Consider the following 268,330-nt stretch of genomic DNA (forward strand, 5'->3'; position numbering starts at 1 on the left):
TATTTATCTCAATTTCTCGCTTCCTCTCTCTTTCTCTCTTTCTTCGATTCCCTCTCTTTTTCTGTCTTTTTTTCTTATTCTCTCTCTTTCCCTCTTTATTTCTATGCTACGCTTTACTCATTCCCCTCCTCCTCACCCTCACTTCCCTTTCCCACCTCCTCGGTATATACTATACCAAACTTATGCTCTGCTAACGCGCCTGGATAGCCTAGTGGTCACGATGCTCGCCTTCGGATCGTGAGTATGCGGGTTCGAATCCCACCTTGTCAAAAAATTTCTTTCGTCGAGACTTTCTCTCTCTCTCTTTCTCTATCTCTCTGCACTCAATTAGAGCAGCATTTCGGGCTAGTTGGTGATCCATGTCATCAAAGAAATTGAGCGACGAAAACACGGACACAAGAAGACAGGTACAAACACAGCGTACTCGTTCCCTCCCCCATCAGAGTTATTGCATACCACGCCGGACAAATCGGCGCACGTGTTCTAGCAGAAGAGGACGAACAAAGCACGTGCCGGTTCATGATGACGATGGCTTTTTCTGTTCGCGGACTACGACCAACGGCTGGCACAAACTGCTCCGCTGCTATAATAAAGATATTATAAGGTTACTTTGTAACTCGCCGTGGTATCGCTTGGCGGCTGAGTTGTGCTGACAAGCACAAGGACGCTGGTTTGGTCCCCGGCCACGGCGACCGCCTTTAGATGAGGGCGAAATTTAAAGAAAAAAAAAAAACGCATACTTAGATTTTATACGCACGCGTAGTAAACTCAAGCCGTCAGAGTTAATCCACAGCCCCCACAGCGGCGTGCCTCATAATAAATGCGAGGTTTTGAAACGTAAAAACTTACTTTTTCTTTCTACTCAGTGAACAGTCAAAAACGAAAACGTTGAACGCATTTCTAATTATCAACTGTACTTAGGGGGCGAAATGCTTTAACAATCAACGCTTTCCCCATGGTGAAAAAGCAGTAACTGCGTCATGGCGCTCTGAGAGTGAGAGAGAAGGTCAACACGCATATCAACGCTGCAACTGCTACGCGGAAAGAACAATGCGTGAAAGCCTTATGACGCGTGTTATTTTAACCTGCGTACAAGATAACATATCAACCTTGACATAGAAAAATGTATCACACTGTATTGTTCTTTCTTTTCTCTCCCCCTCGTTTAAGTAGACGCGGACACGGTATCTTGTGCACACAATCCATTCAAACAACGCGTAATCCCTGATGAACAAAGCCGCTGAACTCGGCTCTTCTAAGAGGAGCGTGACATACTTCAGCACACATTTGAAGCCACTCTGGATGGCTAATAATTGAACTCATTAACTAGATTTCATGCCAAAGAAAAAGAGTATCTGTTATACTCCATTTGGTGAGTCCCGACTTGGCACATATATAACTGTCTTCGAAGATACACGCTAACTCTCTTTCAGAGATCAATATATACTCTCTTCGGAGAGCCATGGGAGGCGCGACTCTCGAAAGGAGAGTCAACGTGTATCCTTGAAGGGAGTCATATATGTGATAGCCGGGACTCCCCAAAAAAAGAGTACGACAGGTACTCGTTTTTTAACAGCAGTGCTCTTTAGGCCGGCCGTAAAAACTTTGGTGTCCGCAGAAAACCACAGGTGGGTATGCGCCACCGGCATTGGACAAGCACCACTACCGAGTACAGCAGGTGCGAGCGTTAGAAAAAAACTCGGCTCGGCGAAGTGGAGCACGTGAAAGAGATAGAGAGAAAGAGAAAGAGAAAAAATGCGATAGAAAGAAAGATAAAAATAGAGAGAAATGAAGGGAATAATGATGTAAAAAGATATAAAGACACAGAAAGAGAGATAAAAAAACAGACACGAAAAAGAGACAGAAAAAACAGAGAGCAAGGCAGAAAGAGAAAGAAAGAAATAAAGAGAAACAAAGAAAAAGAGAGAAAGAAGCAGAGAGAGAAAGAAAGAAATCGAAAGAAAGAAGCAAATACAAAAAAACAGGTGCAAGAAACAGAGAGAAAAAGAAACAAAAAAAGAAAAAACAAGGAACACGCAGGTCTCCGCTCTTCCTTCAGGCTTGGCACCACTAGTGCGAAGCTGTCTTTTTTTTTCTTTTTTTTTTCTTAGAGTGTACTGCTGTTGTAATCCTTATACGTGCCTGCACGTCCGTATGCCGATATCTCCATCAGCCGATGTGGAAGCGCACCATCCACGACACATCAAGTAAGCTCTCGGCTAAAGCTCAAAGTGGGCCTATCGTCGGCTCATAGCATCTTCCTTTTTTTTTTTTTTTTTCAGAAGCAAAAGGGAGCTCAAACGTTCTGCACCGCCATGCCTCATCACTCTCTATATTCTCTCGTATTTGCGTTTGTTATCCGCGAGACCCGTGGCACGCGCAGCAGGCTGAATGCCGGTTTATACGAATCCCTATCTATATATGGGCGCCTCTCGACAGCAGCTGCACTTTCAGCTGCCACGCTTCCCTCCCGTTGCTTTCAAGACCCTTCACCCTGTTACGAAACAGGCCGCCAGATCAGCGACGGTCCGTGTCGCGGACAGTTTTTTTCTTCGGAGATCCGAGCACTGAGAAAAGCCACATGTGTGGCATACGGCCCCCGGGTGCGTGGCCTTGAAGCACTGAAAGGTCGTCTCACTGAATGGGCCGTAAAACGGGGGGACAATGCCGCACGTGTCGGTGGTTGTTTGTGTGTGTGTGTTTGTGGTGCGAGGAGGAGAGCCCAGCGGAGTCGGCACGGAGCATCGGTCGCCAGCGAACCACTTGAGCTGTGTAGACGTTTCTTTCTTGGTGTAGCAAATAAATCAGTTCGTTTTGTTTTTAAACACCGGCTCTGTACGTTTCACCTTTAGATGTCTCACGACTTGATCTAACGATTCGTAGAGACACTACACTCTTGGTGCCGAAACCCGGGACTTTCTCGCCGTGGACTTTGTGTTGTTTATTCAACCGTCAACGACTCCACGCCTTGAACGCCTCGGCAACGACGGACGTGAACCTACTCCGGTGAGCGAACTGTTTAACGAATTTGCTTAACGATGGAACGTCTCGTAAAGAAGAGAAAGGTCATACGAGCTCAAATTACGCGACTCATCAACGACTACGAGAATCGGCCACAGCCACTCGATGAAAATGAAGCGGCTATCCTGCACGCCAGACTTGCCAGTTGGCATAACGAAGTGAACACTGTCAACGACGAAATCGAGCCGCTGGTGACAGATGAAGACGCGGAGAACGAGTTCCAACAGACTTGCGAATATCAAGACCGCATCGTAGCTTGCCTCGCTCGCCTGCAGCGGCAAATGACTGTTACGAGTCGCCCAACGAACGCCGAATCAGCGGGCAATGGCAGCGCTTCACAGACGACGGCGGAACTCAGGACAAGGGTGAAGCTCCCGAAATTTGAGCTTGTGAAGTTCAGCGGGCGGCGCTCGGACTGGCAACCATTTTGGGAAGTGTTTGAGCAGGTGGTTGACAAGAACGAAGAACTGTCACTTATTGACAAATTCCACTACCTGAGGTCGTCAGTCACGGGTGATGCTGCTGCTGCTCTTGCGGGTGTACCACCTACGTCTCGATGCTATCGCGACGCCGTAGAGCTTCTGAAAGGGCGTTTCGGGAACAACGAGCTGCTGATGCAAGAGCACATGAGGAGTCTGCTAGACATCAAACCGGTGCGCTCTTCGGATGACGTACGCAGCCTTCGCCGCCTCTACAACACTCTGGCAGCACACATCTGCGGACTTGAGTCGCTGGGAAGGAAACTTCACACCTACGGTGCAATGCTGCTACCTGTGGTTCAGAGGGCCATGCCTCGGGACATTCTTCTCGACTTTGGAAGGAAGTGCGCCACGGACGCCAACTCTACCTTCGACGATCAGCGGAGTTCATCTACCGAGGGACCGGAGCCAACAACACCTGAGGGAGACAAAGGTACAGTGAACACCTTCAACAAACTCCTGTCTTTCCTAAAAGTCGAAGTCGAGAGCCGAGAAAATCTTGCTGCACTTCAGAGTTTGGACTTAAAGCAGCCCTCGAGGGAGATTCCCAGTCAGAAGCAAAAATCGAACTCAAGAATGCATGGCACAACTGCCCAATCGTCGGCAATGTTGCATCAGAACGTGACACCTCAGGAATGCCTCTTTTGTGGAACGAGCGAGCATGCAACGACAAACTGCGATGCCGCAAAAACACTTGAAGAGAAAAGACAGCTTCTGCGATCGTCCGGGCGATGTTTCAGGTGCACGAGGCGAGGGCACTTATCGAGTGCATGCCGTGTGAATGCGCGATGCGCGAAATGCCAGCGAAAGCATGCAACAACCATGTGTGACCCATCGTACTCAACCAGACCTCCAGATACTAACGATGCCGTCACTAGCACTCAAATAAGTCTCGAAGCTGTCACCAATGATGGGACCGCTCCTAAAGAAACCGTTTTGTTGCAAACAGCAACGGCTCAGTGTAGCGGAGAGTCCTCAAACGCTCACGTGCGAGTTATGTTTGATGGGGGTAGCCAGCGCTCCTACATCACCACACAGACCGCGCAGAAGCTTGGGTGTGAGGTTGTAGGGCAGGAAAGACTGAGTGTTGGCTTCTTTGGAGGACACCAAGAAGAACGGCCATCTCGAAAAGTAAAGGTGTTTCTGGAAACGAAGAGGGGTGAGAAGCGGGAACTTGAAGTGCTCGAAACGGATGTCATATGCGACCAAACGATTCCCAAACCACCAAAAGAAACATTGGAGAAATTGGAAGCTTTGGGCTATGAATGTGCTGATTCCAACGACCATGGTCCCAAAGACATTGGTATGCTGATTGGAGCCGATTATCTATGGGACCTGACCACTGGCCGAACGGTCAAGTTAGGGAAACGGCTCAGAGCAGTGGAAACGGCAGCAGGATGGACGGTGCAAGGTCCCGTTGAGGGAAGCAATAACGACGGTCACTGCACCCAGACCGTGATGCTGCGCACTTCGGTTATCGAGATGACAAGCGACACGCCCAGCAAGCACTGGGCGCTAGAATCGATTGACGTCATTGAGGGTAATGAAACAACAAGTACCGCGCTAGAATTCCTTGAGAGCACTCTCTCAATGGCGACACGGAAAGACTTTGAATGCGGAGCCCTCTCGACAACTGAATTGAATCGAGCTGAGTTGTGTTGGGTCCGTCACGAACAGAAAAAGGGGCTACTGAGGGAGTTTAAGAGTGTTCAAGAAGAACGGCAGCTTCCTGCAGATTCACCACTGAGAAACACATCACTCATGGTTGACGAAATGGGAGTACTGAGAATCAGCGGAAGACTGCAACATAGCAACATGAGCTATGGGGCCAAACACCCAAGCGTGCTACCCAAGGAAAGCAGCATAGCAAAGCTCCTAATTAGACATTGTCATCACCAGGTACTTCATGGAGGAATTCGCGACACTCTGACGCAACTTAGAGAGAAGTACTGGGTGGTTGGAGCTCGACAGCTCGTCAAGAAGTCCCTGAGAGAATGCGTAACGTGTCAGCGCTTTCATGCACTGCCTGCCAACGACGTACTCGCTCCTCTACCGAAGGACCGAATAACGGAGGCTCATCCTTTCGAAGCAACTGGTCTAGATTTCGTCGGACCGCCTCTCATTAAGGGGGCATCTGCTGTGAAATGCTACATCGCGTTGTTCACTTGCGGAGTAACCTGGGCGGTTCATTTGGAGCTAGTAAACGACATGTCAACAACCTCATTTCTTCTTGCCTTCAGGAGATTCGTAGCACTGACGAAGCAAGCATTGAAGAAGACACCTGGAACTAACGACTTAACGAAGGAAATGACCTTGTCATTGCGGCGGGGAGTGTGTCGCGGACAGTTTTTTTCTTCGGAGATCCGAGCACTGAGAAAAGCCACATGTGTGGCATACGGCCCCCGGGTGCGTGGCCTTGAAGCACTGAAAGGTCGTCTCACTGAATGGGCCGTAAAACGGGGGGACAATGCCGCACGTGTCGGTGGTTGTTTGTGTGTGTGTGTTTGTGGTGCGAGGAGGAGAGCCCAGCGGAGTCGGCACGGAGCATCGGTCGCCAGCGAACCACTTGAGCTGTGTAGACGTTTCTTTCTTGGTGTAGCAAATAAATCAGTTCGTTTTGTTTTTAAACACCGGCTCTGTACGTTTCACCTTTAGATGTCTCACGACTTGATCTAACGATTCGTAGAGACTCTACAGTCCGTATAGTCTGCCATGTTTGCGCACAAGGTATACAGGCCAATGCGTGTGGCTGGCGGCGAAGGCAAAAAGAAAACTCTCCGGCGCATGCAGCGAGGCGAGAAGTGTCGAGTGCCACGCGTGGGCCGTAAGGAATCTCGAACGCCTCGTCGCCAAACACCCTCGGAGTGTCGTCACTTCACCTCTTAGTTCAACAAACTGACTCGCGCTTTCTGGAGTGCCGATCCCGCAGCTATAGGCCACGATGGTTGACCTGCAAAACCGCGAAATTGTCCGCCTTCATTTCATTCGCGTGGGCCTTGACGAAGTCGCTTCCGCAGAGATAACACTGGACCTCAATCTCACTGCAGTAAGGCAACCGCAAGAAAAGAGCAATAATAATAATAATAATAATAATAATAATAATAATAATAATAATAATAATAATAATAATAATAATCTCTGGACATTTACCCGCAGTTAAGCCACGATATGGTAATGGGGCCCGTCTTAATGGGGGAGCGTGGGCAGTGGCGTAGGCAGAAAGTTTTACGGGGGGGGGGGGAGCACCTCCTTGATCTGACATTGGGTCTGGGCAGATAAGTGGGGTCGAGTGTCAGCTTGTGCTCTGCATCCCACACTCTTAAAAAAAGTTAGTAAAAAGGTTGTAACTGCAAGCAAATAGGTAGTAACTGCAGCGGTTACTAACTGTCTTGGACCGTTACTAACCTTTTGATACTTGTTTACTACCTACGTTAGTAAACAGTTACTACTTGCAACCGTTGCTAACTTTTGCCTACCTGTTTACTACCTACGTTAGTAACTGCAAGCAAATAGGCAGTAATTGCAGCCGTTACTAACTTTCATGGACCGTTACTACCTTTTTCCTATACCTGGCCGTTAACTATACTTAATCTAAAATTGTAGTTAAGATCTACTGTGTTAATTTATAACTGGAATCGTCTCGACACATCATTTTTAATCGAAAACGGGTGAAGGAAATGTCGATGGATCAAGAAAAAACACATTCTCTATTTAAAATTACGCAACCACGATTTCTAAGCATCGTTCTTCTATTCTGAAAACGGAGGAGCAAAAGTTAATGAACTGTAAGCAAGTGCTATACGCGTTTTAGTACACAATATCAATTCCAACAAACTAGCATGATAGGCGGATGTGAAAGAACCACAGGTGGTCAAAATCGCGTCTCATAATCATATTGTGGTTTTGGCACGTAAAATCTCAGAAATGATAATTATTAGCTTTTTACTGTCTATGTACTAGCACAGGAATTCATTGAAATGCACTGAGGCTATGTTAGTGGACTTAGTACCTTGTCTCGGCCGCTGTACATAATGCTTTTTTTGCGGCAGTTTCATAGCAAAGAGAGAGGACATATTGTTTGTTTAATACGGTTGATTAAAAGTCCTGTGCTACGTCCACAAGCACATATAATCCGGTAGTAGGGTTTGGTACTTTAGTGTCGCATTTCTTGATAATTCATCGTGAAACACAGGTGCTCACCGCTACCAGTCGTGCATCTCGAATGTAGGGGCTATAAATACCCCGGAAGTCGCTTAGTAAGTGCTGTCGCGTAGTGAACTTGTTGTTGCATCTGTGTATTCTTATAGTTCATGACACTCCACGGAAGATTACCCGAAGTTGTATCGAAGTGTGACATTATGAATTTGATCGCTGTTAATAATGTGGCAAAATGAACACGTTAGTATCGGTTACTACCTTTTTTTACAACCTTTATTTTACTACCTATGGTTAGTAACGGCTAGGGTAGTTACTAATTGCTGTTAGTAACGGCAAAGGTAGTAACAGTTACCACCCTTGCCGTTACTAACTGCACTTACTAACAGGGTAGTAACATATGTGACGAGCCGTTACAACCCCAAAGTTAGCAAGTACTACTACCCTTTTTTTAAGAGTGCATGGGAAAAAATTTCGAGGGGGGGGGGGCACGGGACTGGGGTGCCTACTCCCTGGCTACACCACTGAATGTGCGAGCCACGACTCTTGGAAAGAGAGTTAACGTATACCTTTAAAGGGAGTTATATAGCTGGCAAGTCAGGACTCATCAAAAAGAGTAACAGCTAATATTTCTTTTCTTAGAGTATATACGAACCGTCACTAACGGTTTAAGTGCACTGCTTCGATAAGCGGCGATTTGGAACTGAGAAATAGCTTGTGCTTGAGAGGTGAAAAAACGGACGATGACGTGCTGTCAAACGCGAGCCAATTAATTCGTAATTACAGCTTGCCCGCACCACGTTACCTTTCACGTTATGCCGCGTTACCTTTCATAAAGACGGACATATGCTTTAGGTATGTATAGTTCAACAAAACGTCAGTCTTGACTGTCGCGTTGCCCGCCTCCATCAAGTGGAAAGAAGAGCGGTTCACGAAAGCAGATCGCCCGACGCGCCGGTGGCACGCAAGGTGCGACTCCGCAGAGGCGTATATAGCGCATGCGCGGTGTTCTCTTTGAGGCGTGAGTGGGCTGACAGTGTGTTTTGGCGCAAAGCCGAGACGCGAGGTGAAGAAGAAAGAACAGAGCGCCGTAATGCACGGCGCTAACAAGGAACCTTGAACAGCGTATAGTTTGCCTAAAAATAAAGGCGGGGCCTCTCGGCGCTCTTCGCGCGACACGGCACCGAAGTGAAGACACGCCAGGGCGAACACAGAGGTCGGGAGGGTGTAGGCTAGTGATGTAAGAGGATCGGAGAGCACCTGAGAGAGTCGTATGAGACGGTGATCCAAACACGACCACAACAAGCACCAGAGATGTTTCCAGTTGCCTGGTATATGACGGCCTTTTCTCATGCATGCGTATACACAAGCACACAAACGTACGCACGACCATGCATAAAGGGCGGTTGAACACGCCCCCCTCTCCCACCTTCCCTCTCCCCACCCCATCCCGAAAAAAATTTCCGGCTACGCCCCTGTCCGTTACTGTATGTTGCGTTCTTCTGCTGTCCGAGCACAGTTCTCTTTCTCTTTTTCAGAAGTAAGAGCCAACATCATTCGTTCCGCTATAGGAAGATAATGCAGCGCAAGCTTCTTGGGTGGCTTGACTACTCCTCGTTCGCGTCGCCGGATTATATCTCGTGCTTCAATCACGAGTTTATAGTTTGCGAGCGGTGCATGCATGCGTGCCTCTCGCCTAGACACAAGCCGCACAAATCAGTCGCACATCTGCCAATACGCGCTGAGTAACAGCTACCCGTCGAATGCGGTCACTCGAACCGTCAGATGTGGCGGCGTCGCCAAGAGCAGAGACGCGTCTGTTCTTAAAATGGTGGCACGGGTGTCCTGCGGAGCGGTATACCTGCTGCTTATAACACCATGGTAGGGCCCACTATATACGTTCATACCACGCATGACGAGCGCACACACAAAGCATTATGCCTCCAGCTGGCGACGCTTCAGCTCGTGGGAGAGGGAGGTCGATCTACATGCCACAGCGCTGGGACGCGATTATAAGTATCAGCGGCAGTCTTCAGCGAGTGGTCTTGACGCCCAGCGCTCGTCGCAGCAGCCGGGTCGGGTCGTCGCCATTCGCGCGACGGCCTTCGCACGTCGCAACCGAATGAGCGGCGGAGACGGCGGATCTTTCAGCGCCGCCCGGAGCGAGACGAGCGCGTACGCGTCCGTTAGCACGCACGCAAGCCACGGGGCGCCCCATACGGCTGCAGATACCCGTCGCCGCCTGTTGCGTGCAGCAACGCTGCGAACAGAGCCGCTTATATGATACATAGAAGAAAGCATCCACACTGCCCGAGATCTGACTCAACCGCAAGTCAGAGCGCTTCAGTCACTGTATATATACTTGTTCAATTGTGCATAATCACCTCCGTCAGAGATCGCGAGAAATCGCAGAAACAAGAGCCGTAATCAGCGAAGGTTCTGTGTATGTTACTGCGCCATTTCTTTTATTACAGAAAGATATCGTGCTTCAAAAATTAATTAAACTCGGCATTGTGATAGACATCGAGGGTCATGGACTTTGGGATCCATGTATTTACATATTATATGAAGACGCGATATTGTTAGACTTCAGTTGCTAGTGTACTCCCATGCGTGCGCGTATTCAAGGGCTTTGTCCGGATGCCCCCACTTTTTGATGTTTGCGTGCGCAGCGCCAGCGCACAGCACGTTACTCAAAGTCTTTCTTGTCAGTTGTCATTCTGTCGTCAGAACGCTAAAAATCACGCGAATATATTGATATTACCCTTATTGAGCATCAGCGTATAGGTGCAACAATTATCATCATCGATCCACATCTACAAGCGGACACCTCCACGAAAAGGCATGGATCCGTGCCTGCTCCCATGTCGTGTGTATGTTTACAGCATAAATAGTCCGTGTCTTCCATAACACATGCCCGCATAACACTGCTCCCGAGTGCACCGAACTAGCAGCAGCCGAGGAGACGGCAGTCACCGGTCGACAGCGAGCACAGATGCGCCTCCGCGATGACGATCGACGCCCACGGCGCGACCCCCAACGACGCGAAATTTGTCGACACGACCGAAGGAAGCCAATTAGAAAATGCCGCCTCGAAGTGCGCCGTTTCGCTGTCAGGCTGGGTGCTTCTTTCAGCGGGCGGGCTGCAGATAAGGCGAGGTCGACGCAACGTGACTAAAATACTGCAGCACGCGCGGGACCCACTGGCGTGCCGGCGTGTACAAGCGAAACAGACAGGTCGAACAGTGCGAGAGAATTACATCGAGCCATGGCGCGCCTTTACGGCGGAATGACAAGCGAACTCGCCGGACACGAGCGTCTCCCCAAGTCCCATGGATATACCATAAGCTCGAAATTAGACGCGAACCACGACGATCTTTAACGTATCTCTCCGTTTCCGTGTTCGCAAGTATTTGACATCGATGAGATTCCGGCGCAGACGCTTTTTCTTCGGGCTCCTGCATGTTTAGCAATTGGTCGCACAATTTTCGCACATAGGACATGCAAAACGAGTGTAAGAATTAAAATGTGTGGCCGCGCAGCACATTACCACCATATCGAATCCCAATATACTCTTGTAGTACAAAATTTCGGCATGAACAATGGGCCAAAGAAGCGAAACTATGCAAGCAAGCAACGACTAGTGGTAAGCAACGTGCTAAGGCTATAAGTATATACAGTGGAAGAACTGCAGAGAGTGGCGCGTCATGCATATGTCCAACCGGAAACGTCTGTCTACAATACATATCACAACCTGCCCAGACCCCCCCCCCCCCCCCTTTAACGCCCTCCCAGCCAAAAAGAAAGACAAATTCCTGGCTGCGTCACTGGTTAGGCATACTCAAGGAGGTTTTAAACCTCCTTGGGCATACTTTACGTTATGGTGGATCCAGACGACGGGCCAAACCGCTTTTTTGGCCCGCGGCCTCGCCGTCACGTGATCCTCCACTTCCGATTGGGGGAGTCCGTAGCTGGGCCGCGGATCGGGAGGACCAACAATGCCGAAAACATTTTCACGAACCGTCCGTCCCCCTCCTCGCCTGCGGGCCGCGTGCTCGGAGGGTGGGGTGCCAACAAGACAGGTTTTTTTTCTTCTTTTTTCGGTAGCCGAGTGCGCCGGCGGCTCTTCGAACCTGCGGTTTGTCTTTCGAGACGCGCGCGCAGCATCGTTTGCGGTTGGAACTGCAATCGGTCCGGGCTTTATTCCTCCCGTTTCTGACTGCGCGTGTGTATGGCGCAAGCGGACGGGCCACTCGCGTTCTTACTGTAACGTGACTCAGCCGCCCGTGGGTCGGTCCGTCGTCTGGATACACCAGGATATTACTATATAGTTCAGGGCGGGCGACCAGTCCTCGAAGTGCCGTTTGCTAGCGATAACGGGCGGTCACACCCGATGGTCAGCGCTAGGTTATCAGGTCGAGGTCGCCATAGGGGGGAAGACATCGAAAATGGGGATAAATTACGGCGATATTTCATCGCCATAAGCGTACGTTAGCAACTGCGCCCCGGAGAAGCAAGTCTCGAACGAAGAGCACAGCGACCGCAATTCCTCCGAACGTATTTCTCGCAACGCTCCTCTCCTAGCACCCCCCCCCCCCTTTTTTTGTATTTTTCTTTAACTGTGAGCACGGTGAAGGACTGCACCACTTCCGGTGGATTGGAAAAACCGTAATAAAGCGCGGTCGGCAAGCCGGTCGACTCCATGCAGCCCCTCCCGTCTACACAGAGTGCAACGAGCAGCGCTCTTTTCATCGCACACCGGGTCGTACATCTAAGAGGGCAAAAAGCCCGATGCTCCCCGCCGAGACAGAGCAGAGCGGCGAATGGACGACGGCCGAGGCACAAAAGGCGCCCAGCCATTCATCATCGACACCGAGCCAGCCGCAGCGACGCGCCGGCCTCGGCGTCACACGATGCTCCTCCTCGTACAATGCGCGGAGGAAGCGAGAAGTTGCAGCGCGGGTAATCCCGGGACATGTAACGACACGACGGCTAAGTGGTCTCGCGGGTCCTGTGGCATATACAACCATTGCAAGTTACCCGGGCCCGCCATCGATAGGCGGGCACACATTCGCTCACATGCCGAATATAACTTTTTATCGAAAACAGCTCAGTTTACACAATTCAGGACACATGGGCACATGGGGGCGAACGAGCAATCAGCGCGCAGGCTCCGCCCACACACGGCACCCCGGCTTGCACGCTCGGAAGACATCGCATCCTTTTCGTTGACTGCAAAACAGACAACCTTACGCAGCCACGCTTCGTTCTGTAGAACATTGCCAATAAGCAACGCCTTCGCAAGCGACAAACATCTCAACAGCCCGCATTCACTCGCGACTCCGAGAGTAGGCCTGTCACGACACCGAACGTAGGCCTAGCAAGGCGGACGCTGTCGCTAGCGCCGTTCGCGATCAATCGCGAGCTGATCGTCGAGCACTTATTTTTATCAACACGATTAAAACTTTTACGCTGATGACACGCGTTTACATGCGCAATTGGTTTTCTCGTAGGCCTCGATTTGACGAGCAACGGTGGAAGCGAAGTCGGCCGGTTCGCCGAGACGGCCGGTGCGGCTGTTAGCTGCGAAGTGGCCTTCCATCACGGCTCGATATCTCGCTAGGGTTCGGAAACGGGTGCCGCCTTGCACAAATGACACACTTCAAACGTCATGAGTTATTTGATGTCAGAAAGAAAGTTTAACCAACGTTTTCATGATCGGAGCCGTCCGAACGTAGTGCAACAAACGCGCAAACAAACAAACAAGCAACAAACGCGCCACTAGAGGCGTGACGTCAGGCGTCTCCCGCGCTACCATTGGCTGCGGCCGTCAGGCCGACGCGGCAGCCGCGCGGCTTCATTCAGCAAGTTGGATGCCCGTGCGGCGTGCGAATAGTCTCCGCACGCTGATGGAACCTGTTGGGCGTCTGTCGGATGCGGCTGTTGGCACGAACAGCCGTACGACGAATCGCATCCGAATTCGCACCATGTGTCCAGCGCTGTACACTCCACTGCATGCGGCGCGCAATAAAACAGAAGCCGAGTACCACCATAATAGCGTAAGCCACGTCTACGTTAGTATAACGAACGAGCAAACACAGCCGCGACCGTCACAATACATCACTGCGATGACCGTTCGTCTTTGACGCGGCAGTGTTTGCGGCAACTTCACGAGGCGCTGGGAGCTCTCAGCCGGGTGGATTTCACATCACTACGACCCGAGCGGCCCTCCCTGGAATTGATTAGCGAAGTTATGTGTTTCATTAGTAGTGCCTTTTTTTTTTTTTTTCAACGATATTTCTTTTTATTCGAGTATCCCTGAATCAAATAGTGAATGATTGGCGAAGGGAGGACAGGAGCGAGCAAGGAACTGCGCGTTTAAGCACGGAAAACGCCATACATCACTGACGATTTCAGATATCGAGAAGAGAACAAAGACGACAGAGAATGAAAGAGATCGAGTGCACTGGGAGAACAGATAGAGTGCGTCGTGCGCAGCGGACGGCGAGATAAAGGGAGTCCGGTTATTCAGCCTGTCCCGCGCCTGAGAAAAAGCAACACTGAAAAAAACAAGCTCGAGTTGAGAGCCCAGGTGGCCATAAAAGAGCAATAAAACAAATCAACTGCAGACCGCAACCAATGCAGAACATCGGTGAAGTCGTTAACAGACTTAGCTGTTCCTCTATTTTCATTTCCGAACTTCTTCGAGGCTCATTGCTACGCATTGCCGCACACCTCGTTGTTGCGGTAAGCTCTGTTGATTACAAACCAGGAGGAGAACCCGCTCCTGATGTCAAAGTCTATATATGTATTTCGGCCCTTATTCTTTTCAAACTAGCTCTGAACAGTGTGAGCGTGTGGTTTGGCTAATGCGCCCTTTCCTGTTCGGTGCAGCAGAAATGTTCGCACACACGTACTCTTCGGTTGAAACCGCTTAATGTTTCTCGGAGTCACCCGTCGATGTATCCATCCCCTTATGCTCGAAACTCAGCCTTATAACTGGTACGCTTAATGTCGAAGATAATAGCGCCAAGCTTCGCGGTAGCAGCGATATTATGCAAAACTTTACGCAACTGCTTGTGACTGCCTGTAGGTTGAGCAAGGTTGATGGTAGGTGGCCGAAACCTATAATCGCCAACATGTCGCCACATCTCCTGTTTTAATTCCCTGCACTGTTCTCCCATCTGTATAATGTTCATCTTTCAGTCTCCCTTCCTCAAAGCGGCATAGCTAACCACACAACCGCCAATAAACGTCTCTTCCGCCCCCGTAAATTTGCCGGTAAGCGTACAGGTGACAGCTGTAACGCTACCAGTACGGTGAACAGGAACACTGCAACGAAAAACAGCGCAAGAAGACTGGGACGGAAAGGGGCACAAACACGAGCGTGGTGTGTGCCCCTTTCCACCCAGTCTTCTTGCGTTTTTTTAGGGGCGAAGCTCCTTATAGCGGCACCCGTTCGTCCCTCGTAGCGTAGTATGTAACCAGTCTTACGCTTTGACCTGCAAGGTGGTGCGGTGGGGAGATTTTTCCTGTGCGTTGTTGAACAATGAAAAAATTCGCAGCGTTAGCTAAAAGCCGACTTCTTCTCTCATTCCCATTAGCAGCCATTCTTACCTCCAGGTAGTGCCTGGTGAGATTTCTCCTGTGCGTGACTAAACAATAAAAATTTTGTTCAAACGCCGTTGATTGATGAAATAAACCAACAAAAGACGCCAGATGTTTTGTAAAAGCAAAACGAAAGAACGCCAGATGTTTCTAAAGCAAACGAAAAGACGCCAGCTGCTTAACGAAAGACGCTAGATGTTTTCTAAGCAATGGTTTTCTAAACAATGAAAATTCACAGCGTACACGTAAATTAAGTGCGCTGCAAGTCGTCATAACTCATCGAACCTTTAGTATAAACGCGCCGATCTCACGTCGGTGATGATGTACTGGGCAGAATTCACGGAAGATTCACGGTTTACCGATGAACCTCCGCAGCTTCGCCCACATCATCATTCATCCGTGGATATGCTGTGATTTTTTTTTATTGTGATAGCAATTATATGGACACTCTTGGCTGGTTTTTGCCGTCGCCGTCATGTCCCGGATATGTATATGTGTATACATAAATAAAAGTCACAAACAAAAATCAGAAGAAAAAATTCCGAAGCGCATCACCGGGACTCGAACCTTCGACCCCTCGCTCCGCAGCGCGCTGCTTTAAACAACTCTGCCACGCGCCACCGGCTGTTTAGCATAACAACGGCGAGCTATTTATACAGCATTAACGCTAACGGCACGCAGAGCTCGGAGGTGCTTCAGTATGTGTAGTATCACCCGCGAGATTGCCCGAACGGCGCGCTTATAGCAACGCCCCTCCCAAGTTACCGAACTTACAAAAAGAAGCGAGTCTATGCTCGCATATCATGAAATCGCAGCACACGTGCACTAGGCTGAATCGGCAAGTATACCAGGTGCGGACAGATCGCTCAGTAAGAAAGACGAGATTATGTGGCGAAAGTTGCAGACGGGGTTTTTGCAATACCCCGTACTTTACAGCAAGTGGCACCAGTTTTCCGGTCCCAGTGCAAATTTTGTGATGAGGCAGCGAATTGGTTCACATGGTGGACATGTCAGAGTCAGAACGATGGTTCCCACACTCAGAATCCTGGGAGGCCCTGCTAAGCAGCCCAGACCCCAACGTCCAGCGGGACATCATCAGTCAAGCCCTTGCTGCTGCCGTGTCTCAAGGGATTCCGGCCGACGGCTAGGGGCGACGGGCATGCCTGACGTGATTGAATGATTTTTTAAAATAAAGTTTTCTCTCTCTCTCTCTCTCTCTCTCTCTCTCTCTCTCTCTCCCAAATTTTCCTTCAGACGCGCACTAAAAAAGTGGCCCATTTCTGTACCCACTGACGATGTGAACGCCGAGTAAACGATGCGTCGAACGCCACCGCGGGCAGAAGACGCGGAGGGTCACTCCACGCGCCGCAGTTTTAAAGAAAAAGAAGTCTAAGAGCCTTGGATTGTAGCGCGTGCTCAAACAAGAAGAAGTAACAACCGTAACAGCAGTTGCGCTCGTCCTGTGTGTACTTGTGCGATCTTTTCGAGTGTCCTTCCTTGTGTTTGGGCAGTGAGCTGCAAGTGTCGAGCTGTGACCCTTGTTAGTTCGCGGTCGTCCTGTGTGTGGTCTTTTCGACAGTCCTTTGCGTTCGAGCCGCGCGTTGCAAGTATCGAGCTGGCCGGTCTTCGTCTCACATTCTAATTTGTTGCTATCGCATTCATTGCTTCGCTGTTGTGGCGAAACTGTGACTTTGTTGTTGTTGTTGTGTTGTTGTTGTTGTTGTTGCCGGTCTTCGTCTCACATTCTAATTTGTTGCTATCGCATTCATTGCTTCGCTGTTGTGGCGAAACTGGACTTTGTGTTGTGTGTTGTTGTTGTTGTTGTTGTTGTTGTTGGTTGTTGTTGTTGTTACAATGCTTCAAAAACCAACCCGCCAACGAGCATTAACAAAGTCAACAGGAAGCTTTTTCACTCACTCTAAATTACTGTTACAAAACAACCAACTACGCATACAGACACGTGGAGGGTTGAAATGTGCACGAGGGACAGTTACAAGTTACGACTGTAAACGTATTTATGCCCAACCTTTTCAATGTCCAGCTATGCCTACCAGGCTGTCAAAAAGAGCTCGCACGCACGTGGCCAAGCCGCAGCGCGCGCAGCAGTGCCCTGTATCCGATAAAGGAAGGGGACAGAGCCTGTAGGCTGTAAACGAAGCACCTGGGAAAGCCATCACCAGCAGCAGGCTTCCTCGGGATGAACCAAGACACTGTTACGAGGACGAAACGGGGCGTAACACGGACTCAGCCAAGTGAGGCGGGGAGGTCATGATGTGCGCGAAACAAACGGTTCGCTGCCCGGCTCAGGCCATTGAAGTGCGGCGAAGAAGAGAACGCAGGCATGATCGAGAACTGATTGCAGAGCATAAGAATGGGAAGATATGAACTCTTGCCACGCGAGCGTGGATCGAGCACAAAAAATATCATTAGGCTACGGCGGCCATCTTGTGCCAGTGACCGCGCGCTGCAAGAACTCCGCACCTACCTCGGTGCAGGCTCTGCTTTATTACACATTTATTTCGTCCTAACCGGGGCGCGCACAGTAACACAATACACGCGCACTTGAGTTCTCGTATCAGGTTTTCACATCCGCCGAGGTACCCTTTGAAGTAACGCAGTTATCTTCCCATTCGCACGCAGTTCTTATGCAGAACGACGACAACGCGTGGAGTACACGCCGCATTTGGTCGAAGGCGATGATAAACTTCACTGCACCATTTTCTTAGCCATTACACAAGTGCAAATGATTTTTTTCAGGCACAACAGTTTTCTATGCGTCCAATAATAAAAACAAGAAGAAGCTGGGCCTGGAATTATCAGAACCCATTCTTCTTTCTTTTGGGGCCACTACAGCCACAGGGATGTTTTCCTTGCTGTCCAGGAATATCTCATTGCTACTAAAAGAATCCCTTGCTAAATTCCATCGGCACTAAATTTTTCATTAGTCAATATTGGCACTTCAATTCAATAATTAAAATTCGGCAGATCCCACGTACCGTGGGAGTCGATGTTATGCGAAGCATGCGGCGGGTAGGTGACTGTGGCGTAACTTTTTTTTACTGAGCGACACGTTACAAAATGACGCTAAAGATTTGTATAAATTTTATACGCACATATATATGTTGAAGAGCCGCATATGTTTACATAACCAGCTGTTTACGGTTGGGTAACGCTGGCAATGGCAACGTGGGTATTGCCAACACCAGAAGCGGTAGTCGATATGTAGTGGTTATACGTGTCCCGAGAACGCATGCACGTTTCACAAACCCGTGTGCATGTGTGCCAGAAGTTCTTGACAGTTCTTGAACAAGGGCACCATCACCGTGATCAGTGAGCACCAGCAGCTGGTCATGACTTCGTATAGGATCCGGTCGTAATCGTGGTGACGAGGGGTCCATGTGTAGTGAAGTATGTCGTAAAGTATAGCTGTTGGAATTCGTGGATGCCTTGGTCATTTCGTCGACAAATTGTTTGTCGACAGAGCCGGCGAGATGTCGGAATCTGAAGTCACTCTTCGCGTTGGTGAGGTATAGGCCGTCGAGGCTGGTAGACCTGGATAGTGCTACATAGACCAACATCAGTGGATAGTGTTTGTCGTATTCGTAGACTACCTGGGCGTATGTAGCCTACGTAGCCTAGTCTACAAGCGGCTGTCAATCAATCTGGCATCATTCTCGGTCAGCATGAGGCCATCGCTCAGCCTCGTAAGAAATGAAGAGGACACTGCGTCGTTCTGGTGGACGAAGTGCAGTTTACGGTGCGGTGATGTGGATATCATATGTAACTTAACTTTCGTTAATGTATTCCTCCGGGGTCGAGCAATGCTTCAATATAGCTTGCTGAATCATAGGAATACAAACGAATGTTTATTACACTGCTATAAAAGCGGAGCCAACACTGGAACTACAGACGTTAATCTCATATGACGCCTGTATCGTAGGAGTACACATCGTAGCAGTATCATGTAGTGTTTTTGCTTTCTTGTAAAATTACATAGCCAGCACCACAACCACAATTGACGTTGCACCGATATTACGCCTGCGTAGGCTGTTTTTCCAAACCAGTTTATAGACCTGGCGTGGCTCAGTGGTAGAATACCCGATTGCCACGCAGAATGCTTGGGTTCGATTCCTGCTGCGATCCTAATTTTCATTCTTTCCATCCGTTGAGTCAACGCTGCCGATGTTGGCTTTCCTTAACGCTCTAGCATTTAAGTTACCAATGTCTGTTCTCGCCGTTCCTGGGTAGATATAAACTGTCAATCACCTGTGGCGCATACCCGTACACCGCGGCCCGTGGTAAACGGGTATGTGCCACACGTGTCTAGTGGCAAGGGTTTGATGACGTACGCGACAAGATTTTAAAGTTATTCATGTCACGACCTGGCAATCATATTCGTCAAATCCTCATACCCCCCCATGCAAATTTTGGTCTACACCAAGTTAAGGAGGCCATCATGAGAGCACCCAGACGTAGGCGGCTAGATAGATAGATAGATAGATAGATAGATAGATAGATAGATAGATAGATACGTAGATAGAAACGCTCAAAGTGCCAGAGGTTCGCTAAGAAATGCTTCGCATTTAAAACAATAGCGTACTAAGGAGTTACCCATACAGAAAATACAGGAAGAATTCACTAACTATACTCGGCCAATCCCCTCCAATGGTATGGCCATGAGGAGAGGACAATAACACAACAACAACAACAACTTTAGAACCTTGCGTTTCAGAGGTGCCGCCTGCTATACCGAAATATTGAATAATTGCACTTACAGTCATGAATGCTTGAGGCCCGTGTACCTCGATTTAGGTGCACGTTAAAGAACCCCAGTGGTCGAAATTTCCGGAGCCCTCTACTACGGCGTCCCTAATAATCATATTGTTGTTTTGGGACTTTAAACCCGAATACTATACTACTACTACTACTACTACCACTACTACTACTACTACTACTACTACTACTAATAATATAATATAATAATATAATAATAATAATAATATATTTAATACGACAGTGTCGGTAAACACAGAAGAAATCAATATGGCAATCGCCCACTTATTGCGGTGCAACAAAGATAAGAAGACCATATATTTAGTGCGTAGCCCACTTGATCTACACGGGCTCAGCTCCTTCCAACGACAACTGACCTTTTTCATAAAGGCGAATTATGGAAAACAACGTGGTGCTCCCGTAACCAACACGATGCCGCGCCTTAGCAGACGCACAAAAACCAACTAGACCTATGTAATAACAGAGCGCGCTGGAAGAAAAAGAAAAAAGAAGAAAGAAAGAAAGAAAAAGAAAGAAGAAGAAAGAAAAGAAAGAAGAAAGAAAGAAAGAAGAAAGAAAGAAAGAAAGAAAAAAGAAAGAAAGAAAGAAAGAAGAAAGAAAGAAAGAAAGAAAGAAAAACGTTCGATAGGGGCCCTCTCGCTAACACGGGAAAGGCGGTCCGCAGCAGCGCGTACAAATAAATCTGCTCTCACGCAGAGAGAGGAGAGAGAGAGCTTCATTATTTGATGTTTACGCGAACGACACAAGCTCATTACAGGCCATTGCATTCATGCGCGAAAGACGGCAGCACGTACACTATATACGTGTGCCGCAAGGCAAACAATACACATGTGCCTATGTATACACAAGTATAGTTTACACGAAATTAAAGCAGAAGCGCAACGCGACACGAAGCACGCATCGACGTTCAACATGAACGGTACCAACATACATGTACTGCAGGGGTTAGAAATATCAAAAGATCGCGAGAAACTCGCTTATGAGGAGTTAAATTCGCCTCCCCTTTAATTGATGGCGATTTCAGCATACTTAAGGGAAAAGAATAGAGCAGATGGGTGAGGGAACAAACGGGTGTTAAGGACATCTTAGTCGAAATCAAGAAGAAGAAATGGGCATGGCAAGACATGTAGCATAACCGCTGGTCATTAAGAGTAACCGACTGGATTCCAAGAGAAGGCAAACGCGCGAGGGGAGACAGAGAGTTAGGTGGCAGAGAGATTAAGTCAAAGTCTGCGGGGATCCCGTGGCCGCAGCAAGCACAGAACCGCGTTGACTTGCGAAACATGGGAGAGGCATTTGCCCTGCAGTGGGCGCAGTCAGGCTGGTGATGATGATTTCAGTACTTCTGTAACGAGGACGTCAGCTATAAACGCCTTCTTCCTGAGCGACTACCTTGGCATTCTATTGCTATGTGTGTTCTGTCGTTTCCGCATATTTAAACAGTGTAAAAGACAGGTGCTCATCCCGCTGCGATACTTTCACCAGCACGTTTTATTAGTCAGGCAGCCCGGCCGAGCCTCAAGTGCCATTTGCGTTATCGTACAGATCGCCACTTCGGTGAAGCGCCACTTAGCGGCGGCCAAGTGCCTCTGACAAGGACGTAGTTAACATATGCTAATTATCACGCCTCTCACGCATCGTGAAGTATAACTACCGATGAAACGAACAACACGCGAAGCACTCGGCAAACAGCCCTTCAAATGGAGCCGGCTCTTCTGTTTCTAGAAAAGGCCACGGGGCGAATAAGAGAGCGGAGAAGAACGCAGCAGAGAGACTAAAAGGCGTTAACGACCTAACGCGCTCGTAAAGTGTTCGAACGCCGCTTATTACCAACACGAACCGCACCCTTTGCCTTCACATTTGTTTCACGAACCGATAAAGTATGCAGGGCCAACGAGATGAGAGGAGAAAATTCAACTTTATTTCCTCGACCAGGCTTTTTATGCCCAGAAAGATCTAATTTTGTTTGGAGTGGTTAATGTGGCCGCTTGCAATGCATGGCCTTGGAAACGAGGCTTGATGTGGCGAGTACACCGTCACCGTGCAGACACCGAGATCCTGACAGCATACCGCTGAACAAGTTCAGATAGAAAGACGGTCGTTGAGAACATCAATAATCGTTTCGACAAATCCTACAATTACCGAATAGGGAGGCTGTATATTACCTTAATGGTGCATATCACATTGATGTGCCTGCAAAAGTTGCCATATGCTAAGTCAACGGCATGAGAGCGGAAATATCAATTACATATACTAATGTTTAGAGAACAGAAACGAGAGATCGCTGTTCGGCGTCTGTCTTGCAAGCGTCCATCGACGAAATTGAACAAGTATACGTGTAGGCAGTTTTTATACAAATGTGATCACAACGAGCGTGACTGTCAGCCATTCCTTGACAGGTGGCTTTCCCGTAACGCTCTACGGCGTGCACAAACTGATCTGTGCCCATGTACCTTCTTTTGAAATGAGGCCGTCGTTGTATACTTGCCCTAACAAAGTGCACGGTGTTCTGTAAGACATGTCTATACACACCAGAAGCCCGATGATGCACGTGCAACTTCCCTTCCATCGTCGGAGCCACTCATCGATCTCTATCAGCTCTCCGTCCCTTCTTTAGTCAGCTCGAACACACAGAAGCCACGGAGCTGGTGGCATGGAAAGGTCATTCACCCTTGGCCATGCCTCGTCCTGCGCAGTAAAACTCGCTCGCTCGTCTCGGCTCGCTGTCGTCGTCGCCAGTAAAGCAGTCTCGCTCACCTGGCCACACCAGGACGCCAGGCCACGTGGCTCCAGGGCATCCGGTGACAGGGTGCTGCGTCCTTTCTTTTCTCTTCGATAAACGATGTTTCTACACTGAAACCAGCTTTCGACATCGCAACTCCGGTCGCGTTTCCGACTGGTTTTAGAGATTAGCGCTATAGATCTCGTCACGTAACGCCGTGAAATTCCCTGTCTTCTCTATACATAGGACATGGAGCAACATCATCAGGCGCCGCGGCGTGATAGGCATCGTATTGCCACGCAAACTCGTATACGGCGAAACTCGCGTGATAGGCACTTATACATGGCTAACTACGCTCGTAAAGTGATTCCATTATGCCGATACGCTGAGTTGAGCTCCTTTTTTATCTTTGCTCTCCTATCATGAACATGCTTGTGCGCGACAACCTCATTTATTTTTGTTATTTGCGGCAACGTGTAGCGTCGATAACGCATGCGTTTTCAATGTGGCAACACTGTTACCGTTAAGCCTGACTGCGTCAGCGTATATGTCAGGCCAGATGTATCAGAGACAGGCCTCAGGAAAATTCGGATTACTATTAAATATTTTCTTCTAAAATCTACTCCTGTGTCTGTGTGTTTGTGCTTCCCTCCCTCCCTATCCCATTCCTCTCCTCCTTACTTTCCTGTCTCCCCTTCCCCTTCCCCAGTGCAGGGTAGCAAACCAGATATTTGTTTTCTGGTTAACCTCCCTGCCTTCCGCATTACATCTCTCTCTCTCTCTCTCTCGTAAAAGGAGTAAAGTTTGCGTAAGCCAAGTCAAATTAACGGCAACTCAGGCACATGCCCTGACGTACGTATGCTGTCTGGCACTGAGACCAACCAGCCTATGCTGAATCATTACAAAACTCACTGATGATGAGCCAAGCTCTTTTATCAAGCAGCCCTACGATTCCCCTTCTCACATCTCCGCCGGCTCATGCTTACACTTTCCTGGAGACGCTCGATAATGCAGTGTGTGCTGGAACACTAAAATATGCACACAACGTGCTTTGGAAAATGGGCAAGGAGCTGCTGATGCAGTTCTCGCGTCCTGGTACAGTGCACCCCTGAACGGCGATCCAGAGGATGCCCCCCCCCCCCCCCCAATTATTTGTTTTCATATAATCCTGCATAAACTGCGCTCACCGAGTGCAATTATTCATCAGTAGAAGTATTTGCCTTCTCTGTGTGCTGCACGGATATCAAAACGTAGTTGCAGTTCACCTAAACCGACCACGACATACTTGAACCAGGCCCCGCCACGGTGGTCTAGTGGTTAGGCGCTCGACTGCTGACCCGAGGGTCGCGGGATCGAATCCCGGCCGCGCGGCTGCATTTTCGATGGAGGCGAAATGTTGAGGCCCGTGTACTTAGTTTAGGTGCAGTTAAAGACCCCAGGTGGTCGAAATTTCCGGAGCCCTCCACTACGGCGTCTCTCATAATCATATCTTGGTTTTGGGACGTTAAACCCCAGATATGTTATAATACTTGAACCAGAGTACCTGGCGGAGAGCCCGGGTAGTACGACAATAGCGCCACAATCTCTTCGATCAAATATCCACGAAAGCACGCTGCACGACAGGCGTTAAATGCAGGTGTCCAGAGAGTCTTCGGCAACGACGTCGACCCCGGGCCGTTCTAAGGAAACGCAGGCAGAAGCATATTATATATATATATATATATATATCTATATCATAGTTGAAATTAAGAAGAATGGATATGGGCCGGCCACGTAGCACGTCGCAGGATAACCGGTGGTCATAGGGTCACTGACTGATTCCAAGAGAGTGAAACGCGTGGGAAGACAGAAATTAGGTGGGTAGATGAGATTAAGAAGTTTGCAGGTATAACGTGGCAACAGAAGCACAGGACCGGGTTGATTGGCGGAAATGGAGAGGCCTTTGCCCTGCAGTGGCGTAGACAGGCTGATATGATATATATATATTATATATATAATATATATATCTATATATATATATATATATATATATATATATATATATATATATATATATATATATATATATTATAGTGAGACATGCCCACAGAGATTGGGACTAGCACGAGCGGTGACAAGCGGTTCCAGCAATAGAAACCGTAGAGCGGAGCATGCAAACGCGTGCAAGCCAACGGTGCCCCGATGCCAAGACCGGACGCCCCGAGCCGGCGTAAGCGGCCGGGCCCTCCCACGGGCAATCGCACAGCAGAGGCGGCGACGAAAGCGAGATCGCCCACAACCAAGCGTGCGCCGCGCGACTTCGATCGTGTGCCGCCGTTGAGCGCAGAGTTACATGCAGCGACGCTGGATCGAGCGAGCGATCAAATCGGGCGCCGCGTAACCCACCACCGAACTTACGGTCGAACGGTCTGCCTAGTCTCGGAAACGGCTCGGATGAACGGTCTAAACGGAGCAGCGCTACGCCTGCGCATCGTGCCTTACAAGCTTGGTACGATGAAGCAGTCGTGGAGACATGGCCCGAAACTTCGGAAACAGCGATAGCGACACTTGGCAGTATGCGGGTCACTCGGAGCTCCAGCGGCTCTGCTGCACAGAAATGGCGCGACTAGGAAACGGGGCGGGCAGGAAGCAAAGTCCCGGGAAGAGTCCGAGGGACAAGAGAGGCTCTGTGGAGGAGAAGGAGCGGTGTGCACCGCGTGGCTCGTCGTCGTACCCGGTCGATCGTGATGGCAGCACGCCAGCTCTCGGAAAGGGGACAGGGAAGGAAAAAGAAAGAAAAGCGCGAGAAGAAGAGCACAATGGAAGTACACCACCAAAATTAGGGAGGGGAAAGAAAACACAAGTGGGCGCACAGGCGGCCCGAGTGCAGTGCCCCCGTGGTTCTCCTGCCACGCTGGCCCCCTACCGTAGGCCGGCGACTTTTCGGGAACCGGGAAGCGCCGCCGCTCCGCTGGCCACGATTCCGTTCACGACGCGTATGCGGTTTTCCCGAGCACAGTGGGTTTCGGCGCAGGCAGGCAGAAGTACACACATTAAATAAATAAATAAATAATAAATAAATATAATAAATAAAAATAAATAAATAAATAAATAATAAATAAATATTAACATTGGACATAACGTAAACGTGCTGGCGCTTAGAAAAGGCGATAATTTCAGCGAATAATTATCGAACAAAAAAGCGATCTTCGCGGTATAGTTCACATCAGTCCGTACACGTGCAACAATCATTACCCGGAAGCATTCAACAATTATCGATTAGTAAACATATCCACAAACAAGCGCTCATACTCCTTTTGTTTTCTTTTTGTTATTGTGACACAAGTTCAGAGGCAGATGGATGCTTGAAGTGATGAGAAATCGGAACAGAAAATGTCGCTGACGCTTCGACAAGTGGACTCATGTTTGTCAAATTGGAGCCTTGACAAAGACAAGCTCACTTGTTGAAACGTTGCCTCCAACGACATTCCGTGTTCAACGATTTGTCGTCTTTGTTTATTATTATTCAAGTGATTTAACGCAGGTCCAAAAAAGAAAAAAAAAAAGGACTACAGCGTTAATAGTGGTGCTTGCGCATGCGGCTTCGTTGTCCGTTGCGGGTAAAGTGATACGAAACGTTTGGTTCTATTCCGGCTTGACCAGCGCGAAACGAATGAGTAGTGATAACAAGCACTTTTCCTCTGCTCTGGTTTGCGCTATACATCACTCCTCAAGTACACATGAAACAGAAACCAGCTGAAGCCATAACCCTTCTTCAGTTTGTCCCCGCTAGAGCATCCCTTACTTAAAGGGGTACTGACACCATTTTTCGAAGGCGTCTTTACTCTGCCATACAATTCTCCTGTGTGCAGAGGCGGCTCTGAGCAAGTGTGAAGCTCAGCAAATGGTGATAAGATATTTTATTTTGATATTAAAGTCAATTTTTCCATGGCGCACCTACTGACATCAACAATAGCCTGACGTCAGGCTACAGTAGAAATTCTGGTGATTTCACGCAGCAGTCTGGCGAGTTGTGATGACGTTAGGTACCAAAACATCCGATATGGCCGCTTGTGCGTCATCAAAACTTCCAAAATGGCCGCTTGGGCGTCACCAACGGAGCCACGGTGCGGTGCGGCCTTGGAAACGTCACTATACATTGGGCGAGCACGTGAGGAGAAGCTCATAACATGTTGTGACGTCAGGGTACAGTAGCAACCGAAACTAGCTTTTAAAAACATACTGTAATTAATTTTTCAGGGCGCACTCGCGCTTAGCACTACATTTTATAGGCTCTTGAGGGCTTGACCTTTCATTTGACGCAAAAAAACGACAACTGAAAATATTCGTGTCAGTACCCCTTTAATATGCTTAGATTCAGGGTGCGACCATAAACGGTGAGAGTCGCCCTTGCATTGTACAACAACAGGACGGAAATTACACGCGACGACGCGCTGCGACCAGCTACCGGGAAGTGGACGTTGACATATTATTCGGTTGGTGTTTCACTAACTAACATAACCCAAAGCAACACAAAGAACAGTCTCGTCTTCTTGCGTTTTCTCGCCATGTGCGCCAAAATTTGGTGCACGCGACATTTATTAGAGATGTCGGGACAGTTAATCATCGCAAGAGATCATTTGGAACTTGCAGTCACACGCAGGTGTCGTCACAGCAGCCCGAGCACGCTGCCGGTATACACTCCAAGCAAGTTCGATTGGGGACGCGCACATCGAACCAAGTTGCATTAGCGCCAGCTGAATACACGGTGCCGTCCTGCTCCTCGATCGCGTGAGATTGCGTCCTCCGACCCCCTGGCTTCTCGAGCGTCACGCCGCCGGCGCGAAAGCGGGCTGCACGCCAACACATCTCCACGTAACGTGTTACGTCCCTCGCACCCTGTCGATGCCCCGTCCCTTCCCTCGCGTGACTCTCGAATCGAACCGCGCTATAGAATGCCAGCACGATTGCACGTATGCAAGCCTCGAGAGATAGAGGAAAGGCGCTAGATCAAACATACGACCGCTCCACAACAAACAAATCAAGGCACACGCACGGGCGCGCGTGTCAGAGTCATGAAAGACCTGTAAGAAATATGGAGCGTTGCACTTTTCTGCAACGCCAGGTCACCATCAGCGTGACTTTTCTAGTAAGAATTCCGTAGTCTTGAGGGAACACTGCGAACTAGTGCGCGGAAAGGAGGCGACAGCATCTTCGTGAATCAACGGTTCGACACACACATTACGTCCCAAAGCGGTACGCATCAATGTTACGAGAGAGGGGATAAAGTGGAACGGCGGAGACCGAGCAGACAGTTTGCATTTGCCTCCATGGGAATTCGGCCGCCGCGATCAAGAACCCGCGCTTCCCTAACATCAGACTAATCTGAAAACGACAGCGCCTCAGCCATAGCATTTGCAAAGCTCGATGACAACATAACGGACCGTACTATGTCACACACGTTCTTCTACTGTAGAGTTCGAGATGGGATCTCGTTATACTCGTGGCATATGGACCATTTTTCCGTCACCCTATTCCGTAATATCGAGACGGAAATGGCAGTGCTCGTTGCGACACACGTAATAAGTTATAAAATGTCATACGCATGTGACATACTTTTGTAACAGTTGCAAGTATTACAGTATAACAGATTAGACATTTCGGGCGTAGCCAGGGGGGGGGTTGGGGGGGTTCAACCCCCCCCCCCGAAATTTTTCGCTTTTGCTTGCGTATATATACACGCACACATACAAACGCACGCACGAACATACAAAAAGTATGGTTGAACCCTCCCCCCCCCCTTCCCCCGAAAAAAATTCTGGCTACGCCCCTGGTCTATAGTTTCCTTTAAGCAACTTTCTTCTCTTTCAAGAAGCCCTTACTCCCTAGATAGAATAATGACGTCTGTATATAGGTATAAATAAGCCCTTGATTTAGTCATTTATACACACTCCGTAAGACCAAAGTGTCTAGACTTATCAGTGCATAACACATATCGTATCACCGGGTTGACAGCTCTGGCACTGACGCAGTCTCTAAAAGCTATCTCTGGCGGGCTTAATTCGGCCAAAATATAGTCGCATACGGCTATATCTTGCCCAAATGTCATCCTTGCTATAGCAAAGATGACATTTGGGCAAGTTCCCATGATGAAATAAAGATAGCTCAAAAGAGAACTGAGTACCGAAGAGAGCTAACAGATCCTTGTTGAAGAGGCCTGACAAGACGTCGCCATCGATAATCAAATGATATACCAGATACATTTCACGGTGTTATGGTAATACAGCAGTATAGTGGTGCTTGCGTATATACGGAACACACTAGCATGGCGCTATCGATCTATACAGTTGCACTGGCGCCTTGCCTGTAGCATTTATAGCCTGCCGAGTAATCCGTGTGAGGCATCGCGGCTTGAAGTGCAAGGCTTCCAAATGGTAACGCTGACGGTAGAGCGGCAGCGGACCACGCTATAGAACTATTATAAAAACTTGCTGTTTGTGAAATTTTACGCGGGCGCATTATTGCAGTAAATGTTACATACCTAACAAGTATACATACGACAAGCGTTGCACAAGTTAGCGTCACTGACATGCTCGTTTTACAAGAGAACGCGTTCGACCCGGACTTCGAGAACAGCTAGGCTTTCCTCGCCACGCCCACATGGGTGCCGCCGCGACCTAGGAGTTGTCCGATATGGCGACAGGGTATATCGCTCTTCACAATTTCATTACACCGTCATTCTCCAACAAATGCACCGAATATACGGAAATGCATTTGCACCGGTTCTTACTGTCTCTCCAAAGGCACTTATCGGAAGCATCCCAGAAATTTCAACGGGAGTTCGCACGAACGGCTGCCTCTGCACGTCGACCGTCGCCGCACCCTTCTAAAACCACCGCGGTTTGCTCGTTTCGCGGACTGAAAAAAAAAAAAAAAAAAACGCAAGACGGCGCGCGCGCTCGCAGGATCGAGTCGGCCTTCTATCAGAGACGCGCCCTGCGAGCCTGCACAGCGCAGCGAGTAAACATGTTTCGTCCATCAAGACGTCGCCGAACGAACAAACAAGAAGCGGAGTGATGGCGCGCCCCCTTCCGACCGGGATGCCGCGCGCAGACCCTGCCCCGCACAACGCGCGCGCCGGCAACGCCCCGCGCACGCATAATCACGAGCAGACTGCAGTACACGCGAAGCGACAAGAAGCACGTGCTCCATTATATACATAACAAACGCGCACGTGCCGTTACACAGGCCCGTCCTCTTGCCAGATGGCTTCATCAGAAGCCGCCAGGCTGTAGCTGACGCCATTGCTGCGGGCGAGATGGGCCACCCAAAGTCTTCGCGAAAGCGAAGGTGCCCTTGTTTCTGAATAAGTCCTTTTCTTGCCTCTTCATTTGTGGCGTTTTTGCGCTTTGTGTGTGTGTGTCCTTATCTGTCCGCGTTTCATTAAGCAAGATTTTCTTTGCCGTTCGTTACAAAAACAGCATTGTATTTTATTGTGGAACGCACCGATGTTGTAGTTCTGACAGCACGCCAACAGTTAGTTACTTTAGATATCCCTCTGTGCTGCCGACGATGGACGTGCTTCTACGTATGAGTGGTGTCGTTGATAAAGCTCGTGTCGCTTCCCTCTATTTCACTACTTACACATATTCCATGGCCGTAGGGCAGTTTCGGCGAAAAGTGAAATTTGCGATACAGTTGTTATCCATGTCGTCTTTCCTTTTCCTCCGTACAATAGATTAGCGCAACCTTCTATATACACGGTTCAATCTGAGATGTGCGGGTAGTACTTCAGAAACACTGTAACACAAATGTGAAAAACCCCCTGGGGCTGCAATATTACTTTCGGTCGATAAGGAGGCCGCCCACCTAGGGGTGCACACTGCGCTTGCTCAGAATAAAAGTTTATTCTCCTTTCCTCCTCTATTCCTTTCCGTAGATATAGGAAAAAGGGCAAGCTGGATGCTATCTACATAATCGAACTCCAGGTCTAACATGTTTCTACACATAGGCACAAACTTCCCCTTTCATTGCACTTTCCCGTCTCATTTGTAAGCAAAATATACTTATAGTATACGCCAGACATCAGGCCAATTACTCTCAGGTTGGCGGCAGATTTTCTCCTTTTGAAGCTGACGCGAAAGGAGCGGCCCGATAGTAATGCCATCAAAATACAACATAGCGAAAAATAGTTCGCAATGGAGCCTGCAGGTTTCTCATCAACTTAATGGATATGCATCGCAATTCAACCATGACGCTACTTAGGTGTATCATGTTACGTGGTTTCAAAATTGACGGAGCTTAATACATCTTGGGATCAGACGGTCGTTTCTGAAATCCACCATGGTTTTGCAGGCGACGTGCATGTAAAAAAAGCACATCGCGAATAACAACGTGTCCGACTCATCGAGAGCGTTACCACTGCAACAGCAAGCTCCGTTTTAAATAAAGACACGTGAGCCAGAATCGATAGTGGTATCTCTCGATTGCGAGACTCCAAGTTCCGGGAAGTGCAAAAAGCGGAAGTCAACCAGCAATATACACACAAGTGGGACGCCGCCAGCTCCGCTCGCCCGTTCATCACGACGATCGGCCAGCGCGATATCAGGGTAACACGAGGACCGATGATAAACACCTATCTTGCGTGGATAACTACACGAGCCTTGACCTCGGCAGAAATTATACGTGCGCGTATCGTGCGCGCATAGATTCTAAAAAATGACAGGAAGTAAGCTTTCAGCATCTCGCCGAGTTTTCGAAAGTACGTTCGCCCGACATCCTGATGAATGAATATATAAACTGTAAGCCGGTGCACTCAGCGTAAATATGGGATCAGCGTGAACAAGTACTGGGCGACCATACCCCCGGCTAAGGCTAATGGACCGTAAAGGGGCTGAAGCCTGAGGTGAATACACTATGGTTTACAGTGTTGGAAGCGTGGTTAAGAAAGCGAATAGCCCCTTCACGCTGTAATAATAATAATAATAATATAATAATAATAATAATAATATAATAATAATATAATATATACTATAATATAATATATAATAATAATAGATATTGCTGTAGAGTGTTTTACGCACCAAAATCACATGATGTGCGGCACGCCGTAGCGTATTGGCTGAGGAAATTTCGCCGGCTGGGGTGCACCAACATTGCACAGCACATGGGCCTCTAGCTTTGCGAGAGGCCCATGCGACTGCCGCGGCTATCTTTCGGGTCGCAGGCGAGCCCTGCAACCACCTAGTATATATCTACCGCATATATCCATTCCCATTACCTGGTAAATAGTAGCAGGGTTGTATAGACGCGTTCGCCAGGCCGATCTTTGCTCCTTTCTCTCCATTAAGTATATCCCGCCTACTAGCCATTTCTTTATTGCAGGGGCTTTTTCTCCTCCGTCACGCGTGCACAAGCGCGGCCATTCCAGAGGGACAGTAGACGAAATCCCTGCCACCCAGCTGCACCAGCCACCGTCCTCGAATCCGCAACCCTTTCGTGTTATCGCGCACAGTCTTATCAGCGGAGGTGAGAATGCGTACCACGAGCAGATGCTTTCCGAAGACGATCTGTGCGCTAAGAGCGGACGAAACCGTAAGACGACGTGCTGAACTTTTTTTCTGGCGGGGAGAGAGAGGAGTCCTTGGCACTGTCCTAGTCTGGCGCCTCCTCGTTCAGCCAAGGCCTCTTCTCGCATATCGCGCCGCCGGGCAAAAGAGCAAAGCAGTACGAGATTCGTCACTTCCTGCAGAAGGGCGCGTGTATCAATTTTCATGAGCGACGGCGAAGAGTTTCGCGCGATTCCCACAGCGTCGGGGGCAACTGCGCAGCGCAAAGCGGCCAACACGGCCGAATCGTTTGTCATGCGGAACCACCGGCGCGACTCTCCCTTTTTTCCAAGCAGGGGAGGATCAGGCCGCCAGCTGTATGCGGTGACGTTTTACATCCATGAACAGCGCGATCAAAAGAACCGGGGGGAGAGCTTCCTGCACGTTAGCGGAACTGTGTTGAACGGTGTTTCATAAAGCGTGAATACCGTTATATACATATATATATATATATATATATATATATATATATATATATATTATATATCACCGCACGAAGAATTTCTATTGCCAGTCCTTTCTCGACCCGTTCACAGAAAGTATACGGTCGAATGCGCTGCTTTCCTGTTGGTCACACTGGAATGGTGCACGTGCTTCGACGAGGAGTGCGAGAGTTCCAGTGATGAATGCAAGAAGCGAAAAGAAATTCCTGAAACTGATAACTGTAACACGTATGCCACCAACCACCCCATACTTTGGAATTGAACATATGAACAGCTCTTTCAACTGATATAAAATATTTTTTTGTAAAATCGAAAGTTGCGCTTGTTTCTTTGCTTAAGGCATATTCAGCTGGTCGCTATCGCTATGAAAAATGGCCCCGTGCACGGTTGGATGACATTGTTGCGATCGGCGAGCGACCCTTTGCCGCGGGCCGGCGGGGACGGTATAAAGGCAGCCGCCTCACTTTGCGGTGATAAGGATAATAATAATAATATCTGGGGTTTAACGTCCCAAAACCACGATATGATTATGAGAGGACGCCGTAGTGGAGGGCTCCGGAAAATTTCGACCACCTGGGGTTCTTTAAACGTGCACCTAAATCTAAGTGCACGAGCCTCAAACCTTTCGCCTCCATCGAAAATGCAGCCGCCGCGGCCGGATTCGATCCCGCGACCTGTCTGGTCAGCAGTCGAGCGCCATAACCACTAGACCAACCGTGGCGGGGCTTGCGGCGATAAGGAGAGCGCGAAGACACCCGCTGTTCTCATGCACCAGGAGGTGCATGGTTGCAATTTGCTCGAGACAACACCAATTGTCGCTGGTGCCGGAGCGGAAAATGCGACACATGGCGCCTTTTGTGCCCCAGGAAAGGCCGCGACGCCTAGTTTCCCCTCCGAAGACGGACCTCGGACCACCGCGCTGTGCGTCTCGGCGTCAGCTGCCCAGGCACATACCATGGATTTGTCAAACCTGCGGCCGCCGCGCGCGCCGCGCGCGCGCGCGTGTTGTGTGTGTGTGTGTGTGTGTGTGTGTGGTGTGTGTGTGTGTGTGTGTGTGTGTGTTTGTGTGTGTGTGTGTGTGTGTGTGGGTGTGTGTGTGTGTGCGCGCGCGCGTGTGTGCGTGTGTGTGTGTGTGTGTGTGTGTGTGTGTGTGTGTGTGTGTGTGTGTGTGTGGTGTGTGTGTGTGTGTGTGTGTTCGTATCCCGCCGACGGAAAGGGTGATTTTCGTCCACTGTAATTTCTTTCAATTTAAGTGAGAAATCGTTACACTGCAGTTAAGCAACCACAAATGATGGCCCTTGTCGTTACATCCTCTACACAGTGGCAATTCCGATTAAAGGGCGCGAGTGAAGCAGTCACGCTTGCCGTCACCGATAGCCCTCTTGTTTTCAAGCCGGGTGATTCGCGTCGAAGCCCCGAGGTACGTTCCTTCGCACTGTCGTTTATTTCATCCTCTCTCTCGCGCGCTTTATTGAAAGCTCGACCGGAACGAAATGCCGCTGTCCGCGGCCAGGCCACAAATGCCCGTGCGCGCCTAGCTGCAACGACGACGTCAGCGACCGGCCCCGAGAGGCATGCACAGCGCGCCACGCCTGGCGTGCACTCCATTAGCGGAAGCCATGGAAGCCAGCGCACGACGCCAACTGAGGGAGTCTCTTCTGAGCAGGACCAAGGATGAACAGAGAAACGGAACGAGAAGCCGGCGCCGTTAAAAGCGGCCCTTGTGCGTGACCGCTATATTGCGCACATTGCCGTCCGCCGGAGCGCACATAATAAATGGCGCTCGTTCCGAGGTATATACAACTCGTTCTGCCCTGTTCGCGCCTCGTCCGCGATCACCGCACGAAATGCGCTTCGTGTGCGAATCTGTTCTGTCCGTCGTTCCGGTTCGATGGAACCGATGAGTAACTCGCACGGTTCGGTGCGTGCAGTGAATGGCCTTTAACATATGCAGACTGGAAACTGGTTGGCGCCCCCATTAGTGGGATGCGAGTTTACGCACGCGACGACCGCATTGCGTTCCTTTGCACGTAGACTCGATATTTGAAAAGAGTGCTCCGTTGCGCAAACACGTGCAGAATAAAATAAGCGAACCCAGGAATCGACCCACATGCTTCTTGGCTATAGTCGCGGATCTCGCGTACTACTCGGCACCGTTTCAAACATCGGAATATCTCAGCTCTTCAAAATGACGAGCTGTGGCGACCCCATCTGGTTATGCAACTTTGCCGTTGATATGTTACCTGGCCTCCAAAAGGGTGTTAATCTAATTGCGTGTCGAATATCGGGTATCCCTGGGCTCCCGAAAATCTCGTGATTGGAGAGCAAGTGCTGTACAGGAGACGGTGAGGTCCCTTGCTTACCATCGTGGTGTTTTTGAGTTGGCCTCAGAAGAAATGGACGGAGACGTCACTGAAACATTTGCAATATCATGCGCTGAGAACCAAATCACAGACAGTTATCACATTGATAACTGTGTGTTCTTCCCGACCAGACGGGCATCCGTCGAAGCCTCGATTACAGTCATCACATGCTCCGGCGTATACTCCCAACGACGGCTGCACAAGCGAAATGGAGCGTTTCCGAGCGCAATTCGTCGCCATTTCCTTCGGGCGCGGCACGACAAAAAGCCAGAGCTCTCACGCGCCAAGAGGCGACAGCTGCGACGACGTAGTCAGCAGTGACCGCGTATCCGATTAAGTGTTCTCGGTCTTCGTCGCACAAAAGGGGCTGCGGATGTCGAATGCAAGGCTGGACAGCACAGATACGCCAGGCTCTGCTGACGTATACGACGTTGAAATAGATCCTTATTCGTGCCGTATCTTGCTGTCACCCAGGAGCGTGCGTCAAAGAGAAGGGCGCTGAGCAAGATCCGTCAGAAAACATTTGTACGATTAGGGGATAAATAAACGAAAGCAAAAAAAAAAAAAACAGTCGGAGAAGTGAAAAGGCGAGAAGACCACCATCGTGACGACAAAAAGTCCACTCGACGAATGCGGAGGCCAAAGAGAGCGAATGAGGAAGCCCTCACGTGCAAAGTGATGCAAGGACGCCCCCCCCCCCTTCCCTTCCTCGCTGGCAAGCTGCGGCCCACGGACAGGCATTGCAGCGCCGAGGGAGGTCCGCAGCGGAAGGCGCCACGTCGTCACTTTCGCGCCGGCCGCCGCATCAATTCCCCCCCAGCGAAGGCAGGAGCCAACAGACGGGACTGGGCGCAGCCTCTCGTACGCTCATACACAAAAGACGCACGAGACATCACCCAGAGCAGCGTGTTTCTGCTGCCGGCGGTGAACCCAGAAGAGGAGCGGACGGTAGACCAGAATCGAACGAGCTACAACAACGCGGCGTCACCTCCATACAATCGTTCAGAAAAGAGATTACGGTGCTCACACACTGTGCGACCTTACTTTGGGTATTAATATACGAGTACATGTGATAAATCTTAGAGGGACAATAAGAATGCCGATTTCAGAAATAAAGTCTTGTAAACGTCTGACATACGTATATATTCATAATGCACACATAGAGCGTACAACCGAGCGATGAAGAGTGTTAATATGATATACCGAAATGGCTCTCAGGAATCCTGTAACCGCGTTGTTCTATACCGCGAGGAGTACGCAGTTATATTCCGAAAGAAGAACGCAGTACAAAGAACACATACACAGTCATGGCGCCTCGGGAATTTTTATTGCTTTTGTCGACAGCCTCATTAGAGTATATAGCTTGGCCTTATCAGAGAGCAAACATTGTGCAAGGATTAATATAGCGAACTCTTTCGAATGGCGCCACCGGGACGACCGAACGTGTTCGATCGCAAGATGAATTGCCTTGGCAGTTGACGCTGTTTTGCACAGTTTGTTACGAATAAACCGAAAGAAACAGAAGTGATGCAAAGGCAGGCAGTTTACGCAGAAAGAAAAATCTGGTAGGGTGTTAAAGAGAGAAAGAAAACGGAGCACACGTCTGGCACTATTGCCGCCGCCTTGCTAGAGCTAGAGTGCAGCTGCGAGCGATCGTCCGCAGTCATATAGATTTTTTTAATAAATAAAGTAATAAAGGTGGGCTACAGATTTCTCATAAAAATAAACGTCAAACGGTTCCATATGCATTCGCCTAAGACGACACGAATGTGGTTGTGTTCCTCAGATACTTGGCGCAACCCACACGGGGATTGGCCATGAATCGGACGGTGCCTCTCGCTTAAGTAATAGATTTAGAAATATGCAGTGTAACCATCACTCATTAATGATATACACAAATAAAAATTCAGAAAATACTTTAATACTCGAAGGTGAAAGCTATCTCCTTCTCTTCTTCTTCTTCTTCACGATCGATTACGTTGATCCGCCTCTTCGCTCCAGGAATCACTGGGTCTTCAGCGCTGTGATGGTACACTGATCGCGCGGAGAAAAGAAGGTAAAGCCAAAAAGACGAGCACTAACTTGATAACTTCAGCTTTACGCATGTCCTGTTGGATTTAACCTTCTTGTGCGTCTTTATTTTTATTTTTGTTTTGCTTCAGACCATCATGGAATCATCAAAATCCGTAGAACTGAGTTCCTTTGGCCTCTATCTTCTCGAATAAAGCTTATTAAATAAAGTTTACATATGCGCGCGTTCTCGTATACGCTTCAAACATTCAACTGAACGAATATCAGTCCCTCCGTCCCTGTTGACGGTCACATTGTGCAAGCCGCCGAGCAGTCGGACAAGCCCTCCATTGTTCTAACAAGTCGTGCATCCAAAGAAAGAGACAACGAAGATGGCTCGCATTACACGACCTTCGTTAAATAGAGGCGTAACTGCACGCATCTGCCCCGTTCGGAGGTTGCCTCACGTTCCCCTCAGCATCATGGCGGCATCGCACGCATGCAGAGCAGGTGGAGACGAGGACGCAGCGGCAAAGGAGGGGAGGAACAGATGCCTCGTTACTGCCAACTGTGCACGGCCCAGTACTGCGCGTGCACGAAGGAACACGCCGCAGAACACTGTAACCAGTGCCCGGGGCAGCTGGCACGATATGCGCCGCGCCACATGCACCTGCGCACGAATACTGCACTGACTCGACAGCCATTCACGTTACGTATACACTCGCCCAGCGCAGTTCTGCCGGCGTGTCAGAGGTCCGTGCACGGCGCGGCAAGTTTGTTGAATGATATCGCTAGATGGGCTTGCATTGACGACACTGAACTTGTGTGTTGGAGCCCCAGGCATATAGGGACGCCAAGTTCATGACGTGACACTAATGTCAACCACAACGTCACCACGAGGTATTTTCGTTATTCACGCACAGAGGCAGGGCGTAGCCGAAATATTTTTCGGGGGGGTTTCAACCATACTTTATGTATGTGTCGTGCGTGCGTTTGTATGTGTTCGTGCCTATATACGCAAGCAAAACTGAAATTTCGGGGGGGGGGGGGCTGAACCCCCAACCCCCCCCCCCCCCTTGGCTACGCCCCTGCACAGAGGCGTTCTGCCACAGTCGACATCACGTTATCACATTTATCGCGCTGAAGCAGGTTAACCGCACTTGCTTGTCAATCAAACCGCCATCGGGGAGAGCCAACACGTTCAGAATCTGCATACATGGCGTCACGTGCAAGCGCTCTATAGCGCATATAAACGGGAACACGAACGCACACAAATGACACTACTTTTTCATGTGCCTCTTATGTGCCCCCCGTTTATATGCGCTACAATATTATTCGAGTATATACCAACGAGCCCTCGCTACGACACTAGCGGCAAGTTCAATAGCCAAGTATGGTATAAAGAACAAAAAGAGGATTATTAACAACTCGAGATTCCTGTACCCTGACGGAGAGGGTGAAGCGGCCTTGCAAAGCCGCCAGAGCGGAAGCTGCAAAGCCCGGCTTTAAAGCAACCTACAAGTTGTTAGTATTGAAAACGAAGCAACTTTGAATGTATACCACCTACTAGACTGGAAGAAAGCAGTTGATGTTATGCGTTAGATAGGCCTTTAATGACAAAATAAAAACAGCAATAAATTCCTGAAGTGTCGGGACCACAGCTGACGTGTATTCAGGGATACGGAGCGAGCTGGCTATGTTTTTCTTTCTGAGCAAGTGCGAGCCGCTCTACGTCTCGGCGATCTCATTAACGAAGTACACGAGCCACCTCGGCGATCCCGTGTGCCCTGCAACTGACGCAGCGACAAGAGAGAGTTGAAAAGTGCCGGCTGCATAGCAGGACGCATTTTCAATCCGGCGGGCACGCTTCTTCTCCGGCGGGCCCCCCTTCCAGACCCGCAAGGGCACCGGTCGGCGCGGCCTCGCCAAGGACGTCGTGAGTGGCGCTCCTTGCACGACGTGTACGGAACGCATTCCGACGAGAGGAGGGGCAGCGGCATGGCGCACAGAAAAATAATGGAACTTCATGGCTGGGCAAAGCGCGACAGCGCGCACATTTTCCGCTCTTCGGACACACTGTCGAACGAAATGGCACGCATGTCGATGTGGCAGAGATTTAAGGTTAGGAAACACGCTAACTTCTGCAACCCATAATGGAACACGGCGCCACGTCGCAGGGAAACCGCATCAGAGGCAGACGCTCTACCATTTCACCACCACTCATTACATTTACTTAGTACCCTTAAAGGGCATATACAGTACATTACTGCTCATCTGAGGAGCGCGTATACCGTCGCGGACGAACCTGTGGCTGTACTCACGCTGAAGGCGCACCGCGAAGCGGCAAATTTATGTTACACGTCCTCCAGTGACACGTGCCACCAGCGACCTAAACAATTGCGAAGCCGAGGGCCCCATTCGTATTTCTACTGTGAACCAATCGCAAGCGAGGATGCCGCAAGCGAGATATGCCCGCAGACTGCAACCGGCAGCCGCGCCGATGACCACACCGCGCCTGGTACGATTCGTACCAGGTGGGCGCCACGAATGTCCGCAACTCGCAGCTCCCCTTCGCGAACGGAATCAACACCAATCACGTCAAGTGTCGCACCCGACGGCTACAATTTAGATAAGTCGCTTCCCTCGGCAAACGTACGAGCGGTCTGCGGCGGTGACACCGTTCCGACGGGCGAAGATAGGGCGCTCCGTCGGCTTGCTTTTAGATGCGTAGCAGCTCTTTGACTAGACCGTGTAACGCTGTCCGTCCGTCCGCACAAACGCGAGGCAACGCGCTTCCTCAGCGCAGGTGTTGGAGCGGTGCCAAGTAGGTCACGCAACGAAGCTAGCCTGACTATATGGTCGCGTAGATATAAGCGACCGATGTAATGAAGTAACACTGTGGCCTTTATCGTTTCCAAGAGCACAGTCGCAGAGAGATAGACATTCTTGCGGAGGAAGATGTACAAGCGACGCGCAGAACCCCTTTGCGACACTCTGCATGCCCTGGTATGTAAGCACCACACCTGGAGCAGAGACGGAAGCACCGCGTTTGTAGAACACATTTTTGGCGCCTGTTGGATGAAAATGTGACCTCGAGCTGAGCAGGTGAAGCGGCCTGCCTTCCTGCACTTTTTTTTTCTTTTTTAAAATCAGCATAATTCATGTACACAGACTTGATAAGTGACACTAGGTAATCAAAATACATCCCCACTTATACATGCCTCAATCATACCATGGCTATTTCGCGTAAGGTACCAGAATATAAGCCTAAAATAACAGAGAGCTGAGGTAGGTGATAGGTCGCGGTGTTCATTCAGGTGGTAGGTATTCATGTTAAATGAGTGGCGTGCAAACACGGACACAAGAGAAGTCAAGACAACTTTTTTTTAATAACAACTTGACTTCTCCTGTGTCCGTGTTGGCACGCCCAGTCTTTTAACACCGGAATAGCTTGCAGTCCGCGATCGCATATACGTGATTCGCAGACGTGCGGGCGGAAGCAATACGTCGGCGCCGCTTCTTATTGCGTGTGTTATCTTGGCATGAGCAAGAAGCCGAGTGACCGGTCGAACGATAGGCAGGCTAGCGCGGGCACGCAATGCTGCAAGCTGTCCAATAATCCCCACACATGCCGACAGACGGCGAGTCGCGAGAGGTTTATAACGTATATAGGAGGGCTGTTCTCGCCTAAATAGGTTATGTACTTCTGCGAGTTGGCATTTCGTAGTAAGCTCGCCAAAGCGCTTTATAAATGCGACATATGAATTTAAACAGGCGGGAACAAACACGGCGCTTGTCTGTTGCGTCCATTCATTTGCCACGGGTCCCGTTCACAAAGCACTTTTGCAAATCTTCCTGAACACTTATGAATGCTTATACGATCGTTATAAGCACACTTATACAGGAAGGATGGCAGAGGAAAAGTGGTCGTGGCTGGTACAGTGCGCCGGAGATCAGGAGCATGCAGCCAACAGGAAAGCGACGACGTCAGCTGGACGGCGTACCTGGTCGCACTCGGTGCTCACAACTTGCAGCAGAAGGGACAACTGGGCTAGTTGATTGACTTGCACCTTGAAAACTATATGTTAGCGCAACAGACGAAAACAGAGAGAAGCGCCTTGTCCTGACGTGCCTCTGTGTTTTCGTCTGCCGTGCGCTAAAAAAAAAAAAAAAATGTTTCCAAGATGATCCTCTGTCTTGCTCGCTCAGTCTCACTGCGTGGATCAAGGCGACGGTTCGAGCGCCAACATTTTCCTACTACAGTGACGCGACGTGTATGAAGACTGTAAATATAAACGGTCGTTTAGTAGCGTCGTGTACGAAAAAGAATATAACGAAAGTAAAACAAAACGAGCGGCAACGGCGATATGCGAAAACCGCGTGTGCGTGTCGAAAGAAAAAAACTCTGAGGCTTAAGGAGCTCCTTGGTTAGCTGTGTCGGAGTTCATAAAAAACCACATAAGGAAGATATCCCTGATGGCTCAGAGGCGAATATACAGGAAAACATAAAAGAAGTACCAAACGCGAAAACACGCGAAATGGGGCATGCAGATAGAGCGCTTTGCTCGCTGGAATAACACTCATCTCCCGGTGTATGTTTTTCTGCGTCAGGCGACACGATAATCGCGAACGGCTGGAGGACGACTCCATCAGGCGCGCATGACGTCGACTAGGCGGCGGGAAAACCGAGTCGTATAAGGCAAAACTAGCACGAGGAGGCAAAAAAATAATAAAGAACGAACACTGGCGCGGACGAAGCGCGAATATGACGACGATGCCGTCTCGCGGGACTGCGTTTCGGCACAGCACCCCATTGGGCACTAATTGGCCGTCCCGCCGCCGATCAAGTGGCACGAAGGCGGCTCCCCTTCGGAGAAGTGATCGGTCTATTTGGAGCAGCGTCGTCTCAGTTGCCAGTGGCGCTGGGAAGAGAGGATGTCGCAAGAACTAGTTGTCAGTGCACCGGGATGTGACCCGCGCAGCTCTTGTCTGCTTGCTCGGGGGGAAACGAAAGGCCGGAACTCGCGAACTACGCGCCCCGAAAGAATCGCAGCACGTAGCTGCACTCAGTAATATGCGATTATACACGAGCTTTACAAGTGCAACGCAAAAAGAGGACGTCACTTGATGCTCTAACATTATAGTCGGATACAACTTTAGAAGTCTGTCGCATTTCCTTCTCAAGGGCGGGTGCACACAAGCCTGAGCCAATGGGCGCACACTCCAGACTGACGTCACGAGCCGGACGGCCGGTGACCCCGCCTTATAGGGGAGCATTGCTACAGTGAACTGGAATACTTCTAAAACACTGCAACATTGCCGAGTCTGGGACAATTTCTTTGTAGTCGCGGAGGCGCTCGGCCGCCGCGCTTCGGTCATCTGGGCGGAGGCTCTCCGGACTACATAAGTTGTATCCGACTATAGATATATACCCAGACCAGCCACGGTGGTGTTGTGGTTATGGTGCTCGACTGCTGACCCGAAGGTCGCGGGATCGATCCCGGCCGCGGCGGCCACATTTTGATGGAGGCGAAATGGCAGAGACCCGTGTACCTAGATTTAGGTAGAACACCAGACGGTAAAAATTTTCGAACCCCTCCACTACGGCGTCCCCAGGGCGTAGCCAGGGGGGGGGGGTTCAAACCCCCCCCGAAATTTTTCAGTTTTGCTTGCATATATATCACGCACACATACAAACACGCGCACGAACATACATAATGTATGGTTGACCCCCCCCCCCCCCCCGAAAAAAATTTCAGGCTACGCCCCTGGGCGTCCCTCATAATATTATGGTAGTTTTGGGACGTAAAACCCCGACATTTATTACTATATAGATATAATAGTAATTATGAATAGATATACTCTTTTTTGGTGCATAGTATTCGCTTTCCTTTTTATTATTACTTTTGTTTTTTAAATTTACAGTGTCTACTCTCCAAGAAGGCATGCAACGAGCCGCTCCAGCGTAGAGCCAAACATACTCAATCCCCAGGCAAGTCTTCATAAGTTCATTTTCGCCATCGATAAATTAATTTCAGCGAATTTGTTCTTGCTTTCCAGAACCTAAATATACAGTCAGCACCTCGGATTTTATAATGACACGCGCACTTGCTTTGCAAATCCAATAATAAATAGCGTCAGCCTGCTTGAATACGAGTCTGTGTGTGACGACCACGGTGACGACGTAACCGACGCATAGGTTTCTGCGATATACATGCATGACGAAGTCATGCGCTACACACACTTCGTGAAAGAAGTGAAAAGGAAAAATTCGGCAGATCCCACGTACCGTGGGAGTCGATGTTATGCGAAGCATGCGGCGGGTGGGTGACTGTGGCGTAACTTTTTTTACTGAGCGACAGCTTACAAAATGACGCTAAAGATTTGTATAAATTTTATACGCACACATATATACGTTGAAGAGCCGCATATGTGTTATATAAGCAGTTGTTTACGGTTGGGTAACGCTGGCAATGGCAACGTGGGTATTACCAACACCAGAAGCGGTAAGCTGATATGTAATGCTTATACGTGTCCCGAGAACGCACGCACGTTTCACGAACCCATGTGCATGTGTGCAAGGCGTTCTTGACAGTTCTTGAACAAGGGCATCATCACCGTGATCATTGAGCACCAGCAGCTTGTCATGACTTGTTATAGGATCGGGTCGTGATCGTGGTGACGAGGGGTCCATGTGTAGTGAAGTATGAGGTATAGTAGATCCGTTGGAATTCGTGGATGCCTCGGTCATTTCGACGACAAATTGTCTGTCGATAGAACCGGCGACATATCGGAATTTGAAGCCACCCTTGCGTTGGTGACGTATAGGCTGTCGAGGCTGGTAGGCCTGGATAGTGCTACGTAGACCAACATCAGTGCATGTTTGTCGTATTCGTAGACTACCTGGGCGTATGTGGCATACGTAGCGTAGTCACAAAGCGGCTGTCAATCACTCTGGCATCATCCTCGGTCAGGATGAGGCCATCGCCCAGCCTTGTAAGAAATGAAGAGGACACTGCGTCGTTCTGGTGGACGAAGTGCACTTTACGGTGCGGTGATGTGGATATCATGTGTAACTTTCGTTAATGTATTCCTCCGGGGTCGAGCAATGCTTCAATATAGCTTGCTGAATCATAGGAATACAAACGTAATGTTACTAGACTGCTTAAAAGCAGAGCCAACACTGGAACTACAGATGTTATTTTGATATGACGCCTGTATCGTAGGAGTACACATCGTAGGAGTATCATGTAGTGTTTATTGCTTTCTTGTAAAATTAGATAGCCAGCACCACAACCACAATTGACGTCGCCCGTTATTACGCCTGCGTAGGCTGTTGTTCAAAACCAATTTATAGACCTGGCGTGGCTCAGTGGTAGAATACCTGATTGCCACGCAGAATGCTTGGGTTCGATTCCTGCTGGGATCGTAATTTTCATTCTTTCCATCCGTTGAGTCAACGCTGCCGATGTTGGTTTTCCCTAACGCTCTGGCATTTAAGTTACCAATGTCTGTTCCCGCCGTTCCTGGGTAGATATAAACTGTCAATCACCTGTGGCGCATACCCGTACACCGCGGCCCGTGGTAAACGGTATGTGCCACACGTGTCTAGTGGAAAGGGTTTGACGACGTACGCGACATGATTTTAACGTTATTCATGTCATGACCCGGCAATCATATGCGTCAAATCCTCTTACCCTCCCACGCAAATTTTGGTCTACACCAAGTTAAGGAGGCGATCATGAGAGCACCCAGACGTAGGCGGCTAGATAGATAGATAGATAGATAGATAGATAGATAGATAGAAACGCTCAAAGTGCCAGAGGTTCGCTAAGAAATGCTTCGCATTTAAAAACAGCCATGCGCTTATCTCGGTGAACAAAGCGCGCTCAACGGAGCCTATACAGATCAGAATTTTCATCGCTTGCAGGCGGCAGCCATCTTTGCTGGGGGCCTGCCGATTACGTGGAACGGACGACTACGCTAACATCCGGCCTGTCCTTACTACACGATGACCGCCAGTGTTCGCTCGCCATCAGCTGTGACGTAACTACCCCGCAGCGCCTACGCTGGCCTCGCAGACAGATGACAACTGGGGTCAAGATTATGTATGCTTGCTCTAAACGCGGTTGCGAGAGTAAAAATAATCTGGTCTATAGCCAGCAAACGAAATCTATACATGAGCACAATTTGCGCTACGCTATGTCTGCGACACTTCCTCGATGCGGGCTGCTGAGGTCCTTGTATTATTGCCTCGTCCCACGGAGACCCTCCGCGGTTGCCCTTGGAGGAGGAGGTTATTGCGAGAGCGAGGCGCACAAAGAAAGCCTCGTACGAGACACGCGAACGGGACACGCCGTAGAGCTCCTTGTTTGGTACACGCATGCGCAGAGGAGGAGAGGAGAGTGTCTCCACTGACGTCGCCGTCGTTACATGGGCCGTCAGGTGCGTGCCGCGAAAGACGCAGGAATGCGCGACGCCAGCGCATGCCGGCTCAGGCAACGTCAAGGTAGAGGGACGGGAAGGAACGAGAGGGGAAAAAAAAAAAAAAGAACGGGGTGAGGAGAAGCGGTGATAACTCAAGACTAGCGAGGAAAATACGGGCGATGCGTGCTTTGCAAGCAACCGCCGCTCTGCGGCAAGGTAGAACGTTAAGTTACAGAAAAGACAAAACCGAGCAGGAAGTAAGAGAAAATACAAGAGAAAACAAACAGAGGAAGGTCAGAGAAAGTGCTCCTGCCGCTGCATTCCTGGCTTCACCGGCGAGCGCCGTTCACAAGCGACGCAGGTCGGTCTCGAGTGGCGGAGCGCGTGCCCGCACCGGCAGCGAAAATCTGCCAATTTGCATAGGAGCATCGCGTTCCGAGGCATGCGCGTCCGGTGCGAACGGAAGTGTCGAGCAGGAACGCCACAAAAGCGCCGGCGTAGTAGTACGTTCCGTAGCGAATGTTGAGCTGCCGAACGGATTAAATAGCGCGGACACTGTGAACGCTGACAGCGTAAAGGTAACACTCATTGGGGCTTCATTTTTCCGAAGGACGTTCGAAAAGCATCAACGTGCGAGTGTTGGATGATCGATAGGCAACACGGGCTCCGTATTCATTCTGACAACCCAGGGCACTTTACAACTTATTCGCACAGGCGTCAACACACTTAATGTCTAAAACACTGGAACGGCACGCTCTGGCGTCGTTAACCGATAACAAGTATATAGTTTGATGAATCCCACGCTTGAGCATTCATCCTCAGAAGTCATGCGTGCTATATAATGGTGTAACAGTAGCGCAAAAAAAAAAAGACGAAGACAAGAAAGTGAACACCACAAGCGCTTCAGTACCAACTAGCTCGCCTTTCCGTTGTGCTATATAATTCAGGCTCTTTCAAACCAAATGTAATCGGCAAACGTCGTTCAGTGCAGTCCGGAGCGCGCCGTTCCAGTGTTCTAGACAAGTGGTGTGACCCCTGTACAATAATTGTTTACGACATGCATCTGATATTCGGTACGACAGTGTTTTTTTTAATATGACCACCATCGAAATGTGGCCTTCGCGAAATCGAGAACCCATCCAGCCCACGAGCTCATTCAGCCTCTGCAGGAGAACGTCCCAACCACCGAAGCGACTGAACCATCCGGTACCCTCTACCACAACGGCGGATAACGTGAGGTGCTCTGTTCTAAAAAATACTTACCAGCAGAAGATACCTCACTTATACACCAAACTGTACGGTAACCAAGAAGCCGCGTCTGCTAAACAGTCACAAACAGGTCTACTTATGGAAGAACACTACATATCGACAAGAGGCGCGCAGCGAAATTATGCGATAAACCTACCCAGCAATCTTCAGCTTCGGGTAGACTCAGTCGCTTTAGTATACATAATGCAGGCAAACAGTTCTTTTTATTCGCTCTATCTCTTTCCCTGTAATTTTAATCTTCCGACCACGTAGCCGCATTCTGATTGCCGTGCACACCCACGTATGGATGGATGAATGGATGCTATGAGCGTCCCCTTTATAACGGGGCGGTGACACCTGTGCCACCAGGCTCGATTAAAAAAAAAAAGTGTTTCCCTTTTCTCTCCTTTTTCCTAATGTTTGCCTAATGTCTCTACTTCAATTAAATCTATCTGACTACAGGAAAATAAAAAAACGTAAATTCTCAGCCCACTTCCCTGCCCTTTACGGCAGAATGTCCTTTTTTTTCAATATTTATTTTTGTCCTTCCTCTCTAATTTTCTGCCAGTCTGCAGTCTCTGAGCAGCGCCATCTGCCTGGCTGACGCAGAAGATGGTAAAATTCTGCGGTTTTAGGGTGCGCCAGTACCACCATCTGCTTATATCAGACAACTAATGAAACCAACAGACGCCAAGGAAAGCATAGGGGGACGTATTTCTTTTTTGAACTGTGCTCTAATGATTATGACCTACATTGAAAGGAATTAAAAGTGGACGAAAAAGTACCCTTACTGTCGGAGGGATTTTTCGTCCACTTTAATTCCTTTCAACCTAGGACATAATCATTACACTAGAGTTAAAACACCACAAATAATGTCCCTTATACTATTATTGGCTTAATTGCCTGCTGGTTTCGCTAGTTGTGTCTAATAAAGAAACGAGCCCCTCGAACAATTTGCCTTTTCGTACATCAGCTTATGAGGCCCACCTAGCGGAGGACTCGCTCGCATTTCGCTCACATCAAAATGCAGCAGCCGGGGCCACGATCGAACGTGTGGCCTCGAACTAAGCAGCACGAGTGATTGGCTGAAGCATACGTTGCCGAGCCCATGTACGTGTGAAGAAAAGCGCAAACACACCAACCACATTCACTGCTTGCAATTAAGCGAACGAGATAAACACGGAATTCATTTTATAGCTTTATAGCTGTTGCCAAACTTCAGACATTACATGTGATGTCGCTTATCTCAACAATCGTAGAATGCGTCTGTACCATCGACGACTTACAGCCGGCGAACCTGCTTTTTACTGGATTGTCCGCTTTTTGTTGTTTTGACTGCGTCTGAAAGCCGCAAGCTTTCCGAATTGCGAAAGCGATGCGAATCGGCATGCGAGCTCCTTGTTTTCGAACGCAGCTCTGGTCAGCCTGTGATGTGGCAGGTCCAATACTCCTCTTACTCTCGTGAATTTCTGCCTCTGTACCGATAGCAGCAATAGCAACGTAAGACAGCGTCGACCCAAGGATAAAGCCGGCACGCAACTAGCGTTTTATTGTTTCCGGCCGGCCCTGAGTCGCGATTCCATATTGCGAATATTATCGCGACCTGAGCACGCTGAATGCGATAAGGCGAGCAGGCGACGTAGCCGACGATACGCGAGCGGCCGCCTTCGTCGCCCTGTTATCTCGCAGCGCTTCTCCGAAGGGCCGACGCCCCGCTCAACAGAAACGGCCAGGCTGACCAACAGCGAAATGCGTCGATTATACGGTGCGCATTACTTCAGCAACAGGGGCTTCGTCAGGATTCTAGTCTTTATTTATTTATTTATTTTATTTATAAATACTGCTGTCTCGATTTCGAGACATAGCAGGAGCGGGTACATATTTTAGTACAAACAACAAAAGAAATAAAAGCTAGAATTATACAAACAGATGAAGATATGATATGCTTACTTAGCTGTACAACAAGATCTTTCATCAGGTGCGAGTACAGACGTTGATGGGAATAAAAAAAAAGACAACCGTTAAGACAATGCAAACAGATTAAAACTAAATGTGTATTCGTAGTTTCTCAACGAACTCATCATGAGTCAATGCGCGAAGCGAACCATCCAAGTTGTTCCAGGTTTCAACAGTGAATGGAAAAAAACGAAAATTTAAAACAGTCAATGTGTGTCCTGAAAGGAATAATGTTTAGTCTGTGGGTTTGCCTAGTGACACGTGTATTAGCGGGTACAAAAGAGAAGGGTGCCTGAATACCGGATGACGTGTGGACGATCTTGTGCAGCAAAATTACGCGTTCGCGTTTGCGCCTATGCTCCATAGTCTGCAGCGATAAGATGTGAGCATGTGATGAAGGTGAGAAGCTGCGATCATAACGACCGAAGATGAATCTGATAGCTTTTTTCTGGATTGATTCCAGCTGCATTATGTCGCACGTGAGGTGAGGAGACCATACAGTTGGAGCGTAATCTAGTTAATCATCACGTAATTTGGGGCGGCGAACTTTTACGAAACTCTGAACATGTGCCAGGCCCGTAGCCAGGAATTTTTTTCCGGGGGGGGGGGGGGGGGGCAATTGCTGAAAACCTTGAGTTCTTGAGAAAAACACCTATTTTATTATTTATTTTTGGTAAAAACACATACTTCACCAAAATTTCGGCCCCCCCCCCCCCCCCCTGGCTAGGGGGCTGACATGTGCAGTACACCTTCCTCCCAAAGTTACGCTTACTTCAACGCTATAAACATTTACTCGCAAAAATAAAGCGGCACTGGAGAGCTATATAAGGCCAAATGTGAACAGGCGCGTAACAAGACTTTTTTCTTATAGGAATGGGAGGGGCTCTTAGTGGTTATACAGGGTGTTTCAAGAAATGGTCCAACCTTCTCAAAAAATCAGGGAAATGCGATATTTGCTCGGGGCTTCAGAATTGCTTTTTCTGTAGCAGCAGGAATCTTAAGGTAGGTAAGGACATCATTTAGGACAGTAATTAAGAAAGTTACATTAATTAACTTTTTAATTAGTGGAGTTAGGTGATCGTGTCAAATGGGAGAATTGAAGTTCTTCATGCGAGGAACCCATCCGAGCTTTGAGATTTCGAAAAGCGTCCTCTAGTAATTGTTGTGGCGCAATAAAATTCAAATGCAACGGCTTTCAACAGCGAAAGCCATCGAATTCGGTTGAATTTCATTACTTCGTAATTATTACTAGAGGCCGCTTTTTCGAAATCCCAATGTTGGGATGGGTTTCTGGCACGAAGAACTTCAATTCCCCAATTTGACACAGTCACCTAACTCCACTAATTAAAAAGTTAATTAATTTAATTTTCTTAATTACTGTCTCAAGTCATGTCTCAACCATCTTAAGCTAGCGCTACAGAAAAGGTTATTTCATTTTGGATGTCTCAGAAGAATATGGCAGTTGCGTTCTCCATGTTTCTGTTTAGGGTTTCGCCATTGAATTTGGTTGAATTCATTACTTCGTAATTATTACTAGATACCACTTTTTCGAAAACCTCCAAAGTGGGTTGGGCTTCTGGCATGAAGAACTTCAATTCTCCCATTTGACACAACCACCTAACTCCACTAATTAAAAAGTTAATTAATTTAACTTTTTTAATTACAGTCCCAAATAGTTTCTTAACCAACTTAAAATCTATGCCACTACAGAAAAACCAATTCTGAAGGCAGCAATCAAATATCGCATTTTCCTGATTTTTTTAGAAGGCTGGACACATTTCTTGAAACACCCTGTTTATATAAAATTATGTACTATACCCCCGATAGCGCCGTTACACCCTTCGTGGTTTGAGGCGAACCCTTAGCCGGAGCTTGTTGCACGGTCCCTTATTCAGGTTCAGAAACGAGGCACCGGCTCCTTCTACAGCTGCTGGACTGACAAGCGAGAAAGAGTGGTGCGTGCGAAAGAGACGACCGGACGACATTGCGAAATGTGCCAAAACTATTTTTGTTGACCACGAGCTGCAGTGTGGAAATTATTTATATAGCTCGCACAAGAGAACAAAAGACGGTGACAAAACAGCAGCGTTTCATGTCTCAAAGGGTCAACTGACCAGGACAAGTGATAGATCCTGGTGGAAACGAAAAGGCCATGAATTATAGTGACAGATTCAAGCATCATTTCCGCGATTTGAGTAGGATTATATTTTCAAATTGCGTTTAAGGTCGCAAACAAAAGGTATGTCTTGCAGCCATGATGCTGCACTATGGAGTCGTTCCGTTTGTGCTGCGTAGTCTGATGCTTTTTTATGTGCACCATAATTAGTGCTGAAATTTACTGTATGCATATTATTATCCATCCGTGCTCTATTCTGTCCTGCTTACGAGGTAAAAGGAGTTGGCGCTGAAACGCGGCGCCGCCTTCGCGGCAACTAGTGAAGCACGTAGAGCCGCGGCGCATGCGCAGTAAACCGCAAAACACTAACTACTGCCGCTCTCGCCTCGGGCGCCGTTTGCAGCATGAGTTGTATGCAGACGACTTCATAGTCGCCGCAGATAGAAAAATTGTCATTATAAACGCTTTCATGCGTTTTCCGCGTTACCATTCTGTGTAGACACTCTGACCGATAAGGTTTTCGTTGCACAAAAGCAAACAGGTACCGTAAAAATTGGTTGTTGGTCCCTTTAAGCGATATGAGCCACTGTTTTCGGTGGCGAGTTTCATATACACTGTCTTTCGCAAATTATATCTGTATTGTTTACTGCTAAATGGTTCCGCAACGAGCTATAATGCTATCCGTATTACTGTACAGAGCGTTACTTGAAATTCTTGCCTTTAGAGGTAAAGGCAGTAATAATAATATCTGGGGTTTAACGTCCCAAAACCACGATATGATTATGAGAGACGTCGTTGGGGGGCTCCGGAAATTTCGACCACCTGGGGTTCTTTAACGTGCACCTAAATCTAAGTACACGGCCTCAACCATTTTCGCCTCTATCGAAAATGCAGCCGCCGCGGCCGGGATTCGATCCCGCGACCTTCGGGTCAGCAGTCGAGCGCCATAACCACTAGACCACCGTGGCGGGGCAGAGGTAAAGGCAGTAAAGATTCCAGCAGGTAAGGACGCGAGCACATATAAAGAGAAACATAGACAACGCCTTCTTCGTGTTCTTACGTTTTTGCTTGCCAGACTTCTTCACTTTGTAATCATGCCCCAACTGACCCAGTGCATCACATTTTCACAGCGGTTGTCTGGTAATGTATGACTATTTCGTTTTAAATGGCATTGTCATTCTAACTTTTCTTTTTCCTGCTTGACGTCCTTTTGCAAAGGTCCTTCGCAGTATTTTTTTAATAATTAAATAGAACACATAATTAGAGCATAGGGTAGCTACGAAAAGGAACTAAGAAAGCTCGGGCCAGGCAGATCTAGCGAGGGAAAGAAGGGGAGGTTGCCAGCAAACCAAGCGTAACGCGGCACGCACCGGCTCGTCCCATTAAACGCGACATTGACCACAGCTGCATGATCTCGGCGGAGGGCATCGCACTTCCTGGGATTGTACTATGCACAGCGTACCCCTTGAAAGGCAGCGTCGAACGTCCGCTCCGTGGAACGCCCACGCGACTGACTGCTCGATCGAGTCGGGCGCGCCGCTCCACCAGTTACACGCAAACAGCGACTGCGGCGAAGCACATCTGCGACGAAGATCCGGTTACATCTGTAGAAGCTCGTCCGAAGCACTGCATGGGACTCATCTTGCAACATTGTGCGAAACGTCGCACGGATGCAAACAAGGGTGAATAACTAAGGAATGGCAGCGCGCTTTCAATATGAAGGGTCCTTGCTGGTCCTCTGAGTATGAGCTGCTAAACACAACAATCGGTACCAAAGCGATGCTTAAACAGCGGTTAATAAGCTTAATGTTAATAATAATATATGGTGTTTTACGTGCCAGAACCACGATATGACTGTGAGGCACGCCGTAGTGGAAGGCCCCAGGAATTTCGATCGCTTGGGGCTCTTCAACGTGCTCCTAGCATTTCACCTCCATCAAAATGTGACCGGCGCGGCGGGGTCGAACCCGCGACTTTCGGGTAAGCAGCCGAACGGCAATTACTGTACCACCAAGGCGGACGTTAATAAACTTGGATCAGTCTGTTCGAGCACACTAAAATGGTCACGAGCTCTGCGGGAACATTTCAAGACCAGCGTCGGCCAGCTCAAGCTAAGAAAACGGAAACTTGTGAACAATTGCGTACGCTGGGTGGAACGAATAGATGTGAGGTCAGATCACGACGTACTACAATACACTCTAAATTTAATTTAGCTTATCTAGGTCAGATGTATGAGAACGTCTGTGACTGGTAGACGGAAATAGTGAACCCAAGGAGCACGGATGCATCGAAATCTTCCGAAACTGTGAGACAACGCACGAATCGCGGAGTTGCCGGGGGACTCACGAACAAATGAGACCCCTTTGGCTGATCCATCGAGGAATAAACGAAATGAACCGCTGCATATAGGTGACGTAGCCGGAATGGAGGAAAGGACAGGTGAGGGGAAGAATAATGTAAGCAATGCGTTTCAAAAGCTGTTCGGTTTGCATCTGTCATTTCAGAGATAAAAATTATTGTGCTGAACTCACTGTGATGGAAGGGCATCGCACCCATTCTAAAAATATTAATCGAGTGCGAAAAACCGGGCAGACAGAACCAGAACGATTTCACAGGAGCCTTATGTGGCAGCTTTCTTTGTATCCGATGTAATTTCAACACGACATTTAAACAGCAAGCCGCATGCAGTAACATTTGTCGCTAAGTTTCTCAATGATGAATACACAGTATTCTCTAGCACATATTTCGCTGCTCTACACCAACGCACGTTGTTTTTTTTTGTTTTTTTTATTTTCTCTTCTACGTGCCCATGTAGCTATGAACAGTAATCATTGCATGCAGGTTTTGCGGAAAACACAAGACATCATCTTTTTTTTGTGTGTGATTAGCGACTGTACCCTTCGAGCGAAACGCGAGAAGCACCGCCCAATAAACTGGAAACTTTGTCCAAAGACAACAAGCCAGAACTCAGGCTAGTTAGAGTCAGACAAACTCCGCGTAGTGTGGTACACATTGTGATGGGGTCGGATCACCGTGGGTCGGATTAAATACCGAGAGAAAGCAGATGGGCACACCACCGTCTCAAATCAGCAAACGATGACGTGGCATGCCATGACGATACGTTCATTATGCTCTGCCGTCGCAAGCAAAATGAAAACAGCAAGAAAACGCAGACTATTCCGACCGCGGTGGCAGCCAGAGGACAACACGAAGCGGTTGCGATACTTTCAGCCGGCACGGATTCATAACACGAGAGATAAGGAAAGCGGCTAGGGAGAGTACTCACTACAAAATGAATGAAATTACCTATTTCTTTTATCAAAAAGGACTGGTCTTTCGCTGAAGTGCTGGGTTATCAAGAAGGAAGGGGAGGGCTGCGAGATAAGAATAACACAAATTCGAGAGAACGGCACTCAGTATGAAAGCGAGCCATTCGCCAGAGGGGAGGGTGATTATTCGCTGTCATCAATCAGCCCAAGGATAGCTGCGGCTCAGCGCCGTTTTCAATGAGAAAGGCGCGCTGCAAAACAACTCGCAGCCGAGATCAACATCGTCAACTCAAACGATTTCTGCAAGTGTACTACACGAATGCGTGCGGCAAACACGCACACGGCTTGATAAGGGATCTTAATTCGCCACCGGCATGCACCAAACGCTGCACCGGCGATCGGAGCGCCTTGAACTTCGCTGAGAACAGCTGTGGCGAGCAGCTGGCGTCCGCAGTGGGTCGCACACTAGCAAATCCGCGCGAGGCGATAGATCATTGCTGTGTGTAGAGAGCTGTTTGTCCAGCAAACTGTGGCAGCCGACCATAATTCTGCGCGCTGAACGAGACCAGAGATACAAAGAGCATCAAAAAAAAATAATAAATGGTCAATCACGGCAGAGTTGCAGCAAGCTAAGTTCCGAATTTGTGCACTGGCATACCGAGGTTATAAAAATTTGACAGATCACCCTACTTGAACAAGCCGCCAGAGATTCCCAGAGAAATCGGCGACGACCGGTCGGTTATTAGGCTGCAATTAAGAGACCCGTCTAGCAATGACGTCATGATGGAACCGTGGTCGAAATTCCTATGAGCTGTTCACCAGCAAAAGTTTTCCCCACCGGCTAACACAAAGCTATTGAAAGAGCTCTTAGAAAAGCAAAAGGCGCGAAATCGCCCAAAGCGCGCCTCGGGGAGTAGCTTACGACACGGGGGGTGCTGTCGCTTTCAAGTCGGGTCGGCGCTTTCTGACGATCGCGCGGACGCGTCGTTCCGCAGTAGTAGCGCTCTGCCGGTACAGACTCCTCGGAAGACTTCTGAGCGTTATTTTGTATGCCGTCAGCCGGAAAGAAACGAATTATTCCTTTCAGCATCTACGATTCAGCACAGCAGCGCGTGCTCGGTAAAGCACAAATGAGTTGCGTGAAACACATGGTGCGGTACCAAGAGTTTCTGGCGCGCCTGTCATTGCGTGAACAGCGCTGACGGTAGGAATGATTTCCACCCACCTTAATTGTGCATCCAGGCGTTGATATGAGCTATTCCATAAAAGTAAGCACCCTAATGCCTCAGAAGTCGTAGGTGCAACAGTAGAAAAGAGCAGAACGTGAGGTCTTGCGGCGAGCACAGGCACGGGCGCTTCGGAGTATCCGGGCGATGGTTCGGCGGTGCCGTTTCGACCGCAGCACAGACGCGGGGGAAATAGGAACACACACGCACACTCATGCAATGCAGCACCAGACGCTCTAAAGGCAGACGCAGCCAAAAAGCACGACGAAAGCACGCTGGAAAAAAATATCCTACGCGCGAGCGAGCCACACAAACAAGGAACACATGCGGCCGACCGACACTGGCCTCCTCCGACAAGCAGCGAGTGAGCGAGGAGGCACGAAGGGGGAGAACTCTCGCATCGTCACGCGGAATCTCGATGCGGCTCTCGCGCACCATGGCGGCGCGCGTCGTCTGCCAGAATAGCTGCGGCTGGAGAAAATTTGTGTGGCCCTAAAGTATAGTGCCTATACCCAAAGAAAGAGAAACTTCGCGGGAACGTTGTATGTTCTTTGTCACTGTTGCTATAACATGTGCTTTAGAAGAAACAATTCATGTGTGCATCTATAAATAAGGGAAGCGTTCAGGAAGAAATACGGTCACGTTGGCTACGTTGACCTTGCTGTTCTTGGCTTTTAGCTAGCGAGCGCGAGGCGCCAAATACGAAATTTACGACAGCCATTCTTTTTTAAACTTTGTTCATTTGTGAACCTGTGCTAGATATATCCAGGACTTTTTTTAACGTACGCTAATCTAAGGACATTGTTGCTTGTTTTATAAGGTGCTTATGAATATTTCACGGAGTCTTCACGCGGCGTCAATAAATACCAATAAAAAAGGAAACCGTATATTCGCGAGACATCAGAATTTATTTGGTGATGAGAAGGGTGGTATGAAAGGAGAAGCAAAATTCAGCATCAGAAATGCAGAGGCAGGCTCCCGCAATGGCGTTAACGAACTGTAATGTATACGGTTGCTGAGTGTACAGCTCTATTCGCATAAATACATGAATGACTAGAAAACAGTTTAAATCACAGCATCTTCGCCGTTAAAGTACCACATGTTTACACGGTCGCCACTAAAGATGCCCAAAACGAAATACCAAGCAGCTTATTTTGTAAATCAGTTCTGGAGAATCATGCAAGGTGGCGGAGGAAAGGCTATTACAATTTTCGCTTTCATAATAGATTATTTTGTGTGCGATAATGAGCTTCGCCATAGCGTATCACTGGATAATGCCTGAAGCAGCAATTCGCAACAAGAAAAGCTTTCATCATGTCTAAGGTCAGAATAGAAAGCGTGTGGTCGTGAGCTTTCCGATTTTCCTGGTTGAAAGAAGGGGAGAAAAAGGGGGGGGGGGTGATGCTTGGAAGTCGAGGGAACTGTGTTACGGAAGAGGGAAGACAAAGAAATCATTGTCGTGATAAAAATTTGCGGATTTATTTACGCAAGGTTCCTTCTAACGGTATACATGTCTATAAAATGTTATAGAATAACATTTTATACAATAACACGTTTTTATAGAATAAATAAGTTTCTCGGCCGGAGAATGCGTCGTACTCGCCCTTCCTCCACAAATTGAGAGTGGAGGGAGGAAGCACACCCTTACTCTTTCATAAGTAATGCATCCAACTGTGGGTGTAAAATGCTGCAAAAGACATAACGTTCGGACTAACGAAACCATTCCTTTTGCGCAGTTCTAGTCTGCGTTTATCAGTCACCGCTGTCAGTCGGCTTCTTCTACTGATAACGTAGGCGAACCACTGCAGAAGCATGGAAAGCATGGAATAGGAATATAATCCTCATTCGTCAACATATATCAGCCCGTATAACCTCGTGATGACGGACACCTTCACATTTTGACACTTTATACGTTGGGCAAACTCTCGAAAAAATAAAATAAAAAAACTAGGGGTGTGCGAATATCAAATTTTCGAATACGAATCGAATACGAATATCCACCTTCGAATATCGAATCGAATATCGAATATCAAAGGAAAAATGCCTCCACAGTAGCAATATTTTATTAACATGTAGCTATTTGAAAAAAAAAAAAAACATTAACAGCCTGACCGGCAACACAACATACACTGCTATCTCCAGAACACAATGTCCAGGCTAGCACAATGCACATCACAACAGAAGCAAATATCACGGCACAATGAAAGTAATGACTAGATGTTATCATGAAGAAATATGAGTTGCTCCACATGATCAGGCAGAAGGCGCTCCCTTCTAACAGAGACACCCCCACCGCCACTGAAAAGGCACGCTCGCTTGGAACAGAAGTGGCTGGTATAGGGAGGTACATGGGGCAAAGCTTTGCCAGACTGGGGTATCTGAAGGTGCCTACAGTCCGCCACCAGTCACGTGGGTCACTGTCTTTCTTCAGAAGTGGTCCCGCATAGTGAACGAGTGGTAGTGCGGCACGTTACGGCCGCATAATATTGAAAATGTATGGTTACATGATCGCCAACAGCGCTGCACGTCGGAGATGCACCAGCAATACATCATACGTATTAGGGCGCTCGTCGCAGGCAGATATTGTGCCTCCGTGTACTTACGATGTTTATCGCTCCTCTCGGCAACGTTTTTAGCTATACGAATGCAGCAGAAATGTGGAAGACTAGTTATTTTAGCATGATAATAAAATCGCATATTCGAATTTTTCGAATATTCGAAGTTATCAAATATTCGAAACTTTTCGATACACAATTTTCGAATCGAATACGAATATTTCGAATGTAATATTCGACGAATATTCGAAACTTTCGAATATTCGCCACACCCCTAAAAAAAAACGTATCACCCCCATTTCTGTCACTCCAGCCAGCGATTTAATCACTCATCTGGTTTACTTCGAATTACCAGCTTTATAAGGCATCCGATACTTGTCGCAACCTCCAAACGAATTCAATGTCCAAAATATGTGACTCGTCTCGTACGAAATGTCACGTAGCGTACGCATGCCTTCGCGCGCTCACAGTGACCTCCCCTATACTGCTTCACATCTGGTCGCGGCGGGTGGCCCGATTGGAAAGCTGCATTTAACAGCTGGCGCCCTGCAAGTGACTTCATATCGTCAAACCAGTATTGTAGCATGTCACAACACGTGCTCTGAGAAAAAAAAAATAGACAGTCCCAGAGCCCCGCTCAGCCCGCACACTTATCTCATCGTTGTCGTTTCGCTAGCCCCCGCGGAGCGACCGATTATGCCGCCGCAGGCAACTGTGGCGGCGGCACAGTGAATCAAAACGTCGCCCTCTCAGCCGGCGGCCGACGAAGGCCCCGGGGCAAGGTCGCTCTGCAGCTACCACCTGCACGTACTACGCGCCCGACCACTTTCCCCGCAGCCGAGGCCTCACGTGTCCCACGGCTGTAAGATTACCCACGCTATACATAGGAAAGAAGAAAAAAAAAATATCATCTGTAGGCTGTAGCCGACTGTAGCGCAAAGCCACAAAGGAAACCCACATACAGGTTTCTCAGAAAGAAAGTATAGCAGATCAAATGAGTACTGTTCTCCATTGGCATCGAACCACGGAACCAACGGCTTTCAGTCGACGGGCGGTCACCCTATATATCATCTAAGCCAATCAGGAGGGTCCCTGATTGCAGCGCGGAGCCAAAACAATCGACAATTCAAGACACAGGACACACAATCGAGTTGCAATACAATCGAGTAGGCTACAGGTTACCTTATATGTAGGGCTCCATGTTTTCGGGTAAATCCGACAAACACTCGCCGGTAAATTTTTGACAATTCGGATTTATCCGATAAACTCCTATTTTAACGGCCAATACGACCCCGTTTCATTATTTATCGAAAGGGCATGTTCTAAGCGGTCATTGACACATCGCCTTCAGAAAGCACAGCGCACTAAACGAACGTGAGACGAGGTGAACACAGGACAAGCGCTTTTTCGTGTTCGTTTAGTTTTAGCCGGTTTCCGAGGTACGATGAACACGCCCAAACGTCCTCCCTTCTGGATTCACACATCAGCAGGTTTGGCCGATGTAAACTATACCTCACGTCAACAGTATCTCGTAGGCTGCGCCCATCGCACATTTTAACAAAGGGCTTATTGAGCGCAGAGCGAGAGACGTATGGCCCCCGGGAGCGCGAGACATCTTGATATAAGGTCCCCTGGTGGCACTGGGGGCGCGGCAGACGACATCGAATATACGGACCTCGTAAAGCATGCTCGCGTCTATTACAACAAGCTTTAAGGTTCTATTACGTATGAACGTAGATGTTTTGTAGTCAAGTATTCGCTGAGGGTTGCAACGTGGGCTTGTTGGTTACTCATTTGAACAGCTTTTGGTGTAGCGCGAAAAGGAACACGGACACGAGAATGCACAAAGGAACACCACACAGCAAGTATTCGCGTTGTGTGTAATATGTGTTTGTGCGTTCAAACCTTCCAGACAACTAAAGTACGCTTCGTCTGTTCTGATGTTTTCGTTTTAACATATAACTTCATCTAAGATATTGAAGGATTGAGAATAATGCAAAATTAAGTTCCGAATTTTTGGAGAATTGGGGATTTACGAAACTCCTATAAACGCCGAATTTCTGCCAAAAAAATAAACTCCGAAAAACGCCCTCCGAATTTCGAGAAAAATAAACTCCAAAAACACGGAGCCCTATACTTATGTATATTTGAGCAGGGGTCGGCAATTTTTCGAGGCGAAGGGCCGAGTTGCATATGAAGGCGACGTGGCGGGGACCGGACGGAATATTGTGGGGGGGAAGGGGGGGTTGTACAATAATGTACAAAAATTGGAATAGAAATCTGTTCTATTTAGACTAGAATAGAAATCATGTTTGGTTTATACCAAAGAGTTTCCTTACAGTCGAGATAGAAGCTTTACAGTGGAGGTAGTTACAAGAAGAAGACGGGGGGTCTGACGTCGTGACGGGGGCCGCAGGTTGCCGGCCCCTCGTTGGAGCAAATATTCCGCAAAGGCTGTTCGACACCTACACAGGGCGACATTTTTCTTTTAACTGCGACGTTTTCTTTCGCTTCTTACATTTCCTGTGAGAAAACAATCCGCCATCCTTGGAATGTCTCTGTGTTATTCCGACGAACCTCATTCTAGCTAGTAAATATCTGTGTGCCGTAGCAGCTATATAGCATATATACTACATCGTTCTGGTTATATTGAGAGCAGGGGTGTGGCCAGCGTATTATTTCACCGGGGCGGTGTCCGACACTTCCGTATGTATGTACAGTCGCGCTCAATATGACTTGCAACACGGGAGCGCATGTCCTCACGAGTTCAAGACTGCGCATGGCTTTCAATAGCCCCTATTTCCATAACTAAACGCTGTTCTCTCACTTGGGTATGATTCCAAATAAGAAGATATCATTTAGTTGTTGAAATAAAAACAAGTTGAAGAGCTATATATATAGCAGAGACAAGGACAAGAAGCAGCGAATACATCAAACGCCAAGAGCCACACACACACGTCTACATGCAAAATGTGCCCTTAATTAACACTTAAAACGCTCTTTAATTGGCGGCTCTGCTCGCCTAACTGTCACAAGCAACACAAACGACACGTTTTTGGTTTCGTGATATGAAGATCCTGTTCTCTTTCTTTTCTTTTTCTGTACAGAGAGCTACGTCGCGACGATGAGCAGCAGACGTTGCGGCCTTGGCGAGAGATGTCCGAAGACGCACTGAGACGCCCAAGGCGTAGTCTAGTCGCCGTACAACTACGCGGTTAAGTGTAAAAAGGGCCTGCGGACGCTTCCGCATGCGCACTCAGATTGCGTCAGCACCTGCAAAGCTGCGCAGTTCCATTTGTCTAAGTGTTCTTTAGGTTCTTCTCGCTATCCAAGGCATCGCGAGATTGGATCCCTATACCTGCCTCTCAACCAATATGCGCGCTTGCATATATTTTACTAGGACTGCCAATAGAAAGCACAGAGCGATTTATTGGCGGTGTCTTTGTCTAAAATTCTGGCGTAAGGGTACAGAGAGCGTAAACGCTGTCACTGAATTCAATGTCTTCTTTGTTGACAGCTCTTGCTACTTTATCTATCTATCTATCTATCTATCTATCTATCTATCTATCTATCTATCTATCTATCTATCTACTATCTATCTATCTATCTATCTATCTATCTATCTATCTATCTATCTATCTATCTATATATATATATATATATATATTATATATATTATAACTATATATATATATATATATATATATATATATATATATATATAATTATATATATATATATATATATATATATATATATATATATATATATATATATATATATATATATATCTGACAGACACACGCACGCAGTCCTGCATGGTGTGGTCGATTTCAGTTACTGTCGCTTAATTTTCTGCTTACGTTGGCAAACATAATAAACCTAATGCGCTAGAACAACACAGGATACCGACCGCAAACTACCAGCTGCTTATCTTTCAAAAACCTGAGGACACCATGTATGAATGTGGCCGAATCGAATGATCAGTTAGCTATGCCCTTCCGGAGCCTATATTGACACGTCATCGGTAAACATTCGTTAAGGGGACAGGGTAAGCAAAAATTATGAAAAATATCATTTTTTTCTTTGTGCGCAATTTGAAATCTGCGGCCTTTTCTGAACCCGAATCAGTCATTTGTTTGTTCCAGCGCGACTTCTTTTTGTCTAAAAATGACATATTTCGAAACCTCTGCGGCGGCCTGCTACGGCCCCCTTCCTTACGCTTCGCCGAATGCACGCGTGGGCAGCTAAAAACGCGGCAAAATGAAGGGGACTAATTCATTGACAAGTTTAGTAGTTTAGTGGGAATGAGATTTGGTTTGACAACAAGTGCTTCATCAGCCGAGTCCATGTTCAGCCGCCGCCGAAAGCTCTTTGCGCGCATGTTTTTTTTTTTTTTTTTTTTGCACGTGTGTGCGCGCGTTCTCGTAGAGTTCTCTGTTTTCGATTTTCAACCTGGTGCGATGCCAAGATCGAAGAAGGTGTTTAGGAAACGTCGCTTCCGCGGCAATCACATATTTCCACATGGCATCAACGGATACCAATCCACCCCACGGCCTTTGCCCGAAGGACGTCGACACCTATAGTGCAAATTCAACAGCCCGGTTGAGTGGTGAACCATACGTTCACAAAGAACACCTTCCAACATGTGTTCTTGAGGCTGTTACGCCAATTTATCAGCAACTTGTTAATCCCGAATTACTTGCTAAATGCCTCCATGGGAAAACTCAAAGCGCCAACGAGTCGTCCAACAATGTCGTGTGGGTGCGCGCTCCTAAAAAACGTGTTTCACGGACTCCAAACATTGAAAATGTGCACTCTTGATGCTGTGCTCACTTTTAATGACGGCAGTATAGCCCGTGTGAATGTGTGGACTCCTTTGGAATTTCGCCACGGCGCTACAGAGTGCAGGGCCTACGCACCCTTGACCTGCACCGACAGTATACTTCGCGGACACGGGTGCGCAGCAGGCGACAAAGGGAGGCTCGCCAGGCAAGACGCCTCAACAGCAAAAGAAAAAGTGATATTGGTAATGAGTATCTGGCTGGTGCCTATTGAAAGAGTCCTTCAATTTGTGGTACTTTTGAAATAGAGCACATTTTCCACTTTAAACGCGATTATCTCAAAACATGCTTTTTTGTACTTTTGTTCCTTTATCTCAGCAACCGCTGTATCTAGGAATATAGATTTCGGCCAGTATTTAGAGTACGTGCTAGGGAATGTACTGAAGCAGAATTATTCTTGTGTGAGGAAGTGCTTTTCTTAAACACAACATCTAATACATATTACAGAGTGCTAATGATGTACGTGAAGTAAAAAATTTACAAAAAACAAGCATTAAGATTTCAGTGCTAAATCTGCTTCAGTAAGAAGAGCAAAGGTTTATCGTCACAATGATAGTAAATATTACTGTAACACGTGTGGTTATAGAGAAAAAGGTACATAACGTTTGCCTAAAATACATGGCGGTATAGGGCGTACCCTCTATAACATCACTTAGCTAGGCCCTTCCTTAGGACGGAAGAAAAAGAAAGATATTACGTGACAAGTGCACAAAAGTGAGAATCTGCTCGCCATGTGTTTCCTATAACACTTTGTAGCTCTCTCATTAGAATGTTAACTTTAAGTTAAAAATTGTCATAATAATTTAATTAATCATGGCTAATGATGCAATCAGTCAGAACGCAATACCAAACCGCGTGACTCAGTTGCTTTATACAGACCCGTGTCCACCTAGTCCTTATAGAAAATATTATATATTCGAGGCATTACAACATAAAGTCGCCAGTGAACGCGATAGAAACTCCATGCAGATAAGTAAGAAACATTTTTGTCACAAACGAGTGCGTAAATAAAGCGCGCGCGCGGCCGCTTTCAAACGGCAGCGGGATAGCCACCATAATAGAACGGCGCGAGCCGCTCGCCCAAGAAGCGCGAACGACGAAAAAACAAGTATCAAAAGACGCCGACGCGCTGCATCCTCCTAACCCACTCGAGCCAGACGCAGACAACCCGATCAAACGCCCGGCAAAGCCTGAAAACATCTGGAAGAGAAGTATGACGCATCGCCGAGCGACGCCGCCGCGATTCGAACCTACGAGAAACTCTCGCCCTTTTCCTAGCCTTGGCTGTACTGCACGCCGAAGAACGCTCCCGGCCGCTTCTAGAACCCAGGGGAGAAGGGATAAAAGCGTGCGACGACGACCAGTGAGTGAGTCAGTGAGTGAGACAGTTGGCCCGGAGATGGTGAAGTTATGCTGAGTGTGGCTCCGTCAGCCAAAGTGTTTATGATGGTGTGCGGTCAGTCGATCTGGAAGAATCGGATGACGACGCCGTGTGAGCCGTGACAAGTTACGTCGACGGAAGGGACAACGACAGACACCGCTGGAGTTGACGTGAGTGTTTCCTAGAAGAGAAGCATTCAAGTACCGTCCAAGAATTGTGGACTAGATACGCCGTTGAATATTCAGTACTTTAACTTTCTTGAATAGTCGTAATGCATGAGATTGCATTTGTAGCGCGTGATTCTGTTGTTTAGTTCCCGTTGTGTTAAACACCATCTGAGTTAACACCATCTGACTCGGTCTTTGGACCACAACCGGCGTTCGCTGGCGCACTAATAGGACCAAGTTTCTCGTGGTGCGTTTTCGGAGGGCCGAGACGCCAGCCCTTGGAATCCGCCCGGCGATTGCAATCACCATTACGGGATCCGTGACAATTTTAATGAGTTTTGTAAGGGAGACTTTCATCGGCTAAAATTGGCTGCAACATCTTGCATAAGCTAGTATTTAAAAAGCCCTAAAGGAAACACTGCATAAATCTACACTGATAATGTTCCAAGGAATGATTTCCAAAGTTTGGATGCGCAAATACTGGCCGCCTCAAATATTTCGTATAAAGTTATATAACTGCGCTCTCTTCAAATACACTTGTTTCAACATATGCCCGTAGGGTGAAAACAGTAAGTGCGATATATACGCAACATTCTAGACTTCCTTCGGAATAGCTGGTGTTCACCAGTGCACAGTTAGGGAATACCGAGCCACGACGAACCTCTATGCCAATTCGTTTTTGTTAAAACTCTCGCTCAGTGGAATCGACTGACATGTGAGCAGGTGTGCAGTGTTGACGAATATGTATTCTTTTTTCCCGTTTGTAACTCCCCTGCCAAACTTTTTCGGTCTAAGCGGAGAAATGCCTGAATAAAAATAACCAAAATGCGAAATATTGACTATAGCTACGTTTTCATTAATGCTACTCCGGCTCATATCTATATCGCATCGCATCCCCGACTGTAATCGCGTAGGTGGACCTTGTCAAGCGGGCTGACCGAACTCGCTTCGACGCTCGCTCTGTCCAACTCGCTAATGTGACCCGACTTGGTCGCCTTCATGCTAATGTAGTTCATGGAAAGAGCGGAAGTGCGAGAGGAAGGCAAATCGCAGCAGGTGCATCGCACCTTGCGAGACGGCTGCTCACGATGATATCCTCCACTCTCCGGTGAAACGCAACACCCCGGAAACGCGTTCCGGTCGCTTTCGCACGGAGGGGCACGCAAGACACGTGAACCTGTTGCATAGTATTACTGTGTCGTATTCATGTAAACGGGATCCCCGTCACCGTGATTGACGAGCACCGTTAACGCGCAGCTATTTGCTATTAAACGCTCTATTATGTTTAAATGGGTCATGAACCAACCCTCGCGCTTGGTGAGAAAACACAGCCTGCGAATAGACCTCTTCACAGGAGAGAAGAAATACCTCCTTTCTGGGCTGTGGCACGGGAGTACAAAGGTTGACGTCGCAGACTCGGGTAATGCATTTTTGGGGGGGTCCCGCATATTTAGCGCAGCTCAAAGGGGATTATGGCGGCGCCCGGGGAGCATTCTGTGAAAAGGTGGACACTGATGTATGAACGTCTCAGCCAAATCTTGCAGTCGTGCGCGGCAAGGAGAGCTTACAAACGGAGCGTGAGGTTGCCATTTTCTCAAGCGCCTACTTTTCATACAGAGGCCCGTCCTCACTCGCTTCAGAGCTGCCGGCGCCCGCTGTTTGACGTCGAACAGCGGGTAACATGCTATTGGCCAATAGCCGGCATGAATCAAGAGCGGCGTTTGGATCATATGCGCTTCTTGCCACGGGGTGCCGCCACGTGCCGGCGCTGCGCTCCATAGTCTGCTAAAATTACACAGTGACCCACACTCGCGCGCAGGAATCACACGGGAGAGCGCGATCGCGTTTCATCACGCGCGCTTATGTAACTTCTTTCCTCCGTGCCATCCCTCCCTGCGTAGCTTCCAGCGCGCTCGTCGGGGCGAGAGGAGAAAGCGCTTGATGTGCTCGACAAACCCTGTAACTTCGCTCGTTCTTGACAGATTCGATAAATTTTTGCTGCAATCTATTCGTGAGGCAATACACTCCATAACTGAAGTCATTCGATTATTATCTGGCAATGTGGCTCATGACCCCTTTAAGGAAATGCGGGGACAGCATCACCGGTGCAGTTCTTGTTGCACCTCAGCTTCGATCCAAACTATACTCTCCCGAGTTCACACTTTCTGCGTACTGCCTTCTGACAAATTCCGGTTGCGAGTCGGCGCTCCTGTGCCCAAGCGCGACAGCTTTTGTGCTCTGTGAACTGCAGCGGCGACGCGTACAACGCAGGCGCGGTCTGTATTTAGAAAAGAGCCCCTGTCCCGTGCGAGGGGAACCGGAAACCGCCCACATGCGAGGCGACGCGGACCGCACGTGCCCAAATAAAAGCGAGCGCCGGCGCGCCTATAGTAAGGGTTGGGCCCATCGCGGCAACGCCAGCTGAGCCCACATATACTTAAAAAAAGGTGGAAAAAAAGAAAACTACAGGCACGCAATGTTCGTTCAAGTTATATCTTATTTCAGTGCGCCATTGAACAACAAGGCTTTCCGACGTCGTATTAAACGAAACGCTTAACTAAACTTTATCACGCTTATACCCAGTGCAATGCAGCAAGAGCTACGGCTCCCTGGCCAACTAGACAGCGTCTCATGCCATAAAGGAAGCGGTTCATCGCAGTACCGATATGTATTGTGGTTAGATATTAACATGCGAATGCAATACCGCCAAACGGAGGCCTCTAAGAGAGCATCTGAGATTACATTGAAACTGCAGGCGCAAAAATCTCCGGGGCACCCGAGCTGCATTCTAGATTTCGGGTACCCGTTCCCCTTTTCGTATCCCGGGGCATCGTCGTAGACACGTCGTTCATTCACATTTCATACGTGCACCCCATTTTTTATTTTTTCTTCACCGCATTACACATTCGCAGTGCGGAGAGACCAATACGCGTGCCGAAAAGAGACGCGCGAGAAGGGCTCTTCCACTGTACCCGTATGATCGCTGCTCGTGCGAAGCTGTCTTCTTCGATTCGCTCGCTGGATTTCAAGCAAGACGGACGTGCCGGCCGCGATGTCCTGGATTACTCCTCGTACCTCTCGCTGACCGGCGCCCCGTGACGGTCGCCTCGCCCGCTATGCCGTGCGCCGCTCATCGTCGGGGCCTTCGCCGCTTCGTCGACGTGCACCGCGTGCCTCTGGCTGTGTTTCGTGGGTCCCGTCCCTGAACTCCCGTGATCGTCTCCCCCATCTTTCCTGTCCTCTTTTCTCTTCGTTGGATGGATGGCTCTATCACTTATCTCTCTATTTTTTTCCTACTATTCTTTCATTCCCTCCTTACCCCCACCCCTACAAGGCACTGCGCCGTGTCGCCTGAAGGCAGACAGAAATTAGGTGCCTTTTTCCTTTCCTCAATAATCACAGAAGAAGCTGTCTTCCTCCAAGAGGAGATTGAGGAGAGGAAAAAACGCTACTTCTGCAGCCCTAGTTGGGAGCTCGTCCCAGCGTCTGCAGGGGAACGGGGAGAGGGAATAAAGGTGGGAAGAGGAGAAGAAGAGAGTGGCATCCATGGCCAAGGACGCGGCGGGTGGCTTCTACAGCCGGTTGGACAGTCCAGTTGTCCCCAAGGAAGTGAATAACCGCCTTGAAGACCTGCGTGTGGAAATGGGCACGGAACAGGAGATCCCTCTCTCTTCTTCCAGGCACATTGCCGTCCATGGCACTTATTGTGGGTATTGTGTGCACTTCTATCTACTCGTTGACCTCACAACCACGATTTTTATGCAACTTTGACTGCAAAAATGGAAGGAACAAAGCCGAATAATAATAATAATTGTTGGGGTTTAACGTCCCAAAACCACGATATGAATATGAGAGACGCCGTAATGGAGGCCTCCGGAAATTTCGGCCCCCAGGGTTTCTTTAACGTGCACTTAAATCGAAGTACGCAGGCCTCAATCATTTTCGCCTCCATCGAAAATGCGGCCGCCGCGGCTGGGATTAGCTCCCGCGACTTGCGGGTCAGCAGTCGAGCACCGTAACCCAACGTGACAGGTAACAAAGCCCAACGCTCTTGGTGGTAGTGCGTGCTCCAATTTCGGCACATTCAATATGCATGCGGGGCCTACACTTTGTAAAATTCCCACAACCTTACATTCCCCTTTTCTTATTTCCCGTCGCACCGTATGGCCGATCCCGAAGATGACGGCGGTTCGCTGACAACCAAAGTATTGACGGAGGAAACTGATAACTAACTAAAAATGTATAAGATACGACCACAGATAATAGATCATAGAAGCAATCGGTCCCCTCCGATTTAATATTGAAAGCGTTGACAATCTACATTTGTTGGATCTACATTCCTTCTCTAGATCACCCCTTCTTTGGTATAATTTTTAGCTTCCTTTAAGCTTTCTTTCTTTTCTTTCCTTCATTCCTCGAAGACTGAACGCTTATTCCATTAATAAGAGCGAGCACCGTGATGATCCCCTTTCCTAAAGCTCCCGTTAAGCGCGCTTTCTTACGACGCTTATTTGCCTCGCGTAACAGCCGTACTGCAGGAGGAACAAAGAGGATTTGCCCGGTCGGCTTAGCTTCAATATAGCGCACACAGAAGACCCTTAGTGCCGCAAGGACGAGCAAGCGAGATGCCAAGGCCATCCGATACGCGGATGCGACGGCCGGAAACCGAGAAGAGGTGGAAAGCTGGTTAAAGGGAACGGAATTAACCAACACAAACAAGAGCCGTTAAGGATTTTTAGAAGCCCATATATGCCTACATCGTGTTCTTCTGCAACACGGCTTCTTCCAATTAGTAAAAACAGAAAATATAGAACAATTTCTCTTTATTGCTGATCAAGTCTTGCAGGTATTAGAATTTCCGCGTTAATAGATAATAATATTATTGCAAAGAAACTATATTATCCAACTTCTGAATTAGTGAAATTTCTCTGCGCAACTAGACCACGTAGCAAAATTTGTGACCTACAGAACTCGAAGCGCAATCATCACCCCTCTCCTCCTCCTTCCCCGTACACTTAGATTTAGGTGCACGCTAAAGAACTCCAGGCGGTGGATACTTCCGTAGCCCTCCACTACAGCGTCTCGCATAATTATATCGTGGCTTTGAGGCGTAAAACCCCAACACTAATTAATGAATAGGGGTGCGAATAGCGAAATTTAATCGATCTCGAATCGAATTCGAATCGAATAGTGCCGAATAATGGCGAAAAATGTCGAATATCGAATACAAAGGATTTTATTGAAATTGAAAGAAGAACGGTAATGTTGTGCTTCATCGTCATGAGTGCTCCAGGCCCAAAAATCTTCGGCCGCCCGTTCACAGAAGCGTTTTAACTGCGTGCCGGAACGATGGGAGTTTCTGAACGAGTGGTGCATTGCGGCAATGGCGCGACTGCAGAGCGTGAACAAACTTTCACATGTCAAGCCAATCGCCAAGGGTTTCGCGGGCCAAATTCGAGATGTTTCACGGCGCTTGCGGCATACGCGACCGAACTACGCAAGAAGTACGTGCCTTCGTTTCGGAAGCGATGTTGTGAAGGGCAAGTTGGTAGTTCTCTCGTGCATTCTTTTTGCTTACAGAAATGGCATAATATCCTTTAAGATGAACATGTGATCGCTTTGGACCAGGATATCGGTGCAAGTTTTAACGAAAGGCGCATACTGTGCAGGCGCTAGCCACCGCACCCTCACCTCACTCGCACCGTTGCCCTTTGTCGCGTGATATTCGTCCCGTCGAATTATTCGAAACTTCGCGAGTACTAGCCACTCGAAAGTCGAATCGAATTATTCGATTACGTATTATTCGATTCGAATCGCGAATATTCGCACACCCTTATTAATTAATTCTCTACCCTATAAACATCGCGCGCTTTGCACCTGTTAAATAGAGAAACACGCAGTCAAAATGCGTACAGAAATGCAATGCTGAATCAGTTCACAATTCTTCATACTGCATTTCTTTTTCAACGTGGAAGCGCACTGACTGGAGCAACCATCTACAGTAGAACCTCGGTGATACAAATCTCGCGGTGTCATCCAAAATATTCGTATCATTCGAAATTCGTATCTCCGGAAAACATAGAAAATAAGTACGCGTCAAAAGAAAGCTGCCGTACGTTTTAATTTATTGTTTCTCGGGGCTACAGAACGTCATGAATAGCTCTTAATTTATTTATTTATTTATTTTTTCAAATACTGCAGCCCGGTTAGGGGCTATCGCAGGAGTGGGTACACAGCAAGAAATAATAAAAAAGTGCACAAACAAAAACAGGTGAAATACACAAGTACATTGGCAGGTCATAGAAATGCAAACATTTTATAAACAAATTATCGAACAATGAAAAGTAGCAAGGTTTACAGCACACCGTCCTTTAATGCATTCAAAAATTCATCTTTCTGAAAAGACCGAATGCGACCCGGTATGAGGTTCCACATTTAAATACATCGTGGAAAAAATGTGTATTTGAAGAAGTCAGTGCGAGGATGAAACACAGACACATTAAGTGCATGGCTGTTTCTGGTGGATGATGGTTTGGCAGGTGTTATGTAGTTGTGTGTGATGAATATTGCGGTGAATTAAATAAAGAGTGAAAAAGTTTCAGAGTCTCGATGTCGCGTCTTTTAGAAAGTGATGTTAGGCCAAGTTGCGCTAGATGGCATGATGGTGAGAAATTACGATCATATAGCGTCTGTAAATGAAGCGAATAGCTTTTTTCTGGATAGATTCAATGATTGCCAGTAAACTCTTTAGACGTCAACGATCTTACTTGTGCTCGTAAACATAAGGCGGTTGAATGCCTGTGTATTGGACAAGATCACCCGTGACAGCTAGTAGCCCCTTCCTATTCTTAGCACGCGTTTTCGCATGACATCAGAGCACTCCGGCGAAAGTGACTTAAGGAGTGCTTTGCACGCGATAGATGAAGGCCAGAAAATTTTAGAACCGATGGCTTTGTTTGTTATCATTTTCTTATCGCGGTGGCGTTGGGGACGTTTTTCGGGAGATTTACGGCCACGCCCGCACAATCGGGAGGTTTGCCCGAAAATTCGGGAGTCGCGCGTGAAAATCGGAGAGTTGGCAGGTGTTCGCGTCAACAACAATCGTGCATGTTGACGTTGCGAGGCCTAGCTCGCTCGCCAAGACCACCTCCTTCCTCTTTCGGTCCTCGTCCACCTTTCATAGGAAGTCTGATTGCGAGGACATGACTTGCATTGACGTGGCAGGCGCGTGCAAACACAGTACAACGACGCTGCCTCTAGCACAGCAGTTAAGGAAACAAAGAAAGTGCGACAAAAACGCCACCTCTAACCTAAACGCGAAAGCACACGGAGGTGCGTTCAGGCTTCCTAGATTCGCTCGCGCAATCTGAGAGGCTACGATGCGCCGCTGATGGCCAATTTTGACAAAATGGCGGCGCGGCGTGCATGCCCGCGCTTGCATTGCCGCGCCTGCGCGTGATTGTCGCAGCTTCCGCGACAGCACAGAAACACTTGCTCGTACCTGAGCGGTAGCGTATGTTCGTATCAAACGTCAGGGGGTGAAAATTGGTTCGCAACATCCGTACTCCATTACATTGCAGGCGAATGGGCCTTCGCCGGGACCACAGAGAAATTCGTGCCACCCCGAAATTCGTACGAGGCGTGATCGTATCACCGAGGTTTCACTGTATTTCGCTGCAGAAAACTCGCGCATGTTGATTTTAAAAGTAATACATTCAATATTTATAAAGTGGGCCAGTAGTTGTGAGCTATTAAACTGGCCAGAAAATAACGTTGCCATTAAAAATCTTGCAAAGCGAGACAGCAAGGGACTATAAGGCAATTAACGCGATCACCGTTAGCGTATGCTAGCGACTCGCGAGTTCCCTAGTACCCTCCTGCGGCGAGGTTTTCGAGGTCATGTGGACAAATCCGCATACTCTGATTGGCAAAAAAGAGCGCTACAACTTCTCTGATTGCCTTAAACCACCAATACGGCAAAACATGACAGTATCCAGGTGGTGACCCAGAGGGTACACCGTGTCCGATTCCGAGACCACGCACAAGCAGAGAGATATGGCCCACATACGGACTGGAGATCACCCGTGCTATCGGTGAATGCTGAGGACATGTACCAAGCGTGGTTCATTAATATTAACGCAATAGCGTTAGGCAGCTCGTTTCGCAGTAATTTCGGTGTCGGCGGTTGTGAGCGAGAAATCAGCGTTGTCCGCGAGCGAAAATTCGACATAGATGCAAATAAAAAAATAAGAACCTTCGGTTCGACTGAGAATCAAACTCAGGACTTCTGCATGGCAAGCAGGTGTTCTACCACAGAGCCATGCCCGTGCTCGATATTGTTTCGGAAAAAGACACTACCGTAAAATCCCGAGCAAGTGCCCCCTCATTTTTTTCGAGAAATTTGAAATATGCGAAAATGACAGAGCAAGCCCCCCCCCCCCCTCCCCTCCCGCCATTTTCACTATTTCGTTCACTGTTTAGTAAACAGGGAATGTATGCGTACTCAAAAAAGTATTTCATTAGAACCACGGGCGTGCATTTTTTATTCTTAGTGGCTCTTCCTCCGCCATGATGAATTTTGCTCCATGACCGAGCGAGGGCTCCGCCTCCAAATCTCGACGGATTATCTTTCACTGTAGAGGGGAGGGGGGGGGGGGTATTTGCTCGGGATTTTACGGTATATGTATGTCATGTAGTGTGATGCGCATGTATATTTATAGCGTTGTGGGTTCCTCGCAAGTGCACTTCTATTGGTTACCAAGGAAGCCCATAAGGCTCTCATGACCCATTTCCTCAGGGTCTCAATAAAGTTAATTCCCTCTTTCTCACGTTAACGTACGTTATAATGCGTGGTGGGAGAGTCAAATAACGACCGGGCGTCACACAATGCGAATTACGTAACTAGTGGGTCGTTTAAAGCTTCCAACCCATTACAAAGGGCTCAGCCATAATTATTCTACGTCATCAACCGTCGCATCAACAAAGTGCGCATAACGCCTTATACTGTAGATGTTACCTCGCTTCTCCGCAGAATGACGAAGACTGTCGTGGTGGGTGCTTCCCAACTTCACAAAAATTATGATTTGTGGCGTAGTGGGTACGTTGCTAGTGTACTTGTATTAGTAGCCACAAGAAAGTTTATAACGGGCTCTAGAAATGCCGCTCTTCCAGCTTTTGCTGTGACTGTGCTGCGCTTTCCGCGCAGGCCTGGCGTTTTTCTCTATTTTTAGAATGTACAATTAAAGCAAGAGCACTGGTCCTACATTGTGACTTCATTCGCTAAAAAAAAAAACGGGAATTAGTTTTATATACCGTATAATTCGATATAAAACTTTTAAAAAATTTGCCGTATTTTTCATAATTTTGGTGAGGAAGTTGGCTTCGCTGCATTGCTTCACAATAATGCAAGGAAGGCGGCCTACGGCAATACGCAGGGAACTGTTTTTTAGTTTTTATTTTTACGCGGTTTGTAGTTAGGGGTGCGGTTTATATGCAGGGGCGGGTTGTAGGCAAGGAAATACGGTATCGATGTAAACAGCGACTCAGCATTTTCAAACGCAGCTGTGCGTACTAGTCGGGCTTGAACAATAGGCGCTGCCATTTGACTGAAAGAAGGCCTTTCCCATATCTCGTATAGGGTAATTTCTGAAGGGGATTTGAGGTCAGATTTCGAGAAAAATATTTATACTGATCTCCAGAACTATTAAAATCTAGGGCCACTGTTTCTGAAATATAGTTTTTCTTTTACACGGTTATGTTTCAGCAAATGGTGACCGCATGCGTTGCATCATGAAAAAAAAAAAAAAAAAACTTGCTACCAGTCCCGCCTGTGTATCTTACCCCAATAAATTAAGCGCTATTAATCGCAATGACCGAGAAATAAGGCTGGTACCATTTAACAAAGTTATAAAACTTTATTCCTTGTGAAGCACAAAATAACGACTAAAGTTTTAAACACGCTGACTTGATGTCTGACAACGCGCTTAGCTGCGACGAGAGAAGAAATACCCACATAACGGTCCTCGCGGTCGCTTGTAGCTGTTCATCCTTGACCGGACTACTTCACCTTCAGCAAGGAGAACAGTTGTTCGCTCAAGAAGGTACTTCCGAGCGTGGCGTTGATCCCAGCAACATGTCGGCATAAGGCCAGGCCGTGGCGGGCCGCTAGCGAAGGGTCCGCGGGCCGCGTGTTTGAGACCCCTACAGCAGAAGCTCATTAATTCGGATTTCACGGGACCGGAAAAAAATGTCCGAATTAATTGAATGCCGAATTATCGGAAGTACAGAAAAAAACAGTCTATTACATCAATACACCTTCATTTTCTTTATGAACACATCAATAAAGTGCTTATATATTGCATAACAGCGTAAAAGTCGCAATTTTCGTCATCGTTCATCCGAATTATTACGTACCGCCGCCACCAACACGTCACGATACTTCTTTCTTTGGAAAAACGGCCGGCAATTGATCGTTCTATGCAAGCATGCGTACCGCGGCTGAAGCTCTTCATCTTCGACAGCTTCCACCTTGTTTAAGATTTGTGACATAGCGCTGCCATTGCCCGAAGTCAAAACGAAGCTACCGAGTGCCCGTGCCGCATCCGCTTCGGACGAAAGCGTGGTCGCTAAAGACACGATCATAGTGTCCACGTAGTTCTGAAGGCACACGCGCGACCTACGCTCAGAGTCGAAATGAAACTGCTGAGCACCGACTACGCAGTATGGTCAGAGAACATCTATACCACTTGTATGGTTCTGAAGGCACGAGGCGAAAACCTAACTACTGCTTGTCGCATCAGTAGCTATCAACGCAGTTCGCGTGCGCCAAGTAAATTCTAAAACGAAACAAGTTTGCCGCCTCAGCAGTGCATTTCAAGGGGTATTCACACGAGGGAGAAATCAGCGGGGGACACGGGGGGATTGCGGATCACGCGACGTCGTCACGGATTAGTGAGTGGGCGCGACCCCCCCCCCCCCCCCCCCAGGGGATCTTTTCCCCGACAGGACAAACGATTCCGCGGCGGTGGGGAATATATCGGAATTTCGGGCTCTTGTGTGGCCATATTGTTGCACTTGCTACTGCGGAGCGGCAATGCGTGTCCAGTCTGCAGCTGCATGTTCGTCTGAAGCTCATCGTCAGCAGCTCGTCAAACGGGCGGTACAAGCCAGAGTAGTCTGGTAACCAGAGTAGTCACCAGAGTAGTCACCAGAGTACACCAGAGTAGTCTGGTAACACTGGTCCCCCCTCCGTTGCCTCGTCCGTGCGAGTGGGGGACATTTGTGGAGACTTCTCCTCGCGAGCTGACGTCACTAGGCTCCGCCTTATCTCCCGAGGATTTGTCCCCGTCTGAATACCCTATATCCCCCACTACCGGGGGATCGTTTGTCCTGTCGGGGAAAAGGTCCTCGTGTCCTCCGAGGGGGGGGGGGGTCGCGCTCACTCACTAATCAGTGACGTCGCGGTCACGTTATTCGCAATCCCCCCGTCTCCCCTACGGATTTCTCCCTCGTGTGAATACCCCTTTAGAAGCCTTCGTTGGAAATGTGCATAGGGAAGCAGAAAAGGGCGGAGAGATGAGGGAAGAGGTAGAGGGCGGGGACAAGGTTCTCCTTTGCCCCTTTTGGGCAGTGGTTGCCGAGGTAGGCTGACAAAGGAGGCAGCCTCAACAGGCAACGTGACAAAGGAGGTGGACGGACCTCCTGCCTCCCACTGGATCCGCCACTAGTTCAGGCCCCACTACAGCCATAACTCATCCACCAGATACAGTGGCCTACAAAATGTACTGGCACTGCTCATGATATGCGTCTAAGGAGTTGTGTGAACAGAGGTCAGAGATAATAGTATAGTCTATACACCACAGTTCTGCTTTGCACCATCTATTTGCCCCACAACAACTGTCCTCCATCTTGCATGCCTTTCATTGCTTCAACAGTGTGTGCCCAGTGTTTTCACATCATGAACACTGTGCACGTAATCAATGTGACATAGCATTCTTGATAGAAAAGTGGCAAGTGTACACCTTTCAAGAAAGGATACGCAAGTGAGCCAATAATTGCTGTTAGACAAAAAGGCTCCCAAAGGGTGCAAACTGCTTTTAGAGAGTAGCTGTCAGCATGAAAACTCTCACTGCCTCACTCTAAATGAACTTTTGATGTTAGCACAACGCGACTAAGAAGAAGAGTTAGGAACATACAGAAGGAGTCATAAATTTGTAAACTTTATTAAAGCCCTCATGGTTTGAAACCCTGCAGTGGCAAAATACAGGGTAAGAACAGCATTTTGATGCATTCATAGTGAAAATGTACTCACACAATCCTTGAAAACTTCACAAACAAAAATTTTGAAACAACAGCAGTTAACCCAGTGATAAAAAATCGGAAGCGTAGACTTAGGCAGATAAAACTACCCAACAAGCATTCTACAAAGCACACATAACAAATGGGGCATCAATTGTGCAGCAGCAGAAGGAGTAAAACATTTATGCCTAGCAAAACCGAAGTCATAAGAACACGTTGAGTTAGCTTCACTGCAGTAAACTCTTGGACACGTCATGAATGTCGTTTAGTGGTGACATACGAGGGTACCAATGATAAACGATTCCGTAACATAAGTTGATATATAAACAGGTCTTATACAGCAATGATAACCAACTGCAAACAAATTTGTTCACACAGTACGGTGTACAACCACAAGGTCAGAAACCTAGAAACACTTCCTGAATGCTTTGAAGACGCTGGTTACCAGCAGATGAGCAACATTTTTTTAACGCTGCACCCCCCCCTTTTTTTTCAATGTTTCATCCTGCACAACGACTGCAGAAAACACGGGGATTGAAGACAGCTGTCGACACACTAAACAACTTGATAAGCCAGTTTCCACAACAACGCAGCAATTGACACACATTTCATACTATTGTGGCTGAGCAAAGCACGAAGGACATCCAAGAAATATAGCCAGGGGCTGCCTAGGAATTCTTTCACGTTGCCACTCCTTACCTGCATTACACTGACATCTACAGAAATGATTGAGTAGAAGGCACTGGTTTCATAACATCACAAGTACACTGCATGTGAGACATACTTTGCATTTACAATGTCCACTTATACAGGCTTCACGTAAAGCCAGCATTGTAAGCAACAACACTCTCCTTCCAACGCAGCAAGTGAAACACAGACAGGCACAAGACACCGGCTAATAGTTGCACCACACATACAACTACATTAAGAAGAAAGCAAGTTTCAGAAAACACTATCCACAAAGATATTACACACAAATAAAAAAGGAGTATTATACTTTCGTTGGGAGAGGCTGCCTGGGCAGCTTTTTCAATTTAAGCAGTATCATAGTTTAGTATCATACTTGTGTATTACAGGAGAATAAGTTTCTTTTTTTTTTTTAATATTAAATTATAAAGAACTGCAGATTCAAATCTGCACTACTGATTTGGAAGACTAACAAGGCTGCCTAACTATTTTCTAACCTAACTCTTCATGTACTACATATTCATAACCGCTAACATTCAGCTACAACATGAATGATGGCCTGTTTGCAACAGCCAAAATCGGTTGATAGCGGAGCATCAACCATTGCTAAAAGCTTCTACACAGTCTGCCACCCTGTCTAGGCTCACGAGCAACATCGCCAGTTTGCACACATAATTGAATCCACGTGACCAATGTTATGGCATCTTGTCTTAAAGGGCCCCTCACCAGGTTCGGGCATTGCGAGTAAACAAGCGTGGCATGCTGACGGGTTGGTTGCGATTGTGCCTGCAAATGTGATGCATCACATTTTGCAAAAACAGTGTAAATTTAAAGCAAGAGGTTGTGCACCATCCTTCTCAAAGGAGGCAGCCCGTGAATTCCGTTCTTCATTCAATGGGGGAGCCCACAATGCATGCATTGCAAAGCGAAAACATAAAGAGAAGAAAAAAAAAGAGCGGTGGGGCTTGCCATGTACGTGAACATCACATGCTCCCTCGACTACGGCAGTCCAGAGAGTGCAGTGCTCGTGGATGCTAGCCTCCTGAAGGCAGGTCAACAGCGCAGTTTATTTCTTTTAGTCCAATGATGAATAGATTTTAAGAAGATATTGAGACAACACCCACACAGACAGCACCTCGCAAGTCCCAATGTGTAATCAAAATTTTACAACAGGGCTGGGTGAGGGGCCCTTCAATATGCATTAAAAATGACACAAACATTTCTGCTTTGACGTTTTAATATAAATCAGAAAAACCACGTTCTAATTAGGGCAACTTTATCAATGATTCATTTGATATGTCTGCAAACATTGAAATAAGCCTCAAACCACAAATACACGAGTCTGGCTGCTCGTGTGTGCGTGTATTCTTTGTGAATGGTAGACGCCAGGGGTGTAGCCAGAAATTTTTTTAGGGGAGGGTTCAACCATACTTTATGTATGCTCGTGCGTGCATTTGTATGTGTGCGTGTATATACACGCAAGCAAAATTGAAAAATTTCGATAGGGGGAAGGTTTGACCCCCCCCCCCTGCTACGCCCCTGGTAGATGCCAACTAAAGGAGAGAAGCTAACTTTGGGCAAGCATAAAGGTCTTGCCAGATGATGGACACCTTTGAAAAACGTATGAAAGAGAGAACATGGAGAAACATTGCAGAAAAAGAAGAGAGGAACATCTTATGAAAATAAAATATTTTGATCATCCAAACAAACTGCATTTGGACATTACAGCACCGAAAGAGCAAAAACATTGCTACAGACATGTGCAATTGAAAACAGGTGCCATTGTGTGCCTGGTACTGCACTGAATTAAATGTGGCAAGACATGAACAAGCTGCTCAACACCAAATGAGAAGCAGAAAAAACAAAGTGACAAGAGAAACCAGCTTACTGGAATGCACGCTGAAATGCAGACAGGAACATGCACGAATGAAATCATTTCTAAGACACACCATGCAATCTTAAACCACAATGCATTACAGCACCATTACTGAACCATGAGCAGCCATGATATATGCCATGGCGAGAGCACCCAATGATGGTCACTGGAAGAAGTATGCGTATCTACTGCCTCACAGATATACGCGATGATGTGATGGAGCTGTTTCCATGTAGTGGGTTAGGAATACAACTTACGTGCCACTGGCTTCTAATACGTAGTACTGGCACTGCTAACCAATATTTGGCACTTCAAACTGGGGCTATCCTTGCAGGAAAAATATACTGACTTGAATTTGACAGACTGCATAGTATGGAACTTAAAAGATGTGCGATTTGGCAGCATTTAGCTTTTTTTATCAGGCCACTCAGTAGAAGTCTGCAGTTCCAGCTTCGTGCGGACTTTCAATCTGCACTGCATCGTGAAACAGCTCTACATAGGTTCCCTGACAATTGTCAAGCACTAGGTTCATGCTATACTTCTCAATTATTTTTTTTTCCAGAAGAGAAAGGCTTGCTTGCTTTAAGCCTAGTTATGTATAGTTCTGCTGAGGTAACAGACAAAGAGATCATTGGTTACCCAAGCCCATGCAAATGCATTTCCTGTAAGCGAGCACTGCCCCAAATACACTGTAAGTTTGATCGGAGGAGAATACTGTATATCAACAGCCATGACACTGGGCAAAGATGCATGCGCCTTCATTGAAAATATTAAGTTTACTACACCACAGGAAATGCTTCCAGTTATCATGCAAGGACAGTTATTTCCAAGCAATAAATATGCATAAAGCCTATTTGCTGTAGTAGGCACAAGTGAACTAAAGTAAAATAAGAATTAAGGACTGACATTAACAAAAAGACGTGCTCAGCTGCATCCCTACCACTTCCTTTTAGCTTTAAGTACGCTGTAACAACTTGATTTACTAGTCCCTTGCAGTTATTCTCTTGCACCGATTCAATTCGTGCTTGCGTAAAAATGATGACATATATGCAGTTAAACTAGGCTGAAATAATACCTGCTGACAAGCAATTAGGTGAACCAGGGGCCTCAAACATGAGTTAGTTGCACTTGTGCACAACCATTAAAGGCCTCCTGAATGAATGATGAGCACTTCACACATACAGAAAGTTATACACCCACTGTGCTGTATTTTTCTATGCTACGTGAGTGACAAATTCCAAATCACTTCATTCAATGCAAAGCTCTCAAAAAAGTTGCAGCTAAGCGAATTTCAGGGTGATGATGGTTGTTGCTATCACACAAAAGTGGCTCAAAATGTACAATACATACTTGAGTACGAGTTAGCTTATGTATTAAACAGCCAATGCCTAGAGGTAACAGACAAACCACTAGCGTGGTAACAAATCTAAATTTTCTGACAGGTTTCGTATTCTCAGGGTACAAGATGCAGAGGCATTCAACAGATATTTTCAGCTTAAAACTGCATTTCTGCCAGAATTAACTTGCATTTTTGTACGAACCTCCAAGACACCTTCTGTACGTGACAAACATGGCCTCCTGGATGATACAAGCGCGGATGAGAACAGGAAATGTTGCTGCAGCACTGAGCTGAATGGAAAAGAGAAAGGAGAGGATATTACGTTCATATAAGACCCAAGTAGTTATAGAATTACGATGTGCATGTCTTCTCAACGAGCTTCTACCCCTTTCAACTGTAAAGTGCTGAAGGAAAAACAAGAATGCTGACGAACTGCCAATGAAAGGCTTGAAAAGTACGTTTTTGGAATATTTTCAGTTTTTAAACAATTCATACCAATTGCAAATCAGTTCTGCGGAATCCCACAAGGTGGCGGAAGGGTAAGAAAGGGGAGAGTAGACAACCACCCATGTGTAGCACAAGGCCACAAGGAAATCCATACGGATTTCTCAGGAAGAATGCTTCTTAGTTGCTGAAAAATTCGTCCTGGTCCGGGGATTTGAACCCGGGACCAACGCCTTGCGACTCGTAGCTTCGTGCTACAAATGGGTGGTTGTCACTTTCCCTTTCTTAATTGATACCAATATACAATTTGTGGCTGCCACTTCGGACGGTACAAAAGGACAAAAACTGCTCATATGCTCTTCTGAACAGTGTGATGGTGGGCACCTAAATTTACAGTAATCATAAAGTTTGTAGTACAGTTGAAGCAAAAGTATTTGTCATTATGACAATCAAAGACCAAGGAAACCGTCATGCACCACGCTAAAGCTGATAACAAAGCAGAGAAAACTGGGCGAGTTGGTATGCATTCATCGCTACTGGAGAGTGCGCCCCGACGACAGAGACAAAGAAAGAAGAACGCAACACAAGCGCTCAGGAAAGCTAAAGCTGAGTCAAGTCAACAGCACAAAACAAATGAAGGACAATGTGATCACAGCCATGACGATGGTAAAAAAAATCACAGCATATCCACGTGGTGAATGATGATGAGTGGGGCGAAGCGAACTCGCGCTGCAGCACGGCGATGGCATTGGCACGAGCGTGGTCCTTCTTGATGGAAGATATTGTGACTAGATTGCTTGAGAACCACAATCTGTTGCATAAACCGCAACTATGGCCGAAACTGTTATCAAGGAAGTCTCGCTGGAAGCGCGCGTCGGCGCCTTCGGGCAGAGCCCGCCTGATGCGTTTTGCAGCCACTTCACGTGCTCGCACAGCCTCGGGCTCTGCCTGCCGGCATGTGCGCTTTCTCGCCGCTTCACGGTCCTTCACATTTGAAGATCCGATTCGTGCTGCAGCCGTGCAGCTTCGGCCTCGCGGGCTCGAACGGCGGGGTCTTCGCTCCGCATCCGTGCAGCTTGTGGAGCAGCTTCGGCCTCGCAAGCTCGAACGGCGGGGTCTTCGCGCCGCAGCCGTGCAGCTTGTCGAGCAGCTTCGGCCTCGCGGGCTCGAACGGCAGGGTCTTCTCGCCGCAGCCGTGCAGCTTGTCGAGCAGCTTGTCGAGCAGCTTCGGCCTTGCGGGCTCGAACGGCGGGGTCTTCGCGCCGCAGCCGTGCAGCTTGTCGAGCAGCTTCGGCCTCGCGGGCTCGAACGGCAGGGTCTTCGCGCCGCAGCCGTGCAGCTTGTCCAGCAGCTTCGGCTTCGCGGGCTCGAACGGCAGGGTCTTCGCGCCGCAGCCGTGCAGCTTGTCGAGCAGCTTCGGCTTCGCGGGCTCGAACGGCAGGGTCTTCGCGCCGCAGCCGTGCAGCTTGTCGAGCAGCTTCGGCCTTGCGGGCTCGAACGGCGGGGTCTTCGCGCCGCAGCCGTGCAGCTTGTCGAGTAGCTTCGGCTTCGCGGGCTCGAACGGCAGGGTCTTCTCGCCACAGCCGTGCAGCTTGTCAAGCAGCTTCGGCTTCGCGGGCTCGAACGGCGGAATCCGCTTTGCGGCGTCGACGTGCAGCTTCGGCCTCACGGGCTCTCACCTCAGGATTCTGTCTGCGAGCGCGCGCTGCCGCGCCTTCCGTGCCCTCCGTTCCGCAGCCTTGTCTTCCATCTGGCGGCTTCGAGCTAAAGAGAAAGCGTTACAAGAGGGAGCCTCATGGCTCGTTACTTCTGAAATGTTGTCTTCGGGTGTCATTGAAAATACGAGACGTAGTAAAAAAGAAAGAACGCCACACAGGCGAACACGCACAAGAGTGTCACTTGTCAACGTCGTCTTCTTCTTCTACTGCATACCAGAACTCGCGCTTCTCACGAGCTAGAGGTGGCTAACAACGCTACAAACAAACGGAGGATGGACAGACCCACGGCATAAGGAGCTTCGCCCCTAAAAGAAGATACTGACTAGCCGGGTGGCATGGGGTCTCCCCTGCGTCTTCTCTGGACCCAAATAGAGTTTGCATCTCATCATCATCATACTGACTAAGTCACAAAAGCAGAACTTGGGAAAATATTTATAGTAAGCAGAGGGTTACCTTTAGACAGCCTGGCCAAAGTTATGACAGGCGACGTTGACGCAGTGTCATCTCATAGCTCGGTTTTCTTGGCTGCAACTGGAGGACTCTTAAGATATGCAACCAGGTCCTCAACGGTGTTCTTTCCTTTGTCATAGTCGGCAACAAACTTTCCTTGCCTTGTAAAGGAAAAAAAGAAAACATTTCTATAAATGTAAATGCAAAATACAAGGTAATTATATGTGCTAAAATGTAAGCACACGATGTGCACATCAACATTCAACTAACAGGTTAACTTTCGTGGCTGTTAGTTGCTTTTTTTTTTTTAAGTAAACGAGTTGGTGCCTAAATTGTGCTGGTCAGGGGGTTGCGGCATAGCTTAATATGCCCAGCTAGACCAGCATGCTTTCCGACTGAAAGGCGATTCAGTAAATGTTTTAGTCGTAAATTAATAATTTAATGTTACGAAGACTGCACTTTTTAAGAGCTGTACGGTTTGGCTGGATTTTAAGTCTTAAAAGATTTTTGTAATGCCACAAGCCAACAAAAGCGCAACTGATTTACCTTGTCTATATTTTTTTCCATGGTTGCTCCAAATTTCACAATTGAACATTACAAATGTTTCTGTACTTATTACTTTTACATTGCCTGAAGTGAACAGATGAACTATTTAACTACAATTTGCTATGTGTCAGTGCATGTTGAAAACTATTATTCCTTTTTTTTTGTAATGAGTTACGGACTGCACGTGTAGCACAGCACTGTGGCAGTTTGAAGTGACCTGTTACCTGTAATACTTGAGTGCGGGAAGGCTGTTTACTTTCCACTTGGAAGCGAGGGTCTTCTCTTCTGATGCGTCAACTGCTGCTAGCTTGCCTGGTACCTTGATAAGGCGAAGACAACGGTCACTTCAGGAAGTGTAAAAATATTGACAAAAGTATGAAGGCACAAGGCAGAATAGTAAGAAGAAACTGAAGGCTGTTGCTTCACTAGTTCGTGAACTGACAGAAGGTAGGTAGTACTAACACACTGTGTTGACGGGCTAGTTGATGCTTGTCCATAGTAACTTTTAGCGCAACAAAACGACACAAGAAAGACAACAGGACACACTGTTACCCTCAAATGTTCAGTTGAGAGTAGCACTGCGTCTCATCGTCTTTCTTGCATCGTTTTGCTGTGCTAAAAGTTACTATGTATGGGTATTAACAGTGGGATCTTCCTGCTTTCTTAATCAATGATGAAGACTAGTTAGTCGAGCAACACGTGTTAACATGTCTAGCCTTTACCATTTCCAGCATGCATCGACCGTCGTGCTCCATTGTGCCACAAGATGAAAACTTGCACCTGATCTGCTCACTTGCTCTTCCCTACAACAAATTCACTGCTTTTCCTCACACTGCTACTGTAACCTACTTTAGTTTCCTGCAGAGCCTCACATCAATAAACAAAATTCAAAGCAGAATGCTTCATTGTACTTCCAGTGTCTATACATCTGAAATCATACTTGGTGTGAGAACTTTAAGAACTACAGCATGTTTTGCAGCCAGCTACAGACCACTTTCATTCCCAACATGTATGAAATTACACACAAGAGCTTTCTTCATTCGTGCTTTTCATTTCAATTTTGTTATGAAACCAAGGAGAGAAAAGCAAGTCGTCTTTCTCGATGTCTAGCGTCAATTTCATCAGTTTCATGCCCCACTCCTGCCTCCCCCCATAAACGAAGACTGCCTTCGCAAATGTGCAACTGCTGACAGAGTCCTTCATTTCTGGAATATGATGGAGAGAAAGTGACTAGAGACAGAGAGAGAAACGGAAGCAAAGCCCCTTCTATGTGCTATACTTACTTGCTCGGTGTACAACCGTAAAGCAGCTGCAGCAAAAGTAGGCTTCAGTTCTTGACTAAACTTGCACCCTGAAATAATGAAAATAATGTTCAAAGCATCGACAAGGCACCATTCACAGCTAACCCACATACCGTATTTTGCACCTATTAAACAGAGGCTTCTAGATGTGATTAAATTATTCTTGCATTTCCTGGAAACTTTGGAAGTCTCCGGCTAGAACTCATGTTAAGTAAACATCTTTAGAATAAACTGTCAACGAAAATTTAGGGTGTCAACGAAAATTTAGGGTAATAGAAGTGATCGACGCACGAAAGGCTAAAACCTATATGCTAGATGGCTGTCACAATTTAATGCACATCATGGTATGTATCAACAAAGAAACAGCAAAATCATAAGTTTCCTTAACACATTTTTTTTTTCTATCGAAAGCTTTCCATGTAGTATAACACAAGTGAAGCATGCCATACGTGCAGTTGCAAGCAGAAGTCATATTTTTATTTGCAGCCTGGACAAGCCAGTAGAAATCAAGAGGTACTAGCTTTGTGCCGAGTTGACTAATGAAATGAAGTATTGAATTTCACGTCGCAGAGCTGTGCTAGAAAGCTATACATTTTTTATGATATTCGCTTATCTAAAATTTGCTTTCAAACTGTACAGCATAGTGTAAATTAATGTAGTCAGCAGGGTTCTATGGCTCTTGCTGTAGTGTCGCATACTTCTTGCTACTCAAAGCTGTCTGGAAGGCTCAACTACGCGAATGCAAGTTGTACGTTCACAGCAGCAAAATGACAAGCATCGATAGCTACTTACATGGGGCGTAAAACATCACCAACACAGATTCTTGGCTGTCAAGGTACGACTGAAAGTCTCCCGATTTTAGCAAATGGACATGGTTGCTTCCAGGCAAGTCATCCCACCAAGACTTTGGCTTTGGTTTCGGTGTTGTAGGTGATGTGGCTGCAGGCGTGGGTGCGGCTGATGTGCCGCTCTGGTCTCGAATGAAGCTCACAAAATCTGCTGTCTGCATGTGTATATAAAGGAAGAGAATGTTAACTCGGTGCATCACACTTCAAACTAAATGGTGTTACAGACATCCAGTCGAACCATATGAAGAATAGAGTATGCGTAAAATAGACCTAGTATATGGCATATGGGTCTAGTAATGTAACCGAACTATCAAGTTTTCAAGCTCTGAAGTTGAACAAAATCTGCACACAGACTCCCATACAGGCAAACATGTGCAAAGCACTGCAATTGTGAAAAAAATCAAAGTTTCTTTGTAATCTACGCACACATCTTGAAAGTGGCTGGTGAAATGTGTTGTAGAGGTCAGTTTCGGGCAGCAATTCTCAATTCTGCACCTGAAGCCTAGGCTGGAAAGTAAACCACTTATTTGTGCAATCTTTTGTTTTCTTGTTTTCTATGGAGCTTGCAGCCAAATGTGGTAAATGTCAACCGGTGGGGGGAGACTAGGGGGACAACCTACACCGCAGATCGTGCTCTGGAGCTTTCAAGAGACTGAAAAGGGGAAAAAAGCAAAGAAACATTTGCCAAGTGTAAATGACTCACCGTCTTTCCCTTGTGATACTCAGATACTGTCTTGAGATAGCTGAAGTACTTGAATGTAGGATAGCCAGCAACATCGTAGGCATTGCAGACACCACTGTGCTCTGTGCAGTCCACTGCTGCAAGAGCCACCTGCAATGGAAAGTCAGCATTAAGATTTTCTATTGAAGATGCACAAGCCTGCATGCACGGCAATCCTTTCCTGGCAATAAAACAAATAAACCATGCCATACTAAACATTTTAACCCTTTCTGCGCCATGCTGTCATAAGTTTTAACTCTCCTTTGTGAATCAACTCACTCTTTCTTTCACTGCTCAGCGGGAGGTGTGCTGCCACATAGAAGAACACGGCAAAGTAGCGAGACAAAGCCGAGCTCAATCATGGCAGTGCAGGAAATGGTGAAGTACCATGAATGAGTTGAGCTCGTCCTTGGCCATTTTTAACAGAAACACACATTGCTTACTGAAAAGCAGGCTTGTCTGTGTGGAAACTCCTTTTCGGGATGCATAGGCTTAAGCCGTATTAAAAAAAAAAAAGGAATGATTTAAAATTCACTCCAGGTGTGACTTCAAACCTGTTAGCGCAGAATACCACATGCAGGAATACAAAAAAAAAGCAGTGATAAGAAATGAGGAAGCATCGAAACATGCAGTAAATAAAAAATGACAGAAACCCTGCGCGAGATATTTAGCCACTGCACTAAGTGTATGGCAACAAATAATGCCCAACTTAGAGCATAATACCCAGCATTAAAAACTGCTTTAAAATATTTCATCATCCTCAGTGATTGAAATGTGTTCCAGTGTCAATGCAAATTCTTTAATTATTTGGAAACAAGTTGCCACAGACTTTTGCATAAATTATGTTCATAATGTCAAGCATAAAATACCTCTGTATTAAAAAAGAAAGAAAGAAAGACAGTCATGAAGCCACTAAATAGGCAACCTGTACCTTAGGGTCATCTTTAAGCTCCTCTGCTGCTGCCTGGAATTCAGGCTTGGCTCTCTTACAGTGAACACACCCTGCATTAAAAAAGTGGGAGAACAAAAATGAATTGCAGTGATCTATACACAAGTAGCAGCACTTGTGGTCCAGTTACTACTTTACTGTGGTGACTGGCTTCTGGTCTAGAGGGCCTTGTGAGTATAGAGAGCAGTACCTTCACTGCTCACTTCAACTAGTTAAATTGTGCAAAGTGATATTTACAAATAACTGTCAACACGGTGCACTCGACAAATGTAGCACAATAACTTTTGCTATCTGACAGGGGATAAGCTCAAGGAACAAAAAGCTGTTCAAGCTTTCTTGGCAAAAATGAGGACTAAAAATTAATTACCATGCAGTATTACAAGTTCATGAACAGTGGCTTCCCAATAACTGATCAATACTATTTCTAGTAAAGAGAATGAGCAAGGGTGACAGCAAAGGTCAAATTCCTCTTCAATGTTCATTTAGGGGCTTGTCACCTACTATATCAAAACAAGTGAAAATGTGATGTCACGTGCAGCCAGAAAATGTGCCTGTGTGTTCCTGACTGTTGCGTGCTCAGAAAACAAAAGCTCAGCACAGACAGAAAGTGGTTGAGCATCAAAAAAGATGGGGACACAAGATGCCACATTGGACGCACAAAAACTGCGTGTCCTAGTGCTTTTGCATCCAGTGTGGTTTCTTCTGTCCCCGTTTTTCCCTGCACCCAACCACCTTCACTCAAGATGCACCGACATGCCACAACACTGGCCCCTTTCAGCACAGGGAGTTTCTGAGGAGGATGGACACACTGAGACGCTTGAATAAGGCATAAACTGTTGTTACCTCCGTAATGTCGACTGTTTTACAAGCTGCTATAAAATTCATAATGGTTCACTAGCCAAGTCGAGGAATGCACGGAGGAAAAGTGTGTAGACGTAATATATATAAAAGAAAAAACAAAATCTGATGTCAGTTGCTCAAGTGAGTTTTGTAATCAGCCAAAAACTAAGCACAAAGAAGAAATTGGCTTCTTCGTAACTTGTAACCATAATCTTTAGGGTCCAAACATCATATATTAGTGCATTCAAGTTCAAGTGAAATTATTTGTTCAGGCAAAAAGAAAAACTATTAAGGCAACAATAGACATCTACTAATAAGAAATGACCAGAACATGATTTACACGCATTTAGTTCCACACTTTTCTGCACCCTTGCCCAATTCAGCACTATGGAGTACAACGTACATGGTGCATAGAACATAACCAGGGCATGCTTCTTGCGCTTTAAGAATGGCTTGAATGTTTCCTCGTCGAGGTGGACGACCTCACTCTTCACCTGGCTCCACGGCTGCTCGGGGGGAGGGCGGCGGAGGCTCCTTGGGACTGCATTTGAAGAACAAGCGTCATCATTACAGGAATGCCAGCTGAAAAAGGAACTGCCACTGGTGTCGGCTAACGTTCAGGTTGACAGCACATTGTAGTTTAGCAAAAGCACCCAGCAACACCTAATATCGAAATAAGCTTGCTTAGTTGCTGAGCATTACCCTACTGTCATTTAAATCTGCACTAAACAATATATTTCTTTCACATGCTGCTAGATTCCCAGTTTCATTGAATGGTTGCCTGCCCTTCCTTCAATTTTTCAAACAGTTTTTAAAACAGTGCAGAAAACATTTCATGATTTTAGAAATGTTTGTTTGTTTCCCTAAATGGATATGTGGGTTACACTTTGTTTGAAATTTAGTAAAATGAAAAATTTTAGCTATAACGACAATACTCACTCTTTCATGAATTCCACAATCTTTGAAGCCACCCTCAGGTTAACATCGTAGGCAAAGACACCGTTTCTGAAACATAGACATGCTTAGAATGAAGTATTAATGGTTCACATAAAACAAAGCTTGTAAGGGCAAAAAAAGAAAGGAGTAAGCCTGTCTTCATACATCCTGAATCTTATATACATCAACTTTGAAACAATGCTTGTAGTGTACAGTTGCTTTGCTCTTAAAGCCTGCATGTGTAGTTGCGCTCATACTCAAAACTTTAATCCTCACAGAATGCAAAACTGTAGACCTGATACTCTGGTTTGCTGCCTGTCAGGCCAACTGCAACTCCTGAACTTTGTAAAATGCCTAGTTTCAGACAGTGTAGATACAGAACAGCCTCCGTTTAAACTTTAAATTTGAAATACGAGTGATTGAGTCATGAAAAGCTTAAAAAAAAGTTTTTGATACTGAAACAGACAAGGAAAAAATGTGCCACCATTCCTGCTTGTTCAAGATAAAAAAAAAGTTGCACACTAAGAAGACAGGGCATGGGACCTCCAAGATTGTGCAGTGCACAAACGATGCGAGGTGATGTGATATGAAGGAAAGGAACGCACTCCTTTTCTCCCACAAAACAATAAGACTAGAGAGAGACAGCAAGGTAGTGAGTGATATTTTGAAGACAAAAACCTTACGGTCCTTGGCTGTTCACATGCGAAACTATGCAGAACAACTGAATTTCAACAGGGACAGTTGTATTGCGTGGCAGTGATGGAGGGATACTACATGCAGTGTGACTAGAAATGTTTGAAGCAACAAGTGTACGTCTCTTACTCAAAGTACTTGACAGTTGGGTAGCCACTAACGTTAAAATGGGAGCCGAGTGATCTTTCTTTGGTAGCATCAACAGCAGCCAGGATGCCAGCCACCTAGCAAGAGAACATATTGCACCAAACAAGACTCCGTTAGTTACACTGAAAAGGCGCAAAACCTACCAACGTTTTCGTATAGAAGCTGTTGAGTAAGAGCATCCAAAGGCGTAAACAAAAACTTAAGCTCTCAACAATGAAAGTATGCAATATCAAAAACGTGTGCACCTAAATAAGAAACCAAAATCCCTTGTATGGCAAAATTGTGGGTTTTGAAGAAGTAGGGGCAAAGTTCAAAGTATGGCAAGCTGCACAAAATTGTAAAAACTTCAGGTGCTTTCCCAAGTTATTGCCTTTTAGTCGAGGAGGTTTTATGGTAGGTGGTCACCACTGACAGATACTCCTAAAAATTTGCAATTTATCAATCTTTTCAAACAAACACATAAATGCCAACTTTGCTTTTTCATCAACATATTTAGCCTAATAGGGTAGCAGTGGTCACCATTAAAACGAAAAGCATGTGCCGCACATGATACATACGCTTCATAACAGAACATTGCACTAAGAGATAAATTGTAACAACATATATTACATAAATTACTACCAATAAACTAGTATCACAACTCGCAAGAAAGCATACTTAAAAACTTTAAGGTATCTCATTTTAACTATAACTGCCATGTCAAATGATTTGAAGGAAGTAAATGCTATGCTCACCCCTTCACTTTTAAGAGTAGCTGCTGCTGAGACATTCTGGTTTCATCTTCTTGCAGTGGCCACACCCTAGGGATCATGCCAATTATGCTTATAAGCAGTGAAGCAGCTCCTGTCACAAAATGTCAGCTGTTACGATGTTCTGTCAAAACAACACTAATTAGAACTTGCAGACAAGAAAGCCAAGGAAAGTATAGGGGATGTTATTTGCAGTAATTTTGATGTAAATGTCAAAAAGTAAGTGGACAAAAAGATACTTGCTGCTGGCAGGGACCGAACCTGTGACCTTCGAATAATGCGTTCGATGCTCTACCAACTGAGCTAAAGCGGTGGTCATCCCTCCGTCCACTTTATGGGGTATATATGTGCATTTAAACCTGGGAGTATTAGTCAGCACCGCTAGTAGCCATGACGGTGAATGTGGAACATTTTTTCTGCCTGCTGGCGTCACAAAGCACACGATCTTTTTACAAGCTGGCAGCTGACCAATAATCCCTCGTATACTATCATAAGGCATCCAGCAGCCAGAAAAAGTGTGTTCCACACTCGCTGTCATGGCTACTAGCGGTGCTGACTAACACTCCTAGGTTTAAATACACATATATACTCCATAAAGTGGACGGAGGGATGACCGCCGCTGTAGCTCAGTCGGTAGAACATCAGACGCATTATTCGAAGGTCGCAGGTTCGGTCCCTGCCAGAGGCAAGTTATCTATTCATCCACTTTACTTTCTTCACATTTACATCATAATGACTACGAATAAGATCCCCTATACTTTCCTTGGCTTTCTTGTCTGTAAGTTCTAATTAATTTTGTGTCTAACAAAGAAAAACGACCCCTTAAAGGGGTGGTGCCACCAAATTTGTGGCTTGCGCGTCTTTGCTGTAAACGTTTCCTATAGCTCCAGGAAGCATGATGCATGCACCAATATTCATGTATTCTCGCTAAATAATTTAATATCGCCTTTTGATTTGGACAACTTTCGGTTTCGGTTTCTGGGCGCCGAGGTTGGGCAGTGACGTAGAAGTGTAGGAGGCGTGGTCACGTGACCACACAAGGCTGTGACGCACATAGCCAGGAAGCGATCGAAACTCGGCGAGTGATGTAGCAACCGATGCTTTGCCGGTACTATAGTGAACTAGATATATTCTAGTTCACTACAGCCGGTACGTACGTTGCGGAAGTGGCGGAGGTCCGGAGCTCACTCACGTTACTACAGCAGATTTGGTGTGACGTCACTAAACTTTCGTTGCCCATCCTACAGATCTACGTCAGTGTTGGCGCGCTAGCGATGGGTTTCGATCGGGAGAATGAGCATTTAGGTACACTTTGGAAGTGAATTAAAATATATTCTAAACGTTTGCTGTGTCCGACCCTTCGTGTGGAATGTCCTTGCATACAAAGGAAACCCACAACAGGCTTGTTATAGCCTCGAAATTTCATTTAAAAATTCCCTTCCTTCAGTATTCTGTCATATAGAACAAGTTCAGTTTAATACAAATGAACTGTATTGAATCCTCAAGAATACTACTAGAAAGTGAAAACTGTGGTACATTTACCAAATTAAACTTCAACCAGCAATCAAACTTGGCAATCTGCTACACTTCCCAAGATTCAGAACTTATTTTGATACATTCCAGCCACAAAGCTTTCACATAAAAGAAAGTGCTAAAAAAGTAGACATATCAAAGAATCATGGGCATCTTTAAATCGAGATAAAATTAAAATGTTCCTAGTGTCGCAAGAAAATAACCACGAGGCCGAAGGAAGCAGTTTCTGAAGAGGCCGCACGCCGAGTCTAATATAGGTTCTGATGCAAGCTTTCTTTAAAATAAACTACATGCTGCAGCGCTTTGGTAAACACGTGAAACTTTGGTAACTTTATGTGGATCACCAAGCATGCTCATTACTCACAGGGTGCATAGAACATGACAAGAACAGAAGGATTCTTTTGCAGCGTTGGCTCGAATGTCTCCTCAGTCAAGTGAACAACATCACTGGCTCATCTGACCAAGCTTGTTCTTTTTGCTTCTTGGGTTGCTGCTGTGGACTAGATCATGAAAAAACATAGGACAATGCAGTTTACAAGGATGGACTGCTGACCCAGCTAGTAATTGTTAGCTAAAAAAAATGCGCTGAAACATGAGCCCTTGATGAGAAGTGAAGGATTACTGAGAAACAAGAGAAAATATTGAAAAACTAGAGAACCATGCGTTAAGAAAAACCTACACATCCCACAAGGCCTTCACATCCCATAATGCTGACCTTAAGCAACTTTCTAACTTGCATTACGTATGGATTAACTGACAACCAGTCAAGCAGTCAAGTTTAGTGCACTTACTGGGAGTGCACTTCAGTTTAAATGCGCTTTGCAGAACCTAAACCTAGCAATGGGAATGTCAACTGCAGAAGAGTACACTCTGGTCGGAGTGCGTTCAAGGAATGCACTTCGCTCACCGAGTGCGTTGCCACTGGACTAGCAATAGACTGGAATGCGCTCATATTCTGTTCTGGCAGGATGAAACGCCGCAGTTTTGTTCTGCATTCTGTAGGTATGCACCTTGGCCGGTATCGACTTGCAGTAAAAAACATTTTTGTTTTCCATCGAGAAAAAAATACATTCAGGTAGTTTTTTATTTATAATAAATCGCCAAACAATCAATTTTTAGACGTTTCTTTTCCTTTTTAATGTACACCTTCAAAAAAAAAAAAAAGCGCTCGCAGTCTGTCGCAGTTCTTTCTTTTACTACGAGTGTGCTCTTTTTTCCTCTTTAGCGCTGCATAGCCTAAAGAGTCACTCAGGGTCCCTAAGTACACTCCCCATAAGTGCACTTAACTTGCCCAGTTGATAGGGGTATAACACACAATCCTCTAGCTTTTCTGTATTTCTTTCCTGCTTTTCATAGTCCATCAGTTGTCACTAAGAGCTGGTTTTGTTCCTTATCTCTCAATGCTCATCATTGAGAACTTCTTTATTTAACCACAAAACAGTCTTTTGAGATCTAACCTTGCAGGGTTCACAAAAATGCTTGAAAGGATAAATTCTGCTAATATCTCTGCTTAAGCAAAATGCCGTTAAACGGAAACCATTTAGGAAGTAATCAAATGCGGGGCTGTTTTTTAAAGATGTGAAAATCATGGGTTTTTTCTTTCACGATATCAAAGACAACTGTTTCAGATTACTCTGCACTTCCTTCTTGTCATGTGCAAGAGATTTCTTTTTGCACAAAGAAAATCTCAAATAAGCTCAAGAAAACAAAAGACAGCACAGAGAAATAGAAACCAGAATGAAAAGCCCAGAGAGATGTACTACTACTCATGACCTTAATGCTAGCGAGAAGAAAACAGGTGTGCAGTGGGAACATATTAGCTGAAAGGTAACTTTAGCATTCTCTTACCTGGTTATGTCCATTCAAAGTCTAGCAATGTAGAGTATTTTTTACAAGTGTTTATATAATGTAGAAGAACTGAGTGCTGGGCAATTTGATAATCCATACTAACGACAAACTGCATGAAAACACCAGGGACGAGAAAGGAACACAAGACGGGCACGGACTAGCAACTCATAGTCATAATCAATGTTAAGTTTATTCAATGTAAACTCCATAATTTAGCAAACAAGTCTTCTTGAAGCACACTGCTAAAAGGGGTATTGACACAAAAATTTTGGCCTCGCGTTTTTTTGCTGCAATGTGTTGCTGGGGGCATGTCAGTCATAACAAGGCACATCGTGTGCTGCAGTGCGTGACAGATAATTAATTACAGGCTCCTCATTACCGACAAGTGTCAGTTTCGGTTTCAAAAATGACCAGCCCCCAGGTGCAACTACACTCAAAGCTCGATATAACTAACACGGATGTAACGAAATATCGGTTTAACGAAGTAATTGAAGAATGGTCTTGCAATAGACACAGTGTTAGGAATACACTTTTATAACGAATTTTCGGATATAACGAACTTATTTTCATGTAAAATTTAACTTTTTATAATGAGGTTTGAGTGTATCGCCACCTAGCGGGCGCAGCGCTCGCTTACGTCAGCATACAGGACTGTGACGCACTTTTGCACGGGTCGCGAGCAGTAGCCAAGAAGTAGGCTGCTGGAGCGAACGCGGCAAAAAAAAAAAGGCAGCTATGACTCTTCATAGCGTGTTGCAGCGCGGTCACGTGAGGGAAGTAGAGGGGCCACCGAGGGTCACCTCTGAGAGTGTCAATAGCGCGAGGGTATCGATCGCTCACGCAAACTTCGAAACTGATCTAAAATACCTTCCAAGCTATATTCGCTGTTGATATTTTGCAGATGATATATGCATGTTCACAGGAATCGATCTCGCAGGCTATCTCAGCCGCGAAATTTTGTATCAGTACCCCTTTAATGTTGAAAAGAAAGAAAGAGCAAACATACAACTTACTTTTTCATGAACTTAACAATGGCATCCTTGTTGTTATCACCTTCATAGCGATGCTTTAAGGTTCCAGACCTGATTGAAACAATGAGAAAGTAAGGGAAAAAAATTAACATGTTCAAAGAACCAGCTCTCAGATATTAGGATAATGAAAAACCTTACCAAAATACAGAACGTTGGGCAAACAGTGATGTTGTAGTGTCGACGAATAGCTGTGTTTTCAGGCCTGTTCAAGTCCATCGCAGCCAGTACCTACAGAGGGTTATGATGGAGAAAATTGTGCACGCAGGCGCTGGACTGCTTGCTATGCAGCAGAGCTGCTTTCAATCACAGTATGCACAGTTCTCTTAGCAATAAAAAATGCTATTGAGAAAGATCTTTGCAAAGGTACAAGTGACAAGGTAGTACTCATCATCAAGTGCATGGCTGGCAATATTTTCTAGAACAATGCATCTACACCTATGTTAATTTTTTTTCTTACCTTGTAGTCACCGTAAGAAATTTTGGGTAGATTTTTTTCGAAATATGGATGCTCTGAACATATTAAATTTTCAATAAAAGTAATAAACCTTGGGGGGGGGGGTCACATTTCGTGAAATAATTCGATCCTCAAAGGGTCAACATAACTACTTACTTGTTTAACGAAACGAAAAACAGCGCTTATATTACAAAAACAGAGATGGAACGACACACGATGCACTGTGTCGTTCCTTCTCTGTCCTTGTCGCATAAGTGATGTTTTTCCTTTCGTTATGCAACACCAACTGGCCCAATGTCGCTCACTGCTGCAACTACTTGTTGCTTAGCTTATGTTACACCTTACTAAATAGCTGTCTCAAACCAGTTTATTCTGTCAATCAAAAACAAATGACACATGGCATTTTATACTACTGCACAATGTAGTGCAAAAAGAAAAAGGCTCAGGCAGCTCACCGAGTGACCCTTGAGTTCTGTAGCAGCCTTTGCATAGTCTGGTTTGAGTCTCTTGCAGAATGAACACCCTTGAGAAGGAGAGGACAAAGCAGAGTGACTGAAATACTCAGATGCGAAGAAAAAAGGAAACATATGCAGCACATTACTCAAATACAGTAACGGAAACAAAGGCTGCCTAAAGGCTTTGTAACTGCCGATAAAGTTGAAACTGCAAGTGCAATGCAACAAGTAGCTCACCCATTTTACATCTCAAGACTAATCGGCAGTGAGAAAGGTATGAGAATTTTTATAGCAGAAGAACTTCCAAACTACGACGCACCACACAAATAGAATAATGACAGCAGCCTCTAGTGCTGAAGATCACTTTTGGCTCTCTATTGTTACCACTAGTACAATGTCAATAACAATGTAAGAACACTACACAAATAATAAAGTTATGCTATACATACAAGGAGCATAGAACATGATGAGAACAGGTGACGTTTCTTTCTGGAATAGCCTTTTCAGTTCCTGGGAAAAAGAGCATCATTCAATTACAGCTGGCACATGTACAGAGAATTAACTGGCAAAATATTTTTTGGCTTTACTTGTAACTTGATGAGGCTTGCAGTGATCAAAGTGGATAGTACGATTACCTCAATCGTAGCAATGTGATAGACATCAGCACTGTCTTCTTCCTCCTCCCAAGGTATGTCGCCCGTGGGGTCTTTTAGGAAGTTAGACATGGACTGAAATGAAGAATGACACGAATGACTTTACATCTTTAAGACAGGCCTTTAAAGCATTACACAGTATGGATAGCAGCTGCACAAAGGCCACTGAGCAGTTCAGCCGTTGTTCACATAAGATCCCTCTGAAATTGACTCCTAAGTGTCAAGGTTAATTTCAGCTGTGGCCAGAGGGCAAACCATGGACAGGTATGCCCCCATTGCCACTCTTGTACGCTTGCCACTTCAGAGACTTGCTGGAAGACCACACGTGGCATCCACAGCATTTTTAGAGATAAGCATGTTATAAGTAGAGCGGTTCCTTGACACAATGGCCACAAGAAATCAACATAGCTAACCTATACACGCATCACGGCAAACGAATGCCCCTCATTTATCTTGTTTTTCATCTCTACACAATTTCTTTTCTAGAAACTTAATTAAGTACCAATGATCAGCTGGTGTCGTGCTTTAGAGAAAAGGATAGCTCATCAGCTGTTATAAGGCAAAGTTTTAGGTCATCACAAAGCAGCCTCCTGTGTTTTGCTAGTGCCTAGTTGTCTTGAACGTACCGTGACTGTCAGCTTCCGGTCATAGTCCTTGTGAAATTCGCCATCCCTAGAAAACAAAGTTCAGTATGTAAAATATTGCTGAGGCGGTGCACATCAAAGTGCCGAAAGGCAACAGCAAGATGTGAAGATGGAAAAAAATGTCAATAAAAGAAATCTTAAATGCACTGAATTTGTGTGGCAGAATAAAACACCCACGGCAAGAGAAAACGTACACCATGAATCGAATAATAAAGTTAAAGATTCAATACCTAAAGGCACACAACATTGAGATCTAGAATAACAGAGAGCTGAGCTAGTTGGTAAGTATTCATTCTAAAAGACAGGGCGTGCAAACATGGACACAAGAAAGGCGTTTGTGGTGTCCGACTTCTTTCTTGTGTCCATGTTTGCACGCCCTGTCTTTTTAGATTGAGATCTACTTTGAAATTTCTGCAAGTGTGACTACTGCCTTGTAAGGATAATGTCTTATCAAAGTAAACGTTTCTTTGTAATGGAGAAAAAAAATAACATCTGAAAAACAAATGAAAGGAATCGTATATACTACTTGCGCCATAAGACGAACAAGTACGGCACTATGGTACTCTCGCTTTCCGCTGCCCCTAATTTTGTTATTTTGTTGTTTTCCATGTGATGGGATTATTCAAGCTGTGAAATGCAGCTTACTTCCTTTCACACTATAACCACGCCTATGTTCACTCTTATGTGCCTGCCACGAGGCTGAATAAACTCAACTAAATATGACAATGCTCGTGTAATCCCCCCCCCCCCCCTTTATGTAACACCTTCTTGGACCCTTGGGATAAATAAATGAAACTGAAGGCTCTACACATGACTATCATCGAAGCTACGCAGAACTACCGATATATTCAGCATCTGTGACATATATAGAGAGATGCGGAAGCCTAAACTCTGCAGCACAACTGGCAACAATAGCTAGCACACAGTAAGGCGTAAAGCAATGAACAAAAATACTGCTCTGTAAGAATACTAAATAGGAGACTGCTGGCTTACTTGTAGTGTTTCAAAACTGCCGGTTCAGGTGCTACCTTAAGCTTTTTGCAAAGCTTCTTTCCCTCCCTGCAAAAAATAAATAAAAATGCCCAGTGAGAAGACAAAAAGTGATGGCGAGGCTAGAGATAGAAGATTGTAAAACACACCCTGAGCAGTCAACATGTGCCAAAGTGGCTTGGCCTTTGAGTTCCAATGCAACATCGCTGCATATTCGTAGTGGCTCAGTAGCTTCCTTAGCTGTAAAAGCAATCATCACCTCATCATAATGCTATCAGTCCACCTTTCCATGGTGTTCATAATGTACTGTAACTGCCACAATAACCTTAATGCGCTCCTGAAGCCCTTTTTAAACAGAACAAATAAGTTTACTTTGTCACTAGGCGATACTTTTATGAACGTCTCATTATTAAGGCTCATTCCCACTGGTGACTTGCACAGGCTGCACAACCAAGTGGTCACAAACCGACCGTCACAAACGGTCAAAAAGCAACTGTTTTGGGCTAGCCACAAAGCTTCTCAACCAATCAGACACCGAGGAACAGAACATCTGCTTGATTTATAAGATGATGTCAAGGCAAGCATATATGAACAGCACCAATCGTGAAATATTCTGCTATGGTGACAGGCAGGTTGCGTCAGCTGGTGCAAACATCGGTCACTATGAATAGCAATAAGTCGTGCAACCTCTGTCGATTAGCCTTCACTCTGGCACATGCAACTTGGTTTCATCATGAAAGAGGGCAATAATAATTGTTGGGGTTTAACGTCCCACAACCACGATATGATTATGAGGGACGCCGTAATGGAGGGATACGGAAATTTCAACCACCTGGGGTTCTTTAACGAGCACCTAAATCTAAGTACATGGGCCTCAAGCATTTTCGCCTCCATCGAAAATGTGGTCGCGGCGGCCAAGATTTGATCCCGTGACCTTAGGGTCGATGAAAAAAGGTAGGCGTGCAAACACGGACACAGGTGAAGAGAAAAAGACAACACAAACATCTTATCTCTTCTCCTGTGCTTGTGTTGGCACGTCTACCCTCTTTCATAATGAATCCATACCTACTATTTCCTGCCGTTATATGCAAGTTGGAGCTCACAATCTCACTGCGAAGGCTACCTGTTCTATATTACTCAGATTTATTTTATGTGCTCCCGTACAGCAGCAAACCATGGCTGCTGAAAAGGTTTTAGATATGGTAACTGAGCAGTGCCTCTGATGGCAGGGAACAGCATCACTGAACTGATCATCATCATTTATAATTATCAGATGGTGCCACATGATTTTGAGTTGCTGGTAATACAAAGGCTTACAGAAATATGATGTGCTCGCAGTAGGACAGTTCACACAATGAAAAGCAGGGGGACAGCGCAAGGGTGTGGTGGCAGCAGAAAACCCAGTTCCAAATAATAGCGCTAATTCATAATGTACGCACAGTCTTCTTGTTTGAGAAGACAAAAAACGAAGAAGCTTAGTGAAGCCTGAACTTTTCCATCTTAATCTGCTATACAGTGCTCGGCAAAGCAAATAGATAAAGTGATCACGATGATAAGGACAGAAAAGTAATGTAATCAAACATGTGACATCGCACTCGGAGGCAGAAAGTTACAGCCAATGAACCAGAATATTTCGACGTGCTGCAAGTGAACACGTAAACAATCAAGCTGACACGGAACTATTCATGGCAATGCTTCACATTACCGTTTTTACAAGTTTTCATCAATCTGACCCCTTCGAAATTCAATTTTTCGAAGTGCCAGTCCTGTGATCCCCGATTACGAAACATTTGAAACCATTACTCGAATCTCCAAAGATTATACATTGCGCCATTAAAGTTAAAAAACAAAACAAAAAGAAAACCGTTACACTATACGCACAGCTCAACAAACGAACACATGATAATAATCACTGAATTTCCTTCGTAAACTGGGCGTAGTCATGCGCCGGTACACTGCATCAACTTCACATGTAACATTCCGCTTCGAGCTTACCGTTTTTCGTATATAGGATAAGAACATTCTTCGTGCGAAGAAGCTTCTTGTGCTGCTTTATGTCAACAACGTCCTCGATGAGGTCTCGTCCGCTTACCTTCTTAGTTTCAATTTGAAGACAGCAGGCTAGTACCTGAACAGAAGCGATTGCACAGTCACTCTCAGCTGCACCCAGCACTATCGCGAGTCACAAAAAGTCACCTTTTTTTAGAACCACGGCCGATACGAATAAGCGTCGTAGAAAAAAATCTAGATATAAATGCGTGCACAATATTAATCGCCTAAAGAACTTACTAGACAAGCTTACGTGGCATAACGAAAGTAACGCGATATCACTAAATTTACTACAAATACAGCAAAATTTCTCGTAAATTGCGTTAACGTTGGAACGTCGCGTGCGTGGTCACTTAAATGTTTTGAATTCAAAACAGCGCTACAGCAGTAGCAAACCCTAGCAGTGACTTCGCTCAGCTGACAACTGATAACCGGCATCCACCGGCTCGAGAGCTATTGGCACTGCGGCACATTCAACAAATATGCATAAAAAGTTCAACGTTGAAAAATTATATACGTATGCAAAGCATCTTCTGTTACTGACATGATACAAGCAGGTAAACGTGCACACTTACAAAACAAAGTAGTAAGACAACATCTCGCACATGCCACCTCACGCATAGCGCCATGATTTTTGATATGGGCTTCTTGGCTCGTCTGTGGCTGACTCTGTTCTTTATCGCGCAACTGGCTTAAATGTCTCGTTATAAAACGCGACATAATTATTTATGAACACAAAAAAGGTTATTTAAATATACAATAATTTGACTAGAAGTACGTTTATGAGCAACAAGAAAGAAAAAGTTCATTTGTATTCCAGGGGGTGTGCTGCTGCCCTAACCAGCCGGCCAATAGAAACTTCCGTGCGAAAATTTAAACGGACTCAGCCAACTCAACGCCTCAACGCCTCAACGCTCATGCAGCTCATGCTTCTTCTGTGATCGCAGTGCGCGCACTGCGCTTGTGCCCGTTAGTACCGAGTACTGTTTGTACAAGGCTGGTACTATCAGTCATTGCTAGTCTTCTGTAGTTACAGAGCCCCCGTTTAGCCGTTCATCACCTTGTGTTCACTTACGGAGCTACTTTCAACAGCCTGTGGTGAGTCTTCAACCCAGAGATGCCAAAGTCATCTTTTGCTAGCGCATCTTACACTTACGGGGTCCCCCACGTTGCCTCATCATTAATGTTATTTGTCTTTATTACGTTTCCTTTTTCCCGGCGCAAGGACGCTTCATGCGCGACGCATTCCTAGCCAGCCGTTGACGTTGTTTTGTTTACTTTGCAGTTCCTTGCTCGGATATGGGTGACAAAGAAAATCAGGTAATCAAGCACACTACTAGGCACATTTGTTGCGTCTTCAATGTAATATTACTTCCATGCGTGTCATGTGTTGTTACTGATCGCCGTAATTGTTGTAAACTGGCGCCGATAGTAGCGGTTGGGTCGGTTCTCATGACGGCCTCTTCCGTTACAGCCTCAAAACTCGACTGCTGCTGACGGTAGCTCGCAAGCAAAGACCGATGATGCCTCAAAGAAGAAAAGGCAAGCTCCTTCAACCTTGTAGAACTGGAACTTTCATGATTAAGCAGCGATTATTGCGATATGTGCAGGCTACTGGCACGTGTTCGACTAAATGTCATTATTCACAGGGCGAGCGCGGAGTGGCGCCTGCAGGATTTCGAAATAGGAAGGCCGCTGGGCAAAGGAAAGTTCGGAAATGTGTACCTAGCACGGGAGAAGAAGAGCAAGTTTGTTATTGCCCTCAAGGTAGGCACAGCTATCGCAACCGTTTCCTTTATGGCGAACAAGCGGCGGCTTCACCGCGCGCTGCTTATCTCTGCGCCGCAGTCATTGCAGTGGATATTTGTCTGTAGTTTTCAGAGGCTCCAACGATGGGGACATGCAGTTTGCACGAATAAGAACCCGAAATCTGATTTTTCACAGCACTCGTAAGTTATTACTGTCGCTGAAGCAGACAAGGCCGGAAAAATTGTTTTAGTGTGTGTCAAACAGACTAAGGTAACGTTCAGTAAATAGCAGTTCAATCGTGATGTACCGCATAACAACAGTTTACTAAACAGTGCTTAACATAAGTGATATGATACATGCACAGAAACTATACTATGTAGCTACTCTATTAACTTAATTTTGAGTGCCTTTACTGGCTCAGCGCATACAAATGCCCTTCTACTGAATGCTACAAAACAAGAACTGTAGACAGCTATGGTGTGCTGTGTTCACACCGTCTGCATTGCTAACCTGGCACCCAAATAGGACTGTTCTGCTTCCTCATTGTTATGGCTGGACATCGGAGCATATCCTTGTAAAACTTTCAGTTCGCGTCTACCGTTTAGTATCATAACGATGCATACTGCTCATCCGTTGATGCTGTGGAACTCGTCAATGTTGCCCGCAATGCCATCGTGTATTAGAAATTCAACACCATACTATTTCTTGTTGGAGATCTTTCTGTAACAGAGGATGTGGCTATTTGAATTTACCAATTTCATTGGCCTAGGTTTGTCCTTGTCCATCAAACACTGTAGGGCCTCAAAATCTATTTTTACGTGTAAAGCAAGGGCCCCTAGTACTGTGAACTAGTCATTAAAGAAAGCTGCAGCACTTTAATTCATTATATGCGCTAGTGATGAGAAAACATTTTCTTCAGTTAAGAAAGGGAGTGGACGATTGCTCTGCGTATTTCTGATGGCTGCTGACCTTCTATCCTGACAGGTCATGTTCAAGTCCCAGCTGCAGAGTAACAATGTTGAACACCAGCTACAAAGGGAAATTGAAATCCAATCACACCTCAGGTTTGTCTTTCACATTGCTCTTGTTTGTTTGGTTCGGTTAGATCTGCTATTTACTTGTCATGCAGCAGACTGAAAGATACTTTCTCTTTGTGCAGGCACCCACATATCCTGAGGCTATATGGGTATTTCCATGATGACACTAGAGTATATCTTATCCTTGAGTATGCTCCCAAAGGAGAATTGTACAAAGAACTCACCAAGGCCAAGATGTTTGATGACAAGAAGTCTGCAAGTGTAAGTCTTCCGATTGCAGTACAATCCTCAACCCTAACTGCCTGTGTAAACACAGTTCTAATTGATTACTTGCACAGAAATTCATTGCAGTTGCTATATTAGAAAACCACAAGCCAACTGATGGGGCTCCCAGTAGCTTGATCCATTTGTGTCTTGATGGCTCTGTCAAAGCCATAAATTCTAGTTATTGAGGTGACAGTAGTATGTTACTAATTTTATGATGTGCATGGAAGCTAATAGAACTCATTTAGCATTTGCAATACGTTTTGTTGGGCTAGTGGTTCATGACTTCTGAAGGAAAAAATTGTAGCGCAAAACAACACACGGACGTCTTTTTGTCACAGCAAGCCAAGAATGGCAGGGCCATTACCATCAAGTAGCGCCAGTCCCGTCCTCTCTGTCTGTCCGTGTGTTGCTTTGCGCTACAATTTTTTCCTTCAGAACTCGTTTAGCATTTGTGCAATTTATTATTCCATAGTGTTCACACTAGACCACATGTGCCAGTTGCACTTTCACAAACACACTGGAACACCAGCCATACCCCTGCTCACTTCAGCTTCAATACTCGGATGCTTCTTGTAAAGGCGTGCGAACACATTTTCTTGTCAAGGCCTGTACCTCCTGCATTGGCTGAGCAGCTACAGCATAACACTGCTAATCATAAGTTCGTGGTTCTGTTTCCAACCACATTTCAAAAGGGCCAAAATGCAGGAACTCTTGGGTACTTAGGTGGACATTGGAAGAACCCCGCATCGTTGAAATTAGTCCTACGCTGTGCTTTGCCTTGTAATCAAATTATGGATTGGCATGTAATGTCTGCATTGGCAGTAAACCTTGCCTCCTGGAAGCGTAGCAACAAGACAGTTCTATTTTTTTTCTAACATGTCCAGTAACAAACCAATGAATCTTGCATGCAAACATGCAGCGCTGCACTTCCCCTGGTGAAACTTTGGCGACGGGGCACGCTTGCCAGCAAACGTTCATTGGAATGTGAAGGCGTTGTGTGGAATTGTACCTTTTCCCAAACCTTATATTCTGGGTGATCGGTTGGGACATGTTAACGCGCATACTGTGAACCTTTGGCAAGCATTCACAGGATTAGAGTCTTCAACCTGCACAGAGCCCAAAAACTCACACTCAACCGTAGTGGTGAATGCAACCAGTTTGTACATATCCATAGTTAAAAACAGAGCAAGATAAACACCAAACTCGGTGCCCAATTGCAGACAAAAAGTGTGAGCAGCTTTTTTTCTTTACAATAAAAATTTAACTAATTAATGCAATATTGAAAATTCAAAACCAAATATGTAATTCTATCATTTTTATGAATCTCGTCTTTGCATAGAGTTGAAGTATCAACTTCAAGATTGGCGCCTAGAGAAACTGGTTGGGGGTGTTTGCGAAGCTCTGACACAGACCAATTTCCAATTTGTTCTTGAGAAACTAGGCAAGCAACGATGCCAAGTGATACTTCGAAAAATGTCGTGACAATAACGTGGGAACTTTCTGCAATATTCGAATACGAACAGAGCTGCCATAAGCGCAAAATCTATCTTAAACAGAAAATGCCTGCCTGGTGACACGCTTTCAGTAACAAACAACGTAAGAAACTGCAGACTTACTCAATGTCTCAAGCCTAACAGGGGTGCAACAGACGAATAGGATTTGTAGCAATTTTTGGAGCAGCAAAATGTTGCTTTTGGAGCACAAAAACCCAAATTTAGAGCAGGTTACGAAAAAAACCTGAATTTTTAGCACGAAATCCCAAATTTGGAGCAGGCGAACTTTTACAAAGGCGAACTTTTGTAAAAAAAAAAAAACGTGCAAAAACAAAAAAAAACGTACAAACCAATAAACATCAGCTAACTTGTGCATAGTGCACATGAACACTGCTATTTCAATAAAAGCAGTGTGTTGAGCCACCCCCAGTGCGAACAATGACTAAGTCCACATTAACAGTTGCAGGGTCTGTCGAATAATTCGACAGCAACTGTAAATGCTAATGTGGACCTGCGAACCTGGCAACCTCGAAATTCAGGAGATTCGTAAAGCAGGAGCAAGTGGGGGTGGAGAAAAAAGAAGACTGGCGTACATTTTTGTCTGTTTTCAAGGCCGCAGAAACGCCGTACGCAGCAGCTCCAAATGATTGCCAATAATTTTTTAGACGTCGGCGATCATACTAGTACTCATCATTTCATGGCGCATGCACGAATGAGTCATTAAGGTACAAAATGTACTGTGTCCCTGACAGCTAGTACTAAAGGCTCCTTCTAAATCTCGGTACGCTTTTCCGCAGGACACTAGTGTGTTGCGGCAAAACTGGCTTAAAAAACGTTCTCGATGCAATAAAACAAGCAGCAGGAAATTTGAGAACCACTGTCCTTTTTTATTGCGATAGCAATTATATGGACACTGTCGACGGGTTTTTGACGTCATGTTCAGTGTTCCATATAAAATCTAAATTGATAACATCCCCCGGCGCGTAGTATGTTCTACCGCGGGTAAAAGCGCGCGAGTGCAGGCGACGAACGCGGCTGAAGCAGAGATCAAACGAGCCAGCGTATCTCCGTGGCTCAGAGGGCACATGCGATAACCACTCCGCTCGGGAGGACTGCCATCGAAGCAGAGAGGAAACGCCCCGCCCGTCTTGAACAAGCATGAAAAGACGTGAGGGGGGGGAGGGATGTCGCTCGAGTAGCAACATCTTTGAAATTTGATTCTAAAGGCGTGGTCGCGATTGCTGGCGCGCGCTATCTCGGCAGCCATCAGGGGGCGGCTCGTATACCCCTCTACATGCTGCGCTCTCAATGCGAAGACACTGTACAGAAAGAGCATCTTTCCCTAGAGCGGCCGTATTCTCTAACACTAATGTTTTGTAGAGGTATGCGAGATCGGATACAAACGAGTTTGCTGCCAACCTCACTTCGTATAACATTACAATTTGTTGCTATCGCGTTCATTGCTTCGTTCTTGTGGTGAAACTGTTACTTTTTTCTTTTCTTTCACGGGGGTTAGGGTTAGGGTCTGCGCATCTGTATTGGATGATGCCCACACTGCAGATGACCAACGTGGCCTCCATTTCTCGCTAAAATTTGCGCAACTGAGAAATTTTGAAGCTGGTCAGGCATTTTGGCGCAGCGTGGCACAATTTCAACAAATTCGCAGTTTTGGCGCAGCTGTTGCATCCCTGGCCTAAGCATGATGACAGAACGTTAGCACGCATTGAAAGAAATTGGGAAGCCTGCACGCCAATTGCTGGCCTAAAACAGCCAGAAAACTCTTTGTGATGCTGACATCTGTCACAAAAGCCATTCAGATACATGGCAGTAGCAGATAATAATGAAACTGGCATGCTTTCATCGGGGCCCTTTGGCTGGCATTGCAAGGGGGTCATGCAAGTTTGTAAAAAGTTCCATTCAAAAGATTCTTAGCTTCCCAGACGGCATCTTGAAGCTTCCAGTGATTAACAAAAATTTGGACTGGTGGCCTTTAAATGCAATAAACTTATCGAAATTAGCCTTGAAATAAAGCTTTGTCTTAATGCTTTGCCTTGCTTATGTCCACAGTGCTGTGACTAGCCGTCTCTGCAGCATTATTCTTCGTGCAGTGATGGTCTTTCTTTTTCATTTTTTTCCCCCCTCGAACAGTACATCTATCAAGTCTGTGATGCCCTGAAGTACTGCCACAGCAAAAAGGTCATACATCGAGACATAAAACCAGAAAACATCCTTATTGGCGCCAACGGTATGCTCAAGATTGCAGACTTTGGTTGGTCTGTACATGCCCCATCATCAAGGTGTGTTCTTCATTTCATTTACTTTGGGCCCAAACTGTGGCTTGGACTGTATGCCTAATTGTTTACACGCAGCCTTTAAAAAGACACTAAAATGCAACAGTGAATCGGTTAGAGTGATTATCCAAGAAATGTACTTCCATGAATTTCACTATCGTATGTTGGTTAATAAAAAAGAAATGAAGACCAGCCTCCAAAGTTTCATTTTTAAATTTCGCGCTCATATCCCTGCACGCAAATGTCAGCATGACGTCATATATTTTGAAGTGTTTTGTATTTTGGTCACATTGGCTCAACAAAATTTCCTGAAACTTGGTACATTAAGCCCCTGTTAGCTGGCAACGTACTCCATTTTTACCGCTTGTGAACTATGTAGGCTTCAGCAGACGCCCTAGAAATCTATGACGCCACGGCAAGTTGGTGTAGGAACTTCAGTATGGCGACACCACCTGCATTTTTCTTTTAGCGTGTTGTCTCGCTTACCAGCCGTCTTCTTGTGTTAAGAGTTGTGCTTTTTGTGTTGTGAAAGGGTAATTTACCCGAGTGTACTGTACAGATTGTTTTTTTTTTTTTCTGTTTAGTGTCCCTTTAAATTTCCCCAAGTGCCAAATGACGGCCTTACAGTCGTCTGGGAGAAGCTATACAAAGCACATATCGTCGCATATTCAACTGAATGCATACACAAGTTCTTCACTGTGCAAGGCAATCGAGGGCCTCGATCTCTGACGCATGCTTGCGACAGTTGACATGGATTGCTTTGACAATTTCCTGTTGCGTCTCCCTCCTGTGACCGTACAATATGGTGGTGTTGGCAAATCGGGGGACACGTTCACAATTACCGTATTGGTGTGACAGGTTTGAGCTAGCTTGGCCTTTAAGGCAATTGTAGTACATATTCTCACAGGCACAGATTAGTGCGGCACGGTCTGCTCAATATACACATGGTTGTAGGAAAGTGAAACTGAATAACCACTGATGTGGCATGGGACAGAACTGTTCAAGTCTCACTTGGCAGCCACTTTTTCTTAGCCTTTTGGCTTCATTATTCACAGTCAATGTTGGCACAAGCCTACCCAACTTGTTGGGATGCAGAAATTAAAACCTGAATGTTAAGCAAGGAGTTACCCTCTTAAGGCAGTGGGCCAGTACATGTGCATAGAAAGGCGCACCGCTAGCAGTGTTGTACGGAACGGCGTTCCAAGGAACCACGTTCCTTTTTAGAGGAACGCCACCGTTCCATTGAGGATCGGTGAAACGGTAACTCGTTACGTTTGCGTAGGAACGGCATAGAGAATGGCGTTCCTTCTGTAAAAGTTCCTCAGCATTGAACAGGCGCCCGCACACAGCACATCATGCAGAACAGGGTGGATGGGCGACCGCGTGAGGCGTAAGAATCTACCGCTCGCCTGTCACTTGACTATGCTGCATCCTGGTTTTCACTTTAAGGCGCCCGCCGGGGGCGCAGGAAAGCGCGCGATGTCAAGACCGACCACGCGCAGGAGGAACAGCTGATTTTTTTTTTTTTTTTCTTTTTGTCTGAGCCAGTCTGACAGCAATCACGGGCCGTTCTTAAGTGGAGAACTTGTACTTGACATTCGAGAATCATCGAACCCCATTGTAAGGCTGCCGCCAGGAAAGGGCACGCAATTTTTTACCTCGGCGACCTTTTTGTTCTGCCAACTCAAAAGCAGCTTTTGTGTGTGAGGGGGGGGGGCGCTGCGTATTTGGGCAATTCTGCTGCGCGTCCCCATGGCCTTGTCAGCATAGGGAAAAGTGGGGGAGCCGACTTACTGTAGTCAAGGCGTTTACGCATGGTTTCGTGGAGTTTTCGAACAGCGTGAATAATCGTCACGAATCTGGTGTTTGACGCGCGTGGGACACAGGAGCCAATCAGAACGCCAGAGGCCGCAGAAAATGAGTGAAGCACCGATCTGCAACTTTTATTATAGTTCAGTTCAACAGCCGCCGCACTGATGTCTGTCATGCAATAAACGATGCGCGTACATACAGCGCCATAGCTCGACAAACTCACTCATGAGTCCATTCACTGAGACTCACTCAGACTCAGATCGAGCCGGGAGTCTGAGTGAGTCCGGGTGAGTGATATTTTGGGGAGCTGGAGTCCGAGTGAGTCCAATTAAGAAAAATTTTAGTGAGCCTGCATCCGAGTGAGTCTAGTTAAGGAAACTTTGGTGAGTCCGAGTCCAAGTGAGCCCTAAGGGCAAAATATTTCTTGAGTGAGTCTGAGTGAGCTCCATATTTTTTGCCGACCTATGGTTCTATCTACTAGACTTTAGCATTACAATAAGCCTTATATCACATCTAGACTCACGCCGACTAACACTTACTTCAACGCACTAGCGTTCATACGCCCGATCAATATTTATTGATCAGAGGAGTGAGTTAAGGAGGGGGGGAGGTCACAGCACCTATTCCCTCAAACTCTTTCAAGGGGAGTTCTTGGTAAAACAATCTCGTTCGAGTCTATGCTTCAATGAAAATGTCCTTACTGGATTGCAACCACTGATAACTCGTATTTGAAGGTACGAGATCAAAAGGAACCAAGTAGAGCACCGATTATGCGAAATATTGGTGTTAAACACCATTTACAGCGTGTTCGAAAATGCCATTTATATGCTAATGGACTCATGAGTCGACTCACTCAGACTCGGATAGAGCCGTGAGTCCGAGTGAGTAATATTTTGGTGAGTTTGAGTACGAGTGAGTCCGGCTGAAAAATATTTCAGTGAGTCTAAGTACGAGTGAGTCCGGTTGAAGAAAATTTTGTTGAGTCTAAGTGAGCTCTAAGGGCAAAATATTTCATGAGTGACTCTGAGTGAGCTCCAGGTTTTTTGCCGACCTATGTCCAGCGCTACATTCTTGTTGCGCGCGCTGAGCCTGCCCTCGCCCCTACGACCACGGTGGACTTGTCCCTATTTGTGTAGAACATGGCAGTACCCTCAAGCACTTCATGGAATGGCTCTTCAATATTGCCAACGAAGTGCTGACAAGAAAACAGGTTCCTCAGTCGGATACCAACATCGATATGTGACTCTTGCTGAGTGCGAACAAGGGACTTTTAAAGATGCGAATATGTATCCTAGACATTATTTTCTACTCACACTGCGGTATTCAATCAGCACTCATTAAATGCCTATGTGTTGTTCTTTTCGATGTGGTTTCCTGTGCAAGAAACTTATAAGCGCAGTATTATGACGGCGCATTTGATGACTGACGTGGGTAGTCCATGTGCTGAACTTGTAATAGACAAGCACAAAAGTTGCAGTTAGGCATGTCTGTAGTATGGCCGGTGGTCTCTAAAAAATGCATCTAGGAGCGTTTCTTTAAATTCATTTTATCTACATATAAGCTACTGCCGGCGATGTCAAATTTGTAAAATATATGTAGCTCGATGTTAGCTTTAAATTGCTCCCCTTATTTCGCCTCGAGGTTATCCGGCACTATATTTTGATTGAAAATTCAAATGCAACGTAAAAGTAACGACACGTTCCAATTTTCGAAAAGTAACTGGAACGCGTTCCTTTCTCATTGAGAAACCTATAACGGGAACTCGTTCCAAGATTGGAAAGGAACGAGCCTTCGTTCCTGTTTTAGAGGAATGTGTACAACGCTGACCGCTAGTTTCATATACTCATTTTGCTCAAAAGCCTGCTGCCTCCCTGCTGCCCTTAGGAGGAAGCCTTTCCTTTGGAAAGCAGTCTCTCTCAATTTGTCTGCCTCTGCACTGAGCCTGTCAACCGTTACACAGGGTCATCATTTTTCATCTCGGAACAGAAACAATACAGCGCTATATCATTTTCTTTACTTGCTTTGTACAATCCAAGCTATAAGTCAACAGTGACTTCACTGACCCCAAGTCGTGCTTCCAACGAAGTGGCTTGTGGAGAACACCCCCAACAAGTTGGGGAATTGGATGCAGCACTTGCTCATGCACTCGGACATGAACTCTAAGCCACTGGGATAGCTAGGAACCAAATCTGCAACCTCGTGCTTACTAGCAAAGTGCCATAGCTGCTTAGTCATTGTGGCACATTGACATTGAAAACTGAGCAGTGCAATGCATGGATTGCTTACCCTGCAGGCGCGCCACCATGTGTGGCACCATGGACTATCTTCCCGCCAGAGATGATCGAAAACAGTGTCTACGATGAAAAAGTGGACCTCTGGGCCGTTGGTATCCTGATCTACGAGTTCCTTGTAGGTAGGCCCCCATTTGAGGCAAACACTACTGCAGCGACGTACGACCGAATTCGCCGTGTGGACCTTCGGTTTCCAGCTCACGTCTCGGATGATGCCAAGGATCTTATTTCCAGGGTGAGTATTCATGTCGTATATCTTGCCCTTTTGTTCTTTAATTGTTGCACGATACCGAGATGAAGGATGCAGCCGAGGACTGTAGAAGGTTAGATGGGATGATGAAATTAAGAAACTTGCAGGTAAAAAAAATGGAAACGGCTTGCGGAGGATGGGGTAATTTGGATATCATTCGAAAAGGCCTTTGGCCTGCAGTGTACATTAAAAAAGAAAAAAAGGCTTATAAATGTTGATGTCTTCTCCATACGTACCAAGCTGCATATAACAAACCTACAAGCTGTGAAAATGTCTTAGACAAGAATACTGCTAAAGTTAGGTGTAATACTACCATATGTTATGTAACACAAAATAAAATGCATTAATAAAGCCCAATTTAACAAAAAGTAAGACGTCTACCTCCACTATGGGTGTGCTAATGCAGACAATACCTCATGCGTAGTTTCCTCTAGTCATTGCTACGAATAGCAGAAAGGCGTTTGGGGTTGTTCAGTCAATCAGCCTTTTACATTTCCCTGTGCTGCTATCTGCCATTTTGGTAGGGACCGAGACGACCGTACGGCCAGAACAAAAGCCACCGAGGTCGTACGGCGTTTCGCGACTTTTCCGCTAGGGGAAGGGCGCCGTGGCATTGTGAAAAAGGCGGATTAGAACCTCTAAGGAATTTGTTTTTGGACTGCCCATTGCCGTTCCATTCAAGCGCACATTGCTTCCTCCCTAAAGTCCATGAACTTCACTTTTCTTCCTCTTTCTTTTTTTTTTTTTTCAGCTACTGAAAAAGGATCCTAAGCAGAGGCCAACCATTGAAGAAGTTATGGCGCATCCTTGGGTCACAAGCAATCTGGAACCTAGCTTGTAATTGTATATTAATAGACTTGTATAAGAGTTTAAATTGGAGTATTTCCTAATCTAAAATCTGCAAAGTTTACAGGAGTTTTAGGTTAGCTATCTACAGATTTAGAGTAGGAAATACTTTGAAAATTTAAACTCTGCGTGTACATATTTGTGCTTTTTTTTTTTTCATTTTGTGACATCGCAGGTATCCATTGGCCATGGCTGAGCAGCCTGATGTGCTAGGACGCTACTTTGAATAAATGCACTCCTCTCTCTCTCTTTTTTTTTTCTTCCAAACTTTGCTGCTCCCATGGCATTTTATAGTTTTAATAGTGTTTTACCTGTACGACCTGTCACAAAATCTGATGTGTTGCTATTCATTTGAAGCCCTGCTGTAAGGTCCTTGGGCAATTATAGCACGGTGGCGACAATAAAGAATTGTGATGCAAAAAAAAGTGTTGTGTAGCAAGCAGCCAGTTGGCAAGTTGCCTAATCGGTGACTGCCTCTTGGCAACTGTAGATATCCTTGGCTTCAAGGGCTATGTTCGAAGTTCAAGAAGAAAATTAATGTATGGACGGCCAACACCACCGAAGCTTCCCAATCTGCCCACATTAGCTCCGATAATTTGGACCATGTTTTTGGCCTTATCAAATATATGTGCCACCAGGGAATTGCATGCTCCCTGATTTAAAGCGTTTGGCCACGGCCACATGCTGGAAAATTTGGACTAAGTTCGGAGAATCCACTCGGAATTTAATAATGGGTTCAAGCAAAGGGCCAGGCCAACTGTGGGCAGGACACGAACTCTGAGCATGAGCAGCGTTCCCGAGCTTGAGCACCGATGATGGCCCAGTAGCGTTCCTCTTCGCTGCAATATATATATATATATATATATAATATATATATATATACACACACACACACATATATAGGGGTGCGGATATTAGAGTTTCAAATTCTAATTAAATAATTCGATTATACTTTCGAAGAACTAGTGTTCGAAGTTTCTAATAATTTGACAGGACGATATCTAAAACATGACAAAGGCCAATGGTGAAACTTTAAGGTGGGGTGGCAAAAACTAACGCTATCGTTACATAGGCCTTTCATTAAAACTTTCACTGATATCCTGGCTCAAAAGTGAGCGCATGTTTATCTGAAAGGAGATTGTCATTTCCGCAAGTAAAAAAAAAGACATGAAAAACCGTCAAGCCCTTCACAACTTCGCTTCTGAAACGAAGGCATGGCCTTCTTGCGTAGTTCGGTCGTGTACGCCGCAAGTGCCATAAACGTTCCAACTTTGGCCCGCAATACCCTCGGTAATGGGCTTCACCTGTGAAAATTTGTTCACGCTGTGCAGTCACCACACCTTGTTCGGAAACTCCCATCCTTCTGGCGCACAGTTAAAACGCTGCTGTAAACAGGGGCCCAAAGATTTTTGGGCCCAGTGCACTCATGACGATGAAGTACAACATTACCGTTGTCAATAAGCCGTAAACACCGTAACATCACGGTGAGAGAGCCTGAAGCCAGATCACGTGGAACAGCTTGCGTTTCTGCATGACAATTTGTAGTCTTTCAGTAGCAGTCGCTCACCGCACAATGTTCTCGAGGACATCAGCAGATTTCATTTCTTTCTTCTTTCTTTCAATTTTCAATAACAGCTCTTGTATTCGATATTCGTATTTTTGACCAATATTCGGCACTATTAAATTCGAAATAAAATTTCACTATTAGCACACCCCTAATGCGTATTTTCCCAACTAAGCCGCCAATGCCAGCACTTTCCTGAATGATGACCTATGCCATGAAGGGTCCTCTGCGACATTTTAAGTGACTGCATTATTTAGCACTGGAATGTGTGAGTAATGAATACCAAGAATGCAAAAAGAAATGAATGAAAGTTAGTGCATGAAAACTGCAGTTATTAGTCTTCAAGTTCAAACTCGAGCAGACCGACGGCAAGAAATTCCCTTTCACATTTCACTCTCCTGCTGACGTCATGGTAGGCCTCATGGTGGCCTTCACACAGTACCTCTCCACAACTGCTCTTTTTGACGGTGTTGCTACCAATGGGCTACGATGAATCACGTGCGTCGGCTAGCAGATGCTCCCTAGTTTGTTGTGTAGTGCACGCAATGATTTTGGATTACCAACACCTCAAGTGCGAGCTCTTGCGATAGAGTGATGCACTGCATGTTGTGGTGTAATGGGTCAGCGCCATTGCAAATTGGAAGTGCATTGCTGAGCCTCACGCAACGCGAGGGTGACCTCAAGGACACGGACGAAACACTACTGCCCAATGACATGGAAGGCGTTGGTTGGTAAGCGTTCAGAATTTTTCTTTTTTCGTTGACAGCATTGTGCCGAACTGAGCGTTGCATATTTTGCAGCTGTCGGTGTGGCTGATGTCGCCCGATGCCGCAAAAAGCAAAACGTGTGAGAATATCGTGTGATTACCATTCCCGCCAGTTGCCTTGCTCAGTAATACGGCATAGCTACCACCATATGATTATTACATGCTACTTGTCGCGTCAAGCCAATCAAAAACCCACGGCCTTTGTCGTCACTGCCACATGACGAAACGTCACTTCACATAAGGAAATAGACAATGTCTGTCACTGTAGTCCGAAATCAAGGTAGTTTACCCGGCGAAAAAAAATAACAGCTTAGCTTTCAGCGTTGCCACTTGCGCAACTATGTAGGTGCATTCCACAGTACCAGAAGAAGCAATGAAAACAACATGCTTAATTTGAGTTTCAGGGCCCCTTTACTTTGTAGTGGGTTGCACCATAATATAAAATCAGTATCTGATCGATGCGTTGAGGAACTTATCATTGACACTAGAAGAATATCTTGCTAAATTCTGCAGCTTTAAATATTTCATTGCTGACAATTGGCAATTCAAATCATAATATTAATTAGCTATAGCATCCACGAATGTTACCCTATAGAACGTAATGGAAATATCCACCCGCTACTCTGCCGATCCCCTGCATTGGGTATGAGCCATGGTCGGAGGACAACATCAACAACCATCCAATTAACCAGGAAAGCTGCATGCGTCTCTGCCACAGGAATTGGCACACTCATAGATTGATTTATTGACCACACAGGCTTCAAGAACCACAGCAGAATCGAGTCACAATGGTATGAAATCCACCATTTTTTTCCGTTTAGGGGCAGTCGGGTTCACTACATCTTATTGCATACAGCGCTTGAGCTCAGCAGAGTGTGATGTCAGCTCCGGTCCTCCCTTCAATGGAGCACCTGATCGGTGGTCAATTACCAACACAACATAGATACTTCAATCTATAAGATGAAGTTGCCATGATCTGATGCATGCATGAGGTATGCATTGATAACTCCATATCAAAACTTTAACGGCAATTAATTCACCGTTCTTGTCAGAAGCGGGTCATGTAGCTAGCACAGATATATTGGATGGTTTGTTTTGCTGAGCGTGGTGATTATGCAAAGCCACAACGTTTCGAGACGGCCATTTGGCAAGGCAGAAACAAGTCTTCTATTCTCACAAAGGCATGTACTAAACAACTTCGCAGCTCTTAAGCTTGCACAAAATTGTCCGACGTTGAAGTTGTGGAGCAGCTAAAAAACATAGCGATGCATTATGGTGACCAGCTTATAACTTTAGACTACTTGGAAGGCAACAGGCATTTATCCAGTCCCTGGATGCAGTGCGTGCGGGCACACACATAGTTCTGGTGAAGAAATCGTGCTGGTACTAGTAGTGTGTGTGTGTGTGTGTGTGTGTGTGTGTGTGTGTGTGTGTGTGTGTGTGTGTGTCTATATATATATATATATATATATATATATATATATATATATATAGACACACACACACACACGCACACCACACACACACCACACACACACACACCCACACACACACACACACTACTAGTACCAGCACGATTTCTTCACCAGAACTATGTGTGTGCCCGCACGCACTGCATCCAGGGACTGGATAAATGCCTGTTGCCTTCCAAGTAGTCTAAAGTTATAAGCTGGTCACCATAATGCATCGCTATGTTTTTTAGCTGCTCCACAACTTCAACGTCGGACAATTTTGTGCAAGCTTAAGAGCTGCGAAGTTGTTTAGTACATGCCTTTGTGAGAATTTTCTGCAAGACAATTTTCCGTCCTCTTACTCGATCTCATATGTTTTCCTACTCATGCGTGTTCTGAGAAACTTGTCTAATCTCTAAATTAGCATTCTACCAACCACTAAATTTCTTTTTTCTACCTGGAGTATTTGAAAGCCTATGATATGACAAAAAAAAGCTATATACATGCGTATAAACATATTAACAAAAAATTTTGGGAAAAGAACAACCTGTTCATTGAAAGGCAGTCGAAGCACTGGTAGTGACAGTAATGCATATAACAGCTACAAAAAGTCTTATAGTATTATAGGCCCTATATATTGTGGTATGCATTTGCGTACTAATTCAGTTAACGAACATAGTGTCTGCATACACAGGCAAACACAAACACTTTATTCCACCACTACGAACACTGGCTTTCACAACGCTGGCTCGATGAACAAGCAAATGCAGAGAGTTGCATTTCGCTTCTTATAAGATGATAATTTCTTACGGAAAATGATATGTGTAACATTAAGAGATCAGAAGACAGCAAAATGGGTCAGGAAACAAACAGGGGTAGCCAATATCGTAGTTGACATTAAGCAAAAGAAACGGACCTTGGCTGACCATGTAATTCGTAGGACACAATTGGTGGTCAGTTAGAGCAACGGAATGGTTACCAAGAAACTGGTTACCAAGAACACGGAACAACGGAATGGTTACCAAGAAATGGGAAACGGCTGGGCATGGCAGCGAGTTAGATGTAGTGATGAAATTGAAAAATGTATCCGCTAGTTTGACAAAATATTACAGTAAAATCTCCAGGCGTACTAACATTCATCTGGTGGTGCTTGTTTCAGAGCAAGACCAGCCTGTTGATAAGAGATGAGGAACAGGCGTCGCTTAGCGAGCATGAATGTAGTGAACTCTCAAGCAGTTGGGACACGGCGCACTGTGATTTGAGAGGAAGCACCTCACTCAATCGTCCTCCTCCCGTGGTCTCCTTCAAAAATTCACGCCACCATGAACAGCAGCAGACGCGACAGCAAGCACCAAGTCCACCGACCACATTGTCACAGACTCAACTGTTCCACTCTCCGCCAGGGCTCGACTTCGAGGCGCCTCAACCACACGCAGACGTCATGGCAAATTGGTAAGCTTGGGACGCTAATACATAGCCATGGCCCATTCAAATTCATATTGCACTGTCAGAAATTTCTTCTGTTCTGGGTGATGCTATCAGCCATAGAGCTAGAGGGACAGTTTAAATATATGCAACTGGAGAGTTCTTGGAAATTGATATAGCCCTGCACACACACACACAGATGCATGCATGCGCACACACACACATGCACAATTAAAAGTCACAGTCAAAAACATAATATTTTTTCCGACGTTTCGGCCTTGAGACTTGCCTTTCCCAAAGATAAGTATAATTTCTTCTTGCACGCGATGTCCCCGTATGCTTCCAGAGAACTTATTTTCACCCTCAAGCTGGGCCTCTCTTTTTCACGAACGAATCAACTCCTCTTTTTCTCCTGGCTCCACTCCCCAACCCGTTTAACACATGCGAATCTGTATGCACCATGGGGAAATGTACTTAAGGCATGAGGCCAAGTGTTTGGAAAACTTTTTAAAAAAGCGATAAGCACTAAAGATTATTTGTCTACATTATAAAGCACACCTTTTTGGCACACGTGAGCACTGAGCACTATAAAGCAAGTCGTATGTTTCTCAAGTTGAGTTCTATTGAGTGGAACTCAAGTTCCACTCAATAAAAAAACCTAATTTTTGTAAGGACATAAAAGAAGCATTGGCCAGTGCAATGAACCAAAACAAATGCGATCAGATGAATGTTAAAAACATAGTGATTAAATAATAAAAAAAAATGCACTAATACTGGGGGCACCTTCGTATAACAGGCAGCCATATTAAATATTGTGGCACGATTTTACTTAACTAATGTGATAAGGAAGTGTCAAGTTTTAATGAAAGATCTCCATTGGCAAAAACGCAGTGATTGTTCACGTACGGAAAAATACCAAAAAATATAAGTTCTGAGAAAATCAACAAAAAAGATTTGAAACAGGTGCAGCACTTACACAAGGTGAGCAGGAGTGCTAAAATCCTCCATACTTGTAGCTAGTTCCTTTCTGGACCTTGTTCTTGTCTGCCTTTGCTCGAATGGCACCTCGTCATTTCTTTTTTTTTTTTTCTGCTGCTTGCTTTGCTGCATCATTGCTGCGACAGAATGCTTTCGTGACGCGGTGCCGATCAATCGTGAGGCAAGCTTTTGTAGTGTAGAAGCCAGGCTCAGTGCCAAGTTGCTTCAAGATATCAAGTGTGCCTGTTGTCATTATTGAAATGGCACACAGCGTGATATAAAGCAAATTTGATGATTGACAGGCTCACACACAAAGCATAAACACATGTACGACGATGCGGGTCCACGTCGTGAGGAGTTCATGACTGTTAAGATAAAAATGATGCGTTGACAATGCTATTAGAGCATTATCATGTTCGCACTTGATATAATTGATAAATAACCAACAAAATACTACATATCGAGCTAATCTTATAATGCACAGAAAGCTGGCACTTTCGGTTTCGTAGAGTATGGTGGTCTAACATTTTTGCTTGTATCTTTTGAAAGAAACTGCATAGCTAGAAACTCTATGCAGCAAATGATGGACGATAGATAAATAAATAAATAAATAAATAAATAAATACATCTATATTATATATATATATATATATTATATATATATAATATTATATATATATATATATATATATATGTACACACCGACGAAATCGTGCGTGTGTTGTTTATGCTCAGGCACACATATCGATCGGAGACCGATCTTCATCAAGGAAAAGAACAAATTTCTCGGCTCACTGGCACGACTCCATAATTTGGTGACACCCCTAGAAGCCAGAATCCTGAATAAAACTCCTGCTTTAACCTTAAAAGAAAATAGCCAAATTTTCCTTCCAACGTTTAAGCAAATGCAATGCTGCCGGTCTGATTCCTTTTGACATCATGGCTATAAGCACTGCCACAGGTTGAGAATATCCAAAAAAAGGTGCTATATGTACAAGTTCCTGGCAAATGCAAACACTACTTGCGAAACATCTTAAGAAACTTCGAGTGCGAAATAAGACGGGGACAAGAGTGAGGGAACGACACTGGTGCTAACTATCAACTGAAAGCTTTATTAAAGAAACCGACAACTGCCCAGAATATGAAATGAGTTTACTCCACTGATGTAAAGATTGTCCATCGCACTGACTCAAACCAACCCTGTTTTTTTCGTGAGAGATGGATTTATATTTTTATTTCTTAATTGAAAGTCGTGAAAAATGACCTGTGGCGCCTCTGGCGGCAGAAACATGGATGATCCGATGAAGACGGCCACGTGACCATTGATTGCTGTACGCGGTCAACGATTTTGTTGTTAGTATTGAAATATTGTTCGTTTCTTTATATTAAAAGGTATTACTCCATAATAATCTACATATGGCCTGCGTTAGTAGTATGCATTAAAGTGGCGCTGCCTTCGCGTGACGTAATGATCCCATGCTCGTCAGCGTCTTGAGCAACTTTTCAGCGTGCTCATGCAACCGTGCACGCAGTATCAAGGTCGCTAAGTATTTGGAGCGACATAGTTTTGCTACCTACACTTCGTCTCAGAAATGACGCGCGCTGCTACTCGGTGCGGCCGTGCATATGCACAGTTACGTTTTCGATTACTTGGCTTGGCTCGTGTATCGAGAGAGTAACGAAGCCGGGACAAGCCTCCATGACACAGGCGCAGGCAACCTTGGGTGCAGGCGCACACAACGCTGTACAAATACCGGAAGGTGTATAAAGCCACACATCTCATTGTAACAGCTTGATATTTTCAAAAATGGGTGGGGTGGAAAGCTCAAAATAAGGTGGTTAAGCATAGTTACAGTAACTCCTGCAAAAGCAGAACGACAGCTTTCACAAGGGCTAGCGGCATCGTTATCAATACTCAGTGTTGCTGGAGCAAGCCTCCATGCGTGTTTGGAGCCTTTCAGATTGAAAAATATTGCTTATAAAATAACTACGTGCTTTTCGGATAAACCACTGCAGCTACAAACGCTACGAAGGTGTGCTTCCTGTCGCGCCGTAAAAACTGGGTCAAGAAAAATCAGTTGTCGGTCCCTTTAAGCAAGATTGAACATATTCCTCGGAACACGTCACCCGCTGCACATACGCACTGTCCTACGTGCAATTGAGCACTACCACACTGTATCTGCTTGCTACCCTCTTTCCTGTAAGTGTTGTTCCCTCACTCTTGTCCCTGTCTTAGTTCACGCTCGAAGCTCCTTAAGACGTATACGTACCAACTAGCTCGTCTTTCTGTCTTACTTGTGCAAGTTGTGCTTTGTCTCACAACCATTCGTTGGGCAACTTATTTGGATGTGAAACAACAAGTCCATATCTAAAAGTCTTCTTTAACTGGCAAAGAAAACTGTGGACAAATCTAATCCCCGATTAAAGCCCCGTGAAATAGCAGACAGACCGGTGGTGCCGTATGGTGGTGAACAACCATAAAATCAAACCAATCACACTACTTCTACGATTTTCTGCGTGGCCACTGCACCTATGTGAAATGCTGCCTCAAATGCTCCTCAAATTATTCTGTTGTTCTTTTTAACCGGCAGGACATTGATGTCGGAAGGTGCAACTCTCAGAGTGATCTTTCTTTGAAAGCAACATATACATTATTGGAGAACTGCCTCCTCTCAACACACCTGCTGGCAACAGGCATGACCCTGACTTCTCAGCCTTGTTTAAGGAACAGGGGAAGTCCAAATTGAATGAACTGTCTTAAAGGGACACTGAAATAATTCAATGAATTAGTTTAGACTGACAAGTTGTACTCTGAAAAATCTGCTGTCGTGAATTTCACCATCGTAAGTTTATTAATATATGAGAATATGTATTAAGATCAAAATTTCACAGCAAAAATTCATGCCGAAATATCCTTGGGTGATGTCACGGATTTCAAAGTATATTTTTCACATTTTGGTGGCATTGGCTCAATGAAAATTCTTAAAACTTCATATGGTAATTCTCCCACCCCCTCAAAAGTCAATGTACTTCATTTTTACCAATTAGGAAATAAGTAGGCCCTAGCAGGCGCTATCAAATTCTACGATGTCACAGTGATTGGTGTAAGAACTTCAAGGTGGTGTCATCACCTGCATTTGCTTTCTGCGCATTTTCTTGCTTACCAAGCGTTTTCTTGCAGCAAGTGTGGTGATTCTGGTATTGTGAAAGAGTAATTTACTAATACAAGAAAAATCGTTTTCCTCTTTAGAGTCCCTTCAATTCTGGTAACAAAATATGAAACAGGTAGCAACACTGCAGCAGGTACTGCTACAGTGTTGCTGTTGGGATCATTCACTGTTGGCTCACATTGTTGGGATCTTTCTTTTGGATAGCAAGGTGCAGGCATTATAGGACCATGGTGAGTTGCTTTCCAAAGTACAATTTGCTTTTTACGAAGTTGTTCAATAAAAAAGAAGATGCAAATTTTGAAGTGTATATTTTGTCTGTGCAAACAAGAGCCATGCAAGAAACCTTGCACACATTTATGGGTGCTCGTCAATCAATAACTTGTGGATTTTCTTGCGCAGAAGGCAAAAGCAAAAGATTAATTTCTGGTAGTCAGTAATTACTCATGTTTGCCATGTAAGGTATTGCAATGGCATGGTGACACATTTGGTGCTATGCTAGCAACGTATTGAGCCGCGATGTGTGGCTTAGTACTGTAGGCAATTATTTCAATGTGTAGTGGACAATATGAAAGTAAGAGAACGCACTTTCATGCAAACCTCAACAGCAGATGTTGCATTGTGGAGGAGACATCATAAGTGCAAGTGCGATGACGTAACGATTCGCATGAGAGATAATCATTCACACACAAAAAAAAAAAATACACAAACAAGATGTGCGAGGTTGCAAAAGTTGCCTTATCGTGTGGAAGTGCATCTTAAGCTTAAACAAATTTGGACAGCAAGCAAATTAGCTGTGCAGATTTGTAAGGCGGAAGAAATTTCATGAACAAGTCACCCATAAGTAGCATTACAGTAGAATAATGCTTTAGTAGCACAAAGATACAAAAAAAATCTATATTTATATCAACTTGTGGCAGCAATGGAAAGGCAGCGCATTTATTGTATATTGCTCACGTCGCCTGGACACAGTGCATGGCAACATGACTAAATGTTCTTTTTTTTGGTCTATGACTTGCTTTTTGTAGCAATGTAAGGGCGCTTTTTCAATGGTGTTGCAGGTCCACAACGTGGATGATGCAACTGTCTGGTATTGTAGTCATACTCATGCTGGTTGGTGTGATTGCCCTAACATTCAAGCTGCACAAGCGCTACAGGGAGCCGGAAGAAAGCTACGCGCCTGGCTTGAATATCATCGAACATGACCGCAGTGATCCCGGCAACAAGAGTGACATCGACTCCGCAAGGCACCATCGTGACGCCCAGCTGCCCGCAGAAATGGCCATTTCAATGCTTTGAGCATGATGAAAAATGCCAGCATACAAAACCCAGTCGAAGCCTCGCATTTGGAAGTCAAAGTCACCACAAAGCAGGGCTCCAGAAGTTTGCCCCACTCCTCAGCAGAGTTAGGGGTGAGCAAACAGGGCCTCCAAAGCAATCAACCTGAAGACAAGGCGCAGCATGTCGCAGCCACAAGTACAGAGGTCCCAACATTCTCATCGGTTGACGGTGGTGGAATGAGGAAAGAAAACTCCAAGAATGCGAGGAGCCTTGTCCGGATGAACAGGACAGCTTGGGTCAAGGCCCAAGACTTGCAGCTGCTCAGAAATGGTTGACACAATGTGACAATGTCCATGGCGGACTGTCAGAGATAGTACCAGCGTGTATATGTATTAGTTTGGTGGCATTGCTGCACCATAAAAATGATGATTCAGTTTTTACAATCCATTATTGTTTAGATCAGGTCTGCATGACAACAAGGCCAAATTCTCAGCAGTTGCTTTTGCTGGTGCTGCTCTTCAATTCTTTGATTCAAGAAATTCTCTTGCTGTAAAATTTAGTTGTCACAGACTCATTTTCTGGTACCCAATCATTCGGAGGTTCATTCATTGTACTGCGGTAATACTGCCGGGATAAAAAGTAAAGAAGGCGAGAACAAAGCATGCACTGAAGTCTCAACTAATCACAAGGGAAACCTGGGCTAGTTGGTCATAGTTCATTTTTGACCAGCTTACAGCGTTTAAGGGACGAGGACGAAGTTCAAAGAAGGTGACGACACAAGCGCTGACTCACAACTAAAGTTTGTGAAAAGAAACGACAAAATAAATACGAAGGCCAACCACATTTCAACGGAGTGACTGCCCGTGTGCAGCAGAGTCATCCAAGTGATGTAAATATGCCAGAACACGCAGAGCATAAATGTGCGTCCACAAACAAACAAAAAATACTACAACTAACAAACACAAAGGTGCAAAGAGGTGCAATTTCTAAAGAACGTGTAGTTTCTCAATTTCAGCTTGTCTTCTTGATTAATGCGGGAAAAGGTTTCTTGGCACCTCTGTGTTTGTTAGTTGCATTTGTTTGTTTCCGGATGCATGTGTATGCTCCACGTGTTCTGGCATATTTACATCACTTGGATGACTCTGCTGCACACGGGCAGTCACTCTGTTGAAATGTGGTTGGCCTTTGTATTTATTTTATCGTTTTTTTCTTTTAATAAACTTTAGTTGTGAGTCAGCGCCCGTGTCATCACCTTCTTTGAACTTCGTCCTCGTCCCTTAAGAGCTGTAAGCTGCTCAACTAATCCTTATTCAGAAAAGAAAGTCAGCATACATACAAGCGAAATAATGAAACATTGTTCCACTGAAAACTACAAAGGGATCATAATGCAAGCGCGAGGTACAAAAGTTTAACTTGGGATGCAAGATTTTGTGACGTAAACAATGCATTTTGTCATGTGTAGCTGTTGGTCTGCAAGGTCATTGAAGCTTTCCATGTTAGTAGGAAAAATGACACGTGAAAGTGCAGATACAGGTTTTTTTCAAGGAGTGGTGGTGACTGACTTGAGATAGTGAAGATTGCGTGGATGCTTACGAGCAACAATAATAATAATAATAATAATAATATTATTATTATTATTATTATTAATAATAATAACAACATATGGGGCCTTATGAGCCAAAACCACAATATGATTATGATCACTATGGAGGGCTCCGGAAGTTTCGACCACCTGGGGTTCTTTAACATGCATCTAAATCAAAGTACATGGGCCCCTAGCATTTCACCTCCAGTGAAATGCGACTGTGGTGGCAGGGTTGAACCTGCATCTTTCGTTTCAGCAGCCAAGCACCATAACCACTGTACTACAGCGGCAATAATAACAATAATAACAATAATCGGTGTGAAAATACCAAAGCTTCAACTTTCAATGAGATTTGAATAAATAAAGCCAAGTGTGAATTGAATAAAATATTTTTCTAACCTCTTTTAAATATGAATACAACTGGTTTCTGAAAAAAAAATTTTTTTTTCACTAGCCAGAGACAAAAAAAAGAAAGCTTTTGCACAGCAAATAATTCACAAAAAATTATTTGTTTTACAACATTATTTCTTGATAGTATCACAACTACAATTATTTAATGCTGCCATTAAAAAGGATAGCTTTTTGACATACCCACCGTGGTAACTTAGGCTGTAAGGTGCTGTGCTGCCAGTTTGCTGACACAAGTTCGATTTCCGGCCACAGCGGACGCATTTCGATGGGGGGCGAAATGCAAGAACACCCATGTACTGGCATGTCACAATTCCTCCAGAAATCAAAAACAGCAGCTGACTAGACATACAAGTGCCTACGTGCTTTGGATGATTATCATACTTAGATCCTTGAGGTACGCTATCAAAATCAGGAGGTGTGATGACAACCAATCTGTGCAATGGTCATTGTGAATGCATTACTATAGGTTAGCCCACACCAGTGCTTGGTTTCCCGTGAAGCAATTCTTTTTATTTCATGATGTTAGCATAATTTAGTGATGGCCATCTATTAATTTCGATAGTTTCCGTCAAGATAATTTGGCAGTCGGTTTTAACTGCGCACTTGGTTGCCCTGTGCACACATGTGTTGGCAACTACACGAGATCACTGGTACAGCTTTTGCGAAAGTGCACTAAGTGAGCTAGTATAGCATCGATCAGGAAGGGGCATAATGCTGCTGTGACTTCGCAATTATAACATGTTTGAAATACACTACAAAGTTTTTTTTGTTCAAATGTGTATTTTTAACAGTAAAAGTGTGGTTCAAATTGAATGGAATACCAAGATATTATAATAGGATATTTGAAGTTTTCAATATTTGCACACCCCCACCACTAATTATAGTTATTATAATAACTAAATTTGCATGCCGCTTTACTTGTGTCGGCGTCGATGCAGCCGATTTCCTGAACTCACAAACAAGGAGTTCAACACGACTCATTTCTGTTTTCCTCAGCCCTAGTCCCAACAGTGCTGTCATAATATAATGTACTTAAATTAACTTGCCTAGTTTTCTATTCCGATGCATTCAGAAGTGTAAGGAGTACTTACTAGAACCACTGTGGCACTGTCAGGCTAAAACATCGACAGTGGCCGACAAGAGCAATAAGCAAGTCTGAAACAGTGATCATGTTTATTAAGGGCATAAAATATTTCTTGAAAATCTACACAATCTCAGTGTACATACAATAACAGTGCAAGCTGCTCTGAAATGCGCAAGTTGCGCTGGTTGGTCCATGCTATACATTGGTCACAGAGTGACAGCAGATGGCAAGAGTCCATTCTTTCCACTTGTCTTATCCCATGCAGCGTTACTCAGTTTGGCTGTGGGCTGCTTACAGCTGGGCTTACATCACTCACATTAAGCAAGTGGTGCGTCACATACACTGATCATGACTGCATTAAGACTGCAGCATATTTGAGCACTGTCTACTCAGGCCTAGCAAAATTTTTATTTGTAGAAACGGGCTGCATTATACACCAGATTTGCCGAAGACTCAACATATTAGGTTTCAAGAACTTTTACCTAACCCTAATGGCTGAAATGGGAAACAATAACTTGCGACATTCCAAACACCTGTGACTAACCCTGGGGTTTTAGTGCGAAATTCATAAATCTAACTTTGTCAGTTCTCTTTTTTTTTTCTAATTACCATGGAGAGCTGCTTAGTCTTTCTTTAGTGCCTCTGAAAAAGCACAGCTTAAGAGTCAAAAGCTTCGCAAAGGGGAGTGCAACTTGAGAAAGATACAAATACTGTCAGCATTACATTTTTGGCTTCTATTCATCCCGTCGCTCACTCTACATGACTAACCCTGGAGAGATGGCAGCCGACTGAACCCATGGGTGTAGAATGCGAGAAAGTGTTGGAAGACAGCGGGATTGTGGCCCACCATGCCTTCCCTGTGATTGCAGCTTTCAAAGAGCCTGTGTGGCTCCCCTGCCACCCAGACCTGGTTCTTGATGCCTTCGTCAGTGGAGAGGTCCAGTGTATTCAGCTGGTACGCCAGAAAGCCAAATGTTTCGGCATCACTGTACGTGCATTGCAGAGCCACAGGCTCTGGTAAGGTCAGTGTCTGCCTGAAAAACAGACGGGCACAGTACAATTTGGCAGATTTGGCTATGCAGCTCTGGAAAGTTGTACGGGTCTCAAATTAGTCTATTACCACACCACCACCAAAAGTGCTTAGTAATGTGATGCCACTTTTATGAACACTACGATGTATTTGCAACTGCCATCATGCTGTCCTGGTACTGATCTTGTGTGCATGGCTAATCCAAGGAGTCATGAATTGGAGTCTGCTGCTGGCACGAGTGTGTTGCATATGCACATTAGCGTTCCTGTTCAAGGGCACTTTTGGCGCCGTATTACATACACTGCTCCGAGCAGAAGAAACCATAAATGTGCTAACACTATAAGTGGTCATCATAGAATGTGCAGCGCTCGCATGTTAGATACCACACCAGCACTCCTTTAAATAGATCAGTCAGAATGTAAAGAAAGACATACCCCATACAATTGCCTGGCTCTGGCTGCTGCGAACGTGAAACATGCAAGAATGGCACGGGCCATCTTTTCCTTGGGAAACCAGAAATAGTAGTAGGGGTGCGTCACATGAAGCGTGTGTGGATGCTGGTTGAGTGCCACTCTTGGAACAGCTGAAAGATGGACAGAACACAAAATGACACTTCTCGTGCCAAGCTTTGACATCCAGACATAGAACAGACCTGCCTGCTTTACCACCTGCTAAATGTCCAAAGCCAACTTTCTCTTATAGGTATCTGCTTAATGGGCAAGCCTTTCACTGCACTACCGCTTCATCCATACTATGGCCGTGATATAAATAATAATGAAATTCAGTGTACAAATGAAAATCATTTCATAAATACATTACGAAAATAATAATGTGGCCTAGCACAGCTTTCAAGAACCAGAGTTAAAAGCTAAAAAATGATAAAAAGGTTCTCAAATTCAAAATGTAGGTTAGTCATTTCAGTACCCTCTATCCTGCCTGTCGTTCTCACTTAGCACCTTTTTTACCACTTATGAGCAGTGAAACATTAAACATTTAGCATGCATACATCTTGTTTTGCTGCCATCTAACCTAACCTAACACAATGTAACCTAACACAGTGATTTGTTCTGTGTTCTGTGCGTCTTCTATAACATCTCTGTACCATTTCTTTGCTATAATAAGTACCTAATTAGCTCAGACATGTACCTTGTCGCCGCAGTACCACTCTCTGTACCGGTTTTATTGTAACATGCATGGGGAAGTACTCTAATATGATACATTCTACAGCACAGTCTTGGTTTTATTTAAAATTGCAGCCGTTCAAGAGTAAAACCTTGTGCCACAACATAAGTTAAAGGGACACTAAAGGCAAAATACAACTCGGAATGGACTTTTGAAATACCATTCCCAGAATCTCGTAGTGCTTGTTTCGTGCCTAGGAAATGCTTAGTTTGAATGAAAATCACACTTTAGTGGTCCGTATAATGTTAGCTCAATTCAAACCGCCCGCCTCTCAGGGCCCCGTGACGTAAGCGCTCCCTAAAGCCGTCTTTAGTGGGTGTTACGCCAGCACTTTCTGTTATCTGGCAACATTGCACCTCCACCAGGAACACACGCAAGAATATTTGTTATGCTTGTTTTGTTGGCCACTGCTGCTTGCATTGTAATGCGATGTTTTCTGTGGAAGTGCTTGATACTCGGACACCGTTGTGTAGGGAAGCTGCATGCGATCCGGCCTTCAGTGTGGGAATACGGCCGTCCCATGTGTGTGTGTGTATTTGTGCTGGTGCCGTTCGGTGAACCCGTAGTCTAGACATTATACCTGTGGTGAACTCTAAGTGCGCCACGGTGCGGCCGTGGCGCTGCCAGCGTGATGAAGAGCGGCAATTCTTTTCCTCCCTCTGCACCGCAACAAAGGCACGAAGGAGGTGCGGAAAAGGAGAGAGGAGAAGGGAAACCAGTCTACTGAGTGGTACCGAGACTCCTAACAACACGCCTCGTCTCTGCGTCGCTTCCAGGTACCAACAAGCCTCGGTTTACGCTATGCCTCCAAAATGCAACACGATCAACCAATGTATACAGTGAAATCTGTGTGCGCAGCCTTTACTTGTGTGATCCACGCCAGACCAATGTTCATCCCCTCTGACGTGTCACGCAGAAGGCACCTGACGACTCATTTGGCTTTGAAGCGCGGAGAGGGACGGGTCACGCAAACAGCCACGAGAATGATATGCAGCCCTTCCTATTAATACAGTTTTGCTTTTTTAAAACCTTGAAACCATTTCTTTATTGTTCCATTTCCCTTACATGGGCATGCAGCATCCTGACAATACATATTGACAAAATAGCGCTGCGAGGAAGCAGTGCATTGAAGGGCGGTTTACACGACTTGCTTGCATTACGGTTGATTTCGTAATCCTCTGCACAAAAAGGCAGTGAGCACAAGAGTAGATTTTGCTGTTGTTCACCCCACATTTGTAGATGTGCGGCACTTAGACACTTTGAGCGTAGGAGTTCACTTCGTGGCGCCCATTTGAAAGTCGTTATTTTCGTTGATGCAGCAGACATTACATGGATGTGGCATTTTCTCTAAATTGCAGTCAGAGCGAGTTTTGCGAGCCAGCAAAGCCTGCGCAGCAATATGCAATAATAAAACTACCCTTGAAATGCGACTACGCAAGAGAAAACTACCACTGAGACACGACAGCTTGAGCGGAGTGCAGCCCGGCAAGAACGGCATTTTTGAACCACCCGTGCCATTCGGCATGGTAACGCCAAGTTCTGTTTTCCACGAATCAAAGAGAAACATACAAGCAGCACGTTATTATGTGTTGTAATGCACCGAATGTTATCTTTTATTATAAGTAGTTTGAGTACTAGTTAATTGTACTCTGGACTCTTGACGTCATCGGGCTCATTCCAAAATGTCCCACTGGTGGCGCATATCGTGTCCTACATTTACCTTAATTTCTCGATTAGTAGAGCACTGCTGTTGGTAATATTGACGTTTTAGACGCTCTCACACATTGACCTTTCACTCTGACATAAATTGTTATTTCCCTTTAGTGTCCCTTGAAAACACATTACTGAAACACTACCTATGGTATCTATTTCCAAGTGCACATATCCCAGTGATCCATTGAGGCAGTAGCAATGGAATAATGCAATAATTCCACTTTAGTTACTTTGCCAGCCATACTTTTTCTAAAGCTTCAAGATGTTCTGCTGATGCTACTGACAGGATCGACTGGTCGTGAATGTTGGATCATAAGAAAGGAGTACAACTGAATACAAATGATGGCTACAATGCACTGGCTTAGGGAGCATGCGAATTTGGTCCTGGCACACACCATGACAGAAAGTATAACTTGCACAACCAGGGGCAGCATTTCATGGCAGCGTGTTCAACTTGAGAGGAGGGAAACGGAGCTATCAAAATGCAGGCATCTTCCACTGCATGCTCGCCGACAAAGACATAGAGACGGAAGCCTTACAAGGAGGAGAGCATAAACTTCAAAAAAAGAAAAAGAAAAATGAAAGAAAAAAATAAAAACGATGGGGCAGGAACAACATGTGTGGCTCCTTTTCAGTGCCATCCTCTGGCACTTTGACTTACGATAGATGTCGTCCATACGATAGATGTGGCCCTTGTCCAAGTCAAGCGTGTACTTGGCAGGGTACAGGTCGGGCATCGCCATGTCAGCCGTGGCCTTGACCTCTCGGGGGTGTTAAAGGCACGCAGTGGAACCTTGCTCGTGGTCAGGGTGTCCACCTCACTTTTAAACACCACAGTGTTCCCATCTGCCAAGCATAATTTAAAAGGGGCAGCTGAGGGTCACAATAGCTTAAGCCCACTTAAATAATATGCCTGCACTATGGTGCTGCAACTTATATCTAGTAAAGAATTTAGCGAGCAATTGAGAAAAAAAAATAGTGCGATCAGGTACACACCTGCCTTTTGGAAGCAGACATTGCTGACCACATCAGACAGGCGGTGCGATCCATGGCCTCTGGAACTTGGCTGGTCAGCTTCTCACACAAATGATGGTAGCTGGCAAGCACTTGAGAACTGCAGGCCGCACAGGAATGAGCTTTTAGTGGGCAAGAGGCCAAAGCTGAAGGAATTAAATGGGTAAAAACAAAGCAGTGTAGCTTTCAAGGAAGCCTGCTATGACTGTGGGCAAGAAGGACCGCTTTTTTCTCACCTGCAGTGAATGCAACAAAGAAATGAAGAACACCCTACTCTGAAAAATAAGAGGTGATGAATGAAACCACATGCTAGTTTAGTGTTAATAGTATCCTTTGAATCATAGCAATCTTAACCTGTTCTGCAATATCATCTCTAAGGTCACAAATTTACAATGTAATAGATGTTTGGTGAATTATTCTACAGTGCAGTAAGCACTGCATACATATTACCTTCTTCATTGGACTGATATAATCAGTTTACAGCTGCATGACTGAATAACTGTTTTCTTAATTGATTAATGTTGTAATCCAGGTAAGTTAAAAAAAAAATTAATTACTTGCAGCTTATGGTCAATACTTTAGCCTCAATTCTGTCTAAGCAGCTGTTGCAGAAAAAAGCCAACTCAAATGTTTTTTTAGTGGCCCATTCACGACAGTGAAATGTGAAGCCACATGAAGTCATGCTCTACGCAACGCATAGAAGGCGAAAATGCATTTTGGCGGTCTCAGAGTATGCGTCTTCTCCATACCGATTCTCTTTTGTTGGCCAAACTGCCACGTCCACTGAGCTAATGTATGACAGCGACGAATGTATGAAAATTGGTAGTTATGAGAAATGTTGGTGTTGTTTTCGTTGAACCTTATATTCGCTTTCATGGGTGAACTATTTAGGTGGTTTCCCAGCTTTCTGAGAGCTGTACAGCCATGGCATATTGGCGGCGAGGACATACCGTGGCACCGTCTGCCGGAATCTCTCTGTGACGTGTAAAACGACATCACGTGGTACCGGCTGCACGAAGTGTTCTATGTCTCCAGTGATTCAGGCTGTTCAGCCGCGGCTTTTCTCGCTTTGCAATCGTTGAATGTGTTTGTATTAGCTGCAAAAGAACCTAGAGTGTTTGCTAACAAAGGTTTTTAGCGAGCCAACATGCGGTCATTGTCGCGTCGTAGACTTTCGACGGAGTGCATGCGCGTGGCACAGTGGACGCCGAACGTGAAGAGGCACTCTGGTAAAAGGTGAGTTGTTATGAAATTCACCTAGTAATCTGTAACTCGAAGCATTCTCGCATCTCGCGTACATTTATGTTTACTGAGGCAAGCGCGACTGCGCGCACCTCTCTCTTGCTTTTGCGCAGAAGGTGCACGGCTGAGAGGTAACGTTTCGATCCACGTGGACTGCCACGTGCGATTCACAGCAATGCCTCACCCTAGTATTCAGTGCGTAATCAAATGGCCGAGTGCAAACGATGCACTGACATTGGTTATAAGTTTGCATGACCTTTCATAACGGTGGCCATGAGCTCTTTTGCCGCAATAACAGTACTGTTCACAACAACCGTGGTTTGTGCGGCTTGCCACTTTCACCAGAATCATTGCCGGACGATGATTTACAACAGATATATTCTAATAAGTGGAACTTTAACCGCATATATTTTGTCTCCTTAATCCACGCTTCGCTTCCGCTACATGTGCTTCAATGTGCGAGGTGTATTGACTGATGTGATATCATACGAGCACGTTGCAATCTATGTGCATTGCTTGCTCCACTATTAATTACAATTGCTGTATTTTGTTTTCAGTGACTCTGCCGGTCTCTGGCATTAACCAATTCGTGCACCAGCAGCTCAGCACGTCACTGCTGCTAACAGAAGGAGAGGCAGTGTATGAGGCCAACCACACTTGAATGTGCAACGCAAAAGAACAGCATCAGGACAAAATCACCCTCGCTGCCCTTGTGCTGGAAACATCTGGGATAAGCCTTCCAGCCTGGCGTGAATAAACGTCATAAATTCCTATGTGTACAGTCCCAGAAAGTTCCACGTCCCACTCACCGAAAATTTTAGCTCCAAAGCAGTACACAAAATCTTCGCGAAAGCTCTTGCTACCCACGCAATAACGAATGGTGGGTTGCTTCCCCATTCTCAGCTTTATCAACCACGCATCTCGGCGCTCTTGGTTTTGGGGTATGCATGGAAACTCACATCAGGCTAGGTCGAATACGTTCGGCACTGCGGCACTGAGCAATAAACTACACTGAAGGAAAAAAGAGAACTTAAACCTTGGGTTGACGTGGTTCTCGCAGCGTTGGTTTTCGGCGGCAAAGGCGAGTCACGTGATGTCGTTTAACGCCGGTCTCTCCTGTGGTGGCCTTCGAGGCCAATAGGTCTGCATTTGCTAGGCCTCAAGCTATGTATTATTTTGGTTTTCAACACCAAAAAAAGCAGCAATGGCTAGCTGTGTAGACTACTTCAAAAGGTTATGTGTAGGAGCTAGGCCACCAACGACAGCACGTATAAAGTGCAGCAACTATACCACAAATGACTACAAATGTTTGCGACTGCTTACAGGACGGAACGGTGTAAGCTCATGTGCGATTGCAGAGCTCCATACTGTTCGCACAAAGTACCTGAAGTCAATCAAGTTGTGGAATCAAGGCACAGTACCAAGTATGATCAGCACTCCGTGATAACACGCAACATATGTGGGGCCATGCAAATGAAGAAGGTGCTGATTTCATCGTTACAATTAGTTTTCTGAAACTAGCTCATTATTCAGATTTTCAAGGCCTTATAAATGTAAAAAAAATTTGTCAGCAATTCTATATATGCAGCTAACTTCAGTCCAAGTACAAAAAAGACTTGCATGCTGATACTTCCACTCGAATGAGATGCGTGAGTGAAGGTATCAGCGCAGTTAGAGATACTAAGCAATATGTATTTAAAGAATTTTTGATGGAATGGATCTGTGGACTGATGATCGCTTGTAACAGACAAATTGGACATCTTTCTTTGAAAGGAGCACTGACACAAAATTTCAAAGGCGGGATAACTTGTGGGATAGATTTGTGTGGGCACATACATATCGTCTATGAAATATCAACTGACAATATAGCCTAGAATATATTTAAAATCAATTTTAAGGTGCGTGTCGTGCCACTGCATGTGAAACGCGCCTTTGGTTTTCGTGTAAACAACCAACTGCCAGCTGCGTCACGAGTTTGTGTTGGCTGCCACGATCCTTGCAAGCACTCTCTGCTAGCAGACCTTTTCAATGGAAAGAGGGGGCAGACTTGCAGGGGAGTACAAAGGCTGATGTCCTCGCCATGGCAGTGCATTTTTGGGGGGGTCACGCATATTTACGTCTCAGAGGGGATCCAGGAAGCCTTGGTTAAAAAGAGTTCTCAACGCGGTGCCCATGTGCATGCAGTTCTGTGTGCTCGCGTAGCCAGCTATGTTTACATGAAAACCACTCTGGGTCCCGCCTCACTCGGCGCTCTCTGAAACCAAAACTGCGACTGGGCACTGTAAAACCATCTCCATATAATTAACCATCGCGCACTCGAGTAATCGAGCTTTCCAGCCATGATAAGTGGGTCGTTCGCTACTTATTGCAACAGAAAAAACAAGATGCAAAATTTTTGTGTCAGTGCTCCTTTAAAAGCAGCATATTGCCCCTTCAAAGGGCTAAGAATGAGACAGAAACTTACACCTTGCGATCGACGGGTACTCCGAATTCTCGTGGAAAACTCATGTGGGGCTGTGTCAGATCAATCCTCTTGGGCAGTTTCACCTGGGTGCAGTCGTACAAGTGCACCTGCGCAAGGGCCTCTTTGGCAGCCGCCTGCTGAGCTTCTCCAAGGGTGTGCAGCCTAACGTGCTCCGAAAGTGCTGTGGGGAGGCCATCATACCGGACTGTCTTGGTCAGCAGGCACATGTGCTTGTCCCCTGGTGTTAGTGCAAAAGCACACAAAATAGTCAAAAAGTGCACTGCATACTCCCTGGCCACCAATTCCTGTCACAGTAATCGTACCACTTACAGAGCGCACACAAGGTGGTCAGCCAACAAACACAGAACTGAAAGTGACTTGTCTTAGAAGTGAGGCTTTCTTCTCCTATCCCGCTAGAGCTTGGCGGGAATGTTGTGAATGAATGTGTGGATGTGTGCGAATGCTAGAAGATGGAATCTCCAGCAGACCCGCTTATATTATCACTTAATTTTGACCAATAAGATAGTCATTGATCACACCTGTGCAACTGAACGATAAATCATGACACAAAGCCAGCACATATACACTAATGGTGGATCATAAGTAGCACAAAAGCACGACAAAATGGAAAATAGAATAGCGCTTGATATAGACCCTTTTCGAAAAAGTGCACCCCTAGCGCCGCGCACGCAAACTACAGTCTGCCGCCATTGTGTGGGCACCGCAGCAGACGACGCAGGCTTCGGCAACGTGCCAGTGCGTGACATTTCAGCACCGCCGAATTGTGAACTGTCATCAACGTTTTTCGTAGAGACGGCGTGCTGCAATGGTGCAGACGTGCTGCGTTCCCATGTGCCACCATCGAGGATATCGCGACGAGAACAGCGATAAGGTATGCGATAAAACTTGAACAAACGCACATGCTCTCTCTCCGTACGCGATGTCAAACGGACGTGCGGAAGGGCGTCGTTTTGTAAACGCGCTACAGAAACGGACGTGCTTATTTCACAGCACCATGTGTAGCCTTGCTTTTGCGAATGAATAGCCTTCACCCGAGTGCCTGCATGCGGTGAATTGCGATAGATTGTTTGTGCAGAAATACTGCGAGGGATCGTAAGGCCAGCCAGAAAAATAAAACTGAAGTTGCGTATCATTCATTTAGTAGCGACAGTACTGGCGCATATCGTAAGCCACATGTCAACATTTTTTAGTACAGACAAACAGGGGCGTAGGCAGAATTTTCTTTCGGGGGAGGGGGGGGGGGGGCGCACCACCCTGATCTGAAGTGAGGGCCGCACAGGCAGATGTTGTCGAGTGTCATTTTGTGCTCTATGTGCCATGGCTAAAAAAATTCGGGGGGGGGGGGGGCAGGCACCGGGCCTGGTGTGCCCCCACCCCTGGCTACACCACTGCATACAAATATACCCAACGCGTGGCGTCCGAAAAATAGTTGCATGGTGTGGCTTGCGGCAGACAGGATTTTCACTGGTTGCGGTCGCAAGTTCCGGGACAGTGACGTCCTTCCTTTCCTTCGGTGAGAAGTTTGTAGTTTGTAGCTTTCGGTGAGAAGTTTGTAGCTTCGGCGAGCCTTTTTTTCCCGGTCCGGGTGCGCATGCGAGTTGGCTCTGGTCACGTTCCCGCAACCGCGGCAGTCGCGCCAAACTGCTCGTCCAACCCGTTGAAGGGTACAAAATGTTGCTCATTGTGCAGCGGAAGCACCTCAGAAAGACCAACAGATAGTACTAAGAGCTCGTTCAAGCACGCAAACGGTGAGATTTCAACGGATGACACGGAGAACTAGCCGCCAACACAAACATCACAGCACTCACGCATTTGACGGCTCGCTTTCCATGCCCTCACGATGGCGCTGGCTATCCCATGCTCCTTTGCGAAGCGAAACTGATGAAAAGCCCACCATCAGGTGGCGTATTTATGAAAAGGGTCTATTGAGCAGCTTCTTATTCTTATTTTTCTTATTATTTTCTTATTATTTGGGCCCCTGAATAAGGATCCACATGTGCACATGATTTTTTCCGATTATACTGCATCACTTTCACTTTCAAGCGCTTTCATCAGTTCCAACTTCAGAGGGCTCCTGTAATGCCTTCATGGTGTTAACAGCGCTGTGATGATTAAAGTAAATAAAACTGTACGATGCAAAAAAAGAACATTACATTTGATTACAGAAAATTTATTCCCTCAGCTAGATCATTTGGAGGGCGACCTTCAAACTAATAATTTGCTTTAGCCATTTAAGGCAAATAATTGAAAAGTTAACCTAATTTTGTTAATTAGGCATAAAATTACACTAATTATTCTTCATCTAAAGGCTGGCATCTGGGCACTCGAATGACATCAATAATGTCATCATTTATATAGGTATAACATTAAAATGTTCGTACAGCTTTATAAAACACCCGGTATAGCAGGGAAGGCTATATATTTCTTGTTTACAGAGTCAGGTCAATGCCACTTAGCAGCACTGAGTGTAACAGGAATATATTGCACATTCCAAACAAAACCTACGCAGATGCTGTGAATCCCCCATTAATTCAACCAACAGAGCGAGTAAAGCCCTGTCACATGAAGATTTCGACCACTGATGGCAAAATGCCAGTACTGACCTTCGAGGAGCCGGGACTTTTTGTGCACAATATAGGCCTCGTGGTCATGCCAGTCGGGGTTCCTGCTATCCTGGCGCATTTCATTCGGTCTGCCATGGGGTTCGGGAAGGTCAAACCTGCAGCAGCACAAGTCATGGACGTCATCATCAGCCCTGTTTGAGGGGCACTGCATAACTTATGCACCTGCCCATGCTGCCTATACTTACCAAGTCTACACTCACAGCGAAGATAATTGTGTATTCCGGAAATGTAGCTGACCACTCCAACTCATCTTTATATCCCTCACCTTTGTCCAGCACAAACTGAAACTTCGTCTTTTTTTTTTTTTTTTGCTTAGAAAAGCACAGGACTGCATCATGACAACTAAAGCAAAGGTTTCCTTACCTCTTCCTTAGGATTTGGTGTCAATGCAGACCTGACAGTTGCTGCTGGGTATTGTCCAGTTTTGAGGGGCCCCTCACCAGGCCCCAGTGCAAAATTTGGATTCAGATTCTGTGCTAATCCAGGAAATGCCGAGCTCTGGTCCCTGATTTTAGACTGCGCACCAACTGCACAATATTTCTCAGTGTGATGCCACACAACGATCATTCATGCACGAGTTTAGAGTGCAGAAAAATTATTTATTTGAAAATGAACCAGTCCTGACTTGCCCAGCGTTGGGTGTCCTACTTTTGTGCCCACTGTCTTGGAAGCGCAGGAAAGCCTGGTGAGCCCTTTGTAACAGATGACACAGTGCTGCTCTTGTCACATAGTAATGCAAGGGCAGCATTGTTCTGCATTTTTTTTATTAATATGACTACTTGGTGGAAGGAGTACATGTTCAGAGATCTCTAAGGTCCAGTTGTTGAAGTAAATAAACAAAGAATTACAGCATGCTGTATTCGTTCCATTTTAGTGTTCTTTTCTTTTGCACTCGCATGTATGTGCTCATGATTAACTTCCTCAGGCAGACTTTACTGCCCTTATATTACCAACATATATATGTATGTCACAGCCATTACAAAAGGTAAATAGCTTCACATTCCTACACCAGTCAGTAGGTGACTCTTAAGGGCTCGTTTTTTTTTTGTTGTTATACACGATATTAATGAGAACTAACAGACAATAACGCCAAGGAAAGTACAGGAGGTGTTATCTGTAGTATTTAGGATATAAATGTGAAGAAAGTAAAGTGGACGAAAAGGTAACTTGCCGCCGGCAGGGACCGAACCTGCGACCTTCGAATAACGCGTCCGATGCTCTACCACTAAGCTACGGCGGTGGTCGTCCTCCAGTCCACTTTATGGGTATATATGTGCATTTAAACCTAGGAGTGTTAGTCAGCGCCAATCACAGCCATGGCGGCAAGTGTGGAACACTCTTTTTTCTGCCTGTTGGCGTCACGTAGCACATGATCTTTTTACGAGCTGGAACACTCACCGCCATGGCTGCGAATGGCGCTGACTAACAATCCTAGGTTTAAATGCACATATATACCCCATGAAGTGGACGGGAGGACGACCGCCGCCGTAGCTCAGTGGTAGAGCATCGGACGCGTTATTCGAAGGTTGCAGGCTCGGTCCCTGCCGGCGGCAAGTTATCTTTTTGTCCACTTTACTTTCTTCACATTTATATTCTAAATACTATAGATAACACCCCCTGTACTTTCCTTGGCGTTATTGTCTGTTAGGTCTCATTAATACACCAGTCAGTGTAACACGCTCATTCTCTTGCACTAGGCGGCACAGCTCATTCGTTGCTGCACTTTATTCTTCAATTATAGTGCACCATGGGCCACACACAGGTGAGATGCGGCACTCGCATGACGTGAGTTTGTGCAACAGTTCACATGACAATGTCGAGAACTAGCGCAGAAATCGCAGCCAAATTGAGAGGACGTTACACCTTGACGTAGGTGCAACCAGTTTATACACTGGATGTTTTAATTTCACGTAACACGTTAATCTCTCCAGAATGCCAGCCGCTAATGTACGGGTGCGAAGTAACTTACGGTTCCGGCACAAATTCGTTTGCGGCCACCTGGAGAGCATCGTGAATTTCGACCCCCTTGTCCAAGAGGGGCTGCGGCGTCCGGAACTTGACCACTCTGCGCAAGGTTCTTCTGTTCTTCCACAGCCTTTTGCGGAAGTAGATCTCGTTTGTATGCGCAGCACCGCAGTCAACCTCGTGCAAGGCCAGCGGTGACAAAACTGTTCCTCTCTTTGGAGGCCGAGTGACTACACGCCTCTGCGGATGAAAAGAAACGTTTAGTTTCATTCTTGACCAAGCTCGGCGACAAGTTACATGCAACGTGAAAAGGGGTATACTGCTGAACCAACTGAGGTAATGTAGTGCACTAAAGCTGAAACAACGCGATATCAAGTTTCAAGTCCAGCTCCGGCTTGAAAGACAACCAGTCAACGGGCGCTTTCGATCACGATCTAGTTTCATGACAGGCTTATTTGCGCAAGATGCGGAAGGGAGCCAATCGCGGTCGACGAACTTTGTCACGATCGGAAATCGTTCGCGGTCGAAAGTGCCCGTGTGACACCTGAAAGACAAGCAGCAATACGGCAGAGCAAAGCAGCCGATCTCTGCCACTCGTAGTCTACAGCGAAGTTCTTACTAGGGAATTTACGCAGGCACTATGAATAAAGAGCGTGCCAGGCTAGCATACTAGCCAATGTAACTCGTTTGCCCTGAGTATTCTGCGCCGCCCACTTTATTATAATTTCAGGTGCTCTCCATAGGCCCCGGAGTGTGGCCTGCCCTGCAAGAGACTTCCGCAACACAAGTCAGAACTTTACGAACTTTACTTCGAAGGGCAAATGTTGGAGATATATTTTCAATAAAAAAAAGTGAAGTTCTTGCATATGAATAACGCAGGTGTTTATGCAGCAAGTGCATCATGCAACGGTAGTAGTAATGAAGTTACCTACTTACTGTTAACGATCACCACAAAACTAAAGCAACTCGCATTTCGGCACGCTGCCCATTTAAACGCTCATGGAGGCTGCCATATTGCCTAGTGATTCGCGTCTTCGCATAAGATAAATCGTTAATATAGCTGTTAGTAATATTTATTAATATAATTGTATCGTCGCATAATAATGTTTTTGCTATGCTAATTAAGGGATATCTCGTGGACAAATAATGATGAAGCTATCCGGAAATTTGCAGATGGCGTAGGCGGCGAATTTTCCCAGCATACATTGCGCGCTCACACACGTTTCGGTCGTTTCGGTCCTTTCCCTTCGCAAGCGCCGGCAAGGTACGTTTAGGCCTAGTTTAAGTAGCTCTATTTGAGCATTTTGGAGCGAGAAAAAGGCTACAGTACTGTACGCACCGTAATTGTGCGTGCTCTTTGATTGTTGTGGTTCAGTTATCGGGGGAGCCAGTCTAGCGACTTACAAGAGCACCGCTGATGTGAGCGTGGGTGCATCTGCCATGTGACGTGCAGTTGTGTTCGGTGATCATTTGTAAGTGAAGTCCGTATGTGTTGACCCTATGTTTTCGATTGCGCCTTTCAGATGCCTTCTGTCGGAGTCAAAGACGTTGACCAGCAGGCGTTTGTGCGGGCTTTGTCTGCCTTCCTCAAAAAGTAAGCGTCGAGATTGTTCTGGCATGTTATTGAGGTCTCCGTAGGAAGGCCTAGCAAACTGACTCAATCTTGATTGCCCGTCAGGTCCGGCAAGCTGAAGGTTCCCGACTGGGTTGATGTAGTGAAGACCGCCATCTACAAGGAGCTGGCCCCTTATGACGAGGACTGGTTCTACACACGATGCGGTGAGTTGACGTTGACGGACGCGTGTTGCAGTAGGCACCTCGTAGAGCGCGCAGTCGTCTGAAAATTCGCCGCGCTTGCGCCTTACGTGAGCTGTTCGTATTTCAAGCGCAAACATTTAACTTCACAGAAGATGCTAGAATTGTGGAGGAAGCGTTTGGTGGCAGGTGTGACGTACTGCCCCCATTCTGGACCCCCGTGTTCTTGCAGAGATGATTCCAGCGGCCAAGACTCGTTAATATTTTTGTGACGTTTCAAAGGCCGCTCTTGAGAGTGGGAGCAGATGTATTGATGTCAGGTTTCTGTTTAAAGACAAACACAGCCCTTAGAGTCCACCAGTATTCCCACTTTGCACATCATCATTTGGTATGCAATAAAGTAATCTTGGATATAATCGGTTGTGACTAGTGGAAACGAGCTATACCATTGAAGCGAAACTGTGCCACTAATAATGCTGTGCAATAATTTTGCAGGCTTCGTCATTACTGATTGGGTCTATTGAGTGCTCGCAATGAAGGGTTGCCCAGCTTATGGCATAATTGCATTCCAAGGCCATATAGCTTGTATGTGCAGAAGAAATGCAAGTGAAAAAGATTACAGCTCAAAGCAGCTGTGCACTGTGTGCCTGCACGACGCAGGTGATGTCAGTGGGAATGACTCGAACGCGGTAATACTCAATTGTAAATGTTTGGGTTCGTTGGCATGACCTCTACAGCGAAGCTGTATATAACTAGGTCATTCATAACTCCATGAACAGAAAACCTCTAATGCAAGTATGTCAAACCCAGCTACTTGCCATTCGTCCTCCAAAAATGAAGTCCATGGGCAAAACTGTATGTACGATAAACCCCACTACGCACCACTGGTCCACTAAAATTGAAGGAAACACACGGGCGCTAAACACCAACGTATGTGCCTCAGAAATTGGGCAAACTCCACTACTCGTCACTAGTCCACTGAAACGTTGTGAATAATGCTGCAAAACACTCGTACTGCTCAAATGTCTAGAGATTGTGCACATTCGTTCGACGCTAGACGACTTGTGCAGCTCAAATTGGAAACTTTCCTGGAGTTGTTGAATTGCGAAGCTTTTAGAAGTGCTTGTAAAATATTGAAGTTTCTCTAATAAACTAATCGTCACTCGCCAGGGATATGTGCTACGGTACTGGTAGTTCGGTGCCCATTGTATTAATCTTTTTAGTGCATACAGCTGTAAGACGGCCAAGGAGGATGCGAAAAATCGAATAAAGAACATGTACAAGCTATACAACTCTATAAACAAAATTTACTTTAGGATCAGTCTTTCGTGCTCTGAGAAAAGTAAGCTGAGTATGAATTGCAAGCTGCCAAAATACAGACAGCTATGGTGTTATCAACAATGAAACTTACACAAAAATGATGTGCTTTTTCAAAATTGGGATTGCCTTGTTCTGAAAAATCATGTGAATGATTCCTTCTGATTGTATGCCCCCGTTACTACAGCATCTGTGGCACGGCACCTGTACATGCGGTCTCCATCTGGTGTCAAGTCCATGCGGAAGATCTATGGTGGCCGGTACCGCCGGGGTGTTCGCCCATCTCACTTCTGCCCCCCTCTGCCAGTGTGGCGCGCAAGGCCCTCCAGGCCCTGGAACAGCTGAAGCTGGTTGAGCAGGACCCAAGCGGGTGAGTGGTGCTAGGATTGAAAACTTTTGGGCTCTGTGTCGAGTCACGTGAACCTTGTGGTACTATAATTGAGATAAACAATGGCAGCACATTTGCCTACTTTAAGGAACTGCAGGTCACCAACCCAGGGTGGTCATAAAATATTGCAACTGTACATTTTATGCTTGACCTTGAATTCCCGATAGTCGACTTGAGGCTGCCAAAATCTGCTTGTATGCTTTGAAGACAAACTTATTGCCATTATTAGTCCTTGTCCTGAAATTTTTGTGGCATAAAAATAACTGGTTGAAATTGCACATGTTCAAAATTTCAGAGTAAATGAAAATATCATTCGTAACAGATATTGTTAAGCATACTATAAGAACTCTTCCTTTCTCTCTGGTGCTTTGCACCCACAATGTGAAGAATAATTGGATCTTTCTGTTACTTCATTTGACACTCCTAAGTGTAAATTACCTTTCTTGCTTACCAGTGAATACAATACTAAACACAACACAGAATTGCAGTCTGTATGCTAAGATTAATGCATGCTTTAGTAATGTGCATGCTGTCCTCATTATTTGGCTGTGATTATTTAGCATGAGCTGTTCGTATAGCATTTCAGGTGTAGATGCTTAGCTGATCTGTGTCTTCCAGTGGCCGCAAGCTGACCAGTCAAGGCAGGAAAGATTGGACCGGATCGCAGCACAGATCAAGATGAAGACATCTGTATCTGCCAAATAGATGCACCCTTTCATTAAAATGTTTTGACCACATTTCCAGCGTGCTGTTTGTATTTAAGCTGCACATTTTAGTAATGTCACTAGTGCTGTGTTATGCTTATAAAGCGCCTAACAAGTCTGACAAATCTCTGTATGAGAAACAAATAGTGTCCATGTTTGTGATGCAGTGAGTCATTTTCATATTAGAGTAACAAAAATTTACAATGAGTAACAACAAAGTTATGTCGAACGGGTACTGAAGTGCAACACTTATCGTGCAGACTCTGTGCTCATCAATGTCTGTTACAATTGCAAGTCTTAGTTGTGCTGTATAAGAAGTATGAAGCACTGGAAGAGCAAATCTTTAATTTTGCTACTACTAGTCTCTGTGCTAGTTGCAGAAGCAGTCGTGTTTGGCTGTATCAATTGATTTAAAAAAGTGATCTGTTGTGAAGCACCACCTCTAAATGACCATGCCACGTATTGAACAATGGACTCGTAACATTTAACGCGTTGCGCTTTTGAACATGGCATCACTGGGAAAGGCTGCTGTTATCGAGATACGTGCAGTACTGTTAGAGATTTTAGCAAGTTACGGAAATACGGTACGCAAATACGGTAAGGCAGTACGGTAGCGTTCCTCCTTTCCCGCTGGTTGTGCTTTTGCCGCTCCCCGTTCCAGTGACAATGCGTACCCCAAACGACAGGTGTCTCGTTAACAATGCGTGGGCTGGCGGGCAACAATAAGCCGTGACAACCCCACAGTAAATTTCGAAAAAGCTTTTGTGGTGTTGGTTGCCTTCCCGGCAAAAGGTCGACGACCTGGAAAGGAGGAGCGGTACCGTCCTACGGTAGCGTATTTGCGTACCGTATTTCCGTAACTTGCTAAAACTCTCTATTTCTCCAGTTAGGACGTTTGCCTCGTGCAACGAAGACTGCAGGCGGCGCCATTGGTTGCCAGTACAAAAATTTGCGATGGCCGAAAGTACACTGCACCCAAAGAGTGCAAGTCTTCTGTCACCTGGACGACGCTTTATTCTGACCGGGACTCCTCTCTGACGCGTTGTGCCAGCGGGTGCAACACGCACCGTTCGGAATACACTGATCGGCCGACCGCGAGCGCCGGTTGCCATGGCAACGCATGTTGACGGTAAGCATGGCTAGCCCACGCGTGTTCGAGGTTGGCATCGGCGTTTTTATTCTCGCCGTGCTGTGGACAACATGCTGCTGCTTTGCATCTTCCTGTCCAAAACGCAAGGAATTTCCCGGTGAGTCGATAAAATGTGCTGCAATAATACCTTGGTTGGGATAAAATGGTTTTGCTGTAGGCGCTTGCTTGTGACGCGCGCGCTGCGTGTGATACCTAGAAACTGCGCTGTACAGTTTTAGATTTTAGCTTAAACACACGTAATTTGCCCGTCGGAAACAGAAATGATCATCATCATGAACCGGCACGCGCTCTCCGTCTTCTTCTTCATCGTCGTCGTCTTAAATTCGCTCCCAGAACATGTGCGGCGATTTCTCCGGTGCGGGATACAATAATCTGATGGGCGAGACAACGAGTACAGAGAGACACAAAAAAATTCTTGGCGAGGCGGATTCGAATCCGCGTTCCCACGATCCGAAGGCGAGCATCGTAACCACTCGGCCAGGGGCGTAGCCAGAATTTTTTTTCGGGGGGTTCAGCCATACTTTATGTATGTTCGTGCGTGCGTTGTTGTCGTGTGCGTGTATATACGCAAGCATAAGTGAAAAATTTCAGGGGGGGGGGAGGTTGACCCCCCCCCGGCTACGCCCTTGCACTCGGCTATCCAGGCACGCTATCAGAGCATAGCAAAGAAGGACGGGAAAGGAAAGTGAGGTGGAGGGAAGAGAGTAAAGCGTAGCATAGAAGAGAAAAAAGATAGAAATATAGAGGAAATAAGCGAGAGAGAGAAATTAAAAGGAAAGAGAAAGTGAGGGTGAGGAGGAGAAAAAGAGTACGGGAGAGAGTAAAGCATAGCATAGACAGAATGAGCAAGAGAGAAATACAGAGAAACAAATGTAGAAAGAAAAAGTGAAAGAGAGAATCAAAAAAGGAGAAAGAAAGAAATTAATAGAAATAAAGAGAGAGGAAAAAGAAGACAGAAAAAATGTAACGAGAAGAGTCACAGTTTCGCCGCAACGGCGAAGCAATGAATGCGATAGCAACACAAGTGGAATGTAACGCGAAGAACGGAAAGCAGCTCGAATTACCAGCGCGTCGCTCGAGCCCAAAGGACGCACGAAAGAAACGCGCACAGGACGAGCGCGAACTATCTGCGTCACGCTCGATACTTGAAGCGCACTGCTGAAACATAAAGCAGGACGCACGAAAGAACGAACAGGTATACACACGACGAGCGCGAACTAAACGTCGCAGTTGTTACGCATTTCTGTTTGAACAGCTTGTCTTCGCAAAGCGGCCGCTGCAGGCGAGCGAAGTGACCTTCGTACGCTCTGTGATTTCAAGCGCTGACATCGCGGGGGAAAGCACAAGACAGATAACCCCCGCCCTCTATCCCGCGCCCGCCCCCTTCTTTCCCTGAAATAAGCGCGCGAAGGCGACCACGCCTGTAGGGCAAAGAGCATCGGCGTTACAGTGGCTAGAATATCGGCGTTCGCAGGAGCGGGGCGGCGACCTTTAAAGCCCAGCGCGCTCCTCGCGCCATCTCGCTGGTAATGAAGAAACGCTTATAAGCGCCTGCCGTCTCTGAGTCCGGCCAGCGGTAAAGGGTGTGTATATACGCTCGCCGTTAGCTACGTGACGATCTACGGTGGACGATGTGCGTTTCGGCGTAGTGGCTCGCGCCACGCGCTGCCGAGAGAGAGTCCTGGTTCGATTCCGCGCTTCGGAAGCAATTTTGAATTACTTTCTTTGGAGCTTTTATATTATATATATTATATACCGGGTGTCCCAGCTATCTTAGCCAAGGGTTTAAAAATACAAATTAGAGGCAGGCGAGTGAATCACTTGCAAATTACTGACAGTCACCTTGCGCACTACAGACCAATTTTTTGTTTGGCAATTAGCTAATTTGTTAATTATGAATATTTAATTAAATTGCAAAATATTGGCTGTAGGCAAGAAATGCGGCTTGCAAAGTTCGAGGGCGTCTTCAGAAACCCCAATTCCATTATTTGCGATAAAGGAAGTCTCACGTATACCATTTTTCCCAAGCTGCAAAGAAAGCCCGCGAAATACAAAAAGAACCACGGACTAGCGCATTCGCCCGCCGCGAGAATGCTGTGCCGTCAGCCGTGTTTGAGAGAACGAAATCAGCTGCGGCCACGACTCGCCAGCTCCGGTTGCAGCAGTAGGCCCATAAGTTAACGGTGGTTTCTGGCCCGTTGCCAGCCAGTTGGCGCGCGTGACGGTGCAAGTTGTAGCGAGCGCGGGCCAAGGAACCACCGTCAACTTATCGGCCTGCCTCTGCAACGGAGCCGCCGAGTCGCGGCCGCAGCTGATTCGTTCGCTCAACCACGGCTGAGGGCAGCCTCGCGCGGGGGCGAATGCGCGTCACGTGGTGGTTCTTTTTGTATTTCGCGGGCTTTCTTTGCAGCTTGGAAAAAATGGATACGTGAGACTTTCTTTATCGCAAATAATGCAATGGGGTTTCTGAAGACGCCCTCGAACTTTGCAAGCCGCATTCTTGCCTACAGCCAATATTTTGCAATTTAATTAAAATCATAAAACAAATTAGTTAATTACCAAACAAAAAATTGCCTGTAGTGCGCAGGTGACTGTCAGTAATTTGCAAGTGATTTCACTCGCCTGCCTCTATATTGTATTTTAAAGCCTTGGCTAAAGATAGCGCGGACCCTGTATATATATATATACGGTGCATGACGGCGGCGGCGGCGACGGACAAAAACCAGCCGAGACTGTCCATATAATTGCTATCGCAATAAAAAGACTTTTGTTTGCGAGGACATCGACTAGTGGATGCAATTAACGGTATCTTCAGATGGTGCTGCTGTCTTCAATGCTTGCTGGCTCTTTACACGAGCGCTGTCTCTACACTAGGCTTAAACCGAGATGCCCGCCGGTTTAAAAGGCTGACTGGGCGCCGCGGGCACTGTGGGGGAAGGGCGAAAGCATTATATGGCCACTGAAGGGAAAAATCTGACGAGCATCTGGCTACATTGGAAGGAAGAACTGTGACGCCACGTGGTTTTTTTTGACCAAAGGGACCAGGCGCATATCCAAGTGACCAGTCAAGTGTCAACATTGATTCAAACTGTCACGGGTTGCTCGGTCTCGTGTAACAGAGCAGCCGCCTTTTCTGCGCACCCAGCGTGCTCAGTTTCGATGTCGCAACAAAAATTTGATTACGAGTATCTCAAATTGTGGTGAAATTTTTGCGATTGCCAAGAAATGGCTATGCATAACTTTTTATGACCCACAACTTTCTCCCCTATAGACTACTGCCCTCAGGTTGACAATTAAAAATTACTTTAAGTTTTTATTCATTGGTAATTTCAATGAACTTAAGGTGCGGCAAACGCCCAGGTATGTTCGTGTGTGAAGACTGCAAGTGCCTGACTGTCATGTGCCTTCTTACAGACAATTCTATAAAAAAAGAAAACCCTGCACTGTGCTTGTGTGTAACGATACAGGGTTTCCAAACTATCCACGCAACACAATTTTAAAAAAGAGGACGTCGTTACGCGAAGCATACCTAGCACATATTGTTCCCAGTAAACTGTATAGCCACAAATTTTTTGTTAACGAGGTTTTGGTAATTAGTCCTAATTACATTATAACTCGACAAATACTTACCTAGTCATTAAAATGTCAATGAGGCGTACTATGTAAGCATGTTCAAATGACATCTAACTGCGCTATTTTCAACAATGTACTAAATGCGTGCTTGCCTTATTTTGGCTAATAGAGAAAGCCAGTGAAATCTGAAAAAGACATGTAACTAAACTGCAGTGCGCATGAGGAAGCAGTGCCCTCAAACAGGATCACTGTGAGGTAGCAAGTCAACTACGCTCCCACCTTTTGCTGGTGGGAGCGTAGTCATGTGTTATTTTTCATATTTCGCATGCTTTCTTCATCAGCCGAAAAAAATGGGCACGTAATTAGTACACTGCTGAAAATAGCGCAGTTAGATGCCATTTGAACATGCCTACATATGCCTCATTGACATTTTAATAATTAGGCGAGTATTTGTCGAGTTAGAAACAATTAGGACTAACTAAACCTCATTAACGAAAAAATTAGTAGTGGCTACTGCAGTGTACTGGGAACAACATGCACTAGGTGTCTTCGCGTAACGACATTCCTTTTTTCTTTTTTTCATCGTACTGCGTGATATTTGGGACACCCTGTGTATATACTGTATATATGTATTCATTTCCCACTGGTGGAGACTGCACAACACACGTTACGAATCTGCTTACATGTATAGCCACATATATCAGCTACAGATACACTGTAATTGCACAATGAAACGAACAACACCTTAATACCAACAACTACCGTATTTACTCGATTCTACCGCCCCTCGATTGTAACGCGCACCCGTTTTTCCGCGACCAAAAAAAAAAAAAGTAATACATCGATTGTAACGCGCACCCATTTTTCGTGAGAGAAAAGAACAAAAAAAGTCCGTAGGAGTCAAACTTCGCACATTCAAAGACATGTATTTGGGTTTTAAAGAACTAAATTTCAAAAAAGTAAACACGAAGTCAAAAAGCGGGCCTTGCCGCTAAAACTGTCACCGCTACGGCGGCGAGACGAGTCGCGTAATGGATCAGTCCTCGTCGCTGTCAACGCTCTTCGATTTCGGGAAACCGGCCCTGCTTTGGTCCACTGAAATCTTTTCGTGAAGCTTTGCTGTAAAAAATCTTCTGCTTCTGTTTGCGCCAGTCTCGCACGCACGTTTCGGGAACTCCGAACTATATCCGAACGACCGCGATGCGGCCCGATTTCCGTCCGTCTCTCTGCACATTAATAACTATTCTTTTAAATGCGGCATCGTGGTACACTCGTCGAGTATTCGGAGTCTGCACTTCGCCGTCGATGCGAACGCAGAACGGGATGACAATCTCCTCAGCACACCTACGAACTGAAAAATTGCAGAAATCGTAGGAGGCGGCCATTTTGAATTGTCGATGGCAATACGATAACCGAGTTTTTTTTTTTTTTCGGTACTCGATTCTAACGCGCACGCGATTTTTGGACTCGTTTTTCCGGAAAAAAGGTGCGCGTTAGATTCGAGTAAACGGTATATTCCTTCAAGCAGAGCACTCCTTTACAGCTTCTAAAAGCACCCAACTGTTCGCACATCACAATCATTGTCGATGGTCCGTACACAACCGTTTACACAGCAATTGTAATACAAGGAGGCATCCTCGCACCATGCCTGATATAGTGTCCGATTTAGGGGGCCTACGCAGTAACCCCACTGCAGTAGAACACGTGTCATTTTCAGTGAAACAAGTATGAAAGTTACTTGCCAGTTTTACAACTGGTCAGCACTCAATAAACTGGCCCTTTGCTGAAGAATGGTCCTTAAAGTAGCCTGGCAATTGCAATTTTGCCTTTTGTGTGCTATGACCACAGCACTTTACCCACTAATGAAATTCAGACAGACAGGGATGACCAACCGGTTTTTAGAGCAAAAAGAAATGAAACTAATTGGTGGCAGAATGTTTTTGTCTGGTTGCACTAAATGAACAAACATTTCATAAGCCTTTCAGCAGTAGTTAACATTGAGACTTCCAGCATTTGCTCTGCTCCTTTAGAGAATACAGAACCCCAATAAACTTGCACATTTTAAGTTTGTTATAATTCGCTCTCATACAATATGCTAGAAATGGAACGTCCTTTATGAAAAAATCGAGCTCTATTAAAAGCAGTCTTATGAGAACTGTTTTTAAGCACTCAAAAAGCACATACGCACAGTTTCATGTGTTACACGTCCTTTGCAGAGCTGTTGGTGTGTTTGCTGTTGCACTTCTGGCAACTGTGCTACTACTCGTGTTGCCACAGGGCAAGGCCAGAAACCAAAGGACAGCGCATCACTGACTCACTGTTCATCTGGAGGATCACACTTACTGTCCTTTTGGGCGTATGCGCACTCGCATCACCCTGATGATCATGCACTGTGGTGCCTGCAAGCAAGAATCTCCAATAGATTGAACAACATAATTAGACGCCGTACTGTCAGCATTCAGACATCTGAAGAACAGCTGTAGCGTTTCAACAAAAATGTCCCTTTAGTTTCTCATTGGTAGGCCCTGATGGGGCCGTTCTGCTGAAGCTGAAACAGCTAAGAGAGAGATAAGGGACGCAGGACCTTAACCAGGCGGGAGAACCAATAGTTTCTGGCTACAAATAAACCATCCAGTTTTACCTTGTCACTGCTGAAAAAATCCAACAGGACCACGCCAGGTGACATCAAAGGCAGCTCGCTCGAAGTATTTCACAAAGAGCAGCTACGAGTGTTTGGCAATGGGACCAATATATGTACATGTACATATTTTGTTTCCTATGTGACATAGCTTCTTAACTGTTTGGCTTGAACACATAGGCATACTTTATTTTTCACTCTGTTTGTCCAATGGCTGATGAAGTCAAGCAGTACTTTACAGTGACCAAGTTGTCCCACAGTGTCATCTATTCACAAGTGACCAACCCTTCAAAGCAAATAAAGGCAGAAGTTCAGGGGAAGATGGAACCTCAAAGAGATAATGAATGAATGTGACCTTTATGAGAAGACGAATCTTGCCACTTTTGGGATGAATGGAAAGGGATTAAGTGTTCGGGACAGGCACCAAAAAAAGTTTATTTCTTGATCGATTTTGGATGAAACTTCCTGACTTTATGTATATTTTTGTGCTAATTTCAAATATGTAATTACTTTTCTAGTATAGTGTGCCTTTTAAAATACAAAATTTCATGTGTCTTTTGGGGAGCAAGACTTTTTCTAAACTGAGTTAGTTACAAAGTAAATCAGCATATCATGATAATCTGGAATCAGAACTAGTGTGTGACTTCCTTTTCTTCGTCATTGTCTACAGATGACCAAACATCATCATTATGGATGCTCCTCACGAGCTGACGCGTGCTCACGTAGCAGCGCTGGCTCACTCTTCTTTTCTTTTTTTGTTTCTAGTTCCATTAAAGCGGTTCATCTTGCAAGACGTGTTTTGGCTCGATGTTAACCGCGCCGCAGTTGGAAGGCTTAGAGGTCCAACAATGTGCAATGCAACAAAAATGGATGTTCTAAACCCATTGAACAAAAGTATGATATGTTGAACATTACCAATGAGTCAATTTTAAGCTGGAATTTCACCCGTGAATGTTGAACATACCATAACTTTGTTCTAATGGTGTTAGAACATCCGTTTTTGTTGCACTGCACACAGTTCTGATTCTAGATTATCATGATATGCTGATTTACTTTGTAACTAACTCAGTTTAGAAAAAAGCTGCTCCCCAAAAGACACACGAAATATTCTGTATTAAACAGCTACACACTCATACTAGAAAAGTATTCCATATTTGAAATCAGCATATAATATACATAAAGTTATCGTTTCATCAAATTTGATCAAGAAATAAAGAAAAATTTTAAGAGCAGTGTCCCCCCTTAAAGGGTGTGTGAGCAACTTCGTGTCCACGCTGAGATGAAAAATTCGTGGACCATGGGATGTCAGCGGAAGCCGACCATTTCGACAAGCGGACTTTTCTTCAAAGCTGCGACTGCTCTTCTAGATTGTGTGCGTATATGGGTTTTGTACATCTCTTCCAACTCAAACAAAGGAGGAGGAGAGGGCAAATGCAAAAACGGGGGGGGGGGAGAAGGAGGAAGCAGGAGCAGGCGTGCCAAATTGGGTGAGTCAAAAGGAAAGAGTAGTAGTCCAAGAAAAAGAAAGCAGGGGGGGCGTATGCGCATTGAAGGGTAGAAAAGGGAGGTAGACGTTTCACTGAATTATGGTTGTCACAAGGAAGTGCCACCTGACAGTTATAATTTCATGGCGATAAGCACAGTTAGAAATTCCTAGAAATTCTCCGTTTTTGCAGTTGCCCTCTCCTCCTTTGTTTGGGTTGGAAGAGAGGGTACGAAACATATACACACACGATCCAAGGAAAGCAGTTGCAGCCTTGAAGAAGACAAGCCTGCTTTCGAAACGTCGGCTTCAGCGACACCCCGTGTCCACGAATTTTCAACCTTAAAAAGCGCCCTTAGCACCTGTGAATACGGTGGACCTTCACCACCTTTCATTTTTTCACCCTAGGTGCCAAGGACTGGGCCTGCAGTACTTTTTTAAACAAAGTTGCAGAATTAATAAAAAATTTCGTTTCTTCAATGAGTTCAGTTATGTTTAAGTGGACTTCATGCAAGAACTGTCCACAAGAATGGTATGCTCTCAAGTCTAAGATATTTGATGATTAGCATATTTGGAAAATATGTCTTTTGAAAAATATGTTTCTTGAAAAATATGCCTAACGTAAACATTATAAGACAATGAAAGAAGCAGCTACATGACAACATTGGTGTATGTGACATTTTAAATGTTCATGTATTCAGTGAATTGGCATGTGCAGTTGTGCACACAGCAGTTGAATTCAATAAAAAAAAAAACAGCGAAGTGGAACCCTATGCCACCACTGACAGCAGCACTGGATCCAATTCTGAGCTTTATTTCATGATTCATTCCTCTTGCTTCTTGTCTTTGTTCTTCTTGTTGCTTTGGTAATATTTAGCTCAAACAAAAGGAGGACCGTTCTCACTGTATACGTATGCCCATTTTTCAACGCATCCATTTTTTGCTGCGAACATGTAATAATCCACGGTGTCCATAACAGTCAGCATGAACAGTAAAAAAATTTACCAACGATTACTATACCCTCTAATGCAAAATTTGAGTGCAGCTCTACGCATGTTTTCCAGGTTGCCAGACAGCATAAATCCCGATGGCATAAAATGTGTGCGTTTCCACACGGGTAATATACTGCTACAATTATTGAACATTACTTTAAGAATGATTGCAGTGTAATAGTTGAACATTGCTTTATTCATTGGAACACTATCAGTGACAGTGAGAAGTGAAAGGGGAACCGATGCGCAAACATACTTTAGCATCAGTAGTATAAATGCCTTTTCGTTAAAAGGTTCAACGTGCATGCCAGCTCTGCCGAGATGTGCAGAGGGCAGGTCCATCTGGCGGCATCAGAAAAAAAAACAAAATTCCACACCATGTGACTATGTTCTCAACTCTGAATGACGGAAACTCACGCGACGCATTCGTCCTTACTCTATCATCTTTTCTGTGCTCATTTGCTCGGTTTCGGTGAGGCATACTGATGCTCAAAACAGGAACAGGCACCTCAGAGCTGCACTCCAAAAAGACAGAACAAGGGTGAGTAAAGACGGTGACCGTTGTCTCTTTCTTCGTCCTGTGTGTTTTCGGTGGTCACTTTTCCTAATCATGAATCACCAACTGGCCTACACCACTATCTTCTAAAAGACAAAGTGCTCACCTACATGCACATTTGTTGCAGGTATTTTATTAACAATCAGAAAACCAGACACAACATGTCAAGAATGAGTGCTGTACCATTTTTCTTTTCATGTCTATGCAAAGCCTTAAATAAGGGAGTGCCGTGTCACTGGGCTGTAAGTGCTGCTCGCCAGACACAAGGTGGTCTACTTGAAGGCCAACACTACTGCCATCACCAGACTGAGGCCGATGACAAAAAGCCTGTTGCGTAGAGCTCCTGAGGCTAAAGCCAAGGCCCAAATCCCAGGCCTGAAAACAAAGGTTTCATGAGCTGCAGGTGGCTTGTACACCTATTGATGGTGATATGACCTGGTACTACAGTAGGTTGCACAGAGCACCCATTCTATCTGCACAGGAGTGTAGCTCTCTCTTTCTTTTTTCTTCTGTCTTTGTTTAAGTACATAACAACAGTGCTGGCCTTAACCTTAAGCCCCACTACAGAACAAACGAGAAAATGAAATGCCTAAAACACAGAACACCAAGTGCATTTTTGTTATCTTTCCTGTGCACTTTAGCCTATGCTGTTGTACAAAACTCTTCCATTTGTAAAATATTCTAGACCAACGTTGAAGTGTATGGATCAAGATACCAAAGTGTAAGGCCCAGCTGCTATTATGGCAGCGCTGAATGCAAAATGCCAAGCATGTTAAAGAAGTTACACCCCACGGCAAATTCTAAAGGATGAACCTGCGGCCATACACCAAACAGCACACCATATACTGCACTTGGTGTTCTTGCCTTAAGTTAGATGGATTATGAGAAAGCGACATTTCGCAAATGGCAGTTGGCACCGTTAGGCACTACTCACCAGGTGGCGCATGCCATTGAAGGTGTGGATAGGAGAGGCAAAAGGCAGGCCAAGCTTCACCGGGAAAGTGAGTATGGGCGAAATGTGCATGGCCTGCAGTGCCTCCACATAGTGTGGGAAGTTGTGGGAGCACATAAATGGCATCACACCCATTCCGTACAGGCCTGGGCAAAAGGAACAAAAATGTGTGGATTCTACTATTGATTTTTGACTGCCAAAAAAATGTACAACCATTTTAGTAGCCAACTTCTTCTGTAATCTAAAAGGTGCAAAGCTTTCAGAAAGGTTACCCCAGATGCTAGTATTCACTGCCTCCATAGCATACCTTTGACAGACTGCAACACTCTGGAAAATATGCATAATTTGGAAAACAATACTCACCTACTGCCATAGCACAGCCAGTTGCCCTGTGTGTCAGTGAAAGCATTGATGTCATTTGCGGCCTACAAAAAGAACAGTCAAATAAGACTGCATGTCAGATTTGCTGGGTCAGAATATTTAATACTGCACAGGAAAGCAAAGAGCCATGTGGATCTCAAAACCTTCAAGAACCTCTTGCTAGCCTGTTCAGTAGCGATTCATGCATGGCTGGATGCCCACAATAAGGTGACAACATCCGTGCACAGCATGCATATTCAACAATTACACGATGTGCTGGCCACCATGTTGCACTCTTATTTTTAATTGGCCTCTGTCAGGCAGCACTGTCAGTTGCCGTTATAAAGGGAGTAGCCGCAAGCATTATCAGCGTCATTACAGGAAAGCTGCCTTGAAGTTTGTTGAAAGAGTCGATTAGTTTTCGGTGCCACATATAAAAAGAACACCATAATTTTAGCTTTGAGACTTCACAAACAGCATGTACAATATGAAATCTTCGCATGTTCAAGCTTTTCTGGCACGTGTGAAAAGAAGACTTTCCAGCGGTAGCATACAAACCGACAAGCTCCACATTATGCTGGCACTTTGCTTAAGGCTACTTCATAATTCTAAGGGTACCAATTTGTTCCAGAAGTGAAGTACATACTGTAATGTTTTACCAGCTTGTTCATGGCTCTAAATATATATCTCAGCTCTATAAATGAAAGAAAACAGTACTTACTAACCAGAAAAATCTGTAACATTACCACTCGATTCACACAAAGCACTACAGAAAACTCAGTTCAAGCATTTCTTTAGGTATTACATATGAACATCATACCCTAATTGCACAACAAATAGGCAGCTGTAAGACGCTACCAACATTTGGCCCAACTTCAGAAGACATGCAAATGAGTACACCAGTGACTCTTCGACTTATACGCAATGCCAATATTGCATGATACCCTCAAGGGGCTGCTGTAGATTAACCAATGCTACTGCAATGAGATATGGCTCGAAAAAGAGTCTGAACATATCCTTACGCATAAATGCTCAGGTGGGGCGACAGGGGCCTTTTTAGTGACTTGTTCTTTTTGAAGAAGTACTCGGTCGCTTCCTCCTGCTTTGGGCTCATTGCCGACATCGGTGCGAGGCTGGCAAAAAAAAAATGGGAAGGGCTATACAGCAGTCACTTTTTTACTGAAGCGACAGTGTATGCGCTGAGTCAACGCAAGCTGTGCAAATTTCTCAATGGCACACACCGTGACAGGAAATACAAAATTGGTTCAGATGATCAATGTTTCCATTTAATATGTCTGCAGAATGAATTCTCTTGAGGAGCAGCACAGTGCTCTCCTTTCTACTCTGCTCTTCTAACTTCTGAAACAAATCTAGTGTCGTAAAGAAAACTATATGTAAATGATCACTTGTAATCAATATTATTTCTTGTAATTGATTGATTACTTTGCATTTCACGATGCTCGCGGTAATACAACCATTTCTTTGCAGTAACACATAACAAGTAACTTTACTGACAAGACAACATGTTACAAGCAATGCAACTTTGAACACTTGAATGTGGCCAGAACTACAATAGAACACCAGGGGCCTTGCTGACTTTACACTTACACAATCAAACACAGGCAACACAGTATTTGCTCCTAATAACGCTTCACCAGATGCTGGCTGACAAACTGAATCGAAGATGTGAATTCCTCAATATCAACTACATAGGATTTTTTTTGTCGAGAACTTCAATGGCTCTACCGAGGATGCCCTTCCAGAGCAGCGTCAACAATGAATCGGGGCACTGGATAGAGGGCACACACAAAAGAACCACAGCACTGACTATCCACTATCTTGACATTCATATGCTACAACACTGCTTTTGCCTGCGGCGCTGAGAAAAAAAAGAAGAAAAAGAGGGCCAGTTTCCGGTACTTCCGGTGTTCACACAAAATCTAGCGAAGAATTTTTATAAGCACTTTTAGCGAATATAAACAATGTGTGTAGGGCCGTAGAGGACACGTTGAAAGGACATATCTAAAATGTGTCGTAGCAACAAGATCATAATCCCACATTTCTCAAAGAACGTAATCTAAAAGTGATCAATAAAGCTCTCGAGCCAGGAGCAAGTTAACGAAGTTCCAAATATCAGAATAATATCATTGCGAAAGCTGGACATACCAGGCAGAGGGCACAGCTGTCGCTGGTCGCAGAAGCGACAGAGCGCTTGCTCTATTGGCGAACCTGGAATGAACAGAACCGAAGCAAAGAGCACATAGGCAGGTCAGAAGCATGTACTACAACATCTCTTAGCCTCAGCTGTGCAGCCTTCATACGCAAGTACTACGAGAGGGAACTGAGAGAAGCCGGGAGTGCCCTCATTAACCTTGTCTTTATAGCAAAGCCGTACACTACAGGACGCTTTGTGTTTCTGCCATTCAAACTACGCAAGATTCCGCCAACTTCCCTACAAACATCAAAATATTGAGCAGAAGAGCGGACTGGAGGCTAGAGGCGCAAATGTATCCAAGAGCACCCAAACCAGAGGGCGAAAGCTGGCCCTCTGGCCAGCTTTCGCATTCGACACACGACTACTACACACGAGCTATCTCGCAACTACGAAGCGACAGTAGGTTAAAGTTTCGCCATGCATCAATGAAGTACTTACCTCACTGCATATGCCATAATATTACGACACAGGCTTAGCTAAACGAAATATCAAAGCTGTATGTACTACGTCTTTACAAGACGTACAAAAACGCGAGAACCGACGGCCGAGTGATCCGGGCTGACACAGCAAGCTTGGATTGGCTCGACTTCAATTTCAGCTAGTTAAAGCCATTAATAAGCTATTCATTTTCGGACCAACGCATCGTTGATCCGCGTTAGCACAAAGGAAGAAAAAAATTATGCGCGATGTGTCAACTGTAACGATGGCATTACCAGAACTCAACTGCTTTATCAAAACGCATCTTGCGCATTTTAATACCAATCTCGGAGGACACGCTTTTGCCAGACATTCATGACATGCCATCAAGCACTTTTACGTTAATGGAACGGTCGCGAGAGATCGATATACAACTAGAGACGCGCCAAGGAATACTTCGCACGAAAAAAAAAAAAGACAGCAGTTAGTTTCTAAATAACCAACCAACTATTATCTGCCATTTAAGTGAATCTCGGAGGTCATGTGATAAACCCACGGAGCGTTCGTTTGTCAAGGCCGACTGCATGAAATAGTGCTCCTTTTTCTTCCTACCTGGAACGTACTGTCCTGAATTTGGCCTCCAGCAACCAGATTGGTGACAGCGGTGTCGTCCAGCTGTGTCACGAACGGAGCCACAGCAAATAAGCCACCCAGCAGCTGTTTCTGCTGGCGTGTATGACTGCTTCAGCAAAATTATGTACAAAGTTGTGGCACAGTTGTGTAACTACGAGATCAGGAAGAAGACAGGGCACATACTTAATGTTATGTAAAAATCCCGCTGAAGCTGGAACCTACCTTCTTCATAGAAGTATCCCATATATATTGCTCAGATTATTCACTTTGTATGAGCAGCTTCACTTTGTACGTGGCAATGGGAATGGTAACTTTAGTCAAAATGTTCAATTTTCAATTTATCTTTGTTTGCAATCGTCAGACCATCTTTAACATCATGGTGAAATATTTGAACAAAATAGGCAATAGAAGTTTAGAAAAAAGCACTTTATTAGTGTGCTGTCATCAAAGACCGAGAAAATTGGGCATTCGAAAATGCAAATCTTGCAGCTTTCCCTTGGCACAAGGCCACAATCTTAGCATCATTGTAAAGAGGAGAGATTGGAGCTCAAGGTAGCCACAGTATTGCATTTCTTCAAAAAATAAAACCAGCTCCCTTATAGTTTTCTTAGCTTTAAGCGGATCCATTTTCTTCGAGCTCGGTTTTCTCAGCTTTCATTTTTTATGCAGTTGCTTTCAATCATCCCAGTGCCCTTTCACAAAAATAAAGATATAACCATGCCGTTTTTTGCACTTTATCCTGAAACGTTGGTGAGTGCCGTAAAGCTGTCCGGCACAGAATGAACCCTTGTGAATATTCTAATGCAAAAATTTGGATGAACTTATGGCTAATTACTTAATTCATTCTGGGATGACAATGAGGGTCTATCATGTGTTGTAACTCAACAACTACAACATATACATCAAAACCGATTTCAGTTTTGATATCAGCATAACAAATCACATCTGCATACCCCAAAGGTGGTAGGTCAGCCAATGTTACGGGATTACTTCTATTAAGATTGATCTCAGATCGCATAGAGGGCCTAGCCGAACGAAGCCGATGATCAGGGCTGCCGAGTTTCCAAACAGGGCCTCTTTCAACCTGACAGGGTCACAAGGAGCCAATGATCTGTGGTCCAATGAAGGACTACAGACCACAAGCAAGCTCATCCACTCTGTCTTGAAGTTGCACGAACCCGAGCATCAAAGATGTTCGTGTATATCCTCACAGTGTGCCACATACTACCAGTGTATGCTGAACTTTAATGAAAACCAGCAGGGTATAGGGGACATTAATTGTACTGTTTTAAGGGTATTCTTGTGAAGAAAGTAAAGTACACTTAAAACAGCACAATTGATGTCCCCTGTACCTTCCTAGGCTCCATTATCTACTGGTTTTCATTAAAGTTGTGTCAAACAAACAAACAAAAAAAAAAAAAACAGAGCCCTAAAAAATTCCTTTCATTCAGTGTGCTGAACCACACAATGAGGGGTAGTGACTGTGGTTAATAATGCAAGCATATTCTTCTGATACGGTTTGGAGAGTGGCTACCATACATATACTTAATCAAGGAGTATAAGAATTGTGCTGACTATGCACACTTGTACAACCCTGACAGCAGTAACTCTTTGCACCAATTGCGAAAATCACTGATTGAATATTCAAGCTAAAATTAAGCGGCTTTCTTTTGTATGTGTGCTTACTTGCACATGAGAATGTTCCATGCACAAGGGCAACTACGAGCACATGAAATTAGCAGTCACTGAAAATGGTATCGCAGCAGCCACAAAGTCACTGCTTTCTGTGGGAGAGCAAGCGCGCCCATTTCCTTTCCTTAAGGCTGGCGCGATCGCTAACTGACGGCGGGAGCGAAGGGACCACTAGGAGAGGAGCACCGTCGCCTTTACGGACAACCCCTTCTTTCCCGCCGCTCCTCGCACCAATCCTCGCATCCCGGCTCGCGGGAAAGAACCCTCGCGGTGAGGAGGGAGACGAGAGGTGAACAAAACTGCCAATCAGGCAGGGAGACGGTCTCTCTTGCTCTGTCGACCTGCGAGGTACCACCTCACCGCCCCAAGATCCGCGAGCCAAACATCGACCGAAGGTGTAAGCGTTACCCTTTGTTTTCTACTAGAGCGGACTATCCCTCTATGCGACATTTGCGCGTTATTGCTAGAGTAGCAATAAAGTGTTGTTTGTTGTTCTAGCCTGTTGCCTTATTCGCCCGAACCCGTCGTAGCTGCGATGACTCGCGCTACGGGAAGGGGACGTTGACACGTGCACGGTACGACTATTTGCGGCTGGGACCGGAGCTAGGCTTCTGCACCAGCCGTGCATAGAGCGGACCCCTTCATTTCACAGTGTCACTTTCAGTGGCATCTTTATGCAAAGTGTCTGCACACAAAACTACCAATTTGTACATAAACATGAAACTGTCCAGCCTTCAATGTAGGAAACCAAGTCCACCTGGTGAAGAAGTTCTCAAACCACTGAGGAAGGCAGTGACTACGTGGCTGCTGGCCTCTGTTATGGGGGGGGGCATCCAACGGGTGTGTCAAGTCGTGTCTTATCAGTGAATACTACAGGAACAACTAGTGCAATGAAAATTGCGAGACCATTTGCGCAGCAATAAATATGCACATCATCGTAACTTTATTTATAAATGCTACACGATTCCCCCTTTAATACAGACCACTGGAACAAGCGACAGCGCCACCCATACGTGTATGCACAAAAGGGGATGTGCAACAAGGAAAGGGGTAAACACTAGGACTGCAACCAATGTCGCTGCATGTCAAGTTTTAATTTACTCTCTCTCTCTATAGAAATGTTGCCTACTCTGTACATGTGTACACACGCAGGTTCTGTGACGTGAGCAGAACCTTCAGCCCTTCCCACATTCTTTCAGCCGCACGAGCAACAAGAAGAGCGGTAACAGAAAATCTGTGTTCCTTTCACCCCCAGCGTTCGCAGACTTCTTAAATTACAACGTGGCATGCGAAAGCATAAATTAGCTGCACAGCAGTGTGGTTGGTGGTCGCTGCAGAATGGCACCTCCGGCTGTCCTCGCACAAGGAGAACATCGATCAGGCATACGAGGAAAGCGGTGAGGACGAGGACAGAGTCACTGTTGTAGGCGCCAGGTTGAAGCTGTCGAGCTCCTGGTCGGCCTGATTGTTCTTCAGCTCTTGAAGAGACTGCACGAACCTGGACCACTCGTCATTCTTTGGCACGGCCAGTTGCTGCATGTGCAAAGTACAGAGATCAAGGCACAAACTACCAAACTTGGAAGTCACAGAGGGGATTCCAAGGCACATGCCACGTGCACCAACTTCTGTGCTTCACAAAGCTTATTCAAAGATTTGTTCACTGTTTTTCGCATTACAGTATTTTTGGTAACCCTGTAATGTGACAGGAACACATTGGAATATTACACCCCCCAGGAGGCAACAATGTGAAATAATGACAAAACACCCAAAATAAAGTGATTTTTGGAGATTGATAAACTGTGCAGATATATGTAATAAAAGGCTTCAGCCCAGTTGTGTGTGATCCGTCATAAAGGTTAAACCCCAAATGTATCTAACTTATGAAATTAAGACTCAGTTAAACCTCAACAAACTAACAAGTTTGGTAAAGCTGTCACTTCACTTCATTGTGTAGAAATTTAGCTAACACTCAAATTAGGTATTTGATGCAAGACTGAATGAAGGGGCTGAATAAACATAACGACTGTAATGGCAAAATGAAATTATTTTATTTTTCAAATTAATTAGGAATGAATTAATATCAACTGTAGGTAATAAATATTTGACACCTGTAAAGATTAAAAGACTGATGAAATGGTGACAGTCAGCAATATATGAAACCCTTGAAGAACTTTTCGGGAAAGCTCACCTCCCCAACGTCGTAGACCCAGACTTTTCCAGCGTCGTCGCCCACAGCCACTTGGTGTCCTGAAGGTGTCCAGATAACCCTGTTCAGTGCAGGGCTTCCATCCACCACTTCACTCACTGTGGGGAGCTGTTGAGCAAGAACAAGCCAGAAGACGCAAGGCTTCCAAATGCCCTACACACAAAAGGGCCTGGATTCTGCCAAGTGTAGTGTTACTGACGCCATTTCAGAGGCACGCTAAGGTACCTTTAGTGTATCTATACTGCTTTCATCAAATTCTGCAGTGTAAGTGGTAATCGGCAAGCTTGCTTGATCCATTTATTTGTTTTAAGAGTTAGTATGTTTAAAGCAGACACGTATTAACAGGGTTTTAATGTATGAGATAAAGCGGAACGAAAATATTCCTATCACCCAAAATTTCGTATCACCAAAAAACTAGCGAAACCCGTTTCCAAACTACGATATACACACAAAACGTTTATTTCCGTCAAAAGAGCTCGCATATGTCTTTCTGGGACACATGCAAACGAACCAATAAGGGATGGCGCAGTTGGCTGCCACAAACGTGCGTTTCAAAGCTTCGCTTGAGGCCAAGTGAAAGCTATGTGCTAAAGTCCGATCCACCATAGTCATAATCGAAGAATGACAGGAATGCCGAAACGCTTCGTGCCTTTTGATGACTTTATTGCCTTTTATCTACACCTGCATTATCTGCATGCCTTCAGAGCTGTGTAGTTGCTATCGATATCGCGTTGATACCGACTGCAGTTTCGTGCGTGGCGGTTGCAACAATCGGTAGTTCCGTTTTCAATCGGTGTGCACTGGCCGCGCACGTGCCTTCAGCACTGCGTCGTTGCAATCTATGATTGCATCTTCCGCGGTTTTGTCCACCATGGTTGTGGCAAGCAGCCCTGCTTTGACTTGGTGAGCGTTGGATGCACACGCACTTCTGGAATTTCGTTGTCGCCATACATGATCACGTCGATAGCGGCCGCGGTTTCGTCCACAGCGGTTGTGGCAAAGGATAACCACAGTTCTGTGTGTGTGCTGGCTGCGCGCATACTTCTGGAGCACGCTGCTCTCAGCAGACTCTCGACGGTTTCGGTACCAAAGTTCGTATCACCCGTCGTGACCCGTAGATGTGTTCGGAACACCCGAGTTTTGGCCCATTGAACACAATGAAATTCGGCTGGGGAATTTTACGAATTCGTATCAGCCGGGTTCGTATCACCAAGATTCTACTGTAGTATAAAGCAAATTGTGTTTTGTCCATATCGTAATGTAAGAAATATGTTTATAATGAGCATCAGACATAATGAAAGTATGTTCATGTTATACAAAGGGTTCACCTATGCTCCATCGGGTCTTCTAGCAGTCTTCTTTAAAATGTTTTCTCTCTCTCTCTCAAAGCAGTTCTGTGTCATTAGATAATGAGCACATGCTCACCTCTGTGTCGTTGTTGAGGTTCCATAGGTCAAGTCGTCCTGTGCCATCAACGCATGCAAACACGCTGGGTGCACAGGGGACCATCTGACATCATACACATAGTCCCCATTGTCTTCAAATGAGTAGATGGGCTTGGACTCCTGCAATCAAGTGCAAGCAGAAAGCTATGTTGCTGCAACCTGCAAACCATCTGCAGAACTTTCACATGTACACTCTGCGTGCACCCATTCAGAGTCTGAATGTCAGTCTTGTCTGACTGCTGACAGCATGTTACTTTCACCGTAGCATTCTAACAGTGTTATACTTCTTGCCTAATCTAAACTGCTATGAAACACTTGCCATTTTCATTGTTTCAGTGGTCTTTGGAAATCGAGACTAACTGTAAAATTAAACAACACAAGGGAAGGTGCAGGGCCACTGACCTTCAGGCTCCAGAGCTTGACAGTCCAGTCGAGGAAGACGTGAGAAAGAGGTGCGACAGGTCCACTTGGCCCTGGCAACCGTGTGAATGCACTGCTGTCACGGGACCTTGATGACCTTCAAATGCCTCCAATATGCCTGCCTTGGTGCCGTGCCGACAAGCTGCATTTGATAAATACGTAAGGTGAGCTCGAACTACTACGAACATGAAAGTAAACATCAAGATACCAGCTCGATCTGCAGAAGAATGCAAGCATAATTTACTGCATAAAATTGAAGCTGCTGCTCTTGACAGCGGTGGAGATGATGAGAGCAGGCACACAACATGAACAAATGCATTTGTAGTGACACCTTGGAACAGTGTGTTAAACAGTGCTGCCTTTAATTTCCCTACTAAAAACGAGCTGAGCTCATCCACACGATCTGTACCGCTCCCACTGAAGAAGAGCTGAGCTCGTCCACCGTGAAACAAGCGTTTGGGGGCACCGCAGGTAAGCTACCCTGATTCATTTCGCTGAGTTTTCTTTGGCTTCAACAGATGGCGCTGTAAAAAATTTTAAAACGTGCTCAAAGCATGTGTTTTGATCGAGAAAGGACTTGGTTCTGGTAACCGGAATGAAAAAACGGCGCCCTTCTGAGTGCGCAAGTGGCATGTGCTGCCGACAAAAGCTCCGTTCAGAAAAAAAAAAAAAGAACGAAACGCACTTGTTCGTCGAAGTTTTGTGAAATGAAGAATTTCAGTTCTCCTGCGAGTGTGGCAGCATAGTTTCTCTAAATCATTGGATCCGGACATCGCATCTCGACATATGACACTGGACGCATCCAAGGTTTGTTTTCACGGACTCACTTGTCACTGCACTTTTTTTTAAATTTAAAAGAGACATCTTCTGCCCTGAAGGCTGGAGAGATTAGGGCACTTTCTATGACGCAGTGCACTGAAAACAATCCTCTGCATATATATATACAGAGTGTTTCAAGAAATGTGTCCAGCAGTTTTTCAAAATCACAGAAAGGAGGTATCTGCGTGCTACCTGCGGTGTGACCTTTACTGTGGGAGAGGGCATTTTGAGATGCGCACAAACATTAATTACGGCAGCAATTATAGAAATTAAGAAAATTAACTTTTTAACTAGTGGAAATAATTGGTAGAGTCAAATGGGCGAATGGAAGCCCTTCCTGAGAATAGCCCATAGCCGCTTTGAAATTTCTGAAAGGCAGCCACTGGTAATCACCGTGGAGCGATGAAACCTGGCTAATTTTGCTGGCGATACCGAAACCTACGCACCAAAAAGCGCGTCTGCCATTCACTGCGAAAACGCCCTCAGTGACGACACTGTTTCCCTCGCACGGGGGGGGGGAATAAGCGAGCGCAGTTATCATCCGTTGATCTAGATACTTCGTTTCGTTGCAGAGCGAGCCGCACATGCTTGCCTTTGGTAAATGCATGACATATCTAGATCAACGGATGATAACGGCGCTCGCTTATCCCCCGCCCCCGTGCGAGGGAAACAGTGTCGTCACTGAGGGCGTTTCCGCAGTGAATGGCAGACGCGCTTTTTGGTGCGTAGGTTTCGGTATCGCCAGCAAAATTAGCCAGATTTCATCGCTCCGTGGTGATTACCAGTGGCCGCCTTTCAGAAATTTCAAAGCGGCTATGGGCTATTCTCAGGAAAGGCTTCCATTCGCCCATTTGACTCTACCACTTATTTCCACTGGTTAAAAAGTTAATTTTCTTAATTTCTATAATTACTGCCGTAATTAATGTTTGTGCGCCTCTCAAAATGCCCTCTCCCACAGTAACGGTAACGCCGCAGGTAGCACGCAGATACCTCCTTTGTGTGATTTTTAAAAACTACTGGACACATTTCTTGAAACACCCTGTATATATATATATATATATTGTGCATGTATACTGCGAATGAAGCGCCTTTTAATAATTTTTTAAAGTTGTTTCAGGACGCATAGAATCGAAGAGGCAAATAAAAAAATTGGTATTTTTAAAAATTGTTTTCAGCCAAAAAACACCGTATGGAAATGGTTAAACATCCTGCATCATACTGTTCTCTTTGACAGGAAAGATAAAACGAAAAGTTTAAGCTACAGAGGTCATATTTCCAATAAAATGTTATTTAGGCCAAAAAATACTAAACAGAAGGCACGTGGACAGAGTGAAGATGTGTTGCACAGACTGCTAAAAAACATTTGTTGACATCATCATAACTGCTCCCTTCATGACATTACAAATAGCAAGCACAAGTTAGCTGTCAAGGTTGTGCAAAGAGCACTCTTTGAGACCTCATCAAATAAAGATTGAATACTAGTGCCAGAAATTAATAGAATATCAAATACTGCTTCTCAAACAGTTTTCTAACATTGTACAACCATTTTCACCATTATTATAAAACCACAATCACACCTAGCATTCATAATTTTAGCGCTAAGGGCACAAACAGAGCATCAGGAACCAAAAAAAAAAAGTATTCTTTGCATGTGCAGACCTCTTCAGAGTGAGTAAGAATGACTGCTGTATAGCTGGTGAAGTTGGGCTCCCTTTGCAATCTTGAATGAATAAAACGCGCGAAAGAACGAGGACGAACAGAAGAACAACAGAAGACGGCGCTGACTCGCAACTAAAACTTTATTTCACAACGAACAGAATAAATAGCATCTGGGAAAGGATATCAAAAGACCATCACGTATGCACAAGGCGACAAAAGTATCAACAACAACAAAATACCCCATGTGAGTGATTAGTCATGAACATGAGGCAAGTTATCTCTGAGATATGACACTTCAGCCTGTGACAAGGCTACCGAAGGTTGGCTGACGCATATGTGACCTTCCAATGACATGTAAAAAGCTTCCATTATTTCTCGTGTGCGCTGATCCCTGTGCCCATGCAAAATTTCCGTCCTATCAAAACGGGATTACAACCACTTTTGCAACAATGAAGAGCCAAATGAGAACCTGTGCCATTTTAACATTTTGCGCATGCTCTTGGATCCTAATGTTTATGCACCGACTAGTTTGCCCTATGTAAATGTTACCGCAGGAACATGGAATTTTATATACAACATTAGTTTGACAATCTACAAATTTTTCTCATGTTTGACCGCGCACCTTAGCCGTTTGTCACTTTTTCCTCCATTTAACTTTCTGTGCACGCCTGGACATACCTGTCGCAACTTGTGGCCAACACTGAAAACAGCGTCAACATGGTACATAGTTGCCACATTTTTAATTCCATGTGATAACCTATGCAAATGAAGAATCACTGCTAAATTCTTCCTTGTGGTAGTGCGATTACCATCAGCTGTTCTATTCGGCCTAGCTTTTACTGTTTTTGCCACTTTTTTCACAAGCTCTCGTGATAACCCAAGTCGGGTATCCTGCTTCTTGTAGTCTTGACACCTGTCTTGCAAAACTTTGTTGCATCATGTGGTGACATGATTTAAACAAAGAAGACTGAATGCATGCAACGCTGATACTGCTTTTGACCACTTTCGAGTGTTCAGATAAAAAGGCATTTGCTCTGTTCTGTTCGTTGTGAAATAAAGTTTTAGTTGCGAGTCAGCACCGTGGTCTGTTGTTTCTTCCGTTCGTCCTCGTTCTTTCGCGCGCTTTATTCATTCAAGATGGAATCACACCAACTTGCCCAGTTAAACGTTATAATGCCCTTTGCAATGTTGCTGCTGAACTTCGTAAGCTGTCATGCCCTATGCCTATACTATGCCCACGGGGATAAACTTCGTAGTACCATTGCAACAATTTTCTGTTTATATCAGGTGCAATTCACATTTTAAAATATCGGTAAACATTTTAAAGAATATTCGCCATTATGACAGTCGCTGTTTTGATTCGAAGACGATATCAAATGCAACACAATTTGATTTGACATTTGAGTTTCAAATAATGACACACCCCTAGCAGCGAGTATAAATAACAATTTTCAAGGTGCATGTCCAAATATGACCCCAATCATCAACGGGATGCCCAAGAGAAACAACCAACCAATGGTTAGGTATTGCTTGAGAACATTTCTGTGAGTTCTGAGGTAACGGGTAAAGGTCAAAACGAAGGTTAAAGTACTATTTCTTGAATTTCATGCCAAAGCCCCAGCAACAGTATGTCTGGATGCGCGACGTCATGGATTCGGAAGTCTAGAAACTTGAGAAGTTCAGAATGTTTTATTTTAGCAACAATACAGCAGAAGTTGCCCCTTAAATGTGAAAGCGTAGCGATTCCAGCCAGAAAACGGCAGGCATTACCATTACCTGTATAAACAGCGCCTTCCTCACTGCCTACGATGAAGTTATTGCAGTCGCCCATGGGGAATGAGAGAGAGGTGACCGCAATGGCACGTGACTGCTTCTGCTGTGTCAGATCCAGTACGTCCTGGGCAAAAAGAAAGGCGAGTTTCGTTTAAGAGCAGCTGTGCACTTATACCCCATGTTGGTAAAGGCTTAGGCTAGGCAGGTTTCACACAATGGGTGTAACAGGTTCTTGCGAGCACAATCACTCGCAAGAGCACTAGTATAACGGAGCACTGGTTCTGGCTAACCGGTAAGCCGCAAGACAATTTTCAGCCAGGAGATGACACGCAGATGTCAAAATAGCTGTACACAGTTGACTGACCTGCGGCGCTGACAGCATGTCAAGGCTCCAGGTACAGAACTTGCCATCTGTAGATACGCTCACCAGGTTGTGTGCATTCTGTGTACCGACTACTTGGACACAGTAGACGGGGTGCTGCAAGAGCAAAGTCACAAGCAATGACTAAAATGTCACTGCCACAACACCATATTGAGACCAACGAGCAAAAAGAAAACAAGAAACAGTGGCAAAGCTTTAAACTTCATTCCACTCAGTTACACCATAAAGAGCAGTCGCCTGTTGAAAGCATAGCATAAATAGAAGGAGCAGGCAAGCATGACTCTTCTAGCTAAACCACTGGCTTGTGCCACATATTTTGCACAGAGCTAGCATTTTGTAGTGGGTTCAGTTTGATGGCACCAGAACCTGGGTAGTACATCAAATTATTCGCTACATCAAACAGTTGAAACATCCCCTTTCTTATCCCATGCAAAAGGACAGAATTGTACTATGCGTATATTAGACTCTTGTTCATCATAACATTGAATATGCATGTTGAACATTGTGCAATGTGATCGCTTCTTTCATTGGTAACGTTCATGCCAATGAAACGGCACAGGTTTTGTAATGCTGTTTCACAGTGCACTAAATCTGAAGGGCAGTGCCACTCACAATGGAGAAATAAGCAAGGTGAGCGTCTTAAAGTAAGGATGGCTTGTGTGAAAGGGATTTTATTTGTGGTCCATACTGATTAATTTGCTTTAGTAAGCTTTGCCGCAACAAAGACGTGTAATGTAAAAATGCCAACAGCTGACAGAATTGCCATGCAATGCAGCATACTGCCTGTGGCTGAAAAGGAGACCACTATGATGCTTCACAAGTGGAAAGAGTCTCCTTGTTTTGTTAAGGGCCTTCCACAAGAAGGTGTGGATGAAAATGTAATAGCAAGCAGGTAAGCTTCATGCCTTATAACTAAGCAACCTTGGGGAAACAAGTTGGCATATTTTTTCAGTTTTCACAACCTCAAGGAATGGCTTAAGGAGCACGGAGTTTTTGTATAAGCTTCAAACAAGCATATACTGTGTCTCAAATTATGGATACACGAATTGTTTCATGACCACCTTCGGAGTTTGATATATCCAGGTTGGACTGTACAACTGTACATAATCTGCAGGCATTACTTGCTTACTTTGTCCACAACCAAAAGTGGATGATGTCACTGAAAAAAAAAAAATTAATTTTGCTGAATAAAACGAAGGCACCATGTGTTGGAGCTTCTGCAAACAGGTAGAGTTAATTGCAGTTGTGGCATATAGTGCCATCGCTCCAGTGAAACAGAACAGACACGCTTTAAAGGTGCCACATCAATGCCAGCCTCAGATTTATTGTGGCAGAAACAGCTATGCAATGACCCCTCCGTCACATCAAAGCAACAAGAGCTGAACCAACTACAGAATGCTACCTTTGTACGAAACTTTTAACCATGAACAAGCCAGCCACTGAATAAGTTGTGTAGATCTGGCTACCCTAGTTATGCAATGTGCAGCACTGTATACAATGGAATATCGTTGAAGAAAACCTCGAGGGACTGGAAATACATTCCCATTAACAGGAGTTCTGTTTTGGTGCAGCACAATGAATTTAATGTATCAGCTAGTTGGTACCGTGGTATGGGGCACTGTTGACAGCTATCGGATAGACTAGGCTCTGCTCCTTGTGTTTATAAAAGACACACACCTATGCCACAGTTATTATTTCAATCGGTGGCCGAATAACACGCAGTTGTCCACGGAGAATCCTTGTCACTATTTATTGAAGGTGGCTATCGCGGTAGAGGACAGGTGTCGCAAGAATTAGTATTTCAGATTGTTCGTCTTTTGAGAAAAATCCTTCAGAGCTCACTTATGGTCGATTCCACGAAAGATAAAAAAAGGGTGTATATTTGATGTTTCCAATTTTCCTGATAATTTTGTATGTTGTGCACATATGACTGCACAGCACGAAATCGCAGTTCGTTTTCAAATAAAAATTTTTTTCAACACAGCAGAATTCGACAAGTGTCGCCGGTTGACGACGACCATTTTACGAAGAGTGCGTTTTCGTAAATTCGCAATCATGCTGGCAGCCACTGCAGCTATATATTACAAATATCTTTCTTTTTGGCGGAAGTAGAAGTAAAGAGGAAATAGCTCTTATCATTTCATGGAATTCTGAGCAAATTATGTATTTTTAAAAATTCACAAAAAACGCTGCGTTTTTGAAAATCAGTCAAATTTGGGACGCTATGGATAATTCTGTGAACACCTTAGCTTGTTCATATTTGCAGTATGAATAGGCCTTTATGTGAATATGAACCTCTGCATTTGTATTTCTCTAATAATTTTCAAAGTAGTAAATTTTTCATGCTCGAAACACCAAAAAGAGAAAAGTGCTCCTCAATTCGAAAATCTATAATAAAAAAAACCCAACCTCAATTTTGTTTAAAGTCCCCCAAAACGTTCTCAAAGGACTGCAGAATGATATTGAAAAAACATGTTGCATCATTTTTATTAGAACAAAAGTAGAAAATGTCAACATTGTGTTTATAGAGCATGGTGGCTACTGCGTAAAGGACATCTCTAGTAACAAGACAATACAGTAACACGTCTTGTTTCTTCTCTAAGCTTCGCTAAACAGTAATGATCTATGGTCGGAAATTGGGAACTGTTTTGTAAAGAATAAAAGATCGTTCCAATTAAATGCATTCGCGTGGTTTGCGACTTCACGCCAGTGTTAGACATCCATCAGTCCACAGTAGGCACTTTCAGTTGTAGCCTCCTTTTCTTTCATCTATTTCAGTTGAGTATAATTCATATCTTGAGTGCTAAAGAACGCATTCCCTCCATGCGTCTCTTATGATGTTGAGCTGTGCCAGAATTGAGAGATTCGTATAAAAGGCAAGGTTCTTCATGAATGGAAATGAATTTCTGGTGAGCGGTCGCCAAGAGGTGTGGTTTTTGTTGGCCCAAATGGGTACGTTGTCAAACCTTATGTGATCAATGCAGAGTTTAAAAAGAATCGATTACGTGAAGATTGGTGGCAGCAGTTCTGGCCACGGACAAAACACGTTTTGTTTGCATTGCATCTGCTTTGTTTTGTATCTCCTTCTTTCTCTTGAAGCAGTGCTGGCAGATCTGGTCTCCCTCTTGAATTGAGCGCGCATCCTGCTTCATGACCCTCCGCAAAAGAGAGCCTCGATGCGATATCTTCTACATAACGAAAATTCCGCTGCAGCGGAATTTTCTTTTGTGCACCATGAGGCAGTCCGTACAAAATCTCGGTCATGGCTATAACGCCTACCCATAGCCACCTTCAGAGCGTAGGACAGTGATCGCACCAAAGTGAAGCCCAATTTGGATGCTTAACTTCTATCTCAGGTGGTGTTTGGCTGACTGGCACAGCCGTGCTCGTTGCTGTCGTCTGCTCAGGCGGGCGTCTATCGCGCCACCCTTTGCACCTGCCCGTCTAACGCATGCTACTCCGTTTACACGAAGGCGTGTAGCGCGGGCCACAAGGAGGTTCTATAGAACCTCTGGAGTGGCAGTCCCGGCCGCCGCCAACGGGAGCAAGTGAAGCCGCCGGCGGCCATGTAGCTAGAGGAAAAACCGGCCCGACCCGCCATAGACGGCAATGGAATACGCGCGGCGAGCGCGTTGGTTTGCAGTCCCACAATCAAAAAATGAGATGGAAACTGCTTTAAACCCACGAACAGTTGCCTCTTCTCGTTTATGAAACAAATTATGTCATACTATTACGTGAGTGAGTGAGTGAATAGCTTTAATAAGTTCCTGCAGGTTTCCGGGCTGGGTTCCCGCCTAGGAGTCGGCCGAGAGACCGTGTCTCTCAGCAGCTTCCTTGGCCTGCTGGATCGCCCAGAGTTGATTGTCTAGTCCTGAGCTGAGCTATTACGTCAGCTGCAGACTTTCAGAATAATCTGTTGTCGAAGGGTGCTTCGTATATCGAGCGCGCTGTAATTACATATGTGTTACTAGGAACTGGGTTTTTGTGTTGTAACGGCGTCAGTGTTCAAGGGGTAACCACAAGCTAACGTGGAACGCACTTATTCTCTTTACATAAGCACACATCAATCACGCGAACATTTGGCCAGAAGGAGGATTCGCAAGCATTAACCTACGTGGGCGACGTGTGCCATCACGGCAAGCGCAGCGCGCACAGCCTCGAAACGAGGTAGCTCTCGCCCTCTCAGACTAGACGCATAAAAAAGTAAAGCAGCCGCGTCCTTCGGTGTTTCGATTTCGGTTTGGTCGGATTTCAAAAGAGTTACATCTTGCTTTTGCCGCAATTTTTTCTTTTCGTAACTATTTGTGTTGAAGCTACGTCAAGGAGGTAGAAACTAACAGGCTTTTGTAGATGCGCTGGGAAAGCAGGAAAAATTGTAGGTACAAATTGTAGGTGCCAGGCCGTCGATCTGCCCCGTTCTGCGAAGCAGCATTCTGCGAAGTGAATAGAGCAGAGTGGGTTGGTTGGTGTTGTTCCTTGGCAACCTGGCGCAACCCACCGCGGGGTATCGGCCATGAAACGGGCGGCACTTATTTTAGAGATAAAATTGTTTACATGGAGCAGAGGTGGTCAGAGCTGGTCGGCTGGTAACCGCCTTAGCTCTCTAACCACTTCTTCGACCGGCACGTTCCCAGTAGAACGCTGCGCGCAGTCTTTTGGAAACATGTAACACGGAGAATCACGTCATGGAATGTTGCGTTTGCCAATTCCTCGATAAAACATCCATCAAATTCGATATCCATGCACCGATAAATATGCATGCACGCCGTCAGTCTTGACTTGCAAGAAAACACCAGAAAGCTCGGAATTCTAAGGGCGTTCTGACTTCCTACTCGTACCAAATTGCTCGGTTATACGTCCAGTAGACTGCACCCACTTCGTGTATACACTTAAAAGTCACGTACAACGTTGTCAGCGAACATTTAAAGCGTAAAATTTTCGTCGCTACAACTGCACGCATGTATACATGTATCGAGCACCTTTCAAATTGTTTCCAGTTAAAAGCAGCACGAAAAAACAGACAATCGTCAGCGAACTAATGGAGGACACTTACGTGAAAAGTGATCCCAGGCGTCTTCTTATGCGATTTGTGCAGCCATAAGCGACCACAGTCGCACATGGCCTCGTAAAATGTTTAACTGCTTTACAAAAGCATGCCACCGTCCCCAAAGACAACTGCGACGGCGGGGCAACGGAGCGCACTCCGTCGTCTGCTTCCGAGTTTTCCTTTTGCACATATGGCGGCGACCGGCTTCACTTACGGGGGCGCCACCTCCACCAGAAGAAATAGTATAACCTCCTTGGCGGGCACTCGAGCCGCCACACGATCCGCACGGTGCGGATCCAGAGACCGGGCGGGAGAGCGACGAGCGGTGAAAAATGTATCGTGTAACCAAAGCAATCGACACCCAGCTTTTTCTCGTGCAGAGCGCAAAGCCTGAGCAAACTATGTGGGCTGTTGCTTAGGTTGCACTGCGGGACTCGCCGTTCACCACTGCCGCCATTTGCGATTTCTCACATTCTTACAATGCATGATTGACTCAGCTACACAAATTTCACGTTAGCTTCATGCTTTTATATAGCGCATTACTAAAAAAAATTATCCAGAGGAATGAAATGTCGTGCTGCCCGTGACGGAATGTAAGTGGTGTCGCAAATGCATTTAATTGGAACGATCTTTTTTTTCTTCACAAAACAGTTCCCACTTTCCCACATAGATCATTACTGCTGTTTAGCGAAGCTCAGAGAAGAAAAAAGACGTGTTACTGCATTTTTCTGTTACTAGAGTGTCCTTTACGCAGTTGCCACCACGCTCTGGAAACACAATGCTTGACATTTTCTGCTTTTCTCTAATAAAATGATGCAACATGTTTTTGATAATATCATTCTGCAGTCCTTTGAGAACGTTTTGGGGACTTTGAACAAAATTGAGGTTGGGGTTTTTTTTATATAGATTTCGAAGTGAGGAGAATTTCTTTTTTTGGGGTGGTGTTTCGAGCAGAAAAATTACTATTTTGAAAATATTAGAGGAAATACAAATGCAGAGGTTCATTATTTACAAAGGCTATTCATACTGCAAATGAACCAAGCTAAGGTGTCACAGAATTAGCCTAGCGTCCACAGTTGACTGATTTTCAAAAATGCAGCGTTTTTCGTGAATTTTTAAAAATGCATAATTTGCTCAGAATTCCATGAAATGATAAGAGCTATTTCCTCTTTACTTCTACTTCCACCAAAAGAAAGATTTGTAATATATAGCTTCAGTGGCTGCCAGCATGATTGTGAATTTACGAAAACGCACTCTTCGTAAATGGTCGTCGTCAACCGGCGACACTTGTCGAATTTTGCTGTGTTGAAAAAATTTTTTATTTGAAAACAATCTGCGATTTCGTGCTGTGCAGTCATATGTGCACAACATTCAAAATTATCAGGAAAATCGGAAACATCAAATATACACTGTTTTTTGATCTTTCGTGGAATCGACCTTATGTGGTTCCATTTACAGAAAGTTAAAAAGAATTCGGTTGCGATTAACAATAGTTTTTTCTTTATTGTTATCCAGATACAAACCAACCAATCAAAAGAGTGTTGTTCAGCTTAAAGGGTCACGAAGCACCCCTTGGGCTTGTTGAAAAAACACATCCTGCGGAAAGGTGACACGGCTATGAACTGCTCAGCCAAATATTGCAGTTGCGCGTGCCACGTAAAGGCGGCAAGTGGAGCGCGAAGTTGCAGTTTTCTCATGCGCCCTCTTTTCAAACAGAGGCCAGTTCTCACTCTCGTCGGTGGGCGGAGCGCCTGCTGGTTGACATCGCATATCTGCTTCTCCGCGTCGCAAAGACACAGCATCCTCAATGGCCGATAGCCAACATAAATCGAGAGCGGCGTTCAGATCAGATGCGCTTCTTGCCACGGGGTGCCGCCACTTGCCGGCACCGCGTTCCTCAGTGTGCTAACTTCGCGTGGTAGCCACACTCACGCAAGCGAATCACAGCGGGAGAGCGATTGCGTTTCACGACGCGCGCTGAGGTAACTTCTTTCCCCCATGCCACCCCTCCCTGTGTAGCTTCCAGCGCGCTCGCTGGGATGAGAAAAGAGAGAAAGTGCTGAGAGCGTGCGCCAAACCCCCCTAACTCCACTCGTTCTTGACAGATTCGAGAAATTTTTGCGGCAATCGATTCGGGAGGCAGTTAACTCCGATACTGAGGCCATTTTGGAAAAGTGGTTCATGACCCCTTTAAGCAATTTCTGTTTAATGAGATTATACTGTACATCAAAACTGCATTTATTTTCATTTATATAGTAGTTGTAGATCCCAATTAGGGAGTCACAATTCGGGAATTAAAAAGGAAAGAAAGAAAGACTCCAATAATTCAGTTCACAAGAAACATTTCTAGAGCATATTTATAAATTCTAAGATTGTAGAAGTAAACTTGACATACAACAAATAAATTTGACAACTGTGTCGCACTGTGTTGCACAGGAATTTATCATGCATTTAGAGTATTTGGTATGCACATTTGGTTCCCTTTGACAACATATTAATTTGACTTTTACATACTTGTTGACAACCTTCCTCAATCCATCTCTGCCTTATAATACTGTGTGCCTCGTGATCATTGCAAATTATGCAAGTTGTTGCATTTGTGCAAATTGAATTGAAAGAATACAAGTGCTAAACTGAATAGAAGGAAAGGGAGAGTTAGGTTGCTGCCATCTGGCACAAAAGCTGCCATCGTTTTCATAAATTGGTATTCAATACAATAGACATTTGGTAAACAGAAATCTCTTAAAGGGAACAGTGGCTTAAAACGGAACAACTTCCTCTAATATGATTGGTTTCGTACTTGAATTCTGCACTCTGGTTGATCTCTTGGGAAACGGAACTCCTGATAAAGGGACATGTTTTCCTGGTCCCATCAGGTTCCGTATGACGATCTACTGTACTTGTGGTTCACTAAAATTCGGTCCTTCAATAAATTCCTCGAGCTATGGTGCTTCTTGCACAGCAAGCTGGTATTAGCTTGCTGATGAGGTGCACTACTGCCTATCAGAGGATGATGTTCCGGTAGGCAATCCTTACTGTGCGCAGCGGCTGAAAGAGGGCTCCGTTGGACAGGTGTTCGCCGGCTATTCCGATTGTCCCAAAGTGCGATCTGGCCAGAGTAGGTGCCTCCAATGATGAGGTTTGGGTGGAACTTGGCGAAGCATGCCGACACCACTGCTGACTGCAAAGTGGACAGATGCGGAAGTACAGCTGCCATTAACCAGAGCAGCAAAGATGCATGTCCTACTAGCTTAAAATTGAAAAGGCTTCCACATGAATTGACAGGAAGGCGCATTAAGCTAGCCAATTCACATCACCAAACCAGATATCTAACACACACCACCACAAAAAAAAAAAAAAAAAAGAGGTGTTTGAGGTGCATTCGGTTTATGATGGAAGCTGTACGTTGCTTTTAATAGAACCTGAAACACTTATTTTGTGTGGGTAAAATATCCCACGGAATAAAATGCCATTTCAAGGGCCAAATGCATGAGTACGTAAGCGATATTTTGATGTGTGGCAAAATGGAGGACCATTTAAAAAGGCAGATTGACTGATTGATGGATTTTGATGCCTCAAAGAACCACAGCGGCTGTGAGAAACATCGAGTTGAAAGCCTTTCTGATCATTTAAGGGGGGACACTGCTCTTAAATTTTTTTCTTTATTTCTTGATCAATTTTGATGAAACTTGGCGATTTACGTATATTTAGGTGTTGATTTCAAATATGCAATTACTTTTCTTGTATATTGTGTAGTTTTTAAAATACAAAATATTTTATGTGCCTTTTGGGGAGCAAGATTATTTCTAAACTGACTGTGTTACAAAGTAAATAAGCATATCACAATAATCTGCAATCGGAACTGTGTGCAGTGCAACAAAAATGGATGTCCTAAACCCATTTGAACAAAAGTTATGCTATGTTGAACATTCATGAGTGAGTCATTTTCAAGCTAGAATTTCACTCGTGAACGTTCAACATACCATAACTTTTGTTCTAATGGGTTTAGAACATCCATTTTTGTTGCACTGCACACAGTTCTGGTTGCAGATTATTGTGAATACTGATTTACTTTGTAACTAACTCGGTTCAGAAAAAGTCTTGCTCCCCAAAAGGCACATAAAATATTTTGTATTTTAAAAACTACACACCATAACAGAAAAATAATTGCATATTTGAAATTAACACACAAATATACGTAACTCGGGAAGTTTCATCAATATCGATCAAGAAATAAAAAACTTTTTTCAAGTGCCCTGTCCCCCCTTAAAATTTAAACCAGTTGGGTGTCCTTAAAGGGACACTAAAGAGAAAAATGATTTTCTTGTATTAGTAAATTAACCTTCCACAATACCAAAAGCAAAACTGTCGCAGTGAGAAGACTGTTCGTAGGCAACAAAACATGGAAAAAGAAAATGCAGATGGCAACATCACCTTGAAGTTCCCACAAGAACTCGCTGTGATGTCATACATTTTGATCGCGTCTATACGAGAGCTTACATTGTCCTTAGCTGTAAAAATGCAGTACATTGTCCTATACGGGAGCCATAGACTTAACATGCCAAGCTTCAGGAAATTTCGTTGAGCCAATGTGGTCAAAATACAAAGAAGAACCTTTAAAATCCATGACGCCACACTGACATTCATTTGCAGAGATTTTTGCGTGAAATTTAAAAACGTAATTTTGACCTTCGTTTCCTCTTCTATTAACTTATGATGGTGAAATTAATGACAGACCAGTTTTCAAACAATAATTTATCTAAACTGATTCATTGTTTCGTATTGGTGTCACAAGCATACCAAGCTTGCATACCAAGCAATTATCATACCAAGCAATAAAAACACAGCCACTGCTACTGGAAGTTGAACCTTGACTGAACTATAATACTATAATATATATATATATATATATTATATATATATATATATATATATATATATATATATTATTGCTGCTTACAAAAAAGCAAAGAGGCAGTGTGTAAAGGGGCAGCATACAGACAAGAAGTTGTTAATGTGGCACATACACACCTGACAGTGGAAGATGTATTCAGGTGTGGTTTTCTTGAATTTCATGTTCCATACGAGGCAGACACCATCAGGGTCATTTGGAGAATCATAGTTGTTTCCATATGACGCTACCAGAAGCTCCGGAAACTGCAGAGTATTAAATCTACGTTATCACATGATAAATGACTTCGATAAACCTTTAATGCTTTACAAAAGCTTGAGCCCTTGCAGCATCATTAGAAAAGTGTTGGTTATTCACTGTCCCTGAAAGGCCAACTCCGGCGATTTTTTGGCCATGTCAAAGTAATGGTGCTTTTATATTCCTGAGACGCTCCTGTCACGGGTCCGACAGCAGAAACACTCGGCAAATTGGAGAATAATTTTAAATAAGCAAAAAGCGCAACACCAAAACCGAAACCCAACCGAGCATACTGTCTTCGCGTGACGTATAAGTGGTTACAAAACCGGAAATCATGCAAGGCATGCCGTCCCACCAGCGCGTAGTATGAAAGCTGCGAAGAGCAGACGCTCATTTGAAAGGTGACTCCGTCGAAAATCTTGTGTGTGACTGACCGTGTCACGTGCACAAGCTGAGCTGTCGGAAAATGACAGCTGCGATTCCGACGCATTTGGAGGCCAACTGTAATGGTCATTCCTCTTCGATGAAGTGGAACAACATTGTTTAGCTCTTTGCTTGCCTAGTTGCACATTCTACCGCCAGATGGCACCACCTGTCCAGGGAGCTCAAGTCTGTGCGGCCGTGATTGGGTAAAATGCTATCGCCGAGAAGTTCGCGGACTAACTAAAGCTTCTTAATATTGCTATGGAAAGAGTGCATAAGTTTGGCAATAGCGGCGTTCAACATCGCGTTGGTACGGCCGAAGGAATTTAATGTAAGCCAAGTATGAGCCACCTTTCGCACCATTAGGTTACGTTGTTTCGCACGATGCGCAGCTCACCGTATACCGATAGGCCCGGTCACGGTGCACCCTGTATATGCTACGGGAAGTGTTTCCGTGGTGTTCACGCATGTGCAGTCTTTAGCCGGTACGGTATTACCGTACTTTCCGTGCGGTAAACCGGCATTGCTAGCTAAAACACTCTAATATAGAGACGCAGGGTAATCGTTAGGTGCGAGTGTATCGTGACTGCCAACGGGGAATCGTGTGCAGCCCACAACGCAACACCACTTGCCACCCATCGCACGCATTACCACAAGAAACTTAAATTCACACGCCCAGCCAACGAAGCGCTCGCCAAACACTCGCGATTGTTGCCTTGCGGATAGCAGACGCTCTAGGGGCCCCTCGGTTCCGTCACGCACCCAATGTTGCCAATAATTTTGGGAAGCGAGGTGGGGAGAGTCGGGGCAATCAATAAAATTCATTTGCAATGAATCTGCGTATGTCTCCAGCTTGTAATTTGGCATATGTAACGGGAACGTGAAAAGGAACGTACCCAGCGAATTTTATTGAGATCCATGGACCTCGAAAAATCACCGGAGTTGGCCTTGAAGGATGCCATGACACACGAGTGCACTCACGGCAACAAACACAGAGGGAAAGTACTCATCTTGAGGTCATAGTGAGGTCATTCTATGGTAACTTGGAAAAACGTGCAGGGCCTCTTTAAATTGTATTTACCGATTTTCACATTTAATTCTTTTATAAACATCTATTAAAAATACATCATAAAAATTATGTAGTATTCATACTTTACACATTCTTCAGTAGCAAAAATCTTCCTTCCTCATAATTTCAAGTATTATTGCAATTTTGAGATACATTAAATGAATATAGAAACAACACAGTAGGCAGGTAACTTTATTGGACATTTATGTTAAAATTTTAGGAGTGTGATTGTGCAGCTCAATATTAATTTTTTTGGTTACAATTCAAAGTAGGGTGATTCCACGAGAGATCGAACATGCCTGTCCGGTCGATATTTTTGTTTTGCCTGGGTTTTTTATATGTTATGTGGGCACATTCAAAGTGCGCAGAACCGAAAATTTTATTTCCATGAAACGCTCCCAGCGCGCCAAAAAAATTTGAAGGTGGCGGCGCGGGCCTCCTGTTTTTTGCTTGCTGCAATGTTTTCGGATTTCACGGCCGAATTTAACGCGAACTATAAATGATGTGTGGAAAATTTTTTTGCTGGTTTTAATACGCATTACTGTGAATTACATCCATGCTTTTTTTATGCCGTCCTCAAAAGAAGAAAATGTGAAAAATGGCAAACACGGCCAAAATCAAAAAAGGATCCTAAGTTTGAGGCACCTTGGCGCCTTTGCTGTTTCAAACAGAAACTTGAAAACAATGTCAACTATAGAAAAGAGCCTTTGCAACATTTATACGAAGATCATTTTCCTACAGGCAGCGCAAAAAAGCAAAAATAGTTAAAGAAGCGAATTTTTTCAAAAAAGTACATTTTCAAAAAATAAAATAAAAGAACTCCGGTCTCAATTTTGACGACAATTTTTTATCGAAGAGCGCTTATGTCAGTGAACACACGGTTTTAATATCATGTCCTCATTTGCTTTGTTTACGAGATATAACTGGTCAAAATGACCCTTGCTGTGTGTGCTCACTTCAGTGCGACTGATGGTTGTTATTAGCTTGCATTGTGCGTAAATCTCAGTTTTAATTATTCTGCTGCAGCAAAACCTTACTCTGGTGGCTTTTCATCAAGAAAAATGTGTTCTCATATTTTATTTGTGTCTAGCGTGTGCAAAAGCGGGCTGCTGCCGCCCTTTAAATGGCTAACGGTAAACAGTTTGCAGCCTACAAACTCGCCGAAAATCATCAGGGAAAGATGGGCGCGCCTGTTCAAGATATCAATCGCTTCTTCTTCCCAAAGAAATGCCTGGTCTACCTCATCGCGGTTAGGTGTAGACAGGTTTTCCTTGAGGAGCGTAAAGCAATGCAAGCAGACTTCGCAGGTGTTGCGAAGATCCTCAGCCTATGACAGTAGCTTCTGGAGGTAGGCAACAACAAAAAGAGCAAAGAAAGAAAATTTGTGCAACGAAAATGTTTTCCTCAGCAATCTTCTTCTTGTGAACGCGTAAATAATCGGCACAGAATAACAGGACGTAGCCATGGGCCGCGGGCATCGCGTGTAGTGAACAGCTAGACCTAGAGCAAGTCGAAACGTTTATACTGAACGGCGCTGCACAAATTATCTCACATCTGCGCAGCTGTCATGAATGCGTTTCCAGAACTGCTCAAGGTTTAAAATTTTATGACTAAGGGTGTCTAAGCGCTTTGGGCTGTAGTAATTAATTGTAGGCCACACTCATTGTCAAAACTAAGGGTAATGTCCGTCTGGCGCCACCAATGACCTCTGCTGTCCTCGACGTGGGAAAGCACTTTAGTAAAGTGGCAATAAAACATCATCAATTGGGCAGCTTCGGCCCCATGGCTTAATCATGCTGCACCGCACGTTTTCTGGCTGTTGAAATGCTGAGGTAAAGGTCGAGATGATACAGGAAGACATTATCTGCGACGCCGAAAACATGTGACAGCGTTAAGTGAAATAAACGGCTCGGAAATGATTGAGCTAACTTTTTACAAATGTTGTTTAGGCACAGTGTGCGTCGAATGGGGAAGATGGTTAGAGCATACAATGCACGTAATGGAAGGGAAGCAAGCAGGCAGTGAGAAACAACTGCATAACAGCGCGCCTGCTGATCGTGGCATTTAGTTACAGATTAAGTTGGCCTTCGCTGCATACAGATGCTTTATTCTGTGTGCAAGGAGAGTTTTGACGAAGTGACCTAAACCATGTGTTCGCGGTGTCTCGCGTGCTTTTGATTAGCGAATACTGGCGGGGTAAGTTGAGGTTATAAGCTGCAAACTGTGTACGCGTTAGGCCTTTAGAGAGCGGCAGCAGCCCACCCTCGCGCACGCTAGACACAATTAAAGGACCCCTGACACCAAAATTGAAACCTCGAGATGTTTTTGTTGTTTGACTTTCCTGTATACGGGACACATCTGACTGATTATTAGTGACGACGTTGCCTTTAAGATACCTTAATTTGGTTTTAAAAGTAAGCATGAGTGCTCATTTGAGTTGGCTGCACCTCGCGACATCCTGGTATGACATAGAGGCCCTGACGAGTAAAGCAAGTATTGTGGACGTCACGGAAGGTTTGCCGGGTGCACGTGCACAATACGGCGAGGCCTATTGTTCCGCACCCCTTTCGCTTTGTTATCCGGCTGCTCTTGAGGTAGTTTTCACACGCGCTTAACAGGTTTAACCCATACCGAGGCACCCCATACTTTCAATCTCTACCGCGCGCGGGGCCCCGATTTGAAAACCGCGCTTTCAATGTCACCACAGCTTGAGTGCACGTAGTCTCTGACGCTCCCACGCATGGGGTGCTAGTTTTTTGTGGTTTTTAGGCGGGCGTTTTGAAGTGACGCTAAAACGGTCACAATTAGCTACGCTAGAATTAGTTATACGATACGCTAGAGCATTTACGATTCAACTTAGGGATTACCAGACACAAAGCTACAAATTACAGCAAAAAAGTCACCAACAAAAATTTTGCTGTCAGGGGCCCTTTAAAGCTTGAGAATACATTTTTCTTGACGACAAGACACCAGAGCAAAGTTTTACTGCAGGAAAATAATTAAAATTAGATTTGCGTGCAATGCAAGCTGATGACAACTATCAATCGCACTGAAGTGAGCACACACAGCAAGGGTAATTTGGCCCCTTAAATGTCATGAACAAAGCAATGAGGAAATACATATTAACACGGTGTTTTCACTGACATAAGCGTTCATCGATAAAAAAATGTCGTCAAAATTGAGGCCTGAGCTTTTTTTTTTTTTGAAAATGTACTTTTTTGAAAAAAAATTCGCTTCTTTAACTATTTTCTTCTTATTTTGCGCTGCCTGTAGGAAAATCTTCCGCATAATGTTGCAAAGGCTCCTTGAAATACTTGTCACTTTTTGAAGTTTCTGTGTGAAATAGGAAAGGCGCCAAGGTGCATCAAACTTAGCGAACTTTGTTGATTTGGGCAGGGGTTTGCCTTTTTTTTTTCACATTTTTTTCCTTTTGAGGACGGCATAATAAAGCATGGACACAGTAATGCGTAATAAAACCAACAAAAAAATTTTCAACGCATCATTTATAGTTCGCGTTAATTCGGCCGTGAAATCCGAAAACATTGCAGTGAACAAAAAGGAGGTCCGCGCTGCCACATTCAAATATTTTTTTTTTGCACGCTGGGAGCGTTTCTTGGAAATATAATTTTCGGTTCCGTGCACTTTGAATGTGCCCAAATAACACATAAAAAACCCAGGCAAAACAAAAATATCGACCGGACAGGCATGCTCGATCTCTCGTGGAATTACCCTTTAGAGGGCGGCAGCAGCCCATTTTCGCCACGTTAAAAGCAAATAAATCTGAGAACACATTTTTCTTGACGAAAGCCACCAGAGCAAGGTTTTGCTGCAGCAGAATAATTAAAACCGAGATTTACGCACAATGCAAGCTGATAACAACCATCAGTCGCACTGAAGTGAGCACACACAGCAAGGGTCATTTTGGCCCGTTATATTTCGTGAACAAAGCAAATGAGGACATATGATATTAAAACCGCGTGTTCACTGACATAAGCGCTCTTCGATAAAAAATTGTCGTTAAACTTGAGACCGGAGTTTTTTATTTTATTTTTTGAAAATGTACTTTTGAAAAACGCGCTAATTTAACTATTTTTTTCTTTTTTCGCGCTGCCTGTAGGAAAATGACCTTCCGTATAAATGTTGCAAAGGCTCTTTTCTATATTTGACATTGTTTTCAAGTTTCTGTTTGTAATAGCAAAGGCGCCAAGGCGCCTCAAACTTAGGACCCTTTTTTGTTTTCGGCCGCGTTTGCCATTTTTTCACATTTTCTTCTTTTTGAGGACGGCATAAAAAAAAGCATGGATGTAATTCACAGTAATGCGTATTAAAACCAGCAAAAAAATTTTCCACACATCATTTAGTTTGCGTTAAATTCGGCCGTGAAATCCGAAAACATTGCAGCGAGCAAAAACAGGAGGCCCGCACCGCCACCTTCAAATATTTTTTTGTCGCGCCGGGAGCGTTTCATGGAAATAAATTTTGGTTCCGTGCACTTTGAATGTGCCCACATAACATATAAAAAACCCAGGCAAAACAAAAATTGCGACCGGACAGGCATGTTCGATCTCGTGGAATCACCCAGTAATGCTACACAGATAAAGAACTGTGCAAAAACACGGAATGCAAGAAAGGATGCACACACCCGCCACGGTGCTCTAGAGGTTATGGTGCTCGACTGCTGACCTGCAGGTCCCGGAATCGAATCTCGTTGCGGCGGCCACATTTTTGGCCCGTGTATTAAGATTTAGTAGGTGCGTGTTAAAGAGCCCCATGTGGTCAAAACTTCTGGAGCTCACAATGGAGGGAAACAGCGCGAAAGAGGAAACACCAGGCAGAGAAGGACACATACAACAGCGCTGTTGTATGTGCCCTTCTTATGTGGTGTTTAGTCTTTCGTGCTGTTTCCCTCCAATATGTCGTACCACTTGCCTCTGGACCTCTCCACTGCAGTGCCTCTCATAATCACACTGTGGTTTTGGGACGTTAAACCTTAACATTATTATTATTAGAAAGGATGCACAGAGACAGTGCTGACTCGCAACTAATTTATTCCTCCGAATGCTATGATTTTTATGGCATGCATCAGGCTGAAAAGAAGACAGACGAACAGCTGATTACAAAATTTGCATTGACAAAGACAGATGTCAAGAGGGTTGCCGAATGAGATAGATGAAGAGTGCTGGGTGCGGGTCTAAAACCTTAAAAGTGAAGCACCTTCCTGATATACAAGGCGAATACCTCACAGAAATTTTAACGCGGTAGCGTAAACTATTGTGTCACAGAAATTCCAGTGTCAGCGTCATTGGTTGTGAGTGAAAAATCAGCGTTGTCCTGAGCGAAAATTTGAGATAGATGCAATAAGAAAGACGATAAAAAAAATCTTTCGTTCGAATGTGAATCGAAGCCACGACTTCTGCATGGCAAGCAGGTTCTCGACAGAGCCATGCCAATGCCGAATTGCTTGGTAGAAGTGCATAATACACCCAAGGTCAAAACATGTGAACTGCGCAACGAATGGGTGTTTTAAAGGCCACCAATTACAAAGCACACAGGCATAATTAATTATCATTATCAACGACAGCATCAACAACGTATGCAGCTGCGAAGGTGGGCGTGTTGCCTTACGGCTGCATAGTGGGTACCTCACCAACTCGCAAAAAGAAGAATTATGATGTAGCGGGCACTCTGCAACTGTACTTGCGGTAGGCATTTTATGATACTTTGAAAAGACCAATTTACAGACGTGTATTTCCTAGCAGCACGGTTTAGGTGTCCACCGAGAGGTGAAGCCAGGTAGCAATTGAGAAGGCGATGCGAACAGGGTCCCGTCATGCTATCGCGTTCTACTCTTGGACACGAAGATCAAGCGTCCTCCATGTTTTCAAAAAATGTTCCGACTTTTCGCACTGTTTCTTCTTGTCTTAGTATGAACCAACTTGCCCAAGCACCTGTTTCAGCTAATGCTGCACCCTACACAAAAATATGTTGACTAAACTGATAAGTGCAGTCTGTAAATTTAGCATAGCTACGCAATCTAAATAATTAACTGCAGTGACAGTATACTGTGAATGTTTACTGAGGTAAATCCAAGATATGCAAAATGTTCTGTAGCAGTTTTAAATGTACCAACTGATATCATATTTAAAAATACATTACAGCAAATACAAAGCGAACACATGACGAATGGACAAGATAGTTTGCTTTAGGCACTGACAAAGGATTTATGTTTCTGTCCAGCAACCCATTTAGGAGAGTCACCATGGAGAGGGAGTACCTGTGAAGACCAGTCAAAACTGGTGACAATCCTGTTCTTGGACCACCGGTCATCTGCGAACACCCTGTTCATGGACAGCTTGATGCCGCTCTTGTCATCACTGGGAAAACAGAGGAGCAGTGCCGTCGAGATTTGAAATGCAACATGCACCATACAAGCTACAGCCATAACCACAAAGGATTGGTACTGAAAGCATACTCCTTATTGAAATGCACCCACACCCATAAACGACAGTAAAGGTTGGCAGAACATGGAAGATGGACAAGGAAGAGTACACGACAGGCTTCCACAAACCTTAGGCCAGATCTTAGACAACTTTCTCAAGGTTTTTTTGGTTAGCATGAACAGTAGTTCTAAAGAGGAAGTGAAATGATAAGGTCATTTTTACACAAACATACACACATACAAAGTCATGTAAATGCACAAAAGCCTGTCCCAAGGTATCTGGAAAGATGTTTCAGGTAGTTCGCATAATGCACCTCAAGTACAAGTTCACATGAACACATTGATAAGCTTGCAGTAATCATCTCGCTATTGCTTTCTGAGAAGAAATGCACAGTTGGCACTACATGACATAGAAATGTATGCACTGAAATCGTGCAGAAAACTGCTTTGAGAATTGTTCATATAATTAAAGGTTTAGCTCATCATAAGTACTCATTTCCTTTCCTGTTTGTAAGTCTGGAAAATGCCACTTTAAAAGGTTAAGTTATAACAGGGTGTTTGATATTGCAGAAATAAACTACCTCAAACAACCAGACAGACTGTTTGGTGCAAACTGCATTCACAACACACAAGTACAGTTAGAAGGTGAATTCCTTGCAAGACTGGTCGCAAGGTATGAAAAAGGTGATGTGATCCCATGGTGTAAGCTTGCTGTCATGGTGGATGAGTGCTCTGCTACACAATACAATCTTTTGCAGGACACACTGGGGCAATTTTCATTCGATCTGACCTGCAGCCATATTAGACGAAGGCTTTACAACAGTGTTAAAGTTAAACATTGTTTGAGAACGATGCGTTGGTTACTAAACACCTCAGCATGGTTAGAATGAACCATAATGTGTTTCAGCACTCTTTTTTTTGCCTTATTTAGTAGCGTTACAGGGTACAACCTTCACAACAAAATCCGCACATCTAATATAATTCATTCCAGGTAAATCATGCAGCGTATTGAAGACGCATGATTGTATGCGAGCTAATTAAAATGTCAAGTATCTTCCAGAACTGCACATTTTCCTCCTTCTGCAGGGCTGTAGGGACCTCCAACCCTTAAGACCCAAAAAGTAAGGTTGCTACACACGCGCTGCAATGCAGTACTAAACAAGTTCAGTGCAGCAGAGAAGCCCACCTGTCCTGCTCTTCTGTGGTGCCACTGTAGTCGATGCAGATGTCCACATTCTCATACAGTGCTCGTTCAATGACACGTGCAGAGCGGGACAGGAAGCTGCGGAAGTCGTCGCTCAGAAGGATCTGCAGCCTTTCTTCCTCGCTCAGTTCACGAGGCACTGTAAGCAAAGGCAGCACACCTCTCAGCATTTCGTGAAGCTGATGCAGAACTGTACACACTAAGACAGCAAATATAAATCCAAAGCATAAACAAAAATATTGATGTCTAAAATGTGTCGCATACACTTCAAGGTACCTCAGATGAAACCTTCTCTGCAAATTAGAATATATGTACAGAATGTTTTATAGAAAGGAGGTGGAAGCCATTTTCTATAAGCCTTAAATCAAGTGGAACAGGCAACTCCACATGGGATGGTACATAACTGTGACAGTTGTGTGTTTCATTTAATGGTGTATTTTCGCACTGTTGGGGAAAAAAAAGCATCGTCTATAAAAGATAACTGTCCATTGCTGCATAAAATGCTGTTAATACCTTGCTCAGGGATCCTACGTGGCTACATGGCCTACATACACAGATCCTACATGGCTCCCCATTTCTTTCCAAAATTTCACTCTACTAGCACGGGTTTGCACTGTGCAAAGGAGTTGGAAACTGTGGTTGGACATCAGCTGTCAAGGTTTAAGGTTCCAGTGCTAGGCGAGAACTTCCACGGCTAAGAGGCTCACACACCTTTAGGCTTGTCCTGTTCTGCAGCTGCCCTGTGTCCATCAGTGGCTCCCTCGGCAGGTGTCTGGGCGGGCCGTACAGGCTCGATGTGGGGCAGACCTGTCACCTTGTGCTGGTGTGGCTCATGCAGAGGTAGCGCCCCCTCCACCACTGCTCCCAGCGAGGAGCCGTCTTCTTCCGCTAGGACGTCCCCAAAAGTCAACACTGCCCGTGAACAAGCACAGCCCAAGTTCAGACTCCCAAGTGTTGCCTCCCTGAGCTGCGCTACCATGCACTGACCTTCCTAGAGCCGTATTTTTAACTGGTACAATGCAGCATCAAATGTCATGCACCAGTGCAGCAATTAGAATTTGTTGACACTGTATTGTTTCTTCCCTCACATTAAGTGCATACAGTACAAGTTTGACACAAGAAATATCCCATCTTGGTGCTCCTACACAGGGGTTGCTTGACCCATAGAGTCTTTTACAGTTGATATATTTTATCTTACAATTAATATCGATGCTAGAGTACTGTTGTGTGCATGGGAATGCTAGGAATGGGAGGTTTAAGGAGGCACATTTCTTGCAAGAGCCAGGGCCTTTGAATCTGGTGACTACTGTTCCATCACAGTGGATCAGCGAACACAGTGCCTAAAATACAGTTTTCTCTTGTTGTAAATGTCAAAATTATTGTTTACTTACACGTAAGGAATCACATAGGTGTGTTCATGTATCACATGCAAACTGTTCTAGAGGGCTGCTTATTTTAGAGAAAAGACAAGCAGTCCATGCATCGTGTGCATTAGTTTTAACTGTGAATGTGCATGACATACGAGACCAAAATGAAAATTCTCCCAAATATTTCCTTTTAAGAAAGCTTTCCTAGTGCAGCTGTGAACACATTTGAGGCTAAGGTACATTTAACAACACCCTGGCCCTGCACCTTACTACATCATTCCCATGGTGTCACTGAGAGTGCGATCACAAGAACATTTCACCTTGACAATTATTTTAAATGAGCAGTATAAACTATCAAAGAAATTTAGGCAGGGCTGTAAATGTTAGGTTGTTTAACTTGTCTATTCGCAGCCTTTAATTAACTCAGCCTTTTAATCACTACCTTAGTTGGTATCACTCTGTTTTAACCATCAATTAAAACAGCATGTTAGCAGGCAAAATGACTAGCTGGCGGTCAGCCAATATATAATGTGCCACACAATCTCCAAAATCTCCCATGACAGGTCACTCCACCAATTCTCAACGTTCTGGTTACTGTGCCTTTTCTGCCAAGAGGAGTTTTTTTACTTTCATTATCAAAATGTCTGTTCTTCCTAGCTTTTTGTAATGCACCCATTGATACATCAAGCAAAATTTTGTATGGAGACTGCCATCTGTATTTGCACTTTCTGAAGCTAGGCGTCTTATGCAGTCCAAAGTTTCATTGCAATGGTCTTTAAGAAGCTTGCATAGACAGTGGTACCATGAGTTTCTTAACTATTGTGATGAGAAATCGTTAACAGGGAATGTCACTGGAATCAGTGCTTTGACAAGTGGACTTGTCTTTGTCAACATAGCAACTCTCAGCAAATGGTTGCTCCAGTGAAATCCCCTGTTCACAAATTTCTCATCACTTCATGCACCCCCTTCTCCTGAATGTCTGTCTTTTTGGATTTCTTGATACCATTATAACACACTGTATGTTATGCTAAACCACGATCACTGCAAGTGGTATATCCAAAAGTTGTTGTATGACAGTAGTATACCTCACAATATTAATGTTAAACCAATGGTATGAAAGGCTTCCAGCTCTTACTGCTAATAAAATTATCACTTTTAATGGCTATTAACATAAAGCTTATTCAAGAGGCCTGCTATGGCACCAAAACTGAGTAGCCTCTAGCATGCACATTTGACACCATCGAGAACAGCATGATAGCATCTGTCTTATGCCAGATATGCATCATCGTGAATTTAGAAAGGCATTGAATGACATTTCAAATGCCGACACAGTTGCTGATCTGTAATAATAATTGAAGGCAACATGAATGCCTAACAATGTGAAAGGACACACATACACAGCTTCATTTGTACTTTGTTTAAGAAGCAATGCTTTCTGAACTGCTGGTACACTCTTACGCAGTGCCGAAAGGAGGATTTCCTTTGTATAGCCCTGAAGACAATTTTTTTTTTCCACTTTTAAGAGCAGCTTGTTAAATGTAAGTGCAAAATCAAAATGTTACTGATAAAGCAATCCTAGAAGCCTTCCGATTGTGATACATGGTAGACAAATTTTACATTCCTGGACCAATAAATGCTGTCCTTAGCTTTCACTAAAATTGGCATTGCTGAATTTGCAGGAAGCCAGTAATCATGCTGCCTTGGCTGCTTCCAATTTTGAATGCCCAGTAACCTTCAGCGATTCACCTGATGAACGAAATTTAAATTAAAAAAGTACTGCAGCATAAAGCTTTCTGCCGCTTACACATTTCACAGAGATATGCATGCATAGGTACATTTAATCATTTAAAATTTTCTAAAAGCCAGTAACTTAAGAGAAAAGTATAAGGAATGCTGAGAGCTAAGAGGAGCTATAAGAACCACTATACATGGACAACCCGCATCTGATGGACTTATTTTTGCACAGTGAGCTACAAATGATGTAAACACATAGCCAAGTATTAACAAGGAATCCTAAGCTTTAAGCATGCACAGGGGCACATAGGCACTATACTTAGGACAGAGCTGTGTCACTGGAAGTAAAAAAATGCTTTATGCTGCTTTGTGCTGCTTAAACATATGGCGTCAAACTCCATGCTGTTAAAAATATTTTGGCAATGATCTCTTACCATCATCAACTGTGGAGATCCATGGGGCACATTTTTGGAAAGAAGAAAAGGTGCTTTAGAGACCCAGCCATATTGTCAAAAAAGAGAATAAAAATAATGGCATGCTTTTAACTGGGCATGCTGGAGCAAAAGTATTGAAAGCCATACATAGAAGTGGTATTGATTTAGAGTTATGGCAGTGCAACTGAGACAAGGACATAGCAAAAGAACACAAGGCATCCTTTCAATATATTAAGTTGAAGACGAATGAATGTAAATGATCTGCTTTCCATTTGGATATCTTGGGTTTTGGCCCAAAACATTTTAATAACTACAAACAAGAGCACTCAGTAAGCAACCCATCCATTTACATGAATAAAACTAAGATAGACTTTATTGAAAGCAGCAGTGTTTGCAAAATGTTATGCGACATAATCATGAGCTCACCAGAAGCTTTTCTGGCCGTTTCATTGTTTTAAATGCAAATGGCTATCCTGTGTTAATAAGCTTCTTTACATTAGCACATACGCCAAATAGACCCAGGTCCTTATGTGGTCCTTTCAGTATACTTCAGTGGTGTAGTATGGAGCCAAACTTGCATCAGTCAATATGTTCCGAATGCAGTTTTTTATGGTATTCTTTTACTGTTTTTTTACACGCCTGTTCCACTGCACATAATTTGTGGCTTCTTGTTTTGAAGACTCAGTGAAGAACAAGTGCTGCCTACAGTCCTTTTGCTATGTCTGTGGTCTCAGCCATATGGCTGTAATAACCATGCTAGAGCAACCAAGACAGCATGACACCCTTAATGCAATTTTTGCTGAGAATGCAAGCATAGTGAATAAAACTAATGTAGCAGAAAATGACAAAGAAGCAAATAAATGATATAAAAAGCAGCTCTAAGGGTGCTATGCAGAATGATAAGCATAGCAACGAAAAGTGCATTACAGACACATAAAGTGTGCCACTACGTAAGTAACAGAAGGCTCCTGATGGCTTAAAGGCTGCTGTGGGACTTCGAACACTATACATTGCACGTGAGCACAAGAAGCCACACCACCTACTGCTGCTGCTGCAGATGCCTACATTTAAAATATAAAGATTTCACAAAATGCTGCACTGCCGACACAGACACGCACGCACACACAATGACTGAAAGAGGAAAGAAAGGACATGGCCAGCCCCAGAGCTTGCTTTGATGAGTTTGCACTCCTGGTGAATGACTTGCAGGGCAGCACATTTCAAAGCTACACCTGTGCCCTCGGAGGATACCAGGGATGCTTTAATGATGAGCCATTGAAAATTTAAACACACAAAGCTTTTACGCCACTGAAGTCTAAGTATACAAGTAATGTTCATTTTGCTCCAGAATGTGGTCACTGTGGATATGAATTACCCTTCTTTCTAGCACTTTTATAGCAGAATGCCATGGCCGGCCCAGTTCCTAACAGATGTCCACTTTCCCAAGGACAGCCAACTCCACACAGCTACAACTTCCTAGTTGATGTTTATACAGTGCTATAAAAAAATCCTACTCAGCTTCCCATAACCATATTTTCCTACAAAAAGGTGCAATTACTTGCTTCTAGAGCATTTCTTTGTGTCATAGCTGATGCTGTAACTAAATTCTGCACAACCAATTCACAATACCATCAGTCAAGATTACGTTACGTCAGCATATCATTACTACTTGCAGTAAAAAAAAACAGTATTTGCTTAAGAATATTTGTATGTAGTGCAACATAGGTGTAGCGACAGAGAAGAGGCCGACACCCATGTTGCCCTGGTTGAACACTTCTTCTTTCTTTTTCCTTTATTTCGTGCTCACGCAGCCCCGCCTTACGCCCGCTTCTTCGCGCGTCTTGTGCGCGGCATGGCGTTTCCCGCCATCGTTTTGCCGCGGCAGATTCAACATCCTCCCGGGGCAGCGGCGTGGTCGCTTGCTTCCAATAGATACCGCCGATGAGCCGTGCGCCGGACTTGATGGCCGTTTGGGTAGGCGAGTTCAAAATCTCTCTAGATGCCGTTTCTACCTGGATACGCCTTAACCACTCTGCTGAGTTTTACTGCAGTACCGGCACACTGTCATTCTGGAGAATCAACGTCGCCAACGTGCAGTCGGAACAAAGATGGATGGCACTGATGAGCGTAGCGCAGGTGAAGGAAATATTCTTTCTTCCTGCTTTTCCACAACCATTGCAGAAGCTCGTGGTCACACTTCACAAGCCTTCGCAGGTCATGAGCGGTGGAACTATGCAAATAGCCGGTAGTTCTTGCTGGTAGCCGCAAGAAGTGCTTGCCGGTTAGGAGGTACCAGGGTGTCCGCGCCCGTGCATCCTTGGTGTCCTCGCAGAGTTGCGTTAGAGGGCGGTCATGTACTGTCACGCCTCTATGGACTTCATATGTCAATGACGGGTAACGTGAAAAGTGATGGTCCGAAAGAACAGGACGTTCCGATGCCCACTTCCACAAGTCCTCGACGTCAGGAGGAAGAGGCTCGTCCCAGTAGATGACCTGCCTCGATTGCCGTCTGCGCTTTTCCTCCTCTGATGTCGTGGCTAGGCAATCACGCGTCACGTCTACTGGCATGCCGCAGAGAGGACATACGGTCTGTCTAGGCCTTGAAGTAGCTCCTGGCGATGATGACTGCGCTGTCACTGTTATGGTGGACGGTAGATGAGGCGACGTTGAGGTGTCCGTTGCCTTGCGGTTTGCTGACGCTTTCCCTGAAGTAGTTTCCTCACCTGACATTCGTCTCTGCCGCTGACTTTCCACTTTATTGAACTTTAGGATTGCCTTCACTTGCTCTTCGTTTGATTGCCCCGCAGAGTCTGCGACGTCTGCGTCGGTTTTCGTGCGCTTACGGTACAAGATTGCCTGGTCCTCTGGCAATGAGCGCGTCGGCAGTCGATGCGAAACAACCGCGTACTCTGCAGACGGCATGCAAAGGCCGTCCAAACAGTCATTCCTGAACTGTGTTTTCCGTAGAGGTTGCGCAGCTTAGATACTTGTGATGGTGACTGGACCGATTCAATGGCAAGCAAGCTGTCTGTGTGGTCCTCGATGAGGAGGTCTTTTCGGCCATATCGTTTGATGAGCACCTTGACGGTGATATTGTTGTTGGCTTCATTCAGCTGTATGCCTTCGATGGCTCGCTTCGCAGTGTCGGCCAAGTAGTCAAGTACTCGAACTTCTCGATACCGGTGAGATCGGGGTGCGTGTTAATGGTCGCCTCGTAGTGCTCCCAGAACCCCGGCCACTCACTGCTCTCGCCGCTGAAGACGGGTACTTGAAGGTTCGGCAGGGCGTCTTGTAGGCCTGGTGCTCACGGCCTACGCTGATCGTTGAGGTTTCGACTGGTCACGTCCGAGTGGGCTGCTCCCATGGAATTGCTGGATCCATCTCTTGTCCACGCGTGCCTCGACTGGTTGGCTTCGATGACGGTAGGACCAACCGATGCACGCGCGCCAAGCGCGGACCGAAGTCTGCTGACGGCTTTCACGATCTTCTCGTGGTACTCAATCGCCCCGTAATTTCCTCGTCAAACTTCTCACCGTCAAGGGCGTAGGCGATCTGTCTGTCCAGTTCAGCGAGAGCGGAGTCCTTGTCGCGAAGCTCGTTGATGAGTTCCTGCAAGTCGGTGGAAGACGGTAGTGTGCCTTGCAGGAGGATCTCGCTGGCCTCGGACAGGAGTCGGGTGTGGCACCGCGAAGGTCGCCTCGATCTCTGCGTAACTTGTTCATTCGGTATGGCATCGGTACGGAGGATGTTGGCCTTCTCCTGGGTTTCCGGCACCAATAATGCAGCGACAGAGAAGAGGCCGACACCCTGTTGCCCTGGTTGAACACTTCTTCTTTCCTTTTCCTTTATTTCGTGCTCACGAGCAGCCCCGCCTTACGCCCGCTTCTTCGCGCGTCTTGTGCCGGCATGGCGTTTCCCGCCATCGTTTTGCCGCGGCAGATTCAACAATAGGAACTAAGCAAACTCATGAAGGCAAAGGTAAAATACCACAAATATTTTTAAATGGGGTGCTTGTCAAGAGCTTCAATTTAGGCAGAGCACAAGAGCTGCACTAGATTACTGGTGTATGTTATGCTCACCACCACATTCTTGCATCAGCCATGTGGAGTCATTTCGCCAGTGTATGTGCATATCAAATGTCTGCTTATGTTTCATCATCGGTGAGTTGGACTCACACGGTCCCTGTAATAAGAGCAGCCCTGCACGGCTGTGCTTGTAGTTCAGTCTTTTCGTAGTGAGTTTGCACAACAATCTGCTTGATGCTGTCGCTCTGACTTTTCCATTTTCCCATCGCGACCGAAACATGATGGCGACGAGGACGGTATTAATAAGTATGCAAATTAACTGAAGAAATCCAATGTGAGGTGAGGCTGTTTCTCGGGATGGCAGCACTCGAAAGGTTCAAGGAGTTCATTGAGGATGGCAACGAGGATTTTGTATCCTACGTTCAGAGGTTCGAGCACTTCCTAAAGGCCTCGGAGGCGAGTGACGACTTGAAGGGTTCCATGTTTATCATGGCAATTGAGAAGAAGACCTATCAGCAAAACGCTGGTATAGCCAGAAAAGCCAGAAAGGAAGACCTATAAGCACCAAGTACTGTGAGCACATGGCATTCTGAAGCCATTGGTCACTGCTGAAAGATTAGAGTTTAATTCCAATTTTCAGCACGAAGGGGAATTTGTAACAATATTTTCCGTTAAGTTTAGGCATCTAGAGGCGTCATGCGACTTTAGAACTTTCCTTTATGATGCTCTTCGGGAATGTTTTGTTGTTGGACTGTGTGACAGAGCAGCGCAAGCAGATTTGCTGAAGAGGGGAACTTTAACATTCAAGAGTGCATGCAACATTGTGAAGTGGAGAGAAAGTCGGGAGTTTCAGCCCAGTAGTGTGCAACCAGTAAACACAGTCGGCCGCTAACTGGACGGTCGGAAACGCAGAGCGGAACAGACAAGCTGGTATGCCACAATGAGGATCGAACATCAGAATGTTTCACTTGTCAGAATGTTTTCGGTGCGCATCCGTCCACAATGCATCAATCTGCAAGTTCTGCAAGTAACGGTGCCATCTTTGCAAGCAATAGGGACACTTAGCTAAAATATGCAAGGCTAGATGTAAGGGCATTACGAATGCAGTGGATGACAGTGACAATGAGCTGGTGTTGCACAATATTTACTTGTGTGATGAATGCGCAGGATGATATGAATTATGTCTTCCAAGTGGCATAGAAGGTGTTTTCATGCAGATGGACACAGGAGCATCACTTTCAATTGTGCCAGAAAGCCTGTACAAGAAGAATTGGCCCAGTCTACCTTTAGAGCCCTGCAAACTGAAGCTGAAAACGTATGGCAGTTCTTAGCTTGCCATTATGGAGAAGCTAATAGCTTCAGTAGAACAAGGTCCGCACCAGGAGCTTCCACTAGTGGTCGTTAAAACCCGTGATACCAGCAATACTGGATTGCTTGGGTGAAACTGGCTGGCAGCTGTGAAGATGAACTGGCCTGGTATGCACTAGGTGTGCCAAGATATTGCTGCAATATTACTGGAATGGTATTTACAAGTTTTTGATCAAGCGCTTGGTTCAGTTAAGAGCACTGCTATCAAGCTAGTGCTTAAACAAGGTAGCATTCCTGTCTTTTGCAAAGCGTGCCAAGTGCCTTTTCATTGAAAGATGCTGTAGCACAATGCTCCGTAATGCAATAACACAACGCTGGGCATTATTGCTAGCAGTGTACAACTATCAGCGGGTGTATCGAAAAGGCAGTGGTATTGGAAATGCTGACGCTCTTTTGCACTTGTCATTGCCAAATGAAAAATAGGTTTCAGATTATGTTCTTTTCTGCTGTTGACCAGGTGCTGTTGTGTGTTGCCAACATACAGAAGGGACAGATCCTGTTTTGTCAAAAGTGCTTGCCTACATATGAAATGGCTGGCCAACAAACATGGCAGATAGTCTTAATACTTTAAATCACCGGCTTTACTCAACATGAGAACAAAACAAGAGATAGACGTTTCGCCACCTATACGGGTGGCATCGTCAGTACACAAATGACATCAAATGAGAGAATACGTTGTGCTTATATCTTGCCGTAAACATCAGGCAGGGGGCCACGATTACTACTGCATGCAGTTTGATTACGGTGAATGTACCATGACTCAATAAATTTTCTTGGGCCCCATCGTTGCTGTCGCGCCAATGTTGTCGCATTATTTGGATCAAAAACGTGTCCTTTCGTCAGGCAGTGGTCAACTAATTCCGTCTTGGCACGTGTTGCATGTGTGGCCTTCGTGACGTCCCTTGCGTGTTCCTTGAGATGAGTATGGCGTCGTCGCCCCGTCTCGCCGATGTAGCTGGCATCACAGTCCATGCAGTCCACCTTATATATAACTCCACTTTGTTCGTCCGGGGGGTGCGGTCCTTTTGTTTTGGGAACACATTTGCTAGCGTGCGTATGGGTTTAAAAACAGTTCAAACACCCAAAGGCCGTAAGGCCCTACGCACTACTTATGACACACCGCGAACATATGGGATGCACGCAAAAGAAGTTGCCTTAGTGGTCCTACTCTCGCGAGGTCTTCGCATGCGGCGTTGCGTATCGTCGACAAACCGCTGAGGGTAGCCACATTTATTTAAGACACTGGCAACATTTGTTTCTTCACGCTTCCTCAGGGTTTGCGTCGACGATAGCGCGTCGCAGCTTGACAAAGTGCATGCACAACAGCATACTTGTGTTCGGCAGGATGGTGCGAGTCGAAACTCAGCACACTGCCGCTATCGCAAGATTTGCGGTATACGGCTGTCCCCAATGAACCGCCCTCGCCCCGACATACCAGAACATCCGAACATCAAGAACATCAAGGAATACCGGAACATCACAGAACATACCAGAACATCAAGGAACACGCAAGGGATGTCATGAAGGCCACACATGCAACACGTGCCAAGATGGAATTAGTTGACTACTGCCTGACGAAAGGACATGTTTTCGATCTCGATAATGCGATGACATTGGTGCGGGAGCAACGATGGGGCCCAAGAAAAAAAAAATTTATTGAGTCATGGTACATTCACCGTAATCAAACTGCATGCAATAGTCATCGTGGCCCCCTGCCGGATGTTTACGGCAAGATATAAGCACGATGTATTCTCTCATTTGATGTCATTTGTGTACTGATGATGCCACCCGTATAGGTGGCGAAACGTCTATCTCTTGTTATTTTTTTATTTGAGTAAAGCCGGTGATTGAAAGTTTTAAGATGAATTCCCCTGGCTTTTGGAATATTTTCTCATGGCAGATAGTGCTTTGTCTACTTATTTCATTAGACGAAGTGGATTGTCCACTGACGAGAAATTTGTAGCGTGTGACAACCAAGTCATCATCCCTCAATGTTTTGCCTTTTGCATGAAGATAACCAAACAACATGCGTTAAAATTCTCACTTGTAGCTATGTCTGGTGGGTGAGATGAGATGAGGACATTTCTAGTCTGGTTAAGCAATGTGGCACTTTTCAGATGACACAAAATGCTCCACAAGAAAAGCCATTGCTGACATGGGGTTGGCTGACACGCCGGTGGCAACGAGTTCATCTGGACGTTGCATTCGTTGAGAATCGGCCGTTTTGGTGTGTTAACTGACACACTTAAGTGCATGGAGGTCATCCTGATGGCATAAACGACAACTGACAGAACTATTGAAAAACTGCGCACTGCTTTTGCAGCACACAGACTTTCGCACGAAGTTGTAACTGATAACAATGTTTAGGTACTACAAGCTGAAAAAAGCCCTGCTTAAATGGCAGCATGCTGATGGCTGCAAAGCGCAGTTGTAAATGCTGCAGAGAAATTCTGGTCTTGTCATGCAGTTTGCTTACTTGTAAATGTGGAATGAACAGAATATTGGATCTGGTGTGATTGTTTAAATGTCATGTGAAAGGCATATATCAGACTCCATTTAAGCTATGAACAATCCAAAACGACCTTTGTAGACTTCTGAATGCACTGCAAAGTATGTGGTGCAAAGTTGCAATGGTGCTTAGTGCTGTACTAGGCAGGGACCATAGAGTGCTTTATGACATACTGCTACCCTAGCGGATGCTACATGCTAAAGGACGCTATAATAAACGGTCTACCCTAAAGTATATCTATCCGAGTTCTTAGAAGGGCACTGCGTCATAGTGGGAATGATGGAACGCATAAAGTTAGGACTTTTTTTTAACGTGGCTTGGCCATATTCAAGATAGTGCTAGCATGGTCAATTTCCAAGCAAACACCAAGCTTCTTCAAAACTATGAATAATCAAAACAAGCATTGGTTCCCACAACTTGTATTACTATTTTTAATACACAGCTTGCATTAATATTTATTCGCTTATGATAAAATAACTAAATAAAAATATGAAGGTGCTTGACTGAAACTGGCCCACAATGACTGCATAGCCCATCTTTCCTTCTCTTAATTAAAGGGGCTGAGACATCAAATTTGTGGCTTGTGCATTCTTTGTTTCAAACCATACTTTATGATTTCGTGCGTGCGTTTGTATGTGTGCATGTATACAGTGAAACCTCGGTGATACGATCACAGCTAATACGAATTTCGGGGTGATACGAATTTTTTGTTGGTCCCGGCCATGGCCCATTGGCCTGCAATGTAATGGAGTACGGTCGTTGCGAACCGATTTTCACCCAGCGACGTTTGATACGAACGTACGCTACCGCTCAGGTACGAAGAGGTGCTGTCCGCGCTGTCTCGGAAGATGCGCCAAGCACGTGTGAGCGCGGGAAAGCAAGCGTGGACATGCGCGCCGCACCGCGAAATCGTCAGAATCAGGGTGTAAGAAAAACACTTACGGTCAGAATGAACCTTCAGTGACGCGTCACGGCCTCCGAGATTGTGTGCGCGAATCTTTGGGGCTCTTATGTGACTCCGTGTGCCTTAGCCTTTAGATTACAGAAGACATTAGCGCCGTGCTTTTTTTTTTCTAACGCGTCGATGCGGGCTGCTGTCGTTGTGCTGTGTTTACACGTGCCTGCCTCGTGCATCAGACATCCTATGAAAGGTGGACGATGACCGAAAGAAAACGAGGACGGTCTTGGCGAAGAAGTCAGGCCTCACAACGTCAACATGCGCGACCGTTGAGGTCGCACTTGTGCGGGCAAGGCCGTAAATATCCAAAAAACATCCCCAACACCTCGCGATAACAAAATCATAACACAGAACCGTGGTTTTGTAATTTTGTGGTCTTGATCCATCGCGTCAAAGCGCCTCTTTTGTTACTTTCGCTGCAGTACTCCTGTGCCACGCAAAAAAGCATACTGAAATTTAGAAGGGGCTACTGCTGTCGCGGGTCACAACGCTCTTGGTTCATTAATTGAATACGCGCGTACGGGCCGTGCATTTACGAGTGCTGGTATGATTGCCGACATCTAAAAACTTGACTGACAATCATTCAGGGTTCTTCCTAACGTTGCTGCGGCCGTGAAAAACAATAAATGAAAATGTACGCCAGCTTTCTTTTGTCGCATGCTAATTTTGCGCGCTGTCCGGTGATACGAATTTCGGATGATACGAATATTTTTGGTCGCGCCCCGTGAGATTCGTATCACTGAGGTTTCACTGTATATGCGCAAGCAAAATTGAAAATTTGGGGGGGGGGGGGAAGTGAACCCCCCCAACCCTCCCCCTTGGCTACGCCCCTGCAATCTAAGCTGCCACAGCGGGTATCCCTTGGCAAGCGCAAAAAACTACGGTTAGACAGTGATCTCCAGCCTAGTTTCAAAAAAAAAACTGAAGTGACGACTATATCCTTAGGTTTGTTTTGAGTAATCTATTCGTCCTCCATTGGCAAAAGAGAAGGTAACACAAGGACATTTCTTGGTGTACATCAGGCAGCAGCAGCAGCAGCAGTGGCAGGCAACGGTGTCATTCCACTTGCCTCCCAAGAGCTGAAGCCCACATACGCAAGCTGTGCACAATGTGAGGACTGAACGATTGGACATAAGAGTGAAAATGGCAGCAGTGTCAAAATGCAATGCACGAATGACCTTAAACCACATTCTCCACAACACCGTGTCGCATGTGTTCAAGCAAGGATCCAATGATGCCTTAGAAGCATAACTTAACGCAGCCTTCCTGGAAAGGGACCAGCTCTCAGAGCTAGTAAGACCACAACTGATGTGCCACATAGCAGCAGCTACACTGAAGAAGGACTTTGAGGAAGGGCACCTCTACAATGCAGTGGGGACACATCACATAAGGGAGATTGGAACACAAGTGGAACAATAACACTGAGCACACACGTCACAAGCAAGGGCAACAGTGCAAGGCAAGAAATTAAAAAGCCAGTTAATCTGCAAGAATGTGCCACCACGATGATGACAACAGCCAGCAGGCAAGCAAAGATGTCAAGCATGCCAGAGTCACAACACATAGGCACACGAGCATGGAGGCAGTAAAAGGTTGCTTTCATGGCAGAAGCTAGAATTCTGGGTTAGAATGTACGGCAGTGTACATTGCAACAGTTTAAATGAGGGCTCATGCAAATGCTGCACAAACAGCAATAACAGGGAAGAAGCCAGTCAAGGTTAGAAAGGAGACAGAAGGGACAATACAAGCTCAAGGAAAAAAACAAAAGCCTGGGCAAAGCAGGGCATAAGCTCACAAGCAGTTTAACTGAGAAAAAAAAAAAGGAATATGGGCACAAGAATGGCGTGCTGGCCAGTGGAACCTACCTTGAAACTCGTCATCCCATTCTATTGCGGTAGGAAAAACAAAGTGACCGTCGTCTTTGTGAGTTTTTTGTTGGGTGTGGATAAAAAGGAATGGAAAAAGAAAAAAAAAGAAAGATGCAAGAAGACACGTGTCAAGGTGTTGGAATGGCCCCAGACAATACAACCACACACTTACATTAAAAAATAATAGAGACACTCGCGGAACGGTCACTGCTGCCTTCTCGCTCTAATGGAGAGAAGTCAGGGGCCACCGAACCAATTAAGAAGCATCAAGAAAGCTGGATACTGTCCTTGGCACAGTCAGCATGCAAAAATTAATACTGCACGTTCCTACTGGACTTCACTGGAATGTCAGAGATCTCTTGAAAAAAATTATTTCTCAGCCAGCAGCATTCATTATAAAACCATAGAAATTAGGAGGCAATATAAAGCCCTGCACACAGATGCCATCAAACAAAGGGAGAAGAAATCAGTTCTCCTTTTTTTGTGAATAGCAAGCACTACTTTTAACCTATGAGGCAAGGCTGCGCCAGCTATATAACAGTGCTCAACTGGCATCTTTCAATAATGAAGTCAAGTTCACTGAGAAAATGCGTGGAAAAGGTAACAGTAGTGGACAGACAGTAAAGCGGAGAAAAAGTAATTAGGTATTACTGTCAGCTTCTCTAGCGTAGGCGATAACTTCATCTAGGACAAGCAACTGGTGAACATTTCTTGTGGTCAAGTAATATGTAAGAAGACCAGCCTTTTTTTTTTAAAGGCATAACATCATTTGTTTATTGGTGCCAAGCATGGCTGGTTGGAAAAAAGAGGCAAAGAACGCACACATTGTGTGCAGGACATGTCCCGAGATTTCAACAAGCTCTGCAGGTCTGTCAGAAATAAAAAAGTCAAGCTGAGTGTTGATGCAACGTGAGTGAATGTGCAAGAAAAAAGAAATGCAAAATGAAAGAGCAAAGCAGCCAGAGCAACGTAACATGGAAAGAGATGAGAGAGAAGTCAATGAGTGAGCGAGTGAGCTGAGCAGCATTGGCATGAGTTCGGTGTAAGGGAAGCCTGCACAGATCCTCGCAGATGGATAGCGAAGTACATGTGAATGCTGACGATGCAAGTCTAGCAACCAGGAAGAAACGGATGTTGATGCCTTAAACAGCATGTTGAATGTAGTTTGTGACCTTCCCCGCCCAACCAAAATGTGCATTGAAACAAGAGTGCAGACAAGAGGATTGAGAACGTACCTTCATCCCAATGTATCACTTTAGAAGGACAGGAGGAAAACAAAAGAGTAGGTGACAGTTTTACACATCAGCCTCATCAAATAGAAGCATATAACAGCAGTTCATTAGAAACATTCATATCTGAGGCTATAGTGCTTTATGGAGATGGTCTATCCTTGCGATTACCCATTATGCTGGATATATTATCGGAGGTACTCCATTTATTCTCCCAAAAAATATTAAAAACTCCCCTTAGCTTTACGACTACCAGCAACAGAAATTGCAGAAGTATACTTCTTTCTTTTTGTTCTTTATATGCATGCAACACTATATGGCTATAAACGGAAAGGACTGAAGAGAGAGAGAGAGAGGGGGGGGGGGGGTTTCCAACTCCTTTAGACGACATCACTGTGACAATATGCGGCTTAATACAACTTACACAAACGTAAGCAATTATATTATGTGTATACGTCCAATACATTGAATGGTTATGCTAGAATGCCGGCAATATGCTCTATTCGGATATGAAAATGAGGAAGTATAGCATTTTAGAATGGCCACCATTGTCCCTGAAGAACTTTACACACAACTAATACCTGCATCAGGCACACCATGAAGAGACACTTCCTCTGGAATTTAACTAATCAAAGTAATTTAGTTTTGGCAGTATGGAAAATGCAGAAGCCTGGTTTAGCTGGCAATAGATTGTTGCCCAAAGATTGACTACACGACTAGACTAAGTGACAAAAGAAAAAAAAAAGAATAATGGGTTGACTGATGAAGCTTAAAGGGACACTAAAGGCAATATTAAGTCGACGTTGATTGTTGAAATCGCGGTCCAGAAACCTCGTAGTGCTACTTTTATGCCAAGGAATTGCTTATTTTGAAATAAAATCACGTTTTAGTGGTCCACATCACGTTAGCGCACTTCAACTCACTCGCCTGAAATTCGACTTTCATACGTCACTGCTGCCGTGCCCAACGTTACCCGCCTTTACTGCGCGGCCGCCGACACTAGTAGCAGCAGAGCGAAAGTAGCGGGACCCACAGCAGCAACAACGACCATCGAAGCCATCGAAGCTTGCTGCAATCGCCACAATGGATGTGGACGGAGAACTTGACAACGAGACATTGGCTCGCGACGCTGGGCTCCAATTCAGCGACCTGAGCCCCGATGAACGCAGTATACTGCTGAGGGCTCGTAGTGCCGGCGTCGTTGCATGCGGCATTTTGTCGAACTTTCTGTCAGAGCGACTTTCACGAGCGCGCAAAACACACGCGACGCGATCCCGAAACTACCACTGAGAAGCGACCGCGTGAGCGAAGCAGGGCGCCGGGTGAAGCGCAGTTCGGCGAAAACGGAACCTTTGAACCACGCGCGCCGTTCCCCATGGCAACCCACAGAGGTTCTTTTTTCCATGAACCAAACGGAAATGAACAAACGGCATTATTATGTCTTTTGATGCACGGAAGGTTCTTTTTTTTGCCGCTAGTTTGGTTACTAGTGATTTATTGTAGGCAGACTCTCATACGTCATCGGGATCACTTCGAAAATGTCCCACTCGTGGCGCTCATCATGCGATACATTTAGCTTAATTTCTCGGTAAGTAGGGCACTGCTGTGATAATATTGCCGTTTTAGAAGTTGTCATACATTGAGCTTTCACTCTGACATAAATTGTTATTTGCCTTTAAGTCCCTTAACATCGTGGGAGACATCATTGTGCAATGCTCCTGATCATTTTGACCAAATGGGGCTCTTTAGGATTATCCAAAGCACTGTATACACCCCAGTAGAATGTAACTGTGGCAGCTACGATCTGACCTTAGCGGCAGTCTTTAGCTACTTTGAGAACATATATTCTTAATTTTTTTTCCGTTGCAATAAAATATTCTGTTGCATAACAGCCCAAAAGCTTAGAAGAAATGGCAATGCTGGGCACGCATTGTTATACTCAAGCTATGCTTACAATGATGTGGATTTAAGTCAGATCTCCCAGAACAGCACTCCCTGTTTGCATTAGCCACTGCCTCCACATACGAATCGCCTATCAAGATGTTTTGGTGTCAGCTACACTGCAGCTTTCTCAATCTGGTCATCACTCAACTGAACACATGCAGTACATTGTGGACTGGCCAGCTAAAATTGCACTATGCGCACGAGAGCACAAAAAGGGACAAGGGCATCCCCCGTAAGAAAAGTTAGAAACAAGCCTTGTGAGCTACAACAACGTGCATCCACACCATGCAGGCTTAACTGCAGCAAAAAAAAAAAAGAAAGAAAGAAAGGGAGGCGGTGTACACACAGTCTATTACTAGAGTAATGGCTGTCATTGGTGGCAAGCAACAGATAAAACAAGAAGGGTGAGGAAGGGAAGCACACTGGAACGCACAGAATGAGAACTCATAAGAAAAGAAACAAGGCCGTCATATACATAGAAGCAGTGTGCAAAAGTTGGTGACAGGTACGCAGTACGATGACATCACCAACACGTTTCGCAACTACAATGTTTTCCAGTATGCACTTAAGAGAGTTGAGCACTGGTCGTCTTTTGGAAGGGTGCGCTAAATTATCTCTAAAACTGGAAGATAAAGTAAAAAGGTAAACAAAATATATTCTGTTTCTAAAGGAAGGGATAGTATTAAGTATGAAATATATGTATTTTTGTTTTCAAAGGAAAAAAACAATAAGTGCGCAGCAGCAGAGGTAGCACAAATACTGGCATTTTACGGCATTAGCATGCTTCACAGAAGGCAAAAAAGATATGAAGGGTCAGGAGCCAAGTAAAGTGAAATGTGAGAGATGAAACCCGAAGAACCAGAACAGTATATTAATAATAGCCCACTCTGGGCACACCTGAGGAACCTTTTAAAACCTGATATGAGTGCAAAAAGCGCAGCCGACAGGAGGGGACAGAAGAGGACACAGAGCGCTGAGTCAGCGCTCTGTCCTCTTCTGTCCCCTCCTGTCGGCTGCGCTGTTTTGCACTCATAATCAGCTGTACCACACATCCAATCCTACAGTCTTTTAAACCTCTAAGTGCCGAACAAGAGCGCTACTCATATGTGTGTTACTGCTCGTTTGAATGTTAACAATGAGGCCATACTCGTCCCTTTCTGCCTTTACGCAGTATTCAGGGGACAGTCTTGTCAATGGCAATTTGAAAAAACAGATTGCACAAAATTACCAGAGGAAGCTCTGGTGCTGCAATCACTCAGCTACCAGAATAATTTTATGCTAATGGCTTCAAATGTTCTTGCAGCTTCATTATTAGCTTAATCTTTCTAAATTGCAAATTAATATTTAAAAAAAGTCAGCGATGGCAATAGGTCTCTGCGTACATGCATGACCATTGGAAACTGTTGCACTTACAGCATGATATTTACCAAGAAAGGTCAATTCAAAAAATCACAAAGCCACTTAAAAAGCCATAGGAACAAAGTATGGGTAAATTCATGCATGTATTGCCATTCTGGTGAGCCATCGTACTTGCCACTACGATAAAACAGTAATGCCAGATCTCCCCATATAACTCTTGGAGAAACTCTGTAGCCTCATCCCACTCATTCCTCAAATTAATGCAACAAAAGGAAAACACACAAGTGATAATTAAGTGATTTGAGCAGTTTCTTGCTTGGCAACTGTGGTGCCCAACAGCACAGGATGTTCCCTAAACCAATCATGCTGCTTTCAAGCCAATCCAGCAACAAATCTGCATGTTTTTACTTGATGTTATTTAATAAAATTTATAGCTTGACAAAAAGCAAAGGAACCTGGAGCAATTAGCTGTAAACTGCTCCAGTGGGTTGGGTTCAGACACAAACACGATATTTGTAATAATAATCTGCAATCGCTTATCTCAGCATGCAGAGTTCTACTCGTGATCTGATCCTCAAGAGAGAAAAGAAATCTAGTTTGGCTACATTAAACAAATATTGATGCCTTAAAAACGATACTTTGACAGACTTGGAACAAAAATAAAGATAAAACAGGTACTTGGGAGTTTAATGTAGGAGCCAATTATTCTTCAATTGCCAGGTTGACTGCTGATCAAGAATCCTTGTAGAAACCAATCTTTCACGAAAGGATACAGTGAAGTTCCAAGAAGGACATGGTGCTGAGCAAAATCTTGAAAACAATGCTTTCTTTTGTTGATATGTGTACATTACATTAGTTTTTTTCCAGACAGCTTTCACTGGATTATTAGTGTTATTATCGGTGTAAGATGTGACTAGTTTATTAGAACCTTCTTCAGTATAATTATACCTCAAGCAAATACAAAACATTCTGAGACATGTGCAATCTGGAATGCAGAGTGGTGAATATGTATAAGATAGCAAATGGACTTAAACAATCAGTTTCACTTTTGTCTATGCACGTTCACACAACTGAGAGATTCTTAACTTGCACTTGCCAATGATAGTTTAGTTGTTAATGGTAGCTGGTGTGGTACGAATTGGTACAAACATGGTACAAATAAAATAATACCCAGTATAGTTCATGAAATTTTTGTTGTTTTTATAGAAAACACATTTGCTGTTCATACGATACCATAAAATGACCACGCTCCAATTTCTTAATCATTGATCGGCACTTAGGGGTTAATGCAATGCCACTGTAAGGTGCTTCACAGTTTGCTTTCTACACAGAGTTTCAACTGGCTGATAAGATTTGACTCGCCTGTAGATTTTGACCATGACACAAGAATTTTTATGAATGATTGGCTACGAAGAAAGGGTTAAGTACTTTGAAGCGTGCTTGAACATGGACATATCAGCAACTGCTTATATGTGTGAACTCTATAGCCAATCTCTAAGAACTAGCTGGGAAACCCTTGCAGTGAACAATACCTCCGAATATAAATTACCACCTAAATTGGCATCAGATACAGAGTAGGTAAATATGATGAAATGTGAATGGCTTCATGAAGAGGTCATTAAGGACTGATGTATAACCTTATGCAGTTTATTATGGTGCATTACAATTTTAGAACTTAATTAAATTTAGGAATGTAAAAATTGCTGACAAGTGAGACAGAAAAAAAGAAAGCAAGACCTTGATACTATAGCAACGGGAATATAAAGAAAAGCATAATCTGCATTGCAGAAAGAACCACTCAGGTAGAAACTAAAGCAAAAAATACAACAAAGATTAAGAAAACAATGCGAGTAAAAGATACAGTAGTAAATGGACAAGGAAGAAAGAAATGAAACAACACTCTGAGGTGGAAGAAATCTGTCTGACGGCAAGCGTGAATACAGTAACTTGTGCAAAAGAAGACCTGCATCTGAAACATAAAAGTATCTAGCGTAGCAAGTAGAAGTGAGTGTCATCTCTGTGCTACATGATACAAATTCCTGCAACTTATACTAAATCTAAACTCGATTGGTATTTGCACGACATCATAGTTTTTTGTAGTGAGAGAGCTACTCGAAAAGACTGTCTCTGCGCTATAATGGAATAAAAGCAGGAAGCTTAAAAAGCTTCGGCAGCTTGGGAGAAGCAAATAGAGGCAAGGTATGCAGCAGGCATGAAGAGTGGTGTTCTCTTTGACAAGGTGGACATGGCTGTTTGCGTCATGTCAACAGCATGTGATAGAACTTGGTTCAATGTAGTACAGACTAAAATTGATAAGTAGCAGCTATGCGTGAAAAAAGTTGCAAAGAGATGGTCAACAGGTGTTGCCTTTAATGTGACATGGCTGTTTTCTGTAAATAGCGCCAAATGATATTCTGCTGCTAAAACGGAAACACTGGTAATACACTTTCAGATAATTTGTGGTGCATATTCTTCACAATGAGCAAGAAACGGGTCACAGACAAGGGAACAGACAGCCCATTTACTCATTCTTGTGCAATTTGAAAAAAACTCAAGCAGGTGCAAAAATTCATGCTAGTGCAAAGGCCGTAGCAAAATGACGGGGGAAAAGAAAGGGGAGGTGGGGGGAACAGCAAGGCCACTTTTTCCTCACCATCTGTTACCAACAAGGAAAAAAAACAAAAGTAACACTGAAATTCTAACAGGGTGTCATAAATACTAAGATTTGCCTCTACGCAGTTGGTGAAAGACAGATCATAAAATGGAAATGTTGTCATTCACTTATTTATAGCACAAAGCTATGAAGGAAATCCATATGATCTCTTGTAAAGAAAGTTTTAGTTGCAAATAATTTATCTAGTCCCAGACACGAGGAATTTTCGTCCTAAGAAGCTTCCTTTATGAAAAGTCTCCATGGTTTTCCTTTGCAGCTTCGTGTACAAATGGTGGTTGGCAAATTTTGCTGGCCTGCTGCATAACTGATTTACCGAATAGACAAATTGTTTGAGAGAGTAAAACTGTCACTGGAAACAGTGCCATGGCAGTATGAAACATGACGAAAAAAATTTTTTCAAAAAAAAATCCAAGTGCCTATATTGAAGGGGTGGGGGGGGGATGAGGACAGAGGTAGAGGGCGGGGACAAGATTCTCCTTTTTTGGGCAGTGGTAGCCAACACCTGACAAAGGAGGTGGACGACAGGCACTGAAGGGGAAAGGAGGGGGGGGGGGGTCAATCGTCCCTAACCCCTGGAGGACGAAGGTCTGTCCGAGTGATCTCCAAGTTACCCTATCTCAAGCAAGCTGATTTCATTTTATCCCTGTGAACTTATTAATTCTGTTACTCCATCAAACTCAATGGCATCCTCGGCTTCCTTTCCTTCCAGTGGTATACCCTCCGTTGCTCTAACTGACCAGCGGCTGTCTGTCCTACACATTTTGTGGCCAGCCCAGGCACCTTAAAGCCAACATTGATTGAAGTGTTCACATCTATGGGTCACCCATGTTGCTCTAAAATCACCTTTTGTGTACTTAAAACGAAGGCAAGATGGGCTTTGATCAGGTTACAACAGATGTCAGTTATAAGGGCTTATCCGTGCTGGCATAAATTAGAACGAATGCTAAACTGCAATGGAATGGACCAACAGAGCAAGTACGCACCAAAATGCATCTGAGATGCACAGATACATTCTCAAAATCAACTACTAAACAAGTGCACATGTTAATGGCACAGCCTCAGAGCCATATAATGAGCACAAGGGTACACAATGTCTATTGATGTGCCTTTCTCTGCCACCATACATTTTAGCTCAGAGTCAAACTTAGCACATGTAGTACAAAATGGGAATGAAAAAGAGAAACAGTTTACTAGTCCAGGTGTTCCAATGAGCATTTAAAGGCCAACTCCGGCGATTTTTCGAGGTCGATGGCTCAATGAAATTCGCTGGGTACGTTCCTTTGCACGTTTCCGTCATTTATGCCAAATTACAGGCTTGAGACATGCGCAGATTGTTTGCAAATGAATTTTAAAGATTGTCTGCAAACGCCCTCCTGGCTTCTCACAATTATTGGCACACTGCGTCTGTGACTCAGTATTGGGAAGGCGGCGGAAGTGACGCAGCCGAAGGCACCACTAACTTCGGCACTTCGGCCGCTACAGCGAGCGTCTGCTGTGCACAAGGCGACAGACAGCGTTGGTTTGGCCGGCGCTTCGCTGGTCGTCCCGGCTGTCACAGTTTTCATACTCCGCGCCAGCGTGACCGGCATGCCTTGCATGACTTTTGGTTCGTTCATAACAACCTCTACGTCATACGTAGACAGTACACTCGGTTGGCTTTCGGTTTCGATGTTGCGCTTTTTTGCTAATTTAAAATTATTCTCCAACTTGCCGAGTATTTCTGCTATCGGGCCCGTAACAGGAGCGTCTCAGGAACATAAAAGCACAATTACTTTGACATGGACAAAAAATCGCCGGAGTTGGCCTTTAAGTGTTCAATAAGTGACCAAAACAATGCAACCACATCCCCTTGTTCAGTGAATTGGGTTTAAATTTAGCAAAACCACCATGCACCATACCAACCTTCGCTAGTCTTACGAGAAAGATCATTCAAGAAGCAGCATCACATACATGCTCACTGGATCATTTGAACAAGAGTACACTTCTATGTCCTGCAAGCTGAGAGCTACTTTTGAATCTAGTGGTGTGTTGGCTCTTTTGAAGTAAATCAACTTGCCAACGGGTAGTGCAACGGCACATAGTATGCTGCTACTTGTTGCAAAGGCTCATGTAGCAGCATAGCAGGCAATCTAGTGAGCTAGACTGAGTGTCACTATGTTCATGTACTGCTCCCAGACCACCTTCTGTGTCGTGTCAACAACAATACGCTCCTGGAAGACTAAACTGATACCAGCTGCAGAAAAGTTTTTAAGGTGTTCTGAGGCCCCAAATATTTTTCCTAAGGTATACACATCTTCACATAAAACAAGCAATGGTAACTAGAAAATATCAAGTCAGTATGCCTTAAAAATAACGAAGCTTTAACCCTCCCCCCATTTCCCTAATTAAAAAAATAGACAAAGGACTGTAATTTTGAAGGAGGCTGTAATGGAGGGCTCCGGATTGTATTTGACCACCTGGAGTTCTTTAGGATGCATACAGGCGTTTTCGTACACAGCCTCCATGAAAGTGCAGCATTGTGACTGGGAATCAAAGCTCCAACCTTGTCTGAGCAGCAAAGCCGTTATGAAGCTACCCTGGAGGAGGTGCTGAAATATTTTTTTGAAATTTCCTGAACGCTCTCAGCAATCCTATAGCAAAGGCATGTAGCCTTTGCTATAGCCAGCCATGCAGTATGCCTACCAGATTTCTCAATCTCTGCTACAGCGCTACCAGTAGGCCTGCAATCATTGGACATGAAGCTCATAGTCACGAAGCCAGGAAAAGACATCACTGTTTCTAGCACAGATTCAGTAGGACGACTTAGCTCGGTCTTGCATACCGCTGGTTTCATAATAACTGCTACTGGCACCCATCTCTGCAACTCAGGAGCAGCTTGGGTGGAAACTACCTGTCTTCACACCCACCTTTATTCTAATTTTCCTGAAAAATTAAAGTTTCCCATGAATGCAAATTAAACCTGGTATTTCTGGGCTGTTTTCGTACATAGAAAGCTATCAAAACCTGCCCAGTTCAGCCTATAATATCTTGGTAATGCACTGCAATCCACCTTGTGCCATATCAATGTGAGCAGATAAAAGAGAGAGAGAACGAAGGGCAGACCCAACAGGGGGTGAGAAGCAGTACAGAAGACTTAGAAATTAATACCATGCACAGTATTAATGGGTTGTAAGTTGTTCAATTTAAACAATGCAAGTTTGCAAGATGGCTCATGTTTCTAGCTCAATGTATGAACTGAGCAAAGGAGTCCATGCTTGCTTGTGTTAACAAGTGCAAGTGAGATGTGGTAGTCAGCATCATTAGCCATGGCACTGTTTGCAGACAGGAGTGTTTTGCAAGCCGGATTTCTGTAGCCTCTCAGCATGGCACACAGCACACAGCAAACCCAAGACACACACGATGGTTTATAATAATGCAAGACTTACCATAGTAATCCAGTGGGTGAGCTTTATGCAGAGAGAGAGAGAGAGGGAGGGAATAAAATTACACCACAGTTGTTCCAATCACTGCACATCAAATGCAGAGTCAGTAGCTGTGAGTTTAACTGCCCTCTTTAAATGCAGCAAAGATACTATATTACACAAAGCCACTGCTGATCCAGAACATTTGTCAAACATGCTAAGGAAACATTATAGACTGAAAGCTTTTGGGAATATCACTACTAACGTGCACTAATTGGCTAAGCATCCACTCAAAATGATCCTCAATCCAACGGGGCATTGTTTCTGGTGCGACAACATGCAACAAAAGTGAACGTATCTGCACAATAGACCAATAAAGAATTTAGCCCTAGTTAGTAGTACTGCAACTAAAGCTGGTCTAGAAGCAGCTTGAGGTGCATAATAAGACAAGGACTAAGGACAGACATGTATTCAGCTGCAGGCACTCGTGACTGGTTCTTCTGTGCTTCACTGTAAGCCCCCAATTCTTTAACTATCGTGCGCGAGCGCCGACTTTTTTGTGCGTCAGTGCCGTACGATGGAGCCAAGTTGCAAACAGGGCGAGAGTAAGTGCATGCCCACGAAGCGCGCCCAGCTGGGCCCATCGTCCGCTTGGTTGTTCCTTCGTGAGAACGTCACGCTGCATTAACTCACTTCAGACGAACAGGCAGCGCTCCTAGCTTGTATCTTATATTCCGAAGATCAGCAAGCGACCAAGAAAATGTCACACGCCCGCCGCATGAGATAAGCTGACAATGTGGATGGTTCATTTGTTATCTGGCGACGTAAACGCCTTTTTTTTCCTTGTAAGAGGGGCGCTTACTCTCGCCCTGTTTGCAACTTGGCTCTGTCGAACAGCGCTGATGTACAAAAAAGTCGGCGCTCGCGCACGATAGTTAAAGATTTGGCCGACTGTACATATAAACACAGAACATGCACAAAGCTGCGCTAGGTCGACAATTTAGTTGTCAGCCAGGTGTTACCATGTCATCAGTTATCATCCTCGTCTACAACCTGAGGTTATATACACAGTGAAGCAGAGAATGAATTAATTTCCGAGATTTTACATGCCAAAACCCCAATATTACGAGGCATGTCATAGCAAGGGACCCCAGATTTATTTTGACCACCTGGGGTTCTTTGACGTGCACCTAATTTTAAGTACTCAAGTGTTATTGCATTTCGCTCCCATTGAAATGCAGCCGCCGTGGCTGGGAATCAAACCTGCAACCCAGAGCTTAGCAGCGCAACACCTCAGCCTGCTAAGCTATCATGGAAGGTAAGCATAGAAGAATTAAAATCGATTGTGAGTGTGCATTTTTTTGTGTGTGTTCTTAGTTCTTGTCTTGTATTGAACCTAGAAACCTTGGGACCTTCATCTGTATATGCATTTATATATTATTTTGATTATATGCAATAAACCTGAATCTGAAAACCCTTCTAGTCGCCTGCAAACTATACGCCCCAATATAGCACAGTCAGGCTAACCTTCTCACGCAACAATTATGTGCAAAAGATGTCAGGAACCTCCCCATGCTACAGAAAACATGCTCTAGCATTGCGCGTGTAACAAAAGAAAACAAAGCTGCACATGATGAGAGTTTCTATGTATTACCAGCCCCTACCAGAATACGCAAACATATGGTATTGTAACTAAACACATGAAGTTATGTGCTACACCTCACACTGCAGTGCAAGAGCATGCATTCTCGTCTCCAATCACTCTAACAAATGCTATTCCCTCTTGATATGTGAACTTTCTCAAACACTTCTCCTATACTAGCACGGAAGCTTGATGGGAGGTTTTGTAAATGAACTGGGAGTTTTCTAACATGCAATGGGTCATTCAATGCAGAAAATGCAAAAAACACTGAACAAAATGCGACAGTGAAGGTGAGAAGCAAAAAAGTAGTCCCCCTGCCCCAAAATTTTTGCACATCCTTCGTGCACAAGTTACAACATGCAAAGGAGCCCAGAGGCAGATAAGTGTGCAAGTGGGACTCAGTTTAGCCCAAAAGCTATTGCAAGTGCATTGGAAAGACATTGCAGAACTTGGGATTAGCTGAAACGAGAAACCCTCAGCCATAAAGCAAGCAATATAAACTTTTTCTTAACTATAACTGTATGCCGGACAAGTGTGCAAACACGGTTAACAATTTTATGCTACTAAACCTTTTTTTCTTCTTTTAAGTAAGAAAGACCTAAAATGGGAATACAACACAAAAAAATATCCTTTGCTCGTTTTTCCAACACACAAACAAAGCCGACCACAAGCAACCTCCACCTTCACAGAAACAAAACGATGCTGAGCAGCAATTAAGCAGAAAAAAAAAGCACTCATACCAGATTTCCAGCTGGCTCTGGTGCTGTGAATGAAAAAAAAATTCCAACCGGTATGCAAATTAAGCAAAAAGTATTAATGAATATCAAATAAAAATCTGAGCAGGCTAAAACATTTGCCAGGTTGCTATGCTCATTCACATTTACTTCCTTAAACCATGAAAATTCTTGCTGGTGCAATGGCAGGGGCAGAAAACTTACAAGACTGTTATACCGTTAAAAGTGCATTTTGAAACTGTCGTATAACCCATGTAGCTGCATCAATGGCACCTACAGAGGTGAACAAAAAATATTGTAAGTCTTGTGCAAAAGACTACTTGTCTATGCTTCAAGAAATATTGCTTGCTCTTTTTCAAAATTTCCTAAAAGACGAGCACCTTTGCAGGCAATCAGGTAATATTATATTGTCATTGCCATTTGCTACACCTTCACTGTTCATGTAGTGTGTCGCGTGACAAGAGTGCAAGAATAGAACAAGACAGAAAAGCTCATATTCTTGAGTGTTTGTGCCAGTGCATATCGACTACATGTTTTTTCCCCCCTTTTCTTCCATGTCTTTCTGGTTCTTCTCCACATTTCTTGTAATCCTTGCCCTATATTCCACTGTACCAGAAGGAGAGGCTGCTTTCGGCTGTTCGTCACTCAGAAAACCTGTTGTTTCTACTGACCCAATGAGTAACTGTATCTCCAACTTTTGTTTAACCACTAAAAATTGCACTCTCACTGCAAAAAAAATATGTTTGCTTGAAATCTGCAGTAGCATTCCACCCATAATCCTAACGTAAACAATGCTATTTCAGGCCTTCAGCTACACGCACAAGACCAGCAAAAAGTGTGATAATAAAGGTTAAAGCTAGTAGCGTACATGTGAATGTTGCAATGGTTAAGTCGCATCAAACCCAGAAATAAACTTTGTTATATCAAATAATACTAGTATTAGCATATATTCATTACATGTTGATCTAGCGGAAAAATGTCTTAGATTTACCAATGCACTGCGCTGCCATGCAGACACGACAGTATGTGGTAAGATGGCAGCAGAAAAAACACGAAGCTGGGTGTAGACAGGAGGCTTAGAATACAGAAACCTAAGGTGAAAATGTGGGCCACAGCAGCAACAAACCTTTCCGGGTCTTGAAAAAATGCCCATGCTCTCTAGGCGAGGATGTTAAAGAGCCTTCAGGCAGCGTTAAAGAAAAAGGAAGGAAGAAGGAAAAGAGCAGAGAAATATTGCGTGTGTTTATAACAGCACATGCCATGTACACAGTGCACAAGCTACCATGCTAAACAGTGGTCTTCTGGTGCGTATCTCAAGTTCTCTTCAACTGCGATTGCATGAATGCACTCAACACACGAACAAAACGAGACGCACATATCGCATACTTGTAACAGCTTTAATTGAAACTGTCATCAGGTGTATATTTGATACATGCACACTGCACACATGTGCCACTTAAAGAGCAAAGGCCCTGTTCTTGTCAGTGTCAGATACGCTACACTAGGCCAATTTTCTTTTTCTTCACACATCACTGTCTCAGTAATACACAGACGTTTGATTGCAATTGCAAGCTAGTACCATAAATCAATTTTAATTGAAAGAATAATGCCAGAATAATTGTTTCCTGTACTTTCACAGAGCTTCTTTGCCTTTTGTAACTGAGAAAAAATTAAACCATTTTTACTCTGGCAGGAAACAACCAATAAAGAGCACAAGAGACCACATTCCCACAATGCTTTTCAGTAGTGCAAGAAGCCACCTCAGTGTTCCTTCCTCTACAGGTTCAAACCACTTGCGGTACACAAGACGACATCAATAAAACCTCACGATGCGCAGGAGAGCATAAGAACGACACTGAACTAGGGCAACTTATTCAAGTAGACAAATCCTGAACAGTGAGGCACGAAATTTGAAAACATGGTTGACTAGCTTAATACCCTAAACCCGCTTTACATACTAATATGTTGATATAATCGAAGCATCCTTGTGAATGACAATCTGTGATGCAATTATTAAACAATATAGTAAACAGCATCAGAAATATGATCAAGAGAGACACTGCAGGCTGGGCCATGCTTGTGACAGGCACAAAGAAGTAATGGTGCAGCATATTTCCGTTAGAGAGCCGCTAATTGGGTTTCTCAACTAGTATCTATATCAGCTAGAAATTCTGGCTAGTGGAAGTAAATTTCAGTGGCTTGTGCCTTGCATTACGTTGAAAGAGAGAAAGAAAGCGATAGTGAGACAAAAGGAAGAATGCACTGGATAAATTAGTCTCAGCTACATGCACTATTTACAGCCAGAGGAGCTGCACTGGAGTGGCAAGTGACGTGCGGAAAGCACTTGCAATCAAAAGCATGTTAGAGAGGGGAATGCCTAGCAACACCATATTCCAAAGAAGTGAACATGGAAAAAAAAAGGGCTGGGAGTGATTTGTGCCTGAACGTGGCATTACTATTATTTGTTTCACAAAGGAGGTACCCAGACAGACAAAAAGGAAATCATGAAAGGAAAGGTGGTAAAGGAAAGCACTGAACGTAAGCTGATGAAAAGAGCCAGGAGATGATGATTAGACCGAAGCTATAACAGTCTCTTGCCCACGGTGCTGATTTTTGACCATCATGGGCAGTGCCTTGTCGAGTTTTGTGAATGTAGACAGCGAGGCCTGTAGTCTGAATTAGCAAGTGTTCACATGCATTTGAGTGACTCTGTGATTGTTGTTGATGAGAACGAATGCGCAAGCCTCTGTCAAAAAACTCACAAAGGCATGGCTAACTAGGGTGGAAACAGAGCTATGAAGACATTCTTGCGTGAGAGAAGCACATTCATGTTGGCATGCTTTCCCTGTCAGGCACAGATTTCCACCGATAATTATATATTAAGTAGCAAGCAATGTGAACAAGCCTTAGGCTGCATTTTAATTTAATTCACTGGACAACTAGACAAATCCTCAAACGGGGCAAAATAATGAAAGTTAACAGTTACAGTACGTCAGATATCAAGGCGTGTCAATAAAGTACTTTAACTGAAACTTTAAGCCACAGGTAAACAACCACCTTTACCTGTCAGCCAAGGCTATATTAGGTAAAAAGTATAAGCGGAGAAAGTATGCCCCTCCAATCTGGCCTTGCCAAGCTATGGGGGCATCCACAAAACTGGATAGTAAGAAAACTGCACAGGTGTTGGCTGCATTGTGATGGGAGCAGCATGCTTTCAGGTGCCAACACTGTGCAGGTGGACATGCCAAAGGTATGATGGAGCACTAGAAGAATGGCTGGATCAGTTTTGCATGAAGAAAGAATACGCAAAAGTGGTGTAAAAAAAAAAAGAAGGCAATGGCGACTATCTTTTGTGGAAGAGTTTGTGAGACAGTTCTATGGTTAACGTAACAAAGCACTTGCTCATGGAGCCATTTCCAAGTTATGTACTCAAGTAAGCCATGGGTAATGGGAAATCCGAGTGCTGTGGCAACAGACCTCGCAACAGAAGTCGAGAAGCAGCTATGGAGAACCATACCAGGCAAAACACAAAGAAAAAAGAAAGAAAATGAGAGAGCTTGTGAAATGAACCGTATTGAAAGATATTATGCTCACCATCCCTTTCACCTGAGGGGGCGTCTGTGTCTGCTTGTTGTATGTGACGTTCTCTCGGGTGGTATGTTGTCTGGTGCACCGTACAGATGCTCAGCTTAGGTTTTCTGCGAGAAAGCAAATATTACATAAAACTCTTTTACTCTTTTAAATATTTACATGCTTCTGAGAAACCTTGCTTGTGGAACATTCACGCATTAGACTGCGTGTAAGTCATAGAAAATAAAACTTCTCTTATAGGCCACAGATGGAAGGAAAAAAAAAGACAAGTGCACAAAAAGAACACAGCTAGCACTGAAAAGGAGACAGTTTGTGACTGTCTTGTGTCTTGAGATCACCAGACTTCATTAGCACTTGGATGGTCACAAGAAGATATGATGATACCGGAACCTTCCGCGTATCTTTGAAAAGATGAGGAAATATGTTACAGAAATATGAGGAACAACATAAATGAAATATGTACACCATGCAACGTACCAAAGGACAATAAGCTACCGATTCCATCAAGATATCTATGCTTAGTGCAAAACACACAGAGAAAGATTTCGTATACGAAACAAAAGTGCGAGACGGCGCAAATCTTAAAATCGAGCTATTTACAGTCGATTTCCAGTGCTCCTGGGCAACGCGCTCCGTAGTGATCGGCGACCAAAGTGGTATTTTTGCCATGTCGTTCGAGGTACTGTCACTGCCACTGACCCCGAGTGAGAAACACACACTTCTGAACCTTGGCCGGTGCCTGCTGCTGCTGCTGAGGTTCCTGTTGCGTCGGCAGAGACTGGTGGTCGAGGCTGGAAGCAGTGCTGCTCGCGTTCGGCGAGCCCGTGGGAGGCGTCGACACGCTGCTCACACTCAAATCTGGAAAACGGAACCGCACGGACTTGGAACGAGCGCGCAGCAAGCACTCTATCGACGCACCCTGTGCGTACACGGGCACTGATCGACAAATGTTTGGACGCTGCACCTCGCGTCAACGTTATTCCCAACGACGATAACAACTCGTCAGGGTCGATGGCATGGTCCGATCTCGATTTCGGCCCGTCGTCAACCTGCGAAACAAGACCATCCGCGGTGTGAAACGCCAACCGAGTGGCGACGGAGTCGAGCGAAGGTGCGGCGGTGGTAATTGCAGATGTCAATCATGCCGATGCCCAGCACACGAGTAGTTTTGCTCTCCCAGCCAGCTCACGAATGCAAGGTGTCGCGGAAGGGTTTAAAGCACTGACTCGCTGCTTGTGAGACACACCTTCGCTGAGGCATGTTTTACGCAGCCCCAGCAGATGATCAGAGACGGGAGAAAACCCACGGCTTACGTCATTCAACCTGCTGTCTTTCTTCTCCTTTCCTCCTTTTCTTAAGCCGTTCCATGCGTAGCTGCTCCAACTTCTGGCGTTTCCGTTCTAACTCCGCTCTTCTGGCCTCCATCGTGAGTGGCTTGTGGTGAAATCGGTGTTGTAGAGTTTCGGCCGGAGCCCTAACACCGAAAACACCCAAAAGCTGGGAGCTGTCCCGCTGTCCTTCCGCCAGGCCACGCCAACTTTGACTGGGCAAATATCTTCGCTTCAAATGAGGGCGCTGCAAACTAGACATTATTTGCCCGCTCACTTGTACTTCAGTATGCAACTGAGTGCTTTAGAATTACAAAAAATAACAAAATAAGTAATTCTTACAAAAATGTTTTATGAATTCACTCAGTTTAGTCAGCAAAAAGAGCGCTGGGTCGTTAGCGATGTGCCCTTGAGTCGTCGTCTTCTGCTCTGTTTACTTCAATGCACGCATAATTTTCATTACTCGTGAGCTACTTTACAGCAGTGATTCTGTTGAAAAGATGATAAAGTTGCTTCTCTCTCTCTCTGGTGAAAAGGAAATGGAACGGCAGAGCTAGCGTCAATTGAGCTCCGTTTGCAGTCTTCTGGCGACGAGAAAAACTTAAAATAGGGTCATTCCACGACAACTGTCCAGGGGGCTCGAGAAAAATCAATTTCTCTAAAAAATTCTGAGAAAATTACACACTATAGACGTTAGTTCTACAGTATTTTCCCAAAATATTTTGGGCAGCAAAAATTTTTGGGTACGTGAGCGCCATTTAAACTTCACGAGATGTTGGAAAACCAGGTACGAAAAAAAAAATTCGCTATAAATCGACCGTTCCAGGCATTCTTTCAACACTTGCATTTTTGCGTTTTTCGAGCATCGTTATTTATTATAGGGCAGTTCCTAATAACAGCCTTATATTACGCCTTAGAGCGTAGGTAAAGTTGAGTAAATTCTCGTCTCTTGGGGAATTTTTTACAATATACAATTATCGATCAAATGCAGAAGTTACTTTTATAAAACTCTTCATAAAACGTACTATCTCCTAAATTTTTGTTTGCCCGTGTACGGCGATAGGCTCTAAAATAAAATCCTGAACTTGGCAAAAACGTTACATTGGCCTATGTGAGACGTCTGTAGCACCCTAGGTGGTCCAAGAAAAAATAAGCGGGAAAGCGCATACAATTGCGAACCATAACAACTTAATTATTCCAGAGAAACTTAATCAAAGTTTTTGTTTTAGTCGAGAAAAGTTTTTGAAGTTTAGTCCCACATTGCATTTTTTGTTGGGGGGGGGGGGGGGGGGGCAATACAAACCAACTGAATGTGCTGCATGAAAAAAAGAGTTAGTGTATTCCTAGGACATGGTTTTCAGTTCCTGTTGTAGTACTTTATATTGTTTATTGCATATAAATGTGATAATAAACAGAGGTAAACATTAATTCCCCAATAATGATTCGTATCATCCGATACGAATATGATTTCGTATCAATGATATTCGTATCATCTGAAATTCGTATCACCAGAAAACATGGAAAATTAGTATGCGACCAAAGAAAGTAGGCATACGTACGTTTTGATTCAGTGTTTCTCAGGGCCGCAGCGACGTCATGAACAGCTCTGAAATATTGCCAGTAAGTTTTTAGACGTCAACGATCATACTTGCACTCATAATGTACGGTGCATGCGCGCGTGTGTAATTAATGAACCAGATGTGTTATTGTGCCCCGTGACCGCTAGCAGCCCCTTCCTAATCTTACTACGCTTTCTGCATGACACCAGAGTACCTGCGGCGAAAGTAATTTAAGAAGCGCTTTGCACACGATAGATAAAGGCCAAGCTCCTTCGCGAAGACGTCGCTTCGTCCCTTGGGGTCTTCGTCCACCTTAATGGGACTTCATGACGGACCGCAGCCCAAGTTTCAGTCTTGTTTCATAGAAGGCAGCGTATCCTGCGCCGCGCGGCGCAGCAGCCAGCCCACACAGAAGTGGCTCCTGCGCCGCACGGAAGTGACGTCACTTTAAAAATTATTACTTAAAGCTATTTGAATGTATAAACTATTATTGTATAATACGTTAAATTTAAAAATATTACTAAACAGGTGTTTCACGAGTCAATTAGCCTATATTTGTTAATAAGCACATATCACAAGCATTTTAAATACAGGGGGCGCCATGGGCGCTGCGGCCCTGCGGCTACGAAAGGTAGTGGCAGAGATGGTAGCTGCGATGTGTGGTGGTGGTAACAACCTTATTGAAAACTCCGGCAAATTCGTGGTCTGGGCCTAGGCCGCCTCCAAGGAGGACCGAAGACCCTGTGCCGTCGTTGCCTGAAGGGATTGCTGGATGCCCAGTTGATCGTGGAGGTTGGAGCTAGCGCGGCCGTCCACCGCGCCGCAGCTTCATCCGAGTGTGTGCACCATAAAGTTTCTCAGTGTGAAGGTGGGAATTGTTGTTGGACGTACTGCATTTTCTAGATTGCAATGCCAAGCGTGTCGCCGAGTTTTGCTTGTCGCGAAGGGCAAGGTCGACGATGAAATAAATGCTTTTGCGCAGTTCGCGTGTGAATGTCCGGACCGCACAGCATGAAAACCCACTGCGTCTACGAAGTGTATACTTACGAAGCCTGTGATCTCCGAAGGCCAAAGCTACGCATTGCAGGCGGTTTTGCTAAGTGAGAAAACGTGGGCCGTTCTCATCCGTTGCTACGGAAATGCTCCCGTGCTGTCACAGGCCGTGCGTGTGTTCAACAAGGCAGACACGCTGTTTGTAGGTAGATGGGCTAATGCAGTTGGCATTGCCCTTGGGTATCGTTTATCAAGTGCTAATCGCCTATAGCATACTTTGGCACGTCAGTATTTTGAAGCGGCCTGCGGTTACCTCGTCAGGTGGTGACGGTATGTTGAGCGACATAAAAAAGTTTCCTGTTGCATATTCGGCGTGGCTACGTGCAGTCCGCCTTTTTGTCATCAAAACTTTGATAAACCGTGGAAATCAACATTCTGACGCGTGTGCCGGAGAAACTGATGCAGCCCAGCTGATGAACTTTTCGTGTCCTCCTGCGTCTCGCCGATTAAGAGCATTAATTCGCAAAACACTTTATCATAATAAATATAGCCAATTCTGCGAGGGTCATCATCAAAGGGCCTGTGGACAGGACCACCAGCAGTAAGTCAGGCTGACGGGAGGCCGATGAGGAGGCGCAAATGTAAAAACAATAGTAGCGCGACCAAAAAAAGTAAATAAAAGAAACTGCGAAGGGGCTCGAACCAGCGACCTTACCGTCCTTTGTGCTGCGCTAACTAACTACGCCACAGCTGCCGATCAGTTCGGAGGGTTTAACAAGCCGGTTTTGTATTGTAGTCACGCTGGACGTAACTTTAACATTTTCATTTTTACGTCTGGACGTAACTTTCACAGCTTATTGTTACGTCTAGACGTAACGTAAACACTCCCGACTATTCAAACCATATACTATTATTCAAACGAAGCGCCGAACCGGAAAAGTGCATGACGCCACATCCGTGCGGCGCAGCAGCCGTTTCTGTGTGGGGCAGGCTCGTGCGCCGCGCGGCGCAGCAGCTCTGTCATAGAATGTCTGATTTCGGGGACATGGCTCGCATCGACGTGGCAGGCACGTGTTACCACAGTACTAGTACGCTGCTGCCTCTAGCACAGGAGCACGCGTCAATGCTTCGGGGGGGGAAAAAAAAAAAGCGCGACGTCAAACGTCATCTGTAACCTAAACGTGAAGGCGCCTAAAGACCTCCAAGATTCGCGCGCGCTATCTCGGAGGCAACGACGCACCGTTGATGGTCGCGCAGCGCGCATGCCAGCGCCCGTGCGTGACTGTCGAGTCTTCCGCGACAGCGCGGGCAGCACCTGTTTAACTGTGCGCTAGCGGCAGGTGAAAAGCCGACCAAAAGAATGTTGGGTCTTGAAAACGAAATGCTCAGCGGAATGCTATACAGCAGATTCAATACAGAGGTAATATTACAATGAACAGAAATCTATAGAGGATGCTTTCCATGAGTATACTACAGCCAGCTATTCGATAAGAGTGAAGTAAATGTAGACGTTTTAAAAAAGAATTTCTAAAGTTAATGCCGAAGGTTGAAGACTGCAAGAAAGATAACTTAGAACTCCCTTTCTCTGAAGCAGAAGTGGCCAAAAGCAATCACTGACTTTCATTTGGGAAAGTCCCCAGGTGCTGACGGATTCACGGCTACCTTTTATGAACTGTTGAAACACGAAATATCCCATGTCTAGCAGCGGTATTTAACGAAGCATCAGATATAAAAGTACTGCCGCCGTCATTTCTGTTATCTCATACTATATTAATTCCGTAAACTGAAGACGCAGTTAAATTACGCGACGTAAAGTCATACAGGCCAATCAGTCTATCGATATTGACTACAAGATTTTGATGAAAGTCTAGCAAGGGACTTCAGACAGTTGTTCATGATATTGTACGCGACCACCAGACATGCGGAATTAAAGGGCGTACTATACAAAACATTCATAAGGCACGAAGGTACTGGAATGCTGTGATGCCACAAATGACCACATTGCAATGATCCAGATTGATTTAGAAAAAGCGTTTGACCGAGTACCTCATGACATTTCTTCTCTTGTTGACTATGTTAATGTTGGTAGCGTGATTCGCGATGGGGTCGAATGGCATATACTGGATGTAAAACGCGCCTCATCATCAACAAAGTTATCGGGAACGAATCATGTGAACGTTCTGTGCGGCAAGGCTGTCCTTTGTCATCTTTTTTCAATTTATATAAGTCATTTTGCCGGAAGGTCATGGAAAGTAGTACCATAAAAGGGTACAAACTACAAGAAGCTGAAGTACGGTTACTGGCCGCCGATGATATAGCTGTGTTTTGTAAAGATTACGAAAGCGTCACTGACACCGCTAAAATTGTGAACCTTTATTGCAATAGAGTGGAAGTCTGGTCAATGGAGCAAGTGCGTGAGTTACTGGCACGTTGAATGGCCAGTGACCCTGACTTCTTCGCGGGTATATTATGGACTATACTCCTGTGCGGTACTTAGGTGTTCACTGGAACAATTGTGACAGTGAACGTATGGCGGCGTCAGGCCGCGAACTGCGAGAAAAAACTCAGCAATTCAAGGGTTTTCATCTATAAATTTTCGCCAGAGCAACCTTGTAACATATTTTTGGTTAGTAAGCTCTGGTACGTGCTTCAAGTACTGCATTATTCGCGTGTGAATGTACAAAAGCTTCACCGAATTTACTGTTGTTTTTGTGTGGGGTTCTTCTGGGAGCGAACAAGTAGAACTAACCTTTTCAGACGGGTTCGCTATGGTGGCCTTAGTCTGTGTTGTATCTGCGTCAGTAGTTACGGTTCATGCTTCCGAATAATCGAGACCGTTAATACGTATGTATACAACTTGGCGTGGGAGGGTGTTGCCGGAACCGGTGTGGCTTCTGGCAACATGAAAACAAATGAGAGGTACTGAAGAAGTAGATAATTCGAGTCTCTTTTTAAAAAACGCGCGTTTTCTTTGGAATTCCTGTTCTGTTTCGTAAGAAGTTATACAAAAATCTAGTAGACACAATTCTTCTGTTCCTATTTATAGGCAAATGTAACGTGTAGGCGGGTCAGAATGTCTTAAGCCGAGTAAAAAAAAGGAGGTAACACCCGGAGTAAAATCCTTTTCTTCAAATTACACAGTGCAACATGCCTGTCAAACATGGTGCAGGAAAAGGGCTTATTCGTTCTCGGGGAGACCTTTGTTTATCTGCAGAAAGGGAGACAACGAAGATGTTTTTCTTGACTGCTGGGGTGCGGTCTTTTTTGGGACGTTCTTCACGCACTTTAAAAAGGATTGCCCGTGACGCCTACGGCATCAGATTTCTCCGGTTGAAAATGAGGAAGGGGTACGTTCCATCTAGTCATGACTGGGCTGAACAGTATATGGCAGTCAAGAATGGCCGGTGCGCCAGCTGCTGATATTAATGCACGTCCGTTTCGACATACTATTCGAGTCTATATGTCATTTGTAGAGAAACACAAAAGGTCCAGCAAGAGTACCAGATTGGCTATCAGTAGAAAGCCTTTACAGATGAAGCAATTTTAAGAAGCTTGCAAACTGTATTTTTATTTTTTTTGTTCTTTGGTTCGGTATAAAATGTTGTCACTGTCTGTATGTACATAGGCAATAAAGAAAGAAAAAAAAAGCTAGCGTAACGTTCGTATCAAACACGCGGGGTGCAAATCGGTTCGCAACCCGTACTCCAATACATTGCGGCTAATGGGCCTTGGTCGGGACCACAGGAAAAATTCGTATCACCCCAAAATTCGTACGAGCCGTGATCGTATCACAAGGTTTTACTGTAGATGCGCCACCGCACCGTGGCGTCCCTACCGTGGCCGTCTGCGCGCACGCGAGTAAAAGCGAGAAGACGCCACGCCGCTTCGCGGGCCCAATGCGTCGGCTGGGGCAAATGCCTGGGCATAAGTTTATAATGACTCAGTATATTAACAATATTAACTCTATGGGCTGGGGAAAGGTCAGTACGATCACGTGATAAAAATGGCAGCGCCCGTGCGCCCTGCGGAAAATCCGGAAAATGTCTTACCCTCCTCCTCACCAGCCTTGCACCCTCAATCACAGACACGCTGGCATCACGGCAGATCGCAGCGCTTCCATGAGCGCACGTCAACGGTTCGAGCTTCGCCCAGTCGTGGCCTCGATATGCGCGCCACAAATCGCGCGATATCTCGGAGGCCCATGGAGATGGATGCTATGAGTGTCCTTTATACGGGGCGGTGACATGTCTGCCACCATGCTCGAGAAAAGAAAAAAATTCCTTGTCATGCTGGCCTAATACCTTATCTACATTGATTAAATCTATGTTATACCAAAAAAAATTATATATTCACGGTCTATCTCTCTGCCTCTTAAGGCAGAATGACCTTATTTTTTCCCCATTATTTTTTTGTACTCTATCTCTAATTTTCTGCCACCAATACTCTAACCGTCTCTTACTTATTTCTATCGCGGACGTGTTCAGCTTTCCATTGTTGTCCCTAAAACCCATGGCTTCCTGTAGACTCGTGCCCACAAGTATACCTGGGTGAATATCGCCACATTCAATCAGTACATGTTCCATCGTTTCCTTAGTTCCCCCGCAGCATGTACATTGTTCTTCTTCGTTACTGAATCTCGCCTTATAACTACGCGTTCTAAGGCAGCCCGACCTTGCTTCAAACAGTAAAGCGCTTCCCCTTGAATTATCATAAAACCTTTCCCTCCTTATTTCGTTTTTTTCCTTTCGGTAGTTACTCAGAGCCGGCTTCTTTTCCATCGCTGCCATCCAATAAGTCCTCTCCGCCTCTCTGACCTTCTACTTAATGCTCCTTGTTGCCATATCACCCGCACTGCTAGCCGTATATTTACTGGTGAGCCTCCTAGTTCTTTTTCTCCACTGCGTGTCAACGCTTTTTCTATACAAATACCTGAAAACCTTCTCTGCCCACTCTTTTCTTCATTTTCCTCAGCCTCTTTCGAATCTCATTTTGCTCTGAGCTTTCCTCACTTCAAAGCCTGTCCATCCCATATCACCCTTTACAGCCTCATTTGTCGTCTTCCCATGAGCGCCCAACGCGAGGCGGCCAACCGTCCTTTGATTTACATCCATTCCTGATTGTACCTCTGACTTCATGCCACCACTGAGTTCCCAAATGTAAGCCCCGGGACCATCACACCCTTCCACAGCCCTCGAAGCACCTCGTACCTATTGTATCCCCATAAAGCTCTGTGCTTCATAATTGCAGCATTCCTCTTTCCCTTTGCTACCGATGCTTTCTCTTGTACCTCCATATATCTATCCCCTCATTTACCCATACTCCGAGGTACTTGTACTCGCTTACCCTCGGTATTTTTGGCCCTGTACGAAGACCGCATGGTCTTCGTGATCATTGAATACCATCAATCCACATTTTGTTGCACTAAATCCTAGTCCTAGAGCCTCACATTCCCTTCCGCATATATCTGCCAATCGCTGTATATCATCCTGACTGTCCGCAAATAAGACAATATCATCAGCATAAAATAGACCTGGAAGCTTCTGCTCAACCATCGTGCCGACCTGTTTGTGCGACAAATTAAATCCAATTTTGCTACCTTCTAGCGCTTTTTCCATCCTCACCATATACAGCATGAATAACAGCGGGGACAAAGGACATCCCTGTCTCAGCCCTTGCTAATTTCAACGCTGTCCTTGCTACTTATTCCTTCCCATTCTATACAAACTGTATTTTCTCGGTATATTTCCCCCAAAAGCTGTATACAGTCGTCCCCTATGCCCACTTCTTTCAATATATCCCACAAAATTTCTGATTAACGTTGTCATACGCCCCGGTGATATCTAGATAAGCTACGTATAAGGGCCTGTTTTCTATTTTCGATATTTCTATACACTGGGTAAGAACAAACAGATTATCGTCTAACCGCCTGTCGATTCGAAATCTATTCTGAAGTTCTCCCAAAATATCATTTTGTTCTACCCACGCTTCTATTTTTAATTTACTGCCTGCATCGCCATCCTGTATAGCACCGATGTAATGGTTAGCGGTCTATACGAGCGAATGTTATCATTTTCTCCCTGCCTTTATAGATTAAGTTCATTCTACTTTTTCGCCAACTGTCTGGTATTTCCCTCTCCTGTAAGCACTTTTCTACGGCTTTCAGCAGTGCTTCTTTAGTGTTATGTCCGAGTTCGTTAATGAGGCTGACGGGAACCCCATCTAAGCCCGGAGTAGTGCGCTTAGGAATTTTTCCTTCGGCCTTCTTCCAATTGAAATTCTCTAGTACTACATCTTCGTCAGTTGCTCTCCTTTGCGTACTTTTACCACCGGGGGAATCCCCTGGGTGACCTTTTTAAACGAACCGGCTGTTATCTTTCGGATGTAACCTAGCGCTTCATGCCCTTCCAATTGATTTCCTTCATCTACCAAACGTTGTTGCATTGTGACAGGCTTCCTACCTAGCGCTTTTAGGTGGCTCCAAAATATCCTAGGCGCGGCCTTCTTGTTTTCGCGAATCTCTGTCATCCAGCGTTCACTTTCACCTTTAATTTTTGCCTCGACTAATTTCTGCACAGTGGATTTTTGCTCTAAATATATTTCCCATATTTGGTTGACTTCGTCCTGTGGCCGCTTCTCGTTTTTGCCTGTCTGTGCTCCCGTGATGCCTCACGTCGCTTCTCGATCACCTCCCGGATTTCTTTGTTCCACCAACTTTTTGGCTTTCTCTTAACTTTCCAACAAATAGTTTTCTGCTCTTTTTCCATTTCTTTCGTGATTACATGTAGCAGCTCACTATATTTCCAGTCTTTGCCTGGTAGTTCGTCTACTTTTTCCTCGCCTCTTGCGGCTATATTTGTTATTTGTTTGTCATTTAGATACAAGCTGCCAAACTTTGATTCTATGTTCTTATTCTATGTTCTTAAGCTCGCGGAGTGGTTGATATCTCCTCCGACGGGTTCCGCCACACTACCAGCTGATCTTATTTTATTCTCTGTACCCAATCTAGCCCCCCGTCCAGCCTGGCTCCCCCATTCCCACTGCCATTTATCGTCAATATAGTTTATTCCTCCTCCTTATTCTCTGTACGGCGACAACCTGTAAATATGCGGACAAACAAAAAGAATTCGAGAACGATCACCGATAAGCGTAAACTCGGGCCATGTGGTTGTGTCTTCAGGGGTGAAGTTACAGCCGCAGACACGTGGATCGTGGCGTTGAACGGATAGCGAAAGCGCGACGATCATTGCAGTCGAACTGAAGGGATTCCACTCGCCAGATGCTTCACAAACATTGCACGATGTCGCAGCTTTACAAGTCGACAATAGCTAGCTATGTGGTACACAACACGGCTAGGGCATGTCCAAGAAAAGACACTTCGAGATAAACACTGTCGCTCAGCTCACGTAAGCACGGAGCTCATTACGATCGCTGTCCACAGGACGTTCAGTGACTGTTCGGTTCAGTTCAGAGTTCGGCGGACTGGACATATCCAATCAGATCAGCCGCCTGCGTGACGTCGCGCTTCCAGTACGACACGCACTGGAAATGGCGGTTTGAAAACACGTTTCGCTGAGCCGCTGTGATCGGTGGCGATTCGCAGTTTTAGAGCCTTGTAATAAATTACACAGTATACGCACAGAGCTTAAATCGGTCTGTAAATGATCCTTAGGACTTGCTCTACCGGCGCAATGTGTTCGTACAAAATCGTCAAAACCGTTTCAGGGTCCCTTTAAGACTATTACGAGAATTACAAATTCAAGACAGAAGCGCTTCAGTGCTATCGTTGCCTTGTGGCTAATTCCAGTTTCAACTACAGCGTAAGTAATTCACGCTCTCTTGATAGCCGACCAAATATATAAGCGCGATAATTTCATAAATGATAATTATGGTCTGGGACAAGCCAAGTTTCTTGCAAGATGATTATGTCTGAATTCTCTTTTACCAAGACAAGACTAATCTGTGGAAACTGAAAAAATTGATGGGCAGTTCTTTTGCTGTTGCCGAACAAAACTGGCTCATAAGCACGAGGGGTATCGGCGGAGAAGCTGGCGGTAATGTAATGTATAAAATAAGGAAAAGACAGGATAATGGAAAAATGTTCATATTTTCGCGTAATTCTGGTCATAGTTTGAAAAATGAGAGAGAACGAAAATAAAAATAAATTGTTTGGCAATAACAAAGTAATTTGTAATACATAATAGCAAAAAAAGTTCAGTCGAACCCGACTATATCGAGCTCGGGTAAATCGAATATCTTTTATATCTAACTATTTTAGAACACGGCAATGTCCTAACATCATACATAGGAAAACCTACGGCTACATCGAAAAAAATAGCCGGAACACTTCAAATATCGAAAGTATAGGCACTGCAAAACACCCCAAGAATTTGGTTTTCCCTCACAAGAAGTTGGCTTTTCCTCATGGAAGGGGACTTACCCGCATGCGAGTAGAAACTACCGCTTGCCATCGCATGCTTTCTCCGTGATTCCTGCTCTCAGCAAGGCTGGCGATAAGCGACACAGTCGAACGAAGAGAAAAGGTCTGACATCGCCGCTGCGTAAGAGAGGGGAGCTCATAGGGCGGCGACATACACACACACACACACACACACACACACACACACACACACACACACAACACACACACACACACACACACACACACACACACACACAAACACAACACCACACACACCCACACACACACACACACAACACACACACACAACACACACACACACACACACACACACACACACACACACACACACACACACACACACAAATTAAAAAGTTAAACAATGTAGTCTTAATTACTGTACCAAGTTATGTATTTAACTATATTAAGATGCCTGGCGCTACAGCTAAAGCAACTGTGAAGGCAGCCAGCAAACATCGCATATTCCTGATTTTTGAGGACTTCTTGAAACACCCGGTATATATATATATATATGCGCACGCACACGCACACACACCACAACACACACACACAAGTAGACGGAGGGACGACCGCCGCTGTAGCTCAGCATCGGGCGCGTAATCCGATGGTTGCAGTTCCGCCCCTGCCGGCGGCAAGCTGTCTTTTCGTCCACTTTACTTTTCACATCAGTATCACAATTGTTACAATACAATTAAAACAGTATAAACCTCCCCTATACCTTCTCTGGCTTCATTATGTGCTAGTTTTCTTTAAGGTTGTGTCAAACAAAGAAGCGAGCCCTCAAAAATTCCTTCCTTCAATCATACATAGATAGACAGGTAGACAGAAACGGCCAAAGTGCCTTTGGTTCGATAAGACATGCATCGCATTTTAAAAAAAGTCACAGTTTCGCCTCAAGGGCGAAGCAATGAATGCGATAGCAAGTGGAATGTCACACGAGGAACGAAGCGGCTCGATAGTTAGTAAAGCTTGTTGTTAGGCTAGTTGGTAGATGCTTCAATACAAAAAAGACATGTACCATCGAGGAAAAACCTGTTCTGTCAAATTCCTTCTCGATGGTACGCGACCTTTTTGTATTTCAGTAAGCTCGATACTAGCAGCGCACCGCTGAAGCACAAAGAAGGACGCCCGAAAAGAACGCACAGGCATACACAGGGCAAGCGTGAACTAACAACTGTCACAGTTGCTACGTCTTTGTGCTTGAGCAACGCGCTGCAAGTGTTGACAACGGAGAATCAGACCCCTCTGCGTCTCCTGACACACGGGGACGTCTGATGCAAAGGGTGCCTGCCCGGTGTTTCTTTTTTAGGGGCGAAGCTCCTTAAGGCGGCACCCGTTCGTCCCTCGTAGTAGTGCGTAACCAGTCGTAACGCTAGTACCAGATCTTGACCTCCAAGGTGGTGCCGGTGGGAGATTTTTCCTGTGCGTTGTTGAACAACAAAAAATTCGCAGCGTGCGCGTTAACTAAAAGCCGAATTCTTCTGTCTCTCATTCCCCATTAGCAGCCATTGGCATGTTCCAGTAGGAAACGTTAGTAGAAGTAGAAGTGTAAGTGTTAGCTAAAAGCCGACTTCTTCTGTCTCTCATTCCCATTAGCAGCCATTGTTTACCTCCAAGGTAGTGCCTGGTGAGATTTCTCCTGTGCGTGATTAAACAATAAAAATTTTGTTCAAAACGCCGTTGATTGATGAAATAAACCAACGAAAGACGCCAGATGTTTTCTAAAAGCAAAACGAAAGAACGCCAGATGTTTCTAAAGCAAAACGAAAAGACGCCAGCTGCTTAACGAAAGACGCCAGATGTTTTCTAAAGCAATGGTTTTCTAAACAATGAAAATTCACAGCGTACATGTAAAATTAAAGTGAGCTGCAAGTCGTCATAACTCATCGAACCTTAGTATAAACGCGCCCGATCTCACGTCGGTGATGATGTACTGGGCAGAATTCACGGAAGATTCACGGTTTACCGATGAACCTCCGCAGCTTCGTCCATCATCATCATTCACTCCGTGGATATGCTTTTCTCATTCCACCACGAGTGGGTACACAGGGGCCACTTTGCAATGCGCATATCAAGGGCAGTTTTCAAATTGAAAGAAAATGTGGGAGCGTTGCGTGATAGAAAACATGCCCAAGCCCCTCCGAGATCTGCGAACCACCAGCGGTAAATGGTGCGTATAAATAGCTCGCCGTTTTTTCGCCGGTGCATACATGGCGTGTGGTTGAGTCTGCCTCCGGACCCGGAAGCGTTCGGACGCAAGATGTCGAGCTCTCCAAGAGCGGATTCAGCGGCCGCGTCTGGCCGTGGCAACAGGCATTCTGACGGGGAATTGCTCGGAGGATTTCACGCGAGACGGACGTGTCGCCCGCGATGCCCCGCTCGCCCGTTCAGGACGCGCTCGTGCCTCTCGCCGTCGACGCTCTGTGACGGCTGCCTCGACCGCCATGCCGCGCGCCTCTCATCGGCGGGGCCTTCGCCGCCTCGTCACCGACGTGCATCGTGCCCCTGGCTGAATCGTGGTCCCGTCCGTGAACTCCTGTGACCGGCTCCCCAATCTTTCCTGTCCTCTTCTTCTTCGTCACGCCTGTCGACTTCCGATCACTTCCTTTCCTATTTCTTTCTACTTTTCTTTTATTCCCTCCTTCCCCCACCCCTATAGGGCACTTAGCCGTGTCGCCTATAGGCAGACAGAAATTAGCGCCCTTTTCATTTTCCTCAAGAACCACTAGAGATTCTGACGCCCCACCGGGCTATCGGTACGTACTATACCGACCTTGCCATCAGGCGAAACTACGAAGGAGGTTTGTTTTGTAGCGTTAGCTATACTGGCCTAGCCGAGCCGATTTCCCGTGGATCCTCAAGAGCCGTGCTGCGCATGCGCGAGGATCAGTGATGTCACGCACCGGAGCCGGCACCTCGCGCGCACTCCGCCGCCGCCGGTCTGCGCTTTCCAGAGGAGTGACGTCGTAGCCTTGGCAGACGTAGTGGCGCCGGCGCGCGCGCAGCAATTCGCCTTCGCTGTGCAGTCGCCGTCTGACACTGCGCTGGAGCCGCTTGATAGCGCCTCTGACTGGTGTTTGCCAGTAGTGTGGTATATAGACATGGAGAAGGAGAGCGCATATGCTGCTCAACGGCGCAGAAGAGCGGAGAAGCTTAACTCATCGGATCGCGGAGTAGTAGTTGCCTGGCAAACTAAATATACATCTGCCACATAATACGTATACCGTGTGTGTGTCATTGGAGCAGCAGTAAGCATGGTAATCAAGCTAATCCTAGACAATCAGGAAAGCTAAGAATAATTAGCTGAACCTTTACTAACGCTACGTTAACCTGGCATAGCCGAGCTAAGCCACTTCAACATTTTTTACACTGTGACGTTGCTGGAAGGCCATACCGTCTCGAAGATTTCCGTGAGCCGCTGCAAGAACTCGGTGTGCTGAAAGACGTAACCGGTATAGGGCCGTTCCAAATGACGCATGTGTGGCTGATCAAGCTACGAACACGTCAAGCAAAGGAAGCGTTGGTGAACGCGGGTGGCTTAGAGGTGAAAGGGCGTTTTTGCGCTGTCATTGACCCTGTACAGCAGGACATCACATTTAAAGTGCACTGGGTTCCGTTTCATGTGACCGGAGAAGCACTGAAGAAGGCTTTTGACCACCACTACGGTGAAGTGAAAGAGATACGACAAGAGGAATGGAAGGTGCGAGGATTTGAGCAGGCCAAGTCCACCACACGAATTGTGCGGATGACGCTCCGAGAGGACTTAACACGCACTCACTGCCCCATCTGTTCAAGGTCTTTGGGGGCTCTGTGCTCGTCGTTGTTCCCAGAAGAGCTCCAATTTGTATTCGTTGTCGACGCAAAGGGCATATTAGACGAGACTGCAGAGTGCCAAGGTGTGCTCAGTGTCGAGAATTCGGTCATGAAGCACAAGATTGCGTACGTACATACGCAAACGTTACTGATAGCGGACAACCTGAAGAAGAGGGACTTGAATTGATGGAGGAAGAGGTAACGGACAAGCTAACAGCGCCCTCGGAAACCCAGGCCGAACAGGGGTCAACTGACGCGGAAAAGGTGGTAACGCCATCCGTGTCGACACAGGATGCCACAACGGGAAGGAAGCAGAAAAACTGAAGAACGAAGGAAGAAGAGAAGACATCGCCTGCACCTACAGTCTCAGATCATGGGCGCGATGCGCTGAACGAGGATTTCAACGTGGAACCAGAGACGCCATATGAGACGCCTGATGAGACGGCCACAGAGGAGCCGGCCACGCCTGCCAAGCGGTGCCGAAGGGACGCCACCACGGTGGACGGTATACTGTTGAGGGACACTGGCGGACAGCGCTCAGCGCCTGGAGCCGCAGTGGATGGAGGCCCGGTCTGCCCGGGCAATGCCCGGGCCAAGAAAGGGAAACACGCCTCAGCGCAAAGGTCAGCGTCGCTCACCAGTGAAGGGGAGTCGACGCAGTGACCAACGCGACTGGTGTCGGGGGTGCCCGTTCAAGCTGTCGTGCCAACGCAGACGCTCGGTTTGTGAACTGCTAACAGCTGGTTGCTTTACCGTTGTTCTACCCTTGCTGATGTGAAATTGATATGTTGCTAGCTCCAGTGCGCGTCTGAACGCTCAACGTTAGAGGTCTAAATTTGGGACGTAAGCAGCGTCAGCTACGACGCGTAATGTTAGAGGAAGGTTTAGATATTTTGGCGGTCCAGGAGACTAAAATAGAGAGCGAGAGTCAGACTGATGGTATGGGCGCACAGTTTAGTGACCGCTACGATATATGCGTTAGCCCTGCTGTTGGCACAACGGCAAGTTGCTGTGTATTTATAAAGAAAGGTCTAGGTATAGTAATAAACCAGTTATAAGTGATCAGAGTGGGCGATTCGTGCTGCGCGGTTTATTACACGAAAATATGGAATTCCGAATATTATGTGTGTACGCACCAACAAAAGTGAAGGACCGGCTAAGATTTTTTTAAAGAAATATCAGAATACACGCAAATGGATAGACGTCTGATTATTTTAGCAGACTTTAATTGCGTTTTGGACCCGGATGATCGTTCGCGTGAGGGATATTGGGAGGATAAGAGCGTAGTGTTTCTGAGGGAGGCCATAGGAAAAGCCCTCGTCGAGGATATTGCATATTATGCGGATGGAGGACATAATCGACATTATACACATTTTCAGGGCAGTAGCCATGCAAGTTAGACAGAGCTTATTTATCTCAAGGAATTGCCGCACTTTGTAACGATTACAAAGTTCTGAACATAACCTTTAGTGACCATTGTTTGGTAGCCTTCACAATGGGGAAAAAGATCACCGTAAAACCTAAAATGAAGTGGGAGATGTGGAAATTAAACACGAAGCTCTTAAAGGATGATCTATTTATACAAAGCGTGAGAACAGAAATTGCTAAATCAAATCGAAACTGTCATAGAGGATGGGGTGAGCGATGAGAGAGGTTTAAAGAAGCCATAAAAATGAGCGCCATAGAGCGAGCTGTAGAAATACGTTTTGAAGAGCGTAAAGAAGAAGTAACCTTCAAAAAATGCCGCAAGGAATACGTCGATGCAGAGACGGCAACGCCAGGTACCTTTATGAAAGAAATAAGAGAAAAAAAAATAAAATTGAGGCTATCGACGCGCAAAAATACCGTGGCGCGCTTGTTCGTGCTCGAACGGAAAAGATTTTGACTGATGAAATACCAACGAAGCGGGCTTTCGCAACTGAGAGAAAGTATGCTAAGAGGAATGAAATAGTTGAGGTTGAATATAAAGGGAAAATGTCTGGAGATGCAGAACATATTAAGCATGCCTTTGATGAGTATTACAAAGAGCTGTTCAAGTGAAGGGTACCGAGCAGGCCTGGTTATGAGAACCATTTCTTATCCGCTTTGCCTAGATTAGACGCCGAAGAAACGGAAAGATTAGCAGCAGATATTACAGCTAAAGAGATTGAAATGGCCATAGCACACCTTAACCCAGGATAGTCGCCAGGTCTTGACGGCCTAACAGCCGCCTTTTACAAGGCTTTCTGTCCGCAGCAGGCGAATCAAGCAGGACGCCTTCCACCGTCTTTCAAAAGGGCTTACACAGTCTTGATACCAAAAAGCGACGATAAGAATAAACTTAACAAAGTAACAGGCTATAGACCAATTACGCTGACCAACGTAGATTATATAAAGTATTAATGAAGGTACTTGAGAGCAGACTACAAGGTGTTGTTTGCGATATAGTAGGGCCGCATCAGACTTGTGGGATAAGAGGGAGATCAATATTTACCGATATCCACGTGGCTCGCAGCATACTCGAAACTTGTGATGCAGATTTTAGAAAAGTCGCTATGTTCCAAATTGACTTAGAGAAGGCATTTCAGAGTATGTCATGATCTCCTGTTTTCAATTCTTGAGTATGTTCCAGTTGGCTCATTAATAACAGAAGGAGTTAAGATGGCATACGACAACTGTACGACTAACCTCATTATCAACCATGAGCTAACTCAAGGGACTGAAGTGCGCTTCTCTGTGCGTCAGGGTTGTCCCCTGTCACCTCTTTTGTTCGCGATATATCTGGAGGCTCTGTGTAAAAAGATTATTGATAGCCCAGATGTCCGTGGCTTCAGCCTTTAAGGGTGTGAAGTGCGTTTATTGGCTTACGCTGATGATGTTGTTATCTTCTGCTCTGATAAAGAGAGTGTTACAACTTCTATAAAAATTATGCGAGAGCTCTGTGACATGACAGGCAGCAATGTAAACCTCAGTAAGTGTGACGGTTTATGGCATGGTCAGTGGGAGACAACGCCGCGCATTTTTGAAAGCATGCAGTGGACGCGCATACCTGGGATTTATCTTGCTGTACCATTAGGCGCCCATCGCCCCGCCACGGTGGTCTAGTGGTTATGGCACTCGACTGCTGACCCGAAGGTCGCGGGATCAAATCCCGGCCGCGGCGGCTGCATTTTCGGTGGAGGCGAAAATGTTTGAGGCCCGTGTACTTAGATTTAGGTGCACGTTAAAGAACCCCGGGCGGTCGAAATTTCCGGAGCCCTCCACTACGGCGTCTCTCATAATCATATGGTGGTTTTGGGACGTTAAACCCCAGATATTATTATTATTATTAGGCGCCCATCGAGACACCAAAGAAAAGTGGAATGGAAAGATCCAGGAATTTAAATCTCAAGCTGACAAATGGCGAGGACGTGGCCTCTCAATTTTCGCACGCGCGGCTATTTGCAGGATGTTCTTGGCGACCAAGCTGGTCTATCTCATGCAAGTCCTTAGCTGCTCCAGATTCAACTTTAAGAATTTCATAGTATTTGCTGTTTTTGTGTGGCAGTCAGAATATGAAAGGACAAGCAGAAACAGCTTGTTTCGCAAGTTAAGTCAAGGGGGATTAAAACTGCCGAACTTATTCTTTAGGCAACTCGTCTCTAGATTTTTGTTCTTGCGTGACACGACAAATCCTTTCTTGAGAACTACGACTCCAACTACGACTAAGCCATGTCTTGCCCAACTTTGTTGTCTCGATGAGGGAGGGTGGACGTTACGCAACGAGTAAATTTTTACGCGAAGTAATTGTGGCATTTAGATTTCTGAACTACCACATTTCCATATAATATTTGGGTACTGTAACACGCAAGCGTTCGAACTCGGATTTGATAGACATTATGTTCCCAGAACCTTTGTACCGAATATTGTACAGCGAAGGCCAGGGCAAAGATGTTCTAAAACGTGTGAAACGAATGATGGTGCCAGGAGGAGAGAAAACATTATTTTTTAAACTGCATACTAATACCTTGCCCGTTCTAACTTGGCTAGAAGAAAAAAGGGAGTTTACCATGGGGTACCGATTGTTTACTTTGTAGGAAACCTGAATCTATAGAACATGTGTTTGTAGACTGTTGGAGTGCGGTCTTCTTTTGGGATATTATGCAAAGAACCCTTAAAAAGGAATTACCGCTCACGCCTCACGGTATTCGTTATTTAGCTACAGGTCAAAGCACCGTGCCCTATGACATGTTTTTCTACTCGGTCTTTACAGTATTTGGAGAAACCGCATGGCTGTAAAGAACTGTGACATAAATCCGAAACCGGTGAACTCTTACTTTACCGAGTTGGTGATTAGACTACGCGAAGTGTTTCGGAAATTGGAACACGACGAAGAAGTGTTGGCATTGATGGATGCTCTGGTGAAAATGAAAGTTTTGTCATCTAAACCGCATGCTAAAAGCGCTGCAGTGGGAAAGTGTTTCCTAATGTCTGGAAATAAAGACCAAAAAAAGCGATGGCGTGTGGTTGAGTTGTCTAACGCAGCGCGCTGGGGAGCGAGGGGTCGCTGGTTCGAATCCCCAGTCGGGTGCTTCGGAATTTTTTTCTGCTTTATTTTTCTTTGTTCCTTTTTTATATACATGCATACATATACATATCCGGGACATGACGGCGACGGCAAAAATCTACCGAGAGTGTCCATATAATTGCTATCGCAATAATAGAGGCAGTTTGTCTAACTTCGGTTGGACAGGAATTCTCGAGTTCCCTGTATAACCGGGCCTTTACCGTATGCGCCACAGTTGTGTTACGCACGCCTACATGGAGCTTCCGCTTCCTCCCTCTTTCTTGGCATGAACATTTCCCCATATATACTTTTTGCTTGAGGTGCACCTTTGCCCTTGTCCTTTAGAGCACCATGGCGATTCCTGATCGTTGCAAGGGACTTCATTGCGAGTCAGTGTTAAATGACACTAGTGAGAAAACAAGGAAGATGACGCGTAAAGAATGCCTCGAGATCGTCCACTGACCGCGCGCCAGAAGAAGAACGAGCCCTGAACGAGCAACATCGCCTAGGAACCGCTTAATTGCTTCAGAATGCACGAACAAGTGCCGCCTAGTGATCACAAAAACTCAGCAATGCAGAAGAGTTCCAAGACGCGACACCAACGCTCGAAGAAGGGGCGGAAGGATTCGGACTACCGGACACCACCATCGGACTTGCCAGGGCAGCCACCGCCGTCGCAGCCCTCTCAAGAGTCGCAGACCAGCAGCGCTGTGAAGCGGACTAGGTTGTCACACCACAGGTCCCGGGTGTCGACGGCGGCGCCAACGGTGCAGTCTGCATCAAAGGTACCTGCAGCCCCCGCATCGTCGACCATGTCCTCTCCGTTGCTGCCGCTTACTTCCGCTTTGGCGTCAATGGCTGCAGTCGGACCACCGCCTCTGCCCCCGGCAACGACCGTCTTTGCTCCCGCATGTTCAGAGCCTGCAGCCCTCACTTCGCTGTCAGCGCCTCGAACACCGCGGGCACCGGTGTATCCGAAGCAGTCGATTCCTTCAGCGTGTGAAGCGTTGCCGCGTCAGCAAGTGCCACCCACGGACTCGCAGGGCGCCGAACGGACCTTTCAAATGGGGGCCTCGTACCAATCGGCTGTGACACGAAGAGCATCCTTGCGGCAGCTGAAGGAGCTGCGGTCACTGCGATCACAGAACCTATCCGGTGACTGGGCGAAAAAGGGTCAGCAGCTTCAATCGCCCTTGCTTTCCCGTCCTCGCTCCCCTTCTATCACGTCTCCGCAACGGATAATTCAGTCGTCGCAGGAGCAGCACCAAACCGTTGGCGCAGATGCGAACATTGCACCAGGCAGTTTAGGGTCCGAGGAACCTCAGAGAGAGCAAGGCCGACCGTTGAAGCCCAGTTGGCGAGAAGAGCAGCGTGACTTACAGGAGAGCATGTCCATCTTCCAAAGCCGGCGTTCCCTGTCGCGCACTTCCCTCAGCATGCCACACGAACCTTCGCAATGGCCACCGGCAACGACTGTGGGCTTAGGAGCCAGCTCCTGGCGGCGCGAACAGGCTTCGCAGCTTGTCGGCAAGCACGGACCCTTTCAGACGACCACGTTCTACTTCGTTCTACTAGCCGCCTTCGTGCTGCCCTTTCACACGTTGCCGCTACAGATCGTTCAGAACAATATCGACCACTGGTGCGCCAGGCCCACTAACTTGCGTAACTTGTCGGTGGAGCAATGGAAGCATCTGATGCTTCCACGAACTGAAGGCGGCCGTTACAGTCAGTGTCGCATGTACGCAGAGCTCAACACTTCAGGCGTTGCCACAGTGCCATGCACGCACTGGGAGTACGCACCCTCCGCCTATGGGCGCTCCATCGTCCAGGACTTCGACCTTGTGTGTGAGCGTGCCTGGTTCTTGCCGCTCAGTTGCTCTGCCTTCGCGATGGGCTCCATCTGTACGCTGGTCGCATCGGGGCCTCTGGCCGACTGGTTGGGCCGAAAGCCAGTGATACAATTTTCGACAGTTATGCTGCAGGCAGCTGGAGTGGTGATATTGTTCTCGCGTATCCTGAACAGCTTCCTTGCCATGCGCTTCCTGCTAGGCGCCGCCACCAGCACCCTCTTCAACACCAGCTTTGTGCTGTTGGTAGAAGTACTGGCACCGGAGACTCGCACGCTTTATTCCATGGCGGCGATGCTGGGAAAGGTGTTGGGGGCCATCATAGTCGGCGCTTTGATGTGGGCGAAGTTCAGCTGGTACACGTTGCAGGTTGTCACCATGTTTCCCTACCTCGTGATGTTGCGTATGTTCACGCACCTAGTGGAGTCCCCTCGCTGGCTTTTGGCGAGGGGAAATTTGGAAGATGCTGAAATGGTCATCATGCACGCGGCTACGATCAATGGCGAGAACTTGTTCGAAGTGCGCCAGCAGCTGGCGCGTGCGCGGCGCGAAGCCGAGCGGGCCGAGCGGGCCGAGCCTGCCGTTGAGGGCGGCTGCTTCGGCACGTTACGTGTTCGAGGCCGCTGGAGGAACAGCATCATCCTCTGCTACCTCTGGACAGTGACTGCGTTCGCTTCGCAAGCGGCCTCGCTGAAAATTCACTACCTGGACTTCTACCCTGCGGCCCTGCTCGCACTTTCCTCGTTGCTCTCGTTTCCGACCGAGCTGGTCGCAATCGTGTCCGCCGCGCACCTCGGCCGCAGGGCTTCCCAGTCGACCGCACTGGTGCTGGCCGCCGCCTGCTGCTTCGTAGCCGCCTATCTCGCCGACGACAGCGTGGGTCGCAGCGCGGCGCTTCTGCTCGTGACGAGCGTCAGCGTGGACGCGTCGCAGGCCATCGGCACCCTGTACAACCGAAGTGTACCCCACGGTGGTACGCTGCTCTGGCATAGCGCTGTGCACGTGCTTCTCGGCGGCAGCCAGCGTCGCCACGCCCGTCGCTCTGTACCTGGGCATCCTGCCGACGTCTTCGGTGCCCTTGGGCTTCGTGTCTCTATTATGCGTAACGGCAGCGTACCTTGCGATGCGTTTGCCGGACACCAAAGAGTCGAGCGCTCTTTCGGATCAATTTCCGGACTTGGGAACGTCGCCACCGGAAAGCGCACCCGCTCTCGCTGACACCAACAGTCCGTCGCGAGCACGTCGTTTGCGCGATCAGCTACGTCCAATGGGGAAGCGCTGACCCTTTCTCAACACTATGGGATCACCATCGTCTCCATTACTTTCTTTTTTTTACAACTCGGTTGTTAATGGTCTAGACATTCGTCTGTGGTGCTGCGACAGTGAGCATCGCCACTGCAACGTCGATCTCTTCCAGAAGATAAATAGTTCTATCGAAAAGTCTGACGGTTGCAGCATGGGCCCCTAGTGCTGGGATTTTGTGGCGATTTCTTCGACGTCCAGTGTACGACAGATCAGGGCCCGATGGACCTCGATCTTGCCAAAACGGCTGAATCACGCAAACAATCGTGCATATATGCATACAGTTGCACCAGCTGCCCAAGTCGCAAGGACATATTTGCGGAGATCCCTATGCGAGAGTGTATTCCTCTGCCAATCGACGAGAAAAGTGCATGCATGGGTGCTGGGCTCGAAATGGCTGTCGCTTAAAGCACTCATGCAGCCACGAATAAAATAATTATGGTGTTCGCTTACGTCTTGTGGGAAGTATTTAAATGCGATTCGGAACATTTCTTCGCGAACCATGGAGCCCGTTTATATATCGAGCCGCCTGGGTGCTCTCGAGGCGTTAGAGGACATTAGTCCTCTAGTTCAACCAACTCTAGCCCTATAGTTCAACCGCTCGGGCCATGGCCCGAGCGGTTGGCGAATGCGAAACCGCGGAGAGCCGTCAGTGGAAATGAGAGTTGAGCAAAAAAGAAAGAAAAATGTGATGTGCACGCAGCCTTTGTTTGTTTGTAATTTACTTTTAAGGTGTTCGCTGCAGTAGCGTAGCCAGGAATCTTTTCAGGGGGACGGGGGGGGGACTATATATATGTTCGTGCATGCGTTTGTATGTGTGCGTGTATATACACAAACGCAAAACTGAAAGGTTTCGGGGGAGTGGGGGAGGTCGACCCCCCCTCGCCTTGCTACGCCAGTGGTTCACTGCCATGGGAGCAATTGGCTGTACGCCATTCGACCCGGCCAATAGGAGGATTCCCTCCCTTCTGGTCTTTTAGTAATCTGGCTTCTGCTCTGCTCTGCACTTCTCAGTCATGCCGGAAAGACACTCAGCAGTGTGTTGATTCGACAGTGGACACGTGACTGCACTTTGCAGAACACGGCGGTGCGAACCGTGGGACAAAGCACTACAAATGTTGGCGCCTTTGTGCCATCTTAAGCAAACATTTTACAGCGAAAGCTGTTATGAGATCATTTCACCGGCCGTTTTTGGCGCCGTAGTTGCGCCGCCGCCGCCGCTGCCGCCGCCGCCGCCGCCGCCGGTGTCCGTAACCAGTATCGCTCGAAATAAGAAAAAAAAAAAACGAAATAAAAAAAAATTCCAGGATGGAACGAGGTTCGAACCTGGGCCCTCTGCGTGGGAGCCCAGTATTCAACCTCTGAGCCATGCCGGTGCTGAAACTGCTTTGCAAAAAGGTCCTATACAGGTTTCATGTCGGGAAGGAACCCACATTTAGCATATGCAACATAGCGTGCTAGAAGAGTAAAATAAGCACCAAGCGGTCGCACAACGCGGGAAATTCTGTAAACAGGCGTCACACAATGCGATTTGCCGCAACGGTAGGTGTTGAATGCTTCCAGCCCATTACAAAGGACTATGCCCTAATTCTTCATCGTCATCAGGCACAGCATCAACAAGTGCGCATAATGCCTACATGCTGTTTAGCAGGTACCAACGCTCTCCGTAAATGACGAAAAATGGCACAGTGCCTGCTGCCCTACTTCTCAAAAATTACAATGATTATAGCGTAGTGGGTCCTCGCAAGTGCACTTGTATTGGTTGCCAAGGAAGCCCATAAGCGCATGATCCACTTCCTCGGGGTCTCAGTAAAATTACAATGATTTATAGCGTAGTGGGTTCCTCGCAAGTGCACTTGTATTGGTGCCAACGGAAGCCATAAGCGCATGATCCATTTCCTCGGGGCCTCAGTAAAGGTTCTTCCACCCCTCCCCCCCTCCGTCTCTCTCCCACGTTCAACGTATGTTAACAGCATGACGGGAGAGGGAAATAGCGACCGGGGGTCACCCAATGCAAATTACATAAACTGGTGGGCCGTTGAAGATCCAACCCATTACAAAGGGCTGAGCCACATGCTTCATCGTCTCAGTCGTCGCGTCAAGAAAGTGCACATAATGCCTTACAGACTGTTAGCTGGTGCTCGTTCTCCGCAGAAGACGATTAATGGCTTAGTAGGTGCTTCTCAACTTCACAAAAATTGTGATTTATGGCGTAGTGGGTACCTTTCTAGTGTACTTGTATTGTAGCCCCAAGAGAGCTTAACGGGATCTAGAAACGCCGCTCTTCCAGCTTTCGCTGTGACTGTGCTGCGGTTTCCAGCGCAGGCCTGGCGTTTTTTTGTTTTCCTGTCGTAGATAGAGGTCGCGCACGTGTTCGTTTGAAATTATTTGCATTTATGTGAAAATTTATTGTGCCTATATTTACGATTTTGGAAGCCTAAAACATTGTTTTGCCTGCCTATTGTTGGCGCCTAAAACGAGCTTTTTTAGTGCCTAAAAATCCGGCCTCTAGTAATAAACATGTAATCTTGTGACTCGGCAAACTATATGGCCTATAGCATTGGTCGGTCCCGCAGGAATACGCCAAAGAAAGCGGCTTACACTTCGATATAAGGGACGTCTGTAATATAACGTGAGTGCCGACGTTACGCCAGACCATAAGCTATCCTTTGCTCGCCAGTGTATGGTTGACGCGCCTGGTAAGCCCACCGCAACACAAAATTGTCGTCCACCTCGTATGATTAGGCTCAAACTCAGTTTTGGTTGTTTGAGACTTCGAACATATATTCCTTTCGATGTTTGAGACTTGGTTCAAACATCGCTTTTACGAATTCCTGTGGTCGTGAAATGCCAAACGTATACACGCGCATTTATTAGTATTTGCCGTTCATCATGAACTTCAGCACATCACGCTAATACCGCAAACACGGAACTGCCGAAGCAGACGCGCAACTTGCGCATCTCGCGCTTTTTGTCTCGCGCGAACGCCGAAATAACGAAGTGAACGAACTACACGCGTAGCTGTCGCGCTCACTTTTTATCATTTGTTTTGGACCTCTGTCGCCTTATATGCGCCATAGGCAGCTACTCGTGGACTGCTTCGCTTGCAACCGATTCCCACAATCTGTGGGACCTGCCGACATTAAAAAAAGCATATATATACAATCCATCCACTTGCATGCGTATTGCGCTGATTTATTACTTCTGACCAGATAAAATCAGCACGCCTCTTTACGAGGAACAAGTGCTTACTCTTGTGAAAATGAAAAAAAAAAATTCGGCAGATCCCACGCATTGTGGGAATCGGTTCATGCGAAGCAGCCAGCGAGTACTTCTATGCTGTATTTTATGACTTTGAGCCAAGCGTTACGAGGTGGATCGACGTGTTTCTGTCAGTGTAGTAGCTGTCTGCACATCGTGTTCTTACCAGGCACGTCGAACACTGGCGTTTAAACTGTAACTTATGGTGCGACGTAACGTCAGCCCTCACGTTAGAGTACCTACGTTACTATTATCGAAACTAAGTGCACTTTATGGTGTCGTCATGTGAATATCATATGTAACTTTCCTCCGGGCTCGAGTTCAGTATAACTTGCTCAATCATAGGAATACAAATGTAATGTTTATTAGACTGCTATAAAAGCGGAGCGTACACTGGAACCACAGATGTTATTCTGATATGACACCTGTATCTTAGCAGTGCATGTGTTGTTTATTGCTTTCTTGTAAAATTAGATAGCCAGCACCACAACCACAATTGACGTTGCACCGGCATTACGCCTCCACAGGCTGTTTTCCAAACCAGTTCAGAGGGAAGCCAAGCTCAAGTTCGGGCGCGACGATCGCGCGGCCAAGTAATGCGTCACTGGGGCAGACGCTGCACGCGAAGGCGGTTTGAGGGACAGATTTGGCAGCGGCGGCAAGGACACGTGCGCGCATGCGCTCCTCATTCGTCCTGAGCACTGCTAGTCCACAATAGTTATATTGTGACGCACCACAGGTGCAATCCGAGAGCTCATGCGCGTGCGCGGAAACGGACGCGGCAGTGTTGTAGCCGTGGGCATTCTGAGTTGCGATAAGAATTACTGGCGCAGCCCGACGTTGCTTTGGAAGCCTGTAGACCTGGCGTAGCTCTGTGGTAGAATACCCGATTGCCAGGTCGAATGCTTGGGTTCGATTCCTGCTGCGATCCTAATTTTAATTCTTTCCGTTCGTCGTGGGGCAACGCTGCCGATGTCGGTGTTTCTTAATTTTCTCGCACCTAAATGACCAATGTCTGTCCTCGCCATTCCTGGGTAGATATAAACTGTCAATCACCTGTGGCGCATACCCGTACAACGCGGCCCGTGTTACACGGGTATGTGCCATACGTGTCTGGAGGAAAGTGTTTGACGACGTACGCGACAGGGTTTTCACGTTATTCGTGTCATGACTCGACAGTCATATTCGTTAAATCCTTTCCCTCTCCTATGCCAATTTGGTCTACAAACTTAAGGAGGCGATCATGAAAGCACCCAGACGTAGGCGGCTAGATAGATGGATACGTAGAGAAACGCTCAAAGTGCCAAAGGTTCGCTAAGAAATGCATCGCATTTAAAAATCACAGCTTGTGCATTTGCCTAAGAAGACTAAATCGAAGGTGAAAGCCATCCGCTGGCAATTCTACCATGCACATTCCATGCGACCGCCATTTGCTTTTTTTTTGGTTCAGAAGAACACTGCAAAGACGAATCGAACGCGCGATATTTGCGCTTTAACGTGGCAAAAACGAAGTGAACGCGCAGCTCGCGCGGTTACGTGATATTTGCGCTTTGTTTTATCCTAGTATAGTCACGCCAACACTGCTTTTTCTTTTGTTTTAACACGAAAGTGTTTTATGCCGGGTCCACCAAATACGTCCGTTACGGATGACATTGATAAAATAGACGCCAACGGGTGAGAAGGAAAAAACCAAGAGAAAGATCCGTCGCTGGGAATCGAACCCATGACCTAACGGCCGCGACGGTAAGCGCCCGACGGTCGACCGACTAAGCTACCTTGGCAGTGCTGGACACTTCACGAGCGCGCCTTGTATCTTTCACACGTTCTCTCTCTCACGGTGCTCTCTGTTGGCGGTGTAGGTAGGCGGTGCGGTGCCGCCGTCTGTGAGAGGTGAAAAGAAGTAATGCGTCACAATAGACACGTACTAGCGCTTACTCCGAGATTGCCCGCGATATCGGAGGTTATCGCTAAAGCGTCTCGCTACCAGCGAGGACACTGGCCGCGCTGGCGCTGCTGAGGCACCCTAGCAACCCTAGACGTAGTTACGTTATTTGCCTTTCGCTTCGTGTTAGCGAGCGCCGGCCCATCGAAGTAGGTCAGCTTCCACATGCACCAACGGGATTTCTCCGCCGCCGACTACTTCAATTGCGAGAGCACCGACTAACAAGACTGCTGCAATACGCGTTGAAGATGATGATGATGAAAAACATTTATTATAAAAGAAAAAAAAAGAGAGTTTGGGGCCAAAGCATGACCCCGGTACATGGTCGGCGTCCCTAGTCGGGACACCGCATGACGAGGCCCCGTCTCGCCCGTCGCACCAGAGCCCGTTGCGACTCCAGTGAGGAGCAGTTGAGGAGGGCAGTCTCCCATGCCTCTCGGAAGGGGTAGGGGAAGGGGCAGGTCGGGATTTTTAGTACATGCCCACACCATGTGGAAGATATCAAGGTCTCCCCACAGTGTGGGCACCGCCTATCCGTGTTTGGATCGTAGTGCTTTAACATTGCAGGGCAGAGTAGAGTACCTGTCTGCAGGCGCCTTAGAGTTCGCTCATCCGCCTTACTCAGCCCCTTTGCAGGAGCCGGGAAAAGGCGGTGAGTGTCGCGATAATATGAGAGAATTCTTTGAACCGCAGAAGCGGTGTATTGGCCTCTGAGTCATAAGAGCCAGGGTGAGGAGCCCGGTGGGTAAGCGCTCGGCCGCGTCAGCGGCCTCATTACCTCGTAAGCCCTGATGGCCAGGAGCCCATATAATGCGTTTCGGGGTCGGATCAATGGCAGCCCGTTTTAGAATTTGGCGGCTAAGGGGGATATGTCCCCTGCCAAAAAGTGAGCATGCTTACGGGAGTCCGTGATGATGACTTTCGAATTGGGATCCGCGGCAGCAAGCGCTATCGCTACTTCCTCAGCTCGCTCTGAATTTTGTGCTCGGAAGGAGAGCCCATTGACGTGTTTTTCCTGGTGAATTACAGAGGCGTGTAAAATCCCTTGGGCGAAGGCCCTGCTATGTCCACGTAGAATACACCAGTCGAGAGCCGTGTTGTCTTTCAAGCGTCCGAGCCCGCGCTTGTCGTCTGCTTTCGTGCGTGTGCGTATCCATGTTACTGGGGAGCGGAGAGACCGAGAGCATATGGCGCCACAGTTCTGGAATACGCTCCGCCTCCTCTGCAGGGCAAACGTGTTGGATCTGTAATCGGTTTAGCAGGCGGCGCCCGGGAGCCGTCTGCACGAGCCGCGTGTATTGATTGACAAGGTGGGCTCCAGCTACGAACGTCTGCCTCCCGTGTTGCTGAAGCGCAATGTGGTAGTGTATGCATGAGCACAGGCGTCGGTTACCCATTACTAGAAAGCGTACACCGTGCCATTTCTCTCCTTAATTGACGACGCTTTGAAGAAGTGCATATCGGGCAGCAATTGATTATGAGCTTGTTGATGTCATCTTTACGCGGGATTCACGATTCGCTGTGTCCAAATATATGTTCACAACTTCACTACCACATCGCTTTAATCATGATCATGGGCGTTAGTCGTCGCGATGGAGACATGCCACTAGGCGTCAACATGGGTGCATCCACGTCAAACAGTGATATAGTTTCCAAACACGAATAGACATTGTACAAGCTCTAATATATCACTACTCAATAAGCACTACTTCTGCGAAGACACGTTTCACTTTCGTTGTTATACCGATTCCTATGACGGAGGGCTCAGCCATGTTTTTTTCTAGTCATACGAACGCTGCAGCGAAGAAGAGAACGCGCAGCTAGTGCTTTCATTTCGGTGACACAAAGCGCAGGTGCCTGCTGTAAACGAGTTGTCTGTAACTAGAGTATGATGAGACGCTCCAGTGCCGCCTGTGACTCGGGTGTGGCCTTCACGAAGGCCTCTTCATTTCGAATTGGAATGGCAGCAAGCCCGACATGTGATTACTGTAGCTGCGAGGAGGACAATTCGCCCATCTTCTCTGTGAGTGTCCTCGCTTCAGTGCACCAACAGACCTCTCCAAATGTTTCTATAGACTTGACAATCGTCCACTGTCGCAGGAAAAGATCTTTAGGACACTGGCCGGAAACCGTCCTCGGCACGGAAAGCTTTGAAAGCGTTGTTGCGCTTTTTGCGCACATCTAGTCTCATAGACAGACTTTAAGCAGTGTCGTTATTTGTATTATTTTTCTTCTTCTTTTTGTAACATCTCTATTCTATCATCTTTCACTCCCCCTTCCCCTTTCCCCCAGCACAGGGTAGCCAGCCGGTCTCAGAACTGGCTAACCTCCCTGTCTTTCCGTTTTTATTCTCCTCCTCCTCCTCTGTAGACGAAGCGCTTTAACCGCCAATGGCATTCTTGCAGAGTTAAAAAAAGATTATAAGCCAGTTCGACAATTTCATCCTGACTGAAAGAATTGTTCTAAAACCACGTGAACCGTGAAACGGCAAATCGTTAACATAATTACAAATCTTAGAGGCTACAATACAGAGGTTTAGATAAAATATTATGATACCAGCAGGCATATCACATATACATAAATTTTATACGACGCTTTACAAAAAATATAAAAAAGCGATACTCCACCAGATTCGCTACGTCACCATTGAGCACCCACCTGTCAAACACTCGCATCAAGATAAACATTGAACGACATTCGAAAAAAAAGAAAGAAAAGGAACGGCGAATCTTCTATAATTCGTTTTCACATCTGACCACTTTTACCTATAAATTATTCGGTTCTTGGCCAATCCCCCAGAGTGGGTGTGAGCCATTTATAAAGGTCATCATCGTCATCATCTTGCACTAAGTCGCGCAGGCTTGAAACAGCGAAACTGGACGATTCTGAAGACTAACCTGGTTGCTTCTAGGTTATTGCTAGGCGTTTAGCTAGGTTAGTCACGACACGGATGTCCAAACTCCATAACCGAGCGTTCGCAACTCTCCTAGATCTACGGGCAACGTCGTCGTTGGCGTAGGGCTTCCATCGCTTCGGGCTCCTCTCGCAGGCCGCCGTTGCCTTTCCCGTTCCCCAGTATGGCAGCTTCGCACTTGTCGTGCCAACCCTGAAGGAAGAAACGCAGCTGGGTGGCTATCTTTGTTTATCATTACTTTTTTCCTTCTTTCTTTCTCCAGGCTTTCTCTTTTTTTTTGTGTCCGTATCTCTATTTGTATGTTTCTATTTCTTTCCCTTTCTCGCTATTTTTTATCTTTGATTCTATTCCTTGGCCTTTCTTTCTTTTCTCTCTTGATTTTTTTCCTATCTCTTTCTCTCTCCGCTTCTTTCTCTCTCTTTCTACCTTTCTATGTCTTTATTCCCTCTGTATTTTTCTGTTCTCTCGCTTTCTATAGCTTTCTCTTAGTGGACCAGTGGTGAGTAGTGGGATTTGCCCAATTTCTGTGGCCCATGCCCGTTCATGATGATGATAGCTTCCTGATAGGCCGCACACACAAATTACGGCTAGCCTGAACAGCTTCGCCGTTAAAACAAATAGCTCCACTGACGTGAAACCTGGGAGGTGCGAAGCACCGGCGTTTCCCGTAGGGACACGTGAATAGCAATGGGAGGACAGCGCCCTCTCATTGCTACACAGACAGTGTGTCGTACAGACAGCGTCCAGCGTCCATCGCAGAAACAGTTTTTCCTGAGCCAACACGCCGTCTTATTAACGCGATAGCGTTAAAGAGCTCATTCGCAGAAATCCGGCGTCGGCGTCGTTGGTTGTAATCGAAGATCAGTGTTGTCCGTGAGCAAAAAATCAAGAAGATGCAAATGAAATAAATATAAAAATCTTCGGTTCGCATGAGAATCGAACCCAGGCCTTCTGTGGGGCAAGCAGGTGCTCTACCTCAGAGCCACGCCATTGCTCAAAACTGTTTCGCAAAAAAAAAAAACACTACATGAATGTTATGTAGTAGGGAGAATCGATGTTTCCTTAACGCATCACGGTAATATTGCGTGGCAGAAACGTAGAATCGCGACGGGCGTCAAAACACGTGAATTGCGCAACGAGCGGGTGTTTTTAAAGGCCCACCCATTACGAAGCGCTCAGACATCTTATTCACCACATCAGCAAAAGCATAAACAAAGTGAGCAGCTTCGTAGGTTCGCGTGTTGCCTTACGGACACTTAGTGGGCCCGTCGCCGATTCGCAAAAGGAAGAACTGTACTTGCAGTAGGCATTCTAGAATAGTTTGAAAACGCCTAATGTTACGCGCAAAGACGATCATTTCTTTGCGGCACGGTTGAGGCATCCACAGAGAACCATAAGCGTGCGCAGGGTTCCCCTTCAGGGGGGGCGAAGGTTCGTCGCAGCGCCCCCGCTCCCTATTATGTCATTGTATGCGGCTGCCTTTGCGCCCTCTTCTCGCCCCCCCCCCCCCCCCTACAATGCATAGGGCTGACTTTGCGCCCCCCCTTCTCGCCCCCCTTGCCCCCTTGCCCCCCCCCCCTGCGCACACGCCTATGCAGAGAACCAAATTCAGGCTAGCAAGCTGAGAAGGCGAGCGCACGGGGCCCGATAACGCCGCACTAGAAGGTATGGAGCCACCATATAGAAGGCGAAGCTGCCCCGCCACAGTGGTCTAGTGGTTATGGCACTCGACTGCTGACCCGAAGGTCGCGGGGATCGAATCCTGGCGGCTGCATTTCCGATGGAGGCGAAAATGTTTGAGGCCCGTGTACTTAGATTCAGGTGCACGTTTAAAGAACCCGAGGTGGTCGAAATTTCCGGAGCCCTCCACTACGGCGTCCTCATAATCATATCGTGGTTTTGGGACGTTAAACCCCAAGTATTATTATTAGAAGGCGAAGCTCAAGCGTCCTCCAAGTTTTTTGCCATTCGGAAAAGCGCAGGTGGCGTTGTCCTCTTGCGGGCGAGAGCGCGTTCTCGCGAGCTTTCCTGAGCGAAAGCGCGTCTTATTTGCGGCTTGCTTTACCGTGAGAAGAGGCGTTGACCGTGACGTGCGACGACAGGAAAACGCCCGTGACGGGCTACGCCGACAGCCCGAGTGCTGCATCACACCTAAACCGTGACTCGCATCTACAAGCGAGGCGCTGCGTTTCGGTTCGTTTCTCGCTTACAAATCACAAACGTTCGTGGTCGAGCCCCAGACATATCAAGGACACAGTGGTGTAAGGGTCCATAAATCGAAGATATTTTTGTTACAATAATTGTGGTACGATACATATACACGTTAATGCACGAATAAACTGCCCTTTGCTATCGCCCGTAGATCCTGCTTTGCCGAGAGATCGTGTGGGTTTGTCCCTCCCCTATCGTAGAACTTGGCACAGCTCTCCAGCAGCCATGGGCGAAGTGGACGGGCAGCGGAATGCTTGTGCGAATTGCGTCGATTGGCGCACCGCCATGTTGACGCGCACTGCGGCGGGCAGGCGGCGGTAAGCCTCGAACTGGTGCGACTCGAATACGGCGTCGCTGAGCTCGCAGTGGTCCAATGCGTAGTAGAGGAAGAACAGTTGGTCCGACGACACTTCCGGCAGCGTCGAGACCGGAAGTCGAAGCTCCAGATGCGCCGTACGGACAGCAGGCGTCGGAAGGCGAGAAAACCCAGCTGGAGGGCCAGCACCTTTTTTCCAACGATAGAAAAAGAAATTGTAGTTTCAATTGGTTCAAAAGTTATGCAGTGTGTTAGGAGGACTCCGGAAGGAACGAAGGAAAAACATTTATTGACAGAGGTTTGTAGTGCGGGGCCAGCTTGTCCCGCAAGTCGCATCTAGCAGGGCTGGCTGCCCTCAGTCCAGGACGCCACAGGCAGTTGCCGCCCTGCGTGCCCTGTCGATCAACTGATCTGATCGCTGGCCAGCAACTCCTCCCACCGCTCCACACTCGCCTTGGTCAATGGTGAGTAGGCCGGCGATGGATTAGTCTGGCGTTTTAATTTCTTAAAGACACGCTAAAGAGGTAATAGATTTTTCTCGTATTAGTAGATTACCCTTTCACAATATCAAAAGCGCCACTCTTGCCGCTAGAAGATGTTGGTATCGAGACAAAGCGCAAAAAGAAAATGTAGGTGGCGACGCCGTATTCAAGTTCCCGTACCAACTCACCATGACGTCATATATTTTTACGGCGTGTGCTAGGTCCTACATAACTCTTAAACCGGCAAAAATGAAGTACATTACCCTCAAAAAGAGCCAGGGAATTCATGCCGCGTTTCAGGAAATTTTGTTGAGCCAATGCGGCTTAAGCAGGAAAAATTAAAAGCTTTGGAAAACATGACTTCGCCTTCATGTCAATTTAAGAATGGAATTATGACCTTCATTTCTTATTTTAATAATCGAACTATGATCGCGGAGTACGACGATGAAGTGCTAAAAAAATAAATCATCAGTCCCTTAAGTGGGCACCATAGAGCACGGCTCATGAACGTTTTTGCCTTGTCTGCGGTCCCATTATATGTAGCAAAACTTCACACATTCCAAGTATCTAAACAGCTAATGAAAGGGAGGAATATTCTTCCAACGACCCAATTGGCGATTTTTTTTTTCGTCAACTGGGAAGATTTCCTTCCGAGAAATCCGTACAAAATGTTCTTTTTAGCTTAGCGCTGCAAACGATAGGAAGACGACATTTGTCTCTCACGAGTTCTACATCCCCTAGTAGGCTTCCGCATTTGCCATAACCAATAATCTCGTATGATTAGACTCATGCAAATATCATTTTCTTGATTCGAAACGAATGGTAATTAGTATGGAGTATTTTCGGGGCGAATAGTTAGAATAGCGGGATTATAGCGGGCACGCAAAACTTGTTTACAGGCTCTTGTCCAGTGTTGTCGGTCAGCGTATAACGTCTAAAATATAGCGGCGGTTGAGGCCCCCCGACAATGCTGTGCGTTGTCACAGTGGTGTGAAGCGAAACTTTGGCTGCCTGCAAGCGGTTTCTGCTATCTTGCGTTGCGCTTTTCAACCCCATTCACGCGAGCTAAACATGTTGCATTATATATAGCTCTATTAGCTTCTTGGTTCCTTCACTCTTCCCGAGTTGAGCTAGCTCAGGAAAACATTATGCAACACCAATTCGCCCAAAATGCCTCTATTTCTGCAACTAAAACCATTCTGTTGTGGAAGTGCAGAGACGAACTATTTGGTAGTCCCGCTCGCCACTTTTGTGGTGCTTAGTCCAGGCCGCGTGCATGACCCGATAACCGTTTAGCGGCACACATATCCCACGGTGACCTGCCGTCTACTGCTGCGCCTATAGGTTAGAACTTGTGCTGTATTGCCTTCTGTGTCCCTGTCTCTAAGTTTGCCCTATTCCAATGAGGCTAGACCTGTTAAATCTACCAATGCTGCTTCGTCTGTCTGCCATCAAAGTTATACTTTAGTGTCGGATCGATGCAAATCTATTCGCACTGGTCGTATAGCTGTTAGGAAGCCGGACAAAGATTTCGCGAGCGATTGCGAGACTATTTTGACGGCAACCATTCTTGCCGATATGGTATGCTGACATGTTAGAAAAATAAAGAGAAATACAGTGCCGCAAACATGATGTGGGCGCAGACTTTTTTTTTTCTTTTGGGGGGTGGGGGGTGCTGTACCCACGCATTGTTTCTTTCTTTGTTGAAGGCGCCGGTTCTGCGTAGTAAAATGCGTTACGTTTTGGGATTTGCCATAATTAGCGCGTCTATATCGCTTGAAAACTAAACATTTCAAACAGGGGGGGGAAATGCAAACTTCACCTTGAGGTGTGGCTTCACAGCAGTGCGAACTCCCTTTGAAAACGTGGTTTCATGGCACACCAGTACCGCGCTGCCGTGAAACCATCTTCGCAGGTGGGTTGCACGCGGAAAAACAACGTATATTTGTTCGTTTCAGTGGCGTAGCGGGAATTTTTTTTTCGGGACTAGAACCCATAAACCTGCCGACCAGCCAATCAGCCACAGTGAGTGCCTCCTTGGCACTCACAAAGGAAGTAAAGGATTGCATCTTCGAGAGCCAGGTGATCGAAGCGTGACGAGGTACTTTATATCCCACGATTAGCTTGTTTGTTCGTCTTTCTTTTATTGTCTTTTTTTGGGGGGGGGGGGGGGGTGGGCCTTTTCCTGAATATTAAGCTTGCACAGGGGCCTCCACCACACTGGCTGTAGAAAGCATGCAAGTCAGGTGTTATCGTAACTTTCTGCGAGTGTACTGCGTCCGGAGCGTGGGATCGATGCAAGGAAAAGTGCAAGCTGACGCTACATAATTCTTCTCTACTGGAGATGCTACACAAAATCCACCTCCACAAATGAGTGCCGTTTGCTAAGTATGAACAAGGAGGTCCTTTCCTAAAAAAAAAAACCGTGATCGCACTACCTGACGAAGAGATGTCGTCATCGTCAAGGTGGCGCGTTGGGGTTCCTTGTCGTGAAACTAAATCTATATTATACAGGCGTTTTTGCATTTCTCATCATCAAGATACAGCCTCTGTGGCCGGGAATCGATGCAGCGTCTACAGCGGTCAGCAGCGCTGAACCACGGTCGATAGGCTACCACAGTAGGTGTTCCGGCTCATGAAAGGGCGCTGCTTTCCTGCAAGAAGGGCGGGGCGTACCTGTTCCAGCAGAGCGTAGCGCACCCGCTCCGCTCGGAGGCCGTGCGGGAAGCGACGCCGCGCGTCGCACACCAAACAGTCGAGCAGGTCCTCGAGCGTGCGTTCCGCCTCCTCGGTGAAATAGAGCGGTATCTCGCGTTCGTACACGGTGCCTTCGTAAAGCAGCTGCGCCAGCGCTGCATACAGCCGCACCGCCAGGCGCGATAGGTGCAGCGCGAACACGCTGCTATTGGCCGGCACCGACCCATTGACCAGCCCTGCGGGGATCTGAAACAACTGCAGGCACAGCCGGTACCGGGGCCACACCGACAACGGGGAGCCGGTGCTCGCTTGCAGCGGAGGCTTTACAAGCTGCGGAAAGAGAAAACATACAAGAGGCAACTGGGGACGGTTCCTATTAGCATTAATTATTTGTGCACATCTATCTATCTATCTATCTATCTATCTATCTATCTATCTATCTATCTATCTATCTATCTATCTATCTATCTATCTATCTATCTATCTATCTATCTATCTATCTATCTATCTATCTATCTATCTATCTATCTATCTATCTATCTATCTATCTATCTATCTATCTATCTATCTATCTATCTATCTATCTATCTATCTATCTATCTATCTATCTATCTATCTATCTATCTATCTATCTATCTATCTATCTATCTATCTATCTATCTATCTATCTATCTATCTATCTATCTATCTATCTATCTATCTATCTATCTATCTAATCTATCTATCTATCTATCTATCTATCTATCTATCTCCTATCTATCTATCTATCTATCTATCTATCTATCTATCTATCTATCTATTACTATCTATCTAGGCCGCGCACTTGCATGACGAACACGATTGGCAGTCATGACATGAATAGCGCGACTTTCCTGTCGCGTACGTCATGAAATCCTTTCCACCAATCACGTGTGGCACACACCCGTATACCACGGCCCGTGGTATGTCAACGCCACATGTCTCGTGGTTCGGATTTGCGGTACCTGCCCTGAGCAGACGTATTCCTTTACTACGTCTAGTGCTTCGTTACCTATCGCAAACCGTTGTGTCTTTTTTCGACATTGTTGAGCAATTGCTTAGTTTTCTGCACGTTAATTTTCAGACCCACGTTCTGCTTTGCCTGTCCAATTCAGTAATCATGATTTGCAATTCGTTCTCTGAGTTACTCAGCAAGACAGCGAGTCGCAGGTTACTAAGATATTCTCCATTAACTCTTGTGACTAACTGTCGCCAATCCACACATGCACATTCATGCTGTACACCGCATATATGCTGTGCATATACATACATGTTTTTTTGTGAAAGCGTGATATGTGTTCCTTCACCGAAGTCACTTCTACATAGCTAGCATCAACGCAATTGCAGAACCGTTTTGTTTAAAGGGACACTAAAAGAGAAACAATGAATTGGTTTAGATCGATAAATTGTGCTCTGAGAACTCTAATGTCGTTAATTTCGCCATGATAGGTTTATTAGTAGAGGAGAAAATCAAGTTCAATGTTTCATTTTAAAATTTCGCGCCGAAATCTCCCCGCGTGACTTCAAATTACCCGAAATTTGGCATGTTAAGTCTATGGCCCCCTCAGAAGGCAATGCACTTCATTTTTACCGATTAGGAACTACGCAGTCTCTAGTAGGCGCTATCAAAACATGTGACGTCACGGCGAATGGTGCGGAAACTTCAAGGTGGCGTCGCCACCCACATTTTGTTTTTGCGCGTTTTCTGCGTCTTCTCGCAGCAAGCGTGGTGTTTTTGGCATCGAGAAAGAGTACTTTACTAATATGAGTAAAGTCGTTTTTCTGTTTAGTGTCCCTTTAACTTTTATGAAGGAAAGAAGTAGAAACTTTAAAGGCTCGTTTTTCTTTGTTATACACAATATTAATGAGCACTAACAGACAATAATGCCAAGGAAAGTATAGGGGACGTTATTAGTAGTAAATGCGAAGAAAGAAAAGTGGACGAAAAGATAGCTTGCCGCGGGCAGGGGCCGAACCTGCGACCTTCGAATAACGCGTCCGATGCTCTACCAACTGAGCTACCGCGGCGGCCATCCCCCCGTCCACTTTATGGGGTATATATGTGTATTTAAACGTAGGAGTGTTAGTCAGCGCCGATCGCAGCCGTGGTGGCAGAGTGTGGAACACTCATTTTTCAGCCTGTTGGCGTCGCGTAGCACGTGAACTTATTACGAGTTGGCAGCTGACCAATAATCCCTCGCATACTACCTGAAAGCACCAAGTCTGCCAGAACGAGACCCTCGCTATGAATGAAGGAAACAAGTGGAAAATTTAAAGGCTCGTTTTTCTTTGTTATACACACTATTAATGAGCACTAACAGACAATAATGCCAAGGAAAGTATAGGGGACGTTATTAGTAGTAAATGTAATGTAAATGCGAAGAAAGAAAAGTGGACGAAAAGATAGCTTGCCGCGGGCAGGGACCGAACCTGCGACCTTCGAATAACGCGTCCGATGCTACCAACTGAGCTACCGCGGCGGCCATCCCCCCGTCCACTTTATGGGGTATATATGTGTATTTAAACGTAGGAGTGTTAGTTAGCGCCGATCGCAGCCGTGGCGGCAGAGTGTGGAACACTCTTTTTCAGCCTGTTGGCGTCACGTAGCACGTGAACTTATTACGAGTTGGCAGCTGACCAATAATCCCTCGCATACTACCTGAAAGCACCAAGTCTGCCAGAACGAGACCCTCGCTATGAATGAAGGAAAGAGTGGAAATTTTAAAGGCTCGTTTTTCTTTGTTATACACAATATTAATGAGCACTAACAGACAATAATGCCAAGGAAAGTATAGGGGACGTTATTAGTAGTAAATGTAATGTAAATGCGAAAAAAGAAAAGTGGACGAAAAGATAGCTTGCCGCGGGCAGGGACCGAACCTGCGACCTTCGAATAACGCGTATGGTGATACGATTCGCACAATTATAGAAAAAGGTTTTCTGATGATGCGTCAGTAAGCTGCCTTCGTCTCACAAATAAAATACTGAGAACATATTAGAAATTTCTCATCGCTTCTTGCGTGTATATGGTTCTGACGTCTCGAAGGCCTAACATCGATTCAGTGGATTAAACCAACTAAACGTACCTGTTCAAGCTCCTGTGTTTGACGCAGTCTGACGGCGTCCACAAAGGCGTTAATGGCCTTGGAAGACGCTGCTCTGGTCGTAGAATTGCAGTCGCCCAAAGGCCAGACGGGAAAAAAGCGCGCCAAGCGGTGGTGCTGCATCTTATAGCGCACGAACAAGGACGTCAGATTGTCCATCCACACGACGTTGCGCACGTATCCCACAAACAGGGACTCGAGCTGCGACAGCCACACGGACCGGTGCGTGTTCTTGTATAACGCTTGCGACGCTGTTGCCAGACAAGCAGGATAAGCCTGGCTCACAGCGCGCAGACACAGGACGTCGTTGCTCCCGATCTCGGCCCGTCCAAGCGTGTGCACCGAATGGAGCACGCGGAGAGAACTCAGCTGCTCCGGCAGAAATGGAGACAGCGCCACGAGAGCGAGCAGGCCCAGATAGTTGAGCATGGCGCGAGGAGGCAAGCTATTCACCGTTTCGTCCAGCTCTCGACGTACCAGCGGACTTCGGTGGACCAGAAGCCGGGTGCTAGTATCGAGTGTCACGATATTCGCGAAGACGGTTCGCAGAAAGTATTGCACGCCTTTCCCCAAGGAAGTGAACTTAATCACCTGGAAATCCAGAGGCGACGTTCCCAGATCGTCAAGTTGGAGAAGCGAGATACTGGCTAAGGCGATGCTGACGTCCTTGGCTGCTGCGTTGGCAGCGCTTGCGTCGTTCGGGTCCAGCGCTTTAGCTGCGGTGCGCGTCGCGTCACTGAAAAGTTTCATGACCCGAGGCTCCGAGACGTCCTTAGAGAAGAACACTGTTCTCGGTGGGCCCAGCTCGATGATGTTCAGGTCGATGTTCCACGGGTCGAGGCCAATCTCGATTCCCACGAGTGACGGCACGCCCAGCACCTGCATCAGCTTGGCAGCAAAGTGCCACACGTCCGTCGGAGAGATGTTAGCGCTGTCCTTCTGCGGCCAGTCTGACCCCCACTGGCGGAGCAGCTTCTTTGCGTCCAAGAGCGCAGCATTCGCCGCACCTCTGTTCATACACATATTGTAGAGCTTTCGGGCGGGAGTGACGTCCGCGTGCGCCCTGTCCTTTATGAAGGCCAACAACTGAGTTTCCATGGACGCCTGCAGCAGAGTGTCGGTGGAAACTGCTGCGCCTGCCACATTTTGGATTATACGAGAAGCGACCTTCTTCCAAGCACCACAAACGTGCTCGTAAAAGTTTTCGCATGCTTCCTTCGTGGAATGAGTGGTCAAAGCGCGCAGGTAGTTGCCTTCCCTTTGGCAGTAATCGCTCGAGCATATGAAATTCCCTTGCAGCGGTTGTTGCGTTGTTGAGGTGTTGGTGGAACTGGTCGACGGTGTCACTTGCGTCACAGGGGTCCACCAAGTAGGATATTGTGTCGTTGTGACCAATGTGGCTATTGTGGACTCTTCGTCCGTTGTTGGAGGCAGGCCGTGCTTGACCGCTGCCGACAGTACGAGAAATATAATCCAGATTAGACAAAGGATCGCCAGCAGAATTACCAGCCTGCTCTCGGGATAGAGTTCCACGGTGGTCAACTCTAGGTCGCGCAGTTCCTTGTCCATTTGTTCGCCAGCTTTATCCGCTTCTTCTTCTTGTTCTGAAGTGAGCTCGGTGCGGGACGGTGGCGATACAATGGAGGCAGCTGCCTTAGGCTTAGACCTCGATGGCGCATGCTATCTTTCGCTGACATAAATTCAGAAGAAGAGAGTTCATCCCGTGGGCAGACAGCGTCAGAGACTCCAGTCTCTGGGTTTCGCCCTTCGTCGACTTGTCCGGCAGAAGCCTCGCTGTCGCTGTTCTCTGCGTCTTCAGACTTTTTTGAGTATTTTTTCCCAGATGCTTTGGCGACCTAAAGAAAAAGTAAGAATAGTGCTACGAGAGGGGCAGGCAAAAAGGTATCCGCTCCAGCTCGAGAAGTGCAGCAGCATAACCAATGTACCGAAAGACTGTTCTGAAGCAGCGAAGAACACACAAAGGTAAGAGCAAAAGCCAAAAAGCCCAACTTTCAATACTATTGGAAAGATATTTGCAATGCACACTCAGTAATGCCCGGATTTCACTGTGTTTATGCAATATGCATTTTGACGGTGCACTGGGCATGCGCTGTGGCGTCATATCATCGGCATTGCACACGCTTTCAACATTGCTATGTAATTAAATGGAAGTTTACGCCATTCTAACGCTGAAACGCGAAGGCACACTACCACGGGTGCGACAGCCGCCATTGGCTTTCTTTTCTCTCTTTCTTCTTTCTGTGGCCCTCATTGCTTTTCTCTTTTTCGTGAGCCTCCTGGAAGGAATGAATACGGAATCGATTAAACGAAAAGCGTTAGCCGTGGTAAAGCAGAGAGGCTGCTTTCAAGAAGTCTCATGGGCCAGCTGTGACTGTATGATGCATCACCAATGTATAGCAACAAAGTTGTTCTGAAGCAGTGAATGTCTACTACCTCTCCATAATTTAATTCATAAGCATATGCAATGCACTCACCAGCTCGCCAGATATAGGCTCGAAGTAATGGACAGTGGGGGGAAAAAGAAAATCTGCAGGCTCCAGAATATTTCTTTTTTAATTGGCTCTGAGTGAGAGTCTTCTCATTCTTAATTGGTCGCAGTGTTAAACGTGCATTGCATCAAAATACATAAGTGAATAAAGCTAGTGTCAGAGCTGCTTAGGAATAAGCACTTCAGCACAGTGAATGAGCGAATGAAAGGCAACTTCTGGGATTAACCGCAGACCAAGGAAAGATATTAGCACGGCGCCCACCGTAATGCCCGGATGTCACTGTTTATGCATTATGCACTTCGATGATGGCGCTGGGCATGTGATATATGATGCCATATTATTATCGGTATTGCACGCACTTTAACCTTGCGATGAAATTCAATGCAAGTTTACGGAATTTTAACTTTGAACGTAAGAGCGTACCGCCACGGGGACGACTACGGCCACTTTGATTCCTTTTCTCTCTCTCTTCTTTCTGTGGTCCTCCTTGCCTTTCTCTTCTTCAGCTTCCCCCTCTTCTGCGTGAGCCTCCTGTAATGAATGTAGAAGTTCAGGGGGACTTGATGCGAGGAAAAAAACGCCCAGACCTGCGCGGAAAGCGCGGCGCGGAGCGAAAGCTGGAAGAGCGACATTTCTTGAGCCCGTTATAAACTCTCTTGTTGTTACTAATACAAGTACACTAGCGAGGTACCCACTACGCCATGAATAAATTTTGTGAAGTTGGGAAGCACCCCACTACGCCATTATTCGTCATTCTGCGGAGAAGCGATGTACCAGCTACACCTCTGTAAGGCATTATGTGCACTTTGCTGAATGCGGTTCGGCGTCCCTCATAATCATATCGTGATTTTGGGACGTGAAACCCGGGATATTATTATTGTTATTATTGAGTGTGGTTCCTTGCTAGGGTCTTTGATAGGGTCTTTTTTGATAGGGTCTTTGATAGGGTCTTTTTTAGTCTCATGCACCGGCATGGCTCTGAGGTAGAATACTGGGCTCTCATGCAGAGGGCCCAGGTTCGAACCCCGTCCCATCCTGAGTATTTTTTCTTATTTCGCGCGATAGCGGTTACGGACACCGGCGGCGGCGGAAAACTACGGCGCCAAAAACGGCCGTTGTTGCGACCTCATAACAGTTTTCGCTGTAAAATCCTTGGAACACGGGATTATCCTCGCTGTAATGAAGGAATGATAATGCCCACGGGTTTCTAGGTGCGCTAGCTTGTCAACGCTGTGGCAGAACAGCGCACAGAACGGGACAGTGAACACAGCGCTGTGTTCTGTGTGTTAACTGTGCCGTTTTTTTGTGCTGTTCTGCCACAGTGTTCAAGAACGAATGATGTCCGTGCCACACGGCACGAAAAATGGCATTAGGCCTTGAGAGTTAACGCCGTTTGCGCGGTGTCTCACGGGCAAACCAAATGACATTCGCCTTAACGCCATTCGCCACCTAATACCTCCGCCAGAAACTGATTAGACTGAGAAATGCGCGCTCTCAGCGCCAAAGCTTGCTCATTTCAGTATACATGAAACATTTGAATAGCGCTTACCATGTAAAGCGTATTTTATGCATGACAAAGCTCACGTTATTCCCTAGTTGCACTATAGCGAAATTCAATCCAGAATTGCAATGACTCGACATGACAGCGCCATGTTTTAGATGCGAAGTATCTTAAGGCGGAGCTCAATCCGGTGGTGGTGGTGGTGGTGTGCGGCGTGACCACCTTTACTGCGCATGCGTATACCCTCCCCATCACCTCCTCTCCACTCCCCCTCACCATTCCCCCTGTCCTCTACCCCTCTACCTTTCCCATCCCCCTCTCCACTTCCCCTCTCCCCTCCCCCTTTCCGCTCTTCCTCTGAAACGCGGGCTAGACATGCCGAAATTCTCTCCTGCGCAACCGCCGCGATGAGCTCGAGCGCATGCGCGTCCCCTCCCCTTCTCTCTCCTCTCCTACTCTGCCCCCCTCTCACCCGCCTGTCGACCGCGTTCCCCGCTCGCCCTGTGAGAATTAACGGCCAGGCTAGATGGAAGATACGACGCGCGTAGCGTCCCTCTTCGCATTCCACGACGCGAGGTCGTAGCATGCCCAACGAACGCCAACGGAACGCGATCGTGCAAGTGCTCCGGCTTCGCATCGGCTCATGGTCCCCTTTATTTTCTAGACTTTGGATTCAACATGCAACGACCGAAGCTACTATGATTGCTGCCTAAGGTTGTAAAGGACAACAACAAATTCAAGGTACTGACACCACAGTATTCTTATTTCTACATTTCACTATAGGTGTGGCCACAGATAAGACCTGTAAAATCCTTGTTTATTTCTTTGTTACCCTAAATGCTCTCTTTAGAAATCACTGTTATGGTGATCATCAGGTGAAATGCCATCAAGTATTTTCCGCCGAAACAAATGGCATTCAGCATTAATCATTGAACGCCATTCCTTTTGTCAGTGTGGCACGAATACAAGAATGCGTGGGATCTGCCGGGATTTTTTTCAAACGCGAATGTCAATCTTATTTCTGTTATCAATGTTTTCTAATGCAAAACATCAGTAAACTCTCGCTCACATTCGAGCTTTTGTATTATCTTTGTTCGTTCCTCGGACATGGAACCGCCTTTCCCGAAAACATTGTATCTATCAATTACAGTTCCATGTTTCGTGGTGCCTTAGAAAACATTACTAAATGGAATTCAATTTTATTGACCTGTACGTCTTGTATTTCTCTATTTCTTGTCTATATTGCATCTCTTGTATTTCTTTGAATACCATGTAATAGCTTCTTCATTTTTTTTTCATGATTGCATTCCTATTGAATTGTGTAAGTCAAATGTTACTCATTGTGTTGTACCACCTCTCACATGACCTGCAAGTCACTTTCTGTAATGCTTTGAGCTGTCTTGAGGGTATAATAAATGAAATTAATACGCAAAGCAAGGCCACTACTTAATCCATGTTTAACAATTTTTTTGAAGATCTCCTGACGCTTCTTTATCGCCTCGGCTTCACACTTTCGCAAGGACGAAGTGAGCACGCAGCTCGCGCACTTCAAGCAATGCTTGAGAGAGAGAGAGAGAGAAAAAAAACTTTTATTTTCGAAACCTAAGTCCGGGTCTGAGCTCTAGGGTGAGGCTTTACTGACCTCCCCTAAGATGGTTAGTATATGATTAAGGAGAGTTGCCCACGAGGAGGTGGTTTCGCCCAGATTCGCAACCCAGGCCTCCCTTGTAAGTATGTTAGGGCGCTGTGGCGTGTTGGCTCTGGGGCAGTGCCAGTATGTGTGGGATAGAGTCGGTATGGAACCGCACACTGGCAATGAGGTGTATTCGGCGCTTGTTGTATTTTATGCAGTGTGAGAGGTTGCTTGAAGGAAAGATTACTTTTAAGGGCTCATATTTTCTTTTGTTAGCAACAATAATAATGAGAACTAACAGACAATAATGCCAAAGAAAGTATGGGGGGTCTTATTTGTAATAATTGGGATATAAATGTGAAGAAAGTAAAGTGGACGAGAAGGTAACTTGCCGCCGGCAGCGATTCGCGTTAGTGCTGGCGCGATTTTTTCCCCAGCTCGACCGAACGATGACTTAATAAATCTTTCTTGTCCTCGTTCCCGATTTATTATTTTTTTTTGGCATGCTCAGTCCATGTTATGCGGGAAAATGAAGCAGGGAACAAACGTGAGCTAGCTGGTAGGTGATCATGCGTGGAAGTTAAAATTCATCATTAACTTTCCGCGCCACCTTCTATACTACTCACTTACAGCCTATTGAGACCGATGCGATTTCGTCGCAGATGGCGTCTACCCATCAAGCTTGCACGCCGGCTCTTACCTTACACTCGTCATCGGAGTCTCCGCCCTGTTTCTCCTCATTCTCTTCTTCTTCCTCCTTATCCTCCTCTTCCTTATGCTCCTCCTCATCCTCGGCCTTTTCCTCCCCCGTTTCCGTTTCTCTTCCCTTTCTGTAGCGAAGTGGTAAGTCCCTGGTTCTTCTCCCGCAGAAGGCTTGAACTGCAAATTTTTCAATGAAACTACCGATGTCGATCGTTGCATAAAGAAAAGGACTCGAGCGTTGACCGACAGGACAGAGTGCGAGAGAACGCATCAATTAAGAAACGGTGTACCATTAAGTTACGGATATCACGGTGACTTTCAATAATAACCGTGCTTATTACATAAAGCAGCATGAGGCATTGTTCCTCCTATAGCTGCCGCGATTTAATTCGTGAGCCGTCGCGATGGCCTTGTGGTTACGGTGCTCGGCTGCCGACCCGAAACACGCACGTTCGATCCTGGCCGCGGCGGTCGCATTTCGATGGAGACGAAGTGTTCGAGGCCCGTGTAGTGCGCCATGCCAGCGCACGTTAAAGAACCCCAGGTGGCCCAAATTATACGGATCGCTCCACTACGGCGTCTCTCATAGCCTGAGCCGCCTTAGGACGGTAAATTTCACAAACATACTAACCATTTAAGTCGTTTTACGTAGATAATAGGGTCGTTTAGCAGCGCCTGTTTGCCGTAAAGTAAGTATGGAAATACTGCACCATCATGCACATCACGTCACTATTTTAATCTGCGAGAACAGTATTGGCTACTGTAATCATCGCGTCATGTTGCCTTACGCATGGAACAACTCGCGCAGCTAAAACGTTTTAGTACCGTGGTACATATTTAACACGGAACGGTAATATCGTAGCGTAAACGGAACGGTATATTACCAAAACACCCTACAAAAGCAGAGCATATTTTACGACTACGAAGGGTTATCGCTGCCAGCGCCTCTATAGTTAGCCCTTGTGGCAGTCTGCGGCTTCGCAGTTCCAGGATGATGGTCAAAGGACTCCAGCGCCTCCACTTGTTCAAATGGGGGTGTTTTACTGGTAGAGTAGGAGACACAACTGAACATGGGTTTGCCTAGCACAAGGGCTAACTAGCGGCGAGGGCAGTGATCACCCTTCGTAGTCTTCCTTTTCTCTTATTCAAGCCCTGTGTCCACTGTCTCTGTTACAGATATTACTCAATTCACTTGACAGATGGAAGGAAACAATATGCATAAAAAGGGTTAAAAAAACGAGATCTGTGCAACGCAGTATGTTTTTTCTTTCTCTTTGAGGACTAAAATATTTGACAATTTATAATGAATAAGTGTTCTTCCCCTGCAGCAGGGCTGGGCAGAGATACTCGGAAAAGTATTCCGGAATACAGATATCGAAATACGTGGACCGGAAGCCTAAAATACAGATACTGAGATACATTTGCCTTTAGCGTAACGGGATATTTCGGTGATAATTTTGCAATATGAAGAAAAAAATATTCCGGAATACAGATACAGCAATACAGATACTAGAATACTTCTATTTATTTCAGGGATGCTCATACTCCGCAAAGGACATTTATAAGTGCAGCATAATGGTGTAAATAAAGTTGCAGTGCATTCAAACTTTCAGTTCATTATTTATTACAGTACCCTCAGCACCATTAAGACATCGCAGAGGGGAGGGGCGGCTTACCAAGTACATAATTAGTAATAATGACAATTATACATATCAATCGCAATAAAAAAGTACACTATTTCACAGCAACAGTAACAAGCATTGGGCACCGAAATCGACGTATACTTTAAGCAAATCACTCGGATCACGAGTGAACACCAGTGAATTGAGAAAAAGTATGCATTACTTTGCACATAAGATCTGCTTTGCTGAGTAGGTTGCTGTGTGAGCTTCTCAAGCAGGCTGTCTTCTAGACAGCGTCGATTCGGCCTCAGCACAAGACTCGCGAAAGAAAAAAGTTTATC

The 268,330-nt window shown here is 45.6% G+C and overlaps 8 protein-coding genes and 1 long non-coding RNA gene across 9 annotated transcripts; 3 read left to right on the forward strand and 6 right to left on the reverse strand.

Moving 5' to 3' along the window:
• Positions 1-80,822: 80,822 nt before the first annotated feature.
• Positions 80,823-101,205, reverse strand: LOC119376730 (protein disulfide-isomerase A5-like). The gene is given in 25 exon segments (XM_037646468.1): positions 80,823-80,860; positions 83,186-83,343; positions 83,953-84,047; positions 85,012-85,079; positions 85,822-86,032; positions 86,581-86,709; positions 87,530-87,600; positions 88,791-88,909; positions 88,911-88,928; positions 89,327-89,392; positions 90,146-90,240; positions 90,898-90,931; positions 90,933-90,963; positions 92,810-92,893; positions 92,896-92,945; positions 95,307-95,375; positions 95,458-95,552; positions 96,234-96,301; positions 96,683-96,743; positions 96,869-96,961; positions 97,513-97,558; positions 98,524-98,589; positions 98,670-98,760; positions 100,516-100,648; positions 101,145-101,205. Coding segments are annotated over 24 exon segments (1,953 nt in total). The 5' UTR covers positions 101,199-101,205; the 3' UTR covers positions 80,823-80,860; positions 83,186-83,237.
• A 222-nt stretch (positions 101,206-101,427) lies between these two features.
• On the forward strand, positions 101,428-112,639 carry LOC119376725 (aurora kinase A-like). The gene is given in 10 exon segments (XM_049411470.1): positions 101,428-101,667; positions 101,855-101,889; positions 102,044-102,111; positions 102,219-102,336; positions 103,303-103,382; positions 103,478-103,616; positions 107,264-107,412; positions 111,512-111,545; positions 111,547-111,744; positions 112,511-112,639. Coding segments are annotated over 9 exon segments (897 nt in total). The 5' UTR covers positions 101,428-101,667; positions 101,855-101,868; the 3' UTR covers positions 112,601-112,639.
• Positions 112,640-127,050: 14,411 nt separating this feature from the next.
• On the reverse strand, positions 127,051-139,749 carry LOC119376732 (39S ribosomal protein L37, mitochondrial-like; the record flags this gene model as incomplete). Its single annotated transcript, XM_049411469.1, is given in 9 exon segments — positions 127,051-127,347; positions 127,782-127,930; positions 130,904-131,008; positions 131,011-131,088; positions 131,239-131,280; positions 131,283-131,356; positions 134,963-135,200; positions 137,587-137,702; positions 139,577-139,749. Coding segments are annotated over 9 exon segments (1,242 nt in total), but the record flags the coding sequence as incomplete, so codon positions are not given.
• A 968-nt stretch (positions 139,750-140,717) lies between these two features.
• Positions 140,718-143,769, forward strand: LOC119376724 (40S ribosomal protein S19-like). The gene is given in 7 exon segments (XM_037646464.2): positions 140,718-140,836; positions 141,096-141,166; positions 141,251-141,351; positions 142,832-142,939; positions 142,942-143,014; positions 143,651-143,682; positions 143,685-143,769. Coding segments are annotated over 6 exon segments (438 nt in total). The 5' UTR covers positions 140,718-140,836; the 3' UTR covers positions 143,738-143,769.
• Positions 143,770-154,230: 10,461 nt separating this feature from the next.
• LOC119376727 (succinate dehydrogenase cytochrome b560 subunit, mitochondrial-like) lies at positions 154,231-158,302 on the reverse strand. The gene is made up of 6 exons (XM_037646467.2): positions 158,094-158,302; positions 157,607-157,669; positions 156,463-156,573; positions 155,444-155,505; positions 155,063-155,226; positions 154,231-154,503 (listed from the first exon to the last, which is right to left on the reverse strand). The coding sequence occupies exons 1-6, from the start codon at positions 158,108-158,110 to the stop codon at positions 154,264-154,266; spliced, it is 657 nt and encodes a 218-aa protein (XP_037502395.1). The 5' UTR covers positions 158,111-158,302; the 3' UTR covers positions 154,231-154,263.
• Positions 158,303-161,305: 3,003 nt separating this feature from the next.
• LOC119376726 (cytoplasmic dynein 1 intermediate chain 2-like) lies at positions 161,306-220,798 on the reverse strand. The gene is given in 21 exon segments (XM_037646465.2): positions 161,306-161,930; positions 162,586-162,711; positions 164,029-164,090; positions 164,093-164,168; positions 164,451-164,482; positions 164,485-164,610; positions 168,723-168,843; positions 169,084-169,197; positions 175,772-175,773; positions 177,185-177,329; positions 179,180-179,305; positions 187,064-187,163; positions 188,415-188,571; positions 189,144-189,344; positions 202,693-202,746; positions 213,327-213,347; positions 219,273-219,376; positions 219,989-220,127; positions 220,234-220,318; positions 220,583-220,613; positions 220,615-220,798. Coding segments are annotated over 21 exon segments (2,058 nt in total). The 5' UTR covers positions 220,695-220,798; the 3' UTR covers positions 161,306-161,774.
• Positions 220,799-240,499: 19,701 nt separating this feature from the next.
• Positions 240,500-243,056, forward strand: LOC119376733 (solute carrier family 22 member 13-like). The gene is given in 2 exon segments (XM_037646473.2): positions 240,500-242,727; positions 242,729-243,056. Coding segments are annotated over 2 exon segments (2,556 nt in total).
• A 10,539-nt stretch (positions 243,057-253,595) lies between these two features.
• On the reverse strand, positions 253,596-261,689 carry LOC119376734 (uncharacterized). Its single transcript, XM_037646474.2, has 4 exons — positions 260,004-261,689; positions 256,879-257,229; positions 253,833-253,909; positions 253,596-253,758 (listed from the first exon to the last, which is right to left on the reverse strand). Exons 1-4 carry the CDS (start codon positions 261,588-261,590, stop codon positions 253,596-253,598), a joined length of 2,178 nt encoding a protein of 725 aa, XP_037502402.1. The 5' UTR covers positions 261,591-261,689.
• Positions 261,690-261,708: 19 nt separating this feature from the next.
• Positions 261,709-266,483, reverse strand: LOC119376728 (uncharacterized). Its single transcript, XR_005180644.2, has 3 exons — positions 266,366-266,483; positions 262,955-263,062; positions 261,709-261,877 (listed from the first exon to the last, which is right to left on the reverse strand). It is a non-coding gene; the product is annotated as an uncharacterized LOC119376728 (long non-coding RNA).
• Between the last annotated feature and the right edge of the window lie 1,847 nt (positions 266,484-268,330).

The sequence above is a fragment of the Rhipicephalus sanguineus genome, unplaced genomic scaffold, assembly GCF_013339695.2.
Source record: "Rhipicephalus sanguineus isolate Rsan-2018 unplaced genomic scaffold, BIME_Rsan_1.4 Seq215, whole genome shotgun sequence".
NCBI classification, from domain to species: domain Eukaryota; kingdom Metazoa; phylum Arthropoda; class Arachnida; order Ixodida; family Ixodidae; genus Rhipicephalus; species Rhipicephalus sanguineus.

Excerpts from the sequence above, each read along its gene's own strand:
- LOC119376727 (XM_037646467.2), bottom strand. Across the intron at positions 155,506-156,462 it reads CCCCACCTGAGCATTTATGC|GCCGCAAATGACATCAATGC; the intron begins GTAAGGATATGT and ends TTCTTTTTGTAG. Across the intron at positions 154,504-155,062 it reads TCAATGGCATGCGCCACCTG|GCCTGGGATTTGGGCCTTGG; the intron begins GTGAGTAGTGCC and ends CTTTGTTTTCAG.
- LOC119376734 (XM_037646474.2), bottom strand. The coding sequence starts at position 261,590 with ATGGACAAGGAACTGCGCGACCTAGAGTTGACCACCGTGGAACTCTAT. Across the intron at positions 257,230-260,003 it reads AAACACAGGAGCTTGAACAG|CTTGTAAAGCCTCCGCTGCA; the intron begins GTACGTTTAGTT and ends CTCTTTCCGCAG. Across the intron at positions 253,759-253,832 it reads ATCTGGAGCTTCGACTTCCG|CGACGCCGTATTCGAGTCGC; the intron begins GTCTCGACGCTG and ends CTGCGAGCTCAG.